This window comes from Carcharodon carcharias, chromosome 20 (genome assembly GCF_017639515.1).
Source record: "Carcharodon carcharias isolate sCarCar2 chromosome 20, sCarCar2.pri, whole genome shotgun sequence".
NCBI lineage: Eukaryota > Metazoa > Chordata > Chondrichthyes > Lamniformes > Lamnidae > Carcharodon > Carcharodon carcharias.
In genome coordinates this window covers 33,536,659-33,825,016 of record NC_054486.1, presented here as the reverse complement: position 1 = coordinate 33,825,016, position 288,358 = coordinate 33,536,659, and the positions used below count along the sequence as shown (strand labels likewise).

General features: G+C 44.2%; 6 protein-coding genes across 10 annotated transcripts; 4 read left to right on the top strand and 2 right to left on the bottom strand.

Moving 5' to 3' along the window:
- The first annotated feature begins 86,554 nt into the window (after positions 1 to 86,554).
- LOC121292317 (EEF1A lysine methyltransferase 3-like) lies at positions 86,555 to 92,354 on the top strand. Its single transcript, XM_041214169.1, has 3 exons — positions 86,555 to 86,722; positions 90,486 to 90,597; positions 91,909 to 92,354. The coding sequence occupies exons 1-3, from the start codon at positions 86,555 to 86,557 to the stop codon at positions 92,352 to 92,354; spliced, it is 726 nt and encodes a 241-aa protein (XP_041070103.1).
- Positions 92,355 to 118,461: 26,107 nt separating this feature from the next.
- On the top strand, positions 118,462 to 131,187 carry vps18 (VPS18 core subunit of CORVET and HOPS complexes). Of its 2 annotated transcripts, XM_041215166.1 has the most exons (5): positions 118,462 to 118,632; positions 122,082 to 122,223; positions 123,104 to 123,195; positions 124,226 to 126,102; positions 130,277 to 131,187. In XM_041215166.1, exons 1-5 carry the CDS (start codon positions 118,521 to 118,523, stop codon positions 130,994 to 130,996), a joined length of 2,943 nt encoding a protein of 980 aa, XP_041071100.1. In that variant the 5' UTR covers positions 118,462 to 118,520; the 3' UTR covers positions 130,997 to 131,187. The 2 variants fall into 2 exon arrangements, with proteins under 2 accessions (XP_041071100.1, XP_041071102.1); XM_041215168.1 differs by lacking the exon at positions 122,082 to 122,223 and having other exon boundaries at positions 118,499 to 118,632.
- A 17,666-nt stretch (positions 131,188 to 148,853) lies between these two features.
- haus2 (HAUS augmin like complex subunit 2) lies at positions 148,854 to 165,156 on the bottom strand. 4 transcript variants are annotated; one of them, XM_041213944.1, is made up of 7 exons: positions 165,087 to 165,156; positions 164,030 to 164,136; positions 160,969 to 161,073; positions 153,144 to 153,213; positions 152,116 to 152,248; positions 150,294 to 150,402; positions 148,854 to 149,874 (listed from the first exon to the last, which is right to left on the bottom strand). In XM_041213944.1, the coding sequence occupies exons 2-7, from the start codon at positions 164,117 to 164,119 to the stop codon at positions 149,758 to 149,760; spliced, it is 624 nt and encodes a 207-aa protein (XP_041069878.1). In that variant the 5' UTR covers positions 164,120 to 164,136; positions 165,087 to 165,156; the 3' UTR covers positions 148,854 to 149,757. The 4 variants fall into 4 exon arrangements, with proteins under 4 accessions (XP_041069878.1, XP_041069879.1, XP_041069881.1 ...); XM_041213945.1 differs by lacking the exon at positions 165,087 to 165,156 and adding an exon at positions 164,265 to 164,316; XM_041213947.1 differs by lacking the exon at positions 160,969 to 161,073.
- Positions 165,157 to 165,338: 182 nt separating this feature from the next.
- Positions 165,339 to 171,931, top strand: lrrc57 (leucine rich repeat containing 57). The gene is made up of 6 exons (XM_041214383.1): positions 165,339 to 165,507; positions 166,292 to 166,460; positions 167,679 to 167,814; positions 168,482 to 168,750; positions 170,165 to 170,350; positions 171,246 to 171,931. The coding sequence occupies exons 2-6, from the start codon at positions 166,377 to 166,379 to the stop codon at positions 171,285 to 171,287; spliced, it is 717 nt and encodes a 238-aa protein (XP_041070317.1). The 5' UTR covers positions 165,339 to 165,507; positions 166,292 to 166,376; the 3' UTR covers positions 171,288 to 171,931.
- A 564-nt stretch (positions 171,932 to 172,495) lies between these two features.
- LOC121292445 (synaptosomal-associated protein 23-like) lies at positions 172,496 to 198,343 on the bottom strand. Its single transcript, XM_041214384.1, has 8 exons — positions 198,259 to 198,343; positions 184,242 to 184,314; positions 183,499 to 183,540; positions 181,514 to 181,562; positions 180,439 to 180,556; positions 176,466 to 176,621; positions 175,787 to 175,931; positions 172,496 to 174,416 (listed from the first exon to the last, which is right to left on the bottom strand). The coding sequence occupies exons 2-8, from the start codon at positions 184,287 to 184,289 to the stop codon at positions 174,351 to 174,353; spliced, it is 624 nt and encodes a 207-aa protein (XP_041070318.1). The 5' UTR covers positions 184,290 to 184,314; positions 198,259 to 198,343; the 3' UTR covers positions 172,496 to 174,350.
- A 33-nt stretch (positions 198,344 to 198,376) lies between these two features.
- znf106a (zinc finger protein 106a) lies at positions 198,377 to 274,625 on the top strand. Its single transcript, XM_041214408.1, has 22 exons — positions 198,377 to 198,482; positions 209,675 to 209,759; positions 210,824 to 210,885; positions 215,169 to 215,369; positions 229,018 to 231,261; positions 232,206 to 232,899; positions 233,510 to 233,579; positions 236,157 to 236,311; positions 237,539 to 237,599; positions 238,374 to 238,730; positions 244,614 to 245,418; positions 246,509 to 246,564; positions 247,706 to 247,851; positions 251,357 to 251,491; positions 252,587 to 252,703; positions 260,077 to 260,268; positions 260,530 to 260,592; positions 265,182 to 265,301; positions 268,050 to 268,121; positions 269,334 to 269,405; positions 272,115 to 272,261; positions 273,085 to 274,625. The coding sequence occupies exons 2-22, from the start codon at positions 209,706 to 209,708 to the stop codon at positions 273,139 to 273,141; spliced, it is 5,880 nt and encodes a 1,959-aa protein (XP_041070342.1). The 5' UTR covers positions 198,377 to 198,482; positions 209,675 to 209,705; the 3' UTR covers positions 273,142 to 274,625.
- Positions 274,626 to 288,358: the final 13,733 nt, after the last annotated feature.

Below are 288,358 nucleotides of genomic sequence, written 5' to 3'. Positions count from 1 at the left end.
GAACAGTTGATATTCTATTTATTGTTGTGCATATGGTCAGGTGTGTAGGATAGGCAGCACTTCTCAACAGAAATATATTTATAAAGTTACTTCTTTCTAAATATTTTACTTGACAATGGCCTAATCTTGGTAGATGCTTCACACTGCCTCAGCAGAATGTTTGATGCTTGTCTGATCCAGTTGAACAACAGAGACAGCAAAACTTTGCATTTATATAGTGCTTTTAAAGTACCAAGACACTTCACAGGAGTATTATAGCAGGAGTAGGCCATTTGGCCCCTCAAGCCTGCTCCATCATTCAATAAGATCATTGTTGATCTGGTTGTGGCATCAACTCCACATTCTGCCAACAACCAATAACGTTTGAATCCCTTGTTAGTCAAGAATCTATCTACCTCTGCTTTTAAAAACGTTCATTGACCCTGCATTCATAGATTTCTGGGGAAGAGTTCCAAAGATTCACAACCCTCAGAAAAAAATTTCTTCTCATCTCCATCTTAAATGGGAGACCCCTTATTTTTAAACTGTGTTCACTTGTTCTAGTAAGCAGCGCCCAGACAGGGATCAAACAAAAATTGACACTGAGCCACAAGGGGATATTAGGATATATAGGAGGAGTAGGCAATTCAGCCCTTCGAGCCTTTTCCACCATTCAATATGATCACGGCTGATCTTCTATTTCAATGCCATATTCCCACTTTCTCTCCATACCCCTTGATGCTCCTAATATCCAGAAAATTATCAATTTATTTCTTGAATATATTCAGTGACCCAGCCTCCACAGCCTTAAAAGAATTCCACAGGTTGACCACCCTCTGAGTGAAGAAACATTTCCTCATCTCAGTCCTAAATGGCCTGCCCTGTATCCTGAGACTGTAGCCCCTGGGTCTAGACTCCTCAATCAAGGGAAACATCCTCCCTGCATTTAGTCTGTCTAGCCCTGTTAGAATTTTATATGTTTCAATCAGATCCCCTCTCATTCTTCTACAGCCAGAAGCTTGGTCAGAAGGGTAGGTTTTGAAGGAGCATCTTAAAGGAGGAAAGTGGGGTAGAAAAGTGGAAGGTGTAGGGAGGATATTCCAAAGCTTAAGGCCTAGGCAACTGAAGGTGTGGCTACCAATGGCGAACTGGTTAAAATCAGGTGCACTCAAGAGGCTAGAATTAAATGAGCACAGGTATCTTGGATAAGGATACGAGGTAGAGATGGGCGAGGCCATGGAAAGATTAGAAAACAGATGAAGTTTTTAAGTTTGAGGCATTACTATGCCCCCAACCCTACTAATGTCTTAAAATTATATTTTTATATATAATTAAATGAACAGGGTAGAATACAGCATCAATATACAGGAATGATAAAGCACTGTGTATGCCTGTGTGTATGTTTGTTTCATTAATCTTCTCCAATCACTAAAGCAACATGAATAACAGCTCCAAAACACAGTGCCTAGATTTGATGATGCTGCACCTGGATTTTAGACACTAAGCTTCCAATATGGTGGGCAGCTAGATTGCGCTCCTTGTGAGTCAAAAGTCAACTGTTCACCATTTCGATATAGACAAAAAGAAAATACACATCCAGGGCACTCAACGGGTAAGGCCTAATTACTTGAGGTACTCTAATGTACAAAACTGGCTTTCTTAGTTCATGCTGGGATTGTTCTGATGGCTAGACCCACAGATGGACAATAGTGCCTGAGGCTGTCTATAAGGCATTGTAATTAGAAGATTTTCAATTTTTCAGTTACCAAGATTTGCCTCTACATGGAGTAGAAAGTGTTGCTCTTTTTGATCCTAGCTTTTGTTTTTCCCTTGGACTTAGTCTCTCAGGCTACTTCTGTAAGTGAGTCCTCACTCCCAGTGTCCCCAAAACTTCCAGAAATTTAGGTAAATTTGTAATATGCTCAGTGGTCAAACAGGAGCCCTATTCACCATAATTTACACAAATTAAATTAGGTTTTATTACAGAGCCATGATTTCCATAACTTTAGAATGTGGCAAAATAACGCTTCGACTAAATTTGTCAACTCTGGTTGGAAAGTTTTATGGAGGCTTCAGCACACCTGCCTCCAAGCAACCTCCACATCCAGTCAAACAGCTGTTCTTATTCTCTATATCCAATATTCTTAGAATGAACAAAAGTGTGGGAAGAAAATTTTTTAAAAGACTCAATTTCTTTCAATGCCTCTGTGATGGTTCAGCCAAGTTGTTTGCTGCAATGTCCAGGAAATTAACCTTCAATTCCTGGAGATTCCCAGACTATTCTGGACGGTTGGTAATTTCAACAGACTGGTGCTTAGGCTTTCCCTGCCAAACAAATCTATTGAACGGTAATGTTAGATCACGCAGTGTACTGTGCACAGCTCCTATTTCCATATTTCAGAAGAATATAGAGGTTCCGGAGAAAGCACAAAAAAAATTTACAAGAATGATACCAGAACTGAGAGACTGCAACCCAGCACTCCAGGATGACTGAGGCTCTTCCCCTGCAGAAACAGTATCTACATGTCTACAGCTGTGGCTGCAGGCTGCCCATTTGAAGAATTTCCCTTCCACAATGGTGATCTGGCAGCTATGGCCATTTTTAATTTCTATCTTAAAAGAGTTGAGAAGGCACCTCAAGATGGATGAGCCCTCTCTCTCACATACCCGCAACAGCAGGTGCGCAGCCTCTTCCATGCAGGAGGGCCTCTTATTGGCCCCCTAGCTTTGAAAGCCCATCCACTGTCCTTAATTTGATGATGAGGGCATCCCTTGGCCATTAATTGGCTGGTGGTAGTTATCTGATGTGTAATATACTTTAAGACAAATGTTGTAATGTAAGATCACATGATCTTGATACCCAATAGCAGAGTAGCGCGGGCTACCTCTTTAGTCAGTTTTCTCGAGTTTGAGTCTGAAGAGTAAAGACAGAGTCTTGAGTTGTAAGCATGCAAGCATAGCTGCTAAGTTCCATTTGTAAATAAACAGATTGTGTTTCTTCTAGGAACGGTCGACAGATCTTCTCTGTCTCGGTACCAACTCCGTCACCTGAAACAAGTGTGCAACCCGAATCTTTTAGCCCCAACAAACCAGGGCACTAGATCCAACAAATTGGTGACAAGAGTAAAAAGCAAGAAAAGACATGAAAAGGCAAGGAAAAAAGCAAGAAACAACGAAGGGAATCAGAAGTACCTCGCACAGTAGTCGTAAATAAAGAAAAATTTCCTTCCTCATCATTAAAGCAATCCCCGCAGAGCATGCCGCAATTTGGAAGGGTGGAGCCTTTCGATCCAACCTCGGACGACTGGTCTCATTATGTTGAGCACCTCATGTTCTTCCAAGCGAATGACATCGCAGGGGAGGAGAAAAAGTACGCAATCCTCTTATCCATGTGTGGGAGTAACACATATGGATTAATTTGAAATCTGTTGACACCGAATGCCCCCGATTCGAAAAGTTTTGATGACTTAGTGAAGCTCGTAAATAATCATTACCAGCCCAAGCCGTCAGTGAAGATGCAAAGGTTCAAATTTAACTCAAGGGATAGAGCCATGGGGGGAGACAGTTGCTTGTTATGGCAAGCCTGAAACAATTAAATGAATATTGTGAGTTTGGTACATCTATCAATGATATGCTTAGAGATCGTTTGGTGTGTGGTATAAACAAAAATGCAATTCAGAAGAGATTACTGTCTGAAACAAATTTAGATTTTCAGAAGGCACTGGAAATTGCTCTGGCAATGGAAGTTGCAGCGTGAGACTTGAAAGTCATATGGGGAGTGTGAAATGGTGGTGTTCTTCGTATTGGGCAGGGAGCCTCAACCAAAAAGAGCACGCAAGTACAAAGCTTTACTCAGAAGCAGGAAGCAGCCACTGCTAACAGGCAAATTAAAAGAGATAACTTAGCATCAAAAACATGGCATAATGGTAACAGAGGTGGAAGCAGACAACCTTGTAATGAATCACAGTTTAAAAAATCAAATGTTTTTCCTGTCATCAAAATAAACACCTCATGAGGCATCATAAAGATAGAATCAGGCAGACTTTCAGACAAAAGCAAAAACCCAATGAGATTAACAGCGTTGAAAAGCCTTAAGGAATATATTCAGATATTTATTCACTATATAATTTAAAGGTCGGAAGAACAGAGCCTATGTAACCATGAGAGGCTTATCAGAATGGAGGTGGATACTGGAGCAGCCACAATAGTGATAGGTGAGCATACTTTTAAATACCTGAATCATGGGAAACATAAACTAAATTTGGAAGAAACTGATGCTAAATTGAAAACTTACACTGGAGAAGACATACAAGTCAAGGCCATATGTAATGTCACAGTACACTATGGAGTTCAAACAGTGAAATTACACTTGAAAGTAGTAGCAGGTGAGGGACCTAGTCTCCTCGGACAAAACTGGCTGAAAGAACTTAAATTGGAAGGGACCGAAATCTTCCAACTGACAACTAATGGGCTATCAGAGCTACTACAAAAATATGCCTCAGTTTTCAAGGACAAACTTGGTAAGATTGAGGGGCTACCAGCAAAAATTCATGTAGATCCAGAGGCAACACCACGATTCATGAAGGCAAGACCAGTACCTTATGCAATGCGGGAAAAGGTAGATGCTGAAAAAGGTAGATTAGAAAAACTGGGTGTGATACAACCAGTACAGCTTTCAGAATGGGCAGCACCAATTGTACCTGTTCTCAAACCTGACCAAAGCATTCGAATTTGTGGGGACTACAAATTAAGTCAATAAAGTAGCTAAGCTGGACAGACACCCCATACCAAAAATTGAAGACTTGATGCTAAACTGGCAGGTGGAATTGCCTACACGATGCTTGATATGAGTCATGCTTATCAACAATTGGAATTAGAGAAGGCCCCCCGGAAGTTTGTCACCATTAATATACACAAAGGGTTGTACGAATACACCGGTTTACTTTTTGGCATACCTTCAGCTTGCGCCATATTCCAAAGAACCATGGAAAGTTTACGACAGGGGCTGCCCCACGTTGTAGTTTATTTGGATCATGTTCTCATGACTGGACTCACTTAAAAGGAACATTTGATGAACTTGGAAGAAGTTTTGAAATGTTTTTTGTAGGTTGGAGTGCGGTTAAAATAAAAGTGCACATTCCAAGCAAAAGAAGTAATTTACCTAGGTCACAAGGCCTACATCCAGTTGAAGAAAAAGTGAAAGCCATTAGAAAAGCCCCAACGTTGAAGAATACTTCTGAACTGAAATCATACTTGGGAATGATTAATTAATATGGATGATTCTTGCCTAATTTATTGACAGAACTGGCTCCATTGTATTACTTGCTCAAGATGGTCTTGGCAAACACCACAGGAAGAAGCTTTCACAAAAGTGAAACAGTTGTTACTATCACCTAGACGTCTACTACATTTTGACCCAAAAAGAGAGTTGGTATTAAATCTCCCTATGGAGATGGAGCAGTGCTTTCCCATCAAATGGATAATGGATCAGAACGACCTATAGGATATTTATCGAGAAGACTCAATACAGCAGGAAAACGGTACTCTCAAATAGAAAGAGAAGACTTGTCAATCATTTTCGGTGTTAAGAAGTTTCACCAATATGTACACAGTCATCATTTTACTATCAAATCGGACCACAAGCCATTATTAAGATTATTCAGCAAAGACAAGGCTATACCCCCTATAGCCTCAGCAAGAGTACAAAGATAGGCATTGATCTTGGCAGCGTATGAGTATACTTTCATTCATAGATCCGGAAGTCAAATTACAAATGCAGATACAGTCAGTCGTTTGCCCATGCAAGTAAAAGATAAGGATGTTCCAATTCCTCAAGAATTTGTTTTATTATTGAACTTCCTGGACTCATCACCAGTATGTGCCAGACAGATTAAAAGATTGGACAAATCGAGATCCAATCTTATTCAAAATGCGAGATCAAGCTCTTCATGATCGGTCACAAAGAACAAGAATCTGATGAAACGAAGCTGTATTTCTGGAGAAGATATGAAATAACCAGCCAGGAAGGCATCTTATTGTGGGGAGCATGAGTGATTGTTCCTCCAAAGTGACAAATGCCATTATTATCTGAACTTCAGTGTACATACTGGAATTTCCGAAATGAAGGCAATAGCACGCAGCTATTTATGGTGGCCTGGGATGGATGGAGAAATAGAAAACTTAGTGGGAAGTTGTATGCAGTGTCAGCAAGTACAAAATTTACCTGCAACAGCTTTACTACACACCAGGGAGTGGCCAGGAAGGCCATGAGTGCAAGTATACATCAACTATACTGTACCTTTTATGAGTAGAATGTTTCTACTTATCTTTGATGCACATTCAAAATGTATGGACATATATGAAGTGAAGTCGCTGACGACACCTGCCACAATTGAGAAACTAGGACAAAGTTTTGCAAACAACAGACTACCTGAAATGGTCGTATCAGACAATGGAACAGTATTCACGAGAGCTGAAATTCACCGATTTATCAGCCTCAACTGTATTACTCATGTGAAAACTTCACCATACCACCCTTCTTCAAACAGACTGGCTGAGAGAGCAGTTCAGACGTTCAAATCTGGTATGAAGAAATTGTGTGGAGATTCTATAGCAGCTAAATTAGCACAGTTTCTTTTCCATTGTAGGACCACCCCTCGTACAGGTGTCACACGTACGGAATTGTTGATGAAGCGCCGTCTCCAATCGAGATTGAGCCTAATTATTCCAAACTTGGGGGGAAGGAGGAAAGGAGTCAGGGAAGCCAGATAATTGGATATGACTGTCTACCTTTAACATAGGAGAGAAAGTATTTGGGAAAAATTTTAGAGAAGGACCAACATGATTGTTTGATGAAACAAGTTCAGTAACAGGACCTCTTTCCTACCACGTGAAAGTGAAAGACGAGTCATATGGAGACACGTGGATCATATAAGAGAAGAAACAAAATGCCCAGAAATGATTCCACCGGTGTCCATGACTGAATCAACATCTCCTGTTGAGAGAACTCAACTGAGTACAGATGTGTCTGAAGGACCAACTGTACATAAAAGATTCGAAGAAACAGAGTTGCAGGTACCTACTGAAGAATCAGATGCTCAGACAACTACAGTGAGGGAGATTCTGGATCAAACATCAGAAACTGTAGAATTAAGATGTTCTACACGCATAAGGAAACTCCCAGGAAGACTGACTTTATAAATTATTTATCTGTGTGAATAATTTGATATTTTGAGAAAAATTGTAAAATGTATTTGAGTAAAGGTGGAGGGATATGGTAATCTGATGTGTAATATATCTTTAAGACAAACATTGTAATGTAAGATCACATGATCTTGATACCCAATAGCAGTGTAGCACAGGCTACCTCTGTAGTCAGTAGTCTTGAGTTAGAGTCTGAAGAGTAAAGACAGAGTTTTGAGTTGTAAGCACACAAGTAGCTGCTAAATTCCATTTGTAGCTAAACAGATTGTGTTTCTTCTAGGAATGGTTGACAGATCTTCTCTTGTCTTGGTACAAACTCGGTCACCTGAAACAAGTGTGCAACCCGGATTCTTTAGCCCCAACAAACCAGGGCACTGGATCCAATGCCAGTCCAGCAAAAATCAAATGAGTCGACTGCTGCCAACATGGTGCAATACGAAGACCCACAATTGAGGTCCTAACCCAAAATGGAAAATCCTGCCCTAGGTGTCAGCACACTCCAACAAGCAGCTACAAGGCTGATTCCTTGTTGGTAGCTAAGGTATTAAATTGATGCTTGTCTCCCAGAAATGGGCCAATGAAATAACATAGGAGTCAGGAATGTGAGGCTAAATTCAATTCAATTTTGGCATAACATGTTGGTAGAGGAATGCAATCTGATGTGAATCATGGAGACCATCAAAATAGTTCTGGAAATAGATGCCTGCAAAGATTCCAATCTCTCTCTCTCTCTCAGAGCATGTGTACTCCAGTATCAAAGAATGCAACAATGTCCTGCCATTTGATCAGGAGCATTTTTGGGGTGCTGAGAAATCTCTTTTCCTACTTTCGCTCATGGCTTCTGCATTATTCTGTTCTTTCCTCAGTGCCTGTCAATGGTGCTTTTAACCTGAGGATTAATATGGCTGATTAATAGACTGCTTCTTTGTTCTGTTTGAATACAACTGTGGTTACTTAGATGTTTCTTGTGACACAATGTGCTGGAATTACTTCATGCTGCATCTGCAGTGCAGTATATCAAACTTAATGTTCTCTTTAATAATTTATGAACTGTGGCACATAATCAACCATACTATTTTTTTTCATTTATTAGCATATCACGTGGAATTAGACCTGACAATTGTTGTCAATATTTATATATGCTTGTACGTCCATAGATCTTTGATTTACTCTGACCTCCTCCAGCATTATAACCTCCGAGAATTCTACTCTACTGTCCAATCCCCACTCACTGCCTAGGCCCTAAGCTCTGGAACTCCCCCCCCCTAAACCTCTCCACCCTCTTTCCTCTTTTAAGACACTTCTTAAAAACCTACCTCTTTGACCAATCCTTCTGCCTATATTCTAAGATCTCCTTATTGGCTCGGTGTCAAATTCTGTCTGATTACATCACTGTAAAGCACCCTGGGATGTTTTCCTACATTAAGGCTATCTAAATGCAAGCTATTGTTGTATTATTCCATATGAAACTTGAGTGAGCTGTCAACTTTTATCCTTAAACACAATGTCCAATGGTGAGCCAGTTGTCGGTTGTTCACCCTAATGAGTAGTATCAAGACAGGACAATAATTTAATCCATGTTTACCTACTCAGTGGAAACCTTCTGACAGAAACCATTTGTCGCTTTTGCTGGTGCTTGTTTAAAATAAATACTGAAGGATGCAACCAGAATGGGGAGGTTATACATATCAGGAATGATTGAACAGGCTGGGTCGCTTTTCTAGAAAAGGCTGAGGGTAACCTATCAGAGAATGGATATAGAATAGAGGGAAGTCATTTGGCCCATCGTGTCCACTCTGGCTCTTTGCAAGGACAATTCACCTTGTCCCTCCCCTCCGCTCTTTCCCTGTAGTCCTCTAAATATTTTCACTTCAGGTGCTTCAGGAGCTGACAGAAATCTTTAAGATTACAGAAGGATTTTATAGGATAAATTTAGAGAAGACGCTCCTGCTTGTGGAGCAGACCAAAACTATAGGCCATAAATTTAAGATAGTTATTAACAAATCCAATCAGGAATTCAAGTGAAATTTCTTTCCCAGAGAGTAGTGAGAATATGGAACTCAAGCACAGGGAATCATTGACGCAAAAAGCAAAGGTGCATTTAAGGGCATCTAGATAAGCACATAAGGGAGAAAGGAATAGAAAAATATGCTGATAGGGTGAGATAATGTAGAGTGAGAGGAGGTTTGTATGGAGCATAAACACAAGCTCAGACTAGTTGGCCTGTTTCTATGTTGTAAATTTTATGTCATTCTGTTATATAACAAATGTGTTCTTTGATCTAAAGTACAAAGGATGTTTATTACTGGACATGTTTTCAATGTCTGAAGCAAAGTTATGAGCTCCCCTGTATGATCCCTGTAAATAGTAAGATAACCACATAGAACTTAAGAATGGTGAAATCGCACTTTGCCTGACATGGGAAGAATTATGTGATGGGCCTTCCCAGAGTCTTGATTATGCAGCATGATATTTGTATTTTTATCTATTACGAGTGTTCTCTAATTGTATAATGGAAATAGAACTTGTATTTGCATAGGGATGATGCCAACTTTACAACAAGACCATTTTTGCCTTATACATTTTTCCCTCAGGAGATTAGTTCCAATGACACATTTCTGGAACAATCCTGAACTTTAAACACCCCCCATGTCAGATAACCACTAATAAATTGTATTTATATAATGTCTTTAATGTCAGCAAAACATCCTGAGGCGGTTCACAGGAGCACAAATCAGACAAAAATTCATTGAGCAAGTGGATGTTAGGATAAAACTTGATCAAAGAGGTAGGTTTTACGTTTTAAACCGAGAGAGAGGTGGAAAGGCTTCGGGATGGAATTCCAGAACTTAGGACCGAGACAGCTGAAGTTTCGACTGCCAATGGTGGTGGTGGAAGTGGGGGGGCAGAATTGGAGGAGCACAGATATCTTGGAAGGTTGTAGGGCTTAGAGGTTACAGAGATATGGAGGGGTGAGACCACAGGAGGATTTGAATGCAAGGACAAGAATTTTTAAACTGATGAGTTTGGGGACCAGGAGTCAACATGGGTCAGTGAGCACAGGGGTGATAACTGAACAGAACTTGGTGTGAATAGTTATTAGCTTTACATAAAAAAAAATTCCATTGGGCATTTAGCAAAAGAATTAGATGTTTGGTAGCACAGAACTTGAGTATTGCTGAAAAAAGAGACATGTCAAAGCTTTTCATCTTGCACTATCAGAACAGCTCACAAGAATACCAATATAAGGGGAAAACAACAATTTATACTGTGTGCAAAGAGAGTGCTAAAAGAGAGTTGCCAAGTGGACTCTGATTGATTGGTAGAGGTGTTGCCATGGAGAATGCGTCAGTGCCAGTGTGATGCTAGGTATGTAGGCCATACATCCCAAAGACAGGCGGATCATATCAAACAGCATGTACCAGCCACAGTTCACAATGGGCAAGGTACAGACTGTACCCAACCAGCCCATGCTTGCATAATTCAAAACAGTGTCCAACATTAGATCTGATTCTGCAATTAGACAACATTAGCAAACAGGATTATTTAGCAAATGCTATGATCCCAGCGGATGTTACTACTGGACAAGCCAGATCCCAGGGTGGAACCCAACTTGATAGATCCTAACTTTTATTTTTTGTTTAGAAATGTGGCGGGCAGCTACTGAACAGAGTCACAGGAGTCAGCTGATGATTTTTTAACAAAAGAATAAAAAATTTATTAAACAAGAAAGAATGAACTATATTACAATACTCCTTCACTCACACTATACTTCTACAGATATACAGATTTGTAAGGATAACACAAGTTACAAAAGCTATCTTCTACATTAATGTTCAGAGTAAGCACACAGTCCATGTAAACCAATAGGTGACCTGTGGTCAGACACACCACCTTCTGAAACCAAGTGATGGATGCTGCCCCTAACAGATTCTATGGATCCCTCATCAACTCCCCCAGACGCTCATCACACCATGGGCCAATTGGTCTCACTGAACTCCATCTTTCATATGAGGGTTTCCAATCTCCACTCTCAAGGAACCTGCTTTGGAATCCTCTCCCACATGACGCTTTCCCTTCGACACCATCTGCAAAGGTCCGCCTCCAGGATTTTGAACTCTCTTTCTGATGTTCCTCTCCCCTGGATCGCTGCATGCATTAAAGCTTCGCCTTCCAAGCACTCTCCGAGATACTCAACTGTGTCAATAGAACACCGCTGTTTCACATGCCCATAGTAAGGAGTCACCAGCCTTTGGCTGTCTCCTTGGATCTTCTGGCTTCTTACAAGCTTATTTTGCTTTAAGTCTGCATCCTGCAGCTTTCTCCCTTTAAGCCTGGAGCCTTCCTCTGCTCCTCACTCTTAACTTCACTTAACAGGACCTTTTCCAGACTCCTGCTCTTCCCTTGACTAGAAGGTTTCCTTGGGACCCCTCCTTTCTGTCTCACTCCTTGGCTTTGGGACCTTCAGTCCTTTTGGGAAATCTGTCCTCTCTGCAGTTCCCTCTGCTGTGTCCAGCCTCTTGGCTTCAACTGAACTAAATGAATGCTGTTCTGTTTTTCTCTGTCTCTGTGGGTTCCTCTCCTTGGACCCCTGGTGCTAGGCAGCAGCACAGCTTTTTCTACCTCATGTTTGTTTTAACTTCCCTTCAAGAGTCATAAAGCCTCATTAGAATGCAGGCATCTTTTAAAAGTGAAACCAAAACTCAAGTTCCCTCATTTCTTAACACACGATACAGAAATATAAATTAAACTTAAAGCTAAAACTCATTCCTAACACCCATAAATACAACTTAAACTAAGAATTATGCTGACAACCAATTTATGATTGTCAGTTGGGCTCACAGTGTGGTGCATTTGCATGTACTGGAAGCTACATATACTGGTGCACAGGGACCTGTTCTTTGCAGACAGAAAGAACATGTACACACATTACGCTTACTTCAGCTAAACAAAATAAGTGACAGCCATTCGCTGGCTCATTCCTCAGGGCAATGCCTTGATCAATCAGGGTCAAGCTGCCTGGTTTAAATTTCAACAATGCTTGGCAGTTAACTGTCAGTCACAATCACTGGTGCATTCTCCATGGCAACAACCCTACCAGAGTCCACTAGGCAACCAATAAGCAATCTCTTGTCATACAGTATAAATTGTTTTCTCCTTATATTGGTATTTCTGCAAAGTGTCCTAATAAGTGCAAAACAAAAAGATTCAGCATGTCTCTTTTTGGAGCAATACAGAAGAACTAGACTCAGAAAAAGCTGCCAAGAGTGACAGGTATCCAGAATGGATTGATCAATGCACTAAGACTGAAGCTACCTCCCTGCACTGTCCCACATTACAGACACACTGGGACATAACCTGACCTAGCACAGAATAGAATGGGAAGTTCCTGATTGCTGCAATCACTGACTCACCCTTTAGTTCTAAAAGAGAATAACTGAAAGGTCATCACCAATAAGGTCAGCTATTGAAACATTGGATTTGTAGAGTGGGAGTCCAAATCCCAGATGAGAAGGCTGCAGTGTTATCTTCTGGGTCTCTGATATTGGGTGGCCCCATAATTGAACAGGTCGGCTATCAGCTGAATGGCCTATTCATCTTCCTACCATCATTTTGGCCATGAGAGATGATATCTCAGCACAAGCTCCTTTGTCATATCAACTACTGGCAATCAGGATACCCAAGCCATCAGGGATGGGGCCAGTGGTTGTCAGGTAACAGGGGACCAAATCAGTGGATGTCACAAAGCAAGCAGCCAATTCATTTTGAAGGAGCAACTAGCCAGAAACCCACCTTTTGTATTAGATGAAAAATGAGTGAGTTTTTGATTTGATTTAATTTCTATCATTAGTAATTTTTCACTGCACAAAAGAAGGTTCTTCAAAAAGGTAAATCAGAAGGCATAAAGATGTTACCAAATTTCATAATCTCCCACAGCCTCAGTTATAAGAAAAACTATTCTGCAGGATCAGAAAAAAAACCTTTAAAAGAACAAATTCCTCACTCAATATACAATAGCAGTACAAATATGTTAACACTTCTTCCCATCAAAAACTATCACATTCATTTCCTTCTGTTTTATAACTAACCTTTCCATAGCTTCCTTCACAAGGTTTCCACTCCTTTTCATCACCAGGTTAGAGCAGCTGTTTTATTTTATTTATTTTAATTTGTTCTTAGATTAGAGGTGTCATTGGCAAAGCCAGTATTTATTGCCCATCCCTAATTACCCTTGAGGAAGGTAGTGGTTAGCCACCTTCTTAACCTACTACAGTCGCTGTGGTATAGGTAAACCCACAGTTTCAAGCAGCTGTTTAGGAGGCTGTTTTAGGATTTTGACACGGCAACATTGAAGAAACAATGATATAGTTCCAGGTAAGGATGACGTGTGACTTGGAGGGGAAGTTGCAGGTGGTGGTGTTCTTATGCATCTGCTGCCCTGGTTCTTCAAGTTGGTAGAGATTGTGGGTTCAGCAAGTGTTTTCAGAGGAGTATTGGTTAGCTGCTGCAGTGTACCTTATAGATGATACTCACTGCTGCCACTGTGCAGGGAGTGAATGTGTAAGGTGTTGGATGGGGTGCCAATCAAGTGGCTGCTTTGTGATGGTGTCAAGCTTCTTGAGTGTTATTGCAAGGGAAAAGTATTCTATCACACTCCTGACTGTGCTTTGTAGATTGTGGGACAGGTTTGAGGAGTCAACAGGCTAGTTACTCACCTCAGACTTTGCAGTTTCTGACCCACTCTTGTAGCCACAGTATTTATATGGCTGGTCCAGTTCAGTTTCTGATCCAGGGTGTTGATGGTGAGGGATTCAGCAAAGGTAATGCTGTAGTACATCAAGGGGAGATGGTCATTATCTGACACTTAAGTTGCAAGTAACATTCAAGCCACACACCAGCCCAAGCCTGAATGTTATCTAGCTCTTGTTGCATTTGGACATGGACTGCTTTAGTGTTGAAATAGTTGCAAATTGTGAACATCCACACTTCTGACCTTATGATAGTGGAAAGGTCATTGCTGCAACAACTGAAAATGGTTGTGCCTAGAGTACTCCCTGAGGAACTTCTGTAATGATGTCCTGGGGCTAAAATGATTGACCTTCAAACAACCACTTTCCTTTGTTCTCCAACCAGTAGGGAAATTTACCTGATTCCTATTGATGTTAAGATCCAGTAGCTGTTTAGAAATGAAGGCTAACTCCTTCAGACAAAGTTTTATTGCTTGTCATAAAACTCTCCACAGAGAGAACTAGTCTTAGCTGTTATCCCTTTTATACAACCAATTGGGTACTTAGTTAAACAACCTAATAATTAGCAATTGAACTTCTTTAACTGTTTCCTTCCCTCACAGATTCCCCTCTTAAAAAGAAAGTAACCCTTAAGTTTATAATAATAGTAATAACAAACATCAATATATATTTTTTCATTCAATAAATTCACCTAATGCCCCTCCTTAAAAGAGGAACAAACGTATAGATATGTCCACACAAAAAGAGTATTTTTTCTTAAAGAAAAAGATGTCCCTCTTTGAGGATCTCTAATAACTTGTTGGAGCTCAGTCCTCTTTTGGTGAAGCAGTCAGATAATTGGTAGCTGCTATCAATCCATTTGATCTTAGCAATTGCATTCAATAGGTACCTGTTCCTGAATATCTTTATCCATTTAAAATTTCAGTCAGTGTCTTTAATATAAAGAATGCCATATCTACCGCCTCTACAAGGGTGAGAGCCAATGTACATTTTACAATTCTTGTATCTTTTTAGATTTCCATGCCAAAGGGCAACATTTGCCTTTCCCCCCCGCCCCCATGAGAAATATTATAAATCCTCCCGCACTCTAAAATCCATCACATAGATTTGCATAAGACACATCACTGAGTACAGAGTACAATCAGTTTCATTTTTCTAAGATCACCCAAAGATGGGAATTTGAAAACATTTGGAGCATTACCAGTCTGTGCCATATTCCTTGACATTGTTAAGCTATGCCATCTATCCTGCCTTCTATCACGCTCCGGACTGTTACTGTTTGATCTCCCTCTTCCATTTGTAGATATTATAGATAATAGGAGAGGCGATGTCATGGTGGTATTGTCGCTGGACTAGTAATCCAGAGACCCAGGGTAATGGGATCTGGGTTTGAATCCCACCGCGGCAGATGGTGGAATTTGAATTCAATAAAAATCTGAAATTAAAAGTCTAATGATGAACATGAACATTGTTGATTGTTGTTAAAAATCCATCTAGTTCACTCTTTAGGAAAGGAAATCTGATCTGGCCTACATGTGACTCCAGACCCACAGCAATGTGGTTGACTCTTAAATGCCCTCTGAAATGGCCCAGCAAGCCTCTCGGTTGTAACAAACCTCTACAAAGTCACAAAAAAGGAATGAAACCAGACGGACCACCCGGCATCAACCTAGGCACCGGAAATGACATTGGCACTTGCAGGCCTGTCAACACTGCAAAGTCCTCCTTAGTAACATCAGGGGGCTAGTGCCAAAGTTGGGAGAGCTGTCTCACAATCAACAACCTGACATAATCATCTTCACGGTATCAAACCTTACAGATAATGTCCCAGACTCCACCATCATATGTCCTGTCCCTCCGGCAGGACAGACCCAGCAGAGGTGGCAGCACAGGGATATACAGTCAGAGGGAGTTGCCCTGGGAGTCCTCAACATCAGCTCTGGACCCCATGAAGTCTCATGGCATCACGTCAAACACAGGTAAGGAAACCTCCTGCTGATTACCACGTACCGCCCCCTCCCTCAGCTGATGAATCAGTGCTCCTCCATGTTGAACATCACTTGGAGGAAGCACTGAGGGTGGCATGGGTGCAGAATGTACTCTGGGTGGGGGACTTCAATGTCCATCACCAAGAGTGGCTCGGTAGCACCATTACTGAACAAGCCGGCCAAGTCCTAAATGACATAGCTGCTAGATTGGGTCTGTGGCAGGTGGTGAGGGAAAAACATACTTGATTCATCCTCACCAACCTTCCTGCCACAGGTGCATCTGTCCATGACAATATTGATAGAAGTGACCATCGCACAGTCATTGTGGAGACAAAGTCCTGCCTTCACCTTGAGGATACCCTCCATTGTGTTGTGTGGCATTACCACTGTGCTAAATGGGATGGATTTCGAACAGATCCAGCAACTCAAGACTGGGCATCCATGAGGTGCTGTGGGCCATCAGCATCGGCAGAATTGTACTCGAACACAATCTGTAACCTCATGGCCCAGCATATCCCCCACTCTACAATTACCATCAATTTGGGGGATCAACCCTGGTTCAATGAAGAGTGCAGGGGGGCATGCCAGGAGCAGCCCCAGGCTTACCTAAAAATGAGGTGTCAACCTGGTGAAGCTATAACACAGCACTACTTACATGCCACACAGCTTAAGCAGCAAGTCATATATGGAGCTAAATGATATCACAACCAACGGATCAGATCTAAGCTCTGCAGTCCTGCCACATCCAGTCATGAATGGTGGTGGACAATTAAACAACTCACTCGAGGAGGCAGTTCCACAAGTATCCCCATCCTCAATGATGGAGGAGCCCAGAACATCAGTGCTAAAGATAAGGCTGAAGCATTTGCAACAATCTTCAGCCAGAAGTGCCAAGTGGATGATCCATCTCGGCCTCCTCAGGAGGTCCCCAGCATCACAGATTCCAGTCTTCAGCCAATCCAATTCACTCCACGTGATATCAAGAAACGGCTGAAGGCACAGGATACTGCAAAGGCTATGGGCCCTGACTATATTCCTGCAACAGTACTGAACACTTGTGTTCCAGAACTTGCTGTTCCAGTACAGCTACAACACTGGCATCTACCCAGCTATTTGGAAAATTGCCCAGGTATGTCCTGTACACAAAAAGCAGGACAAATCCAACCTGGCCAATTACCGCTCCATCAGTCTACTCTCCATCAACAGTAAAGTAATGGAAGTGGTCATCAATAGTGCTATCAAGCAGCACTTGCTTAGCAATAACATGCTTACTGGTGCCCAGTTTGGGTTCTGCCAGGGCCACTCAGCTCCTGACTTCATTACAGCCTTGGTTCAAACATGGACAAAAGAGCTGAACTCCCGAGGTGAGGTAATAATGAATGACCACCATTGACACCAAGGCCGCATTTGATTGAGTGTGCCATCAAGGAGCCCAAGCAAAACTGGAGTCAATGGGAATCAGGGGAAAACTCTCTACTGGTTGGAGTCATACCTAGCACAAAGGAAGATGGCTGTGGTTGTTGGAGGTCAGTCATCCCACCTCCAGGACATCACTGCAGGAGTTCCTCAGTTGCTTCATCAATGACCTTCCTTCCATCATAAGGTCAGAAGTGGGGATGTTCGCTGATGATTGCACAACATTCAGCACCATTCGCAACTCCTCAGATACTGAAGCAGTCCATGTCCAAATACAGCAAGACCTGGACAATATCCAGGCTTGGGCTGGCAAGTGGCAAGTAATATTCGCACCACACAAGTGTCAGGCAATGACCATCTCCAACAAGGGAGGATCCAATCATCACCCCTTGATGTTCAATGGCATTATCATCACTGAATCCCCCACTATCAACATCCTGGGGGTTACCATTGACCAGAAACTGAACTGGGCTAGCCATATAAATACTGCGGCTACAAAAGCAGATCAGGGGATAGGAATCATGCAACAAGCAACCCCCTCCTGACTCCCCAAAGCCTGTCCACTATCTACAAGGCACAAGTCAGGAGTGTGATGGAATACTCCCCACTTGCCTGGATGAGTGCAGCTCCCAAAACACTCAAGAAGCTGGACACCGTCCAGGACAAAGCAGCCTGCTTGATTGGCACCACATCCACAAACATTCACTCCCTCCACCACTGGTGCACAGTAGCAGCAGTGTGTACCATCTACAAGATTCACTGAAGGAATTCACCAAGGTTCCTTCGACAGCACCTTCCAAACCCACGACCGTTACCCTATAGAAGGGAAGGGCAGCAGATAGATGGGAACACCACCATCTGGAAGTTCCCATCCAAGTCACTCACCATCCTAACTTGGAAATATATTGCCGTTCCTTCATTGTCACTGGGTCAAAATCCTGGAGCTATCTTCCCAACAACACTGTGGGTACCTACACCACATGGACTGCAATGATTCAAGAAGGCAGCTCACCACCACCTTCTTAAAAGAAACTAGGGATGGGCAATAAATGCTGGCCCAGCCAGCGAAGCCCACATCCCGTGACTGAATAAAAAATTTTTTTTCAACAGTTCACAATCTCTTCCTGGAGACATGTTCACTCCCAGACCGATTGTCTGAACTGATACTACGTTTCCGTGCCTTACATTTTTGTACTTCATGTTCCCCAATTCATAGGCCTAATCTCCTGTCCTTTATCTCCTACATTTAACCAGTTTTTAGATTTTCCAGCGGCCTTCCTTGCTCTACCTACAATCATCACATCCCACCATTCACTGGGCCCTTCTGTCAAGTATGTAACTTTAGTACCAGCTTTCAGCAATAGTCCTCTGGGACAAATCACCTCATCTTCTTCATCCAAATTACTGTCTCCATCTTCAGATACCCTGTCAACTTCAGTGACCTGATCTTCACAATCATGCAACATAAGGATATGAGAAGTATATATGAGTTCCTTGCCCCTTCCTCCAACACTTTTTGAACCCACAAATTTGTAGTTTGCACCAAATAACCTTGATGAGTGTACCTGAATAGTCTGGTTCCCATGTTGTAAAATCTTTGCCTTTCCTTCCCAGGCCTTCCATTCATTAATTCCTTCTCTCATACTAATACCATGTCTCCCTGATTGAAAATAGTTTCCGATGATCATACATTGTGTCTTAGAGCTCACCAAATTCTGAAACTTCGGCTTTAAGGAACACTCTTCTACTCACTTGTGGTGCATTTAAATGCTCAGAAAAGGTAGAACTAATTGTAGTTCCCTCTCAAGCTGGGGGATGGTCACTCAGGACTGAAGGAATTTTTGGGTTTCTACCAAAAAGCAATTGCTATGGACTGTAGCCCCCAAACACCTGCAGTGAACTCTTGGCATGGACAGCCCATGCTAGAGCTGATGTTAATTTACAGCTTGGTCTTTTTGCCACTATTTTACAAAGCATCTCATTTATAACGCCGTGATTCCTTTCACACACTCTGTTACTAAAGGGGCTTTCAGCTGCGGTATTCATAACTTTTATATTTATGTTTTCGCACATATCACTGATCTCGTCATTAGCAAATTCCTCCCCATTATCAGTGAGGAATTGTGCTGGTGGTCCCAATCCAGTTCCTATCCACTTCTCCATTACCTGATCCACAATTATTGTCTTTACTGCATATGATTGTCGACTGACTAAACCTTGTCGACTGCCAAGTCTAGGAAATGTAAAATAAAAATGTTCTTTTCTATATCCCACACATTTAAATCCATCACCACAACTTCATGGAGATCCCTCACCAAAGGTAGACTCACTATCGACTGTGACAGTGTTCTTCAGTATTTCTTACATATATCACATCTATCACTTATCTCCTCTATAAATTTAGTGTACTCTCCATCCCTTAGCAAAATTTTTTAATCTTTGTGAAGAAGAGTGGGCAAGCTGCTAATGCAATTTTAACACAATTTGTTTTTTGTCTTCCAAATTCTTATCCCCCAACGCTAATAACACTTTAACCTCCTTAACAGAAAAGATAGGTTTCGTTAAAGGAATACAGTAGTGTCCAGATTGCATAAATTGTAAATTAACAGGTTTTCCAAATTCAATGACCTTGTAATTTACCATGTCCAGCTTTGTTTGCACTTTCTTCATTGATGGTCTGGTCAACAGTAATGGTGTTTCACTGGGCATTACATCCATGCTGATGAAATGATTTACTCCAGCTATCTTACAGGGAATCACTACTTTTTAAAAAGATTTTAGGGTATTATCATCTCTAAATCAAAAACTGGTGGAACCCTCAAATTCTTTAACCTAATTCCGGTCCTTGTCATTTAAGGAGTCCAGGCTGCATTTTTACCTGGAAAAACTCAGCAGGTCTGGCAGCATCGGCGGAGAAGAAAAGAGTTGACGTTTCGAGTCCTCATGACCCTTCGACAGAACTTGCAAGGGTCATGAGGACTCGAAACGTCAACTCTTTTCTTCTCCGCTGATGCTGCCAGACCTGCTGAGTTTTTCCAGGTAATTCTGTTTTTGTTTTGGATTTCCAGCATCCGCAGTTTTTTTGTTTTTATCTCCAGGCTGCATTTTAACCAGTCTATTCCATAAACTAGACGTGCATCCACTATCTAGCGCCTCACAGTCAAAGGACTCTGCCACCAATACATTCATCACCAGGTTGAAACTTCTTGTAACTAATACAATACGCTCTTTTCGGTCAATATCTCCATCTTCTTCTTCTGAGTCGTCTGTTTAATTTTGAACACTTTACTATATTATCTAGGACAGTTCATTGCATAATGGTATTTTGAATTGCATCTAAAACACTGATAGACCACACCCTGGACATTTCTGGGGTTCATTCTTTTGTTGTAATTCCCCAATTCTTTCCTCCTGCCATAATTGTCAAAGGTGTGTCTGTCCTCAATGTTTCCAATTACAAATCTCCTTTCGTACTAACGCCTGCGTCCTGTTTCCAGATGACCTCGCCATCCCATTAACATTGTATCCTCCATTTTCTGTCTTACCGCCGAATGACCCATTTGTGCCGTGAACGCTGCCGGAGAGGAATGTTTTCCGAGGATTTTTTATTTTGGAGCTTGTGTGTCTTTCCACAAATATAACTCCCGTCAAAACTAGAAGTCTGTCCATATTCAATACTTTGGCACAGTCTAATAACTTAAATGCCAACACCGATTGAGAAATGGGACAGAATTTTTGCAATCTTGCATATAGTCTACTCAATTCCAATATGTAATCATCTTTAGAACTATCCTCCAACTATCTTGATTTGTCATAATCTGACCACACTTCATAAGCACTCAATAAGTCATCCTTCTGGTTATCTTATCAATAAAATTTAATAAAGTTTCCAAACTTTCATCTGTGTCCAAATGCTCAGGCTCAAATTCTGAGGGCAGAATTTTCTGCCTGGCGGGCGGGTGGGCCTAACCCAATCTCTGGCGGGCGGGGAGCCGATCCCCACCGGAGAAGTGGGCCCCGCCGCCATTTTATGTGGGCGGGCCAATTAAGGTCCGCCCAGCGTGACGTCCGCCGGGAAGCGCTATGCGATTCCTGTGCGGGCAGGGGGCTCCCCAAAATCAAGAGTGCGCTCTTTTGCGCATGTGCTCGAAAGAGCGCACATCTCCCTGAAGCTACATGCTGCCTTAGGGAGATTACTGACACTTTTAAAAACGTTAAAAATAGAAAAAAATCATCCTTAACATGTCTCCCGCATGTGACAATGTTACATGAGATGGGACATGTTCATTAATTACACTAAAACTTTATTAAACTTTTTAAATCCCTACATCTCGCCGGTGGATGAGGTTTCATGTTTTTTGTATTGCCCGCCGGGGCTCCTGGCCTGCCAACCAACCTTAAGGTTGGATGGGCAGGTCCTTTAATTGTTTCAATAATCCTGTCAGTAGCCTCAATTGGCCATTGACAGGTCGGCGGGCCCACAACTGATTTGGCTGTGCCCCACCTTCCTGAAAATTTAAATGGGGCTGGTGACATTGGGGGGAACCCCCAACATCATCCTGTCATTTTACGTGTCAGCAAGTGGGCCCCGCCCCCTGCTCGTCAACGGCAAAATTCAGCCCAGAAAATATTTTGAAACTTATTTTGCTTTCGTATGGTAGCGAAAGTGCCAAAGCCATCCCTTGTTTTTTCTTTGGCAAGGACATAACCCGTATCCACATGATTACTTCATTTTGCCATTGGTCATATGGTTGACGCTCAGAAATCATCGGTGGGTAATCATACCCTGACACTCTACATTTTGATTCAGCCATTTTGTTTTTGAGTGACTTAAAACCACTAAAGTCATAAGGTTAACTTCAAATACAGTCTTTTGTCCAAAGAAAGCTTAGTTTCCAATCTTCTTTCTTACAAGCAGGAGCCATCCTCTTCTACCACTGTTAAGCACCAATCGTTGTTTAGAAATGAAGACTGAAACCAAGACAATCTCCTTCAGGCAGAGTTTTATTGTTTGTCATAAAACTCTCCACAGAGAGAACTAGTCTCAGCTGTTATCCCTTTTATACAGCCAAATTGGTACTTAGTTAAACAACCTAATAATTAGCAGTTGAACTTCTTTAACTGTTTCCTTCCCTAACAATTGACTTCAATTTTATACGGCTCTTTGGTGTCACACTTGGTGAAAAGTTGCCTTGACCTCAAGGGCAGTCACTCCCAACATCTGTGAAATTAAACTCTTTTGTCCATGTTTGGACCATGGCTGTAATGAGGTCTGGAGCTGAGTGGCTTGGCAAAATCCAAACTGAGCAGCAGTAAGCAGGTTATGCTCTCTCCATTCCAAAGAACGGAGTCATATTCGAAACATTAACTCTGTTCTGTCTCCACAGATGCTGCCAGACTTATTGAGTGTTTCCAGCACTTTGTTTTTATTTCAGGTTTCCAACATCTGTAGTGTTTTGCTTTTATTTTAGCTTATGCTCTTGTTGGGCTGCCAGTGGTCCACTTCAACTTTGCACACTTGGCCACTTTAGCCAAGTGATGGTCAGATGAGACCTAGCGCAATTCAACAGCTAAATGGCAACAAGATATTCACCCATTTAAGGAATCACCGCTAAACCTGACACAACATTTCACAGACAAACGCACACCTTCCCAGCCAAGCTCTGTGGGTGGCAATCAAAAGTGAGAACCAAGGATGATTCCCTCCAGCCTGCCCCTTTTCTCCTAACTCAGGGGCACCAAAGCAAATTGACCAGTGCCCAACTCAGCAAGTACAGGCTATGCACCATATCAAACTGTGGTAAACTCAGTTACTAGGGAAGATGCCTCTCAGGATTATTTGGCCAGCTCAGACAGTTCAGAACATTGGTAATAGGTTTTCAGGCATCAACACACTTAGCAATATCTGTGTACATCAGTTTTTATTTACCTCCTTATTCTGTCTTCACTTTTATCATGATTTTGTTATATTTTCTGATCTCTTCATTTTTTCTACACTTTACCTGGCCTATTTCCTCCACTACAAGTATGACTGCACCTTGAATGTACTTAATTGATTATAAGACTCCTTGGGATGTCTTGAGATTGTAAAAGGTGCTATAGAAATACAGGCCAGGATTTTTCAGTCCCGCTCATGGTGGGAATCATCATGAGCAGAATGGAAAATTTGATGGCTAGCCAAAGGTTGACTTTGGGCAGGAATTTCTGGTCCTGCAGTGGGCGGGACTGGAAAATCCTGGCCTCAGTCCTTCCTATTTCCTGCAACTTTTACTGCTGTACTTTCTTAATTTTCATGGAGTCAGCCATCGCTCACTGGGTGGCATTCTCGCTTCTGAGTCAGAAGTTTGTGGGTCCACTTCGGGGCTTCAGCATAGAAATTTAGGCTTACACTTCAGTGCAGTACAGAGGGAGTTCTGCACTGTTGAAGATGCAATTTGTCAGATGAGACATAAAATTTGAGGCCCCATACGCCCTGTCATGAGGATGGCAAAAATCCCACAGCATTATTTCAAAGATGAGCAGGGGAGTTCACTTGGGCCTTAGCCAATATTTATTCTTCAGTCAACATCACTAAATACAGATTGTCAGGTCTTCATCACATTGCTGTTGGTGGGAGCTTGCTGTGCACAAATTGGCTGCTGCGTTTCCTCATTTCAACAGTGACTACACTTCAAAATTATTTAATTTGTTCAAAGGACGGCCTGAAGTTGTGAAGACACTGTATAAATAAATACAAAACTTATTTCTTTCTATCTGCTGAAATCCTGGAGCAGGGCTTGAGGTGAGAATATATCACAATGTGTTACCACTGAGCTGTGCTGACAATTTTTCAATTTATTGCTCCACACTCCCATCTAGTGAGGTATTGCATCAGACAAACAACATCAGTGAATCTGCCTGATACTTCAGAACAAGAAATGGGCTGTTCTTTGTGAGCAAAATTCCAAAAACCAGAATTCTGACAACTGGAGGGGGGAGGGGGGGGGGGGTTGGTGGGGGAACCTGCTTCCTATCTGTATTTGCTCTTTTTAAGATGATAACATAGTAGTAATGTTACTGGACTAGTAATCCAGAAGCTCAGACTAATGCTCTGGAGACCTGAGTTGCATTAATGATAACGAAACGACTGCATTGTCGTAAAAACCCACTTGGTTCACTAATGCCCTTAATGGGAGGAAATCTACTGTCTTTACCTGGTCTGGCCTACATGTGTCTTCAGATCCACAGCAATGTGGTTGACTCTTAACTGCTGTCTGAAATGGGCAGCATGCCACTCACCACCATTGCTCAATGGCAATTCGGGATGGGCAATAAATGTTGGCCTGGCCAGCAATGTCCATATCCCATGAATGAATAGGGAAGGAGATTTGGTTTTAAATCTATTGTAGAAGGCTGAATACATCTGGGAAAAAAATAAATAGAGTCAGACAGTGAGCTGGAATTAAATTAGAACAAAGCATGTGAGCAGACACAGCCTCTTCCATATGAGCCAGTTGCCTGTAACTCTTTTGAGTACAAACACATTTCCATCTGTTCCTATTCAGATGAAATTACATTGTTTCTTAATTTGCAATGTTGAGATTTGAACTCTTGATCTTGGGGTTACAAGCCCAGTACCATAACCACTTGGCTATTTAGGCCAAGCCCAGTGGCCTGTACAATTTCAGCAGAATAGAGGAAATGTTAAGCAACAGCTGATGTCAATGGAGAAGAAGGAGATGAGAGGACCTTGTTTGCATTACCTAATCATCTCATTCTGGTTGGGACCTGTGGTGTCACATTATACAGCCATTACATTAAAAGTCTAAATGCTCTGAGTCTGATTTTAATATGTAGTTTCACTATCTTACTAACTTTTGTTGTGAATCTTTGAAAGTTACATTAATGGTGAAAAGGGAAGAGAGTTAGAAGAATGATTGAATGCTGAATCAGGAAATTGAGAGAAAAGCGGGAATGGTTATAATGAGAAATTTTCACCAAATCAAATTTACCAAAGAGACCTGGCGTTTCCTTGGCTTAACCTGGGATTTAGCCCTGAAAATGCACCCATTTTGCCAATGTCAAGCAATCTCCACATTCCATCCCAATCTCAATAGAACACACCCAAATTTAAAGTGGGCAAATGGGGCCCCAGGAAATGCTGAATTAACAGCTTATTTCACCAGTTTTGCCCCTCCTCATTCTGTATCAGCATATGCACCATGGGTGGGCCGTATGGCCTACTCCTGTTCCTATTTCTTATGTCAAATGCAATTTGTTCAGAATCAATAATATAAGCCGAAGGATATCTTGGAGCTCCTTTTCCTTTTGTTTAACTTTGAAAGGGAGAACCTTTTCAGAATGGAGATGGTAAGAAGAGTAGATTTAGCATTGTCTGTAAATCAAAAGGCCTGAAATGGCCTTATGTTTGGTTCTGTACTGCCTTCTCTTATTACAATGGGATCTTTCATTAGCAGCTCAGGGTACTAAGCAGGAACTTGGCTATAGGCAAGCTGTACACAACAGTATGATTAAAACCATCTTGATTTGTAACCTTCCTGGAAGAGCTAACTGCATTTTTCTTAAAATTAGAGCTAGGCTGTTCGAGAGTGAAATCGAGAAACTTCTTAACAAAAAAATCTGGAACTTTCACTTCCAAAATGCCGTGGATTCTGGCAGTCAACTGAGAGCATAGTCGGGAGAGGAAGACAGAAAATTAGAAAGACTGAACAAATCAGCACCTTCTGGAGAGGGAAGGAAACAAGATGACCTGGATTTTCTCTGGGTGAAGTTATGGTGCGGGGGGCAGGGATGCATGGAGAGCTATTAGCCCAACTCATAAGTCACCTTCAGATGCAGCGATCAATCAGTGAGTGGAAATTGAGCATCAGATTGGTTAGTCCAGAAAATGTGCTCAGGGATTCTGATGCACAATTAATCTGCACAATTAATCTGCTAAGTAGAATGCAGGCAGCATGCAAACTTTGTGCTTGACACACTACCCCCTCTTTTGCAGCAGAAAGTGGAGCACAACCTGAGGCAGCAGAATCTAACCGAAGTGAGAGAGGTTCACCTGTATGTTCCAAACCTCAGGGAGAAGAAGGTGCTGGCCATTATGAGAAGGACCATTGCTGAGGTCATGGTCACCATGGGGCTGAAAGCACTGAAGATAAGGCTGTCTGTCTGCCTGATCCTCCTTCGGTCATCCTATTTCTCCTTCATCATACAATCTCTTCTGTCTTATAAGTTGCAGATGGAGTAATCAGCGCTTCAAACTTTCTCCTCTCCCCTCACCACAACCCAACATTTGTCCCTTTTTCATTTTAGATACCCAAAAACTGCAAACTGCCCTAACAGTAGAGGATGAGTAAGGAGACAGTGAAGATGAAGACACACCATCACTCGATTTCACAGTGGCAGCCACCAGTGGAGATTCTTACACTGCACATGATTTAGAGAACAGGATCGAGGCAGGATTTGCATGTGGTGAGACACCAGGCACAGTGCGTTCCAGACAGGGCAGCGGGAAAGGGGTAGCGCAGGTGCCTGCTTGCCAGAGAGTGAGGCGGCACATAGTTCTGATGCAGAGGACTCAGATAAAGACTTTTATAGGCCTAGCTATCATAAGAGGCTGACGGATTACACAACAAAATGCTTGGTGAGGAATCTGGCACCAACTTTGTGCAGGGCTGGGTGCTGAGCTTGGAGACCATTCTTTCCAACAACTCCACAATGTGCTTGTGGAACCAACCATGATGCAGTGCCTGGAGCTGCTTGAGGTCATCCTGCAAGTCCATCTGCAGTCTCCCCAAGTAAAAGTCAGCAACCTTCCTCCATCCATGCAGCACTGTGTGAGAGCATGAGGACAGGCACCTACAAGACAGGCACTAAGGAAATGCACAAGGGTGATATTTTTGAATTCAATACAGCATGATTAAACTCGTAAGTTTGGAATGCAATCTATATTTTGTGTCGGCTATTATTTTTGCATTATGGCAAATGGGACAATGTAATGGTCAATGACCAAGGCAAGGAAGGAGTGTGAGACTGGTGGTGAATGGGGAATTAGGGTTGTGATTGCTAGTATTGCTCTTGAATTAGTTTTCACATACAGCTAGGACAGAAAGGAAATTGTCTAGGAGGCAGCTTCCTTTCTTCCTCTTCCAACTCCTTCTCTTCCTCATCCTCCCCCTTCCTTGTGCTCCTTGTGGCAGCATGTCTCTCATTGCAGGCCTACTGTGCACATGTGCATGGGTTATGAACTGGCCATGAGCCATGTTGTCAGCAGGCATTCCTTGTTGCCCAGTGACCACCATTTGCTGTGATAGCTGGCATAGAGGGCTGCTGCAGAATGAATACAATGTGACTGTAGTCAGGATACCAGGCAGTGACCTGCATGATGCGCTGACTATGGCCACACGTCTGCTGTAAGTTGAGGGAGAGGAATCCAATGTGCGTGCATTCAATGGCTTTCTGTACCATGACGAAGCCTGCTATTGTAACAAAGCTTCATGCTTATTCCACCTGCTTCTCACTATCAAGCAGGAATGAGATGAAGTTGTCTCTTTGCATAGAAAACCTCAGTGACCTCCCTTATACAGCAGTGTACTACAAACTGAGACATTGCTAATATCTCCGGCAGCAACCTGGAAAGAGCCAAACACATAAAAGTTCAGAGCCATGGACACCTTGCCAGCCACAGGCAATGTGGCCCTTGTCCTGCTCTCATATTGCAGCAGTGGCAGATTTGAATGACAACCTCCTTATTGAAGTGTAGACTTTCTCAAACATTGGTTGTTGTTGATGATCAGGTAAGAGAATTGCTCCCTGAACACCTGGGCATATATGGCCTCCTACTGAGAGCCCTTCTGTCTGTCAGCCTCCTCCGTCTTTTAGCAGCTTGTCCTGCCCTCCATGGCCTCTGCCATGACATCACTGGGAGCAACTGAGCTGTGCAGAAACATTGAAGTCAGCAGAAAAGCTACATCAGCACCTGCTAGGCCGCTCCCTGTAGACTCTCGATACATGTACCATGCCCCAAGAGGGCGTTGGCAACCATGGTCTGTGGTTATGCTTGGCAAGCTACTGCAGTGGTTTGCCATTGCCTTCTGCAGGTTTAGGCCAATCAGGAGACTCTCCCACTCTTACTGCCTTCTATAGGTATATTGGAAGAACTTGCAGGTTGATAATCAATCTGCTTGGCCACATTATGAACACACCTTCTATGGCCATCAAGTCCCAGAATGGGACGTGAACCAGAGCTTCTGCACCACAAGCCCTCCACCCCTGTTGACTACTGAAACTTTAAACAACTGGAGGAAGCATTTAAAACGCGTAGAATTGTAACAATGGTCAGGAGAACAAACCAGCAACTAACCTGATGGTCCCGTTAAATGGAGCTGGTGAGGAATTCCTTCATTTCAACACAGCTTATCATTGTGCTGCACGCTAATTGACGTCTTGTTCCGCCTTCCCTGCAAGTTGCCTTTGGGCATTAGGTACACACATAATAACATCTTTACCAAGATGGTTTCCAGCACATTTTGCATCAGAAATGTGCTTATATTGCACCATTTTGGAACCTTAAGGGTTTGCAAACCAAAAATATACGCTACTGACCCCAATTTCATCTCCATTGACTAATTCCTCACAACCACTTTTACAGGATTAGATCTGCTACTGTATAGGGTTTTCAACAGAGATGAACTCCCTCGCTGCCATCCAAAATAACTGTAGCTAAATAAGCCATTGCATTGCCAGGGCTCAGTCTGCCTTCCTGTGTCAAGGTTTGGAACACCTGGATATCCATTTGCTATCTCGAAACATTATGCTCGAGCATTTTCCGCCCCTCCTGTCAGCTTTTAAAATTCCTTTTCTTCTGCAGGAATGTTGTTAATTCACTTAAGTGCTCCTGCAGCCAGCACATCAAAGAATTATCTGCACATTCTTAGACACTATTGCATGCACAATGTTCTTTAGCTGAGTTCAAAACATGTCAGGACAAAATCGCAATCTTGCGAGCTCAGGATGTTCTGTAAAGTTTGTAGATTTAGTTTCATGTGAAATTAGAACACAAAGCAGCCAATTTACAAGGATTTGTCTAAATAATTTCACAACTTGAGACTGATTTTAGATATTTGCCTTCCTTTTATCTTGTTAATGATGTATCTCTCTGCTTCCACCACTCCACTCTTTCCCTTGGGTGCTGATTCCTTACTCCCATATGTCCAGGTGCCAGATGCCCCTTTGGTAATTCAGCCATAATTCTTTGTGTCTGAGCCTGGACGGTGAGTATTCTCTGACCATTTGACCATGAGGAGGGGAAGAAAAGAATGCCAGGTGAGCCGGTGTGTGTTCCAGCTAATTTCCTAATAAGAAAGAAAATCTTCCATTTAAAAAGCACCTTTCTCAACTTCAGGATGTCCCAAAGCACCTCACGACCAATGATAAATCTTTGAAGTGTAGTAATTGTTATAATGTAGGAAACGCAGCAGCCAAAAGCAAAGTACTGCAGATGCTGGAAGTCTGAAACAAAAACAGAAAATGCTGGAAAAACTTGGCAGGTCTAACAGTATCTGTGGAGAGAAAAACAGAGTTAACGTTTAGGGTCATACAGACTTGAAATGTTAACTCTGTTTTTCTCTCCACAGATGCTGTTAGACCTGCCGAGTTTTTCCAGCATTTTCTGTTTTAGTTAATGCAGCAGACAAATTGCGTGCAGCAGACAGCAATGTGACAATGACCAGGTAATCTGTTTTAATGACATTAGTTGAGAGATAAATATTGGCCAGGACACCAGGGAGAACTCATTTGCTCTTCTTGCAACAGTGCCATGAGATTTTTAGCATTCACATAAGATGACAGAAAGGGCCTAAGTCTAACACCACATCTGAAAGCCAGCACTTCCAACATTGCAGCAGTACTCATTGCCCTCAGTACTGCCCTGGAGTATCAGTCTGGATTTTGTGTTTACCATGAAGAAAACATTGATAAAGTTATGGTTAAACCAGCAGGTTGACAGGATAGTACAAGAGATGATGGGAGTGCAGTGACTAAGGGGAGTAAGGGTAGGAATTGCAGAGGAACTGGCCCCAGTCTTCCAATCCTTCATAGAGACAAGGATGGTACCGGAGGAATGGAATATTGCAAATGTTATACCCTTTTAAGACAAGCCTGGCAATTCAAGGACAGTCAGTTTAACATTGATAGTGGGGAAGCTCTTAGGAAGTATGGGCCAGAAGAAAATTAACAGCCACTTGGACAAGTATGGACTACTAAAGAAAGATTTGTTAAGGGGAAATCATGTTTGGCTAACTTGACTGAGTTTTTTAATGAGTTAACAGAGGGTGGATGACGGTATTGTAATTGGTATTGTGTAAATGGACTTTCAAATGATGTTTGATAATGTACCACTTAAAAGGCTTGTTAGGAAAAGGGACAATAGCAGCATGGATAAAAAAATTGGCTAAGGGATAAGGCCGTTTGTCACACTAGAGGAAGATATACAGTGATGTTCCCCAGGGTTCTGTACAAGGACCACTGTTGTTTTTGATATACATTAGTGACTTAAATTTGGGAGAATTGTACAATTACATGGCACAATTTTGAAATTTGCAGTTGACAAAAAAAAGTTGCAAATGTGATGAGAAAGATAGTAATAAACATCACGAGGACATAGGCTAGTGAGATAGATTAAATTCAACACAGAAAAGTGAGGGGTGATATATTTTGGTAGCAAGAATGAGGAAAGACAATACAAGCTAAATGGTACCATATTAAAACGGGTGCAAGAGCAGAGACCTAGGGACGTTTGTAAACGAATCTTTGAAGGTGGCAGGATGGGTTAACAAAGCAGTTCATAAAGCATATGGAATCTCGGGCTTTATAAATAGAGGCAAAAACAGAAGTTAGGTTAAACCTTTATAAAACACTAATACGGCTAAGACAACAAACTTCCATCACTGCACTCACACCAAGTCTTGTTCATCCATCAGCTTTATGTTCACTGATCCTGGTCCAGCAATGCCTCGATTTTAAAGTTCGGATCCTTGTTTTCAGATCGATCCATGTCCTTGCCCTCTCTATCTCCTGTAATCACATTCAGCCAAATGACTCCAAATGAGATCTTTGTACTCCTCCCCTTCTGCTCTTTTATGCAATCCCTGATTTTAATTATCCCACCATTGGTGGCCAGGCCTTCAGCTGACTGGGCCCTAAGCTCTGGAATTCCCTCCCTAAAACTCTCCACCTTTCTTTCCTCATTAAAAATGCTCTTAAAACCTATATCTCTGACCAAACTTTAGGTTACTGATCTTAATATTCCCTTATTGTCAATTTCTGTCTGATGACACATATATAATGCATGTGGAGAGATTTTACTATGTTAAAGGCTCTATAAAACTAAAAGTTCTCCAGTATTCCTGTTGTCTTTTCACATGGTTTGGTTCTGGGATGGTAGTTCTTTACAAAGTCAAGGAGATTGCTTCCTGTGATGACTGATGGTTAGCGGTACCTCTTTCTCAATGCTGCATACACACACATGCACTGAAACATGTGTTGTGCACACACTGGCACACATGCGTGCACACATACACTTGTGCATACGCACACACACATGCACAGGCACATACGCATGTGCACATACATGGAGATGAATGGAATGGAATCCCAGGTTTCCATCATCACAGCCATTAGGATGTGCGATCAGAGGGAACATACAGTGAAAGCCTTAAGCAACCAGTGGTTGTCACATGTGGTATCAGATCTCTGTATGACAGATTTTGGATGTTGTTGAGGTGCTTAGAAGGATTAGCAAAGGAAACGTTTACTACTCATTAACTGTAAACCAGGAATTATAGAATGTAAAAAACAAAAAAACTGCGGATGCTGGAAATCCAAAACAAAAACAGAATTACCTGGAAAAACTCAGCAGGTCTGGCAGCATCGGCGGAGAAGAAAAGAGTTGACGTTTCGAGTCCTCATGACCCTTCGACAGAACTTGAGTTCGAGTCCAGGAAAGAGCTGAAATATAAGCTGGTTTAAGGTGTGTGTGTGGGGGGCGGAGAGATAGAGAGACAGAGAGGTGGAGGGGGTTGGTGTGGTTGTAGCGACAAACAAGCAGTGATAGAAGCAGAATATCAAAAGATGTCAACAACAATAGTACAATAGAACACATAGGTGTTAAAGATAAAGTTGGTGATATTATCTAAACGAATGTGCTAATTAAGAATGGATGGTAGGGCACTCAAGGTATAGCTCTAGTGGGTTTTTTTTTTTTTATTTTATATAATGGAAATAGGTGGGAAAAGGAAAATCTTTATAATTTATTGGGAAAAAAAAAGAGAAGGGGGAAACAGAAAGGGGGTGGGGATGGGGGAGGGGACTCACGACCTAAAGTTGTTGAATTCAATATTCAGTCCGGAAGGCTGTAAAGTCCCTAGTCGGAAGATGAGGTGTTGTTCCTCCAGTTTGCGTTGGGCTTCACTGGAACAATGCAGCAAGCCAAGGACAGACATGTGGGCAAGAGAGCAGGGTGGAGTGTTAAAATGGCAAGCGACAGGGAGGTTTGGGTCATTCTTGCGGACAGACCGCAGGTGTTCTGCAAAGCGGTCGCCCAGTTTACGTTTGGTCTCTCCAATGTAGAGGAGACCACATTGGGAGCAACGAATGCAGTAGACTAAGTTGGGGGAAATGCAAGTGAAATGCTGCTTCACTTGAAAGGAGTGTTTGGGTCCTTGGACGGTGAGGAGAGAGGAAGTGAAGGGGCAGGTGCTGCATCTTTTGCGTGGGCAAGGGGTTGTGCCATAGGAGGGGGTTGAGGAGTAGGGGGTGATGGAGGAGTGGACCAGGGTGTCCCGGAGGGAGCGATCCCTACGGAATGCCGATAAGGGGGGTGAAGGGAAGATGTGTTTGGTAGTGGCATCATGCTGGAGTTGGCGGAAATGGCGGAGGATGATCCTTTGAATGCGGAGGCTGGTGGGGTGATAAGTGAGGACAAGGGGGACCCTATCATGTTTCTGGGAGGGAGGAGAAGGAGTGAGGGCGGATGCGCGGGAGATGGGCCGGACACGGTTGAGGGCCCTGTCAACGACCGTGGGTGGAAAACCTCGGCTAAGGAAGAAGGAGGACATGTCAGAGGAACTGTTTTTGAATGTAGCATCATCGGAACAGATGCGACGGAGGCGAAGGAACTGAGAGAATGGGATGGAGTCCTTACAGGAAGTGGGGTGTGAGGAGCTGTAGTCGAGATAGCTGTGGGTGTCGGTGGGTTTGTAATGGATATTGGTGGACAGTCTATCACCAGAGATTGAGACAGAGAGGTCAAGGAAGGGAAGGGAAGTGTCAGAGATGGACCACGTGAAAATGATGGAGGGGTGGAGATTGGAAGCAAAATTAATAAATTTTTCCAAGTCCTGACGAGAGCATGAAGCAGCACCGAAATAATCATCGATGTACCGGAGAAAGAGTTGTGGAAGGGGGCCGGAATAGGACTGCAACAAGGAATGTTCCACATACCCCATAAAGAGACAGGCATAGCTGGGGCCCATGCGGGTACCCATAGCCACACCTTTTATTTGGAGGAAGTGAGAGGAGTTGAAGGAGAAATTGTTCAGCGTGAGAACAAGTTCAGCCAGACGGAGGAGAGTAGTGGTGGATGGGGATTGTTCGGGCCTCTGTTCGAGGAAGAAGCTAAGGGCCCTCAGACCATCCTGGTGGGGGATGGAGGTGTAGAGGGATTGGACGTCCATGGTGAAGAGGAAGCGGTAGGGGCCAGGGAACTGGAAATTGTTGATGTGACGTAAGGTGTCAGAGGAATCACGGATGTAGGTGGGAAGGGACTGGACAAGGGGAGAGAGAAGGGAGTCAAGATAACGAGAAATGAGTTCTGTGGGGCAGGAGCAAGCTGAGACGATCGGTCTACCGGGGCAGTTCTGTTTGTGGATTTTGGGTAGGAGATAGAAGCGGGCCGTCCGAGGTTGGGCAACTATCAGGTTGGAAGCTGTGGGAGGGAGATCCCCAGAGGAGATGAGGTCAGTGACAGTCCTGGAAACAATGGCTTGATGTTCAGTGGTGGGGTCATGGTCCAGGGAGAGGTAGGAGGAAGTGTCTGCGAGTTGACGCTCAGCCTCCGCGTGGTAGAGGTCAGTGCGCCAGACAACAACAGCACCACCCTTGTCAGCGGGTTTGATGACAATGTCAGGGTTGGACCTGAGAGAATGGAGTGCAGTAAGTTCAGAGAACTCATTTCTCGTTATCTTGACTCCCTTCTCTCTCCCCTTGTCCAGTCCCTTCCCACCTACATCCGTGATTCCTCTGACACCTTACGTCACATCAACAATTTCCAGTTCCCTGGCCCCTACCGCTTCCTCTTCACCATGGACGTCCAATCCCTCTACACCTCCATCCCCCACCAGGATGGTCTGAGGGCCCTTAGCTTCTTCCTCGAACAGAGGCCCGAACAATCCCCATCCACCACTACTCTCCTCCGTCTGGCTGAACTTGTTCTCACGCTGAACAATTTCTCCTTCAACTCCTCTCACTTCCTCCAAATAAAAGGTGTGGCTATGGGTACCCGCATGGGCCCCAGCTATGCCTGTCTCTTTATGGGGTATGTGGAACATTCCTTGTTGCAGTCCTATTCCGGCCCCCTTCCACAACTCTTTCTCCGGTACATCGATGATTATTTCGGTGCTGCTTCATGCTCTCGTCAGGACTTGGAAAAATTTATTAATTTTGCTTCCAATCTCCACCCCTCCATCATTTTCACGTGGTCCATCTCTGACACTTCCCTTCCCTTCCTTGACCTCTCTGTCTCAATCTCTGGTGATAGACTGTCCACCAATATCCATTACAAACCCACCGACACCCACAGCTATCTCGACTACAGCTCCTCACACCCCACTTCCTGTAAGGACTCCATCCCATTCTCTCAGTTCCTTCGCCTCCGTCGCATCTGTTCCGATGATGCTACATTCAAAAACAGTTCCTCTGACATGTCCTCCTTCTTCCTTAGCCGAGGTTTTCCACCCACGGTCGTTGACAGGGCCCTCAACCGTGTCCGGCCCATCTCCCGCGCATCCGCCCTCACTCCTTCTCCTCCCTCCCAGAAACATGATAGGGTCCCCCTTGTCCTCACTTATCACCCCACCAGCCTCCGCATTCAAAGGATCATCCTCCGCCATTTCCGCCAACTCCAGCATGATGCCACTACCAAACACATCTTCCCTTCACCCCCCTTATCGGCATTCCGTAGGGATCGCTCCCTCCGGGACACCCTGGTCCACTCCTCCATCACCCCCTACTCCTCAACCCCCTCCTATGGCACAACCCCTTGCCCACGCAAAAGATGCAACACCTGCCCCTTCACTTCCTCTCTCCTCACCGTCCAAGGACCCAAACACTCCTTTCAAGTGAAGCAGCATTTCACTTGCATTTCCCCCAACTTAGTCTACTGCATTCGTTGCTCCCAATGTGGTCTCCTCTACATTGGAGAGACCAAACGTAAACTGGGCGACCGCTTTGCAGAACACCTGCGGTCTGTCCGCAAGAATGACCCAAACCTCCCTGTCGCTTGCCATTTTAACACTCCACCCTGCTCTCTTGCCCACATGTCTGTCCTTGGCTTGCTGCATTGTTCCAGTGAAGCCCAACGCAAACTGGAGGAACAACACCTCATCTTCCGACTAGGGACTTTACAGCCTTCCGGACTGAATATTGAATTCAACAACTTTAGGTCGTGAGTCCCCTCCCCCATCCCCACCCCCTTTCTGTTTCCCCCTTCTCTTTTTTTTTCCCAATAAATTATAAAGATTTTCCTTTTCCCACCTATTTCCATTATATAAAATAAAAAAAAAACCCACTAGAGCTATACCTTGAGTGCCCTACCATCCATTCTTAATTAGCACATTCGTTTAGATAATATCACCAACTTTATCTTTAACACCTATGTGTTCTATTGTACTATTGTTGTTGACATCTTTTGATATTCTGCTTCTATCACTGCTTGTTTGTCGCTACAACCACACCAACCCCCTCCACCTCTCTGTCTCTCTATCTCTCCGCCCCCCACACACACACCTTAAACCAGCTTATATTTCAGCTCTTTCCTGGACTCGAACTCAAGTTCTGTCGAAGGGTCATGAGGACTCGAAACGTCAACTCTTTTCTTCTCTGCCGATGCTGCCAGACCTGCTGAGTTTTTCCAGGTAATTCTGTTTTTATTATAGAATGTAACCTCAGTTTGCTAAGAAATGAGGAAGTGGTTAGACCACACTTGGAGTACTATGCATTGTTCTGGTCTCTGTACTGTAAAAAGGATATAGAGGCACTGGAGAAGATGCTAACATGATTCATAGGATGATACTAGAACTGACAGGCTATAATGATCAGGAGAGACTGACAAGACTGGGGCTCCTTTCTCTAGAAAAATTAAGACTGATGGGTGACCTTACAGAGGTATTTAAGATAATGAAGGGTAGATGTAGAGAATATCTTTCTATCTATGGTGGAGTTCAAACCTAGAGGCCATAAATATAAGATAGCTGTTAATAAATCCAAAAGGGAATTCAGAGAATTTGTCAGAGACCATAATCTGGCCCTGCTATACCTTATTTATGCACCAGAGGGAGTCTTGCAGTACATTTGCTGGATCTTCTAAGGATGTTTCTTTTTATTCATTCATGGGATGTGGGCTTCACTGGCTGGGCCAGCATTTATTGCCCATCCCTAGTTGCCCTTGAGGAGGTGATGGTGAACTGCCTTCTTGAACATCTGCAGTCCATACGATGTAGGTAAACCCACAGTGCTGTTAGGAAGGGAGTTCCAGGATTTTGACCCAGCGATAATGAAGGAATGGCGATATATTTCCAAGTCAGGATGGTGAGTGACTTGGAGGGGAACTTCCAGGTGGTGTATTCCCATCTATCTGCTGCCCTGGTCCTTCTAGATAGTAGTGGTCGAGGGTTTGGAAGGTGCTGTTTGAGGAGCCTAGGTGAATTCCTGCAGTGAATCTTGTAGATGGTACACACTGCTGCTACTGTGCATCGGTGATAGAGGGAGGGAATGTTTGTGGTTGTGGTGCCAATCAATCGGGCTGCTTTGTCCTGGACGGTGTCATGGTTCTTGAGTGTTGTGGGAGCTGCACTCATCCAGGCAAGTGGGAAGTATTCCATCACACTCATGACTTGTGCCTTGTAGATGGTGGACAGGTTTTGGGGAGCTGGGAGGTGTGTTATTCATTGCAGGATTCCTCGCCTCTGACCTGCTCTTGTAGCCACAGTATTTATTTGGCTAGTCCAGTTCAGTTTCTGGTCAATGGTAACACCCAGGATGTTGATAGTGGGGGATTCAGTGATGGTAATGCTATTGAACATCAAGAGGTGATGGTTAGATTTTTTCTTGTTGGAGAAGGTCATTACCTCGCACTTTTGTGGTGCAAATGTTACTTGTCACTTGTCAGCCCAAGCCTGGATATTGTCCAGATCTTGCTGCATTTGGACATGGACTGCTTCAGTATCTGAGGAGTCATGAATGGTGCCAAACATTGTGCAATCATCAGCGAACATCCCCACTTCTGACCTTATGATAGATGGAAGGTCATTGATGAAGCAGCTGAAGATGGTTGGGCCTAGGACACTATCTTGAAGAACTCCTGCAGTGATGTCCTGGTGCTGAGATGACTGACCTCCAACAACCACAACCATCTTCCTTTGTGCTAGGTATGACTCCAACCAGTAGAGAGTTTTCCCTCTGATTCCCATTGACTCCAGTTTTGCTTGGGCTCCTTGATGCCATTCCCGGTCAAATGCAGCCTTGATGTCAAGGGCAGTCACTCTCACCTCACCTCGGTAGTTCAGCTCTTTTGTCCATGTTTGAACCAAGGCTGTAGTGAGGTCAGGAGTTGAGTTGCCCTGGTGGAACCCAAACTGAGCATCAGTGAGCAGGTTATTGCTAAGCAAGTGCCGCTTGATAGCGCTGTTGATGACACGTTCCATTGCTTTACTGATGATCAAGAGTAGACTGATGGAGCGGTAATTGGCCAGGTTGGATTTGTCCTGCTTTTTGTGTACAGGACATACCTGGGCAATTTTCCACATAGCTAGGTAGATGCCAGTGTTGTAGCTGTACAGGAACAGCTTGGCTAGTGGCGCGGCAAGTTCTAGAGCACGTCTTAAGTACTATTGCAGGAATATAGTCAGGGCCCATAGACTTTGCAGTATCCAGTGCCATCAGTCATTTCTTGATATCATGTGGAGTGAACAGAATTGGCTGAAGGCTGACATCTGTGATGCAGGGGACCACTGGAGGAGGACAAAGTGGATCATGCACTCGGAACTTCTGGCTGAAGGTTGTAGCAAATGCTTCAGTCCTTTCTTTTGCACTGATGTGCTGAGCTCCCCCATCATTGAGGATGGGGATATTTGTGGACCCTCCTCCTCTAGTGAGTTGTTTAATTGTCCACCACCCATTCGTGACTGGATGTGGCAGGCCTGCAGAGCTTAGAACTTATCCAGTGGTTGTGGAATTGTTTAGCTCTGTCTTTCACTTGCTGCTTATGCTTTGTAGCATGCAAGTAGTCCTGTGTTATAGCTTCACTAGTTGGACAACTCATTTTTAGGTATGCCTGGTGCTGCTCCTGGCATGCCCTCTTGCACTCTTCATTGAACCAGGGCTGATCCCCTGGCTTGATGGTAAAGGTAGAGTGGGGGATATGCCGGGCCATGAGGTTACAAATTGTGTTCAAGTACAATTCTGCTGCTGCTGATGGCCCACAGCGCCTTGTGGATGCCCAGTATTGAGTTTCTAGATCTGTTCAAAATCTATCCCATTTAGCATGATGGTCATGCCACACAGCACAATGGAGTGTATCCTCAATGTGATGGCAGTATTTCATCCCCACAATGACTGTGCAGTGGTCACTCCTACCGAAACTGTCATGGACAGATGCATCTGCAGCAGGAAGGTTGGTGTGGATGAGGTCAAGTATGTTTGTCCCTCTTGTTGGTTCCCTCACTACCTGCCGCAGATCCAGTTTAGCAGCTATGTCCTTTAGGACTCAGCCAGCTTGGTCTGTAGTAGTGTTACCAAGCCACTCTTGATGATGGACATTGAAGTTTCCCCACTCAGAATACATTCTGCACCCTTGTCACCCTCAGTGCTTCCTCCAAGCGAAGTTCAACATGGAGGAGCACTGATTCATCAGCTGAGGGAGAATGGTCCGTGGTAATCAATAGGAGGCTTTCTTGCCCATGTTTGACCTGATGCCAGGAGACTTCATGGGGCCCAGATTCGATGTTGAGGACTCCCAGGGCAATTCCCTCCCAACGGTATGATGTTGTGCAGCCACCTCTGCTGGGACTGTCCTGCCGGTGGGACAGGACATGGGAAAGTGGTGTCTGGAGCATTATCTGTAAGATATAATTCCATGAGGATGACTATGTCAGGCTCTTGCTTGACAAGTCTGTGAGACAGCTCTCCCACTAGCCTCAGATGTTAGTAAGGAGGATTTTGCAGGGTTAACGGGGCTGAGTTTGCCATTGTCATTTCCGATGCTTAGGTTGATGCCGGGTGCTCCGCCTGGTTTCATTCCACTAGATGATTTCACGAATACAGGTCTTCTTCTCATCTATCTACAGAGGAACTGGCAAGTCCAGAACTGTTAGTTGGCTAAGAATCAGACATCTGATCTAATTAATCAGATCACAGAAAAGTTAATTAGTCTTTTCATACAATGTGACTTTTATTGCATTCTTTGTTATTCACAGAATCTCTCCTAATGTTAATCCAGCTCCCTCACACTGTCACTCAATAACTGTCCCACAGCGCTCTGTATTACTGACTGTATCTTTACTAATGTTGATCCAGTTTCCTCACATTGTCATTCCGTCACCGCTCCCACAGTTACTGACTGCGGGCTGGATTTTAGCAGCCCTATGGTGATGAGCTGAGAGTGGGGGGGAAGAGTCATAATATAGTGATAAAAGGCATTAGAAGGGATACCCAATGTCTTTACATCACAATCGGATATTCTGAAGGGCAGCTGGCTGGCAAGAGGACAAAGCACTGAAACACAGTGGAAAGGTAATTAAGCCTGTTTAACAGGCAACTAGTTTACCAAGGATTTCTAACTTTACAAAGCATGCACAGGAACAATAGGGCTTCAGTGCCTCACCAGGAATGAGGAGGTAGTTAGTTAAGAGGAGGTTAGTGTTGAACCCAGACAGCAGACATTGCGAATTATAATGTGGCTTAGCTTAGAGATTGGAACACGCTTGGGCAGCGGCAGTGCTAGTTGGGAGCAGGGACAAATTTGCCAGCATAATGGAGGTATACTGCTTGAGTGCCATCTCGGCCATGGCACTTATGTGACTAAAGCAGGTGAGGTGAGAGGCATGGAAACTGAATGCCAAAACCTGTCATGGGCCTCATCACTAGCTTCTATTCCTCCAGTGAGGAGGAGCATCCAAGAGGGAGAGCGCTGCAGCCACAGATGCAGGGTAGTAGCAACCTGAGGGCCACCAGAGGCCCAGGCTTCAATCACAGAGGAGGCATGGAGGAGGAGGGTACAGAGGGGCACGCAACCAGGCTCTTATATGCAAAAGAGGGTCTATCATCAGAGACGCGGTTTCTGCAAATGTCAGAGCAGCAGCAGTGTCGCCAGAGACTGTCCCTCTCCAGGGAGGCAGTCACAGGGCCGTGTGCCATAATGCATGAGGTACTGAGCCCTATGGACAGCAGTAGTTACCCAATGCCAATGCCAGATTTCTACATCTCTGATTCATTCCCAGGATCCACTGGAGGTATGTATGGGATCTCCCAGTCGTCAGCTCATTGGGCAATAAGATGGTTACCAAAGCCATGTTCAAGAGGGCCAGTCAATGCATGTGCTTTCATACCAACCCAGATAGCCAACTGAGAATGCTTTAGGGTTCGGGGTCATCGCTGGATTGCTCCAGGTGCAGGGTGTCATTGACTACACGCATGTGGCTATCAAGGCTCCCACAGCAGGGCTCAAAGTACATGGAGATGACGAGTGAATTCACCTTCAAAAGCTTCAAAATAGCCCATGAGAAAGCAAAGATGGAGTTGAGAAATTCAAAATATTGAGAGAGAAGTCACTCCTGTACATATTAACTTCCATCATAACAAGTTGTTTATTTACCACATTGGGCATAAACAACAGATTTGTAAAGATTGCATTGTATCGCACAAGTGCACATGCACCTTGCCAGGAATGAAAAATTTCCGCTGTTTGAATTCCACCATTTTAAATTTGTCTCTGACCTCCCCCTCCTCCATAATCTAAATGGGGCTGAACAATTGAAAGCACATCAGTGAGAGTGGGATAATAATGCCGAGCTGTGATTGGCGGAGCAATGAACGTTTGAGGCAGAATCTGAGAGGAGATGCTCTTCCAATCTCAGATTATCTCTCCCATGCTCAGTGCTCCAGCTCCTCCAGTCACAGGTTCCCTCCCTCCCACTCTTGCTGCTTCTCCAGAGACAGGATCTATGATTGGAGAAACAGCAAGAGCGGGAGGGAGGGAGCCTGTAATTTGAGGTAGAGGAATGGTTATTATAGCTGGTTCTGCTGCCACCATGCAGGAGATTTCAGCTGTGCCATCTACAATCACTTTAACCAGCTGCTGAATGATGAATCTGATCCGTTCAGCATCCTTCGGGAGGCTGAGAAAATGCAGAGAAGGAAAAAAAGAGAGGTGGCCCAAAACCTAGAGCAGGGGCTGGGAGCTCCTTACCTGCTGCAACTTCCAACGAGGCCAAGGCAGGGAGAAGAGAGTCTTTGAAAGCCAGGAAAATTTCCACTCTGGGGGGAGCAGCATCTGCACTGAGAATGTCTTCATGGGCAGCAGCCAGCAGAGATAAGGTCTGCAGTACTCAGGGGAGGGGTTTATAAAAACCCCAGTTAATGTTTAAAATACTACCCAGAGAGGGCGCTGCAGGGGGGGTGCGTGGGACGTTGGTGGGGTGGTTGGCGACTGTGTGCTTGGCTTCACTCTGCAAACCCTGGGCTGTGGAAAGGAGCAGGCCGGCAGGCAGGCAGGGGACTGGTAGGTGAAACTTTATTCTGTTTTCAAAGTTGACTTGATATCAATGATGTGCATGAATGTAGCTCAGGGTTTAATTTCTATACAAAAGAATCGCAGTCAACACATGGTGTGTATAAAATGCAATATTCATGCAGACTGCAAACCTGCAGACAGTGTGGGCTGGAGATTTGCATATTGTGAAGAACTTGAAGTTTTCTTGAGGAATAAAATATTTAATAATAGAGACAGAGTCTTTCCAATGGTATTTGTGCTATCTTATGCATCTCCAGAAGGAAACTCCAAAACAAAGATTCAACAAATACAGACAGCAATGTCACTTCATGCCTGCATCATCCAATAAAGGAGTTAGTGAAAATGTAAAAGGAGCACCAAAAATCAAAATATAGCCCCGAAAATAAAAGAGGTCCTGGAAAAAATTAAACTAGATTTTTTTTCTCAAAAAGAACCCTTGAAAGAAGAAAACATATTTTGACCCTTGTATTACAGATCTAGCAGCAGTCTTCATCAGCAGTAGGGGCTTCTACTTGCTCAATATAAAACTAATCTGAGAACACCGCAAATGGTTCTTTCAGGTGTGTGCACGGTTCCCAGGAAGCAGCCACAACGCTTACATACTAAGGCAGTTCATGATGCCAGATGTTTTCAGGCCCCCCACATGCCTTCAAGGGCAGATACTAGTTGATAAGGGGTACCCACTGATGGCATGGCTAATGACACCAGTATGGCTCCCAAGCACAGATGCAGAGGAGAGGTACCTGCCAAGGACAACTCCCGTGACCATCCAGCAGGCCATAAGGCTTCTCAAGATGCGGTTCAGGTGTTTAGGTTGATCCAGTGGAGCCCCTAAGTGTTGCCCCTGCAAAAGTCTCAGAGCACTGCACAACCTGGTAACTGCAAGAGCGGGGAGGCTTTGAGTAATATGAACATCCTGGAGCATAATGTTTCCTCCAATAATGAGGATATGGAGGAAGATATTGAACAGGATCTGATGGTGGAGAACCCAAGGAACCACAGGTAAATCATGATGAGATACATTCAAGGGAGGCTTGCAATCCTCTAATATAGCAATGTTACAGATGAACCTTACTAACAGATCTATGCAATCCAATAAATCTACAGTCTTCTGCAGCCCTGTTCCATTTCTGGTTAATGGTAACCCCCAGGATATCAAGAGTGGGGTATCAGCGATGGTAATGTCATTGAATGTCAAGGGGCAATGGTTAGATTCTCTCTTGTTGGGGATATTCATTACCTGGCACATATGTGGGGTGTTTGGCGACTGTGTGCTTGGCTTCACTCTGCAAACCCTGGGCTGTGGAAAGGAGCAGGCCGGCAGGCAGGCAGGGGACTGGTAGGTGAAACTTTATTCTGTTTTCAAAGTTGACTTGATATCAATGATGTGCATGAATGTAGATCAGGGTTTAATTTCTATACAAAAGAATCGCAGTCAACACATGGTGTGTGTAAAATGAAATATTCATGCAGACTGCAAACCTGCAGACCGTGTGGGCTGGAGATTTGCATATTGTGAAGAACTTGAAGTTTTCTTGAGGAATAAAATATTTAATAATAGAGACAGAGTCTTTCCGATGGTATTTGTGCTAGAATGTTACTTCCCACTTGTCAGCCCAAGCCTGGATATTGTCCAAGTCTTGCTGAATTTGGATATGGACTGCTTCAGTATCTGAGGAGTCGTGAATAGTGCTGAATATAGCTGAATCATCAGCGAACATCCCCAGTTCTGACCTTATGATGGATAGAAAGTCATTGATGAAGCAGCTGAAGATGGCTGGACCTAGGACACTACTCTGAGGAACACCTGCAGTGATGCCCTGAAACTGAGATGATTGACCTTCAACAACGATAACCAGCTTCCCTTGTGCTGGCTATGACTCCAACCAGTTTTCCTCAATTCCCATTGACTCCAGTTTTGCTAGGGCTCCTTGATGTCACACTCAGTCAAATGCAGCCTTGATGTCAAGGACAGTCACTCTCACCTCACCTCTGGAGTTCAGCTCATTTGTCCATGTTTGAACCAAGGCTGTAATAAGGTCAGGAGCTGAGTTACCATGACAGACCCCAAACTGAGCTTCAGTGAGCAGGTTATTGTTAAGCAAATGCTGCTTGATAGCACTGTTGATGACTCCTTCCATCACTTGACTGATGATCCACAGTAGACTGATGGGGCAGTAATTTTTAGGTTGGATTTCTCCTGCTTTTTATGTACAGGACATATGTGGGCAATTTTCCACATAGCTGCCATTGCTGCATTGACGCCAGTGTTGTAGCTGTACTGAATAGCTTGGCTAGGGGCATGGCAAGTTCTGAAGTGCAAGACTTTAGTACTATTGCCAGATAAATGTCAAGGCCCATACTTTTGCAGTATTCAGTGCCTTCAGGCGTTTCTTAGGGAAGAATTTTCAGGTCGTCAGGTGGACTTAAGGTGGGCCCGAGATCGGCCGGGAAACGGCCCACCGCCCGTAATCAACCCTGACTGCGATTTCACACTGGCCGGCCAATTAACAGCCAGCCAGCATGAAACGCGCATTTGAAGGCTCAGCGCTGGCGGAGTGGGGGCAGGAGGAGGGTGAGAGCTGCAGTCAGTGCAGGTGCGGGGGAGCGCTGCCTCAAGGAGCTGAAGAATTTTAAATCCTTAAACAAAGATTTTAAAATCTCAGATGAAATTTCAACCCATAAGAATCATTCACTTAAACATGCTGATGAGGAAATTTCTGCCCAAATATTTTTTTTAAATTAATACCTGAAACCTCATCCCACCCTTGGATGAAGTTTCCTCAAAAATCCAAAGGTTGTTGGGCCAATTCGCCCACCCACCAACTGTGCCATTGGGTGGGCAGTGGAAAATAGTGGTTAATTAATCGATTCATGGCCTTAACAGGTCTCTTAATTGCCGGCGGACGTGCTGCTGACTCTCACATGCACCTGCCGAATGAAATATCGCGCAAGTCTGCAATGACATCGGAATGCTCGCCCAACGTAATCGCGCACTATTTCATGCTTGGGCGTGTTGAGCTCCCACCCGTATGCCGAGCAGAAAATCCTGCCCTTGATACCACATGGAGTAAATCAAATTGGCTGAAGACTGGTATCCGTGATGCTGGGGACCTCCGAAGGAGGCCGAGATGGATCATCCCCTTGGCACTTCTGGCTGAAGATTGCTGCCAATGCTTCAGCCTTATCTTTTGCACTGATGTGCTCAGCACCCCCATCATCGAGGATGGGAGTATTCGTGGAGCCTCCTCTTCCAATGAGTTGTTTAATTGTCTACCACCATTCACAACTGGATGTGTCAGGGCTGCAGAGCTTAGATCTGCTCTGTCGCTTAGCTCTGTCTATCACTTGCTGCTTATGCTGTCTGGCGCACAAGTAGTCCTGTGTTATAGCTTCAACAGGTTGACACCTCATTTTGAGGTATGCCTGGTACTGCTCCTGGCATGCCCTCCTGCACTCTTCATTGAACCAGGGTTGATCCCCTGGCTTGATGGTAGTGGTAGAATGGGGATATGCCGGGCCATGAGGTTACAGATTGTGGTTAGTATAATTCTGCTGCTGCTGATGGCCCACAGTGCCTCATAATTGCCCATTATTGAGTAGCTAGATCTGTTCAAAATCTACCCCATTTAGCAAGGTTGTAGTGCTACATCACATGATGGAAACACCCCATGCCAGTGGTTCTGAAGGTCACAGCAGCCCTCAACTTCCAAGCCACTGGCTCTTTCCCGGGGTCAGTGGGGGATCTATGTGGAGTCTCCCAATCAGCTGTCCACAGTTGCGTAAAGTTGGTGACAGAAGCTCTGTTCAGCTGTGTACTGACCTTTACTCTTTACCATACAAACAAGGCCAGCCAGGCTCAGGAAGCCAGAGGCTTTGCAGCCATTGCTGGCTTCCCCCGCGTCCAGGGTGCAATTGACTGCACACACGTGGCCTTCAAGGCACCAGCAGGTCAGCCGGGTGCCTTTGTCAACAGGAAGGGATTCCACTCCATGAACATGCAGATATTGTGTGACCACAGGATGCAGATTCTGCAAGTCTGTGCAAGGTATCCTGGCAGCTCCCATGATGCTTACATCCTCAGACACTCCCAGGTGCCGAGGCTCTTCAGTGCGCCAGCCCAGCTGAATGGATGGCTGCCGGGTGACTGAAGCCTTGGCTTATGACCCCACTCCGCCACCAAAGAACAGAGGCAGAACAGCATTACAAGTTGTGCCTCCACAAGGGTGGTGGTAGAGAGGACCATAGGTCTTATCAAGGTGTGCTTCCGATGCCTGAACCATTCAGGGGATGCAGAGTAGGTGTCACTGATAGTTGTTGAATACTGCGCTCTGCACAATCTGACACTGGCAAGGGGGGACCCATTTGGAGGAAGAGAATCTTGACACAGCTGCACAGGCCACATATCATGAGTCTAGTAGTGAGTCAGAAGAGGAGCCTAGTGAGGAGAACGCTGAGGACATGAAGGCAGACCTCAGTAACCTCCAGGGAGGCAGGGACACCAGGGACGCCTTGATCCAATGATTCTTCAGCTAGGCTACCAAAGATCAGCTTTAACCGTATGCCAGGGCTGCTGCCTCCATCCCAGATGTCTGAAGGGGCCCTTTCATTTGACCACAAAGAACACTCAGTGCCTGTGCAATGAAGTTCAGGGCCACTTAGGGCATTACATACTGGCATACCCTGCACTAATAAAATAAAAAGGTGAAGCATACTGAGACCTTGATGACAAAAGCAAAATTTATCTAATTTTGACAATTCCAAACTATTTATGCAAACTTCTCTGGCCTTCATTCCCAGACCAGTATAGAAACAGTAAACATAAATGAACATAAAATCACCGATGACCTGTCCCTCTTGTGCTCATGGTGCCTTTAACTTACATTTGCGAGTGCTACATCTAGGTGCTCCCCCATCACTGGCACCGGCTTTGGAGACAGCCTGCTGACTTTGCTATCTTGTTGGCCTTGATGACCTTGGCGGTCATCCTCTGGCTAGTGGACCTGTGCTGGCCCCACCTGGGAAGGAGCGTCCAGTGCCACAGCTGGCATTTCCCCAGTCATCGCAGCCTCATAAGATGCCATGGTCACTGGTAGAGGGGTGGAGGAACTGAATCCATCATCCAGAGCATCTTGAGAGGAGCCCGCAGAGATGACAAGTAGCTTGTGCACCAAGGTGAGGTCGCTCTGGACCTCCCTGCTCTCTATTGATGGACAGGCACCTAGCTGGGATACTGGGTGCCTCATCCATCTCCCACACTGACACTGACCAGCTGAGGTCAGTATCTGTGTAGGAGTTGCAGTTCTGAGCACAACACCAGGGACCCCTGATTCTGTTCCTGGAGCTGCCTCTCTATGAGAGTCGCCACTCTCTCAATGGAGGAGGCAGTGCACTCAGCCTTGAGAGTCAATGCAGTGCTGATACTCTGCACGGATCCCTCCATAACGGACACCATGGCACGCATACCCTCATGGATCTCTGCCAGATCCTCCGCACATCCCGCTGGACATCCATAATCTGCCATCTAATGGACAACTCCAGAGGCTCATCATCAGCCTTTGACTGAGCATCATCCTGGTCCCCAGTGTCCTCTGACTGCTGGTTCTCCTGGGCACTCTCTGCCTCCGTCTGCACCTTATACTCCATTTGCCAGAGCATTGCCCACTCACTCAACCTATCTATATCTTTTTGTAATCTTATGTCCTCTTCACAACTTACTTTCCCACCTAACTTTGTGCCATCAGCAAATTTGGCAACCATCTCTTCATCCACATCATTTATATAAGTTGTAAACAGCTGAGGTCACAGCACTCGTCACATCCTGCCAACCAGAAAAAGACCCATTTATGCCTAAACTTTGCTTCCTGTTAGACAGCCAATCTTCTATCCATGTCAATATGTTACCCCCATTACCATGAGCTTTTATTTTCCACAATAACCTATGATGTGGCACTTTGTCAAATGACTTCTAGAAATCTAAGTACAGTACTGTCATGGAAATATAATAATTCTCATAACATTATTGTGATTTATTGTAAATGCAGATTAGTAGTGGTGTTTGGATTGTGTGTGTGAGTGTGTGTGTTTTAATTGAACTAGAGGCAGCTGGTCTGAAGGCTTTGAGTCATCAAAAAAGAAGCTAGGTTTGAAATGCTAAATACATAAAATAGCTGAAGCTTTAGAATGTGAGGTGTAAGGAAAATTTGCATTTATAGATAAATTGGGGTACCTTGAATTTCAAAGATATGGCAGAATGTTACACCTAGCTAGAGGAAGCTAAGCCAAACAAATGTTTATTTCTCCCAAAGACTACTGTTAATATGAACACTATGAAAAGATTTATATTATGAGAAATGTAAGGTTCCAGAGACATATCCTAACAATGGAAATTACGTAAAAAGGGGAGAAACATGTATAAAGAAGACCAGGCTATGTGTCAGGGGAGAACAAATTCTAAGATCTAACACAATTAAAGTAGGTTTATAGATAAATTAGGGTAGTTTGAATTTCAAAGAGATGGTAGGAAGTTACACTTAGATGGAGGAAGCTAAGCCAAACAGTGTGTTTATTTTTATCAAAGGTTACTGCTAATATGAACAATATGAAAAGATTTAAATTATGAGAAAGGTAAAGTTCCAAAGACATTTCAGAACAATGGAATTCACATTAATAGAGAAACATGTATAAAGAAGTTGAGGCTATGTATCAGGGGAGAAGGATTTCTAAGAGCTAACACAAGCGTGAAAAGCCTCCAGCCTCTGCATCAAGTTGCTGTCTACAGGAACCGAAGCTAAGAAAACTCACTTTGAATTTGACTGTCCAGGGTATTGTGTTGCTTTACCTGGGTCTGTTTAAATCTATTTGTTTTTATTGTTGCCTTAATGGGTGTAATGGTAAATCAGATTAATTAGGGGTTTTAGGAGTTATTATAGTAGTAATATGTAGAACTATGTATATGCTTAATCTTTTCTTTTGTTAATAAATGTTTAATTTAGTTTTATAAAAGCCTCTGAAATCATGGTACTCTTATTACTTCTGAATTCAGGGCACACATCTCAAAGTAAAATACAAATTGCCAAACAGTTGTGACTGTGTGATCAAGTTTCCTCGTGGAATTGATCCACCTGGCAAACTTCATCTGCCATGTCATAACAGTACATCCACCAGTTCCCCTTTATCTACAGCACACATTACTTCCTCAAAGAACTCCAATAGGTTGGGTTAAACATGACTTCCCTTTCACAAAACCATTTTCCTTATGACAGATGTTAAGATAACTGGCCTATAGTTTCCTGCTTTCTGTCTCCCTCCCTTTTTGAATAATGAAGTTACATTTTCTATCTTCCAATCTAATGGGACCTTTTCTGAATCTAGGGAGTTTGGAAAATTAAAACCAATGCATCAACTGTCTCACTAGCCACTTCTTTTAAGACTCTAGGATGAAGTCCATCAGGACACAGGCACTTGTCAGTCCATGGCTCCAACAATTTCTCAGTACCACTTCTCTGGTGCTTGTAATTTTCCTGAGTTCCTCCCTCCCTTGCATTTTCTGATTTATAGCTGCTTCTGGGATGTTACTTGTATCCTCTATATTTAAGACTTATACAAAATACCTGTTCAATTCATCTGTCATTTCCTTGTTTTCCATTATCAATTTTCCAGACTCACTTTCTATAGGACCAACGCTCACTTTGTTAACTCATTTCTTTTTAAAATATTTATAGGAACTCTTACTATCTGTTTTTATATATTTGGCTAGCTTTCTCTCGTGCTCTCATTTTTCCGTCCTTATTAATCTTTTAGTCATCCTTTGCTGTTCCTTATATTCTGCCCAATCTTCTAACCTTCTGCCTATCTTTGCACAGTTATATGCTTTTTCTTTAAGTTTGATACTATCTTTAACCTTTCTAGTTAACCACAGATGGAATGTCTGTCCCTTGGACTTTTTCTTACTCGTTAGAATGTATTTATTCTATGTATTCTGAAATATCCCCTGAAATATTTGCCACTGCATCTCTATTGACCAATCCCTTAACCTAATTTGCCAATTCACTTTAACCAGCTCTGCTTTCATGTCCTCACAATTACCCTTATTTAAATTTAAAAACAGTCTGGGACCCACTCCTCTCCCCATCAAACTGAATGTAAATTCAATGGTATTTTGGTCGCTACTACCTTGGGGCCCTTCACTATGAGGTCATTAATTAATCCCATCTCATTGCACAACACCAGGTCCAGTGTAGCCTGCTCTCTAGTTGGCTCCAGAACATGCTGTTTTAAGAAACTATCTCAGAAACATTCTATGAACTGCTCATCTAGACTATCTTTGCCCATCTGGCTTTTCCAGTCTATATGTACATTAAAATCTCCCATGATTATCGCCGTGCCTTCCTGACAAGCTCCAATTATTTCTTCCTTTATGCGCCATCCTACCATGTGGTTACTATTAGGGGGCCTGTACACGACTTCCACAATTACCTTCTTGCCATTACCATTTCTCAACTCTACCCAAACTGTTTCCACATCCTGGTTTCCTGAATTTAGGCCATCCCTCTATTGTGCTAATGCCAACCTTAACCAACAGAGCCACTCCACCTTTTCTTCGCTTCCTGTCCTTCCTAAATATCCTGTACCCTTTAATATTCAGGTCCCAATCCATGCACTCCTGCAGCCAAGTCTCTATAATGGCTATCAGATCATATTTATTTATTTCTATGTGCACTGTCAGTTTATCTGCATTGTTTTGAATGCTTTGTGCATTCAGATAGAGCCTTTAGTTTTATCCTTTTTATAGCCTCTAGTCTCAATTGTTGATTTACAGTTAGATTTGTACTCTCTATCCCTTCTTGTCATGGTCTGTTTTTCATTTCCCGTAATAGTACCTTTCTCTTTTGCCTTGTCTCTACTCTTTAATTTACATCTTTCCAAATTTGATCCCTTGCCCCACTACATAGCTTAAAACCCCCTCTACTTCCCTAGTTATGTGGCTCACAAGAACACTGTCCCAGCACAGTTCAGGTGTAGACCATCCCAGCAGTACATATCCCACCTTCCCCAGTATTGGTGCCAGTGCCCCAAGAACCGGAACCTACTTCCACCACATCAGTCTTTGAGTCACGCATTCATCTCCCTAATCTGATTTGTCCTGTGCCATTTTGCACGTGGCTCAGGTAATAATCCAGAGATTATGACCTTTGAAGTTCTGCTTCTTAGTTTGGTGCCAAGCTCCTCATACTGACTATGCAGAACCTTCGTCTTTGTCCTGCCTATGTTGTTGGTACCAACGTGGATCATGACAATTGGGTCCTCCCCCTACCACTGCAAGTTCCTCTCCAGCCCCGAGCAGATGTCCCAAGCCCTGGCACCAGGCAGGCAACACAACTATCTGGACTCACGCTCCTTGCTGCAGAGAACCCTCTGACTATACTGTGCCCTACATTCCTTGTAACTTCCCCAGCTTGAATGGCTTCCTGTACCATGGTGCCATGGCCAGTTAGCTAATCCATTCTGAAGGCCCCACTATCATCTAAGCAAGCTGAAAAAACCTCAAACCTATTGGACAATTGCAAGGGCCAAGGCTCCTGCACTGTTGCCCTCTGGGTCCTCTTACCTGCCTCATTGCACTCACACCCTCCTGTCCCTGATCACTGACCAAATCAGAAGACTCTATCCTAATGGGTGTGACCACCTCCTGGAACAAAGTGTCCAGGTAACTTTCCCCCTTCCTGATAAGCCGCAGTGTCTGCAGCTCAGCCTCCAGCTCAATAACGCAGAGCCCAAATTTCTGCGGCCGCAAACACTTACTGCAGATGTGTTTGCCCTAGATCACACTGGCATCCAGAAGCTCCCACATCCTGCAATCGTAGCACATCACCTGCCCTGCCATTTCCAGTATGTGTTAATTAATTAATAATTGCTAACTAATTAATTATAATTAATAAAGCATACACATTCCAATAGGTTTTGGCACTGCCAGTAACCTTTACAATACTGATAAAACAATACAGTACTTACAATACTGATAAAACTAATAATACCAGTTACTGGTTTACCTGCACCTTCTGCAGGTTTACCACCTCTGTAATCACACCTATGTGAGATAGCAGTGTAACTGGCAAGAGGGGCTGTCTATGCCAAGAATACCCTGAGAGGAACCTCAGATGAATTAAGCAGTCACTCCTCTACCCTTTCCGCTACATTTGTCCTTCCCTGCTGCCCTAAGGAGTCTGCAGACTTTGTGGTGACTCGAGGTACCTCTGGCCCTTTCTTGCCCAGGCTTTCTTCCACAGAGCTCATGGAGGAGGTGATGGCATACAGGTCCATGCATTTCTTCAGAATCCACTGGGTGGTCTACTATATAGGGCTCTCAGAGAGAGCACTGATTCTCTCCATGGTTTCCTCTTCTTCTTCCATTGGCATCAGGATGACAAGGAAAGAGCTATTGCCTTCCTTGGCCATTCCTTGGCCTTGTATGGAGTCTACTCCTGCCAGTACACAAATGTCTATTCTTAGTTGTCTGCCAAAGACAGGCACAACATTTATGTCTGATGGTCCATGAGAGAGCTACAGGATTGCCTCCAATATGCAGCTTCTTAGAAGCAGCAGTGCAGGAGTGAACTCTGACTGTCCGGAGCCTGTCAGAGAGGCTGGCATGCCTCTGACAGGTAATGCTGCTGTCTGACCATTGCCAGTTACTTGATTGGCATGCCCTTTCTACCAGCCTCATTTTCATACCTTGTCACACCTCCACCAGAATTAAAAACAAAAATAAAAATACTTGGAAACACTCAGCAGATCTGGCAGCATCTGCGGAGAGGAACACAGTTAACGTTTTGAGTCCGTATAACTCTTCAACAGAACTAAGGAAAAATAGAAGAGAGGTGAAATATAAGCTGGTTTAAGGGGGGTGGGGGGGAGGACATGTAGAGCTGGATAGAGGGCCAGTGTTTGGTGGAGATAGCCAAAAGACGCCACAGACAAAAGAACAAAGGGATGTTGAAGGTGGTGATGTTATCTAAGGATGCGCTAATTAAGGGTAGAAAGCAGGACGAGGAAGGTACAGATAGCCCTAGTGGGGGTGGGGTGGGGTGAAGGAATCAAAAAAGGCTAAAAGGTATAGATAAAACAATGGATGGAAATAAATTTAAAAATAATGGAAGTAGGTGGGAAAAGAAAAATCTATATAAATTATTGGAAAAAAGGGGGGGATTGGAAAGGGGGTGGGGATGGAGGAGAGAGTTCATGATCTAAAATTGTTGAACTTAATATTCAGTCCGGAAGGCTGTAAAGTGCCTAGTTGGAAGATGAGGTACGGTTCCTCCAGTTTGTTTTGAGCTTCACTAGAACAATGCAGCAGGCCAAGGATGGACATGTGGGCATGAGAGCTGGGTGGAGTGTTGAAATGGCAAGCGACAGAGAGGTCTGGGTCATGCTTGCGGACAGACCGAAGGTGTTCCGCAAAGCGGTCACCCAGTATGCGTTTGGTCTCTCCAGTGTAGAGGAAACTGCATTGGGAGCAACGAATGCAGTAGACTAAACTGAGGGAAGTGCAAGTGAAATGCTGCTTCACTTGAAAGGAGTGTTTGGGCCCTTGGACGATGAGGAGAGGGGAAGTAAAGGGGCAGGTGTTGCACCTTCTGCGGTTGCATGGGAAGGTGCCGTGGGAGGGGGTTGAGGTGTAGGGGGTGATGGAGGAGTGGACCAGGGTGTCTCAGAGGGAATGATCCCTGCGGAATGCCGCCGGGGGGGTGAAGGGAAGATGTGTTTGGTGGTGGCATCATGCTGGAGTTGGCGGAAATGGCGGAGGATGATCCTTTGAATGCGGAGGCTGGTGGGGTGATAAGTGAGGACAAGGGGGACCCTATCATGTTTCTGGGAGGGAGAGGAAGGTGTGAGGGCGGATGCGCGGGAGATGGGCCGGACACGGTTGAGGGCCCTGTCAACTACCGTGGGTGGAAAACCTTGGTTAAGGAAGAAGGAAGACATGTCAGAGGAACTGTTTTTGAAAGTGGCAACATCAGAACAAATGTGACGGAGGCGAAGGAACTGAGAGAATGAGATGGAGTCCTTACAGGAAGCGGGGTGTGAGGAGCTGTAGTCGAGGTAGCTGTGGGGGTCGGTAGTCTTGTAATGGATATTGGTGGACAGTCTATCACCAGAAATTGAGACAGAGAGGTCAAGGAAGGGAAGGGAAGTGTCAGAGATGGACCATGTAAAAATGATGGAGGGTGGAAATTGGAGGCAAAATTAATAAATTTTTCCAGGTCCCGACGAGAGCATGAAGCAGCACTGAAGCAATCATCGATGTAACGGAGAAAGAGTTGTGGGAGGGGGCCGGAGTAGGACTGGAACAAGGAATGTTCCACATACCCCATAAAGAGACAGGCATAGCTGGGGCCCATATGGGTACCCATAGCCACACCTTTTATTTGGAGGAAGTGAGAGGAGTTTAAGGAGAAATTGTTCAGAGTGAGAACAAGTTCAGCCAGACAGAGGAGAGTAGTGGTGGGTGGGGATTGTTTGGGCCTCTGTTCGAGGAAGAAGCAGAGAGTCATCGGACCAACCCGGTAGGGGATGGAGGTGTAGAGGGATTGGGCGTCTATGGTGAAGAGGAGGCGGCTGGGACCAGGGAACTGGAAATTGATATGATGTAAGGTGTCAGAGGAATCATGGATGTAGGTGGGAAGGTTTTGGACAAGGGGAGAGAGAATGGAGTCAAGATAGCAAGAAATGAGTTCTGTGGGGCAGGAACAGGCTGACACGATCGGTCTACCTGGACAGTCCTGTTTGTGGATTTTGGGTAGGAGGTAGAAGCGGGCCGTCTGAGGTTGGGAGACTATCAGGTTGGAAGCTGTGGAAGGAAGATCCCCAGAGGAGATGAGGTCAGTAACAGTCCTGGAAACAATGGCTTGATGTTCAGTGGTGGGGTCATGGTCCAGGGGGAGGTAGAAGCAAGTGTCTGCGAGTTGACACTCAGCCTCTGCAAGGTAGAGGTCAGTGCGCCAGACACTCAGCCTCTGCAAGGTAGAGTTCAGTGCGCCAGACAACAACAGCACTACCCTTGTCAGCGGGTTTGATGACAATGTCGGGTTTGGACTTGAGAGAACGGAGTGCAGCAAGTTCAGAGAGAGACAGGTTAGAATGGGTGAGAGGAGCAGAAAAATTGAGACGACTAATGCCACACCGACAGTTCTCAATGAAAAGATCAAGACAAGGTAAGAATCCAGAGGGAGGGGTCCAGGTAGAGGGAGAATATTGGAGGTGGGTAAAAGGATCCATTGAACGGGGAGAGGACTCCTGCCCAAAGAAGTGAGCACGAAGACGAAGGCAGAGAAAGAAGAGTTCAGCATCGTGCCAAGCCCAAAATTCATTGAGATGAGGGCATAAGGGTATGAAACTAAGTCCTTTGCTGAGCACTGAATGTTCAGCATCAGAGAGCAGAAGGTCAGGGGGTATGGTGAATACACAGCCTGGGCTGGGATTGGAAGACGGGATGGGGACAGAGAGACAGGCAGAGACGGAAGGTCCTGGATGGGTGTTGGTGTCGATGAGTTGTTGGAGCTTGTGTTCCTTTGCACCTGAAAGAAAGTGACAAAGTCTCTTGTTGAGGCATCGGATGAGACGAAGAATAAAATGAAACTGGGGGCACGCGCAGCTTAGAAAAAGGGTGCGGCGGTGCTGCTGGAGGGAGAGGTCGAGCGTATTCATATGGTGGTGCATAGCACTGAGTGTGGATCTCAGAATGCGACGAGAACAGCAGTCTGAGGAGCGCTGTATGTCCCTGAGATACTTGTAATCCTGGGTGGGTTCGAAACAGGAGGGACTGAACTTCAGTTGAAATCCACGTGGGGTAAGTTGGAGACAGAGACAGTCATTGAAGAAGGAAAAATGGCTGTGAAAGCGGGTTTTAGTAAACACCTTGTCAAACACCAGGCGAGAAATGGAAAGCAATGAAGGTGAACAAGGCAAAAGAGAGATACGGAAATTCCACCAGAATTAAGTTCTGGCAGGAAGGCCCATGAAATACCTTTCTGCCCTTCTGCCAATTAAGGCCCCTTGGTGGCCAGTTAATGACCACTAGAGGGCCTCTTCCCACTGCTGCTGGGATTAACTCAGTTCAGGCAGGCCTACTGACGTGTGGCCTGCAAGACTTGTAAAAGAGTCAGGGCTGCCTGTCACCTGTAGGGGGGGTGGGGGGTCCCACGATTAGAAGTACTCAATGCCTGAGAGGGCTGAGAACGACTCCCTTACCCTTGTTTCCAACCTCCGCCTCCCATTTCTTACCTTTCTCCTAGGTCTTGGGACTTTGGGGCTGCTGTTTTGACAACAGCCACAGCCTCCTTCATGGCACTGTTGATCACAGGAGCTTCTGGCCTAAGTGACTGGCAGCTCTTGGTGAGCGGGACTTGCACCTCCAGGGACTTGATTCTGGAGGAAGACATGTTGGTGTCCCCAGATCTGCCCGATTGGTGTTTCAGGTGGTCACCATGGTTTGTGCTTATGGCCTTTTGCTTGTTTGGTCTTCTGGCTTGTTGAGGTTTCTCTTCCTCTATGAGTAACTTGAAGAAAGCCAGTATTTAGTTTTTCTTTAAACTATTTATTTAGAAGTATTTTCATCCAAGACCTCGTGCTAAGTACATTGTTCTCTGGACACAGACTGTTCTGTGTCTTGTAACTCATGCTCATCTGACCCCGATGTCATCATTAATATAATTGTCTAATTAACATAACAATTAACCCTTTATATTTCATCTCCCCCCAAGTATAATCTCAAAACTGTTACATTATTTCATTAAACTATTTAATTACATTCCCACTGTTCACTCAATGTAATTGTTTACAGTTTCCATCCAACTCCTACCTCCCCCTCCTCGCAAAGTCACTTTTGCCAAAGGCATCAATCCCCAACAGTGTTCTCGGCTTTCCTGGAGGACATGTAGGACATAGGTGTTCTGTTAACTTTTTGGAAGGAAAACACATTAGTGGAGTGGGATAGCAGCTTCTCACAATAGCTGGCTCCTGGGCTGTGACTCTTGCGATGACCTGAATGTAAAGGCAGTGAAAATCAATCAAGGGAAAACTGATTTAAGAGGACTCCTTTAGGTTTCAAATGATCACAACTCCTTGAAAAGGGGGTCAATTTAAATAGCCCTGATTTCTCCTCTCTCCATCTGTCCATAAACAGGAAGTTTGTTTTGATTTATTTCCCCCCTTATATGCAGTGGCATATTTCCCAACTGCTCAGCTTTGGTGTGATCCAATTTTATATTAATAACCCCACAGCAGACTCAAGATATGATGAATTCAAAGCGTTAGTTTATTTGCACACACTCAAACGTGGGAGGAGGTTAGCAACGTGGCCTCCTTTGCATTTATACTGTAAAAGAGGGATAGAAAAAAGGTTTACAGGGCAAAGATCACAAAGAAAAGAATTATTGTTTCACGTGAGCCCAGAACCAAAGTCCAATGAGGTATTCCTTCACAGATGTTGGCAGGTTGAAAAGCAATGCCGTATAATTCACTTTCCCAGTAGATTTGACTTCACGAGGAGACAGGCATGCAAAAATGAATAAGTCTTGTAGGTGATGGTACAGAGTTCCAGTAAAAACAGTGTAGATAGGGCCAGGTATTCAAAATGGGCAGAGTCCCTTTTCTGTGCAGCTACTTGTAGATGGCAAAATGCGGACTGAATTTTCAGTACAGCGAGACAATATGATTGGTTCCACCAGCTAGAAGTTTATGTCACATGGCTCCTACCTCTCCACTCTGGCTTTGACAAAGGGTGTGTATCAACTTGTTTGGGTCCCTGAGATTGTTAAATATTCCAACCATTAAGACTTGAAAGGAAGGTTGTGGGATCCTTTGTCCTAGCAGATGAATAAACTTCAGTTGGCCAGGTGTGCCTTATGAAATATAGATGGCCTTTCTATAATTCTGTTTGAATTTGGCCTCTGCAGCTCACATGGGGTCATTAGTGTCTCTTCAGAGATGATGAGGTGCAAGTTCCTACGGCACTGCCATGGTAGCTCCTTTTGTTCAGTGATCACAGACAGACATAGATTCAGCCATTTTAAAAAGGTCTTGGTCCAGTTTTTAAAATTTTAGGAATTAACCATGGGATATATATACAAGACAACAAATAGAAATTCCCTCTCCACTCTGGCTTTGACAAAGGGTGTGTATCAACTTGTTTGGGTCCCTGAGATTGTTAAATATTCCAACCATTAAGACTTGAAAGGAAGGTTATGCGTTGAAGACAGTGAAAAGGTGAAGGTATCAGCTTGAGAAAATGAAGCACTTTCAGCTCCAATAAGGAATTTTATATCATTCGCTGCTGCTGTGACGACTAGAAAAGCTTTCAATACCTGAGTCATGAATGAATCTGGTAGACAAAAAGAACAAAGAACATGCTGAAGACACTGCAGGATACAAGGAAAGCAAGATTTCCCTACTACTCTTGGGATAGGATTTTCACTTTCTGTAGGTAGTGGTGTCATTTCCACACTTGTTTCGGCATGAGACTGCTCCATTGAAGAAAATGGATCTCAGGGTTGTCCCTTCCAGGAGACAGCAAGAAAAATATATATATATCTACTTCAGCCTGGCTACTTTATAAAGTTATTTTTTCTATTTTCCAAAATGGACAATTGCTGGGCTGATAAAAGGGCTTCAGCTGATCACATGCTCATAGTTCAAAGCTGCTCCAATGGACAAAGGCTACCTTATCATCCTGGAATGTGACTTGTATAAACATTCCATCCAAGCCAACACAAAGGATTTGTAGATGTTAAGTCTGCACCAGCCAGCTATGGATAAAGGTAGAGCTATTTATGCCTCCTGATCTCTAATGTTGTGCTAATGGCCCCACTGTTACCTGCTCCAAAACATAAAGAGTTTCAACCAGGCACCTCGTTAGCTGAATAGCTCGACCCGAAACTACCATGTCACACGACCGAGGTTTGAGCTGTTTGAATTCCTTTAACCATACAGCTCTTGAATTTTATCTTCAGCCCCTGTTTGACCTCAGAAGAGAAGCAGGACTTCAGGCAAGCAGCCTGCCTCTATCGACCATTTTATTATCTAACAGGTGGCAGCAGAAAGAGCTCTGTCCAAGTGAAGCGCCTGGCCCTCATCTAGACAGTGAACTACTGGAACATTTGGAACTTCTGTATTTGTGCCTTCAAGACTAATTCATTTCTACGTGCCTTCTCCCATTGTGGAAGTCCTCACTTCTGGAAAGTCGGATTACCTTGCAACAGCTTCAGCCTGCTCACCTCTGAAGGAAGAGGCCACTGGACTTTTGATTCTGGACTCACATGATGCCATAATTATTATTTTTATTGTGATCTTTGCCCTGAACCCCTTTCTTTCCCTTATCCCTCTTTTATTGCATGAATGCAATGAATGCATTGCGAAACCCCTTCCTGTGTTTAAAATAAATTACCCCTCTTATTTTACCTTATCTCGAGTTTGCTGTGGTGTTATTAATAGAGGATTAGATAACTCCACCACCTATAAAGGAGAAAATCAAAAATCAAAACACCTGTTTACAGATGGGTGGAGAAATCAGAGCTGTTTAAATTAATCCCCCTCCAGTCTGTAACAGGCTCAGCATGAGAAAGTAGGATTGCACCAACAACAATAAAATTAACCTCCAGACAGGAATCTATAGGAAGTTCTTGCATAGTACTCCTCAGCTGTACAAGCTCTGTAGTTTGGGTTTCTGCTTCTTTATTGAAAGAAGGTTTAAGTGCATCTATGACTTGCTGGTGAGATCTAACTGTGAGCTGCTGCTTACATTTGTACAATTTATTAAGCTAAGCTCTGAACTTTCACTATTAGTTCGATCCAACTGGAGTTAAGCATCTCATTCTCCCTGGATAGCTTTCTGCTGGCTGCTTGCAATTCTTGATGCATGTCATTGGTGGGCTCAGTGGAATAAGTAGACAAATTCGTCTCTACTACCTTCTTTAATAAAAGGATGATTCTTCTCAAAAGAGATGATAAAGAGCTACAGGCATTGGCAGTGGCGTCAAAGAGTGTAGTAAGATCTAGGACCTTTTCTTCCAACAGATCATCAGCTTCTGTGGGGGATTAATTTTCTTGAACTTTGCCCTGAAAGTGCCAACTAAGATCTATAAGCTCCTTGAGCAGATGGTCATCACCTTTGTTAGTGCATCCTGCTTCCGCCTCTTCTAAGTTGTCTTCAAAAAGAAGTGAAAGATCTGCAATCTCCTCCTGTGGCCCAATGGATGGTGTTTCTTCAATACAGAGCGGCTCACTATGTAATAAGTCGACTTCAATTTCTGCTGCAGTTTTGACCTTTCCCAATCCTTGGACCAGTGTTACCTTCTGGATGCCCATACCCACCTCACTCATGGTTACATTGTCCTGTTGATGACCACACACTAAGGATGGAATTTTCCCATCCTTCCTGCCACGGATTTTGTGGCAGGCAGAAGCGGAAAATCCAGCTGCAGGGAAAAAGTCAGAAACCCGTCGGCATAAATGTAGTTTGTGATTCTGCCAATGGCGGGTCGGTTATCCCGCTTGCCTAGCGGCGTGGATGCCATTTGCATTCATTGCGATCTCGTTAAAATAGCTACTCGCCGGAATCTCGTGATGTCTTCCAATCTTGTCAGCGGGAAATGACATCACCTTGAAACCCATTTGAAAAGGAGTGGCATTCACACAAGACCTTAGTTCACTTATGCCTTCACAATGAGTGCAACATACATAGCCTACCTGCCATGGCACTATGCCAGTCTTATTGTCATGAACGCCACAATGCTGGGGCTGTAGGGTTAGTCCGCTCCAGCTCTTTGTCTATGTTGTCCAGAAGGACACCACTATTCTGTGGGACTTGTGCAGGCCACCACTTTCAGATCCTGACCAGTACCACGGCCGGCATTGGGGACTGCAGGGGTCATCTACGCCCGTGGCTGACACTGTTGTCCATAAGGAAACCACTGCGCAGTGGTACTCAGGCAGAACTCCACTTTCAGAAATGAGCATTTTGACCAGGGGTAAGATGTGAAGGGAGGGTGTGGAAGATGAATACAGTGGGAACAATTGGCTAAGAAGGCTGTGCGATAGCTGTGAGGGGGAAGGTCAAACACAAAGGGGTCAAAGGGGAAGGAAGTCTGTGCAAGGGCTGTAAAGGGGAAAAGGCGAACACAAGGGGAGCAATGGGGAAGGAAGGCTGTGCAAGGGCTGTGAAGGGGGAAAGGGGGCACAATGGAAGGCAGAGGGTAGACCGAGGGGTGGGCAGCTGGAGCCTGACAAAAGTACATGAAATGCTGACATTCAAGGGGGTCAAAGGGATAACAAATGTTTGACTGGAAGGGTATGCACACAGACTCTACGATAGGAAGCGGTGGTTGTTAGTGTCGCACAAGAGGGTTGGATCACATAGAGACTCAGAAGGTGGGGGGGTGCTTTGGTAGGGGACACTGTAGTCCTCAGTCTTCTGGGTAATGGGGAACTGTGAAAATCCAAATCCTTGGTCTGGGCCTTGCAGTCAGGAGTCACAGAGTACAGACACTCCTGTTGCGATATGGAAAGGAGTCACAGAGTACAGGCAATCTAGGGGCTATATGGAATTGAGCCAGAGTACATGCAGTCCAGGGGCTATGTGGCCCTCATAATCAGAAGTCAAAGATAGGAGACAGTCCAGGGGTGCAGCACCATGCAGCAGGAGGAATCATTTGGAGCACAGTGTACTCCAGCTGAAGGGAGGGGCAAGGGTTGTATATTCCAGTGGAAAAAAGCACAGCTTGGTGTGCAGGGCTGTCTCACAGTCCTTGGTTTTGGCTGTCTCTGTACTGGGCTGCAGATGGACTGGTAATGATAACTAGGGGCATCTGCAGCCTGTTGATTGGAAACACATAATAAAGGGAGGGGTATATGAAGTTCTCTTGGGGTAGGGGGATTCACTCGATAGGTGACCATGCACACAGCCTCCAGATGGGGTGGGTAGAAGTCCATATGGGGCATGGGAATGTCACAAGTGATGGGCTCGGAGGTGAGGGCAGGAATGTCCACCACAACAACTATGGGATCCAGTATTATTGGGGGAGGCTCGAGAACAACAGGAGGGATTGCTACCTTCACATCATGAGGGTCCAGGTATACATCAGGCACACAGACAGTGAGAGAGGGAGCATTGAATTGTGTTTTGAAATAATAGTGGAGAACAACCATCTTTCTGTACCACAGTAATGGCACCATCTCAAATCGCAAGTACCAGCGAATCTGATCAGGAATGTCTGAGGCAGTACGCTGCGCGGCTAAGGGGCCCTTTCTGGGAGAACCCTCTAACTTGTTAGTGCCACAAGAGTGAACACAAGTCTGCTTGCTGAGAGAAGAAGACTTCCTTTTGAAGAGAGCTACTGAAAGCCAATGCCTTCATTAAATGTTGTTAATGGGGTACTCAGAACTCAGTGACTTCACATCATAGTTGCTACATCTCAAGAGTAACACATAGGAATTTAGAATTTGGAAATGCAGGTAATAGTGAAGGAGGCACAGCTGCATCATACATGGCATTTCAACAATGGAGGCAAGTTACATGTTCACTAGAATTGGCATTCATAATGGGCCAAAGGGCATCCACTCATTGACAATGAGCAACTGATTGGTCATAATTATGCCACATTGGAGATTGAAGCACATTTACATTTCATCCCACACAGGGCTCCAGAAGTTACATATCTGGAATGCCATCTTGGTCTATGCGTCTATGCGTGTGCTAGTGTCTTAGGTACAAGGCTGCATCAGCCGCCATGCAAGCAGGGCAGGAAAAACTATAGACCCTTACAGTTACCATACGTTTCATAGTTCTGAGCTTCACTTTCTGGATCCTTTAATAATTAATGTCTTCAATGTTTCATTTCAGAGAAAAGGCAAAAGCATAAATGAATCCAGGGCTCAATTCTGCCTTTGTCAGGGTCCTAATGCAATAGAGGAGCTGAAGGAGGGGGAGGCGATGCCAAGCGTAGCTCCAGCAGGAGGCCCTGTCTGAGGGACATGGTCAAGGGAAGCCAAAGCATGAATAGGAGGGTCAAGAGGAGAGATACAGACAATGGAGGCGAATCACTACACCTAGGGTATACCATAGAAGAGTCTCCTATTTAGAAATGAGCAAGAGACATGTGCTTGTCGCGAGCTCTGGTATATCACATATGCCACATTCTTCATGAAGAATGATGTCAAGTAGGATTGGAGGGTATTCCCTACCAGTGGCATTGAAGCTGACCACAGCACTCAATTTCTTTGCCCCTGAGTCTTTCCAGAGATCATAAGGGGATCTGTGCGGCATTTCTCAGCCCACAACATGTAGAAGCATAAAGGAGGTCACAGATGCCCTTTACAGGAAGGCAGATGATTATGTCAGGTTTGCTCTGGATGAAGACAGCCAGGCTGCAAGATTCACCAGCTTTGCCATCATCTCAGGCTTCCCAAGAGTGCAGGGTAGAAAAAATGGACTGCACACATGTGGCTTTACGGTCTCCAAGGCCGCAGGCCCTAATGTTTCTAAACTGCAAAGGCTACCATTCCTTCAATGTATAACAGGCGTGTTATCATCAGAAGGACATAATATACGTTTGTGCTAGGTACCTTGGGATTTGCCATGCCATGAATATATCACTGGGAAGAGGATAACCAGGGAAAGAGTAGGGCCCATTAGGGACCAATGGGGCAAGGGGTGGAGCCAGAGGACATCGGTAGAGTGTTGAACGAATACTTCACATCCATCTTCACCCAAGAGAACGAGAAAGAGATTGAAGGTATGGAACTCGGGGAGAGGGACTGCGAGGTATTAGAGGTGTTGGCAGGCTTAAAAGTGGAGAAATCTCCAGGCCCTCATGATTTATGTCCCAGACTGCTAAGGGAGGCAAGGGAGGAGATCGCAGGGGCTCTGACCCAAATTTTTAATTCCTCTCTGGCCACAGGGGAGTTGCCAGTGGACTGGAGAACAGCTAATGTGGTTCCACTATTTAAGAAGGGTTGTAGAGATAAGCCAGGGAACTACAGGCCAGTGAGTCTCGCGTCAGTTGTAGAGAAACTATTGGAGAAAATTCTGAAGGAGAGAATCTATCTCCACTTAGAGAGGCAAGGTTTGATCAGGGATAGTCAGCATGGCTTTGTCAGAGGGAGGTCATGCCAAACAAATTTGATTGAATTTTTTGAGGAGGTGACCAGGTGTGTAAATGAGGGTGGTGCAATTGATGTAGTTTACATGGATTTCAACAAAGCCTTTGACAAGGCCCCATATGGGAGACTTATAAAGAAGGCAAATGCACATGGGATACAGGGTAATTTGATAAGGTGGATTCAAAATTTGACTTAGTTGTAGGAGGCAGAGGGTGATGACAGAAGGATGCTTTAGTGACTGGAAGCCAGTGTCCAGTGGCGTACCACAGGGATCTGTGCTGGGTCCCCTATTATTCGTCATTTATATAAACAACATAGATGACTAACTGGGGGTAGGATTAGTAAGTTTGCGGATGACACAAAGATTGGCCAGGTGATTAACAGTGAGACTGAGTGTCTTGGGCTACAGGAAGATATAGACAGGATGGTCAAATGGGCAGATAAGTGGCAGATAGAATTTAACCCTGAAAAGTGTGAGGTGATACACTTTAGAAAGAGTAAGTTGACAAGGAAGTATTCAATGAACAGCTTGACACTAGGAAGTTCTGAGGAACAAAGGGACCTTGGTGTGTGTGTCCATGTATCTCTGAAGGCAGAGGGGCACGTTAGTGGGGTGGTGAAAAAGGCATTTGGGACACTTGCCTTTATCAATCGAGACATAGATTACAAAATTAGGGAGGTCATGTTGGAGTTGTATAGAACCTTGGTGAGGCCACAGCTGGAATGCAGTTCTGGTCGCCACATTATAGGAAGGATGTGATTGCACTGGAGGAGGTGCAGAGGAGATGTTACCTGGGATGAAACATTAAGTTATGAAGAGAGGTTGGATAGACTTGGGTTGTTTTTGTTGGAGCAGCGAAGACTGAGGTGTGACCTGATCGAGGTGTACAAGATTATGAGGGGCATGGACAGGGTGGATAGGGAGCAGCTGTTCCCCTTAGTTGAAAGTTCAGTCACAAGGGGGCATAAGTTCAAGGTGAGGGGCAGGAGGTTTATGGGGGACGTGAGGAAAAATGTTTTTACCCAGAGGGTGGTGACGCTCTGGAATACAATGCCTGGGAGGGTGGTAGAGGTGGGTTGCCTCACATCCTTTAAAAAGTACCTGCATAAGCACGTGACACGTCATAACTTTCAAGGCTATGAGCCAAGTGCTGGTAAATGGGATTAGGTAGGTAGGTCAGGTGTTTCTCACGTGTCGGTGCAGACTCGATGGGCCAAAAGGCCTCTTCTGCACTGTGTGATTCTGTGACCCCTACATCCTTAGTCGCTCCCAGGTACCTGAGATTTTTGAGGGGCCTGTACATCTGCAGGAATGGCTGCTTGGGGATAAGGGATACCCACAGAAATGCTGGCTGATGACACTGGTGCGTCACCCTCAGAGTCATTCCGGGGAGAGGTACAATGCTGCTCACAGCTCCACACGATCCCTTCAGAGCAGACCATAGGGCTTCTGAAGATGCGCTTCAGATGCTTGGACCACTCACTACAATACACCCGATAGGGTTTCACGCATCATCGCAGTATGATGTGCCCTTCACAATCTGGCAATGCAAAGAGTTGATCCCTTGCCAGAGAATGAAATGGAGGAGGATGACAGCTCATTTGAGGATGAAGATCTGGAGGCCCAGGAACTTCAGGAGACTGTATGAACATAATAAAGCCATGGAGGAAGCAAGATTTGGGACACGTGCCTGTGACATTTTAATTGCTGACAGGTTCCAGGAAGAGTAAAGTTAAGGGAGGGCATATGGCCACATCTCTACTAGCCCTCAATGCCATTCCCTTTCATCTCAGGAGATGTCCAACCACTTCATAGTGAGGATGTGTCCAGCATTCACATGTGCACATTCTGGTCTCATGAATCGCCAAGCCATGATCTCTGCATTGGTCCGCGGTGCCCTGTTAATGCGCTCAATCTGGGAACTGAGAGTCCACTGAGAAACGAGAGCAATGCGAGAGAAAACTTGAAGCTTTCTCTGTCATATAATGATGCAAACACTACTGCCACTGAGATGAGGACATGGCTAGATGTCTCCTCCTTTTTGTCTTTTTCCTTTATACAAGTGAACATCGTGACATCCTTGAACTCCTAAGGAATAATTTGTTGATCCCACATTCTCTGATATAATTGTGTGATTTTGATGGCTAGCTGGGGTCCCCCAGATTTGTAGATTTCTGCTGGAATCCTGTCAGAGCCAGGAGCTTTCCTTGAGGGTAGGGATTTGATGGTTTTGTCAACCTCCAAGACAAGGGGTTTGCTGTCTAGGTTTTCAGATTTGGATTGTTCTGAACCCAACTTCTGGGAATTCTCACAACTCTGCACACCCGACCCAGAAATGAAAATCTGGGCCTCAGAATGATTTGATTAGGAAGTAAAGTTAGTGAACCTTAGTTTTAAACTTGGGTTCATGTATTCTAAATTGTTTTAACCTACTAGCTAGATAAACTTTTGTCAACAATCTTAAAAATTACAAAGTAGCAATATTTAATAATAATTTTACAGAAGTTGCTAAATGCACGGAATTCCTGCCTGCTCATGGGGGCCTTCCAAAAGACCCACAAAAATACACGAAGCTCACTGGACCTGCAGTTGATTTTCAAACTGATGACACGCTCCGCATATACATATCAAAGTAATAGGAAAATTGTCTAAACAAAATGAACATTTAAGAAAACTTGAGAGCGGGGGAGGTCAAACTGATTTTTGCACAATCATCATTCGAAGTAGGTCCTTTACAGAGGGTAAGATTACACGGCCACATTTTCTGGATTTCTTGATGCTGATGGAAGTGACTGATAGCTTTCTCTCCATGAAGAAGCTGATGACAGCAATCTGCAGCTTTCCAAAGTTCTTTGAAGAATCCTGGTTACTCACAATCAGTTGACGTGCTGACTTGGGTGTCTCTTTATTTTTCTCCATATTCTGCTCCCTAACCCAGTTTTGCTTCAATTGCCTCAGCCTGTACATTCATTTCTTTGACTTTTTCATTAGCTTCTAGTACGTCTGCCTTCTTCATTTCCTGCATGTTCATCATTTCACTTGTGTGTTCTTCGCTCATTGTCAGAGATTCTGCATTGACTTCTTCTTCAGTGGCTGCCTCTGACTGCACAGAACCTAATTTTCTGGTTCCATTCCTGAGGTTCCAGTGTGTTTGCACAAAGTGATTTTTTTTAACAGCATTGTTCCGTGATTCTTTTGGAAAGGTGCCTTCCACAAATGTCCTCTCTTCCGTTTCTGGGTCTTCCGTTTTCAATTCTCCTCAGTCTCTATGTGGAGTTTCCAAATCTCCATCTGCATTTCCTTTAATGGTGAGTTTGGCCTTAGGCTCTGTACCTACAGCATTTGCTGAGTTTCTGTCATGTTATGTCTGGTTTCTACATGTGTCTTTTACTGACTGTGCTCAAGCACAGTGCTGACAGCATCACACAAGACAATTGCCCCAAAACTCTACCCTCTCTCTTGTCCACTTCCACATTTTCTGGTTTCAAACTTCTCTTCAACTCTTCTGCTAAAAGCTTGGAGATTGCATGTCAACTCTGCTTAGCTACATCTGACTCACAATTCATATCTGCATGCTTTTCTGCCATTGTGTCGAAGACAATTGTGTTCAATGCTGACTGCTGAGAACAACTTTTCTAGTTTGGATCGCTGCCTGACAAAACACAGTGATTCTCTTCGAACAGGCTTTTGGAGTTCCCTCACTTTCCAATCCTGCACCTGGGGCTTCAGCGTACTGTATCAGCAAATTTTCTTCATGTCCCTTTGGCTTAGAGTTTCCGTCCATACACCCTTTCTCCCATGGAAGCCAACTTATTCCAGTAGCCAGTTTGTGTGATTTCCATTTAGCAATGACATCCAGTGATCTTCTTGGAGATGTTTCTGTTGAATTCCTTGCTGCTTCACAAAGTGGAATGTTAGTCTCTGATGCAGCTACATTGTGGGAGTCCCTCAAATTTCCACAGCTGATGGCGTAGTTGGAGGTCAATTATTATGCCCAAACTTTCTTTGATGTACTTCTCATAAATGGAGTACAATGCAATGTATCAATATAAGGTTCATTGTCTAGCTGCGCCTCTTGCTCCAGAGAATTCATGGAAACACTGCTGCACAGAGTTTGCCTGCTGCTGGCCATCTTCCTGACCCTTTCATAGGCAAATGTCTGGGAAATCTCTGCAACCACATGTGAGAGTCACTTCAGTAACAACTGACAATATTCGGAACATATCCCCCAAGCCTGCATTTACATGAGGCCTGCCGTAGGGATCCAAGTGCAACTCACTTTCAGATTCCCATACTGGCATGACCACTGACCAACACAGCAGGCTTGGGACATTACTTGGCTCGGGCCCTGTCGAATACAAACAGCCCACTTACCCACACTCCTTTATACATTGCTTTAATTCCTCAATTTCTTCCTGTAACCATTCCATCTCATTAGTCCCTCTTCCCACTGGGTGTTTCCTCTGTGATTGGTCCCTTTTTGGACATTTCCTGTAAAGATGGCCCATTTGCCCACAAAACCCAACATCCTATAATTGACCGAGCTGGGATTTAGGGGAGTGCCCGAATGGGGAGCCCATATTTTGGTCACTCTTCATGCCTCTATGTAGGAGGCTACGCAATTAAAGGGATAGACTGTGTGAATCATTGCCTTTTGAGATTTTACATCCTTTCAACTCCAGTTCATTCATCCTGAAACCCACTCCTAATTGTGGTTATCATCAAAGGCATTGTAAACAGCATTAATTGTATTATATAGGGGAACTTAAAACAGCCCTCTGTTGAAGATGGGGGAGGCCATAGAATCTGGAGGTAGGTTGGGGGGGGGGGGGTGGTGGGGATTGGTGGTGGGGTAGGTGTGGGTGGAGAGCTCATAGCCTTCTCAACTCCTACTTAACAACCTCATCCCACCACCCTTGGCATTCTACCACTGCCATCATGACCTCCTCACAGGGCCTGCCTGGCCCCATCATAACCAACCCACTTACCTGAGTTCCAGGGTCTACTCAATGGTTGCTGATCCCGGGCTGGCTGCCATACCAGCAATGGCCACCATCTCTGGTGCTGTTGGCCCTTCAATTGGCTGGCAGCTCTTGGGAGCGGAACCTCATCTCTGAAAGGGCCAGAGTCCCGACACCAGGCAGTTAACTGCCTGAAGTGCATAGAATTGCACTGGGACTTCTGGAAACAGCACCAGTGGGGCCGACGCCAGCTTTCCAGCCCACTGTTGGGCCCACTGCCATCACCATTAAATTCAGTCCTATCTGTCATGTACAACCCCAATCAAGCATTGAATCCACTGTTTTACTTCAAACCTGTCATCACTATTATGATCGTGTTCAGGAAAGGCTGCCCAATAGGATTCCATAATAGTCTGCAAACACATTCCAGTGCTTGCTATCCTCCTACTTGCATTCCAGCAGGACTTTTAGAGCATTGCGATCAGACCCATGACTCATGCCTTCCACACTGCCTCTTTCACCCCACTCCAGGTCCCAATGCCTTCTTAATCAAGGGGGTAGGAAGAGCGTAATACACATATGGATGATACACATGGAGTGCCAATTTCACCCTCTCTCCCAGGGCAACTGGTAACAGGAGAAGCCAAAAGCACATGCCGCCACAACCTGTTTGTGGGCTGCAGCATTGAGAAATCAGCTGAGCTTTTAGCAGTTTCCCAAAGAACATGGATCACGACGACTATCTGACAGTCCTGAGCCCCAAGGATCTGATTAGCCAACTGTTTCAGAATATCAGCAGACTGTAGCCAGCATGTTCCACTACTGCTCTGGCCAGCAGAACAACCCCTTTCTCAAATTTGCCGAGCTTCAGCTTCTGATGCCATTCTCCATTTCTTTCCATGATTTAACTACTGTGTCTACTTGTCGTCCAATCTGATAGGAATCAGGAATCAAAGTCATTAAAGACGAGAAGCAGCAGCTTGCATAAGCATGGTGGAAGCCTTGGCATCAGAATTCCAGAGGAGAGGGACAAGGGGTATGAAGGAGAAGGAGACACTGCACTGAGCACAGGATGTACATGTCGAGGTGAAACTACCCGTATTTGACAGGGAACCAGTGCTGAAGGAGACTGCAACTTTATAGACTGTTGTTCACAGACATCCATTCCCTCATCAGTGCGGACCTCACACCTTGCACCACTGATAGTCATTCCCTGTCAGTAGCAGTCAAGGTAACTGTGGCCTTGAAATTCTTTATTGATAGATCTTTTCAAGGGTCAGCTGCAGACCTCTATGACATCTCAGTCAGAGCCCAAAGGTGACAGAGGCCATTTTTGCCAAGGATGAACAACATATCAGATTCACAACTGATGGGGTCCCTTGGGCTCAGAGGGCACTGGGTTTCACTGCTATTGCTGGATTTCCCCAACTGCAGGGCATTGTTGACTCCACCCATATTGCCATCGAGGCACCCAGTGACTGATATGGGAGTCAAAAGAAATGGAAGGTAGATAGGACTTGGAAGCCACAATCAGATCAGCCATGATCTTATCGAATGGTGGCGCAGGCTCGAGGGGCCAAATGGTCTACTTCTGCTCCTAATTCTTGTGTTCTTGCAACTGGAAAAGTTTATTTACAGAAGACTTGCCACCCCCTGAATGTTCAGCTGGTCTGTGACCACAAGAAGGGCTATCCTTCATGTGTACATAGGCTTTCCTGGTAGCTGCCATGACACTTTCATTCTGTGCATGTCTAGCTTTCTGCAGATATTCCATTCAACACCCACCCCCCGACTCCCCAAGTCCGTAGATGGATTCTAGGAGACAAGGGCTTTCCTTTGAGGTGAAGACTTTTCACCCCTCAATGAGGCACAAAAACAGAGACAGAAAGACGTTACAATGAGAGCCACATGCTCACTAGAATCCTCAGAGAGCAGGCTCATGGGTTGCAAAAGATGCACTTTTTCTGTCTGGATCAGTCAGGTGGTGCTCTGCAATACACACCTGCAAGGGTTTCTCAAAATGGTTATGGTCTGTTGCTTCCTTCACAATGTTGAATACAGTGGAAGGACTGGTAATATCGGAGGAATAGAACATGGGAAAGTATGGGGATGAGGAAATGGAGGGGGGTCCTTTTGCTATGCGACATGGTCCATTTGAACATGGAGGTGTCAAGGCCTGGGGTGTTAGAACAAGTCTTGCTAGGAAACCATAGACATAAGGGATCATTTGATCCAGCAAAGGTTAAGCTAATATACAAAGGCCTGAGGGACTTACCAGATTCATGTGAATGGTCCAAAACTGCACTGACACAATGAACATAACCCGTGTACGAAGACTTTAGAATCCTACTGTCACAGAGAGTTGTACTATTGACTACTGTCACCAGTGAGAAGCTACTGTTTTGTTTGTTCTGCATTGGTGACAGTGCACTTGTAAGATGTGATGCTGTGTTCTCAGATATGCCCTCGATCTCCAGTCCAAGGGGTGCCACTGGAGAAGGGAGTCTTAGGCTGATTTTGGGATCTGTGGGAGACACAAGGAGAGTTCATGATAATTAGCCTTGGAGAGCTGAAGGCTCTGCAGTGCTGAGGCCTTCCACACCATCCAGAGTTCGGCGTGCTTTTGGACAAGATGTAACGCAACCCTCTCCCCTCAACCCCACTAAGTATGCACTGGCCTCTTCAACAACTTGGAATGACAGTCTCGCTATCATCAACTTCCTCCTGCTGTGGCACCCTAGCTATTTCAATAGCCATCCTCTCAATAGCCCTTACTGGGAGTATGGGTGGGGATTGGGGAAGCTTCTCCACCCATCTTGGCCCTCTCTCGAGTGTTAAGAACATAAGATATAAGTATCAGGAGTAGGCCATATGGCCCATCGAGCCTGCTCTGCCATTCAATACAATGATGGGTGATCTTCGGCTTCAACTCCACTTTTGCGCCTGCTCCTCATATCCCTTGATTCCTTGACAAACTAATAATCTATCCATCTCAGCCTTAAATATATTCAACAATGGAACATCCACAACCCTCTGGGGTAGAGAATTACAAAGATTCACATCGGTCTGAGTGAAGAAATTTCTCCTCATCTCAGTCCTAAATGTTTGGCCCCTTATCCTGAAACTGTACCCCGTGTTGTAGATTTCTCAGCTAGGGGAATACAACCCTTCAGTTTCTACCTTGTCAAGTCCCCTCAAAATCTCGTATGCTTCAATGTGATCACCTCTCATTTTTCTAAACTCCTGAGAGTATAATCCCAATTGTTACGACCACAAGCCAGTGTTAATTGCTGCACAAACCAAATCCCAGAGGGAATCTTGGCTTACAGGCCATAGCTGTATTTTTGCTTGTATTCTCTTAACAAGAAGATGATATGCCGATCTCAGCAGTGAGAGATCCAGTAACATTTCTAGGTTTTTTTCAAAAATTAAAAGTTTTATTAACAAAAAATAAAAGAAAACTTAAGCACACAAGATTACAGTTAAACAATTAAGGTTAGTCTTACAAACATCCCCCCCAAAACTCTTCACTTGGTCAAACCCACAAGTAAACACCTTCCAGTCAACACTCTCTTATAAATGTCTACTATGAAATCAAGTAATATCACACAAGGCAAACTGCTGTAGCTTAAGTAAAGGTGTACCACATGACCTTTATCATCTTCCACTCTGCTGTGGAATCCACTTCAGAATAAAACTGATTGCTGCAGCCCAAAACTTTTCTGACTTGACTGGATGGGTGACTCAAACGGTATCTTTCTCCAGCCCAGCACTCTAGCTATCTCAACAGCTAAAACACTCCAGCTATCTCCAGCCATCTCTAGCTCTCCATCTAGATCAACAGGTAAAAAACAGCTACAGTAACTCTTAGTATACCTTTTTTCCCTTTCATCTTTTTTTCCCTTTTGAAACCCAAACTCTTCCAAATATAAGATCTTTCATGTTTCCATTTTGTCTTTGCTTTTGGGTCAATAAGCCCCACTACTTGTTCACCTATGACCTTCTGCAAGATGCAAACATTTTTCCTGTCACTTCCGACTCCCCTTTGTTATTCAAACAAACTCTCAGCTTATCTAGTAATACAAATGTTAGATCTAACCTATTTACTTGCACCTCAACTTAACGCTTCCATCCTTCTCATGTTTCCAAATCCTCAGACAGCTTGACTCCTATCAAACTCTTGCCCAGCTTAATTAAATCACACACACAAGGGACACAGACACCAAACCTTCTTTACAGAATAACACAATATTCCCCCAAAATATATATTTTTTAAATCCATTCTCACACAATTTACTCAGCCTCTCATCATAGAATACCCTTCTCATCCCAGAGACCAATCTAGTGAACCTTCGCTGTACAGCCTCCAATGCAAGTATACCGTTCCTTAAATATGGTGACCAAAACTGCACCTAGTATTCTAGGTGAGATCTCACCAGGGCCCTGTACAATTGTAGCAACACTCCTTGGCAATAAAGGCCTTGGCCTTCCTAAATGCTTGCTGAACCTGCACACTAACTTTCTGTATTCTTTGTAAGAGTACACCAAAGTCCCTTTGAACATCAAAACTTGCGAGTTTACCACCTTTTTAAAATTATTCTGCTTTTCTATTCTTACTATCAAAGTGAATAGCCTCACACTTACCCACATTTTATTCCTTCTGTCACCCCGTTGCCCACTCACTTAACTTGTGTTTATCTCTTTGCAGCCTCTGTGTTCTCCTGACAGCTTGCATTCCCACCAATTTTATATCATCAGCAAACCTAAATACATTACTCTCTGTCTCTTTGCCTAAGTCATTAATATAAATGGTAAATAGCTGAGGCCCCAGCACTGATCCCTGGGGCAAACTAGTTACAACCTGCCACCTTGAAAATGCTTGTTTATCCCTACTCTTTGCTTCCTGTCTATTAACCAATCCTCTATCCATGTTAATATATTACCCCCAACTCCATGAACACTCACCTGTGTATTAACCTTTTGTGTGGCACCTTGTGGAATGCATTTTGGATATTCGTGTATATTATACCTACTGGTTTCCCCTTATCTACCCTACTAGTTACATCCTCAAAAATCTAATAATAAATTTGTCGAAAACGATTTTCCTTTAATAAAACTATGTTGAATTTGTGTGATCATACCATGTTATCCATTTCTCCTAATGTCAGATCAGCTGTTTCAAATCATTAGAAGCAGCATGTTTCTGTCGTGGTATGTCCTTAGTGATACTATGGCTCAGAGCTTCTCCAAGGGGTGAGTGTCCTGGGCGTGCACTCCTCCAAAGTAAGGTGTAGCATGCACCCTATGTCTCCTCAGTTGCTGAATGTTGTAGGGTCTATACCAAGGGCCTGTCCTAATGGTTGGAGGTTGCGCTCACCTTGTCAGACCATAACATTATATGAAACTATCCAGTTGTTCAGTTCTAGTTAACAGACAAGTGATGCCTGCCCACACAAATGCTTGCTTGCCACATTTTAAATGTGTGTAGGCTATTATGGAATGGCTTCTTGATTTCTCACAAGATTAGTAAACAGGTGACCTAATCCATCTCATTCTTTCCATGGGATGGTATGAAGTTAAGTGCATCCAGATGGTTATTTATTAAGAAGATATTCAATTATGAACTCCTCATTTGGCTTTCTTGAGACAAAGTGTTTACTTCAGTGTTACTTTGCTTTCGATGGTATATAAAGCCAAGACCAAGAAAATCAAACAAGGTCAGCACCTCAACATTTATCTAAGTTAGTTTGAAAAACATTTAGAAATAGCTCACAGCAAGGTAAAGGAGGAGAAATGTGAAGACTTTTTTTACAAGTTAGTTTACATTAATAAATGAGACTCTTACAATTTTGGATTTCACAATTACAAAGTAAGAGGCAGTTCACAATATGTTTCCCTTACCTTTCTGGTACTTGCAAATGCTGCTTCCTCACTCTCAAAATGGCAACCATTGGGATGTTTGTTTAAATGCAGCCACTCTGGAGGTGACCCAGCTCTGATCCCGTCTCCTCAGCCACTAACTGATCAGCAAACCCCGTACCATCACCAATTAGGCCTCCACCTCAACAAAACGCAGGTCAGTTCCAGGTTTGCATCAAGGGCAGGTTTGCAACCAGAAAAAAATCTGCCTCCTCCATGAAAATCCAACCATTTGTTCTTTCACACAAATCCCTACGTGTAGGTGTTTGAAACTCAGCTTTGAATCCTCTCTGCTGCGATTCAGTATAAGAAGCAGAATCATTGAGCAGTGATGATGGACATAGCGAGTTAGAGAAATGAGTACTGTGCTGAATATCAATAGGAATAAAGTATTCATTACCTTTGCCAGCTCAGGCTTAGTAATTATATTACAAAGCCAGGTAGGTAGGGATAAAGAAGTGGAGTACTTCACTGATAGGATAGGTTCTTATCCCAAGTGTATGCACAAGCTCCTTCATTGTCCTCACTGCATATTCTGTGTCCTCAGCCATTGATTTCCACACGTCTCTGATGAACTTGTCCAAAGGGATGGAGTAGGTGAGGAGACAGGTGACAACTGCCCTGTGCTGCGCGAGGCCAAAATGGCAATACAATGTAGAACCAAACATTTCATATCCTAAGGAAATATTGAATAGGTTAGGCAACATGAGAAATGCAATATTAAGCAATTTAGCATCTTTGAAAGTAGATAAATGCACTATCGGGAAGCCGCTATCTTGATGAATCCACATGCCCTCTCATCCTTGTCTTCCCCATCAGGGAGAAGCGGATTTTCCTCTCCTCGTGCACAAGTCCTCTGTGACTTCCTTCTTGCTTCAATGCACAGCAAACTATGAGGTGTTATTGATGTCACTATTCCTGCCTGGGGGATCCCGTGGTGTAGAATGTTAGGGCAATGATGGCTTCCAGGGCCACAGAGTTGCCCTCACCCTGGTTCAAAGCTCTAGGTTGGTGTGAAGAAGGTAGCACAGTTCTGTGATGACCTCCTTTGTAAAACTTAGTCTCCTCAGGTACTGCTCCTGACTGATGGATAAGAAGGAATGGTGTTCCCTGAACACCCTTTGTGGGTAAAGCCTTCCATGGAAAGCCCACCTCTCCTCCATCCTCACAGAGCCCCATCTCTCTGCCTCATCCCCTTCATGTCCTGCATATGTTAGAGATCAAGCAGAAAAGTAACTACAATCCCCATACATGTGTGAGGAAATGTTACTTTCTGCCTTTCTGTGGGATTGGGGGGGTGGGGGGGATGGTTGGGCAGTGGGGACCGTATTGTTTGCTGCCTCCCCCAACCATTGCAAGAGTTGACCAGTAACCGAAAAACCTAATCAAGCCCACCCCGTGGCAATAGCACACTGACTGCAGGCTAAACAAGCTGAGACTTCCACCCCTTAATATCAGGCAGTCCCTATAGTTTAAGTGTCTGGCACATATAAGGTTAATGTGGGACTGAATACAGTACCAACCAAACAGTGATGTAAGAGACCCACACCCAGGATCAGTCTAGTGTTGGACAAAGCCGTGCGTACCAACAAGCATGGAGACAGCTCCTAGCTTGTACTTTACTGTATATTTGTAAATAGTTCTAAGAATCAACAAAGACTTACAGTTAACCTAAATTATGATTACGAAGACTTCTTTGGTCTTACCGAACTGCATCCAACACTCTTCAAAAAATAGCAAAGGAATGATAGTTGCTCAGCAACAAGGGCTACATCCTCCACATGTGGCTGATGTCCCTTCCACCAGGCAAGGTCATAGTGCCTTCATTGAGAGTCATGGAGCACCCTACCACACTGTGGAACAAACCATGGGCCTCCTCAAACAATGGTTTTGATACCAGGTTCACTCGAGGATCTCTACAACACACACAAGAAAGGGTGTCCATGTTTGTGATGGTATGTGTGCTACATCCTCTAAGGAAAGAGGTCCCTTGTATGTGGAGGCAGAAGGTGTGGATGTGGATCTTAATGAATACTTTGCCTTTAAGAAGAGGGGGATGATAGAGACATTGTAGTTAAGGAGTGTGAAATACTGGCTGGGTTAAACGTAGTGAGAAAGGAAGTATTAAGTGGTTTAGCATTGTTGAAAGAGGATAAAAACCCAGCGGCCAAATGAAAGGTATCCAAAGCTGCAAGAGGAAATAGCGGAGGCTCTGACAATTATATTCCAATCCTCTCTGGCTACAAGACTGGAGCCTCAAACCAGAATGAGAGTGACCCTCCCAGGTTGTATGAGGGTCAACTTTGCTCTAACATTCTCTATCAATGGATCCTTCAGTATCATGTTGGTCACAGGGTGGTCACAGAGGCACTGCACACATGGAGAAGCGGACTTCATCATCCTTGCCCTCAGAAGGATGATGAAGGGCAAAGATGAAAGGGTATATAGGTTCAGCAGGACAGCAGGCTTCCTGATGGTGTCCAGCTCCACTGACTGGACTCAGATGGTTCTGTGGGATCTCACGTCATCAAAAGACAGAAATACGACACAGTTGGTGCGCGACTGTACCAAGAAATTCATCTTGGTGAATAACCCCTATTTTGGCAGCACCCACGATACATTTATCCTGCGCCAGTCAGCAATATCCACCATCTTCAGGCCTCTAAGATACACTGGATGATGGTTGGTCAGCGACAAGGGCTATGTCCTCCACATGTGGCTGATGTCCCTTCCACCAGGCAAGGTCATAGTGCCTTCATTGAGAGCACCCCACCACACTGTGGAACAAACCATCGGCCTCCTCAAACAATGGTTTTGATACCAGGTTCACTCGAGGATCTCTAGAACACAGACAAGAGAGGGTGTCCATGTTTGTGATGGTATGTGTGCTACATCCTCCGCAACCTAGACATTCTGAGGGGCCCAGACACAACCTGCAATTCAGAGGCCACATAAGGAGAAGGAGGAAGAACAGGAGGAGGCAGGATGAAGACCACATTCACCACATGCAACTGGATGCAGAGAAAGGAGCCATATTGTGAGTACCCACCGAGGTGAATGTCTCTGCACTGGTGGAGGGTGCTGGGGAATGCCATGACCGTGCTTCCACTGAGGCTTCTGAGTCATCATCCTCAGCAGTGGTGCTCGAGATGGAGGTGGAGCTGGGGGAAGGTTGTCTCTTCTTACCTTTTGACTCATTGCGAGGGACTGAAGTGGAAAACAAAAGGAATTAGCTGATGGTTACGCACAATCCCTTTTCTTAACAATGTTTCAGGCATTACTCCTGTATGTCAATTTGGCAATGCCAGATTGGAGGCATCTCACTGGATTTCTGAGTAACTCTGGTCTCTTCATTTGTGCAGGCTCGGTCTCCGTCCTCCCCAGCTAGCTCCTCCTCAAAGGGGATCAGGATTTATAAGCCTGGGGTACCTCAACCAGTCTTTGAGCGCTCCTGCTTATTATTAGTGGTTTTCTTCTGCAGACAGAGGGAAGGAGCATCATCCCAATGGGTGCATAACCACCTTATGAGCATGCATACCTATGAGAGCTCTTTACTAGAATATAAAAGCAGGGATGTGCTACTGACGCTTTATAAGGCTCTGGTCAGACCACATTTAGAATATTGTGAGCAGTTTTGGGCCCAGTATCTCAGGAAGGATCTGCTGGCCCTGGAGAGGGTCCAGAGGAGGTTCACAAGAATGATCCCAAGAATGAAAGGCTTAACATATGAGCAACATTTGAGGACTCTGGGTCTATACTCGATGGAGTTTAGAAGGATGAGTGGGGATCTGATTGAAACTTACAGAATACTGAAAGGCCTGGATAGAATGGACGTGGGGAAGATGTTTCCATTAGTAGGAGAGACTAGGACCCGAGGGCACAGCCTCAGAGTAAAGGGAAGACCTTTTAGAGCAGAGATGAGGAGAAACTTCTTTAGCCAGAGTGTTGAATCTATGGAATTCATTGCCACAGAAGGCTGTGAAGGCCAGGTCATTGAGTGTATTTAAGACCAAGATGGATAGGTTCTTGATTGGTAAGGGGATCAAAGGTTACAGGGAGAAGGCAGGAGAATGGGGTTGAGAAACTTATCAGCCATGATTGAATGGTGGAGCAGACTCGATGGGCTGAATGGCCTAATTTCTGCTCCTATGTCTTATGGTCTTATCCCTCCCCAGTAAATGTTTGACACACACACACTGTCCTGTAACTGGTACAACATTCCCAGCATGAAGTGGCTCCCACACACTCAGTCCACATGTTCCATCCACTGCTGAAGCCTGTAACCCAAACTCCTGTCTGACATTCCTCTGCACTCACACATTTACACTGTTTGAAGCCCTGATGAGTGTCACTTTGCAGTGACTACACAGTGTCACTTACCCTTATGGAGCACAGGAGATCATTCATCCTCTTCCTGCCCTGGATCCAGGTTCTACTGTGGGCCCCATGGCCACTAACCTGGGCTGACACTCCGTCCAGACCTCTCTGGTCAGGCCAGTGGGCCTCCTGCTGTCACCCTCGGGGAACAGGACCTCCTGTCTTTCCCAGAAGGCCTGGAAGAGAACCTGCAGCGAGCCGTGGCTGAACTGTGGGGCCACTCTTTGTCTGCTCTGAGACATCACTCTGGTAGCAACAGTTGGCTTTCCAACAGGGGTGAAAGATCAAAGGATTCCAACAGCTGTAGTGTCAAAGCCTCTAGTCACAGCAATACTGATGCTACAGGATTGCAGGGAATGAATGCCCATCCAAGTACCCTTTAAATATGGCGCCTGGACCTTCAATCCCATGAGGTAACATTGGGGACACCAACTTCCTGCCTATCCCAGCACATGTTTCGCCAGGGTCCTTGACAATGCGTAGCTAATTGACAGTCCACTGCGTGGTCGCACATGGCCAGCTGATCCAGCCCCAAGAGGAAGTGTCTCACTTCCTGTCCCACTACTGACAACGTAGCTGCTACCGGAAGATCCCACCGTAGAGAAAGATCCAAGTTCAGGGTTAAGGCAGGAGGAACTTTAGAGGAAATTTGGCCAGATAGACTAATAGAAGGGTCTCGGCAGAGGCAGCTGACGGGATGTCTCAACCTTAGTGACAAAGAAGTCCATGAACTCCTCACGTTTATTGTTGGAGATGAGGGTCAAGGCGACAGAGAAGAGGGGTTTAAGAAACATCCATTTGTTTGTGTTCCTTTCAATCCAGTATTCATTGCTATGATGTAATCGCTTCAGGAGACCAAATATAAACTAGATGAACATTTTTGGAACTTCTCCATCCAGTTCGCAAGCATGACCCCAAGATTTCAATTACTTGCCATTTTAATTCTCCACCTCGCTCTCATACTGACCTCTCTGTCCTTGGCCTGTTGCCGTGTTCCAATGAAGTTTACCGCAAGCTTGAGGAAGAGCACCTCAACTATCAATTGGGCACTTTATAGCCTTCCGGAATTAACACTATAAGTTCAAAAATTTTAAGTCATAACTTATGCCCCTATTTTGTTTTGTTTTATTTTGCTGGTTTAATTTTTTTCTCTCATTGCTCTCTTATTTCCTTCCTTTTTTGCTTCCAGATGGCAGCTATACTGGGTCCTGCCATTTACACCTCCCCTAGACAAATCTTTTGCTTCTTCAACTGTCCCATTACCAGTCCCTTTGGCTTTGCACCATGAAACCTTCTGTCAGTTAATCCCTCCTGCTCTCCATCTCATCACAGACTTTCCCCTTTGTTCCTGTTCCTAACTTCTCCTCTTTCACTTGCTCAAAACTGATTACATTTCTAACTTTTCTCAGTTCTGATGTTGCCAGACCTGCTGAATATTTCCAGTATTTTCTGTTTTATTTCAGATTTCCAGCATACAATTGGTTTTATTAAGAAATAGTAGAGACTCTAATCATCATTGTCCAATATTCTCTGGCCAAAGGACTGCTAACATTGTACTGCTGTTTAAAAAGGGTGAAAGGGATAGCCCGAGTAATTACAGGTCATTCAGCCTAACTTTGATGGTGGGAAATTTGTGGAAAAAAATTCTAGGGAACAATACAAGTCATCATTTAAAAAGGCATAAATTAATCAAGGACAAGTCAGTATGAAAAAGAAGAAAATCATGTCTGACTAAATTGACTGATGTGGCAGATCGATTATAAATGTAAAAGCCCATGGAATCCAAGGAAAAGTGGTAAGTTGGATCCAAAATTTGCATGAAACCAAGGGTTTCTTTATGACTGGGATGCTGCTTCCAGTGGGATTACATAGCGCTTAGTACTAGGACCCCTGTTTCTCATGGTATATATATCAATGCTTTAGCATTGAATGGAAAGGGCATGATTAAGAAGTTTGCAGATGATACAAAACTGGCTGTGTGGTTGATAGTGAGGAAGAATGCTGTAGACTGCAGGAAGGTACCAAAGGACTCACCAGTTGGGCAGAAAAACAGTAAATGGAATTTGATCTGGATAAGTGTGAGGTAATGTATTTGGGGAGAAAAAACAAGGCCAGGGAATACACAATAAATGGTAGGATGCTGAGAAGTGTAACAGAAAAGAGGGACCTTGGAGTGTACATCCACATGTCACTGAAGGTACAAGTTGGTAAGACGGTTAAGAAAGCATAGTGACACCTTCCTTTATTAGTCGAGGCATAGCATATAAGAGCATAGAGCTTATACTGTAGCTGTATAAAACACGTTGGCTATAACTAAATTACTGTGCACAGTTCTGGTCCCTGCACTTAAAGATGGGTGTGATTGCACTAATGAGAGTACAGAGGATTTACAAGGCTGTTGCCAGGAAAGGAGAATTTTAGCTATGAGGAGAGATCAGATAGGGTTGAATGGGTTTCTTTGAGACAGAGGAAGTTGAGGGGAGGGTTAATTGAGGTGTAAAAAATTATTAAGGGCCTAGATAGAGTGGATAGGAAGGACATATTTCCCTTAGCAAAGAGGTCAATAACCAGGGGACATAGATTTAAAGTAATTGCCAGGAAGATTAGAGAGTTGAAACTTTATCATCCAGACAGTGGTGGAAGTCTGGAACTCAGTGTCTGAAAGGGTAGAGCAGAAACACTCATCAGATATAAAATATACTTGGATATACACGAGGTGTTTTAATCTACAGAGCTAAGGACCAAAAGCTTGAAAGTGGGATTATGCTGGGCAGCTCTTCTTTGGCTGGCACAGAAATGATGGGCCAAAGGCCTCCTTCTGGGCCATAAATTTTCTATGCTTCTACGTTTCAATTTAATATTGCCCATTTACACCATCACCAGAGTTTTAAAAACCCTCTCGTTTGAGGATCATTCCATGAATTCCCAACGTAACAGCCATCACTGCACTCGATCACTGATCCATTACACACACACATTGAGGACATATAAAACTGCGACATAGTTACAAGAGCTTTCTTTCCTTATGTCAACACTCTCCAAATCAGAGTGTACATGGTACAGTTACACAGTATGCTCAGTGACATCATCCCTATTCATTGCTTATGATAAAACTAAATATCTGGAAAGGAAATGGGTTACATTGGGGCCAGGATGTCTGAACAAAATGAACATTTTCAGAACAAGGTTACAAATAAACCAATTAGAGCGCAATGTGTAAAGCAGCAAAGAACAGCAATCAGTCCATTCCAATTGTTGGCAGTTAGAGAGAGGTCAAGGAAAATCACTGGCAACTAAAGGTGAGGACCAATTAGGAGGGGGATGCTGTCAGCACCAGACACCAGTGTAGTGCTGGGAGAGGAAGAGCAGAAAGCACAGACACCAGTGTAGTGCTGGGACAGGAAGAGCAGAAAGCATAGACCATCAGCACAGTGCTAGAACAGGGAGCACTGAAAATACCAGAAAATACCAAAATATCATCACACTGAATAGTGAGAGTTGTCAGCACCAGACAGGGAGAGCTGTTAGCACCATATACTGGTAGACAGCTGGGACAGGTAGAGTGGTTAGCACCAGATTCCAGCGCACTGTTGGGACAATGGAACTGTCAGAATTAGAAACAAGCACAGTGCTGGGGCAGAGAGCTCTGTCAGGACCAGACACCAGCACACTGCTGGTACAGGGAACTCTGTCAGGATAAGAAATCAGCACCATGAAGCTCCATTGAGGTCCACAGAAACAATTCAACACTTACCTTCGCCAGGCCTCATCTCTCCATTGCCCATGAAATGGAACGGAGTGAACACGATGCAGACTTTGTCCAGTTCCAAACTCAAATGGTGATCAAGACCTATTTATGTCCTAGGGCTCTGATTCCCGCATTAAAAGTGGCCCATTACCTGATAAGTGCAGGCATTTTGGTCATCCAATGGGGGTCTACTTTCAAAATGGCAGCACCTAAATTGTTAGTATTAACATGGCTGGAAGGTTACCCACACCAATCTGAGCCCATTATCAACCCGTTAACCCCAGATAAAGGCCAATCAACATAAATATCCTGTGACTCTAAATGCTTTCCTGCTTATTATCTTTTGAGATGATCTTTTTGAGAGAAGTGAATCGGCCTCAGAACTATAGCAGTATACTATAGATAGAGTATCACTGCACTGCTTTTCCCTATAGCCTTGCAAGTATTTATCAAATTCTCTTAATATTCTAATCTAATGTATGTCAAAAACTTCCATAACTGATGACATCTGATCTCGCACCCACCAGGAAGCTCATCAACAGAGCTGTAGCGTCATATTTATTCACTCAACTCCCCACTCATGGGAAAGTGATTATATGTATCCTAGCTGCAGATAGCTGCAGGGACATCATGATTTCTGCAGTGAGTAATGATATCCAAAGCCTTTCCACCATCTACAAGTCAGGAGTGTGATGGAACACTTCCCAGTTGCTTGGATGATTGCAGCTTCAACAACACTCGAGAAGTTCAATACCATTTGGGACAAAGCAGCCCATTTGGTGGACTGCAATTCAAGAAGGTGGCTCACCACCACCTTCTCAGAGGCAATTAAGGATAGTCAACAAATGCTGGTCTTGCCAATGATGCTTGCATCCCATGAACAAATTTTTTAAAACTGCTGCAGTTTGTCATCTGCTGATTCCAGCCAACCAAGATCCAGCTAGGGTTGGCGCCTTGCCAGGTTAAGAGCATTTAAGACATGACTGGAGAATTAGTTTGCAACATTGGTGAGAACTTGTTGGTGTGTATCATATACTGAAGGTGTTGAAGATCACTGAGGAACTTTTAAGTGAGTTTTCCATCATAAGTATCTTTGTGTTTCACTTTGAATGGTACCGTATTGTTAAATATTCTCTTTCTCAAGAAACTAAATCTCTTTGTGAAAAGAATTGACAGACTTTGTTTTAACAGCAGTTTGTAGCAGACTGACACATTCTGTCGAAGGGTCATGAGGACTCGAAACGTCGACTCTTTTCTTCTCCGCCGATGCTGCCAGACCTGCTGAGTTTTTCCAGGTAATTCTGTTTTTGTTTTACATTCTAACAAGCCTCAGTATAGACAGTTTTCTAATCTCTCTGTTAATTCTTTCATCTTTATTTTAAATCTGTATGTCTTGTTACTGTCTCACTAAGAGTTGAATTTACCTGAACAAAACCCTTCATGACCGTGATGATATCTGGTTGGACACATGTTAGTATTTCCAGCTCTTTTCCAAAACATCCCAACTTCAAGTGTCCCTTCATAACTGGAACCTTTTACCCCAGTAACTGTAAAGTGTATCTACCTCGATCTTCTCCCATTAGTTTTATTTCCTTACACAACCATGCGTTAACTAAAGTCTTGTAGAGGTTTTTCAGTTTCTCTGGTTCTGGGCTTTGTTGTCCAGGCAGCAATTGTTGTCCATCCCAAGTTGCATTTGAGAAAGCGGTGATGAGCCTTCTTCTTGAAATGCCTTACTGATCCCCTGCACTCCAAGCAGTGAAGATTCTCCCATAGTGCGTTAGGCAGGGAGTTAAGGAGTTTGACCCAGCAATAACAACTTACATTTATATAGCACTTTTAACATAGTAAAATATCCCAAGTGCTTCACACTGGAATGTAATTAATCAAAATTAAAGATTTAATCCAAGAGAAGATATTATGACAGGTGGCCAAAATCTTGGTCAAAGAGGTAGATTTTAAGCAGTGTCTTGAAGAGGGAGAAGGAGAAGTAGAGAGGTTTAGAGAAAGAATTCCAAAGTTTAGGGTACAGGCAGTTGAAAACACAGCCACCAACGGTGGAGCGATGAACATCAGGGATATGTAAAAATCCAGAATTGGAGGAGCGCAGAAATATCAGAGTGTGGAGGCAGCTACAGGGATAAATAGGGAAGGGTGAGGCCATGAAGGGTTTTGAAAACAAGGGTTAGAATTTTAAAATCAAGGCATTGTTGGGCCGTGAACCAATGTAGGTCAGCAAACACAGAGGTGATGGGTAAACAATGATGAAGAAGGAATGCTAACTTGTCCAAGTCAGGATAGTGTATGACTTGGAACTGATGATATTCCCTGACCTTTGCTGACCTTATGTGGCACCTAATCAAATGCTTTATGAAAATCTTTCTAATCACATTTACCTGTCTTGTTCCCATACTCTTTTATCCACAGTCCAATCTTAAATGTTGAACTAGTCTCTGCCTTAATCACCAATGCTGCAAGTGAACTCCACGGTCTCATAACTCCCTGTGTAAATAGGTTTCTTCTAGTCTTAGTTCTAAATCACTTATATTGAATCTTGTATCTGTGGCTTCTCCTTCTTGACCCCTCAACTATATTTTTGTGCTAATGGATTCCTTACCGCTGGGAATCAAATCATTGACCTTATGGAGTGCATCCCTTCGTTCCTCATTAAAGGTTTCTTTGTCCACATGGCAACTTTAAGACCTTATTAATCTTTTATAAAATAGATTTGCCTATGAACCTATATAGCACATAGTAAATGGAAGATCTAATCTGTTATGCTTGCAGTCTTGACCCAGATTTTGTACAGGTTTGCTAAAATAATGCACTTGCCCAGGATGTAGATTTGAACAGTTTTACTCTGTGTAAAAGGTGACGGAAGGACTGGACACGAGCTGTCCAAATCTGATCGTCAGGTTGGGAACTATTTGGAGTTGGAGAGAATCTATTGGAGCGAATCCATTGCAGATCGGGGAGATCCAGAGGAAGGTCTAGGAGCAGGATGACAGTCCAGCACAAGGAGAAATTCTGTGATGTTCTCTCCAAGGAAGATCCTGAGGATCATTTCCCCAACATTCTGGTGAAGCACTTTCGGTTTTGTGGCTATGACTTAGAGATCAATCAGTACATGAATCAAAAAATCGGGGTCTCAGCTTTCATCTGGGAATGCGTAAGTCTAAAGAACTCTTGGGTTAACAAAGCTCAGAGAAACTGACCGAAACCTCAAGTATTTATTCCACTTGTTTATGTGAGAAAAAAATACAGCCTTTTTCTGTAATAAAAGCAGGGAGTGCTGAAAATACTCAGCAGGCCAGGCAGCATTTGTCAAGAGAGAAACAGAATTAATATTTCAGGTCAATGATCCTTCATCAGAACTTCAGGTTTTAAGCAAGTGGAGGGCAGAAAGGCGGGTGGGGAGTGATGGTGTGGAGGGAAGCACAAAAGGGATGGTCTGTGATGGGTTGGAAGGCAAGTGATTAAATGACAAAAGAGACAGTAGTGCAAGACAAAAGGAGATGGTAATTAATGGGACAAGTAAATAAACAAAAGATAGATCTACAGGAAATGTAACTGACAAAAGTAGAAACATTACCAACAGCAGCTGCCTGAAAATATGGGCATTGGTTACTATGTGACTTGCTGTACTCAAGGTTGAATCTGGAAGGCTGTCAAGTGTCTAATTGAGAAACGCTATTCCTCAAGCTTCACTGGAACTGAAGGAGGCCAAGGACTGAGGGGTCAGAGTGGGAGTGAGGTAGAGAATTAAAACGACAAGCGGCCAGAAGCTCAGGGATATGCTTGTGGACTGAACAGAGGTGTTCCGCAAAATGATCAACTCATCCACGTTTGGTTTTTCCATTGTAGAGGAGACCATGTTAGGAGCAGTGAATGCAGTTTACTAAATTGAAAGAATTACAAGTTAATCATTGTTTCAACTAGAAGGAGTGCTTGGGACCTTGGATGGTGAGGGAGCATTGAGGGTGAATGAGGAGTGGACCAGGATATCGTGGAATGATGAAAGAGGAGGTGGAGGTATGTTTGGTGGTGGCATCACACTGGTGGTGTGATTGAACTTCATTGAACTTCACAACCCTTCTTAGATTTTGTTTGATAATGCTTCTGTGGAGCACCTTGGGAAGTTTTTTTAACATTAAAGGCGCTTTATAAATATAAGTTGTTGTTTTTGAATGTGGAGAATGGTGATGTGGATGGTGAGAACAAGGTGAAACCTGTCGTGGTTCTGCGATTGACAGCAAAGGTGCAAGAAATGGGATGGATACTGTCAAGGGACCTGTCGACCACATTGGACAGGAATTCTCAGTTGAGAGAAAACAACAACATATTGAAAGCATAGGTATGGCAGGTAGTCTTGTCAGAACAGATGCAACGGAGACAGAGAAACTGGAAGATTGGAATGGAATCCTTACAGGAAGTGAGATGGGAGGAGTGTAGTCAAGATAGCTATAGGGGTTGGTGGGCTAACAGTAGTTATTGGTTGATAGCCTATCCCCAGAAATGGAGACAGAAAAGTCAAGGAAGGGAAGGGAAGAGAAGAAAAGGGTGGGAGATGGATGATGTGAAGATGAGAGAAGAGTGTAAATTGGAAGCACATTTGATGAAATTTCCCAGTTCAGGGCAAGGGTAAGAAATGGCATGGATACAGTCATTGATAAACTGAAAAAAGAGTTGAGGAATTAGGACTGGAATAAAGAATGTTCCACATATCCCACAAAATAGTAGACATAGCACAGGTTCTCATGGCAACATCTTTTACTTGGAGAAGTGAGTGGAGTCAAAGCACAAGTTGTTCAACATGAGAAGAAGTTCAGCCAGGTGGATGAGGGTGGTGGTGGATATGGATTGGTTGGACCTCCATTCTAGGAAGAAACCTTATGCTTTGTTTCAAGAGGTTCTATTGATTTATCCGACTGCGGCAATGGCTTTATTTTAAAACTGTCAGCCTTATTTTCCAGTCCCTCCATGGTTTTGCCTCTCCATAACTCTGTAATCTCCCCAATCTGCAAACTTTCCTGCCGCTGGTAAAATGGCATGGCAGCAGGAAGACATCAGGCATGCCCCAACCCCCAGCACCTTCCACCCGCCAAAAGGCTGGTAAAATTCCAGTCCTTATATCGGTGTCCTCAGATTCTCTACCCGTCCTTCAGGGGAACAGTTTCTCTCTATCTACCCTATGTAAATCCCTCGTGATTTTGAGCACCTCTACAAAATTTCTTCCCATCCTTCTATTTATAAGGAGAATAATCACAGTTTCTCCAATATATCCACATATCTGTGAGTCCCTCATCCCACCAGCCATTCTAGTAAATCTTTTCTGCATTCTCTCTAAAGCCTTTACATCCTTCCTAAAGTGTGGTAGCCAGAATTGGCTGCAATAATCCAGTTAAGGCTCATAACCTCCTTGCTTTTGCTATGCCCCTATTTATAAAGCCCAGGATCCCTTATGCCTTTATAACCACTTTCTCAACCTGCCCTGCCATCTGCTACAATTTGTGTACAACAATCCTCAAGTATCTATGTTCCTCCTGACTCTCCAAAGCCACAAAGCACAAATCAGGAGCATGACGGAAAACTCTCCACTTGCCTGGATGAGTGCAGCTCCAACAACACTCAAGAAGCTCAAGGCCATCCAAGACAAAGCAGCCCGCTTGACCAACATCTCATTCACCACCTTAAGCATTCACTCCCTCCACCACCGACACACAGTGGCAGCAGTGGGTACCACCTACAAGATGCACTGCAGCAACTCACCAAGGTTGCTTCAACAGCACCTTCCAGACTCATGACCTCTACCACCTGGAAGGACAAGGGCAGCGGATACATGGGAACACCTCCTGCAATTTCCCTTCCAAGCCACACACTGTCCTGACTTGGAACTATAAGCCGTTCCTTCTCTATCAGTGGGTCAAAATCCTGCAACTCCTTCCCTAATAGCATTGTGGGTGTACCTACACCACATGGACTGCAGAATTCAAGAAGGCTCACCGCCACCTTCAAAGGGTAATTAGGGGTGGGCAATAAATGCTGGCCCAGCCAGCAATGGCCACATCCCGTGAACGAATATTTTTAAAAAATTAATCCCTCTCATTCCACAAAAACCACATCCAGCAATCATCATCCACATCCTTCCTCATTGAACTGGAAACATGCTGATCAAGCAAATGCTTCTGAACACGCTTCAGAAACTCTTCCTCCTCTCTGCTCTTTACACTTTTATTATCCCAGTCTATATTAGGATAATTAAAGTCACTCATTGTGACAACTCTCAGTTGTGCACCTCTCAGTAATTTCCCTGCAAATTTGCTCATTTGTATATTACCCACCAGTAGATGGCCTATAGAATACACCTAGTGATATAATGTTCAATTCTAACCAAACAGAACCTGTCCTTAAGATAAAAGCCGTTCTGAAGAAGAATCATCTGGACTTGAAACGTTAACTCTTTCTCTCCATAGATGCTGTCAGACCTGCTGAGCTTTTCCAGCAATTTTTGTTTTTGTTTCAGATTCTGTCCTTGACTCATCTCCCACATGTGCTTGTCTAGCTTCCAAATGCATTAACTACAAGACCTAGAGCAATACCCCAAGTGTGGGAAAGAGTGACAGGAGAGCAGATTAGATAACTCTTGCAAAGAGTTGGCACAGGCACAATGGGCTGATTGGTCTCCTTATATGCTATATGTTAAATCTCCCTTGTTATGCTGCATTTGTCAAGAGAGTAAAAATGATGTGTTAACCGGGCTTCCACTAGGAGGTGGGTGAGAGTGACTGGAGTGCCATCCTTCTCTACAGTGGATTGTAAGGTCCCTCAGTCAATGCCCCTCATTGCTGTCACCCACTGTTTCAATGCTTTGTGACAACTAAGTGCCTGAACTAATTCTGACTCGAAAGGTTGGTGTCTTTTTGTTTCTTCAGGGCCTCGGGCTCTGCCAGTATTTTCAGCAGGAGAGGATGGATTTCTCTGGGAAGAAGATAATTGAGCTAGGATCAGGCACTGGGATCGTGGGAATTCTGGCAGTCTTGCTGGGTGAGTTAAAGGGTCAATGTCAACCTAATGTAATCACTTTGCTGATGTGGAAAAAGGCTATGGGTAATAACAGGATAAGACCCATGCATCGCTGGAAAGTGCATTACCATGCCAATCACTGCTGACAAATGTGATCGAAGATTTTGCTCTCCATCACCATTGTGCCTGTTGGCCTACATTGGTGCCCTGTCCAGGAATGTCTTGATTTGAAAATTCTCAGCTTTGTGTTCAAATCTTCCATGGTCTTGCCCCTCCCTATCTCTGTAACCCTTAAAACTTTCATTAGACCCATCTTTTTGACCAAGCCCAAGCTTTTGGTAAAAAACAAAAAAACTGCGGATGCTGGAAATCCAAAACAAAAACAGAATTACCTGGAAAAACTCAGCAGGTCTGGCAGCATCGGCGGAGAAGAAAAGAGTTGACGTTTCGAGTCCTCATGACCCTTCGACAGAACTTTTGGTTACCTGTCCTATTATTGCCTTATGTGGTTTTGATGTCAAATTTTGTTTCATCACCAACTTTTGAAGTGCGTTAGGATGTTTACTATGTTAAAGATGCTATATAAATGCAAGCTGTTGTTTCCTTTACTTCAGTTCCATTGTAAATTTCCAGTCCACTCAGCTGTATGGGGCAAATTTGCTGACTGACAGGCCTGGGGGTTTCTCCTCTGCGCAGCAAATCTCATGCTCTGTCTGACAATTCTCGCTTGTCACTGGCTCCAGCAATCACTGCTGACATGGCTTACAGTTCACTTCTATTAGCCTTGGCTCATCTGAGTCAGAAGGTTGTGGGTTCAAGTCCCACTTCAGAGACTTGAGCACAAAATCCAAGCTGACACTTCAGTGCAGTATTGAGGGAGTGTTACACAGCCTGGTATGCCATCTTTCAGATGAGGCAGTAAACCAAGGATCCATCTGCTGTCAGGTGGATGTAAAAGATCCTATGGCATTATTTGAAAAAAGCAGGGGCATTTTCCCCACATCCTGATATTTATCCCTCATCCAACATTAATATCTGATTATCTGAACATTTCTTTAATTCCTGGTTATGAAAGTTTGCTGTTCACAAATTGGCTGTACTCTTTCCTACATTACAACCATAACACACTCCAAAGAAAAATACTGAATTTCCTGTAAAGCACTTTGGGATGTTTTAAGGTTGTGAAGAGTTATACATAAATTTCTTTCTTGTCTTTTCTATTCTGCCCCACTTCCTGTGACTGTAATGGTGGGGGGGGGGTGGGGGGGGGTGCAGGTTGCAGTGATGGGATTACTAGCAGTGAGATGACTCATTCTATTTCTTCTCCTTCAGGTGGACAGGTAACCCTGACTGATGAGTCACATGCTTTGAAGCAAATTGAACACAATGTTTCTGTCAACGTCCCAGATTCCTGCAGACACTTCCCAACAATCAGAACTCTTTCTTGGGGATTTGACCACATGAACTTCCTCAATGACTACGACATAATCCTGGGTTCGGATATTGTGTATTACCCATCTGATTACCCATTACTGCTGCAGACACTGCAACATCTCAGCAACCAGAGAACGATCATTTACATAGCAACGCAAATGAGGGGCTGCCATGCAACCCGTAGGTTCCATGAGGAGCTCATCCCGCAGTATTTTAATTCCCACATTATTCAAGGAGACTGGTGTGCTAATATCAATCTGTACAAATTGACACTGAAGAGCCCAAAAACTGGAGAGGAGCTGCCAATGGAGAGAGGGACAGAGAGAAATCTACTGTCCAATTAATGCATATCACTGGGCTCAGGGAGGATAATCAGTCTCAATAATTCCTTAAAAGATTTATTGTATTTGAAGAATTATAAATCCAAATCAGCAGAATAAACTGATGGAGGTTCTCCAAAATTATATTTTTTTGGACAGAAACAGGCCATTCAAGACAAGTATGTTGTTGTTTGTGTTTCACACAAGCCTCCTCCCACCCTACTTTATCTCACCCAATCAACATTTTTTTTTGCCATTCTCCCTTATCTAGATTCCTCTTAAACACACATGCAATATGTCTCAACTACCCCATGTTGAAGCAAGTTCTGCATTCCAACTAGTATATGGGTAAAGAAGTTTCTCTTGAATTTATTGGATTTATTATTGACTAATTTATAATTTCAACACCCAGTTTGGACTCCTCCACAGGAGGAGGGACAGCCATTGCAATTATTTATAATGCAGTAACTTCAGCCAAGGGATAGATGCACAGTTAACAGAGATATCCAAAAGATGTTGTTTGAGTTGTGTCACTCCATCATTATCTTTATGAAATCTCAATTTGCTGACTGGTTGACCATGAAATACATTGAATGACATGAATTTGCTGTATTTGAATGGTAAATATGAACTAAACACATCACAGGAAGTTAAGTCCATTCTAACCTAATTATTCCCTTAACAACATGATAATTGTTAATTACTTCCAACCTCTCCAGCACTGAAAATTAACTATTACAAATGTGGATTCTCATTCCGGTTTAAATCCTTGGAGACTTCAAATGTCAAATTTAAATTTACTGGTATTTCTAATCTTATCAATTTCTTTCTCTTAATCCAATCTTTCTTTCCCTCACCTTATTTCTCTTTCTGTCTCTGATTTAACAGTTAATTCATCCACTTTAATTCACCCTCCTTCTTGGCAGTTGAGCTGTTACTTTCCCAATCCTCCAGTCTGATTCTTTACGGAGATACCCACAGTTGCTTCCCTGTTTACTCAGGTCCCAGATTCCCAGTTTCCCTCACTGCACTATTATCAGGTCATCATTTCTGCAACTTGCCACACAAAAGATTTGTAAAGCTAAATGTGCTACTCTAAGTCTAACCAACCAGAAAATACAGTTAAAATAATTTGCAAGACAACAAGATTATACATAGCAAGTTGTTATGATCTGGAATGCATGGCCTGATAGTGGAAGCAGGTTTAATAGTCTCATTCCAAAGAGAATTGGGTAAATGTTTGAAAAGAAAAATTTGCAGGGTAATGGTGTAAAGCAGGAGAATGGGACTAATTGGATAACTCTTCCAAAGAACTGGCAAAGGCACAATGGGCCAAATGGTAGTCTGTACTGTAAAATTCCATGATGATTCAAAAAGTAAACTAAACAAAAATGATATTTACTTGCATGATTTAAATCTGGTTTGACTAACAAATAAAACTGAAAGAAATACTGTTTGATAACAAGAGGAATGAGTAGAATATAATATTCTTAACTTATGGAAATAAACTGAATGTAATTTGTATTCATTATTTTAACGATTAATCACAAAATACAAGTATTTTAAGATTTTGCATATTTGTTTTCTGTGTCAGTCTCACTGGTGGTTGCAAGGTTGGTTGAAAGAAAGACTTGCATTTCTATAGCGCCTTTCACAATCTCAGGACAGCCTAAGCATTTTACAGACAATGAAGTAACTTTTTGAAGTGTAATTACTTGTAATATAGAAACGTGGCAATGAATTGGCACACAAGTTCTCACAATTAGCAATAAGATAATAGCCAGATAATTTATTTTAATGAAGAAGGTTAAGGAATAAATATTGGCCAGGACACTAGGGAGAACTCCCCTGCTCTTCTTTAAATAATTCCATGGAATTTGTTTACATCCACCTGAGAGAGCAGGCAAGGCCTCAGTTTAATGTCCCATGACCTCTGACATTGGAACACTTCCATCAGTTCTACACTGAAGTGTCAGCCAGGAGTATTTACTCTTTGGAGAATTCAGCTGGAGTGCTGTGGGGAAATGAATCCCTAATAATGGTAAAAGTGTTATCAGGTCAAAGGTGAACGGCACAGAGTTTGGGATGGTCAGAATTCTGTGACAGATACACCACAGTTTAATTACAGAGTAGAGATCCTTCTATATTCACTGAACCCTATTTAAGTGTACAGAGTATGGGATATAAGAGAGCAGCCACGGGTGTGTTGTTGTAACAGTCAGGTTTAGAGCCAAGAAGCCAGGATAAGGGTTTCAGGAGCAATGAGCTGAGGTAGGAAGGAGACAATAGAATCCCTCTGGAAGTGAGCCGTTTTCAATAACAAACTCAGAATAAGAGTCAACACAATAATTTATGGACACATCCTTTCAGTCTGACCACATATCTCACTGGATGTACATTTAAACTGGAACCGCACAGCAGAGTGTATGAGGGCTGGCAGAATGACCACAGCCGAGAGAGAAAAAGCACAGTTAAGGTTGTTGGCAGAAGTAACTGCTGCCAAATAACTTCCTCAGATCCCTCAGTAGAGGAGCCTCCCTCTCCATCGTCTTCCTACCACCCCTCTCAGCATCAGCCTTGTCAAGCCCCCTAAGAATCTTATAGGTTTCAATAAGGTCGCTCCTCATTCTTCTAAGCTCCAGTGAGTACATCCTGCCCCGCCCTCTCCCCCTTGCCCACCCTCTACCCTCCCCCTCCTCTCTGTGCTCTCTCCTCCCCGTTCTCCCCTCCATGCTCTCTCCTCCCCCACACTCACTCTTCCCCAATTCCCCGCCCCACTCTCTCCTGACACCAGTCTCTCCTCCGCTCGCACCCCAGTCTCCCATCCTCCCCACTCTCCCCTCCCCTCTGTTCCCCCCACTCTCCCTTCCTCTCCGCATCTCCCACTCTCCCCTCCCTCCTCCCTTCCCATTCTCTCCTTCCGTCTCTGTCCCCACTCTCCCCCCGACTCCCTCCCCTCACCCCCACCCTCCCCTCCCACTCTCTCCACCCCTCCACGCAGCCACTCTCCCCTCCCTCCACTAACCCATCCCCGCCCACTCTCTCCTTCCCTCCACGCCCCCAATCTCCCCTCAACCCCCCCCCCATTCTCCTCAGCCCCCTGCTCTCCCCTCAATCGCCATGCGCTCCCCTCAACCTGCCCACTCTTCCCTTGGCCCCCGCATTCCCTTCACCCTGCACTCTCACCCACCCCCCGTATTCTCCCCTCACCTCCCCCCACTCACTCCTCGCCCCCCCGAACTTTCCCCTGGCCTTCCCCACCCTCTCCTCAGCACCCCCCAACTCTCCCCTCAGCCCCACACTCTCCCCTCAGCCCCCCAACTCTCCAACCCCCCCACTCTCCCCCAACACCTCCTCCCCTCACCCCCCAATCTTCCCTCCCCTTGCCCCCCAATCTCCCCTCGCTCCCCCCACTGTCCCTTCACCCCTCCCCTCGCCCCCCACTCTTCTCTTGCCCCTCCCACTCTCCCCTCACCCCCCCCACTCTCCTCTTGCCCCATCACTCTCCCCTCACCTCCCCTACTCTCCCCTCGTGCGCCCCCGCTCTCCCACCCCACTCTTCCCCCCACTCTCACACCCCAGTCTCCCCTTCCCCATCCTTCCCACTCTCCACTCCCCCACACACCTCCAACCCCCCACCACTCTCCACTCCCCACCCTTCCACTCCCCTCCCCACCCCCCCACTCTATCCTCCCCCATACCTCTCCCCACCCCCCACTCTCCCCTCCCTACCCCACACTACCCTCCCCATATCCCCCACTCCACCCTCCCCACATCCCTGCTCCACCCTCCCCACCCACCTTACACTCCTTTCCCCACCCCTCCCAATTCTCCCCTCCCCTACCCTACTCTCCGTCCCATACTCCCTTCCCCACCGTTCCACAATCCCCGCCCCTCCCGGCCCCCCACTCTCCTCCCCCTCCCTCCTCCCCCCTCCTTACCATTCCCCCTTCCCCCTCATCACTCCTCCTCCCCCTCCACCCGCACCGCCACCCCTCCAACCTCTCCCTCCACCTCACCTCTCCCCCCAATACCCCTCCCCTCTCCTCTCCCCTCCCCTCCCACTCTCACCTCCCCTCTCCCGCCTTGCCTTTCTCCTCATCCCTCCCCCTCCCACCCCACCTCTCCCCCACCCACCCCACCCTTCCCCCTCCCCCACCCTCCCCCTTCCCCGTCCCACTCACCCCTCACCCTCATCCTCCCCCCTCCCGCTCATCCTCCCCCCTCCCGCTCATCCTCCCCCTCACACCTCCCCCTCCCCCCTCCCCCTCCCCCTCCCCCTTCACCCCTCACCCTCCCCCCTCACCCCTCCCCATCACTTCTCCCATCCCCTTTCCCCCTCCCCTCTCCCCCTCACCTCACCTCACCCCACCCCACCCCCCCCTCGCCCACTCACCTCCCCAGCTCCTCCCCCACCCACCCCTTTCCCACTCGTCCCTCCCCAATGCCCCACTCGCCCCTCCCCCACATCCCTCCCCCTCACCTCTCCCCGCACTTCTCCCTCATCACACCTCTCACCCCTCCCCTCGGCCCTCCCCCTCCCCATTTGCCTCCTCCACTTGCCCCGCCCCCCACTCGACCCCCCTCCCCTCTCCCTCACATCTCCCCGTGCTCCTCCCTCTCACCTCACCCCCTCGTCCCACCCTTCACCCCTCCCCCTCTTCCCTCCCCCTCACCCCTCCCATCACCCTTCACCCCTCCCCTCAACCCTCTCCCTTGCCCCTCCCACTCCCCCATCCATGCCCTTCCCCCTCCTCACCCCTCCTCCTCCACTTCCTCCACTCGCACCTCCCCTCCCAATTGCCCCTCCCCTCCATCACTCAACCCTCCCCCACTTGCCACACCCCCCTCCTCCCCCACTCACCCCATCCCCTTTGCTCACTCGCACCTCCCCCACTCGCCCCCTGCCCTCCCCCACTCACCCCTCCCCCTCTCCACTCACCTCTCCCCTTCCCCCACTTGCCCCTCCTCCTGAAAGTGAGCAATTTTCAATAACAACCTCAGTCTAAGAGACAACACAGGACAACATTAGTTACGGACACATCCTTTCAATCTGTCCACATATCCGGCTGGATAGATGTTTAAACAGTAACCGGCTTTGCTCACACAACAGGGAGCACGACAGCCAACTGAAGCATCACAGCGCGAGAGGTCATTGGCGGGACTAACTGCCGGCAGTTCCCTCAACGAGGTGCTCTACCACCTCCTTCACTCCTTCCCCCCCCATCCCTCGAAACCCCTTCACCATCCATCTTCCTACCCCCACTTCATCCCTCACAGGAGATAAGCTTTCTTTTCATGACACACCAAAAGAGTAATTGATTTTCTATGAAAACAAAAAGTTTTGAATTTGATGGAGTGATGTACCTCTTTCAAAAATAATTTCACCAGCAAATATCAGCTTAACTCCACTCCCTTCCCCTCCCCTTTCACCTCACCATCACCTTCCATCCCCATCGTCTCCCCTTGCACACTACTTTCCCCTTCACTCTCACTTTCCACTTTGCCCTCCCCTTTCTTCTCGCCCTCCCTTTTCCCACATTCATTCCCCTTCACCCACATCTCCCTGTCCTCCCCCAGTTCTCCCCATTCCCATTTCTTTGCATCTTCACCATCACCTACTCCCCGTAACCATCCCTCCCCCGCCCTATATAACCATCCCTCCCCCGCCCCCTGCCTCACCCCTCTCCTTTCCACGCCTCGCCGCCCCCCGCCTCCTTTCCATGCCTCACCCCCTGCCCCCCCCCCCTCCTTTTCATGACACATCCCCAACTTTCCACACCTCGCCCGCCCTGTACCCCCCAGCCCATCTCGTTTCTCGTCTCTGGTCCCTCACTTTCCCCATCCATCATTTCCCCCCAACCCCCCCACCTCCTCCCAACCTTTCCCTTCCATTAAATTCTGGAACTCCCTTCAGAACAGCGCTGTGGGTGTACTGACAGCACATGGAGGTTCAAGAAGCCAGCTCATCACCCCTTCTCAAGGGCAACTAGGGATGGGCAATAAATGCTGAGCCAGCCAGCGAAGCCCACATCCTATGAATGAATTTAAAAAAACAATTGCTGCCGAGCAGCTATTGGTGTTGAGGCCAGGCTTCTCCCTACCCCTCCCAACTTTTCGCCAGAAGTGGGGGAGTGGGGCTGGTTAGTGGAAGTAGCTTACCCAGACCTTCACTGGATCCATTTCTTTCTAGGTCTTTCAAATATCAGCCAAAAATTAGTGTTCGTGTAGCAGCAATCATTGATGGGGATGGAAGAGAGCACCTATCACGTGGAAAGTGGGGAGGGGGGTGGGGAGGGAGGGAGGGGGGGTGAGGCATGAAACGGGGGAGGACAGGAGGGGGAGGAGGCATGAAAAGGGGAGGGTGGGAGCGGGGCGAGGCCTGAAGGGGGGAGGATGGGAGGGGGGGCGTGGCATGAAAGGGGGAGGGGGCAAGGCATGAAAGGGGGGAGGGGACGAGGCATGAAAGGGGGAGGGGACGAGGCATGAAATGGGGGAGGGGACGAGGCATGAAAGGGGGGAGGGGGGGCGAGGCATGAAAGGGGGGAGGGGGGGCAAGGCATGAAAGGGGGGAGGGGGGGCAAGGCATGAAAGGGGGGAGGGGGGGCAAGGCATGAAAGGCGGAGAGTGGAGGGCGACGCATGAAAGGGGTGAGGCAGGGGTGCGAGGCATGGAAGAGGAGAGGGAGGGTGGATGAGGCATGGAAAAGGGTGGGTGGGTGTGAGGCAGCACCAACAACATTGCTAAACCGGTCAGGCAGCATCTATGGTGAGAGAAACAGGGTTGACATTTCAGTCTGTGTCCTTCCATCAGAACTGGAAAAAGTTAGAAATGTAATGGGCTTTGTGTAAGTTGTGGGTGGAACAAGGACGAAAGGAGGGTCTTTGACAGGGTGAATACAGGCTAGATTGAATGACAAGAGCTATTTTTACAGGATCAAAGGCAATTATTGATGGAGCAAGAAAAGAAACAAAGTGTGTGCCTAAGACAGGTGTTGTTGCCTGAAAGTGAAAATAAGAGAAAAACAAGCAAAGAAAAGGAAACAAAATGGGGTGAGAGGTTATGGTTTGAAATTTTTAAACTCAATGTTGAGTCGGGAAGGCTGTAAAGTGCCCAACTGAAAGATGAGGCTGTTCCTCAAGCTTACGTTGAGCTTCACTGGAACAGTTCAGTAGGTCACGGACAGAGAAGTCAGTGTGAGACCAAGGTGGAGAATTAAAATGACAGGCCATTGGAAGCTCAGGGTCGTGCTTGCGAACTGAACAGACCCAATCTGCGTTGAGGAGTAGAGGAGACTACATTGTACGCAGTGAATACATTAGGCTAGATTGAAAGAAGTGCATGTAAATCACTACTCTACCTTGAAGGGGTGTTTGGGGACTTGGCCAGTGAGGAGAGAGGAGGTAAAAGGGCAGGTGTTACATCTGCTGTGTTTGTGTGGAAAGATGCCGTGGGAATGGGGCTGGGATGATGGGGGTAACTGGGGAATGGACTAGGGCATCACAGAGGGAACAGTCCCTACGGAAAGCTGAAAGGAGACGGGAGGGAAAGATGTGTTTGGCAGTGGCATCATGTTGATCCTTTGAACATGGAGGCCTGGTGGGGTGAAAGGTGAGGACAAGGGGAACCCTATTGTGGTTCTAGGAAGGAGGGGAATTGTTACAGCACAGGAGGCCGTTCAGCCTATCATGTCTATACTGGCTCTCTGAATGAGCAATTCACTTTGTCCCACCTTCTCTCTGTAACCCTGCGCATTCTTCCTTTTCAGATAACAGTCTAATTTCTTTTCAGTTTTTATATCAAACCTAATTGGATTGTGGTCATTGTGTCCAGAAGTATCACTCGAAAATTCTGATTCCTCTCAGAGATTTGGCACCAATGCTGCATGTGGAGCAGATCATCAGGTGTTTAAACACGAAAGTAGATCCCTGTCAACATAGCACCGAACCCCAGGCTGCTACCTGGTCACTCACACAGCTATGCTCAGCCTGTCAACTGTAGCCTTTGTCCCAGTGCGGTCCATTTTAGAAGTTGAAGTTGAAGTTAAGAATTGCTCCCTTTAGTATTCAAGAATATTACCACTCCCTCACTAAGCTGTCCTAATTTTTACTATAAATTCTAATACTCTGAATAAATACTTTAACTAAGTAATTACTATGACTAATGTTGAATTTGAGACTGTTTTTGTTTACTGTCTGAAATCAGATTTTACTTGGATGACTCCTCTCTGATTCTTTCTCTAGAATAGTTAACGTTTTACTCCTTGGAATGATGTTTCCAGTGATCTTCAAAGTTTTGGATCGATTTGATTATAGCACTTGGCTTTACCTCTTCCCTTGTTGTTCTCTCATGTACAAGTGCACAGTTTGTACCATATTGCTATGTTTTATCCAGTTGTCCAGTTTCTGTGTTGTCATGATTCTCATTGGGAGGGCAAGAGGGAGTCAGTGGCATAATGATAATGTTACTGAACCAGAGATCCAGGCAAATGCTCTCGAGGGCACAGGTTCAAATCCCACCATGGCAGTTGGTAGAATTTAAGTTCAGTTAATAAAATCTGGAATTGAAAACTAGTCTCAGAAATGGTGATCATGAAATATCATCAATTGTAAAAACCTATCGTTTTCACTAATGTCCTGTAGGGAAGGAAATCTGTCATCCTTACCTGGTCTGGCCTACATGTGACTCCAGACCCACAGCAATGTGGTTGACTCTTAACTGCTCTCTGAAATGGCCTAGCAAGCCACTCAGTTCAAGGGCAATTAGGGATGGGCAACAAATGCTAGCCTTGCCAGTGACACCCACCATACCACAGTCACTCAAAATATTTGTAACAAAACATGTAGAAATGCGTGTAGAACAGACTTTTCTAGCAGAGTTGCCCCAAATTAGAGTTTTCAAGTGTCAGATCATGGAAAGATGCTAGAATCTATTATTGGGCAAGTGGTAACAGAGCATTTAAAAAAAAAATCATAATATGATTAGGCAGAGTCAACACAGATTTACAAAAGGGACATCTTTTTTGGGCAAAACTTATAAATCTTTTGAGGTTGTAACTAGCAGGGAAGATCAGAGGAAACCTGTGGATGTAGCATATTTGAATTCTCAAAAAGCATTCAAAAAGATGTCATAAGAGAGGTTTTTACACAAGTACACAAAATTAGGATTCATAGGATTGAGGGCACTATATTAACATGGATTGAGGATTGGTTAATGAAGAAGAAAGTTGGAATATGGAACATTTTTGGGTTGGCAGGATGTAACTAGCAGGGTTCCAAAATGATCAGTACTTGGGCATAGCTATTTACAATTCTTGTTGATGAGGGGAGCAAGTGTCCATTTATCCAAAATTCCTGATGATGCAAAATTTTCTGGGAAATTAAACTTTGAAAAGGGCAGGGCAGTACTGAGGTAACACTAGAATTGTTCTTCAGATGTCACAATAGCTAGACATCTTATCACCATTCTAATTTTACAGGATGGCTGATACTAACTGAAAAAGAGTAGAGGATCCTCTTGATGTCCTGGGCATTATTTTGTTCATTAAATTAATTTTTAAGAATTTGCATTTATATAGCAACTTTTATAACCTGAAACATCTCAAAACACTTTACAGCAAAGGGATATAGGCAGGTTAAATAAGTGGGTAAAAATATGTCAGATGGAATATAATATGAGGAAATGTGAAGTTATCCAGTTTGGTATGGAAAATAGGAAAGCGAATTTTTTTTTAAATATTGAGAGACTGGGAAATGTTAGAACTCAGAGAGACTTTATATTCTTATGAACATGTGTCAGGGATTAAAGCTGAATTAATTGTAATGGGGAAGTTGCTGCAACAACTGACCTGTCTGTTGTGGCGTAGTGATAATGTGACTGGACTAGTAACCCAGAGACCCAGGCTAATCCCACCATGGCAACTTATGGAATTTAAATTTAAGTAATAAAATCTAGAATTGAAAGCTAGTCTCAATAATGGTGACCATGAAACTATGTCATAAAAACCCATCTGGTTCACTAATGTCTTCAGGGGAGGAAATCTGCTATTCTTACCCGGTCTGGCCTACATGTGACTCAAAATCAACAGCAACATGATTGACTGTCAACTGGCCTTTGAAATGGCTGAATGAGCAACAAATACTGGCCTTGCCAATGACGCCCACATCCCATGAAAGAATAAATTTTTAAAAGCGAGTAAAGTTTGGGATTTTAGCAGGGAATTCGTGTGGCAGCTTAGCTAATTATTGCAGGAAACTGTTTAAAAAACTAGAACCTGAGGTACTGAAAGATGAGATAAGAAAAATTATAAAGAACATCAAGAGTGGAAAGGCAGAAGGACAAAATCAGATACTAGTGGAAGCACTAAAAGAGTCTTGTGAAACATTAGTAGATGCAATGAGGTTATTGATGAGATATGGACAACAGATGATTGACCATGTGAGTGGACTACATCTGAGATGGTCACAATCCCCAATAGAGCAGGCACACAAGAACATCCAAAACATCATATGCTAAGTCTCATCAATCATGCGTCTAAAACACTACTTGTGCCAAAAGGCAGGAAGTCACCTCCAGCAGGCAGAAGGGCATGTTAGTGGGGTGGTGAAAAAGGCATATGGGACACTTGCCTTTATCAATCGAGGCATAGATTACCAAAGAGGGAAGGCCATATTGGAGTTGTATAGAACCTTAGTGAGGCCACAGCTGGAGTACTGTGAACAGTTCTGGTCGCCACGTTATAGGAAGAATTTGATTGCACTGGAGGGGGTGCAGAGGAGATTCACCAGGATATTGCCTGGGATGAAACATTTAAGTTATGAAGAGAGGTTGGATAGACTTGGGTTGTCTTCATTGGAGCAGAGAAGACTGAGGGGCGACCTGATCGAGGTGTACAAGATTATGAGTGTCATGGACAGGGTGGATAGGGAGCAGCTGTTCCCCTTAGTTGAAGGGTCAGTCACAAGGGGGCATAAGTTCAAGGTGAGGGGCAGGAGGCTTAGGGGGGATGTGAGGAAAAACTTTTTATCCAGAGGGTGGTGATGGTCTGGAATGCACTACCTGGGAGGGTGGTGGAGGCGGGTTGCCTCACATTCTTTAAAAAGTGGAGAAGCACTTGGCACGTCATAACATTCAAGGCTATGGGCCAAGTGCTGGTAAATGGGATTAGGTAGGTAGGTCAGATGTTTCTCACATGTCGGGTGCAGACTCGATGGGCCGAAGGGCCTCTTCTGCACTGTGATTCTGTGCAGAAAGAAGTAGCAGAGGAGCAGGTTGGCTTTATTCCTGGGAAGGGTACAACTGATGCTAAGATTTTGCTCAGAAATCTCATGGAGAAATGTGAAAATAAGCTGACAGCCCAGCTTTGGCTAATGCTCATTGATGATGAACATTTGATCCTACCCAGCAAGATGTTTTTTGGAAGGTACTTATAGACTCTGTTATACCCAAACACCTTTTGCATGGCTAATGCAAGAGGCATACAGAAATGCTTCAGGAGTCGGCAGAGTGGTGACAGGCATACAAGCTAATTGCGGTTTGAGAAGGGAGTCAGGCAGGATTGTTTTCTGTCACCCGAGCTGTTTAAAGTTGTGAGAGAGAAGAAAATGAAGATGGTGCAGGAAAAGTTACCAGAGAGATAAGGCTGCATCATAGAAGGTTGGGGCATATGGAATCTTAGGTACGCAGATGACACCACACTCATAGTCAGAACAAAGGAAGAGCTAGAAAGTATGATAGGTGTAGTCAAAAGACACAGTGAGTCTTTTGGACTGAGCATAAACTAGGCAAAGATCAACATTATGGTTCTAAAAGGCAATGGAAAAGCCAAGATTGGAAACACAGAGATAGAGGCAGTGGACAAATTCAAGTACCAGTGTGATGAGAAACACCGAAGTTACACCCAAGAATGAAATTCAGATTGAGTTAGCTACGGCAAGAGATGTTTCAAGTGACTTAAATAGTGTCTGGAAGTTGAAAAGCATCAGAATTAAGCTGATAAACTTGTACAGTCACTGGTGTGGAGTACTGCACTCTATGAATGTGGGAGTTGAACTCTGGAGAAAGAGGATGAGAGGAGGATAACATCTTTGAAATGTGGGTATGACAGAGGATGCTCAGAATCAACTGGATGGGCAGAAAGACAAAAGAGTGAGTTAGATCAAGAGAAGAAGTTCAGAAATCAAAAGGGTTACTAAGTACAGTTAGAGAGACAGAGATAGCCAAGGATGGACACTGGAAACAAAGACCCAACAGCTTTATACTGGCAACAATTGAAGAAGAAATTGAGGGTAAAAACAGAAGAGAAAGAAGAAAATTTGGATAGGTGGCTAACATTGAGACATGGACTGAGGAAGGCTTGAAGAAAGTCAGAGAAGAAGGAAGATGATGCTAATGGCCCCGCTAAGGCTATGGTGCCAATGAATAAATGAACTTAGCTAATACATTCCTATCGAGGGACATTGCTATCTATTTGAAGAACAGTGAATGAAAACCATCACCTTTGTGATTTAGGGATGGGGGCAAGTTTGATCTGACACCTCACCCTTCTCCCTCCCCCACCCCATCTGACGTTGCAGCTCATTAACCCTGTTGGAACCATCTATAAGCAATTTGAAATTGGTCATGTAGAATCCTAGAATTGTACAGCATAGAAAAAGGCCATTTGGCTCACCATGCTTGTGTGGCTCTTTGAAAGAATAATCTAATCAGTCCCACTGCACTGCTCCTTTCCTCATGGCCACACAAATTTTCCTTTTCCAGTATTCATCCTTTTGAGAGTTACTATTGAATCTAATGAACATTAAGAATTACCATAACTGATGACATCTGATCTCACACTCCCCAGGAAGTTCATCAGCAGAGCTGTAGCATCATATTGTAATACCCAACTGCCCACTCATGGGATAGTGATTATTTTGTATGTATCTCAGCTGCAGTGACAGTCATTGATTTTGCCCTTGGCCATTTCCATGCACTTGGGGCAGCAAAACTGACTGATCTAGTCATCTGATCCCTCAAGTGCAGTACTCTCTAGTCTTCAGGCTTTTCCAGAATGCAGAGGAATCACTGCCAGTGCTACTCCCAGAAGTGTTGAGTATATTGCGCCAGTTCAATGTTATCCTTCCCCGCTCGGTTAGTTACAGGGATATTAAACTCTGGAAGGTGCAGACACCACTCAGGAGGACCAGATGGTTCCAGAGGGATAGAAAGCTGCTCACAGGCACTGTTACCTGGAATCACAATGAGCTGAGAAGATTTCTAACAATGTGTGCCCTAATGTGTTCTCCTGCCCAAAGGACCACCAGGCACGTGTTTTTAGTTTCAGAATATTTGTGTTCCATCTTTGTCAGAATCTGGCTTACAAATGTCACCCAGTGGTTGCCATTGAATCAGAATTTGAGACTCAAATCTGATGCATCAGTTGGTCTTTCACACTGTAGTATGGAATGGGGAAGTGTTAGTATCTGTGTTGAACACAAGGATTTCTTCAATACCAGGAACATTGTTTGACACATCATAAGCCATAGAAATCCCTTCAAGTCAACCCAAATTCTAGCTCAGCAATAGTGGTGCAGTTTCAAATTTCAATAGGGCCCTGCCATTCCCTGAAACTGCCTAATGTCTGACATTGCCTTAGGCAGTGGAAAGTCATCTCCAGTTATCATCTTTCCAGGAACTGGCATGGTGCTTTGAGGAGAGATAGTGGTCTTGATTTTTCTCTGGATTTCCGGGAGCCTTGGAGACTGTTCAGACATTCTCCCAGAAACCTGACAGCTAACAGCACCTGTAAATGTTCACTCTGGAGAGGAGAATGGTGACTGGAGGCTTCTTCTAGAGGGACAACGAACTAGCATGAGTGAAAGGGCTGAACAGCCTCATCCTGGCACATTTCCAGCTGCACTAGGGGATGCTTGTAATGCCTGCAGATTTTGGGTTTCCTGATTATAACTTAAGAGTAGAAATTGGTATGGAAGGCTGTGGGGACCCTTATTGGGCTAAGATCCACCCAGATCCACCCCGATCCCCCCAACAGTCTGAGGACTGGGGGGTACTGATGCTCAGGCCCACATTTGCATGCTCTGACAAAAGCTCTGCCTAAAAGTGGCAGGGGTGATGTCGCTGCTGTTGAAAATTATGTCACAGCTAAATGGCAGAGGGCTGGGTTAACATTGGAGGGATGGAGGTCAGGATTCCTTTGGGGATCCATGTAAATTGTTTTTCAACAAGGTAAGGATACAAGAGGATTCTGACAAGTTATTGACAGAAGGTCATGGGGGCACATTGGGCAAACCTTGGAAAAAATGGTTGTGTTCCAACACCCTGTCAGCAGTGTGAGTTTTACCTTCCAGTTGTCTGAATCAGTGCAGCTCGAACAACGTGCAAAGAGCTTGATACCATTCATGGACAAAGCAGCGCCCTTAATCGGCACACGTTCACACCTTAAGCATTCACTCCCTCCACCACTGGCGTACAATGCAGCAGTATGTACCACACACAAGATGATACTGGATATTGCAACGGCTAAGGGCCCTGACAACAGCTTCTAGGCAGTACATTCCAAACCCTAACAACTGGCTGTATGAAAAAGTTTTTTCTCACCTCACATTTGCTTCTTTTGGAAAACACTTTAAAACTATGCTCTCTGGTTCTCGATCCGTTTTTGAGCGGGAACAGTTTCTCCCTATCTACTCTGTCCAGACCCCTCATGATTTTAAAAACTTCTATCAAGTTTCCTCTCAGCCTTCTCCTCTCCAAGGAAAACAGTCCCAACTTCTCCAATCTTTCCTCATAACTGAGTGTCTCATCCCTGGAACTATTCTCATACACCTCTTCTGCACTCTCTCCAATGCGTTCACATCCTTCCTATAATGTGGTACCCAGAACTGTACACAATATTCCAGCTGAGGTCTAACCTGTGTCTTATATAAGTTCATCATAACCTCCCTGCTCTAGTATTCTATGCCACTATTAATGAAGCCTAGAATACTCTATGCTTTAGTAACAGCACTCGCTACCTATCCTGCCACTTTTAATGACTTATGTACACAAACACCCAGGTCTCTCTGCTCCTGCACACACTTTAGAATAGTATCCTTTATTTTATACTGTCTCTCCATGTTCTTTGTACCAAAGTGCATCACCTCACACTTCTCCGCATTGAACTTCATCTGCCACTTATCTGCCCACTCCACCAATGTGTCAATGTCCTTTTGAAGTTCTACATTGCCGTCTTCACAGTTTACAATTCTCCCAAGTTTTGTGTCATCCGCAAACTTTGAAATTGTCCCTTGCACACCAAGATCTAGATCATTTAAACATATCAAGAAAAGCAAGAGGCCCATTACCGACCCTGGGGGACTCCACTACAAACTTTCTTCCAGCCCGAAAAATACCCATTAACCGTTACTCTCTGTTTCCTATCCCTCAGCCAATTTTGTATCCACGTTGCTACTATCCCTTTTATTTCATGACCTATAACTTTCCTCACAAGTCTGTTGTGTGGCACTGTATTGAACGCCTTTCGGAAGTCCGTATACACCACATCAACAGCCTTACCCTCATCAACCATCTCTGTTACCCCCTCAAAAAACTCCAGCAAGTTAGTTAGAAACAATTTTCCTTTAACAAATCCATGCTTACTCTTCCGAATCAATCCACATTTTTCCATATGACTATTAATTCTATCCTGGATAGTTGTTTCTAGAAGTTTCCTCATCACTGAAGTTAAACTGACTGGTCTGTATTTGCAGGGCAGTTCTTTACAACCTTTTTTGAACAAGGCCATAATGTTTGCAATTCTCCAGTCCTCTGGCACCTTCCCAAATCCAGGGAACATTGAAAGATTATTGCCAGTGCCTCTGCAATTTCCACTGTCATTTCCTTCAATACTCTCAGATGCATCTCATCCGGTCTTGGTACCTTATCAACTTTAAGTATTAACAGTTTATCCAATACCACCTCCTTATCAAATTTAAATCCTTCTAGTGACTGAATTTCCTCCTCTGTTACCATGGCCTGGGCAGCATCTGTCTTGTAGGTAAAGACAGATGCAAAGTATTAATTTAACACCTCAACCATGCCTCTTGCCTCTATGTGTAAATCCCCTTTTTGGTCCCTCATAGGCCCTACTCCTCCTTTTACCATCCTTTTACTATTGATGTGTTTAAAGAATGCTTTAGGATTTCCTTTTACGTTAGCTGCCATTCTTTTTTCATAATCCCTCTTTGCTTGTCGTATTTGCTTTTTCACATCCCTTTTGAACCTTCTGTATTCAGTTTGGTTCTCAATTATATTTGCTACCTGACACCTGTTGTACACACACTTTTTCTTCTTTAACTCAATTTCTATCTCCTTTGTAATCCAGGGAGCTCTGGATTTGTTTACCCCACCCTTCCCTTTTGAGGGAACATAACTTGACTGTGCCCAAACCATCTCTACTTTGAAGGTAGCCCATTGTTCAGCTATTGTTTTTCCCGCTAACATTTGATTCCAGTCTGTCTGGCCCAGCTCTGTTCTTGCCCCATTGAAGTCCGCTCTTTGCCAGTTGCTTATTCTTACGCTGGATTAACCAATGTCATTTTCTACCATCATCCTAAACCTTGTGATACAATGATCACTGTCCCCTAAAGGCTCCCCCACTGTCACTTAATCTATGTGGCCCACCTCATTCCCAAGAATCAGGTCAAGCAGTGCCTCCTTTCTTGTTGGACTGGACACATAACTGCTGCAGTATGAACACAAACTAGGAATGCGTGTCCCTCACTGCCCCTTACACTACCACTATCCCAGTCTGTATATGGGTAATTAAAGTCCCCCATTATAACGGCTCTATGATGTTTACACCTCTCTGTAATTTCCTTGCAGATTTGTCCCTTTATATCCTTCCCACTAGCTGGTGGTCTATATATTACACCGAGCAATGTAATTGCACCCTTCTTATTCCTTAGCTCTAGCCAAATCGATCCTGTCCTTGAATTCTCTGACACATCCTCTTTCTCCAGAACTGCATTACTCTCCTTAACTCTCTCTTCCTTTTTTCCCTTTCCTATCTTTTCTGAACACCTTGTAACCAGGAATATTTAACACCCAGATCTGCCCTTTCTTAAGCCAATTTCTGTAATTGCCACAACATCATAATCCCACAAGGCAAACTGTGCCTGTAACTCCCCAATTTTATTAACTATACTCCGTGCATTACACATACATGCAGTGTAACCTTGATTTAGACTTCATTACTTGCTCCTTTACTCTGACTCCACCTGTTAACTTACTATTCTCTATTTTAGTGCTATCTGCCTCTCCCAGCATTCTGTGCACCCTGATATTATTTTCTAATATTCTCTCCTGGTTCCCACACCACTGCTGAGTTAGCCCTAAACCCTCCCCAACAGCACTAGCAAAACGACCCGTGAGGAACTCAGTCCCGGCTCTGTTCAGATACAACCCGTCCAGTTTGCACAGGTGCCATCTCCCCCAGAGCCAGTCCTAGCGTCCCAGGAGTCTGAAGCCCTCCCTCCTGTACCATCTTTCCAGCCATGCATTCTTATCATTCTATTTCTGTACTCACTTGCACATGGCACTGGAAGTAATCCGGAGATTACTACTTTAGAGGTCCTGTTTGCTAAATTTCTATCTAGCTCCCAAAATTCTGATTGTAGGACCACATCCCCTTTCCTACCTATGTCATTAGTACCAATCTGACTGTTCGCCCTCCCTACAAGAATGTCCTACAGCCGTTTAGTGACATCCTTGACCCTAGCACCAGGGAGGCTACAAACCATCCTGGAGTCACGTTGTCGGCTGCAGAAATGTCTGTTTGTTCCCCTAACTAAAGAATCCCCTATCAGTACTGCCCTTCTACTCTTCTTCCTCCCCTTCCGTATAGCTGGGCCACCTGTGCTGCCACAGACTTGGCTCTTACTGCATTCCTCCAAGGATCCGCACCGATATCCAGAATGGAAAACTGGTTAGTGAGCGGGATCTCTGGGGACTCCTGCACTACGTGTTTGTTTCTCTTGGACTGCCTGGCGGCCACCCATACCCTATCTGCCTGCTTGCCCCTAACATGCGGTGTGACCGCCTCTCTGAACGTGCTAACCACATAGTTCTTTGCCTCACAGATGTACCTCAGTGACTCCAGCACTGCTCAAGCTCTGAAACGGGGAGCTTAAGCTTGTGCAGCCAGTGACACTTCCTGCACATGGGCTCATCTGGGTCACAGGAAGTGTCCATGACTCCCCATATGCCAGAGGATGGGCATTCCGCTTGGCTGAGCTGTCCTACCATGCCTTAACCTCAAAAATTTAAATCACTTTTTACATAAACTTTACTTACTTTTACTTATTTTAACCTTACTCTTGTACCATTAATTATAAACTGGATTTTAGCAGAAAGTAGAAATTCATCACCCTTACTCACATAACAGCTCCCTCTCCTGTGCCTAAAAATTCCTACTTTACCTGTGCTTGTTTAGAAATGTAAGTTTCTGTATATGTACCGTTTTCAATTTCCCGACTGTCTCTCCACTTGCAATGTTTTATCTCCTGAACTCCTGCACTTTTATCTCCCAAATTCCTGCTGTTTTATCTGCCGAACCCTCAATGTTTTATCTCCTGAACTCCTGCTATTTTATCTTCTGAACCTTCGGTGTTTTATCTCCTGAACTTCCTCTATTTCATCTCCCGAACTCTCGCTGTTTTATCTCCCGAACTCTCTCTGTTTTATCTCCCAAACTCCTGCTGTTTTACCTCCCAAACCCTCAATGGTTTATCTCTTGAACTTCCGCTGTTTTTTCTCCCGAACCCTCGATGTTTTATCTCCTGAACTTCCGCTGTTTTATCTCCCAAACTCTCGCTGTTTTATCTCCTGAACTTCTGCTGTTTTATCTCCTGAACTCCCGCTGTTTTATCTCCCGAACTCTCGCTGTTTTATCTCCCAAACTCCTGTTGTTTTATCTCCCGAAGCCTCAATGTTTTATCTCTTGAACTTCCGCTGTTTTATCTCCCGAACCCTCAATGTTTTATCTCCTGAACTTCTGCTATTTCATCTCCCGAACTCTGCTGTTTTATCTCCTGAACTTCCACTGTTTTATCTCCTGAACTCTTGCTATTTTATCTCCCAAACTCCTGCTGTTTCTTCTCCCGAACCCCGATGTTTTATCTCCTGAACTTCCGCTGTTTCTTCTCCCGAACCCGCGATGTTTTATCTCCCAAACTCCTGCTGTTTTATCTCCTGAACCTTCAATGTTTTATCTCCTGAACTTCCGCTATTTCATCTCCCGATCTCTCGCTGTTTTATCTCCTAAACTCTCGTTGTTTTATCTCCTGAATTTCCACTGTTTTATCTCCCGAACACTCTCTGTTTTATCTCCCAAACTCCTGCTGTTTTATCTCCCGAACCCTCAATGGTTTATGTTTTGAACTTCCGCTGTTTCTTCTCCCGAACTCTCGATGTTTTATCTCCTGAACTTCCGCTATTTCATCTCCCGATCTCTCGCTGTTTTATCTCCTGAACTCTCGCTGTTTAATCTCCTGAACTCTCGCTGTTTAATCTCCTGAACTCTCACTGTTTTACTTCCTGAACTCTCACTCCCTAAGTCTTGCTGTTTTAACCTCTCTCTCCCAAAGTTGTGCTGTTTTAACCTCTCTCTCCCAAAGTCGTACTGTTTTAACCTCTCTCTCCCGATGTCTCTGTTTTAACCTCTCTCCTAAAGTCTGTTTTAACCTCTCTCCTAAAGTCTCTGTTTTAACCTCTATGTCCTGAAGTCTCACTGTTTTAACCTCTCACTCCCGAAGTCTCACTGTTTTACCTCCTGAACTCTCACTCCCGAAGTCTCACTGTTTAACCTCTCTCCCCCAAAGTCTCACTGTTTTAACCTCTCTCCCAAAGTCGTGCTGTTTTAATCTCTCTCTTCCAAAGTCTGTTTTAACCTCTATGTCCTGAAGTCTTGCTGTTTTAACCTCTCTGTCCCAAAATCTTGTTGTTTTAGTCTCTCTGTCCCGAAGTCTGTTTTAACCTCTCGCTCCCAAAGTCTTGCTTTTTAAAAACAAAAAAACTGCGGATGCTGGAAATCCAAAACAAAAACAGAATTACCTGGAAAAACTCAGCAGGTCTGGCAGCATCGGCAGAGAAGAAAAGAGTTGACGTTTCGAGTCCTCATGACCCTTCGACAGAACTTGAGTTCGAGTCCAGGAAAGAGCTGAAATATAAGCTGGTTTAAGGTGTGTGTGTGGGGGGCGGAGAGATAGAGAGACAGAGAGGTGGAGGGGGGGGTGTGGTTGTAGGGACAAACAAGCAGTGATAGAAGCAGATCATCAAAAGATGTCAACGACAATAGTACAATAGAACACATAGGTGTTAAAGTTAAAGTTGGTGATATTATCTAAACGAATGTGCTAATTAAGAATGGATGGTAGGGCACTCAAGGTATAGCTCTAGTGGGGTTTTTTTTATAATGGAAATAGGTGGGAAAAGGAAAATCTTTATAATTTATTGAGAAAAAAAAAGGAAGGGGGAAACAGAAAGGGGGTGGGAATGGGGGAGGGAGCTCACGACCTAAAGTTGTTGAATTCAATATTCAGTCTGGAAGGCTGTAAAGTCCCTAGTCGGAAGATGAGGTGTTGTTCCTCCAGTTTGCGTTGGGCTTCACTGGAACAATGCAGCAAGCCAAGGACAGACATGTGGGCAAGAGAGCATTCGTTGCTCCCAATGTGGTCTCCTCTACATTGGAGAGACCAAACGTAAACTGGGCGACCGCTTTGCAGAACACCAGCGGTCTGTCCGCAAGAATGACCCAAACCTCCCTGTCGCATGCCATTTTAACACTCCACCCTGCTCTCTTGCCCACATGTCTGTCCTTGGCTTGCTGCATTGTTCCAGTGAAGCCCAACGCAAACTGGAGGAACAACACCTCATCTTCCGACTAGGGACTTTACAGCCTTCCGGACTGAATATTGAATTCAACAACTTTAGGTCGTGAGCTCCCTCCCCCATCCCCACCCCCTTTCTGTTTCCCCCTTCCTTTTTTTTTCCCAATAAATTATAAAGATTTTCCTTTTCCCACCTATTTCCATTATAAAAAAAACCCCACTAGAGCTATACCTTGAGTGCCCTACCATCCATTCTTAATTAGCACATTCGTTTAGATAATATCACTTTAACACCTATGTGTTCTATTGTGCTATTGTCGTTGACATCTTTTGATGATCTGCTTCTATCAATGCTTGTTTGTCCCTACAACCACACCCCCCCCTCCACCTCTCTGTCTCTCTATCTCTCCGCCCCCCACACACACACCTTAAACCAGCTTATATTTCAGCTCTTTCCTGGACTCAAACTCAAGTTCTGTCGAAGGGTCATGAGGACTCGAAACGTCAACTCTTTTCTTCTCCGCCGATGCTGCCAGACCTGCTGAGTTTTTCCAGGTAATTCTGTTTTTGTCTTGCTTTTTAACCTCTCTCTCTCCTAAATTCTTACTGTTTCAACCTGTCATCCCTAAGTCTAGCTGGTTTAACCATATTTAACCCTGTTTTCCCTCCATCATATGGTCAGAAGTGGGAATGTTCATTGATCATTGCACAATGTTCAGTACCAATCACAACTCCTCAGTCTGTGTTCTTATACAACAAGCCCAAAGCTTCTTCTGCCAGGATCAACTGGGATAAATGTTCTGGACTCCTGGTCGGTCAATGGCAAATGGATCCCCTACCCGAGGAGCTCAGGCCTTTCACCTGCAGCAGGACCAGCCTCCTCTACCTGGGGGTCCATCTCTGCCCTGCTGAGGAATCCTGGCCGACGAACTGGCAGGAACTGGAGACGAAAGTCACTGCTCGCCTGCGGCGCTGGACAGGACTGCTCCGAGTGCTGTCTTACCGAGGTCGAGTTCTGGTCATAAACCAGCTGATCGCCACCATGTTGTGGTATCGGCTGGTCACTTTGACCCCTCCCCCGGACTTTGTCACAAGAATCCAGAAATTGTTATTCGACTTCTTCTGGGACAAAAGATTGCACTGGGTCGCTGCTGAGGTTCTGAGTCTCCCGCTTAGGGAGGGTGGTCAGGCGCTAGTGTGCCTACGCACACAGGTGGCGACTTTCCGCCTTCAGACCCTGCAGCGATACCTTTACGTCGAGCCTCCTCCAAGATGGTGTGCCCTGACGACGTATTTCTTCCGTCAGGTGCACAGCCTGAACTATGACGTGCAGCTCCTGTTTATAGAGCAGAGGGGCCTCGGTGGATCCTTGCAGGTGTTGCCCGTCTTTTACCAGGACCTGATCAAAGTCTGGAACATGGTCGCCTCGCGACGCAGCTCTCCCCCGTCAGGAGTAGCGGCTATCGTCAGAGAGCCGCTGCTCAGGAATCCGCCCCTCCGTCCTTTTCAGTGGTTGGCAGAGAGGAGGGCTGTGGCCGCAGGGGTGACCAGGATCGGGGACATGCTGGGTGGCGGAGGACTGCGCTGGATGCTCCTGCAGGAGTTGGTGCGTCGCGCGTCTGTGGGTGTCCAGGTCGCAGCCGATGCCATCCAAGACCTGAGAACGGTCGTGCTCGGACCCGATGTTATTTTGGGTCTTGAGGTGGCCCAGGTGCGCGGTGGTCTTCCGTCTGAGCGTTCCCCTGTTCGGACAGAATTCCACATTGGCCCCAAGCCCCGAACCCTCCCTCGGGTGCTGGTGCCCTGCAATATGAGCCACCTCGGGGACATGCCCTCTGTGCCTTTTGGCACTGCAAAGAGGAGCTTTTTATACGGACTGCTGCTGCACACCTTCCATTTTCTCGCCCTTGTCCGCCGCCCGGACACGCCCTGGCGTGCCTTGTTGCCGTCCAGCGGCGGAGGCCCCCGATGGGAGGCCCTCTACGGAGGAGTCCTCCCCCTTTCTATCGGGGACCTGGGTTGGAGGGTGTTGCATGCAGCAGTCCCCTATAATAGGAGAATGCATAGGTTCACGGACTCCTAGGACACCTGCCCTTTTTGCGGTCTTGTGGAGTCCATGGACCATGCGTACATAGGGTGTGGTAGGCTGCACTCCCTTTTTAGTTACTTGAAAAACCTTTTATTAATGTTTTGTTTGCACTTCAGCCCCATGCTCCTGATCTATGGACACCTGGTGCGAAAGGGGGTCGGGAAGGAGGAGAACCTCCTTGTGAACCTGCTCCTGGGCCTGGCCAAGTTGGCTATTAACAGGTCCAGGCAGCGGGCGATTGACGGGGGAGTCCCGCCCGATTATTTGTCCCTCTTCCGCGGCTACATTCGCGGCCGGATGTCCCTGGAGAGGGAGCACACGGTGTCTGCTGGCACTCTCGAGGCCTTCCGTGCTCGGTGAGCACCGCGGGGTCTGGGGTGTTTTATCGACCCCTTTAATCACATTTTGGTTTAAAGTTTGTAAGTTTCCTTTAAACTTTGTTCTTGGTTTTACAGCTGACCTGAATTAGGGGCTGTGCCTGATTTATCCCAATTTTGTTAATTTGGTTTAATTGGTTTTAACTCGAAAGAGTTACAACAAGACCAGAACAATATTCAGGTTTGGGCTGCTAGGTGGCAAGTAACATTATTTTTCTTTTCATTCATGGGATGTGGCTGGCTGGGCCAGCAGTTATTGCTCATCCCTAATTACCCTTGAGAAGGTGGTGGTGAGCTGCTTTCTTGAATTCTGTAGTTCAAGTGGTGTAGGTACACCCACAGTGCAGTTAGGGAGGGAATTCCAGGATTTTGACACAGCGACAATGAAGGAACAGCGATATATTTCCAAGTCAGGATGGTGAGTGGCTCTGAGGGGAACTAGTAGGTGGTGATGTACTTGTGTGGCTGCTGCTCTTGTCCTTCCAGATGGTAGTGGTTGTGGATTTGAAAGATGCTAAGGAGGCTTGGTGAGTTCCTGCAGTGCATCTTGTAAATGATACACACAGCTGCTATTGTGCATCAGTGGTGGAGGGAGTGAGTGAATGTTTATGGGCAGAGTGCGAATCAAGCAGGCTACTTTGGCCTGGATGGTATCAAGCTTCTTGAGTATTGTTGGAGCTGAACTCATCCAGGCCAATGGAGAGTATTCCATCACACTCCTGTCTTGTGCCTTGTAGATGGGGGAGTCAGGAGGTTAGTTACTTGCTACACGTTACTGGCCTCTGACCTGCTCTTGTAGCCACAGTATTTATATGGCTCGTTCAGTTCAGTTTCTGGTCAATGGTAACCCCCCAGGATGTTGATAGTGGGGGATCCAGCGATGGTTATATTCCCTCTTGTTCGAGATGGTCATTGTCTGGCACTTGTGTGGCGTGAATGTTACTTGCCACTTGTCAGCTCAAGCCTGGACATTGTCCAGGTCTTGCTGCATTTGGTCATTGATAAAGCAGCTGAAGATGGTTGGGCCTAGGACACTACTCTGAGGAGCTCCTGCAGTGATGTCCTTGAACTGAGATGATTGACCTCCAACAACCACAATCATCTTCTTTTGTGTTAGATATGACTCCAATCAGCAGAGAGTTTTCCCCCGATTCCCATTGACTCCAGTTTTGCTAGGGCTCCTTGACGCTACGCTCAGTCAAATGCTGCCTTGATGTCAAGGGCAGTCAATCTCACCTCACATCTGGAGTTCAGCTCTTTTGTCCATGCTTGAACCAAGGCTGTAACGTGGTCAGAAGCTCAGTGACCTTAGCAAAACCCAAACTGAGCTACAGTGAGCAGCTTATTGCTAAGCAAGTGTTGCTTGACAGCACTGTTGATGACCCCAGCCATCACTTTCCTGACAATTGAGAGTAGACTGGTGAGGTGGCAATTGGCCAGGTTGGATTTGTCCTGCTTTTTGAGTACAGGTCATAGCTAGGCAATTTTCCACATTGCTAGGTAGATGCCAGTGTTGTAGCTGTACAGGAACAGCTTGGCTAGGGATGCGACAAGTTCTGGAGCACAAGTCTTCAGTACTATTGCCGGAATGTTATCAGGGCCCATAGCCTTTGCACTATCCAGTGCCTTCAGCAGTTTCTTGATACCACATAGAGGGAATCGAATTGGCTGAAGACTGACATCTGTGAAGCTGGGGACCTCCAGAGGAGGCCGAAATGGATCATCCACTCGGCACTTCTGGCTGATGATTGTTGTGAATGCTTTAGCCTTATCTTTTGCACCAGACAAATGCAAATTACAATGACCATTTGTAATAAGACAGAATCTAACCACCTCCCTTGAATGACATTAACATCGCTGAATCCTCCACTATCAACATCATTGACCAGAAACTGAACTAGGTCAGTGACATAATTACTGTAGATACAAGAGCAGGTCAGAGATTGGGAAGTCTGCAGTGAATAACTCAGCTCCTGTCTCCCTAAAGTCTGTCCACCATCTACACAATGCACAAGTCAGCGGCATGATGTAATAGTCTCCACTTGCACTGATGAGTGCGGCTCCAACAACAATGAAGACATTCAATACCATCCAAGACAAAGCAGCCCGCTTGTCTAGCACCCCATCCACCACTTTAAGCATTCAATCTCTCAACCACCAGCAAACCATGGCAGCACTGCAGAAACTCACCAAGGCTCCTTTTCAACTCCCTCCAAACTGCAACCACTGCCACCTAGAAGAAGGCCAAGGGCAGGGGATGCAAGGGAACATCAGCACCTGGAAGTCCCCCACCAAGCCTCTCACCACGGAAATATATCGCCGTTCCTTCACCGTGGCTGGGTCAAAATGCTGGAACTCCCTCCCTAGCAGCACCGTGGGTGGACTGCACTGTGGCTGTGTCTACACCACAGGGACGGCAGCGGTTCAACAAGGCAGCTCGACACCACCTTCTCAAGGGCAACTAGGGATGGGCAATAAATGCTGGCCCAGCCAGGGACAAGCACATCCCGGAGGAGAATAAACAAAGCAAAGTTCACACATGGAAATGCATTAACAGCGTCGCAATCCGACTTCCCTCAGTGACCGTGACCGAGGCTGAGATTGCCCTTTGACCTGGGCCTTTTTTGCTCTGGAATGTGATTGGATCTTCAACAATTGATCGGAGCTTCGACTTGCCGCAGTTCTGACAGATCATCCCGGCTCTTATTGGATGAACCGGTAAACGCGCAGAGCTACTAAACTCGGCTGGGGTTGGCTATTTGTCGCGTGGGCGGGGTTTCCTGGAGCCCGGCTGTGATTGGCTGGCTGGCGGGCTCAGGCCTCAGCTGCTGTCTTGTCTGTTTTCGGGTCCAGCGTCATGAGCTCGATACTGGATGAGTATGAGGATTCCCAGGCCCGGGCCCGCTCCCGGCCAGCCGGCCTCCCGTATCAACAGCAACGACTTGGCGGGACAGGCATCGGGCAGTCAGGTACCGGGGACAGGGGCAGCGATGAGACGGGACACCCCCCCCCCCCCCCTCCCAGAGGGGCGGCGGCGGCGGCTCAACTTCCAGGGAGGGATGGGGTGGAGGAGCTGCATAAAGATTGGGCGAAGGGTGGGTGGCAAAAGGATGGCCGGGAAGGGGGAAGGGTGTAAAAGGAGGAGAAAGAGAGAGGATAAAGGGAGGTAAGAAGGGGCAGGAGGGGGAAGAAGGGGCAGAAGGGGGAAGAATTGGAGCAGGGGAAGGGGGGAGGGATAAGAGAGGGAAGTTAGGGAGTGGATGAGTAGGGTTAGGGGATGAGGACGGTGGGGGTTAGGGGATGAGGACGGTGGGGGTTAGGGGATGAGGACGGTGGGGGTTAGGGGATGAGGACGGTGGGGGTTAGGGGATGAGGACGGTGGGGGTTAGGGGATGAGGACGAGGACAGTGGGGGTTAGGGGAATGGGTGAGTGAGGCAGAAAGGAGGGATGGGTAGAGGGCCAGAAGAGCAGGGAGGTGAAGGGATGTGGGGCAGAAGGAGGGTCGGGGTAGAGGGGCAGGAAGGGGGTGGGGGCAGAAGGGCACAGGTGATGAGAAGAGGGGCAGAGGAGTGGGAGAGGGAGCAGAAAAGGTTGGGGAGGGAAGGGGAGTGAGTACATGATGTACGTCAGATGATTTCTTCAAGCAAAAACCAGGCTCAATAAGTTGAGGGGGAATATGAAGAAAATTGGATTGGACTGGCAAGGAGAGAATATGAGAATAGAATGAAAGTTAACATTAAAGAGAACCCAGAAACCTTCTATAAGAAGATTTAACAGCAAGTGGGTAGTAAGAGATGCGTGGGGCTACTAGGAACAAAGAAGGTGAATTAGCCTTGGAGTTGCAGGGCAAGTCTAGAATACGTCATGAGTAGTTTGTATCGGTGTTTATAAAGGAAGAAGATGCTGACAAAATATGGGTAGAAGCAGTGATGGTAGAAGTAACGGATGGGTAGAAGTCAATCGGCAGGATGTACTGGAAAGGCTGGCTATGCTTAGAATGGATAAGTTGCCTTGTCCAATTGGCTTGCATTGCAAGTGGCTAAAGGAAGTCATAGTCATTTGTGAGGTTGGAGATTATCAAGGGCTTGCCATAATCTTACAATCTTCCCAAGAAAAGGGAGAAATACATGAAAATTGGAAAGCTGTAGAGGTGATACCCTTATTCAAGAAAGGATGTAAGGACTTTTTGGGTAACTGCGGACCAGTTAGTTTAACATCAGTGGTGGGTAAGGTTTTAGGAACAATAATTTTTAAAAATTTAACAGGCACTTGGAGAGATTTGAATTAATTAATGAGAGTCAGCGTGGATTTCTAAGAGGTAGATCATGTCTGACAAATCTAAATTGAATTTTTTGATCAAGTATCAGAGAAGGTTGATGCAGGGAATGTAGTATGTTGTCTATGTGGATTTTAAAAAAGCCTTTAACAAAACATCACAAAGGCCTGGTCAACAAAATTGAGGCTCGTGCAATATGGGGTCAGTGGATTTTTTGGATCAAAAAAATTGGCTTAAGGACGGAAAAGAGTGGGTCATAGCAAATGGTTGTTTTTCAGACTAGAGGATGATAGACAGCAGTGGTCCCCAAGCGGTAGTGCTAGGAAACATCCTGTCAAGACCCTTCAGATCTTAAAGGTTTCAATTAAATTGCTTCTTACTCTTCTAGTGCATACAAGCCAAACCTGTCCAGCCTTTCCTTGTAAGACAACCTGCCTGTTCTTGGTATTAGTCTAGTAAACCTTCTCTGAACTGCTACTGCATTTACATCTTTCTTTATATAGGGAGACCAGTACTGTACATAATAGTCGAGATGTGGTCTCACCTGAACAACTGAAGCATAACCTCCCTACTATTGTAATCAATTTTATTAGCTTTCCTAATTACCTGCTGTACCTGCACACTAGCCTTTTGTGATTCATGCACTAGGACACCCAGATCCCTCTGAATCTCAGAGCTCTACAATCTCTCTCCATTTAGGTAATAAACTTTATTATTCTTCCTGCCAAAATGAACGATTTCACATTTGCCCTCCATTTGCTAGATCTTTGCCCACTCACTTAACCTATCTGTCACTTTGTAGCCTCCTTTCATCCTCCTCACAATTTACTTTCCTACCTATCTTTGTGTCATCAGCAAATTTAGCCACCATTCCTTCGGTCCCTTCATCCAAGTCATTTATATAAATTGTAAAATGTTGAGGCTCCAGCACTGATCCCTGTGGCACACCGCTCGTCACATCCTGCCAACCAGAAAAAGACCCATTTATGCCTACTCTGTTTCCTGTTAGCTAGCCAATCTTCTATCCATGCTAATATGTTACCTCCTACACCATGAGCTTTTATGTTCTGCAATAACCTTTGATGTATCAAATGCCTTCCGGAAAGCTAAGTACAGTACCCCCACTGGTTCCCCTTTATCCACAGCAAATGTGACTCCTTCAAAGAACTCTAATAAATTGGTTAAACATGATTTCCCTTTTACAAAACCACATTGACTCTGCCTGATTGCCTTTCTAAGTGCCCTGCTATAACATTCTTAATAACTTCTAACATTTTCCCTATGACAGATGTTAGGCTAGCTGGCCTATAGTTTCCTGCTTTCTGTCTCCCTCCCTTGTTGAATAAAGGAGTTATATTTGCTATTTTCTAATCTAATAGAACCTTCCCCAAATCTGGGGAATTTTCAGGGGTGAGGGATTTTAGCTACTAGATTAGGTTGGAGAAGCTGGGGTTATTCTCCTTGGAGCAAAGGAGGTTTTGATAAGATAAACAAAGAAAACCTGCTCCCATTAGCTGATGGTACAAAGATAATGGTACACAGATCTAAGGTTGGCCAGGAGATTCAGTGGGGATATAAGGAAGAACTTTTTTTTACACAGCGAATGTTAATGACCTAGAACTCGCTGCCTAAGAGGGCAGGGTGGAAGCGGAGACAATGATTTATAAAGGAAATTGTGTGGGCACTTGAGGAAAATAAACTTGCAGAGCTATGGGAATAGAGCAGAAGAATAGGACTGACTGGGTTGGCCTACAAAGTGCAGGCTTGAACTTGACTGGCTGAATGGCCTCCTACACCATAATCACTGACCAGAGGAGGGGGGGGGGGTCAGAGGCAGGCCATGGAGGGCAGAGAAGAGAAAGAGAGGAGCTGCAGTTTAGGAGCAGGGGATCAGCAGATGGTGGGTGGGGGAGACAAGGGGGCAGCAGAGGGTGGGGTGACTACACGCAGGAGCAGATTGGAGTCAGGCTGGGTGTAGAGGAGAGGGAGAAGATAGCATTTCCCTCTGCCTTTACTGATGGTTATTGACGCTAAACACAGACAGTGACGGTTGGTAGGTAATAGTTGGCTTGCAGTTCTCCTGCTACTGTGGTGCCATCTGTTAGGTCGTGGGGTCTAACTTTAATCTCTGGTTGCCGCAGGTTACATTAGTGCTCGTTTGGAAGAGGAGAAGCCAATCTTTTCCAAACAGAGAATTGATTTCAGCCCTCCCAGCGCCATCAGCCACCTTGTGGTATGCAACAACCAGCTGTGTATGTGCTTGGGCAAGGACACCCTGCTCAGGTAAGGACCCTGCCTTTGCCCCACCCTCCGCACCTCCCTAAGCTCTTGTGGCATTCCTGTAGATGTCATTTGTCTTTGTATTGAAAGGTTTTTTTGTCCTTGTCCCAATTTGCATTACCTGGTGTCAGATATGGTGGTTTGGTTGTAGACAGTTCACAAGGAATGGATGGTGTTGGTGGTTAAGGAACAGAGTTTGTAGCAGGGACTGAAGACAAGAGCTTCAATTTTCCCATTTTTTTTTTTTTACAGAGAATGGTAGCCTACGGGACTAGTAAAGAAAAGCTTGGACTAATCTGGCAATATGAGTCAAATCCCACCAGCTAGGAAAATTAAAATTTAGTTACTTAAATAAAAGTCTGGAATAAAAGCTGCATCAGTAACAGTGACCATCAAACTACCAGATTGGAGGAAAAAATCTGATTCACCAGTATTTTTAATGGAGGTAATCTGCCATCCTAACCGGTTTGGCTCATGTATGACTCCAGATACACAGCAATGTGGTTGTCACTTAACTGTGCTCTTAAATGGCCTAGAAAGTCAGTAAATTTCAAGAAGGCAGGTCACCACCACCTTCAAGTGAAATTGGGGATGGGCAATAAATGCTGGCCCTACCAGGGACACCACATCTTGTGAATTAATAAAAATAGGAGTAGGCCAAGGATATGATGTGGGATTGGAAAAAGAAACCATTGCAGGTAATTCACTGGCTATGATTGTATAGGGCAGTCTCACCCAGCTCAACAGCAAAGCTCTGAATTGAGCCATGGACTCTCTGGGTCATGTTCTACACTGGCTGGGACTATTGCTGATAACTTAGATGGGGTTTTTACTCCAATCTGGCAGTTTGATCTTTGGTCTTTTTTTTTCTGCACTTGGGCAGGATTGACCTGGGAAAACCTGACCAACCAAACCAGATTGAAGTGGGGCGCAAAGATGATGCCAGGATCCACAAGCTGTTTTTGGATCCCTCAGGTAAGGAGCTTGTAGTTTCTTTTTCTTTTGTTGTGGGTTAATGTGCTCACTGACATACATTGACTCGTGCTCCAGCCGCATTTGATTTTTAAAATTGTTAACCTTGTATTCAAATCTCTCTATGACTGCCCCTCCCTTTCTCTGTAATCACCACCCCAACAACTCTTTGAGATCTCTGAGCACTTCCAATTCTGGCCTCTTTCCCTTCACCAGTTTCAATTGTTCAACCATTAGCAGCTGCATAGGCCCGAAACTCTGCAATTCCCCCTTGAAACATCTCTGCTTTTCCATCCCTCTCTCCTCAAAATCTATCTCTGACCAAACTTTTGACCACTTGTCCTCATATCCTTCGGCTCAGTATCGAATTTTGTCCATTTGCACTCCTGTGAAGGGCCTGACGGCTTTCAACTACATTAAACGCATTGAATGAATGCGAATTGTTGTGATAATCCAAGCTTGTCCATACCGAGAAGCCTCTGCACAGCAGCCTCGACCCACCTAACATCTCTCCAGTTATGGAGCAGATGTGTCAGTCAGCATGGTATTCAACATTGTGTCTCTGAAATGAGACATTGACATTTTTCTCTAACATTTCACCTCTCGTGAGGCCCTCATTCTTGTTGGGGGAGAGGTTCTAATGTCTGTCTCTGGTACCACACCTCAGTGGCAATGAGAGTCCACGCTGAGTGGGGACAGGTTTTCAGGCTAGAGGGATTATAACTGAGCAGGGATATGATTTCACTTGAACTTGGCAGCTCACTGGATAGTGCTCTGCAGCAAGAACCATGCCTGATTCTTTTTCCCAGGGGAACTGGAGACAAATATTTCTGTCAGATCTGCCAGTCCAGCTGAACCAGACAGCTCTTCTTCCAACTGTTTTATATGTCTTGTTTTCCCTTTCAGCCCCAGTAACAGATTTTACCTCAGGCAAACTAGATCTTGAGATTTAGAATGGTGTGCATTGCCCTAGTGTAACTATCATACTGCATTCAGTGTGAAATGACTTTGATGTATTTTCTCTCTGTTGTAGGGTCCCATCTCCTGATCAGCCTCACCTCCAGTGAGTGTCTTTACCTCAACAGGAACTCTCAGAAAGTGAGAAGCCTCTCCCGCTGGAAAGGACATTTGATCGAGAGTGTGGGTTGGAACAAACATCTGGGGAGCGAAAGCAACACTGGCCCCATCCTGGTGGGGACCAGCCAAGGACAGATGTATGAGGCAGAGGTTGTGGTGTCGGAGGATCGACTGTTTAACTACAGTCCCGATTTGTTCTTCAAGTATGTGTACAGCCTGGAGGAAGACGGGTCCCCAGCTCCTGTTTGCTGCCTGGAGATTGAGCGCATCACTGAGGCGAAGCTCTTTGTTATCGCCACCACCCGCAAACGGTTGTATCAGTTTGTTGGGAGGGCCCCAGAGGCTGGTGAGCAGCAGCCCTTCCAGCCCATCTTTAGCCAGTACGCTGACAGCTTGCCCAGCTTCCAGGAGTTCCCAGTCAGTCTGGGCTACAGTGAGATCTCCTTCTACACCTCCAAGCTCCGAACCAGTCCCCGCTCCTTCGCCTGGATGATGGGTAATGGTGTGCTGTATGGCACTTTAGACTACAGCAGGCCCGATTCCCTCCTGAGTGATGTAAAGGTCTGGGAGTACTCAGCTGACATCGAGCCCCAGCTCGAGCCGCCCCGCTCCATTGTCCTCACCCAGTTCCACTTCCTGTTGTTGCTTTCTGACAGGGTGAAGGCCATTTGCACGCTGAATGGGCAGCTGGTCTTTGAAGATGTGTTCCCTGATAAATTTGGCCGCCTCCTGCGGATGATCAAGGATTCTGTCACTGGGCAAATCTGGATATACACAGAGAAGGCTGTTTTCCGGTACCACATTCAGAAGGAATCACGGGATGTTTGGCAGATGTATATGAACATGGGAAAGTTTGACCTGGCTAAGGAATACTGCAAAGACCGCCCCGAGTGTCTGGACACTGTCCTTGCCAAAGAGGCTGATCACTGTTTTCAAAACAAGAAGTACGTGGAAAGCGCTAAGTACTATGCCCTAACTCAGAGGTACTTTGAGGAGATTGCTCTGAAGTTCATTGAAGCCAAACAAGAGGAGGCACTGAAGGAATTTCTTCTGAGAAAGCTGAAAAACCTGAAGCTAGAGGACAAAACCCAGCTGACCTTGTTGGTGACCTGGCTCACCGAGATCTACCTGAACTGGTTAGGCACACTCGAAGGTGATGAGGGCAAGCAGATCCAGTTTGACACGACCAGGGAGGAGTTCCGGAAATTCCTGAGCGGCTCCAAAATTAAGGAGTGCCTGCACAACAACCGCTCGACCATCTATGACCTCTTGGCCAGCCATGGCAACGTGGAGGACATGGTATTCTTCTCTGTGATCATGCAGGACTACGAGCGGGTCGTGGCCCATCACTGCCAGCATGATGACTACAGTGCAGCGCTGGAAGTCATGTCCAAGTACCAGGACCCCGCTCTGTTCTACAAGTTCTCCCCTGTCCTTATGCAGCACATTCCCAGGCTGGTGGTGGATGCCTGGGTTGGCATGCAGAGGCGGCTTGATCCCAAGAACCTTATCCCAGCACTGGTTAACTACAGCCAGATTGGCAGCTCGGAACAGATAGGTGAAGCCATTCGCTACCTGGAGTTCTGTGTGCACCAGCTGGATGTCACTGACCAGGCAATTCACAACTACCTGCTGTCGCTGTATGCCAAATACAAGCCCAAGGCCCTGCTATGGTATCTGGAACAAGGTGGATCAAATGCAAATCAAACCCACGTTTATTATGACCTGAAGTACGCACTGCGTCTTTGTGCAGAGAATGGCCACCATCGGGCCTGTGTGCACATTTATAAGACAATGGAACTGTATGAAGAGGCGGTGGATCTTGCACTCCAGGTATGTTGGGGTTTATGTTTCTCTCATCCTTAAGACCATAAGACATAGGAGCAGAAATAGGCCATTTGGCCCATCAAATCTGCTCTGCCATTCAATGAGATCATGGCTGATCTGAGAATCCTCAGCGCCCCTTTTTCCCATAACCCTCGATTCCCTTACTGATTAAAAATCTGTCTATCCCAGCCTTGAATATACTTAACAACCCAGCCTCTACAGCCCTCTGCGATAAAGAATTCCACAGATTCACTACCCTCGGAGAAGTAATTCCTCCTCATCTCTAGTTTAAATGGGCGACCCCTTACTCTGAGATTATACCCTCTGGATCTGGACTCCCCTACAAGGGGAAACAACCTCTCAGTATCTACCCTGTCAAGCTCCCTAAGAATCAGATGTTTCAGTAAGGTCACCTCTCATCTAAATTCCAATGACTACAGGCCCAACCTACTCGACCTCTCCTCATAAGAAAATCCCTCTATACCTGGGATCAACCTCGTGAACCTTCTCTGGACTGCCTCCAATGCCAGTATATCTTTCCTTAGATAAGGGGACAAAAACTGAATTGTCAAAAGCATGTTTTACAGAGGGAACAGTCGATAAATGAAAGGTACAAGAACTTGCAATTGGTTAAGGACTGCAGAGGCCCGAAAAATGGGTAACTTAAATTTGTGGTTAATCTGCGTCAAGCTATATACTTCTGGCTATATTTTGCTTTCTTTGTCCCCATTAACTTATTCCACTGGTTGTGAATGCCTCTCTCTCTCCCTCTCTAAATTGTTTGTTTTAATGCAGCAGCTCTGATAATAAGACTGACACTGCACATACATACTACTTGCAACAGTCATTGGGATTGAGGATCCTTAGCTCATTTTTTCTTACAAAGAGAAAGACTTGAATTTCTATAGCGCCTTTCATGACATCAGGACATCCCAAAGCACTTAGATACTTTGAGATGCAAGAAATATGGCAGCCAATTTACACAGAGCAAGATCCCAAAAACAGCAATGTGATAATGAGCAGATAATAGTTTTGAGTGATGTTCGCCAAGGAGAAATATTGGTCAGGGCGGAATCTTTTACATGCATCTGAGGGCAGGTTTAAGGTTTGATCTGAAAGAAGGCACCTCTCTGACAGCACAGTACTCCCTCAGTGCTGCACTGATGTGTCAGCCTGCATTTTGTGCTCAAGTTTATGGGAGTGGGCTTGAACTCACAACCTACTAATTCAGAGCGCTGCCAACTAAGCAATGATTGACTTCCCTTTGCTAAGACCAGATGTGGCCAACTGCTGTTCCTGAGTAAAACTAGCTAATTCACCATGAACTGGTGACCAGAGCTAGGAGCTTTGTGATCTGTGTCTCTCTGCACTAAACTGGACATTGCATTCATGCACTGCACGTTCACAGCTCAGTATTGGTGGAGTTATCACTGGGATTATAATGAAATGTTATAGGTATTGCTAGGCCATACCACTTACTTATTCTTTATCCTTGCCCTTTTTACTTCTGGCTATATTTTGCTTTCTTTGCCCCCATTAACTTATTCCACTGGTTGTGAATGCCTCTCTCTCTCCCTCTCTAAATTTTATGATGGAGCAGTTTCTTTCTTGCTGAGGAGTCTGGGTAAACTTCTCCATTAGCATGAAACTCAACCTACTGTCGGGTGAGTGCTTCCTGCCACACGAAATATGGCTTTACATTCCATAGGGTTGTGATACCAACATACCTAAATGAGTCTTATGGCAGTACTGTTGTGAATAATAGGGCCAGTGGCTAGCTATCCGGGGCACGGTGTACATCAGACTAATTTGCTTAAGATCGAGATGGCGAAGACATTCTTCTGAGAGTTGATAGTCTTAGGAATTCTTAGGAGAACAGTGGACCCTGAGCCACTGAATATATTTGAGACTGAGGTTGGACAGATTTTGATCCATGAAGGAGTCAAGGGTTTTGGGGGCTGTCAGGAAAGTAGAGTTGTGGTCACAATCAGAAAATCCATGATCTTATTAAATGGTGGAGCAGGCTCGAGGTGCCCGAATAGCCTACTCCTCCTGTTTCTTGCTTTATTCTACAAGCTTAAAATAATTATGTTCTTTCTGCTACCCTCGAGGCCATCACCACCTGTACTAAATGCTTTTTTTGAGCCTTCTAAACCTCCATTCCATTAAATCTCTCTCCTCTCAAGCTCCTTTAAATCCAAGCAATTTCAAAACAATGAATGTCTTCCACAAACTGGCAGTCCCCCTACAAAGAGGTGAAATTAACTCTTAAATGGGGTTACCTTCTCCAGCTTAGCCTTTCAATGCTAAACTAGTTCAGACTTCTAAAAAGCTGCCAGTTTCTTGCTGCTGCAAAAACACAATACACTGTAGGTGGCAGACTACTACCCCTCTCCAAATTGCTTCCCCTCAAACCTGAGACACTGGAGTCTTGATGCACTGAGCTGTAAATCACACGATCATTCTGTGAAAGCTATTCTGGTGTAGGAAGTAGGATCCCATCTGTCTGCTTAGCAAATAACCAGACTGTGTCAGTGGACTGGAACACTTGGACATTCAGACACCATCTCTCAATAGCCTGAAATGTTGGAGATTGTCTTTGGAATATAAATTATAATTTCAAACCACAGTTATAATCTATCTGTTTCCAGGCTGCTGACTTACTCTGAGTGAACAAATGACATTGGAATTATAGAAATATTATACATTAAAAAATCAGCCCAGGTTGGCCAAGTAAAATCCAATTTGCCATATTTATCTGAGGATTAAGGATTTTTTCCAGAGACTATTACAGTTTAGTCTCATTCCCAATGTGTTCACAGTGCTAAAGACAAATCTACATCCTTTGTGTTCTGAAACTTGTACCTTTTGAATCCCAAAATAATTTATACCAGAAATTGTATGGACTGTCTGCTCTAATAGGTTAAAAATCTTATATTGCTCACTGTATTGTTCAGACTAAAACCAGTCAAATGTATTTACTGGATATGTAATTGCACAGAAGCTAAAAGATATACAGAAAAAACAACAACGTGCTTGACTTACACAATACCTTAAACTGTCCAAATTCTTAATCTCTTCAGAAGCTTTGAGTCACATGTTTGATTGTAACATGGGTTCTGCCCAGAGTCCTGTCTCACTGCCATGAATTGGAAATGCTTGTAGCAAGGAAACAGCAAGATGTGGAAAGTCAGGAATACTTGTAATGTTCCACATGTGCTTTTCAAAACATTTCTTTTATACTTCAAAAGAACTTTAAATGTTTCTTCCACCCAATTAGATAGATTATTATTATTATTAGATAGACCAGGTCTGAGAAACAACTTGTTGGTATTGTCTTCTGCAATTTAACACCAGGAGAGAATTTCTGATATAACTAACAAGTCATTACTTTCCCCCCCGTAAACTAACTGGGCTAGGTACTCCACAGCAATGTACGTATCGCTGGGTAATGTTTGTGTCTTTTTTGGTTTAGTCACTAAGATTCAAAAAAAAAATTATTAAAAAGTAGTCGTGCAATTTGAACTGAATGTCATGGACTAAGCCATACTTTAAAAAAAAAAATAATTAATGCTCCTATATCTCAGGAAGGATATATTGGCTTTGAGAGGGTGCAATACAATTCACCAGAATGATAGTGGGACTAAAGGAGTTAAATGATGTGAGGACCAGTTGTTTTGACTATGAGCTTTTATTCCTTTGAATATAGAAGATTGTGTGATCTAATTAGGGTATTTAAGATAATCAAACAATTTAATAGAGAGAAACTATTTCCTCTGGTAAGGACAGTCAGAACAAGGGGAAATAACTTTAAAATTAGAGCTAGGCCATTCAGGGGTGATGTCAGGAAACTTCTCTTCACACAAAGGATAGTGGAAATCTGGAACTCTTCCTCCAAAAAGCTGTTGAGGCTGTGGGTCATTTAAAAATGTGCAACTGTGATTGATTTTTGTTGGACAAGGATATTGGAGGCTACAAATCCAATGGAGGTAGTTAGAGTTAAGTTCTGATGTGAAGCAGGTTGCCGTGTCATTGTTGTCACATGTAATTTTCTTTCATTGGATTAATTGGATCTGATAGAATCCATGATTAGGTGGATTGTACCTAGGGTGTGGTTTATGCTCTGCTTCTGTTCTCCTCCTTATGCCAGGCTTCTTAATGAATGTCTGCTTTTTTAAAGATGGATGTGGATCTTGCTAAGTCATGCGCGGATATGCCAGAGGAAGATGAGGAGCTTCGTAAGAAGCTGTGGCTGAAGATTGCCCGCCATGTGGTCCAGGAGGAGAAGGATGTGAAAAAGGCCATGGTCTGCCTCTCCAGCTGCAACCTGCTGAAGATTGAAGACATTCTACCTTTCTTCCCTGATTTTGTGACCATCGACCATTTCAAAGAGGCCATTTGCAGTTCCCTTCAGGAGTACAACAAGCACATCGATGAGCTCAAGCAGGAGATGGAGGAGGCGACTGAGAGTGCCAAGCGGATCCGGGAAGACATCCAAGAGATGAGGAACAAGTATGGTGTGGTGGAGTCTCAGGAGAAGTGCGCTTCATGTGACTTCCCATTACTGAACCGACCGTTCTATCTGTTCTTGTGTGGCCACATGTTCCACTCGGACTGCTTGCTGCAGGAAGTGATCCCCCACCTTTCCCCCTATAAGCAGACCAGACTGGAGGAGCTGCAGAGGAAGTTGGTGACCAGCAACCAGGCTAAATCTCGGCAGCGCCCAAAGGAAGGAGAGGGCAGTGACCGGGGACAGCAGTCTCGTGATCAGATCAAAGCCGACATCGAGGATATTGTGGCAGCTGAGTGCATCTACTGTGGAGAACTGACAATTAAATCGATAGACAAACCTTTTATCGAGCCACAAAAATGTGAGGAGGAGAACAACAGCTGGTTGTGAGGTTTTTTTTCCCTGTGGTATTCTGTTCCCACTCTTGGCCCATTATGTGCTGAATCAGTGCCTCAGATTCCAGGACTGCAGAGTGTTACACATTTCACTTGTGACTGATGCTTCTACGCTGCTGAATATTCAAAAAGTTTGTGTAGCTACCAATGGTAGCAAATAAATTGTTAACATATTGTACAGTTAAAGTTGTATGTAGTCCATTCTCTGCACTATCTGGAGTTACATATCTGGGAAAAGTGTATAATTCAAGAGTCCACAGGTGTGGTGGTTATTGTTACCATACTATAATCCAGAGAATGAGCATTTAGGTTATGACCGTAGAAGTTTGCAAATTTGAATCCACTTTTATATAATTGAGAAATAAAAAGCTGGTATCGGTAACAGTGACCAAGACATCAAATTGTCATTAAAAATCCAAATGGTTCTCTTATGTCACATTTGGAAGGAAATCTGCCATTCTCGTGTTAGCAGTTTAATCTGGAGATTAATTTCTGCTCCCTACTGGTTCCTTGGAGTTATCTGCATGAAATGACATAGCTATAATTCAGGTGTTCTCAACCTTTTTTGTTTTCTGAAGCCACCCCTCCCCTACATATTCTAAAAATTCCACAGATCCTTGTATCTCATGTATTTACGTGAAAATTAGTTATACAATCAAACATATATTTTTGTTTTACTGAATGCAAAACTTGCAGCCTAACAGCATTTCAGCCAAGCATACTTTTTTGATCATGACTTGCTCGCGTGCTTGTTAAATGTTCACCTGGCTTGGTTATACTTAATGGGAAAGATTCTTCCAGATGCATTTATAAGCTGCAGATCTCCATACCTGTGCTTACAGCAGCTCTAAGGAATGGCCTCCAGGGCATCACTTACATTCCTAAACTCCCCCCGACAAAACAGGTTTGGACCAACAACTCATCATTTTATTTCTCTTGTTTGTTTCCTTTTCTGTGTTTAAATTATCAATTTTCTCTGAGACTAATTCTGTGGGCTGTTGCTGTAGTTACCCCTACCTACACCTGTCTGTCCATAGTAACCCTAGTTGCAAGCATGTTCTACACATTTAATTCTATATGTAGAATTCTTAAGGTCCATTTTCCCCTTACCCATAGCTTCCAGTACCTTTGCTTTTCTGACCATTTTTTTGGGTCCTGCTATGTTTGGCCATGTTTTCTCTTGAGAGAGAGAGAGAGAGAGATCGATCGATCGATTTGGTAGGGCCATACTACGACTTGCTCTTCCCTGCTCTGGAGCTCCCTATTGCCTTTGACTGGGGAAACTAAGTTTACATTCAAGTGGTTCATTTGTCTACAAGCTCTGGGTTTGTTGCTTTGCAATTTCAAAGTCCGTAGACCTCACTGTCTCCCAAACCAAGAGTCCTCAATCAAAATTTCTACCTCTGCGCTGTCCAGAAGCGTGAGGAATAGGTGGATGAGGGGTGTTGAGAGGTAATGGTAATAAATCAAACATCTCACAATCATAAACTTATTATTGAATTTAAACAGTGAAAAAATGTATTAATATTATTGCCAGTTTAGTTTTCATGTTGAACTTTTTAAATAAATTGCTGGCTCGAGGGGTGAAAGGTCACGCAAGCCCCATGACTGGTAAGGTGCTGACTGGGATGGCTGCTGATCATCAAGCTGCAGGGTGGCAGTGGACCTTTTGAAATCTTTTTGCAAGCTCCTGCTATTAATGGACATAATACAGGCTACTTGACAGGCTGAAGTGATAAACAGCTGGCATTGGATTTCTTCACGTGACAATGAAAGTCATCTTTGGGACAAAAACCCACCTCAGAGTCACGTGACTTCCCCTTTGCTTGGTGCCAGTTCCATTAGAATCCTCACTAGAGCAGGCCAAAGGCAGCTGGGGTCTTGATGAGTTCTGCCAGTTGGCAGCTATTTGGACAAATGATGCTCAGTGCAAATAAGATTTGTAAGACTTTGCCTGCAGAAAACTTATCCCAAGGATTTGGTGGGGCTGGGAGGCTGTCCCTTACTGCCGTTTTGACCAAATTATACATCTTCCAACATCATCCCTCTCCACACCTCTACTAACTCTCAATTGAAGCAGTCTACTCCAATCCCATCTCCTACCCCTTACCTGTATCCTTTGAGTACTTTTTCATCTGATACCCTGTTCTATGATATCATCTCTGCCTCATTTTAAATACCAACTTGTAATGCAGTGTCCTTCAAAGAAGGTAAACTGCCATAATAATAAAGGCAAAATGCTGGACATCTGAAGTTAAAACAGAAAATGCTGGAAAAACCCATCAGGTCTGGCAGCATCTGTGGAGAGAGAAACAGAGTTAATGTTTTGACTCTGTATGACGACTCTTCAGAGCTGAAGAAAGGCAAAAATTTGATGGGTTTTAAACTGTCGAAGAGAGGGAGCAGTGCAGCTGGAGCAAAATAGGTCAGCGATGGGAGCTCAGGAGAGATTTTACAAGTCATGCACACGACAAAGGGGGTGGTAATGATAGTGTTAAAGACTAAGGCAGGTGCTAATAATGGCACAAAAGATCAAATAGCAGAATGTGTTACTAGCTGAACAAGGGTCAGTGCCAAAAAAGCAAGACATAGTAAGTTACAGACTGGCCTTTGTTGGGGGAGGGGGGCAGGGTTGTTGGGAAAAGAAAACAAATATCAAAATGATTGACAGAGTTCAGAGTAAATTACCATACCATCCCTGCCTAGTCTGGCTTACAAATGACTCCAGTCCTACAATATATAATTGACTCTTCGTATCCTCTGAAGTGGCCTAACAAGCTCACTTGTTTTTCAAACAAATTCCAGCATGGTGCTCACAGGTTGCACACACCTAGATAAACATTGAACAAAGAACAAAGAAAAGTACAGCACAGGAACAGTCCCTTCAGCCCTCCAAGCCTGTGCCAATCATATTGCCCGTCAACTAAAACATTTTGCACTTCCAGGGTCCGTATCCCTCTATTCCCATCCTATTCATGTATTTGTCAAGCTGCCTCTTAAACACCACTATCGTACCTGCTTCCACCACCTCCTCTGGCAGCGAATTCCAGACACTCACTACCCTCTGCATAAAAAACTTGCCCTGCACATCTCCTCTATAGTTTTCTCCTCTCAGCTTAAATCTATGTCCCCTAGTAATTGACTCTTCCACCCTGGGAAAAAGCTTCTATCTACTCTGTCCATGTCACTCATAATTTTGTAAACTTCTATCAAGTTGCCCTCAATCTCTGTCGCTTTAGTGAGAACAATCCGAGTTTCTCCAACCTCTCCTCATAGCTAATAACCTCCAGACCAGGCAGCATCCTGGTACACCTCCTCTACACCCTCTCCAACGCCTCCATATCCTTCTGGTAATGTGGCAACCAGAATTGCACGCAATATTCCAAGTGTGACCTAATCAAGGTTCTATGCAGCTGCAGCATGACTTCCCAGCTTTTACATTCAATACTCCTGCCAATGAAGGCAAGCATGCCATATGCCTTCCTGACTATCTTATCCACCTGCATTGCCACTTAGTGACCTGTGGACCTGTACACCCAGATCCCTCTGCCCGTCGATGCACTTAAGGGTTCTGCCATTTACTGTATAATTCCTACCTGTATTAGACCTTCCAAAATGCATTACCTCGCATTTGTCCTGATTAAACGCCATCTGCCATTTCTCCGCCCAAGTCTCCAACCAATCTATATCCCGTTGTATCCTTTGACAATCCTCTTCACTATCTGCAACTCCTCCAACCTTAGTGTCGTCTGCAAACTTACTAATTAGCCCAGTTACATTTTCCTCCAAATCATTTATGTATACTACAAACAGCAAAGGTCCCAGCAACGATCCCTGTGGAACTCCACTACTCACAGCTCTCCATTCAGAAAAGCACCCTTCCACTGCTATCCTCTGTCTTTTATGACCAAGCCAATTCTGCATCCATCTAGCCAGCTCACCTCTGATCCCATGCAACTTTACCTTCTGTATCAGTCTGCCATGAGGGACCTTGTCAAAAGCCTTATTGAAAGCCATGTATATAACATCCACTGCCCTTCCATCGTCGATCATCTTTGTCACTTCCTCGAGAAACTCAGTCAAGTTAGTGAGACATGGACTCCCCTTCACAAAACCATGCTGCCTCTCATTAATACGCCCATTTGCTTCCAAATGGTAGTAAATCCTGTCACGAAGAATCTTCTCCAATAATTTCCCTACCACTGTCCTAAGGCTCACTGGCCTGTAATATTTGATGAAAATCTTGTACAGCAATACCAGCAAAAGGGCAGCATAAAATGACAAGTAAATCTCTTTTCTCATTTATCGATAGTGAAACAGCATCAAATGTAGCCATAGCCTTAGTCTTTCTTTTTGTTAATTTTCCCCCTTTTCTATAATTCCACAGGCCTTGCCCCAAGCAAGCACCTGGCAAGCTGGAAATTGAACTTCAGCAGCTGATGCCATGATAGAAGGTGTCAAATGTCAGCCCAAAAGTTCACTGTCAGCAGAACTCACTAGAACAGGTACAAGATGTCTAGCTGAGTGTGACTGCCCTGTCCTAATGCCCCAGAACAGCCCTGGCTGAAATCAACTGATCCAGCTCGAAGCTAGAATCAAACCTGCCTAGGTCTGCCTGCAGACCCCAACACAACATCAATTCTGAAGTGGTCACTCTGAATTAACGAATGTTTCTTTAGCCAAAAATACATATTTCCTTCATTCTACACTGCGAATTGGAAGGATTCTGGAGGTAAGAAAGGGAACAGCAATCAACAATCCATAGCACTATGTTCAACATTTCTGTTAATATAACTTTCAGCGCGTAAAGAATATAAGCTGCTTTCAACATGGCTACTGCAGAATAATAGCTCCAGTGGAATAGTCAGACTTCTGTTGTTGTTTAGAGTAAATCATACCTTAATGTTATAATTTTCATCCAGATGTTTTCTAATTTCAGATCTCTGTGAACGACTCCATTTTTGTGACAGTAATGCTATGGTTTCCCCAGAAGGTTAAATTATAAGAATAGGTTGCATGCTTGGCTTGTATTCCCTTGACATCCTATGACATCTTAACTTTGAGATCCTCATTCTTGGTTTCCAATACTTCCATGGCCTCATCCCTCCTTATCTCTAATTTCCCCACAATCCTCTGAGATATTTGCGCTCATATAATTCTTGCATCTTGAGCGTCCCCAATTTTAATTGCTTCCATTGGGACTCATCCTTAACGTCTGGAATTCTCTTCTTACACCCTTTTGCCTCTCTTCCCCTTTTGGTTATTCCTTAAAACCTACCTGTTTGATCATACTATTGGTCATTTAACCTAATCTCTCCTTAGTGTCTTGGTGTTTTGCTTTATAATACTCTTGTGAACCACTGTGGGTCAGTTCTTAATGTTAAAGCTGCTACATAAATACAAGTTATTGTTGAGCATAGAAGATTGAGGGGCAATCTGATCTAGGTGCTTACAATGTTAAAAAGATTTGATAGGGTAGATATGGAGAATCTATTTGCTTTGGTGGGCAAATCCAGAAAAAGGGGGAAAAATCTTAAAAATTCGAGACAGGCCATATAGGACTGAAATCAGGAAGCATTTTTTCACACAAAGGCCAGGATTTTTTGTCCCCACCCCACCTACCCCACCCACTGGCAGATGTGGCAAGCTATTTAAATATCCATTCAGTTTGGCAGGATTGCAATATCCCCCCAGGCAGGAGGGGCCATAAAATCCTGGCCAAAGCATAGTGGAATTCTGGAACTCTCCAGTAAATGCTGTGGTTGTTGGGGATCAATTGGAGTTTTCAAGACTGAGGACAAAAGATTTTTGTTAGGTAAGTATATCAAAGGATATGGAACTATGATAAGAAAATGGAGTTGGTGTACAGATTAGACACGAGAGGTTGAATGGTCTACACTTGTTTCTAATGTCCCCTAGGCTGAAATAAATTTTCTTTAATGACATGAAGCTGGTTAGCTTTAATTACAAAGAAGTTATTAACTCTGCAAACAGTGTCACAGGGAGCCATCTTTTCACTGTAACAAAGAGCTGTCTAGAATACTATAAGTAGATGGAGCAATTTGGCTCATCATGTCTGTATCAGCTCTTTGAAAGACCTCGCCAATTAGTTGCACTCCCTGCTCTTTTCCCAAAGCTGTTGCAATTTATTTTGTCTTCATCTATATATCCTATCCACTGTTGAAAGTCACTATTCAATCTGCTTCCAACATCCCTTCAGGCAGTGCATTCCTGATCACAACAACTAACTGCGTAATTAAAGAATTCGCCATGTCGTCTCTGGTTCTTTTACTTATTATCTTAAATTTGTGTCTTCTGGCTATCGATCTTCCTGCTACTGGAAACTGTTTCTTTTTATTGATTCTTATCAAAACCTTTCTTCACAATCTCTTGGGCCAATAAACTAAGCCTTCACGCTTCTTGGTCAGGCTGTAGCCTTTCAGAGTGAGATGTTGCATATTGAATACACAAGTGATTGTTGGATGATAGAACTCAGAACTAAAGGTCAGTAAAAACTGCACATCTTTTGTTTTGAAGAGAGCTGACAATTGATTTAATTCCCTTAGGACAAGAATGGCTACAGAAACCTTCACAGTTAGATTAAAAGTTCCCGAGTGGTTTCAAATATGGATCAGATCAGAAATAAAACATCAACCTGTGCAGCAACATATCTTAACATCTTAAACCTGCTACCCAGTCAAAACTCAAGTTTCTTTATCAACTAACTTGTACAAAGTAACTATGCCTGCTTCATGCGGGTGGTGTTTTTTTTATTGTGAATAGCGAAGGCAGGAATACTCCATTTTGACCCCAGATTATTTAATAAAAAATGCAGCATCCTGCCTTGGAAATATATTTCTTCTTCAATGCTGGGCCAAAATCCTGGAACTCCCTACCTAAAAATAACGATGGAATATTTTCATTGGGGACTGCAATTGTTCAAGAAAGCAGCAGCTCATTACCTCATCAACTCATTAAGAGCAACTAGAGATTTGCAGTAAATGCTGATGATGTCCACATCCCATGAATAAAACAGTGTGCGACAGTTAGTGTGATGACTACTGCTTATAAGAACTAAAATTTTGCAATCTTGTCAGTGCTTTTATTTTATGCCACATTATTAAGAATCTTTACATTTTAGTATTTTGCTACATGTCAAATCTAACCAAGGGATTATAGTTTAGAGTGCCAGCCAGGTATGGCAATAGTTCGCACATTGCATAAACTTGCTTTTCTGCACTGTCATGTACAGTGAGTGATACATGTTAGCATGCCAGAGAAACCATTAACCAAAATAACCAAATGTACTGAATGACTCCCCAACTGAAGAAATTACCAACAAGATTCCAGTTTTTGTAGCTTTTACTTTAACACAAATCAGAATTAACACAAATAAGATACATATGCAACTTCAAGTATTTGCATCACACCCCACACAAATGTTGCACTATGTAGCTACCCTATGTAGTTCCACAACATGCTGTTCTTTATTTATGTAGGATAGGTCAGGAGTCCTATCCAACAACAACTTTCCACCTTAGAGTTTCTTGGGTACGATTTTCATCTGCAAGGTCACTACTATGAATCCTCTCTCCCTTCAGTCACAATAGTTCTGACGATGTAGCTTTCCAGAGTTATTTTCAACTAACCAACCAATAATACCTGGTTCACAGTTTGGTCACTTCTGGGAAAATACCCAGTGCTTTAGTGTCTTGAAGCTATTCACACAGCTTTCCAAGTTTTAGCCCCTTTTAACCAGCTTGCACATTACTTCCAAAAGCTCCTGTCTCTTCTGCCAAACAGTAAAACTCTAACTGAGAGTGATTTGTTGCTTCTCAAGAATTTTCTGTGTTCCTTTTTTTGTTTCACTCTGCTTTCTCTCTGTCTGCATCTGTGCACTGATCACCTTCACCCTCCAGCTCCTCTGCTTGTAGCTCTCCTTTGTCTGCAGCTCTCCTTTATGTCTGCTAGCCGTAAGGCTTTTTTTTTAACTTCTTTCCTGTTGATACTGCTTCCAGGTCAAGGGTTGCCAGGGCACATGGACCAGTATTTCATATTGTCCAAGAAAATTACAATTGATGCAAACTCTGTCCCTTTCAAACATACATAAAAACAATTATAGATTCCACAGACATTTGAAAGAAATTACAAATTTTCTTTACGGTACTGCTTCTGGGTCAAAGGTCTTCACAATGTACACCTACCAGCTCTGCCATTAAACCATTTAGGTTTGCACAGTTTATATTTGGCTGATTTTAAGATAAAGTGACTGGTTTGTTTTCATACGCCGATCATATCTCTTGCAAGAGCAAACTGTATTTCTTCTTATTTTGCAGCTCCCAAGTAGTAGCTTGAGTATTCTTACATTTATGTATAACCAGAGCAGTGCATTGCACAACTCTCTAAATCCCACAGGCTCCATCTCATATACCTCTCACATGTTCCTGCTACAATGGTCTACCCCACCTCCTTCCCTATCCACTCTATCTGTTCTGAACATGATATTCCAAATATTGTACTTACATTTGGCTAGATTGAGCCATGTTTCTGAAAATGTTACTAAGCTGTAGTTCCTTGCTGCTACAAGAGCTTCCAGATTCAATATCTTACTTCTGATATTTTTGGCATCTGTATATGTGCATTTCACGGCCACACCTGCCTGATCCCTGGTCCTTGTATGATTTTCCTCACTGTAATTACTGTGATCTAGGGGTTTCCACATAGCAAGTGTCCTCATCATGCCACCTCCTCTCAATCAAAGCTGCTGATGGATCTGCATACAACCTCCCGTGATTGGACAGCAGCCTTTAGTCATGAATGGCCATTTACTGCTGATGATTTGAGTAGCAACGGCCACTGAGGGAGAGAGAGAGGCTGCTGAAGCAGAGCCCCTCCTAATTACAGGAAAACTATCTCAGGTAGCATCATTTAAAATATTGAAGGAGGTTCACCAAGGTCAGTCAATAAAAGTTAGCAATGGAAGAGGACAGAGAAATGACATAGAGCAGCAGCTCACTTCAGCCAAAGCACCAATTGGTTTCAGACTGTCTCTGGTAAGAAAGAGAAGGGTTGCTGCCACTCTTGACCACTATCCATGTGCCTTTACTCTGTGGATTATGGCTGGATAGCAGAAAACTTTTCACCTCTAATGCTAACTTACTGAATGAATTACAACTTGTTGCTATAAATCCTGATTAGCCAATCATTGGAATAGGAATTAATTCCCACATCAGCAACATACGCAGGGAAACAGGCTTAGAATCAGACACTGGGCTGAGAGTGTAATAGATGGAGTCCAACCAGTTAAGAGACATCAAGGATTTTGTGTGAGGCAGTAAGGAACAATCCTGATTAGAGGTCAACTGAAACTGTGAATGGACTGAGACTTGAGAGTATACCAACAGTCACTTTATCATTACATGGTTGCTGTTTAAAATCATAAATGCCTACCTCGAAATCTTCAGTATAAATAGGACATTCCCCTCTCCCAGAAAGATCAGACAAACAGGCCTGTTTTTTTTTATTATTAGCTCTGAGGACAGGAAGGCCGAGTTGGGGATGGTGAGGCTTTTCATTGAACCCCCTATAGCCCTTGAGGTGATGATGGACCTAGAATGATCTTAAGTAGGGAATTCCAGGATACTGACCCAGCGCAGAGTTCCTGCACCTTTAGTAAAATAAAATTCCATGATTTTCCATGTTGAAGAAATTTTCAGTGGGTCTCATGTGAAAGATCAGGGTAAATGGGTTTTAATTTTTTTTATTCGTTCATGGGATGTGGGCGTCGCTGGCTAGGCCACCATTTATTACCCATCCCTAATTGCCCTTGTTCAGAGGGCAATTAAGAGTCAACCACATTGCTGTGGGTCTGGAGTCACATGTAGGCCAGACCAGGTAAGGACAGATTTCCTTCCCTAAAGGACATTAGTGAACCAGATGGGTTTTTAAATCTAGCAACAATACCACTACACCATTGCCTCCCCGTAGATGATTGTAAACATGTAGCATCATTTTAGACGTTATCTCCTCCACCAGCTGTTTGTTCATGATCTGCCTTTCCTTGTTTACCAGGCTCTGGGTCTGAAGAAAGCACCCATCAAGTCCTCCGCCTCCACAACTGACACCAATAGAGCTCTCCTCACATGAGGCAAACAAGTAAGGAAGGACTGGGGAATCTGGCATGTCCTACTCAGCCAATCACTGCCGTTCTCCTGAAAGCATCCAAGGCCACCATCTGGCACATGGACTGTCCCTGATTGACAGGCTACTCAGCCAATGACAGATATTGTTCTGGCAGTCTCCAAAGCAGCTAATCAACAATAGAAATGGGTGGGCTCAGCAAGGAGAACAAAACCTGTACAGGATTGCTGACATATGAAGTAAAACAAATGATTACAGAGAAGGGAGGAGGAGTTGTCATGAAGAGATATTGATGTCTATAATGTTATTGGAAATTATTGTTAAATTGGAATTGTAGTAGGGTGTGTGTCTTAATTGGATTAAAGCCAGCTAGCCTGGGTGCTTTGATGTATAGTAGTTTGAGATGTTAATTAGATAAACAGTAATTAGATAGAAGGTAAAGTGCAATTTGCATTTTTTGAATAAACCATTCAAAAGAATGAGTAAAATCTCGCACCTAGCTGGGAGACGCCAAGCAATGTGTTTATATTACTAATAAAATTGGTGGAATGAAAGCATTATTGTTAAGAGAGGTAAAATTTAATAAAACCAAGTAATACAATGGAAAATTTACATTCAAAGGGGAAGCTAGCTATACACAGAAAGAAGTTTGTGTGAGAGTCAGAGGCATTTAAGATCTAACCAGCCTGTAAGCCCTACAGTGATCTGTAAAGGAACCAAATTGAAAGGAACCTCATTTTGAATTTGTACGGTCAAATGTGTCTGGTGTCTGTTTAAAGTCTATGGGTTATTGTTGCCTTGGTGAAGATTTACCTGGAATGATTAATTTGGGGATTTATTTAAAAAAGTTATGGTAGTAATTTGTAGACATGTGTATGTGTTTAATTTGTTGTTAAATTAAATGTTCAATTTAGTTTTATATAAAAAACCTCGAGGCTTGGTGATTTTATTCCTGAATTCAGAGCTGCATCTCAAGCAAACCAATTGAACATATAGATTATGATAAAAACAAAAAACTGCGGATGCTGGAAATCCAAAACAAGAACAGAATTACCTGGAAAAACTCAGCAGGTCTGGCAACATCGGCGGAGAAGAAGAGTTGACGTTTCGAGTCTTCATGACCCTTCAATGGATTATGATAGTTGTTCAAGTTTCTCTGTTGTGATTTAAACAACTAAGCCATTACCAATTGCTGTGTCATAATAATTGGTGGCTCTTGGCAGGATAATATTTGTAATTCCTTGGTTGGTTTGGAATTGGTGAATCTTAAGGTACAAGTACGAGAAGCACTTTGAATTCAGAAGTTGGTGAGGTATTTTTATAAGTAGTGAGACTGAAAGATGGCTTTGTCAATTGCTAAGACTTGTTTGGGAGTAGAAGATATAACTCTGGTTGGGTTACAAAAGTAACCAAGAGTAAGTTAACAGAATTGGTGGATAAATTACAATTAGGGTTACCTGCAGGGGCTAGGAAATCAGATATAATTAAAAGTATAGCACAGCATCTAGCTGGAAGTGCTTACCTGACACTAGTGAGTCATAGCTGGAGGTAATGAGACTTCAGTTACAAATAAAGGAACTAAAAAAAACTTTAATTAGAAGCAAAGAAAAGAGAAAGGGCATTTCAAAGGGAGCAAGCAGAAATGCAGGAGAAAGCAAGGAAGCTAGAACTGGAATTTCAGGCAAGAAAGAAGGTTAAAGAAAGAGAGGCAAGGGAAAGAGAGAAAGAAAAAGAGAATTCCTGCTTAAAAGGTTGCCAGTTAAAAAAGAGACACAGGAGGTGAGGAAGGACTTATCTCCAGTGTAAAATCCAGTGGGGAAATGTTTAGATTTGTACAAGCTCTTCCAAAGTTTGAGGAAAAAGATATTGAAGCATTCTTTATTTCATTTGACAAGATAGCTAAACAGATGAAATGGCCATAGGAAAATTGGACATTATTGTTAGTCTAAGTTGGTGGGTAGAGCACATGAGGTATATACTTCGCTGTCTGAAGAAGTATCAGTGAATTATGATGTGGTGAAAAAGGCTATTTTGAGTGCATATGAGTTGGTTCCTGAGGCACATAGGCAGAAATTTAGGAATATGTGAAAACAGCCTAAGCAAACTTATGAGTTTGAGAGAGTAAAACAAAGTAATTTTGACTGATGGATACGGCCGTTAAAAATAGAGACAACATACACAGCTCTCAGGGAAGTAATTCTTTTGGAAGAATTTAAAGAATCAATCCCTTCAGTAGTGAGAACTCATGTGCAGGAACAGAGGGTTGATTCTTAAGGCAAGCAGCAGAGATAGCTGACGATTATGAGTTAGCTCATAAAGCTAAAACTTTTGTCGTCACCCTTTCAAATCGGAAAAGGATAGAAAGTGGGAAGGTTGAATGAAGGTAGGTAGTAAGGGAAAGGAGTAGCTGGAAATTCTCAGGAAGTTTTTTCTCACGATAAAAAGGTGCTGAGGGTAGGAGTGACATTTAAAAATTGAGGTGTTTTCATTGTAATAAAGTGGGGCACACAAAGTCAGTGTGTTGGAATTTATTGGGAAAATCTGTTGGAATTATTGGGGTGCAGAAAAGTTCTGGAAGTAAATCTACTGTGGGTTCTGAGGTTCAGGCACAGGAAAAACCAGTGGTTTGCGTACAAGTAAAACAGGGAGAATCAGTGATAGGTAAAGAAGTAGGAATGTGTTCACAGTTTACCCAAGAGAATTCAGATGAGCAGGTTGCAGAAATGCTTGAAGATTTTGTGTGCAAAGGGAAAGTCTTTCCATGTGTACAGGGTGGAGTAGGTGAAGATGTTAAAAGATTAAGAGACACAGGGGCTAGTCAATCCTTAATGTTGTGGTATAGTGATATTTGTTGTTCAAAGGGAGTATTGCAAGAGTAGGTGATAAGAAGTGGGGTTCATGGAGATGCTAAACCTATTCCATTCTGGAAGGTAAATTTAAAGAGTAAATGGAAGATAGGTGAAGTTTAGCACAAACATTTTAATTCTATGGTATGTCATTTTTAGAGTGTAAAATTTATAATCAAATTTGTTCTAAAATAATTTTAGCACAAAAATTTATTGTTGGAGTAGTGGAAAAATTGTCCATTGTAGGGGTTCAATTTATTTTGGGTAATGATATAGCTGGGTCACAGATTTGGGTGATGTCTAGGGTACTTGAACAGCCTGCAGAAGTGGTTTTAACAGAGGTGTTACAGAGAGCGCATCCTGGATTGTTTCCAGGTTGTGTGATAACGAGCTCAAAGGCACACAGGTTGAAACAAGAAAAACAAGAAGGGCAGGCAGTTCAAAGGCAAGAAGAAGGTGTCGAAATCCAATTAACTGGCACTGTGTTTGATAATATTGTTCAGGAGGAAAGACGACAGGACAATTCAACTGAAGTGAAAACACAAAATGTTGGAATAACTCAGCAGGTCTGACAACATCTGTGGAGAGGGAGACAGAGATAATGTTTCAAGTCTGTCTGCTTCTTCTTCAGATATGGACTCAAAATGTTATCTCTGTCTCTCTCCACAGAATGCTACGAGACCTGCTGAGTTTTTCCAGCATTTTTTGTTTTCGTTTCAGATTTTCAGCATCTGCAGCATTTTGCCTTAATTCAGTTGAAGTGTTTAACTCAAGGTTAGTGGAGTTACAGAAAAAGGATTTACACACACAACTTTTATATCAGACAGCTTACTCAGAAACAGAGGCAAAGTGTGTTCCAGTGTGTTATTACCTTAAGAGTGATATTTTTAATGAGAAAATGAAGGACCATGTCTCAGCAAATGAAAGCCAGTGTGAGATACATTAGATTGTTATCGCATTAGGATATAGAAATGAGATTCTGAGAATTGCTCATGAAATTCCAATGGGGGACATCTAGGAATTAGGAAAACACAGGAAAAGATGCAGAGGTTTTTTTTGGGCCAGGATTGCATAAGGTGTAGTCAAATTCTGTAGAACATGTCACACATATCAGGTAACAGGGAAACCACAAGCAGTGATTAAGCCGGCAACTTTAATCCCAATACCAGCATTTGAAGAACTTTTTAATTAGGGTCATAATTGATTGTGTAGGGCCCCTCCCTAAGACTAAACGTGGAAATCAGCACTTACTGACAATAATGGATGTGTCTACCAGGTTTCCTGAAGCGATACCTTTAAGAAATATTACATCTAAGAAGGTTGTGGAGGAGTTAACTAAATTTTTTACAAGATATGGTTTACCTAAGGAAATAAAATTTGAACCCTGATCTGACTGTGTGTCACAGCTGTTTAAAGAAGTAATGAATAGTTTGGGGATAAAACAATTTAAGTCAATAGCCTATCATTCAGTCACAAGGAGCTTTGGAAAGATGGCATCAAACTTTAAAAACCATGATGAGAGCGTACTACGAGGATTATTCACAAGACTGGGATAGGGGAATTCCATTCTTGTTATTTGCTATTAGAAACACTCCTAATGCATTGACTGGTTTTAGCCCTTTTAAACTAGTTTATGGTCATGAGGTAAGGGGACCTGAAATTGAGTCAAGAAATTGGCGGGTCAAATTTCAGAAACTATTCTCCTGGATTACTTACCAAATTTCAGGGAGAAAGACTGAACAGAGCATGTGACTCAGCTAAAGAACAGTTAAAGATATGAAAGTGAAGGCAGATAAGAAAGCTAAAGCCCGCAGTTTTGTTTCTGGAGAGAAGGTACTAGTTCTGTTACCAGTACTAGGTGATTCATTAAATACAAGGTTTAGTGGACCTTACAGGATTGAAAAGAAATTGAGTGAACTAAATTATTTAATAAATATTCCAGTTAGAAGAAAGAAGCAGAGGGTGTGTCATGTAAACATGCTTTAAAAGTACTTTGGCAGGGAAGAGGAACAAAAAGAGGTGTTGGTGATGGTGGATAATGAAAAAAAGAGGTAGAAGTGTGGAACTCTGAAATTGATTTTCCTCTAATCAAATTGGATAATGAGGGGGTACTTGAAAATTTAAATGAAATATTGAGTTTCCTTCCAAACAAGTGTCAAAGCGATTTGGAAAAGCTATTGCAGTTAAACAAACCTATTTGTGGAAATAAGTTGGGAAAGACAGATTTAGCTATACATGATGTGTCTGTACAAGTGTCATCTTCAATAAAGCAACATCCTTATAGATTAAATCCAGCAAAGTTATCACAAGTACAAAAAGAAATTGATTTTGTGCTTCAAAATGGTATTGAGTCTATTTACAGTAACTGGAGTTTGCCTATCGTGCTGGTACCGAAACCGGATGGAAAACAGATTGTGTGTGGACTATGGAAAGGTGAATGTGGTGACAAAAGCGGATTCTTATCCTATACCATAGTTGAAAGATTGTATTGAGAAAGTGGGACAATCGAAATTTATCACAAAGATTGACTTGCTAAAAGGATATTGGCAGGTACCGTTGTCAGAAAGAGCAAAGGAGATATTGGCTTTTGTGATGCCAAATCGATTATATCAGTTTAAAATCATGCCATTTGATTTGAAGAACTCACCTGCAACATTTCAAAGACCGACAAAGTAATTGCAGGGCTAAAGCAATTGTGCTGTTTATATTGATGATCTGATAGTTTTCAGTCAGACATGGGAGGAGCATTTACAGCACCTGAAAGAATTATTTTCTCAATTACAAGAAACTAATTTGGTGATGAACTTGGCTAAAAGTCAATTTGCAAAAGCGCAAGTTACGTATCTAGGCCATGCCATTGGATATGGTAAGGCGGTTCTGAGAAATGTGAAAGTCAAGGCTATCGTGGATTTCCCACTGCCTACAATGAAACATGAAGTTTTGAGATTTCTGGGCACGAGTGGGTTTTACCAGAAATTTGTACCACATTTTAGCAGTGTGGTTGCCTTACTGACTGAGCTATTAAAAAAGAACAAGAAGTTTCAATGGACACTGGAGTGTCAGAAGACATTTGATAGTTTGAAAACTGCATTAACTATGACACCAGTTTTGACAGTACCGAATTATGCCAAGCAATTTAAATTGGCCATTGACGTAAACAATATAGACATTGGGGCTGTACTGTTACAAGATGATGACACTGGAATTGAAAAACCAATAGTGTATTTTTCACGGAAGCTGAATGTAAAACAGAGAAGATATTCCATATTTGAAAAACAGACCTGGGGTTGGTGTTAGCGTTGCAGCATTTTAAAATTGATGTTGCAAACAATTCATCAGAAACAACTGTTTATACAGACCACAATCCTTTGACGTTTATGGACAAATTTTGAGATAAAAGTGCAAAACTTTTCAGGTGGAATCTATTATTACAACCATTTAATCTACAGATTATACATGCTGCTAGTAGAGAAAATCTGTTTACAGATGCGTTATCAAGATTTTGAAGCTAAAAGAGAAAATTGGACATTGAACTGAAATGATTTCTGTTGATACCAAGGATTTTTTAATATATTGTTATGTTAATGCATTGATCTGGTAATGTAATAGTGTAATAAATATAGAAGATAGTGTGAGATGGGTTATTAAAAAAATGAAGCCATCTTTTAAAATTGAGTTCATTTTTCGATAGGGAGGGGGATGTCATGAAGAGATATTAATGTCTATAATGTTATTGGAAATTGTTAAATTGGAATTGTAGTAGGGTATGTGTCTATACGTGTGCCTTAATTGGATTAAAGCCAGCTAGCCTGGGTGCTTTGATGTATAGAAATTTGAGATGTTAATTAAATTGTTAGGAGAGATAAAATTTAAAAAACCTAGTTATACAATAGAAAATTTACATTCAAAGGGGAAGCCCAATATAAACAGAAAGGAGTTTTGTGACAGTCAGAGGCATTTCAGATCTAACCAGCCTATAAGCCTACAACTGGCTGCAAAGGAACCAAGTTGAAAGGAACCTCATTTTGAATTTGAATCAAACGTGCTTTGCCTGGTGTCTGTTTGAAGTCTATGGGTTATTGTTGCCTTGGTGAAGATTTACTTGGGATTGATTAATTTGGGGATTTGTTTAGAAGTTATGGTAGTAAATTGTAGACATGTGTATGTGTTTAATTTGTTAAATTAATAAATGTTTAATTTAGTTTTATATAAAAAAAACCTCTTGAGGCTTGGTGGTTTTATTCCTGAATTCAAATCCGCATCTCAAACATACCAATTGAAAATATAGATTATGACAGCTGTTCAAGTTTCTCTCTGTGATTTAAACAACTCAGCCTTTACCAACTGCTGTGTCATAAAGTGGACATTGGAAAAAGTTGGAATTCTGCCCAAAGTCAGAAAAGTCTCATCCCTGCCTTTATAAAATTCCATGGCTTTTCAATTACTTTGGGCCTTTTTTGGAAATTTCCATTACTTTTCCAAGTTTTCCATGACCTGCAGAAACTGCCAGCAACAATTAAGGAATGGTGATATATGTCCATGGCAGGATAGTCTGCAAATTGGGGTGGGAGCTTGAAGCTAATGATATTTCCACAACAGTAAAAAAATTGTTGATTAAGCAAACTGCTGAATCCCAGATGTCAAGTATGGCGGATGTTGTTGCAACTGCACCTATCCTTGCCAGTGGTGACTATTTCATTACATTCATGGCTTAAACCTGGTAGACAGTGGGGAGGCTTTGAGAGATCTGGAGCTGAGACACTAATCTCTCTCGTAGCCCTGGCACTGATATTGCTGGTCTCTTTATGCTTCCAGTTAGTGTACCTGGTGCTGATTAATTTTAATAAAATTCCAAAAATCATTAAATATGCCAAAAGAGACTTTTATTTACAATTGAGCATAATCTTAGCCAATTTCTGACTAGAAGAAATGTGTGTGAAACTATTACCATTATCATCACATAATTACTATTATCATCATTGGGAGCATAAAATTCTACAAGATGATGTACTCAACAATAAAGGATTCATTTATGTGCTATGTGTTTGGGGCTGGCTCTCTCTGATGACATTTTATCCTGATCGGACACTGCACAAGACCCTATTTACCTGGGATAACAGATCCCCCAGTTGTCTAAAGATTAAAGACACTGAGCGAAAGGCCCTGGTTTCATTTCCAGTTGGGGACAAAGAGTTGTGGCTGGGGAACAACAGTCTTGGTTCTCCTCCTCGTCATGATTTGGTGGCTCTGGCTGAAAATTGTACAGGAATGGACATAAGAGGAGGACAAGATTGGACTTGGCTACACTATAAAATAACCCTGCTATTCCTGTGTGGACTGACATGAAGATTGGTTGCTTGAGTAACCAGAGAAGCATTGGTACCCATGGAAATGTACCTAAGAAGCAGTCACTGCCTGTGCAACAGCAGGCACAGACACTGCCAAGTAAAATCTGTCAGACGTTCACACTGGCAGCACTACAGGGAATGACCAAGGGTTCTTAGCTGACATATTAGCTCCTCTGCTCTCTCCACGGACGCTAAGCATTTTCACCATTTTGCGTTACCTCACAGAGTTTGCCCAGACACTTCCCACAACTGATGTCCCAAAGAGTCAGCTGAGTGGTTGTCCAGTCACAAACACTGGTTTATTACTGTTGCTAAGACCATCCATAGGGAGTTCACACATTCAAATCTGGGAACTCAAAAACTCGTATCAAATGGCCCAATTCTCTGGGTGATACTGACTTCCCAATCGGAAAGCAGAGTCATCATTTGCTTCCCAGGCTCTCCAATCCAGTCTTCTGCTGCTCTCTCCACCTCATGATAAAATCCATCACTTCTTTCAGTTCCAGTACCTCAGACGCCATCCTGGCAACAAGGTTTTCCTAAACAGACAACAGATAGTCTTCAAATGCTGATATTCTTAGTGCATCTTTCTATTACAGTAATTACAAGTGGATGAACATCAGTGTTAGGACTATTATTTCTAACACTAGAGCTTGTACTGGCTTTTTCTGGGACGGGCACAATACAGGTTTCCCACAGAGTAACTCTCCTCTACACTGCACGTCAAAGACCCCCAGCACGTGGTTAGATATAGGGTAAAGCTCCCTCTAAACTGTCCCATCTAAGTCTCACTGAGCTGGTGTTGCATGTTTTGGACAGAGTGTTAGATGGGAAAGTGTGGAAAGGATTATGTATCTGATTCAGGTTGTGATAATGATTGACTGAAATGGAAAAAGTGCCATTCTACACGAAGAGAAAAAATTATAAAAACTGTTGGAAACTTCCACTGTTTACTTACCATCAGCTTCACTTTCACGGACACGCGAGGGGTGCTTCTTATCAGCTGCAGATTGGAGTCCAGTTTCTCAATAAACTTAACCATCATAGGCAGGAGTTCAGAGACATATCTAGGGAAAGGTTAATGTGATTAGCAGAGAGATAAAGGTAGCTGAGAAAGGGCTGAGTCTCATTTCAAGTGCAGAATGTTACTGACTGTATCCCTGTTGATGTTAATCCAGCTCCCTTGCACGGTCACTCAGATCTCCTTCTCCCCAGCATCGTGTTACTGACTGTATCTCTACTGATATTAATCTAGATCTTTCAGTGTCTCTCAACTGATATTAATCCTGCCCTCTCACATTGTTGGATTTTGTTGCAATTAGGTTCTTACCATTTAAAGAAAGACTAACATTTATATAGTGCTTTTCACGAACATGATGTTCCAAAGCCAATGGACTACTTATAAAGTGTAGTTACTGTTGTAATGTAAGAAATGCGGCAGCTAATTTGCACTCAACAAGGTCTCACAAATGGTAATGTGATGCTGACTAGGTAACATGTTTTAGTGGTGGTTACATAGGACATGGAAATTACTAGATAAAGAAAGACTAAGCTCTCTCCATTTTTCCTTTTACTATCCTGGTAGCCACATGATGTGATAATGGGGTTATTGGGTGAAAGGTTAATATTGTCTAGCACACTGGGAGTAATCTCTTGTTCTTTTACAAAATAGCGCTGTGGGATTATTTACATCAACCTGAATGTGCAGATGGTCCTTGGTTTAATGTCTCATCTTCATGTCAATAGTGCAGCATGTTCAACAGTGCAGCACCCCCTCAGTACTGTACTGGGACTGGCAGCCTTGATTATGTTGTACTCAAGCCCCTAGATTGGAGCTTGAACCCACCATCATCTGACTCAGTGGGTTGAATGCTCCCAACACCACCCACAAAATCAAATATAAAAATCAAATTGGGATGTCTTCAAACAATAGCCAGACTTGTTGTAGAATTTACATTCTAATGCCACAGAATCTGGTTGGGTTTGCTGCAGAAACTGTTTTGAACTCTTGATAATCTTTTAAATGAAAACTATATCAACAAAATTGGGATAAATCAGGCACAGCCCCTAATTCAGGTCAGCTGTAAAACCAAGAACAAAGTTTAAAGGAAACTTACAAACTTTAAATCAAAATGTGATTAAAGGGGTCAACAAAACACCCCAGTCCCCGCGGTGCCCACCGAGCACGGAAGGCCTCGAGAGTGCCAGCAGACACCGCGTGCTCCCTCTCCAGGGACATCCGGCAGCGAACGTAGCCGCAGAAGAGGGACAAACAATCGGGCGGGACTCCCCCGTCGATCGCCCGCTGCCTGGACCTGTTAATGGCCAACTTGGCCAGGCCCAGGAGCAGGTTCACGAGGAGGTCCTCCTCCTTCCCGACCCCCTTCCGCACCGGGTGCCCATAGATCAGGAGTGTGGGGCTGAAGTGCAAAAGGAAGATGTAACTCTTTCAAGTACAAACACGCTTCCATCTGTTCCTATTCAGATGAAGTTACATTGTTTCATAGTTTGCCATTGTGAGATTTGAACTCTTGATACTCTTTTGAGTAAACCTGTTTCCATCTGTTTCAGATGAAGTTACATTGTTTCATAGTTTGCCATTGTGAGATTTGAACTCTTGATCTTGGGGTTACAAACCCAGTATTATAACCACTTGGCTATTTAGGCCAAGCAGAAACTGTTTTGAGGTGCTGGAAAATTCTATGGGCCCTAATTAATACCAATTACCATGGTGCTGACATCAATAAAGCCATGTGCAGTTGGGATGTCCCACAGCTCACCTGTGACAATTGGCTTCAACAGGCAGGCACTGATGACAAATAGGCTGAACCAAACGCTGTTTCAGTGACACTGTCACCTGCAAGATTGCCTCCAAGTGGCTGTTCATCAACTGAAGCCGACTGTATTTCTCAGCTAGCAATACAACAGAGAAGCATGTCAAATATCTGAAGCTGAGGCACTGAGAGTGTCTGACATTCAGCGCATATAATACATACCAAATCACTACAGACTCCTTACCCTCCCTATGTCTCTCCTTTTGTGCTGAAGGTGTTAACTCACAAAGGGCAGAGTTTTACAGGTGGTAGCTTATCCAAATGGCCTTTCTTCATTGAGCACAGGCAGGTCATTCAACCAGTGATCAGGGGCAGGAACCCTGGCTAATTTGCCACTACTTGGCTCAGGAAGAGACTGGCTAACTCAGTACAAACTGGAGTGTGAGCCTGGGACCCTCTAAAATTATTGCTACAAGGTCCACAATAAATACATGATAAACCCATCTAAGGACATTCAGCGCTGGATCAAATTGGCAGTGACAGGCCCAGTCAACTCCTTAGGTCTGGTTGGTTCTGATCCCTAATCTCTCTCACTCATACACTCCCTCAACTACCTATTTCTCACATATCTGTCTCCCTCAGCAGTATATTACATTACATAGGGAATGTGTGGAATGAATTAGAAACTGTTCACCTTCGCCTAAACTTGGGTCCATGTATTAGGAACAGATATTTTGGCAGGAATAGAGCATGCAGTAGCCTAGTGGTTATGGTACTGGACTAGGAATCGGAGTTCAAATCCCCTCTAGGGAATGTCATGAAACTTAATTCAATAAATATAGTCATTTATGGGCTGATAAAAAATAAAAAGCCAGTGGACTGTGTGTAAAAACCCAACCAATATCCTAGAGGGAAGGGACCACTCTGGTCTGGCCTTCGTGATTCCAGTCCATTAAAGGAATACGTCAAACCCACCCAGTAACCTACCTGCTCCATTAATATTTCACATGCACAGAACTACCAGACAGACTTACTCAAACACACCGGGTGGGTGATATCTGCGGTGTCATTCTGCAACTTCAGAAGCTTTAATTCCAGAGATTTCTGATGGTCAAAAGTGAAGAAACATTAACAACAGTACATGGCAGAGACTCAGGTAGTTTGGGGGGTGATTGCACTCCTGGTCACACAGACCAGGACTTCTTGTTTTACTGGTCTGTGTTGAGTGATCTAGTTTCAGTTGGACTGGAGGTTCGGGCCACATTAGTAGCTTCAGTGCCCCTTGGTGGATCAGCCAAATGTCTATTGTTCTGAGCCTCCTGTCCAAATGTGTATTTGTGTAATTTTTGGATGAGGGCAGGGTCGAGTTGTCTGTGATAGGGACAAAAAAAAAATTAGCCCCTCGAGCCTGTTCAGCCATTCAGTGAGATCATGGCTGATCTGTGACCTAACTCCATATACCCAACTTTGCCCCAGATCCCATAATATCCTCAGTTAACAAAAATCCATCAACTGTGGACAGAGAAAGAGAGTTAACGATACAGATCCTTGCAGAACTCTGCTAGTCACCTTTGTCAATTAAAGTACATGCCCATTATCCTTACTCTGTCACCTCCCAATCAGGCAATTTCCAAACCTGGTCAGTAATTTGTTGTAGCCCTCTCCCATCCACATAATATCCTGCTCACACACTACTGAGACCCACACGTGAGGAATGGCCACTTTGATAAGGTGTCAAAGTGTATGCATTATCCAAGCAACCATATCTCAGTTGCATCACTGCTTCAGGGAATAAGGGGAGAAAAGATCCAGGGTAACATTCTGGGGAACTGGGTTTGAATCCCGCCACAGTAGATGATAGAATAAAAATCTGGATTTAAAAGTTTAATGATGACCATTGTCAATTGTCGTAGAAACCCATCTGGTTCACTAATGCCCTTTTGGGAAGGAAATCTACCATCACAGAGAAGCTGCAGGACATTCTTTTGGGGGAGGTATGAAACGAATATTTTGCATCTGACTTTACAAAGGAGAAGATGCTACCTAGACCGAGGTGAGAGAGGAGGTATCTGGTACACTGGAAGAATTTACAATTCAGAAGGACGGGGTGTTAGAAAGGCTATCTTTATTTAAAATAGATAAGGGTACCAGGACCGGATGAGATGCATCCAAGGGTACTGAGGATAGTGGAAATTCCAGAGGCACTAGTGATAATCTTCCAGTATTGCTTAGACACGAGAGGTGCTAGAAGACTGGAGAATTGTGAATGTTACACCCTTGTTCAAAAAGAGGTGCAAGGATGAAGCTGGGAACTACAGACCATCGGTTTGACCTCAGTGGTAGGGAAACTTCTGGAAACTATAGTACGGGATAAAATCAATAGTCTCTTAGACAAGTGCAGATTAATTAAGGAAAGCCAGCATGGATTCATTGAGGGAAAATCATGTTTAACTAGCTTGCTGGAATTTTTTGAGGAGGTAACAGAGAAGGTTGATAGGAGAAACACTGTTGATATGGCGTATATGAATTTTCAAAAGGCATTTCATATAGTGCCACACAACAGACTTGTGAGCAAACTCCTAGGTCATGGAATAAATGGAAAGTACGCACTTGGATAAGAATTTGGCTAAGTGACAGGAAACAGTGGGTAGTGATAAATGGCTCTTTTTCCAGATTGGAGGAAGGTTTGTAGTGGAGTTCCTCAGGGGTCAGCGTTGGCACCCTTGCTCTTCCTGCTATATATTAAATGACCTAGATTGTGGTGTGCAGGGCATGATTTCAAAATTTGCAGATGAGATGAAGATTGGAAACGTTGTCAACTGTGATGAGGATAGTCTTGAACTTCAAAAGGACATAGACATGTTGGTGGACTGGGCAGACAAGTGAAATATGAAGTTCAATGCAGAGAAGTATAAATCCTGCCACAGTAGAGACAGTATAAAATAAAGGGAGAGCCGCTAAAGGAGGTGCAGGAACAGAAGGACCTCGGTGTATATGTACTTGGGTCATTGAAGATGGTAGGGCATGTTGAGAGAGCAGTTAATAAAATATATAGTATCTTAGGCTTTATGTATTGGGGCGTTGAGTACAAGAGTAAGGAGTTCATGTTGAACTTGTATAAGACGCTAGTTAGGTCTCATCTAGAGTACTGCGTCCAGTTCTGGGTGCTATACTAGAGGAAGGATCTGAAGGAGACACTTTGGAAGGAGTAAATTGACAAGGAAGTATTCAATGAGCGGCATGGCATGAGCAAGTTCTGAGGAACAAAGAGACCTTGGTGTGTGTGTCCATAGATCTCTGAAGGCAGAAGGGCACGTTAGTGGGATGGTGAAAAAGACATATGGGACGCTTGCCTTTATCAGTCGAGGCTTAGATTACAAAAGTAGGGAGGTCATGTTGGAGTTGTATAGAACTTTGGTGAGGCCACAGCTGGAGTACTGTGTACAGTTCTGGTCACCACATTATAGGAAGGATGTGATTGCACTGGAGGAGGTGCAGAGGAGATGTTGCCTGGGATGAAACATTTAAGTTATGAAGAGAGGTTGGATAGACTTGGGTTGTTTTCGTTGGAGCAGAGAAGACTGAGGAGCGACCTGATCGAGGTGTACAAGATTATGAGGGGCATGGACAGGGTGGATAGGGAGCAGCTGTTCCCCTTAGTTGAAGGGTCAGTCACAAGGGGGCATAAGTTCAAGGTGAGGGGCAGGAAGTTTAGGGGGATGTAAGGAAAAACTTTTTTACCCAGAGGGTGGCGGTGGTCTGGAATGCACTGCCTGGGAGGGTGGTGGAGGCGGGTTGCCTCACATCCTTTAAAAAGTGCATGAGCACTTGGCACGTCATAACAGTCAAGGCTATGGGCCAAGTGCTGGTAAATGAGATTAGGTAGGTAGGTCAGGTGTTTCTCACGTGTCGGTGCAGACTTGATGGGCTGAAGGGCCTCTTCTGCACTGTGATTCTGATTCTGAGTACAGAGGAGATTCACAAGAATGATTCAGGGATAAAGAACTGTAGCTATGAGGATAGATTGGAGAGATTGGGACTCTTTTCCTTGGAGAAAAGAAGGCTGAGAGGAGACTTTGATAGAGGTATTTGAAATCCTGAGGGGTATGGACAGGGTAAATAGTGAGAAACTGTTCCCACTCAAGAAAGCATCAAGAATTAGAGGGCACAGTTTCAAAATAATTGGCAAATGGAGTAAATGTCCTGTGAGGAAAAATTTTTGGGAGTCTGGATTGAACTTGCTGAAAGGCTGGTGGAGGCAGGTTCGATAGAGCTATTCAACAGGGAATTGGATTGCTACCTGGAAAGAAATAACGTGCAAGGTGACGGGGATAAGGCCGGGGAGTGGGACTAGGTGGAATTGTCTTTCAGAGAACCAGTGCAGACACAATGGACCCAAATGACCTCCTTTTACACTGTAAAGATTCCGTGATCCTTACATGGTGTGGCCCACATGTGACTCCAGACCCACAGCAATGTGGTTGACTCTTAACTGCCATCTGAAATGGTCTAGAAAGCCACTCAGTTGTATCAAATTGCTAAAAAGTCTAAAAGGAATGTAATGGACCGCCCAACATCGACCTAGGCATCAGAAATGACATTGGTAAACTCAGCCCTGTCAACCCTGCAAAGTCCTCCTTACCAACATCTGGGGGGTAGTGCATGACATACTCATACTCATGGAATCATACCTTACAGATAATGTCCCAGACACCACCATCACCATTCCTGGGTATGTCCTGTCCTAATGGCAGGACAGACCCAGCAGAGATGGCTGCACAGTTGAATAGTCAGGAGGGAGTTGCCTGGGAGTCCTCAATATTGACTCCAGAGCCCATGAAGTCTCATGGCATCAGGTCAAACACGAGCAAGGAAACCTCCTGCTGATTACCTGATTACCACGTACCGCCCCCTGATCAGCTAATGATACACTACTCCTCCATGTGGAACACCACTTGGAGGAAGCACTGCAGATGGCAAGGGCACAGAATGTATTCTGGGTGGGGAACTTCAATGTCCGCACCAAAAGTGACTCAGTAACACTACTACTACAGACCGAGCTGGCCGAGTCTAAAGGACATAGCTGCTCGACTGTCTCTGCGGCTGGTGGTGAGGGAACCAACAAGAGGGAAACACATACCTGAGCTCAATCTCACCAACCTGCCTGTCACAGATGCATCTTTCCATGACAGTATCGGCAGGAGTGACTACCACACAATCCTTGGGGAGACAAAGTCCCACCTTCATATTGAGGATACATCCCACTGTGTTGTGTGGCACTACCATTACCACTGTGCTAAGTGGGATAGATTTCGAACAGATCTAGCAACTCAAGACTGGCAATCACAAGGTGCTGTAGGCCATCAAGATCAGCAGAATTGTGCTCAGCCACAATCTGTAACCTCATGGCTCGGCACATCCCCCACCCTATCATTACCACCAACCCTGGTTCAAAGAAGAGTGTAGGAGGGCATGCCAGGAGCAGCACCAGACATGCCTAAAAATGAGGTGTTAGTCCTGGGTTGCAGCTTCACAGGTTATGTGCATGCCAAACAGCATAAGCAGCAAGCGACTGTTGAGAGCCAAGAGAGAGCTAAGCAATTCCACAACCAATGGATCAGATCTAAGCTCTGCAGTCCTGCTACATCCAGTTGTGAATGCTGGTGGACAATTAAACAACTCATTGGAGGAAGAGGCTCCACAAATATCGCCATCCTCAATGATGGAGGAGCCCAGCACATCAGTGCAAGAGGTAAGACTGAAGCATTTGCTACAATCTTCAGCCAAAAGTGCTGAGTGGATCCGGTCTCCTCCAGGGGTCCCGAGCATCATAGATGCCAGTCTTTAGCCAATTTGATTCACTCCACGATATCAAGAATCTGCTGAAGGCACTGGTTACTGCAAAGGCTATGGTCCCTGACAATATTCTGGCAATGGTACTGAAGAATTGTGCTCCAGAACATGCCACACCTCTAGTCTAGCTGTTTCTGTACAGCTACAACACTAACATCTATCCGCAATATGGTATGTTCTGTACACAAAAAAAAAACAGGACAAATCCAACCTGGTCAATTACCACCCCATCAGTCTGCTTTCGATCATCAGTAAAGCGATGGTCATCAACAGTGCTATCAAGTGACACTTGCTTAGCAATAACCAAATGCTTAGTTTGGGTTCCGCCAAGGCCATTCAGCTCCTTACCTCATTACAGCCTTGGTTCAAACATGGACAGACGAGCTCAAGTCCAGAGGTGAGGCGAGAGTGACTGCCCGTGACATAAGACAGCTTTAGCCGACTGTGACATCAAGGAGCCCTAGCAAAACTGGAGTCAATGGGAATCAGGGGGAAACCTCACCATTGGTTGGAGTCATACCTAGCACAAAGGAAGATGGATGTGGTTGTTGGAGGTCAACATCTATGTCCCAGAACATCACTGCAGGAGTTCCTCAAGTAGTGTCCTGAGGAAGATGGCTGAACAATGGGCCACCTTCAAAGAAAAAGCATTGAAGGCAATGTCAAGGTGTATTCCCTTGAAGGGAAAGGTAGGACAAATAAATCCAGAGCACCATGGATGACGAGAGAGATAGAGATAAACATGAAAAGGAAGAAGTGCATGTATGACAGATATCAGGCAGAAAATACAATGATCAAGCTGAATATAGAAGGACCAGAGGGGAAGTGAAGAAACTAATAAGAAAAACAAGGAGAGAGCATGAAAAGAGGCAGGCAGCCAACATAAAAAGGGAATCCCAAGGTCTTCTATAAACAGGTAAATAATAAAAGGCTGGTAAAAGAAAGACAAGGGCTGATTAGGGACAAAAAAGGGGACTTGCATGTGGAGGCTGGAGAAATAGCGCAGGTGTTGAACGAGTTCTTTGCATTTGACTTTACAAAGGAAGAGGATCCTACCCAGGCCAAGGTGAGAGAGGAGGTAACTGGTACACTGGAAGAATTTACAATTGAGAGGAAGGTGGTGTTGGAGAGGCTATCTTTACTTAAAATAGATAAAGTACCAGGACCCAATGAAACACAGCCAAGGATACTGAGGGAAGTGAGAATGGAAATTCCAGAGGCACTAGTGATAATCTTCCAGTATTGCTTAGACACCAGGGAGTTGCCAGGACTGAAGAGTTGCAAATGTTACGCCCTTGTTCAAAAAGAGGTGCAAGGATGAAGCTGGAAACTGCAGACCAGTCGGTTTGACCTCAGTGGTAGTGAAGCTTCTGGAAACTATAGCACAGGGTAAAATCAATAGCCACTAAGACAAGTGCAGGATAATTAAGGAAAGCCAGCAAGGATTCATTGAGGGAAAATCATGTTTAACTAACTTAGAGTTTTTTGAGGAGGTAACAGAGAAGGTTGATAGGGGAAACGCTATTGATGCGGTGTATATGAATTTTCAAAAAGCATTCATACAGTGCCGTGCAACAGACTTGTGAGCAAAATTTTAGGTCATGGAATAAAGGGGAAAGTAGGCACTTGGATAAGAAATTGGCTGAGTGACAGGAAACAGTGAGTAGTGATAAATGGTTCTTCTTCAGATTGGAGGAAGGTTTGTAGTGGAGTTCCTCAGGGGTCAATGTTGGGACCCTTGCTCTTCCTGATATATATTAATGACCTAGACTGTGGTGTACAGGGCATGATTTCAAAATTTGCAGGTGAGATGAAGATTGGAAATGTTGTCAACTGTGATGGGGACAGTCTTGAACTTCAAAAGGAAATAGACATGTTGGTGGATTGGACAGACAAGTGGAAGATGAAGTTCAATGCAGAGAAGTGTGAGGTGATTCATTTTGGCAGGAAAAATAAGGTGAGACGGTGTAAAATAAAGGGAGAGCCGCTAAAGGAGGTGCAGTAACAGAGGGACCTGGGTGTATATGTACATGGGTCATTAAAGATGGCAGGGCATGTTGACAGAGCAGTTAATAAAGCATAGAGCATCTTAGGCTTTATTAATAGGGCATTGAGTACAAGAGTAAGGAGGTCATGTGGAACTTGTATAAGACATTAGTTAGGCTTCCAGTTCTGGGTGCCATACTTGAGGAAAGATGTGAAGGCATCAGAGAGAGTACAGAGGAGATTCACAAGAATGACTTTTGGATAAAGAACTGTAGCTATGAGGATAGATTGGAGAGGTTGGGACTCTTTTTCTTGGAGAAAAGGCAGCTGAGCTGAGACTTGATAGAGGTATTCAAAATCCTTAAGAGTATGGACAGGGTAAATAGTGAGAAACTATTCCCACTCAAGAAAACATCAAGAACTAGAGGGCACAGATTCAAAATAATTCACAAAAGGGGCAAATGTGATGTGAGCAAAAATTTTTTCACCCAGAGGGTGGTTGGATTTTGGAACAAGCTTCCTGAAAGGGTGGTGGAAGCAGGTTCGATAGAAGTATCCAAAAGGGAATTGGATTGCTACCTGAAAAGAGAGAATGTGCCTAATTACAGGGATAAGGCAGGGGAGTGGGACTCGGTGAATGCTCTTTCAGAGAGCCAGTGCAGACTTGACGGGCCGAATGGCCTCCTCCTGCAATGTAATGATACTGTGAAACTGTGAAGATGCTGTGACTTATGGAAGTATCTTCCAGTACTTGTTTACAATGAGATCCTGTATAAATGCAAGCCTCTGCTGTTATTATATACATCATCAATAACTAGGAGCCCAGTCCTGTTTTGGCAGGCTTGCATGGCATGGTTTCTCCTAAATCTGTGTCAAATATTTTTTTGATAATGCTTCTGCAAACTGCCTAGGGATGCAAGTTAAAGGCTCTAAATAAAGTCAAGTTGCTGTTGCATTTGGCTCGTTCCTATCCTTTACAGAGTGAACAGTTTTATTATCTAGAGTTGTAAACACTGGTACCTGCTCAAGTTCTGCCCTGGTGTGTGAAATTTCATCTATTAGTCTGAAGCGTTGAACAAATGGCACTGTGTTTCCAAACTCTATCTTGTTTAATTCTAAGATATCCTGTTTGACAGGAGAAGAAAAAAAAGCACGTCAGTAATCTGAGAATAAAACAAATACGCAAATTAGAGCTACAACTGCAATCAACTCACTCCCCATCTCTGCAATGCTGGCAGGCAAGATGCTTGGAACAGCAATGACATCCTATTCAAGATTTTCCTGAAGAACGGTGTCCCACGGTACAGAAGAAGACAAGGCTAGATTAGGCTGGGCTGGAATCAGGAGCTAATCTTTGATTTTAGAAAGCTTGTTAGATAATACCAAGCATGACTGTTTTAAGCTTGCAGGTTGTGGGAGGAGGCACAGACTAAGCGAGAGATGGTCTAGGGGAGGGTGAGGAAACCAACATGTAAGTCAGCCTTTTGGAAAATTTTTCACAAGTCAGAGAGCAGGACTCCTGGTCTGTGATAGTGTTTTTTCATTCAGGAGAGACAGAACTACTCTAACTGGCCTCATCATCCAGAGTAAGGGGAGAACAACATAAAATTGACTCTGGATCTCATTTTGGATTGCCAAGGAGCAACATTTACTGGAAGTGTGCGCGTTTGGGCACCAGTGGACAGGAAAGAGCCTATCTGTGAGATGCAGCTTGTTTAAAATCCACCAGCATCCCACTTCAAGGCTGACCTGACAACACAAATTCAATGGCTGATCACAGTCAGGCAGGCACTGGAGGGTGGTTGCTACAAATACTTCAGTGCTCAGATCAGCCATGGCTCTGGCTTAGCATTCTTGCCTACGTGTTAGAAAGTAGTGGGTTCAATTGCCGGTAGAGACCTGAGCATATAACCTAGGCTGACACTGCAGTGCAGTACTGACAGGGTGCTGCAGTGTTGGAAGTGCCATCTTTCCGACGAGATGTTAAATTGCAGCCCCGTCAGGTGGATTTAAAAGAGCCCATGCCACTATTACGAAGAGGAGCAGGGAAGCTCACCCCAGTGACCTGGCAAATATTTATCCCTCAGTCAACATTACAAAAAATCCTCCGTCGCATCTGTTCTGATGATGCTACCTTCAAAATCAGTTCCTCTGACATGTCCTCCTTCTTCCTTAACCGAGGTTTCCACCCACGGTCGTTGACAGGGCCCTCAACCGTGTCCGGCCCATCTCCCGCGCATCCGCCCTCACGCCTTCTCCTCCCTCCCAGAAACATGATAGGGTCCTCCTTGTCCTCACTTATCACCCCACCAGCCTCCGCATTCAAAGGATCATCCTCCGCCATTTCTGCCAACTCCAGCATGATGCCACCACCAAACACATCTTCCCTTCACCCCCCATCCATAGGGATCGTTCCCTCCGGGACACCCTGGTCCACTCCTCCATCACCCCCTACCTATGGCACCTCCCCATGCCCACGCAAAAGATGCAACACCTGCCCCTTCACTTCCTCTCTCCTCACCGTCCTTGCAGGTGAAGCAGCATTTCACTTGCATTTCCCCCAACTTAGTATACTGCATTCGTTGCTCCCAATGCGGTCTCCTCTACATTGGAGAGACCAAACTGGGCGACCGCTTTGCAGAGCACCTGCGGTCTGTCCGCAAGAAAGACCCAAACCTCCCTGTCGCTTGCCATTTTAACACTCCACCCTGCTCTCTTGCCCACATGTCTGTCCTTGGCTTGCTGCATTGTTCCAGTGAAGCCCAATGCAAACTAGAGGAACAGCACCTCATCTTCCGACTAGGCACTTTACAGCCTTCCAGACTGAATATTGAATTCAACAACTTTAGATCTTGAACTCCCTCCTCCATTCCCACCCCTTTTCCATTTCTTCCCCCTCCTTTTTGTTTTTTTCCAATAATTTATGTAGATTTTTCTTTTCCCACCTATTTCCATTATTTTTAAATCTTGTATGCCCTTCTAGTCTTTTCACCCCACCCCCACTAGAGCTGTACCTTGAGTGCCCTGCCATCCATTCTTAATTAGCACATTCGTTTAGATAATATCACCACCTTCAACACTTCTTTGTTCCTTTGTCTGTGACATCTTTTGATTATCTGCTCCTATCACTGCTTGTTTGTCCCTACAACCACACCAGCTTATATTTCACCCCTCTTCTAATATTCAATCAGTTCTGTTGAAGGGTCATGAGGACTCGAAACGTCAACTCTTTTATTCTCCGCCGATGCTGCCAGATCTGCTGAGTTTTTCCAGGTAATTCTGTTTTTGTTTTGGATTTCCAGTATCTGCAGTTTTTTGTTTTTATTACAAAAAACATGATCACAATGGTGTTTGTAGGAGTCTGCTGTGCGCAAACTGGCTGCTGTATTTTCTACATGACAAAAGTGCTTACTGACTGTGAAGCACTTTGAGACATGTTGAGGTTGTGAAAGGAGCTATATAAAAGAAAGTTTTTCTTTCTTTGGGGTTTTGGGAGCTCCCATTCAGTCTGCTAACCCTGAATTCATCAGTGTCAACTTAACCAAGCACCAGATGGAGTTGAGTGGGCATATTCCTCATAGGGACAATTATTGACTGGGTTCAAGAGTTAAGAACAACCCCAAAGCAAGTAGGGCTGAGGAAACATCTGGAATTTTAAAAAGAAAAAATAAATGCATGGATTTTGAAAAGTGCAAAAGGCATTGTAGAAGATTGAGGAGCATGGACAGGGTGGATAGGGAGCAGCTGTTCCCCTTAATTGAAGGGTCAGTCACAAGGGGGCATAAGTTCAAGGTGAGGGGCAGGAGGTTTAGGGGGATGTGAGGAAAAATTTTTTTACCCAGAGGGTGGTGATGGTCTGGAATGGACTGACTGGGAGGGTGGAGGAGGCGGGTTGCCTCACATATTTTAAAAAGTACCTGGATGAGCACTTGGCATGTCATAACATTCAAGGCTATGGGCCAAGTGCTGGTAAATGGGAGGTAGGGCAGGTGTTTCTCACATGTCGGTGCAGAGTTGATGGGCCGAAGGGCCTCTTCTGCACTGTGATTCATTAAATTCCTCCAGGGTTAGCCAACAATACCTGTGTCAACAATCCCCTTCCCACGCACCGCTCGAGGAAACAGGCTGCTGGGTTCGCTACTACCGGCTCCCATGGGTTTGCCGACTGCATTCTCACTTGAAGATGGGCTGAAAAAGAGAAATTGCAGAAAAAAAATCCTAAGAGCTCAGCAGAGATTCAGTGTTGTGGCTTCTAAACTAGAAGTCTGAAGCAAATACTTTTCCATAATTAGTCACTTGTACACAAACCCAAGTACCTCACACAGGTCATCATCCCAGATTCCAGAGCCAGGGATGGGGGGGGGGGAAGAGGGAGGGCTGGGGAGGAGGGCTGTGGGGGTGGGGGAGAGAGCTAAGAGGAGTGGGGGGGAAGGGGGTGGTTGGTGTCTATACTCATTGGCTTTTACAAGAACGAGAGGTGATCTTATTGAAACGTACAAGAATCTGAGGGATAAAAACAAAAAACTGCGGATGCTGGAAATCCAAAACAAAAACAGAATTACCTGGAAAATCTCAGCAGGTCTGGCAGCATCGGCGGAGAAGAACAAAGTTGACGTTTCGAGTCTGAAGGGTCATGAGGACTTGAAACGTCAACTGTTTTCTTCTCCGCCGATGCTGCCAGACCTGCTGAGTTTTTCCAAGAATCTGAGGGAGTTTGACAGGCTTGATGCTGAGAGGTTATTTCCCCTCAGGGGAATCTAGAACTGGGGGCAAATTTTCAAAAAAAGGGGTCTCCTATTTGAGATGGCGTTGAGGAGGAATTCCTCCTCTCAGAGGGTCGTTAGATCTATGGGAGTATCTTCGCCAGCAAGCAGCATATTCAAGGCTGAGTTAGATAGTTTTTCGATCAACAAAGGAGTCAAGGGTTATGGAGTGCAGACAGGAAAGTGGAATTAAAGCCACGATCAGATCAGCCAAGATCTTAGTGAATGGCAGAGTAGGCTCAAAGGGCTGAATGGCCTACGCTTATTTATTAGGATTTTGTGTAGGGAATGATATAGTATAGATGATGTAGTATCGGAGGTTGGGAGGGGGGTGGTCAGCAGCAACCACCATTTCCAGCTATGACCGTTACTCACCAATCCCGCGCTCCACCTTCACTCTGCGTCGCGCAGTGAGGTAATTTATTATTGAGAGCGCTTATTGATGACGTATGGACCAAGTATCTCGCCATGTTGGTAAGGTCAGGAGACGCTGGCAAAAGGGTTCGTCTTGGGATTTTGAAGGCGGGTGTTTACCACGTGGACGCTGCATTGCGGTGGGGTGGGGGGAGGGGTGGTTTATTGGCATGGGTTGATGTGACGGTGAGTCCTCCACACAGCCGCAGTAGGAGCTATGACGCGGTTGCGCTGGCTCCGAGTTCGGGCCGAGCGGAAGTTGCCGGGGCTGTTTTGCACAGAGATACAGTCGGTTTCCGGATTATCGAGCGGACCCGGTTCCGCCCTGTAATAAGATAAAGGCGCCACCCACAACAAATGGAAGAACAGGTCACAGAGACAGGTAATAACCGGGATCGGGAACTGAGATTGGTCAACTCTCCTCAAGATTCAATCTCTTTTATAATCGGCAGAGGTTTAAAAATCTGATGAGGGGGCTGCTGTCAGGCCTGCTGAGTATTTCCAACGTTTTTATTACTTTTATAATCAAAGATTACTACTATCCACCCAGTAAGCTTTCTCATTTTCCCTCTGACATGTTCCCGAGCAGCCTCTGTACAGTGGACTTCAGTCCTTTCAATGGGCTCCTCAAAGAACATTACAGCTGAGTCTTAAATAAAAACAGAAGATGCTGGAAAAACTCAAGCAGGTCTGGCAGCTACTGTGGAGAGAGAAACAATGAGTTAACGTTTCGACAATGCATGACTTCTTCAGAGCTGAGTCTCATCTTGTCTATATAAAAACAAAAAACTGCGGATGCTGGAAATCCAAAACAGAAACAGAAATACCTGGAAAAACTCAGCAGGTCTGGCAGCATCGGCGGAGAAGAACATAGTTGACGTTTCGAGTCCTCATGACTCTTCAACAGAGCAGTTCTTCCCTAGTCTGAAATACAACTGTTTGCCACTGCTGTCTACTTTCTGACATTAGCCAATTTAGTTTCCATGCTGCCATTGCCCCTTTAGTCCCATGGCCTTTAAATTTGCTAACTTGGCAACATCCTGTCCTCGAATTAAGACTCAGTTTTGTCCCAGAGGAATTGTTTTAACTATTTGAGCAGATGGTGGTTGAGGTTTACATGTTGGGTTCCGAGTTCCATATTTGTTGACTTGTGTGTTTTATTATAGGTATGATCTGGTGGGACTTGTCTTGAGCAGACCTGGATGTGACCAGAGATTGGGGAAAGTTTTTTTGAATTTATGCAGTTTTGCCATGGGGAACAGTGCCCTGAAAGCTCACCTGGAAACTGCACAGAAGACAGGGGTGTTCCAGCTCACGGGGAAAGGCCTGAATGAGGTGAGAAGTTGCAGCAAAACAGTGAGAGTTGTGATGTTTGTAATGGACCCTAAAGTTGAGCTGTCGGCAGACTTAGTGATTTCTCATCAAAGTAGCCGTGGATCGTGTTTGTGCCCTAACCATGAATGCCAGCAGCATGATCGGCAGTGAGGGCTTCACATTCAACCCTGGATCTTATCCCCTGCTCTCCCTTCATACTTCACTGCAACAATCACGGGACAGTGATGGGGAGCAGCAACCCAGACAGATTCTTCCCTTCACAAAATGAGAAGCATTGAGGCTAATTCTATACATTCTTAAATTACTTACTGCATTATTAAGATAAGGCCAGAACCACAAGTAACCAGACTTCAGAACATAGGATAGGAGGCCATTCAGCCCTTTAAGCCTCTTCTAGTGCTCGGTTAGATCATGGCTGATCTTTATTTAACTCCAAGTCCTCACCTTTGTTCTGTAATCCTTTAAAGCCTTACCTACCAAAAGTCCATCGATCTCGGTCTTGAAATTTTCAGCTGACCCCCAGTCTTGACAGCATTTTGTTGGAGAGAGTTCCACCACCCTTTGTTTGAAGAAATGTTTCTTGAAATCACCATTGAAGAGCCTGGCTCTAATTTTAGGGTTGCGCCCCCTTGTTCTGGACTGGCCCCGCTGGAGGAAATAGTTTCTCTATATCAATCCTATCAAATCCTTTAATCATCTTAAACACCTCGATCAGATCAGCTCTTAATCTACGAGAGAATGCAAACCTAGTCATTGATGTTTCTAATTCTTGGGAACTGAATGTGAAAGTGATTGTTCCTTGTCCATGATGTACTTCATTGATCTGAGGAATGTCAGTAGTTGGACTGAGACACATTTGTCTCAGCAACTTTAATGCTTGCTTCCATTCTCACTCCCCTTTTACACCCCTCCCATTTCCATTTTGACCTCACTATTTTAGCCTTCTATGCTGTTCCATTGAAGGTGAACACAAGATACAGGAGCAGCCCTCATTAATCAGCTGTGCAAACTGCAGCCCTTTGATATTAAAGTAATGCTTAGTTACTTCAGTCCTTTACATGCCTGTATTATTCTCCCAGTAGCAGGTGGTTATGGTGGAGCTGGTCTTCCAGGAGACCCTAGTTCGGTATAGGTGGGAGATTCAGGGATTGCCCCTTTTCTCCTTTAGCAATTCTTTAGAAGTTACTGATTTCTGGATTTGTTCTTTTTAATATTCAGTTTCCCATGGACCTGCAGAAACTTGCATCGAGTCTAAGGACGATGGATCTGTCAGGAAACAAGATCGAGATCTTGCCTTCTGTCATTGGCCACTTCACAGCTTTGAAGAGTTTGAATTTGAATAGCAATAAATTGGGTAAGACTCAGTAGACCATCAGTTGTGCACAGCCCAGCCCAGTCCATTCCAGCCCCATGCAACATACATCCTCATTGATACCATTATATCAGACCACCCTGCACCCTACAGCAATCAGTGCATCCAGCTCACCAATTTTATTCACAATCCTTTGTGTATTTACAAATACACATCTCAAACCGCTCTCCATCTACATTTTTTCTTTTAATTGCTCTTCCTCCTGATGTGCTTTTTTATAATTTCCCTGTTCTCTCTCACTTTCCTGCATTGGCTGCCCCTTCTCTTTCTATTCTAATTTAACTCCTCCAAATTACTAGTTAGGATACTCTGTCAGTAAGGACACTGGTCTCAGCCTTGTTCAGGTGAAGCCTGTCCATCTGTACAAAGCAATTCTGCCCCAAAACTATGCTCCTATGTTAATTGGTCCCTAATCCCAGGAATCTGTATCCTTCTCTCAAACACTGTCTCCAGCCCGTCTCTCTTTTGCAGATCCCGCCTGCCTCCGAACTGATCCCAGTGCACCCAGAATCTGAGAGCTTCCCTTTCACAGCATGACACCAGGCCCAGAATGACCCAGGAACATGAAAGTAGCTCGGTACCTCACTGGTTGGCAGTTCTACCCACTGAACACGTCTCTTTCCGTTATCTTGACATGTTTCTCTGTCAGCTGTTCTCCCAGACGATGTGGGCAAGCTGAAGAAACTGGAGACTCTGCATCTCAACAGTAACTCACTGAAACAACTCCCCTCCAGCTTTGGCCAGCTGGCAGCCCTGAAGACCCTGAATCTCTCTGGGAACCAACTTCGGGAGTTTCCACTTCAGCTCTGCCACCTCCGACACCTGGATGTGGTGGATCTGTCCAAGAACCGAATCCAGCGCCTTCCAGATGAATTGGAGCGGTTGCAAGCCATTGAACTCAATGTCAACCAGAACCAGGTCTGTCACTGGCAAGCACAACTCAAAAAAAAATGGAATAGTATGTGAGGATGAGCGGTTAATGCGCACTCTGAACTGTGTGTATTATTAGTTGTTCATGCCAGTCTGCGTACACTATTTGTACACCAGGATCTGTATTGTTGTGCAGTGTGAGATGTGTATGCTATTACTTCTGTACGCTGTGAATTATATAATAATGCACACACTACAATCTGCATTATTTCTTGTTCTCGGTATAAGCTTAGCACTCTGAGCTTTGTCTATTATTAGTTGCAACAGCCTGTGTGCAGACAAAGGCAACATGTATTTGTAAATGGTAAGTCATGTCTAATGAACCTAGTTGCATTTTTTTGAGGGGTTACTGATATTATAAAGGATTTCCTATGAGTGTTATTTATGTAGACTTTCAGAAGGCACTTGATAAGGTTCCATCTAGGATCATTATTGCAAAAACAATTGGAATCGAAGGCAGCCATTGGCTTGTATAGAGAATTAGGTCAGAGGGAAGTGACAAAAAGACTGAGAATGATGAGTACGTACTAAAATTGGTAGGTGGTGGGAGTTATGCTACCCTCTGGTTAGACCTCATCTGGAGTACTGAATTCAATGTATCTCAAGGGGTTGTATCAGTTTTACCAAAATGATACAGGGGCTAAAAGGGTTTAATTATGAGATCAGGCTGCATAGGCAAGGTTGGTATTCCTTTCAGTCTAGAAGTTATAGGGGTGATCTAATTGAGGTGTTCGTGATGATTAAAAGATGTGATAGGATAATTAGAAATAAACTATTCCTTTGATAAGGAAGCCCAGAACAAGGGGGAACAATCTTAAAATTGAGCCAGATGTTTAGAGGTGATGTCAGGAAACACTTCTTCACACAAAAAGCTGTCAAGGGGGAGGAGTCAGTTGAAAATTTCAAAACACAGATAGATAGATCTTTATTAGGCAAGGGGATTAAGGGTTACAGAACCAAGGTAGGTGAATAGGCAAGATACAAATCAGCCATGATCTAATTGAATGGCAGAACAGACTTCAGTGGCTGAATTGCCTCCTGTACCTAGTAAAGGTTATCCCCAGTATGAACTGTTATTAGTTGTGTGCACTTAATTGTGCACAGTATGAGGGATATGCATTATTAATTGTAACTGTGACAATATTGATCCTTAAATCAATTAGGAACCAATGTTTTTTTTCTTCAAACGCTTCAATACAATTTGATTTATTGTACAAATCCATCAGTGCAATTTTTTGTGAAAAAATGCCATTAATTGTGTACATTGATTCAAAAACCCATACATGGAAGAGGTATGGGTGCAATAGAAGAGCAGTGTGTGCACAGTATGAGGACTGTGCACTACAAGCTGCTAATTTTATGATTTGGTTTGAAGTTTAAAGTTACCATTTTGTGCTTTCAGATCTCTCAGATTTCATCGCACATCTCCCGCTGTCCACGGTTGAAGGTTTTGCGGATTGAAGAGAACTGTTTAGAAATCTCCATGATCCCTGTCAGTATTCTGGCTGACTCCCAGATCTCTCTGCTGGCTGTTGAAGGAAATCTTTTTGAAATTAAGAATCTGCGAGATCAGGAGGGTTATGATAAGGTTGGTCACAATGTGTGATGGGCAAGGATTGGTGGTGCTAATGGGATAATCAATACCTGAAACAGAATAGACAGGTACAGGCGTCTGGTTAGTGTTACTTCTGGCAAAGGATCCCATTTGAAACCCTGACATCTCTGGTGCCTGCAGTACGCTGTGGAATTCCTATGATTTTACTGATTTAGAGCTAAGACCAGGTTTGTACACCTGTACTTTCAGCATCATTAGTGCTTACTTCAAATTCTCTAGTGTACCAGGACAGAAACAGGTTCACCCAGTGTACACCTGTGTGTTTGCATCACGAGCTATCCACTCAATACCACTCTCCTGGGAACCTCCCCATACCCTTTAATATCCCACCTTGTCTAAACCCACTCTCCTGCTTAATCCCTGTATCCTTTGATATCCCATTCATTCCCCATACCTTTTTAATGTCAGTCTAAACCCATTCCTCTAAATTGGCCTAAGTAGGAATGTGAGATTAATGAAGGAAAGGACTTAGGAGCTGAAGGGGAAGGGTGATTGAATGGTGGTATTCTGTTGATGTAACTGAATCCAGAGTATTTCAGTTCACTTCTGCCCTGTCAGTCTGATGCCAATCTGACTCCAGTGCACGGTCCAAAGTGTGGGGAAGGCTGATAGTTTATAAGAATTTGCAGAAATTGGGTGGCAGGGTGGAGACCTCAGGGATTAGTTCCACCTGAGTGGGGTTATTGCAGATGGGAGGGTGGGCCAAGTATAGGGGCACAGTTCTGCATGATCATAGGGGTGAAATTGTGTGTGGGACAGTAGATTGAGCAAATGACAGTCTAACTGTGACGGTGGATTGATTCATTGTGACAGACCTGAGTGAGTGTTTGGGTGGTTTGCACTCTGATTTGTATTTCTCTTCCCTCAGTATATGGAACGTTTCACAGCAACAAAGAAGAAATTCTCTTGAAGATCCAAGGTCTCTGCCTTAGTCACAGGATGATGGCCCAGCTTATCTGGGCAGCTGGTTAAATGGTAGAAGTACCTTACAATACACTATACAGTGGAAGTGACTCCAACCCATTGAAGAAAACTGTGGAAGGGCAGTACGATGTGATGCTAAGGGCCCCAGCCCTGCCTGTATTCCAGTTATTGGGGTTAGTAAAGTTGATATGCTACCTTTAATCTATACTTTAGTGTTTTTAAGCCACTGTGAACATAGGGACACACACAGTCCTGCACACTCCTGACAGAATCCACTACAGTTGCACCTTGTATAAACAGTAGCACTTTGCACATGACTTCCTGAGTTGGAAAAGGGGCTGGAATTATGTTAGGGTAGGGAGATGGCTTGGGTAACTTGACTGTTCTTCACTGTATTTCCTACTCCCATAACTGGAGCTCTATTCAGCTTGAATCTGATTTGCTGATAAAGAGGCTGCTGCCTGGGATCAGGACTGGTATCTAAGCTGACAAGACTCAGCATTCTTGGTTAAAGGTGATGGTGCAGCTACAGCCCCTGTTCCAACTTCTTGTTGCTGAGTTCTGGCTCCATTCCATCCATCATTTCAAACAGCATTGTGTATATATAAAATAAAATACTTACATATAAAATGCTTCCTTGTTAGTTTTTCTCCACCCCCCACCCCACCTTTTTGATTTGACAAGTGTTCAGCAGCAGGGAACTCTGTGGCAGGACAAGGTTTCCTCTTGCTTGCCCTGACACTCAGCCTGGCCAGGAAGGCCAGCCAGATCAATCACCACTTGTTTAGGTAAGAGACCCATAAGTCAAAATGCAGGATCCCTAAGAATATTTAGGGTGGCGAGAGGAACCTGGAATTCAGCAATGCCCCTTATAATTGCAGCAGAACAGAAATCATTCAATTCTTCAGGAACTTTGAAAATGTGAAGCACAATAAACATCAGGAACATTTTCCCTGCCAGAATTGAGCTATTGTGGCCTGTTGATTTGGTTATTACTGTGGAAATTTATGGAAATTTGGAATGGCTAAATGAAACAACTAAGATACCAGCTGTAGGGAATGTGCTAAGTGGGGGAGATAACAATTAAATGCTTTTAATTTAATGAGTAGCAAATTTAACCAATGTTCTGTAACTCTATGGGCCTGACAGTGCGGATCTAGTACAATGTCAAGTTTTACTTCAGTCACGATTTCATCAGGAGGATCGAGTTTTATTTCTTTTAAGAAATGAGATGTTTTAAGGTATAAAGAGTCAGGTTGCAGTTAGTAATCACATTATTTCTATTAAACATCATTACTTCCCAATGAGTTCAATGCAGTTGGAGAGTAGAGAAATGATTAAATGTGCAAAATATATATTACAGCAAGCCGTGTGCACTGGAAAGAGTCTGTTCAGCCCTAACCGCCACTCAGTTTTTCTTCTGTTCACGAGTAATCGATAACAATTGATGTGAAGCTGCAAGAGGCGCTGGCTGAAGACCGGGCCTTCATGTAGAGAATCCTGGTGACTTTGCCCAACCAGCACAGGCACGTGCAGGTCATCTTACTATTTTGTTCCCATCTTTGTTAATTGATGGTTTGCTCTTGCAGCTGGGCCTGTGGTCACTGATTTTACTCCACTGCAGAGTTTATTGTGGGTTCAGCTCTCTCCTCACATGCTTGGTACAAGACTACTATCATAATCCAGCTGCTACAGTGCCCTGGTTGCAGGCTTATTCGCTGAAGGCTCATTCTTTGGGGCCAATGTGGTTGAGGTTGATAGGAAGATGTGATTGAAGCAGATGGGAAATCCAAACTGCTGGTGCCCATCTAGTTTAGGGCAAAGTTTAAGATTGATGGGCATGCCTAGTCACGGTGGCTTGTGTACTATAAATTTGACAGGAAGGCTCATGATCTAGGTGGCTTGGAAGACTAAAGCCAGGAAGAAAGGTGGGAGAGGTGGATTGACAGGAAGGCCCAGACCCTGGGTGCTTTGATATGAAGCAGCATTTCCAGAGTCACTGTCAAGCAGCAGCACTTTTCAAATCGGGTTCAATTCCCTCTCAAAAATCACTCAGTTCTCTCACTGTCCGAGATCCAGCAGACTCATATCCCAGCGCTTTCAGTCTGTGTTCCCCTCCCATAAAAGGAAGCTCGATTTCTGAGGCAGAACTAAAATGTGGTTTGCATTGCAGAAATAGGATTGTTATTAAACCTTCTGAGTTGCCAAATTAAATATGGTTAAAAACTGGCAAGCAATTCACAGCTAAAACAAGAGCAAGGGTGCGAAACAGAATAATCAGAGGAAGGGTAGCGAGACACTGAGGCTGTAGATATCTGGATTATTGCCATGACCCAGAGATGAGGTGCCATTACTGAAGTGGGTTGAATCATTGTAACTCTCAATGAGTGCATCACAATCAAACTGCAAAAGTAAAGTCATTCTGGATCATGTACAATTAAACTACTCATTCTTCCTTCAGAGCAACATTATCCTCTGGTATTGGCCAATGCAGCTTTTGTCTGAAATACTTAGTTTAAATGAATATTAGATAATACGGATATTTAAAATAATCTAGTAGAATCTGATTGGAGGCCGAGAGGAAAAGATAGAGCAAACAGCAAGAGGTTGAAAGAAGAAAGATGGGAGGAAGAATAAAGAGAGACCAGTCTCCCTGATATTGCTATTTTGGACTGCCCACAGCTCCCACTTTTGATCCTTGCAGTCAGTCCTTCACAGTCATTACATTGGTAGCCAACAAATGGACAAGAAGTGTACAAAAAAATGCACTGCTGATAAAAGCCATTTAAACATGAGGCCAGCGGGTGGACGATGGAAGAGGGGGAAAAAAAATCAGTCACTCTTTGGACACAACCTTGACTGGCTCCAGAGTCCGGCTGGTAGACTACACTGATCAAAAACGCTGGGAGTCACTTGGAAGCAATGTAGATCTTACACTAATTCACAGTCAGCTCGTTGGGAGAAATCGAGATGTAAGAAGGCACAATGACTCCCATGGAAAGGGACGCAGAAATCAGACGAGGTGAAGCTGTACATTCAAGGCTCCATGTTACTTTTTGATGAGTTTGTTTGCTGTCAGGTTGGCATCATCGATCCGAGCTTTGTTGGCATCAGCCTGTTGAACACAGAGACAGTCAGCGCCAGCTCACCTTGTGCACACACCCCTTCCCCATACCAATTGCACATGGAGAACTAAGTTTACTGTTCCCATCTGATAGGATTTTATTGAGTTTAAAAAAACTTTATGAAGATAAAACGCAAGACATAAGTTCACATCCAGCTGCAGTTAAAATCCACATCACAGCCCAACTCAATTAGGAACAGGAGTAGATCTACACTTACAACCTGTTCAATTAGATTGTGGCTGACCTGTATCTCAACTCTATTTGCCTGCTTTAATACCATATCCCTTAATACCCTTGTCTAACAAAGTACATCAGTCTCAGTTGTGAAATTTTCTACTGAGCCTCAGCATCCACAGCCTTTTTGGGGTAAAGAATTCTTCTATGAGGAATTGATTCTGAAATCACTCTAGAAGGCTCTAGCTCTAAGTTTACGGCCCTTGATCTGGATTCCCTCACCAGAGGAAATGGTTTCTTCCCCTCTATTCTGTTGAATCCTTTAATCATTTTAAAACACATCAATTAGATAACCCTTTAATCTATTCAAAGGAATACAAGCCTAGTCTATTTAACCTGCCCTCAATTTAATTCCCATAGCCCCAGTATCATTCTGGTGAATCTGCACTGCATTCCCTGAGGCTGATATATCCTTCCTGAGATGTTGTGCCCAGAACTAAGCACAGGACTCTAAATGCAGTTTAACTAGAGCCGTTGTACAATGTAGTGTAACTTCTACCCCTTTGTAACAATATAAATGTTGTTAATCCAATCCAGGCTGGAGGGAGGAGCCAAGCCACACAAACAAGCACAACATGCAATCTGCTATTATCTCTATGACTCATTATTTTTAGATATGTCCAAGTTCTTCAAATCCTGGGAGCTCTATGAACTGCTTGTAGGTGTATTAAGAAGTGAAAAACTGTTCAACCAAGTTAAGACAAATCTGTCTTGTTACATATAGCGTTCCTCAGAAGTGAATAGGTTAGAACAATTAGAAATCACATACAACTGATAAGATGAAACCTATAAAAACCATCCACAAAACAATAGCTTAGCATATTTTACCTTTCCTGCAAGGAATAGACTAGCAAAGCTTTTACAAAAATAGATATTTTCCATAATGTGCTATACATTCACTTGATCATCTAACCAAAGATCTGAATGAGGCCTGATGAGATTCTCTAGGGTGGGCTCAATAACTAGTAATTTAAGGACGGGTTTCCTGTTTGCTATCCTGGGCTTGTTACCTTGCTCTCAAGAGAAGATACTCAAGACCGAAGGGAGCTACGACTTGCTCTGTAAGAGTAATCTACTGTATAGAAGCCTTAGCATTGAGGAAAGAGGAGGAAAACACAGCAAGTACCTTCTCAGCAATGTTACTGATCTTTTTGTTCTGGGCATCTATTTCGTTGCCCATGTCAATGGCCATGCTTTTCAAGTTTCCGATGATACTGCCCACTTGTTGCAGGTTGTCTTCCATTTCGTCCTCTCGAGAGTCATTGGTTACCCTGAAATGGAACCAAAATTCTCAGGTTATTTCTATCTGATATTGGTGACTTGGTGTAATGAATGCTTCTCCATCATCTGCCCTTTGTTATTAAAACAAATTCACCTGTGGGGCTCTAGCAATCAGGGGTTGGAGGGAGAGAAATTAGTAAGGAGGTGGATTCTTCACTCTGGAAGAGTGCAAAGATCTCCCAAACCGAAGAGCAGGGGTGGCAATGGGGTCCCCACTCTCCTCCTTTGGAAGGGGGTGTTGATAAGGATTGAGAGGTTGTGTCTTCTCACCTCCTGAGTCAGGGGTGGAAAGGTCATGCTGCCTTGAGGGACAGTGGGAGAAAAGAGGTGAAAAGATTGTGCACCTTTTCTCTCACAAAGTAGAGGTGGAAAGGGTGTGCCTGCTGCCTCCATTGGAGATCAGTGCTAAAAGAGCAGTTTGTCCGCTCACCAATTACAGCATGTAGGGAGTCCCAAATGGTTTGTGTATGTGACCACTGCTGTGCTCTGGTTTTTAAACAGTGATGTAACCCCATCCTGGCTACCTGGTAATGTAGCCTTCTCCTTCACCACCCCGCCCGGTCATCTCATGGTTGTTGTGCATGTTGCCTGGCTGACTGGAGACAACTCTGCCTGTGTTCCCATCAGAATCACTACCCCAGGCTTTCTTGTATGCATCCTGCATCTCGAAGTTCTTCACCCTGAGAGGGAGAGAGAGAGAGAGAGAGAGATAGCCATGTGACATGAGTTATTGAAGGATTCACATCCAGTCATCTCCGTTGAAGAGGGAGGTAACTCTTTCGAGTACAAACCCGTTTCCATCTGTTCCTATTCAGATGAAATTACATTGTTTCATAGCTTGCCATTGTGAGATTTGAGCTCTTGATCTTGGGGTTACAAACCCAGTACCATAACCACTTGGCTATTTAGGCCAAGCTTGAAGAGGGAGGTAGATGTTTCCCCTATTTCATTACAACAATGAATATACACAAAGTACTTAATTGCTTGTTTCCCCTATTTCATTACAACAATGACTATACATAAAGTACTTCATTGGTTGTGGAACCCATTGGGACATTGAGGATGTGAAGTGCAGTGTATAAATATATGTTTTTCTCTTAAATGAACATAATAGTGTCTGCTGTAGCTGCAAGCAATCTCCTCTTCCTGTGCCCTGCTGCTCTCCCCAACAGTCTGCACTGCAATCTGGAGATCCTTTCCAAAATGATAATTGCCATCCCCTCTAGGGCCATCGACTGCTGGGAGTTGGCCTCCACAGGCCCTGGTCCTGCCCCCTGCCACCTCACTCAGGGGACCATCTTTCACACTTCAGCTCAATTGAATGTCCAATTTGGTGCTCACTAAACAGTCCCTAACAGGGTCAAAGGATCAAGAACAGGGACCTGGCTGCTTTCTCCACATCCCTGACACAATGGCTTATCATGGTGGCCTGACTGAGATCAGCTAACTCAGCACAGACCAGGGACTAAACCAGATATTGTCCTAAGCTGGTTGATCAGTTACACGCTGCCCATCACCAGCTGAACCATAAGGTACTTATACAATTAAGAATAACCCACAAATACTTTAGGGACACACTGAAAAGGCTAATATCGGACAACTGGAAAAAGGTAAATGGAGCATCTTAAAAACGGATTGGATGATCCAGGAAATTCTGCATAGCGGCAAGTTCTAGAATCGGTCATCAAGGTCAAGCTAGCAAGGCTTTTAGGGAGACGCAAACTAATGAGCAAGTGTCAGCATGGGTTTACACTAGGAATGTCAGGGCAACCCAATGTACGGGACCATTGACAAATAACTAGTGATGAATTTGAGGAGATCATGAGGTTGACTGCTTCATGGATTTTAGAGCTTTTCATAAGAAGCCAAATGGAAAACGTGTGAAGGAAATCTGGTGATGATACACAGATGTAGAAAATCAGGGTAGGATAATTAGAAAACAATCTATGAATGAACATTGTGCGTGGAGGTTCAGTGTAAATGGGAATATTTCTGGAGGGGTGCTTTGAATGGGAATGCTTCTGGGTGGGTTGGAGGGGGAAGGTGGTCAGTGTTGAGACTGATTTAACAATTTTTCTAATGACCTGGAAGAGGAAGCTTCATAGTTGGCAGATGGCACCACTGATGCCAATGGGTGAAGGGGTAGATGATGGGAACCAGCTACAAGGAGACTTAAACAACGACTTCTTGGTCAGTCAAATCACTTCCAGCTCAATGTTTTACTCAGATTGTCTGCTACCTGAAGCTCACCTCACAACCTTTCACCTGAAACTTCATTATGGACTTTGTCTCTAGTCTCACTTTAGCACAATTAGTCATATTAAATCAATTTCAGAGATTTTGTTGGTTTTGAACCAGTCTGGAACCTACCCAGCAAGAGATGTGAAAATCATCATGTCTACTGGTGGAGTCTCCAAAGACGACTGGCTGCTGTTCCTGTCCTTTCTAGTCAATACGTGTGGAAAGTAATCACTTAGTATTTTATCTCACGATTTACAGAAAAATTTCTTCCTGTTTTTCCCAGTTCCTTCTCTGTTCCCCCATTTCTTGACATTCTGTTGGTGGTTTCAGTATTTCTTGCAGTAATTCCCTTCATCCTTCTCCCTACACATTTTGACTTGAGCAGGTAATCCAGGCTGATACATTAGTGCAATAATTAGTGATTGCTGGACTGTTGGAGGTCTTTCAAATGAAACGTTAACCCGAGGCCCTGTCAGGTGGACACGATCCCATGGCAAAATGTCAAAACAGAATAGGGGGATCTTTACTGTGTCCTGGCCCATATTTATCCCTCAATCAAAAAACATATTTGGTCATTATCACATGGCTGTTTATGAAGGTCTTGCTATGCACTGATAGGCTACAACAGTGACTACATTGCAAAAAGTACTTCACTGAATGTGAAGCACTTTCTGACATAGAAGTTGTGAAAGATGATGTAGAAACGTTAAGTTCTTTGTTTTAACGGTATAGGATTGCAACACTTACACAATTAAGCAGGCACACATCAGGCTCATGCAGGATGCAGTTAAACGTACCACCTACTCAATATGTAGACATGATCCCCAAATCAGACGTGTTCTCCATGTCAGATTCCACGGTGTACGTCATTGACTGGCTCCCACTTTCCACTCAGGTTTATATTAAGGTTAATCTCCATCGAATGAAGCATAGGGACGAAAAAGGGGGTAGGGGAGAAGAGGGCGAATGAGATAAAGAGAGCAAGAAAATGAACTCAAAAGATCAGACATTATAGGTAGAGCAGTGTTACTGAAGATTCCAGCATTACAGAAAACAGCTTGGAGCACTCCTCCTGAGCTGCTCATTGATGTTAGAATCCTGCCAGCCATAGCTCGATTTGGTTAACCAGTCAATGGACAGTGGTAGCAAAAGCAAACAGATTGTGATTGTTAGAACTGATTGTTTCAGTTAGCTGAATTGTGACTAGGAGAAAGGAGTTAGTTTGACACAAGCCCAAAACTCAATCATCACACTTCATGCTGAGCATGTCACACGTTAACCACAGCTGCTATTCCAAAGCTTGAATACTGATGAGACTCCTTTGGTCTTAAAGCTACATTCTGTCCAACTTACAAGTTACGTTTGCATAAACTTTACATAAATAATCAGCATGAAGCAAATCTACTGGCAGCTTCCAGCACCCAGTGTGTGCTGCGACACAGCAACTGACACCAAGTTAAGGGCAGATAACCAATCAGCCCTCAACACAGCAACAGCACCAACTGGGTTGGCAGCTACACCACAGCTTAAATACAGAGTAAAGTTCCCAGAACACTGTTCCAACATTATTCCTTAACCCTTGCAACATGTCCATCAGTAACTGTGTGAAACAGCCACTGCCCAGACATATCCTTCGAACAATTTTAATTCTCAATTTTAACATCTGGGATTTAATTTGAAGGACAATGACTGTTGTCTTGCCTGGACTGAAAGCACTGCATTCTTTTCCCGCTGTTATGTATTGTCAGCTGCAACTTATTTGTATTTTTCCACCTCAGAGTCAGAAGGTTGAGAGTTCCATTCCAGAGACCTGAGCACATAATCTAGGCTGACATTCCAGTGTAGTACCGATGGAGTGCTGCACTGTCAGAGGTGCCATCTTTTGGATGAAATGTTAAACAGAGGCCCTATGTGCCCTCTCAGGTGGATGCAAAGATCTCACAGTACTATTTCAAATAAGATCAGGAGAATTTTCCTCAGTATCCCAGCTACTATCCCTCAACCAGCATCACTAAAACCGATTATCCAGTCATTATCACATTGCTGTTTGTGGGAGCTTGCAGTACATAAACTGATTGCCGCATTTCCTACATTACAATAGCGACTGCACTCCAAAAGTACTTCACTGTCTATAACTTTGCAATATCCCAAGGTCATGAAAGGCGAGATATAAATGCAAGCCTTTTTTTGTACCCTGGTTTGGTTGGGAACTGAGAGTCAGTTGGAAGCCATTCACTAATGCCCAGTGACACCTACCTACTGCAAGGACACACACACAGGCCACAACATTTAGTAAGGTCGGTCAGGTTTTTCTCCGCCTCCTTCATATCCTGATTGATCTGATCCAGCCCCTCGTCGATGCGCCTCAGTTGTTCTAAACAAAAACAGCACATAGTTACAAAGTCAGGTGTCTGTGGAGCAGTTGAACTGCTCTCCATCTGTTTCCCTCCCAAATCCCACAATCATCCCAATTTAACTGCATGAAACTTTAGAATGCCACGAAGTGCAAAATGTAAAACTTCCTCCCCACACACATGCTTCATTTGTCTTGTGTCCATGACATTTTTGTCAAATCTCTCCTGAGCTTCCACCCATCCCTGACCTTCTATTTTGCTCCACACCACTAACCGCCCCCTGCCCCCCATCAACAGTATAAAACCCATCGTATTTCTACCTCTCTTCAGCTCTGAAGAAGAGTCATGCGGACTCGAAACATTAATTCTGTTTCTCTCTTCACAGATGCTGCCAGGCCTGCTGAGTTTTTCCAGCATTTTCTGTTTTTACTTCATCTGTCTGATTATCCAACCAGTTCTGTCAAGGGGCATAGTCTGCTTCCCCATAGTGGGAACAACCCAGTAGGAGATCAAGCTCACTCCGTGTAGGAGTCAGCGTGTGGCCATGTGTGACAACAAGCAATACTCCCCTTCTCCACTGTCACTCCTGTTCAGCCAATTCTCCCCCCTCCCAGCCTGAAAGGTGTGGGAAACGTAACTTCCCTTTTAAATGTTTAAACTCAGAAGAAGGAACAATAAGATAAGAAGTTTCTCTCCATTGGAAGGCCCAACAGTTGAGTGGACAAAGCATACAGAACTGGCGGCAAGGACCCACACAATAATCTGCCCCCATCAGCCCAACTGTTCTAAAGGAAACTGTGCCTGTTGTTCAGTGCAGGGCCACTCCCAAGTTCCTTGTCCCACTCTTCCCTGCAAGCATGGGCCCATGCTATCCAGCCCTGGGACCTGTGCAGCAATAACACCAGCCAGCATCCCCACCCACACTAGTCCCAGGGTCCCACCCCCTTGCTGATTATAAGGCAGAACTACTTACTCACCTCCCTGCTCATCCAGCATGATCATAGTCTTGCCACCGGCGTCTCTGCTCTGAAACAAAAGAATCAGCACACCAGGACACTTATAATCAGAGGAGAGGGCTGCACAGTAGCAGAAACTTTAACAGAGTGTGCATGGCCAATGCTATCACAGAACTTGATTCTCCACATCCACCATTGGATGAATTGTGTCAGAATTAATGAAAACAAAGTATAGGCATTCCCTCTGCATCTCCACCACCCATATCCAAAGTGCCACTGTGCAGTTTAAGAGCCCAGAAACTCAAGGATTTGTCTATCCATCTCCAGCCTCTGCTTCAAATTCCCAATAAGCCCATCACTTCATTTAAGTGTTCATAATATTCACACTGGGACGACTGTCTGAAGAGTCAAAATAACCCCAAGACCACATGGTTGGTTGAGGTAGATTATAAACTGACAAATACTTCACTAGCTCTTCACCTGCAGTGTACTCCTTCATTAAGCACTTCTGCTCTTCCCTTTCTCTGATACTTAACCAATAAAACCCATGCAATTAAAGGGATAATGGCGGCATGGATACTACATTGGCTATGGGACAAAAAGCAAAGAGTAGTGGCAAATGGTTTTTATCAGAATGGAGGTAAGTATGCCATGGGGGTTCCCCAGGGATCAGTGTTCTTTTTAATACGTGTCAATGACCTGGTCTTGGGCATACAGGGCATAATTTTAAAGTTTGTAGGTGGCACAATACACAAATGCAGTAAACAGTGAAGAGGATAGACTTCAAAAGGATATAGACTGATGAAATGAACAGGGACATGGCAGATGAAATTTTACACACAAAAGTGTGAAGTGATGTGTTTCGATGGGAAGAACGAGGAGAAGCAATATAAAATAAATGGTAGAATTTCAAAGCAGTTGCAGAAACAGAATCCTGAGGGTGTATGAACACAAATCTCTAAAGGTAGCAAGACAAGTTGAGAACGTTGTTTAAAATAAGAGCATACAGCTTTATAAACAGCGATAGAGTACAAAAGCAAGAAAGTTATATTAAACCTTTATAAATAACTGATCAGCTGGAATATTATACCCAATTCTAGCCACCACAATATGGCAAGGATGCAGAGAAGAATTACTAGATTGGTAGCAAGGATAATGGGAAAGACAGGGAATGCTGGGAGTAGAGAAGGTTAAGGGGAGATTTAGAATTGCTCAATATTGAGAATTGTCATTGAGTAAATAAAGAAAAATTGTTTCCACTGGCAGGATGGTCAGTTATCAGAGGATGCAGATTCAACACAATTGGTAAAAGAACCAGAGGGAGATGATTTTTTTTTAATTGCAGCAAGTTATGATGATCTGGCATACACAGTCTGAAAAGAGTGGTGGAAGCAGAGTCAATAACAACTTTCAAAAGGAAATTGGATATGTTTGAAGGGAAAAAAATACAGGGCTATGGGGAATTGGATAGCTCTTTCATAGTGTTTTGATGTACTGAATGACCTCCTTTGGTGCTGTGATGCTACAAGATTTAGAAAATATTTTGAGAGAATTGTGCAAACCTGGTGATCAGACTGTTCAGAACAACAAGCTTATGGGAGGTGTTTAATATTATAACCATGGCCATCAGAATTTATGATGGCAAAAAGCTTAAAGGGCAACAAGAACATTATACGAGGAAATCTAGTGGCATGAGCAAAGGGTGCATGCAAACACAAGAGTTTTAATATTGATAGATAGACAAGCACAACTGTGCCTGATCGGCTCAAGCCTGCACCTCCCCTGACTGACAACCCCCGCCCCGCCACCACGGTTCCTGGCAAGCTGCAACAATAGCATTTCTAGTGCACATCAGCAGTAGTATTAAGCCTGACCAATGCCTGCCCCAGAGTCGCAGTACAGGCTGTTGACTGGTCCCTGTCGCCCAGCATCATGACCCCCGACAGGCCCCCCATCGCCTGGCACTAAGCACTGCCAGGCTAACAAAAGATGTAGTTCAACTTTACCTCCTCCGCCATCTGCAGCATCCGCCGGGTGCTCTCCAGGGACTGTGAATAGAGGAACAGAAATCATTGTGCTGGCAGCACTATCTGATACAAACCAACAGCTTGATATTCACTAGTTCTGATAGTTTGTACTTCTATAGCTTTACTGCTGGATTCTGCACTGAATGTTTGGCAGTCAGCCCCCTTCAGAAATTAAACAAACCCAGGACAGTTAGAAAGGCTAAGCCAGATCAGCCGGTGCTGAACCAAGAACACTATCATGTGGTGCATGCCTGACTGAGTCCAGCATAGTTGACATTTAGGACGGCAGCAAGTTGTTGGGATGGGGACATTAACTCAGTGCTGGTGAACTGTTTTGCCCAAGAAGCGAGTTGATCTCAGCTGGGAAGGCATTAGAGGTACCAACGTGCCTCTCAGAGTTCTGATGGGCAGCTACTATCAAACAAGTGACCCCTGTTTGAAAGTGAGGGGTGATGAGGACAGAATTGGACTCAGTTGTGATTCCTGACATGAATAATTGGATACCATTAACCATCTGCTGGGGTACTGGAGGGAGTCAAGACCCCAGCCTGAAGAATTCCACAGTCCTCCTTCCACTCCCCATCTTAGAGAGGTCCATAGGAAAAAAGGGGGAAAGTTTTAAAGAAATCAATAAAACTCCCAGTGAAGAACACACCCTCAGCCAGCCCAACTCTTCCATAGTTTGCTTTCAACTGAAACCTCACCCCTCACCTCAGACTCACCTCATCGGCCACCTGGTTTGCTCGGGCCTGTATATCCTCAACAGACATGGCTGCCGTGCTGATCTGTCCAAACCTGTAAGGGAGAGAGAGAGAGAGAGAGAGAGGTGTGAATCAAAATCAGATGTCCTTCTTCCTGAGGTTTGGGAAGAGTTATGCCAAACTATGCTTCCTCAACATTGTGACTATTGCAAATACTAGTGTGGGTAGCAGGCTTGGAAAGATGTTGCATCTATTCACTGCTGAAAGGGTGGTAGAGGCAGATACCCTCATAATATTTAACTGGTATTTGAATATGTACTTGTGATGCCTAGTGCTGGAAAATGGGATTAGAATAGTTAGGTGCAAAATACTGCGGATGCTGGAAATCTGAAACAAAAATACCTGGAAAAACTCAGCAGGTCTGACAGCATCTGCAGAGAGGAACACAGTTAACGTTTTGAGTCCGTATGACTCTTCATCAGAACTGAGGGAATAAGAAATGAGGTGAAATATTAGCTGGTTGAGAGGGGTGGGACAGGCAAAGGAGAGATTGCCAAAGATGTCATAGACAAAAGAGCAAAGGGGTGTTAACGGTGGTGATATGAGCTAAGAAATGTGCTAATGGTGACATTAAGGGTAGAAAGCAGGATGAGCAAGTAACAGATAGCCATGATGGGGTGGGGTAGGGGGAAGGGATCGAAATAGGTTAAAAGGTGGAGATGAAACAATGGATGGAAATACATTTAAAAATAATAGAAATAGGTGGGAAAAGAAAAATATATTTAAAAAATATAAATTATTGGAAAAAGGGGAATCGGAAAGGGGTTGGGGATGGAGGAGAGACTTCATGATCTGAAGTGGTTGGACTCAAAATGTTAAGTCCGGAAGACTGTAAAGTGCCTAGTTGGAAAATGAGGTGCTGTTCCTCCAGTTTGCATTGAGCTTCACTGGAACATTGCAGCAGGCCAAGGATGGACATGTGGGCATGAGAGCAGGGTGGTGTGTTGAAATGGCAAGCCACAGGGAGGTCTGGGTCATGCTTGCGGACAGACCGAAGGTGTTCCACAAAGTGGTCACCCAGTCTGCGTTTGGTCTCTCCAATGTAGAGGAGACCGCATTGGGAGTGGCAAATGCAGTAGACTAAATTGAGGGAAGTGCAAGTGAAGTGCTGCTTCACTTGAAAGGAGTGTTTTGACCCTTGGACAGTGAGGAGGGGGGGAAGTAAAGGGGCAGGTGTAACACCTTCTATGGTTGCATGGGAAGGTGCTGTAGGAGGGGGTTGAGGTGTAGGGGGTGATGAGAGGAGTGGACCAGGGTGTCCCGGAGGGAATGATCCCTGCGGAATGCCACCAGGGAGGGTGAAGGGAAGATGTGTTTAGTGGTGGCATCATGCTGGAGTTGGCAGAAATGGCGAAGGATGATCCTTTGAATGCGGAGGCTGGTGGGGTGATGTGAGGACAAAGGGGACCCTATCATGGTTCTGGGAGGGACATATTTGGTCCCCTTATCTAAGGGGAGATGTACTAGCATTGGAGGCAGTCCAGAGACGGTTCACTAGGTTGATCGTGGGCATGGATGGATTTTCTTATGAGAGGTTGAGAAGGTTGAACATGTATCATTGGAGTACAGAAGAATGAGAGGCGACCTTATTGAAACATATAAGGTTCTTAGGGGGCTTAACAGGGTAGATGCTGAGAGGCTGTTTTCCCTTATGGGACAGTCTAGGACCAAAGGGCATAATCTCAGAGTAAGGGGTTGCCCATTTAAGACAGAGAAGAGGGGGAATTTCTTCTCTCAAAAGGTAGTTAATCTGTGGAATTCTTTACCACAGAGGGCTGTAGAGGCTGGGTCGTTAAGTATATTGAAGGCTGAGATAGACAGATTTTTAATCAGCACGGGAATCAAAGGTTATGGGAAACAGGCTGGAAAGTGGAGTTGAGGATTATCAGATCAGCCATGATCTCATTGAATGGTGAAACAGACTCAATGGGCCAAATGGCCTACTTCTGCTCCTACGTATTATGGTGTCTGTTCTAAGGAAAACAGCCCTAGCCTATCCAATCTCTCCTCATAGCTGCAATTTTTAAGCCTTGCAACATTCTTGTAAATCTCATCTGCACTCTCTCTGGAGCAATTATGTCCTTCCTGTAATATGGTGGCCAGAACTGTACACAAATTCCAGCTGTGGTCTAACCAGTTTTTCATACAGTTCCACCATTACATTCCTGTTTTTGTATTCAATACTTCGCCCATGAAGGAAAGCGTTCCTTATGCTTTCTTGACCACCTTGTCCACCTCTCCTGCCACGTTCAAAGACCTGTGGACATGCACTCCAAGGTGTCTCACTTCCTCAACCCCTCTCATAACTTCCCGTTTATTGAGTATTCCCTTGCTTTGTTTGCCCTCCCCGAATGCACTCTCTCTCTCTTTTCCGTATTGAATTGCATTTGCCACTTTTCCACCCATTCAACCAAACTATTGATATCGTTCTGGAGTCCACAGCTAGTCTCTCCACTATCAACTACATGGCCAATTTTTGTGTAATCTGCAAATTTTCCAATCATGCCTCCCACATTTAAGTCTAAATCATTAATATATATGATAAGCAGCAAGGGTCCCAATACTGAGCCCTGTGGAAAACCACTGGAAACCGTTTTCCATTCGCAAGATCATCCATTGACCACTACCTTTTGTTTCCTCTTACTGAGCCAATTTTGGATCCAACCTGCCACCTTCCCGTAGCCCATGAGATCTCACTTTTCTGACCAGTCTGCCATGTGGGACCTTGTCAAATGCCTTACTGAAATCCATGTGGACAACATCCACTACTCTACCCTCATCAATCCTCCTTGTTACTTCCTCAAGAAATTCTATTAAGTTAGTAAGACATGATCTTACCCTAACAAAACCATACTGACTATCCCTGATCAATCCATGCCTAAGTGACAATTTATCCTGCCTCTCAGAATTGTTTCCAATATTTTGCCCACCACTGAAGTCAGACAGACTGGCCTATAATTTTCTGGCCTATCCCATGCACCCTTTTAAAATAACAGTACAATGTTCGCAGACCTCCAATCTGCTGGGACCTCGCCTGTATCTAGTGAGGATTGGAAAATGATCCTCAGAGCATCTGTTATTTCCGCCCTGGCTTCCTTCAACAGCCAGGGATACAATCCATCTGGCCCTGGTGATTTATCCATCTTCAAGAATGCCAGTCCCTCCAATACGTCCTCTCTCACTATGCTTAATGTACCTAATATTTCACACTTCTCCTCTTTAACCAGAATGCCTGCATCATCCCTCTCCTTTGTCTCTATCTTCACTAAGTACTCATTGAGAAACCTGCCTACATCTTCTGCATCAACCCACAAGTTGCTATGTACATCTCTGATAGGCCCTACCTTTCCCTTAGTTATTCTCTTGCTCTTAATGTACTGGTAAAACATCTTGGGGGTCTCAGTTTAGCATCACATCTGAAAGACGTCACCTTTTACTGTGCAGCACTCCCTCAGTGGTACACTGGAGTGTCATCCTTGATTTTTGTGTTAAAAAGTCCTGGAGTGGAAATTGAACCCAGAACTTTGTGACCCAAGAGACAAGACAGCTATCCACTGCATCCTAGCTGACACACAATAAAATAATGGACTTACATAGAAATAGGAAGAGGCCTTTTAGCCTCTTGAGCCAATTCCACCATTCGTTTAGATCATTGCTGAAGCTATTTACCCACTTTTGCTCCATATCCCTTAGTATTTTTATCCAACAAAAAAATCTATCCATCTCAGTCTCAAATTTCAATTGTCCTACTCTACTACAGTTTACTGTTCAATAAATTCACAGTATTTTGATGTGATGCACACTGCTTTTGAAAACTTGTACATACACTGCCTTATCCAATACACTAGTCACATCCTCAAAGTAATTCAACTAGATTACTCAAAACATGAGCTGTCTTCACAAATCCATGCTGACTCTGATCAGCTCATTTTTGTCCAAGTGTTCAGTCACTCTGATGATGGATTCTAGAAACTACTGCACAATTGATGGTAAACTAATGGGTCAGTCAATACCTGCTTTCTCCCTTCCTTCCCAAGCACAACATCTAAGCTGACACTCCCTGTGCAGAATTGAGGGAATGCTGCATTGTTGGATGTGCTGTCTTTCAGATGAGGCATTAAACTGAGGCCACCATCTGCCCCCTCAGGTAGGCAGAGACACCCCATGGCACTATTTTGAAGAGCAGGGTAAGATTTTTCCTGTGATCCGATTAATACTTATCCTCAATATCACTGAAATAGGATTATCTGATTATTATGTGGAACATTGCTGTGTGTAAATTAGCTGTGTTTCTACATTTCAACACTGCTTCCTTTGCTGTAAATCACTTTGAGACATGCTAAGATCATAAAAACATAAATGCACATCCATTCTAGCTTTTCCATTCTTAAAGGGCAACCCCCTACAGTTAGTCTAAATCAGAGTTATTTAATCTCCTAAAGCCACAGATGACCTCTGAACCCAGGTTACTCAGTCCTATTTATACCCACTCCTCAGCGAGCTTTGTGGCACAGTTCTGAGCATTGTTGACTCATTGGTCGATACATCCTGAATCTGAATGGCATAATACGATAGTATTAACGAAGAGAGATTGCTAGGAACTAATCATAGCCTGGAGTTAGACTTTATATACGGTTTCCACACTGTGCGAGTCAGTCCTTGTCTCATATGTAGTAACTGCATCCTACAATGAGAGATGCTCACTGATAGCTTCCTATCAGCACTTACTGTGTTTAAAGGGAAGTACCTCGTGTCCACAGTACTTCCTTCAGCTGTCTGCCTCACTGAACCACTGCAGGAGCTCCAAATTGTTCTACTGTGGACTGCATAGAAACCCTGGAAATGAATAAGTAGGAATTCCATACTGCAGTGCTGACCAACACCCTGAGGAGACAGACAGTACTGCACAGGAACAACAAAACAGGCACCGCAAAAACACACATACACAGGTGAGCCTGTATACAGAATTCAATTTTAGCTTCGCAGAACGTAGCAGCTGACCTGTTTCGAGGCCTGGGTGTGGCAGCAGGTTCAGCAAGGCAGGAACAAGAGTACCGCATTGAAATAAGCCATTCAGCTCAGCTCGTCTATGCTGGTACAATAACAAAACACCATAGATGCTGGAAATCTGAAACAACAGAAAATTCTGGAAATACTCAGCAGATCAGGCACCATCTGTGGAAAAAGAAACTAATGAGAGAAGCATAATTAATGTTTCAAGTGGATGCCTGGTTCTGATGATAGATAACAGATCATAATTGTACAGATCACAGGAATGCACACTCTGCACTCAAGCCGAGTAGCCATTCTTCAAATGGGACCTTAAGCAGGGAGTGCAGGCAGGCTATTCAACTGCATGGGGCATTACGGTCAAACCAAAAGTGTCCTTTTTCAAACAAAAACTTGACTTTGTACATCACCTTTTACCTAGTAAAACATTCCAAGGCACTTCTCAATTGTCAAAACACACACACTTCCAAATAGGCATTGCACAGCACCGACTGGGGTCACTAAAATAAACACACTGATAAAGACTAGTGGGACCTAACAACAACCAATATACTCAGCACGTGTGTCCTTTTACAATCCCTCACTTCCATTTGCTTGGGATTCTATTTTTATTTCTTAAAAATTGCCTTTTTGCATTATTGGATTTTTCTTAAGTTTTGCTCAAATTGAAGCTCAATGCCCAACACTTCCCAATTCAGAAACACTGTCAGCATCAGGACTTCCCAGGACAGGTATACGGCACAGGTTAGATACAGAGTAAAACCCCCTCTACACTGTCTCAAACACTCTCCTTGAAACACATACAGTCATAGGCCAGAGGGCCACATACAGACCTCCTCGTGCACTTTCTCGTCCCTCTGCACTCCAAGCTTTTCAGTGGAGAGTTCTGCAGCCATACCATTTACACTGTGAGCAATCTCACACCATCTGCAGTAGCCAGTTGAATGAGTACAGAAGTTTAAAACCACAAGTCATTTTGACCATTACTCCAGAGTTGATTCTTGCTCAAGCAAAACAAAGTTAACCACACACTACACACACACACACCAGTGTCCTGTGTCTTTCTGCGAGGTGCAATCATCACAAATTTACATTCTCTAACTACTCTGAACTCTGCATCAGTTGTGGCTCAGTGAATACTGAACTCTCACCTCCGAATCAGAAGGTTGTGGACTCAAATCCCACTCTAGATGCTTCAGTACGTAATCTAGGCTGACGCTCCAGACTAAGTGTTTTGTACTGTCTAAAGTTATACTGAGGCTCCATTTATCTTCTCAGGTGGACATGAAAGATCCCATGGCCCTATACAAGGAAGAAACGGGGGATTTCTCCCCACTGTGCTGGCCAATATTTATTCCTCAACCAGCAACACTAAAACAGATTATCTGGCTATCATCTCATTGCTTTTTGTTGAACATTGCTGTGTAAAATTTGGCTGCCCCGCGTTTCCTGTATTACAATACTGAGTACATGCAAAATAATTATTTAATTGGCTTAGAAGCAATCTGGGACATCCTGAAAAGTGTTAGAGTTCACAAGAAACTTCCCTTTTGGCTGGGGAGGGCCTGTGCAGAGCAGTTACATTACTGAGCTGTATCAGTGGGCTCCACACTACCTCACCGGGTCAGTAATGGAGGGGCCAAGTGGCTCACAACCTCCCTCCCCCACAACATACCGTTGACTAAGCTGCAACTATCTGCTTGTGACATAAAGGCCCATAAATCAATTAGCTGCACAGGAAGAACAAAGTCCATTATCTGAGGGAGGATCTGCACAGAACTTGTGCAAAATATACACAGGATTAAATGCAAAACAAAAACAAAAATACCTGGAAAAACTCAGCAGGTCTGGCAGCATCTGTGGAGAGGAACACAGTTAACGTTGAGTCCGAATGACCCTTCAACAGAACTAAGTAAAAATAGAAGAGAGGTGAAATATAAGCTGGTTTTGGGGGGAGGGGGGGGGACAAGTAGAGCTGGATAGAGGGCCACTGATAGGTGGAGATAACCAAAAGATGTCACAGACAAAAGGACAAAGGTGTTGAAGGTGGTGATATTATCTAAGGAATGTGCTAATTAAGGGTAGAAAGCAGGACAAGCAAGGTACAAATAGCCCTAGTGGGGGTGGGGTGGGGTGAAAGAATCGAAAAAGGCTGAAAGGTAGAGATAAAACAATGGATGGAAATACATTTAAAAATAGACCTCCCTGTCGCTTGCCATTTCAACACTCCACCCTGTTCTAATGCCCATATGTCCGTCCTTGGCCTGATGCATTGTTCCAGTGAAGCTCAACGTAAACTGGAGGAACAGCACCTCATTTTCCGACTAGGCACTTTACAGCCTTCTGAACTGAATATTGAATTCAACAACTTTAGATTGTGAACTCTCTCCTCCATCCCCACCCCTTTTCCGATTCTCCCCCCCCCACTTTTTTCCAATAATTTATATAGATTTTTTTCCCACCCATTTCCATTATTTTTAAATGTATTTCCGTCCATTGTTTTATCTCTACCTTTTAGCCTTTTTTGATTCCTTCACCCCACCCCCACTAGAGCTATCTGTACCTTGCTTGTCCTGCTTTCTACCCTTAATTAGCACATTCCTTAGATAATATCACCACCTTCAACACCTCTGTCCTTTTGTCTGTGACATCTTTTGGCTATCTCCACCTATCACTGGCCCTCTATCTAGCTCTACCTGTCCCACCCCCCTTTAGACCAGCTTATATTTCACCTCTTCTATTTTTACTTAGTTCTGTTGGAGGGTCATTCGGACTCGAAACGTTAACTCTCTGCAGATGCTGCCAGACCTGCTGAGTTTTTCCAGGTACTTTTGTTTTTGTTTTGGATTTCCAGCATCTGCAGTTTTTTGCTTTTATCACAGGATTAAGTGGTTAGGTTGTTACTGATTAGTCAATATTTGCTGCTTTACTTTCTGGGGGATGAAGGAGAATGAAAGACCTTGGAGCTTTGTGGAGAAACAATTATAACCCTCATTCACAATTTTGATACACATGCCACAAGGAGGAAATGTTCCCTGGGTGACTTTAAACAGGACACATTGGAACAGTAATTAAAAAAACCAACTTTATCTAGTGTAGTGACACAATCAATCCCGAACCCAGGATATCCTGAAAGAAGACAAAACACTTTCTAGAACACTGTGGCCAGCTTTATTTTTCTTTCTTTCAGCAATGGAAACATTTCTCAGATAGTCAGCGCTACATAGGTTTATCAAGTCATTGCTGCAGCCTCCTGATGAGAATGGAGTGTCAACCATGTCTCAGTTGTCACACTCCTCTTGGAGTCAGGAAGGTCGCAGGTTCACGACCCATTCCACAAACTTGAGCTCCAAATGCAGGCTGTCATTCCAATGCAATACCAAGGGAGTGCTGCAGTGTTAGAGGTGCCATTTTTTGGATGAGACATTAAACTGAGGTCCCACCTGCCTATTAAAGTGGACATAGAAGATCCCATGGTACTATTTTGAAGAGCAGGGGAGCTTTGCTTGATGTCCTGGCCAATATTTATCCCTCAACCACCCTCACTAAAAAAAAAATGATCATTTGCTGTTTGAGGGAGTTTGTTGAGCACAAGCGGTTGCAGCATTTCCTACATTACTTCAAAAGTACTTCATTAGCTATAAAGTGCTCGGGGTCATCCTGAGGTTGTGAAAGGTGCTATATAGATGCAAATTAATTAAGTGAGAACTTTACAGCCAGTGGGATATTCAGCAGCATGTCTGCCATATTTATTCGACTGGTTGAGTTCAAACTATTGCTTGACAACTTGTGCTAGAGATTTGATTCATTCGCATTTAGTCAGATATTTCAGTGGTAACCTCTCAGATAGGTAGCTATTCAGACCGTTCATTTTCATCCCTAGAGTTACATGTCAGAGGAGCCACACCTCCAGATGTGCACAAAATAATTTAAACAGCCTTCAATTCATGTCATAATGCTTAATTTGAATTACCTGTTGATTCAAGTTACAATCGTGCAGCAACAATAAAACATTAAATGCTGGAAAAACTCAAAAGGTTCAACAGCATCTGTGAAGAGAAAAAAAAGTTAACGTTTCAAGTCCGTATGACTCTTCTTCAGAGCCATCTTTTAGCTCTGAAGAAGAGTCATACGGACTTGAAACATTAACTGCTTTTTTCCCTTCACAGATGCTGTTAGACCTGCTGAGTTTTTCCAGCATTTTGTGTCTTTCAGATTTCCAGCATCCGCAGTATTTTGCTTTAACAATAAAACATTTCCTGATACACATACACACATAAATAAAAAGTTAAATAACAGCTCCCTATTGCCAAAACAACAAGTATCAGGAAGTTTGCTTTGTGTGCAATACCAACATTTACGAATGGGAGTTGTGCCAAACACACTAAAGTTGTGTGATGTGTGTGGTGCATGCCTTATGTTGCTCGCAGCGTTAGTGACAAATCCATCATCCTAGCGTTACACAGCTCATGACACTCCCACCAGACCCAGCCAGGTATGAAAGGATTAGCTCTAACTGATGTGTTTCACACATCTATAGTTACACTTTACCCAAAAACAAATTACAAATTTCAGATTTCACACCAATTAATAATTCCACTAAACAATAGGTCAGAAGGGGCATTAAATGAAGAAACAGCAGAGTGGGCCAAAAAGGAATCAAGAAAGGGCAGGTTCAATGCCTGCCATGGACATCTTAGTCACAATGCAGCTGGGAGTCTCTACCCTCCCCTAGAAACTCTACCCAATCCATGCTGCAGACATTCTCTCCCCTTGCCCAACTCCAGTTCACTGTCACAGATCCTCAGGCAGCGTTACTGTCGGTTCACTGGCACAGTTGTTTCTAGAAGACGAGTGGGGTGTAGGGGGTGGGGAGGACGGGGAAGGGATTGGATTGGGAGGTGTGGGAGTGATGGGAAAATTACAGATAGTGAGGGAGAGGGGTAAAGGAGTGGTTAGCACTAGTGAGGGGAGGGGTACCACAGAATTATAAGAAATTTTACGTCACACAAGTGGGTCATTGAACCCATCATGCCAGTGCTGGCTCTCTGCCAGACCAGTTTAGCTCTTGCCACTTTGTTTCAGCCTCTAGTGGAGTATTGTGTTCAATTTTGGGCACCACGCTTCAGGAAGGACAGAAAGGCTTTAGGGAGAGAGTACAGAAAAGATTTACGAGAATGGTTCCAGGGATGGAGGACTTTAGTTATGTAGATAGATTGGAGAAGCTGGGATGTTCTCTTTAGAGAAGACTTGATAGAAATTATCAAAATCTTGAGGGAACCTTTTCCCTCTAGCCCTGCTAATCTTCTGACTTCAGATGCATTTCTAATTTCCTTTTGATCTCCACAATTGAATCTGCCTCCACCATTAGATGAGGGTAGTGCAGTTGATGTAGTTTATATGAATTTTAGCAAAGCCTTTGACAAGGTCCCACATTGGAGACTTATAAAGAAAGCAAATGCACATGAGATACAGGGTAATTTGATAAGGTGGATTCAAAAATTGGCTTAGTTGTAGGAGACAGAGGATGATGACAAAAGAATGCTTTATTGACTGGAAGCCAGTGTCCAATGGCGTACCACAGGGATCTGTGCTGGGTCCCCTATTATTCGTCATTTATATAAACGACATGGATGACTATGTGGGGGGGGTAGAATTAGTAAGTTGCAGCTGATATAAAGATTGGCCAGGTGGTTAACAGTGAGGTTGAGTGTCTTGGTTTACAGGAAGATATAGACAGGGTGGTCAAATGGGCAGATAAGTGCTAGATGGAATTTAACCCTGAAAAGTGTGAGGTGATACGCTTTGGAAGGAGTAATTTGACAAGGAAGTATTCAATGAATGGCATGACATTAGGAAGTTCTGAGGAACAAAGGAACCTTGGCGTGTGTGTCCACAGATTTCTGAAGGCAGAGAGGCATGTTAGCGGGGTGGTGAAAAAGGCATATGGGACACTTGCCGTTATCAATCAAGGCATAGATTACAAAAGTAGGGAGGTCATGTTGGAGTTGTATAGAACCTTGGTGAGGCCACAGCTGGAGTACTGTGTGCAGCTCTGGTCGCCACATTATAGGAAGGATGTGATTGCATTGGAGGGGGTGCAGAGGAGATTCACCAGGATGTTGCCTGGGATGAAACATTTAAGTTATGAAGAAAGGTTGGATCGACTTGGGTTTTCGTTGGAGCAGAGAAGACTGAGGGGTGACCTGATCGAGGTGCACAAGATTATGAGGGGCATGGGCAGGGTGGATAGGGGGGAGCAGCTGTTCCCCTTTGTTGAAGGGTCAGTCACAAGGGGACATAAGTTCAAGGTGAGGGGCAGGAGGTTTAGGGGGATATGAGGAAAAACTTTTTTACCCAGAGAGTGGTGATGGTCTGGAATGCACTGCCTGGGAGGGTGGTGGAGGCGGGTTGCCTCACATCCTTTAAAAAGTACCTGGACGAGCACTTGGCACATCATAGCATTCAAGGCTATGGGCCAAGTGCTGGTAAATGGGATTAGGTAGGTAGGTCAGGTGTTTCTCATGTGTTGGTGCAGACTCGATGGGCCAAAGGGCCTCTTCTGCACTGAGACACTTTGTGATTACCTCAGGCAGTGCACTCCAGATCCTAACTACTCACTGCGTAAAAAGCTTTTCCTCATGGCACCTTTGGTTCTTTTGCCATTCACTTGTACTGGTGTTCTCTGATTCTCAACCCTTTTGTCAATTTGAACAGTTTCACCCTATATACTCTGTCTGGATCCTTCATGATTTTGATCATTTCTACCAAATCTTCTCTCAACCTTCTCTTCTCTAAAGAGAACATCCCCAGCTTCTCCAATCTATCTACATAACTGAAATCCTCCATTCCTGGAACCATTCTCGTAAATCTTTTCTGTACTGTCTCTAAAGCCTTTGTGTCCTTCCTGAAGTATGTGCCCAAAATTGAACACAATACTCCACTAGAAACTGAAACAAAGTTTTATAAAGGTTTATTATGAGTTCCTTGTTTTCATACTATAAGCCTCTATTTATAAAGCCAAGGATGCTGTATGCTTCATTAACCGCTTTCTCAATCTGCCCTGCACCAATGATTTGTGTATTCCCCAGGTCTCTCTATTCTTGCACCCTTTTTAAGAATTGTACTCTAATTTATATTGCCCCACCTCTTTCACCCTACCAAAATATATCACTTCACACTTTGCTCCATTAAATTTTATCTTTCACAGATCCGCCCATTCCACCAGCTTGTCCATGTCTTGAAGTCTATCACTCCTCCTCACAGTTCATGATGCATCTTCGACAAATTTTGAAATTGTACCATATACACACAAGTCTAAGTCATTAATATAAATCAAGAAATGCAGTGGTCCTAGTACTGACCCCTGGGAAATACTGCTGTATAACTTCCTCCAGTCTGAAAAACAGCCATTCACCACCACTGATTCCTATCAATCAGTCAACTTCATATCCATGCTGCCACTGTCCCTTTTATTCCATGGGCTTCAACTTTGCTGGCAAGCCTGTTATATGACACTTCCATATAGACCACACCAATTGAATTACCCTTATCTACCCTCTGTTACCTCAAAAAAAAATTCAAGCAAGCAACACCATTTGCCTTAAGAAATCCTTGGAGGCTTTCCTTGATTAATCTGCACTTGTCCAAGTAATTCTTGATTGTGGTTTTTAAAAGCTTTTTCACCACAAAGGTTAACCTGACTGGGTTTATCCTTCCACGCTTTTTGAACAAGGATGTAAGATGTGCAATTCTCCAGTCCTCTGGCACCTCCCCTGTTCTAAGGAGGATTGGAAGATTGTGGCCAAACCTCTACAGTGAACACACATCAGGGAACTCTTCTCCCTCTCTGCCCTTCCTACTATTACTATCTGAGTTGGTCTTTGGTTTGTGAATCTCTCTACCTTCAGTGCATATTTGCCCCTCTATATCTTTTCTGCTAGTTGATAGCCTATAGAATGCACCCAGTAGTGTAATAGGACCTGTACTCTTTTGTAACTCGAAACAGATAGATTCTGTCCTTGATCCGTTCAGGAGATCTTCTCTTTCCGGCTCTGTAATACTTTCCTTAATCAATACTACTACACCATCTTCCTTTCCTTCCCTATCTTTCCTAACACCTTGTTATCCTAAACACCTTGGTATCCAGTCCTGTTTCTGCTTTATAATGTTACATCCTGGTTTCCATTCCCCTGCCAGGTTAGTTTAAACCCTCCAAACATCACTAACAAACCTTCTTTCTCATCCCTGCCCCTGGAGCTCGGAAAGAGATTAATTCATATGCCTTCAAAACTGGTTATGTGCCAGACGAATGTGGCTGGAGGGATGGTGCAGCGGGGAGGTCTTTAGGTTCTTAGTACATTGAGACCAATTCTGGAGGAGGTGAGACCTGTACAGGTTGGATGGGTTGGAGGTCAACAGACCAATGTCCTCATGGCGAGGGGGCTGGCTGGAGACAGGCAGTGAAGGGGATGGGGATGGAGCCGGCCGGAGTCGGGGGGGGGGGGGGGGAGATGGGGCCGGCCGGAGTCGCGGGGGGTGATGGGGCCGGCCAGAGTCGCGGGGGGGGATGGGGCCGGCTGGAGTCTGGTTGGGGGGAGGGGCTGGCTGGAGTCTGGGGTGGGGGGGAAGGGGCTGGCTGGAGTCTGGGATGGTGGGGTGGAGGGAAGGGGCTGGCTGGAGTCTGGGATGGTGGGGTGGGGGGAAGGGGCTGGCTGGAGCCTGGGGGTGGGGGGGAGGGGCTGGCTGGAGCCTGGGGGGGAAGGGGCTGGCTGGAGCCTGGGAGGGGGAAGGGGCCGGCTGGAGTCTGGGTGGGGTGGAAGGGGCCGGCTGCAGTCTGGGAGGGGGAAGGGGTTGGCTGGAGTCTTGGGGGGGAAGGGCTCGTGTCAATGAGGTGGTAGTTTACACAACTGAGGGGAACACACCAGAATCTCACACTCCCTACCCTACCCAGGACCCCGATACTCACCACTCCTCAGCAGCTCTTCCCTTCTCCGCCGGATTGCTCACACCCTCTCACTACGCATGCTCCGCGCCGAAGCATGACGTTTTCCCTCAACCACATTGCGCATGTGCTGGCTGTCATCCTGGCACATGCGCAGTGATTGTGAGCCCCCATGGTTCCACGCGCGGCATCAACATGATGGTTACGCTGCTGTGAGTGGTCGGCCTGGGCTGGAAAGGCGATTCACAGTGAGTACCGCCCGGGAGGGATAGGGTAGTGTAATTATAAACAGTCCAGGAACTGTAAGTCTTCAATTCCGCCTTGTGCTTTCCCCCTGCGACTCTTCCCCACCCCCCCAACTATGCCCCCCCCCACTCTCTGCTCCCCCCAACTCTCTGCCCCCCCCCACTCTTTGCCCCCCCCACTCTCTGCCCCCCCCACTCTCTGCCCCCCTACCCGTCCCCCCCTCCCCCCTCCTTCCGCCTCCCCTCCTTCCCCTCCCCCCTCCCCTCCGTCCTGTCGCCCCCCCGATTCCCTTTCTGTCGTCCCCGATTCCATTTTTGCCCCCCCCATTACCCCTGACTCCCTTTTTGCCCCCCTCTCCCACCCGCCCCCTACTCACCAATGTTTATCACAAGCACATGACTCTTACAGCTCCTCACACCCCGCTTCCTGTAAGGACTTCATCCCATTCTCTCAGTTCCTTCGCCTCCATCGCATCTGTTCCGATTGTGCCACTTTCAAAAATTGTTCCTCTGACATGTCTTCCTCCTTCCTTAACTGAGGTTTCCCACCCATGGTGGCTGACAGGGTCCTCAACCGCATCCGGCCCATCACCGCCATCTCTGCCTTCACTCCTTCCTCTCCCTCCCAAAGCCATGATAGGGACCCCTTGTCCTCACTTTTCACCCCACCAGCCTCCGCATTCAAAGGATCATCCTCCGCCATTTCCACCAACTCCAGAATTCCATCGGGACCGTTCCCTCCAGGACACCCTGGTCCACTCCTCCATCAGCCCCTGCACCTCAATCCCCTCCCATGGCACCTTCCCATGCATTCGCCCCCCTCCTCCCCTCCAAGGGCCCAAACACTCCTTTCAAGTGAAGCCACACTTCACTTGCACTTCCCTCAATTTAGTCTTACTGCATTCGCTGCTCCTAATGCGATCTCCTCTACATTGGAAAAACCAAACACAGACTGGCTGCTCCTAATGTGATCTCCTCTACATTGGAAAGACCAAACACAGACTGGGTGGCCGCTTTGCAGAACAACTTCAGTCTGTCCGCAAGCATGACCCAGACCTTCCTGTTGCTTGCCATTTCAACATACCATCCTGCTCTCATGCCCACATGCCAGCCCTTGGCCTGTTGCAATGTTCCAGTGAAGCTCAATGCAAACTGGAGGAACAGCACCTCATCTTCCGATTAGGCACCTTACAGCCTTCCGGACTTAACATTGAGTTCAGCAACTTCAGATCATGAACTCCCTCCTCCATCCTCAGCCCTTTTTGATCCCCTTTTTTCAAATATTTATTCTTTAATTTTTATATATATATTTTTTCCCACCTATTTCTATTATTTTTTTAAATTTATTTTCATTCAAGTTTTATCCCCACCTTCTAGCCTATTTCGATCTCCCCACCCCACCCCCACTAGGGTCATCTGTCACTTGCTCATCCTGATTTCTACTCTTAATGTCATCATTAGCACCTCCTTTAGCCAGTATCACCACCATTAACACCCCTTTGACCTTTTGTTTATGACATGTTTTGCAATCTCTCCTTTGCCTCCCCCCCCCCACTGGCTTTCTATCCAGCTCCAACTGTCCCACCCCCCTTAGATAGTATATATTTCACCACATTTCTACTTCTCTTTAGTTCTGAAGAAGAGTCATACGGTCTTGAAACGTTAACTCTGTCTTTCTCTCCACAGATGCTGTCAGACCTGCTGAGTTTTTCCAGCAATTTTTGTTTTTGTTTCAAAAACTATATTGGCCTTGAATAAATTCCATGATCCAAACTCCACTGCACTCGGGAGAAGAGAATTCCACAGACTAATGACCCTCAGAGGAAATATTTCTCCTCATCTCCAAGTTGAGATTAGAAATAGGAGACACTTTTTAAAAATAACAGATCTCCCTTTTAAGATGAGAAATCTTTGACATGATGACACAATAGGGCTTGATTTTCTTGCCTACCACAATCAATAGCCTGCTGGACATTTATTGTATTGGCTCCTGTTTGGGTCAAGTACCTACAGGTCTGTAGAATCCATTCACCAGCATCAGTGGCACCAGTACCACTGGTATACCACCAGATGGTATAAAGGAAAAGGGGAAGTATGTGTAATGGTTGGAACTCTTCAGCTGTGCAGTGCAAGCAGGGATGTATAAACGGATGTCTGATTGAAGTAATAGGATATCCTGTTATAGGCAGGAGTAGGCTGATTGATACTGATAACTTCAGTGTCAGAGTTGGATGGCACATGAATGATAACTGGATTTGTGATGACACTTGTATTCTTGCAATCTGCCGCCTCTTCAGGCAGGAAAGAAACGAGCTGGCAAGTGAATATCCTCTCATTGGGACAGACTCTGCATCATTGAATCAAGGTTTGTGACCATTGCACTTGGTTTAGGCCAGGTTAATTGAAGCTGCACAGATCCTTCTCAGTGCTGAATGGCCTATGAATCATGTGCCAGAATGCTCTTCTATACAGTAACCCTCTGTCTCTCGATGTATACTGCTTGTCATGATACTCTCACCTACACCTTGACTTTGATAATAAAACAATTATAGCAAAGGAAGAAGCCAATTGTTCCATCGAGTCCATGCCGGTTCTCTGCGCGATTAATGTAGTTAGTTCCACTCCCATTTTTTCCTCATTAGCCCGCTAATTTTTTTTTCTCTTCAGGTATAATTCCCTTTTGAAAACATTATGATCCCAGTTGAAGTTAATACTGGACAACTCAGATCCCAGAGCGAGACCTGGCTTGGTAAATCCCAACTTTGTTTTTTTTTGAAAGCCTGGAGGTCAGACACTGAACACTTTCACAAGCCTGCCAGTATACTTTTAACACAGAGTAAAACATTTATTAAATAAGAGAAAATGAACTATATTACACTAGACAAAAAGATTGGAAAGATTTCAACACCGATACCAGAAAATGATTCAAATTCAAACTATTCCTTTTGTCCCAGCAACCTTTACAGGCACAAAACCCCAGTGAAGATTTACTACTGTCTCAACATCAAGGTTTCTTGAATTAGCTCAGTTTCAAGCAGTTTTCTTCTAGTGGACTGCTCAGCATTTACTGGATGCTTTTCTTCAGCTGGTATCTCCCTCTGCAGCACCAAAAAAACCACAGTCTAAACTCTCTAATAATTCAACTTCAGAGCAAACATGAGTTCCCTAAACTCAGTTCCCCAGCAGGCTTGCAGGATTTCTCATTAGAGAAATTAGATCTCCTGCCTGCACTCTCTGGTATATACACACAAGCTCCTCTCCTGTGTTTCCCTGTCTCTCTGAACCCCTGTCGCTAGGCAACAGCACAGTTTTTTTCTATTTTTTTAAACTTCACTAAACTACTAACCCCTTGGTAATCCATCTCTTCACTTTGAGTGGTAGGACCTCATTAAAAATGCATGTATACAAACAGGGCCCCAGACTTCCCAGCACCCAGCTCACATCCTCAAAATGAAAGTAAAACCTTTCTTAACACCCAATTAGAAAATTTAAATTAAACTTAAAGCTATATATTCCGAACAAAAGCTACAATTGAATCTGCTTCCACTACACACTCAGGCAGTGCATTAAAGATCCAGACCACTCGCTGTGTTTAAAAACATTTTTATTTCCTTATGTCACTTTTGGTTCTTTTGCTAATCACTGTCCTTTTGTTCTTGACCCTTCTGGCAATAGGAACAGCTTCTTCCTATCTACTCAGTTTAGACCCTTCATGATTTTGAACATCTCTATCAGATCTCTCATGCCATCTATTCTCTAAGAAGAACAGCCCAGCTTGTTCAATCTATCCACCTAACTGAAGTCCCTTATCCCTGGAACCATTCTCATAAATCTTTCCTGCACCCTGTCTAAAGCCTTTTCATCTTTCCTAAAGTGTGGTGTCCAGAATTGGACACACTACTCCAGTTGAGTCCAAACCAATGCTTTGTAAAGGTTCTTCATAACTTCCTTGCTTTTGTACTGTATGCCCCTACTTATAAAGTCAAGGATCCTGTATGTTTTAACTGCTATGTCAAACTACCCTGCCATCTTCAATGATTTATGCACATAAACCCCCAGGTTTCTCTGTTCCTGCACCCCATTTTAGAATTGTGCTGTTTGGCTTATATTGCCTCTCCTCATTCTTCCTATCAAAATGTATCACATCGCACTTCTCTGCATTAAATTTTATCAGACAGGTGCCTGCCCTTTCCACCAGCCTGTCTATGTTCTCTTGAAGTTTATCACTACCATTCTCAGTTCACAATACAAGTTTGTCATCTGCAAATCTTGTAATTGTGCCAAAGTTGTAAGTTGTATCAAGGAAAGTAATGGTCCTAATACCAACCCCTTAGAGCACCACTGTATATCTTCCTCCAGTCTAAAGAGCAACCATTAACTACTAACTGTTTCCTATCACTCAGCTGACTTCATATCCATCCCACTCCTGTTTCTTGTATTCCATAGGCTGCAACTTTGCTGGCAAGTCCATTATGTGGCACTTTATGAAATGCCTTTTGGAAGTCCATGTGCACTGCATCAACTGCATTACCTACACCACTGTTACCTCATCAAAAATTCATTCACATTAGATAAATATGATTTGCCCTTAATGAATCCTGTAGGCTTTCCTTAATTTATCTGCGTTTGTCCAGGTGAGTGTTAATTTTGTCCCGGATTAAGCTTTTCTATTATTTCTAAACACATTCCCATCACCGAGATAAACTAACTGGCCTGTAGTTGCTGGGTGTATTCCTAGTCCTTTTTTGACCAAGGGTAGAACATTTGCAATTCTCCAGTCCTCTGGTGCTACCCCTGTACCTAAGGAGGTTTGGAAGATTGTGGCCAGTACCTCCACAGTTTCTACCCTTATTTCCCTCCGTACTTTTGGATGCATCCTATCTAATCCTGGTAAAACATCAGCTTTAAATACAGCCAGTCTTTCTAATATCTCCTCTTTATCAATCTTTAGCCCATCCAATATCTCAACTATCTCCACTTTCACCATGACTTGGGCAGCATCTTTTTTCTTGGTAAAGTCAGATGCAAAGTACTAATTTAGTACCTCAGCCGTGCCTTCTGCCTCCATGCATACACCTTTTTTTGGTTCCTAATTAGCCTCCCTCACCTCCCCTCCCCCATCTTATACCTATTTACTATTTATATGCCCATACTGGACACTTCCAGCCAATGTACTCTAGCGCACACCCTGATTGTTGATGGACATGCCTGGTAATGTACTGTCACCCAAACCCTTATTATTGATGGACACTGCCTGACAATGTGCTCGCCCAGACACTAGTTATTGATTGACGTCAGGTGATATGTTCTCATCCAGGCACTGACTAATGATGGCGTGGGTGTTGTCTAATGAATATTCTGAGATATGGGCTAATTGAGGCAAATATTCAGGCATTTTTATTGTTGCTGCAGAGTTCCAACTCATGATCTATTTGATGGGTGCCAGTGGAAGGAGTATCACTGAATTGGCCCGGGAGCTTCTGTGAATAAAGGCTAACAGCCATTTGCTGTAGTTCATGTGGCACTGGAAGAGGCAGAGCTGGGGTCCTGCAAAGGGAGTTTCAGCAATTCAGTATTACAGATCATAAGATCACGGTAGGAAATATTGCTATATGCTAGTTAGTGGAGATAAATGCCATGGGGCAACAGTGCTCTATAGGCATGAAGGGGGAGTTGATGCATGAGGGAGAATGTCAGGTTCTTAGGGGATTGGGTCCAGTTCTGGGGCACAGGTTATCTGTATGGGATGGATGGGGCAGGAGAGATGGTGTAGGTTCAGATTTATGAGTTATTAGAACCAGTTCTGGGGCAGAGGTGGCCTACAGGAACAGGAGTAGGCCATTCAGTCCCTCAAACCCATTCCACTTTACAATTCAGTTGTGGCGGATCTGTATCTTAACTCCACTTAACACCTAAAGTCCTTGCACCAGTTGCAAAGCTCATCAAGGATGTGATTGAACACATTCACTTCTGGCTGGGTCCAGCCACACCAACACTCAAGAACTTTGTCACCATCCAGGACAGCCATTTGGTCAGTGACAATGTGGCTGCAAAAGGTACATTGTACAGAATACATTGTAGTGACTCCCCAGGGCTACTTGAATATCACCTTCCTCCCCTTCAACCTCCAGTTCAAGGCAAAGAGAGAATATGAGAACACAGTGAAAATAAAAAAAACCCAAATCTTCTACTGGCATGTAAATGGTAAGCAGGTAGTAAGAGGTGGGATGGGGCCTATTAAGGGCAGTTAGGGTGGTATATGCTTGGAGGCATATGGCAAGGCTTAATGTGTACTTGATTTTGGTGTTTACTAAGGCAGAGGATGCTGACAAAATATTGGTAGAAGCAGGGATGGTACTGGCAATGGATGGGGTGAAAATTGATAGGATGTACTGGAAAAGTTGGTTATGCTTAGAGTAGATAAGTCAACTGGTCCGGATAGCTTGCGTCCCAGGTTGCTAAAGCAAGTGGGAGTGGCGATAGCAAAAGGGCTAGGCCATAATCTTCCAATCTTCCCTAGATATGGGAGAGGTGTCAGAGGGTTGGAGAATGACATGTGTGACACCCTTATTCAAGAAAGGATGTAAGGACATCCCTAATAATTGCAGGCCAGCTGGTTTAATATCAGTGGCAGGTAAGGTTTTAGAAAAAATAATCAAGGAAAAATAATAAGCAGGCACTTGGAAAGGTTTGAATTAATTAAGGAGAGCCAGCCTGAAGTTGTAAAGGGCAGATTGTGACTGACTAATCCTGTTGAATTTTTTGATGAAGTAACATAAAAAGTTGAAGGGAAAGCAATGGATATTGTCTATATGGATTTGAAGGAAGCATTTGACAAAATGCTACATAAAAGCCTGGTTAACAAAATTGAGGCTCATGGAATGGAATGGGCTGGTGGGGGGAAATGTGGGGTGGGCGTTGTCAGTGTCAGCTTGGATAAAAGATTGGTTGAAGGACAGAACAGTGAGTTATGATAATTGATTGTTTTTCAGACTCGAGAATGGTAGACAGTGGTGTTCTTCAAGGGTCAGTGCTAGGACCACTGCATTTTTTGATACATGTAAATAACTTGGATATTGGAATACAAATAACTTGGATATTGGAATACAGAGTAAAATTTCAAAATTTGCTGATGATTCCAAATTTGGAAGTTTGGCTGACAGGATGATACAAATTGACTACAACAGGACTAGAGAGACCAGTAGAATGGGCAGACAAGTGGAGCAGATGGTGCACTTTGGCAGAGGGAATAAGGAGAGGCCACATAGACGCTAGACAGCTCTGAAAAGTGTGCAGGGGCAGCGGGACCTGGGGGTTCATATGCATAGATCTTTGAAGGTGTCAGGATATATTGAGAGTGCAGTTAGCATATGGGAGCCCTTGCTTCATAAATAGAGGCATTGAGTATTACAGCAAGGAAGGTTTACTGAACCTGTGTAAAGCTGTAGTTAAGACCCAGCTAGAGCATTGCATCCAATTCTGGTCACTACACTTTAAAAGGATGTGTGTTCTTGAGAGGGTGCAGAAGAGATTTGCAAGGATTGTTCCAGAGATGAGGGATTTTAGTTACAAGGTTAGATTGGAGAAACTGGGGTTGCTCTCCTTAGAGTAAAGGAGATCGAGGAGAGATTTGATAGAGGTGTAGAAGATTATGACAGGTTTAGATGCTGACGGCACCAGGGCGAGAAGACACAAATTGAAAATTTTGGGCAAGGGGGATGTGAGGAAGGCCTTTTTTCCCCAGCACATGGTAATGACCTGGAACTTGCTGCTTATGAGGGCGGTGGAAGTAAAAATGTTGAAAGAAATTGGATGGGCATTTGAGTGAAATAAACTTGTGTGGCTACGGAATAGAGGGGGGAATGGGATGATGCTCAACAGAGAGCCAGCAAGAACTTGATGGGTTCAATGGCTTCCTTCTGTGCTGTAATAAATCCATGACTCAATGAGAAGGACAAGAAGCTGTGATTAGGTACCATCCTCTTAAATGCATCTCCAAGTAACTCAACATTCTGACGTCGACATGTACGACTTTTCTCCCTTCATCCTGGAATTATTTTTCTCCTCCTTGTGGGAACATCTGCTGCCACAAGACCTATTCAAGAAGAATATGAACTTCCTCAGGGCATCTAGGATTTTGTGATATTTGTGATCTTGCTAATGTTGCCCATATTGCAAATCGTATAAAATTTAATAAAGTAACTTCAGGAGGACACAGGCAGCTATCTAGTGGTTAACTGTCAGATATAATTTAATACAGAGAAACATGAGGTGTTAGAGGTCTATTATCAAACCCTTTGATCATCTTACAAGAAGTGAAGATTTTTTTTAACACATACGCAAAATGTGGGTATTATTGGCAAGACCAGCATTTATTGCCCATCCAAAATAGGCCTTGAAAAGCTGGCGGTGAGCTGCTGCCTTAACTGCAATCCATGTGGTGTAGGTACACCCACAGTGCTATTAGGGAGAGAGTTCCAGGATTTTGATCCATGGCAGTGAAGGAATGGCGATGTAGTTCCAAGTCAGAATGGTATGTGTCTTGAAGGGGAATTTGCAAGTGATGGAATTCCCGTCTATCTGCTTTCGGCCTTTGCCCTTCTAGGTGGTAGATTTTACGGGTTTGGAAGGGGCTTTCGAAAGAGTCTTAGTGAGTTGCTGCATTGAATCTTGCAGCTGCTGCACAATATTTTTGGTATGCACCTGTGGTGGAGGCATTGAATGTTTAAGGAGGTGGATGGGTCGCCAGTCAAGTGGGCTGCTTTGTCCTAGATAGTGTCAAGCTTCGTAAGTGTTGTTGGAGCTGCACTCGTCCAGGCAAATGAAGAGTACCCTATATTCTATCACACTCCCGACTTGCACCTTGTAGGTGGTGGACAGGCTTTGGAGGAGGATGGGGGGGTCAAGAGGTGAGTTACTTGCTGTATAATTCCCATCCTGATCTACTCCAGTAGCCACAGTATTTATATGTTAAGTTTCTAGTCAATGGTGGCATCCATAGTGTTGATGGTGGCGGATGCAGTGATGGTAATGGCATTGAATTTCAAGGATAGGTGGTTAGACTCCATTATTAGCATCATTAAGATGCCCCATTAGTGGGAATCCAAAACTAGGGGCCTTAAATATGAGAGTCATTAATAAGTCCATTAAGGAGGTCAGGAGAAATTTCTTTACCCAAAGAGTGGTTAGAGTTTGGAATTTACCACCCTAAGGGATTCATCTCATTCAAGTTGAGACAAATAATTGGATGCACTTAAGGAGAAGCTAGATCAGTACATGAGGGAGAAAGAAATAAAAAAAAAATATGCTGGTAGGGCGAAGAGTGATGTAACGAGTGGAGCATAAACGTAGACCAGATGAGTCGAATGGCCTGCTTTTGTGCTGTGTATTTTATGTAATTCTGTGATGTATTTTGGAAGAAATAATGAGCAGGTGAACGTTGAAAGGAGTAGAGAGAGTTCTGGGTTTGGACACAGAAGAACTAACTGATAAATCAGAGCAAATTGTGTCCTAGGTTTCATAAATAAGGTCCAAGAATACAAAAGTGAAGAGGTGATCCTAAACGTGCAGATCATTAGTTCAACTGCAGTTATGGTATTGTATCCAAGTTTGGGTCCCCTACAATAAGAAGCATGTCAAGTCCATGCAGAGAGTGCAGAAGTGATTAATCAAGTTTAACCCAGGGATGGGAAGCTTTAATCTTTCACCCAGCTGGGTGGGACTGCATTCACCTGTTTTCATTCTTATCTACCTAATTGTAGCCAAGGCAATAGATTCTGCTCTCGCAGTTACCTTTGGAGACCCCAAGGATTTATCCTTTGTTCCCTCTGTTTTTCTTGGTGACAGTATCTGTTTCCGTATGTACTCTGACGACATCTAGCTCAGCCTCACCTCCATTCTCTCTAAACAACTGCTCTGACATCCAGTACTGCAAACACAGTGCAAATGGGCCTTACAGAAAAAAAAGTTGTGTTTTTTTTATCTTCCTTTCAGGTTTTCGAGTTCCCTGTGGTGCAGTATGCTCCTCGTATGTTCATCCATCTCCTGTAATAAACACACACACAACTCATTTCTACCCTTCTTTTGTTACATAGTTTTCAATTATGGACAGAGACATCGTTGGAAGCAGAAGTTGTTTCTCCAAATCCCTCAATTGCATCTAAACAGCAACCCCCCCCCGTTAAAATCAAGATCAAAATTATTGTCTTAGGTCCCACTGCAAGCACTGTCTCTAGATACCGACTCCGCCCCTCTCCGTGGCAACTGTCTGAGACTATTCACAGCCTTTGTCATATTTGACCCCGCGATGAGCTTCTGATCATATATCCATGCCATCACTCAGATGGCCTATTTCCACCTTCGTAACATCACCTGACTCCACACCTGCCTCAGCCAATCTGCTGAAACAATCATCCATGCCTTTGTACACAGTAATCAGGCTTGGCCTAAATAGCCAAGTGGTTATGGTACTGGGTTTGTAACCCCAAGATCAAGAGTTCAAATCTCACAATGGCAACTATGAAACAATGTAACTTCATCAATCGTTCAAATCTCATAATGGCAAACTATGAAACAATGTAACTTCATCTGAAACAGATGGAAACGGGTTTGTACTCGAAAGAGTTACTTCCAAGTTCTATCTGAGGGCCAATGCCAGCAACGATGAATACGGAAATTCAAATTGTTAAGCTTGGCCTAAATAGCCAAGTGGTTATGGTACTGGGTTTGTAACCCCAAGATCAAGAGTTCAAATCTCACAATGGCAAACTATGAAACAATGTAACTTCATCTGAAACAGATGGAAACAGGTTTACTCAAAAGAGTATCAAGAGTTCAAATCTCACAATGGCAAACTATGAAACTATGTAACTTCATCTGAAACAGATGGAAACGGGTTTGTACTCGAAAGAGTTACACAGTAATCAGCCCCTTTTCCCCACTTTTGTTCTAGTTACCAGTGCTCACGAAGCAGTTACCAACCGGGGTTAAGGAGCCTGTACAACAGGCAGACAAAGTTATGTAAAATGCATGAATGAACAAAGAACAGTTTTAAAAGTAAAATGCTTTTTCCAAAGAAATTTGAGTTTCCACAAAAATGATAGTGACTCATTCTTTAGAAAAGGGTTGGAACTGAACTTAGTTGTATCGTAGGCACAAACTGTTTCCTCCAACTTAATTTCCATTGTGTTTTTCAGGTTTGAACTGACTGCTGTCAAGTTCTCCACAATGGAAAAAGAGAGGAAGTGCATTTTGTGTCACATCACTTACAGCTCAAAAACGGTAACTCTCGGTCCATCTCTTGTCGGTCACTCTTTCCTTTCTAAGATTTGCTTTCATCATTTCCACATTTCTTGATAGATCTATCTCTTAGGGATGGAGGGTACATTTTGAGTATGGATCTATGTTTTTACCTTCTTATGAAGAGTTTTCCTGTAATGTACTTTATAGTGAGATTTAGCTCTGGTAGTGATAAATTCTGACTGATCAATTTGGACTTTTTGATAATGTGTTGGAGGTAAAATCTCTCATTCATAAAACAACTAAATGCTGATAGGGGAACAAATAATGTTGGAGTGAATAAGCTGAATGATCTTCCTCGTGTTTACTTTGTGATGTTCTGCAGTTAGTTGGGAAACCTGTTCCAGAAAGCACAGCTTCTCATTTGGTCACAAACAGTGCAGAAGCAGCAATTTTTCCTGAAATATTCAGAATTGGATTGCAGTGATTCAAGAAGAAGGCTTCTGAAGGGCAACTAGAGATGGGCAGTAAATGTTGGCCTTGTCAGTGACACTTCCATCCTGAGAATTAATATTGAAAAAATCTGATGAATGAGCTTGATTGGATAGATGGTCTTACCCCTTCTGCTCTTAGTTCCCATTTTCTACTTTTGCACCTCCTCTCTCAAAGTGCTGTGTTGCCGAATACAGTTTGATGGGTACCACACAGCCTTCACCAAGATGTCTGTTTTTCACTTGGGACCATAGACCTTGAGTGTCGACAGGGTAATTACTGTGAGGAGGATGGGTTATCAGAATTCAGCCACAATCTGTCCTCACCCAACACTGTCCAGTGAGGGTTACTAGTTAGTGGGAAGAGGCAGGTTATATTGCTGATTTTATTTTTTTAACCCTTCCCTTAACCTAGTCTAGGGGTTACTGATTCCAATAGCCATGAACCTATCTGAGAGTCAAAGTCAAAGCATTCTGGTGGGAGAGTTTAGTTTGGTTAGATGCAATTGCGGGATTTGGAGAAACAACTTCTGCTTCAAACAATGCCTCTGTCCATAACTGAAAACTAAGTAACAAAAGAAGGGTAGGAATGAGTTGTATGTGTGTTTATTACAGGAGATGGATGAACATATGAGGAGCATGCTGCACCACAGGGAACTCGAGAACCTGAAAGGCAGGTAAAAAAAAATTACAACCTTGTTTCTGTAAAGCCCATTTGCACTGTGTCTGCACAGCAGGGCTGTTCAGCTCAGGCCTTGGAATGGGGAGAAAATGGGAGAGGAGGTGACCTTGTGTAGCGGCAACAGAAAGAGATGGGCTCAGCAGTGCAGGGAACCTGAGAGTTACTGGAACACTTCAGTAGATACACAATGTCCACGGTGTTGGTCATAGTTGAGTGCTACCACTCTCACTTCTTGAGCATGTTATCTAAGGAGGTGCCATCTTTAGCCAAATCTAATTTCCTTGCCCCATTTTTAAAAATGTCTGGTCAGCCAATTGCTGTAGAAGGGAATGGAATTGATGGTGAGGAACTGTCCACAAACAGCAATGTGATAACCAGATAATTTGTTTAAGTGCTGTCGGTTGAGTAATAAGCATTGTGCAGGATAATAGGGAGAACTTGCCACTCTTCTTCAAGTAGTGCTATAGGATCTATTATGTCCATCTGAGAGGGAAGACAGTCCATCAGTTTCATTAGTCCCACTCCCCTGCAATTTTTCTTCTCAATTATCCAATTCCCTTTTGAAAGTTGTTATTGAATCTGCTTCCACCACTCTTTCAGGTCATCATAACTTCCTGTGTAAAAGAAAATATATATTTTCCTCCTGTCTCCTTTGGTTATTTGGCCACTTACCTTAAAACATCTCATCCGACAGTACAGCACAGCCGCAGCTAAGTACTGGAGTGTCAGCCAACATTATGGACTCAAGTTTCTGGAGTGGGGCTTGAACCCTCAACCTTTGAGAGATGAGAATGATACCAGCTGGCAGTAGTTAACTGCAATTCTAGCACGGGTACCATAGGATAAATAGATTCTTTCTCTATGCAAATTCAATGATTCTGTTAGCTGCAGCCATCACTGATGTGTGTGTGTGTGTGTGTGTGTGTGTGTGTGTGTGTGTGTGTGTGTGTGTGTGTGTGTGTGTGTGTGTGTCACTGAAATATAACAAATTGTTAAGAATTTAGCAATGAAGTGAATCTGGCAGAATGAGCCTGGCTTTTCCAATAAACCCAACTTTAGGCAAAAATTTAGCCCCTAAGTTAAGAATTTTGACAATCAATCCTGTAGCTGCAAAGTTGCCTACATTTTTGCAGGGGGGAATGTTGGGTACAGGGAACCCTCCTGGGGAGGAGGGCAATAGGGAGGCAGCTGGGGTACAGGGATATGGAGAAATGAGGGCAGATACATGGGATACAGAGCCAGGGGACATGCAGGGTACAGAGATACATGGAACAAACTGGGTAAAGAGATATGGTGTGGAGGAAGGGTGTGGGCAGGCAGGACATGGAGGAATGGGTGGGGGGACAGGAAGGGTGCAGAGGGACAACTGAGGCACAAGAGTAGGCAGGGTACAGGGAACATGCAGGGTGCAGAGTGGGTGAGCAGACAGAGTTACTGGAGGGAGGCGCAGTGCAGGTCCAGAGGTACAGAATGGAGTGGGGTAGGTGGGGTACCAAATACAGGGCAACAGGATAGGTACAGACACGTGAGTGGGGGGAAACAGGTGGAATGCAGAGTTACAGGGAGCAGGCAGGTTGTAGAGATTCAGAGTAGGCAAATTGGGTGCATAGATATAGGAGGCAAGCTGGAAACTGGATCCAAGAGAGCAGAAGGGATACTGAGGTACATGGGGATGGGCAGGTGGGATGCAAAGACATGGCTTGGGGGGAGTGGGGCGGCTTGGGACGTAGAGATACAGAGAGGTCAGGTTGGCTACAGAGATGCAGTGGGATATCAGACAGAGTATAGAGACATGGGGTTAAGACGTGGGGTACTGAAACACTATGGGGTGCAGAAATACAGGTTGGTGAAATTGGGTGCAGAGATGCGGGGGAGAAATTGGGGGCAGAAGTATGTTGAGTAGGGAACAGGTGGGGTAAAAGGGTACAGTAGGGACAGGTCGTACAGAGTTGCACCGGTGACGGGGGGTGCAGGTGGGGTACAGAGATGTATGCGGGCAGGTAGAATGCAGAGGTACATAGGATCACATAGGATGTCCATTGAAGCCATGATTGTATTGAATGGCGGAGCAGGCTCGATGGGCTGAATGGCCTACTCCTCCTATGTTCCCATCTGTCACAGAAACAGGACATTTGGCCCGACCAGTCCATGCAGTCTTTATGCTCTATTCAAGTCTCCTCCTATCTTTTTTCCTAAATCTATCATTGTAACATCCTAATGTGACTATCAAGTTTTCTCTTAATTGCATCTATATTATTCACTTCAACTATTCCCTGTGGCAGGGAGTTGCACATTCTTACCACTCTTTGGGTAAATTTCTTCTGAATTCCCAATTGGATTTCTAGGTGACCATCTTATATTGATGTTCTCTAGTGTTCTTCCATTAAAACCTTTCATAATTTTAAAGACCTCAATTAGGTTATTCCTCAGCCTTTGTTATCCTTTCCTGATATGTATTTCTGGTATTATCCTGATAAATTTTTTCTGCATCCTCTTTAGATCTTCTATATCTTTTTTAAAGTATGGTGACCAGAACTGCACATAGTCTTAAGTGTGGTCTAATCAAGGTTTGATACAGGTTTAACGTAACTTCCCTGTTTTTCAATTCTGTCCTCCTAGAAATAAATCCTGGTGCTTGGTTTGCTTGCTTAGGGCCTTGCTAACCGGTGGCACAATTTTTAGGGATTGGTGTATTGGGATGTACTATAGGATCCCTTTGTTCCTCTACCCCACCTAGACTTGCACCTTCCAAGTAATAAGCAGCCTCCCTATTCTTCCTACTAAAACATACTACCTCACATTTATTTGTGTTGAACTTCATTTGCCAATTATTTGACCATTCTTCAAGTTTATTAATGTGCTCCTTTAATTTGTTGCAGCCCTCAGTATTGACTATTCCACCCCCTCAAAACTTGTTGTAATCCACAAATTTAGAAATTGCATTTTGATTCCAAAGTTGAAATTGTTAACGTAAATTGTGGACAGCAGTGTTCCCATCATTGATAAACCACTTCCCACCTCCTGCCGCTCTGAATAATTGCACTTCATTCACACACTCTACTTTCTGCCTTGAGCAGGGGAGGGGAGGGGGATGGAGTCAGATTGCGTACAGGGGACAAACAGGGTACACAGGTAGATGGGGGTCAGGCGGTAGACAGAGGTCGGCAGAGGGTGCCGGGTTGGGGGGGAGCGCGCAGAGCGTGGGAGCAGAGGTCTGGCGTGCGGGCAACGGTATGGAACAGAGGTGATGGAGGCCGATGGGGGCAGAGGTCAATGAGGGGGTGCTGGCTAGGGGGAGGCACTGTGGGGGGGTGGGGGACGGGCACCAGCTGGGGGACAGAGGTTGATGGTTGGTGGGGGGGGGGGGGGGGGGGGGGGGGGGCGGTGCCAGGTCAAGGATAAAGGTCGGGGGGGTGTAGGTGCCAGGTGGGGGACGGACGTCAGCTGGGGGTGCCGAGTGCAGGACATAGGTCGGCAGGGGGCTTCCGGGTGCAGGACGGAGGTTATGGGTGGGGGCAGAAAGGGGACAAGTGAGTATGACAATATTCCAGCTGAGATATCTAGAAGTGCCTGTCTGACCAGCTGGAAACCCCATGTACGGTGCCCTTTTTAAATAAAAACATTTCATCCTTAAAGCAGCAAATGTGTGCTGTTTTAGGGAAGGAAACAGAGGGTACAGCAGATGTTAACACCAACTGTTATGTTGGTGTCGTCTAGCATCAGCAAAAGAAAATGAAGCCTCTGGTTCTCCAAATAAAGTAGTGTTTCATACAACACATCCTGGCAGCTGTTGTAAGATCCACCCTCTCTGGATTCCAGGCAACACTTCTAAACTGGGATCGCTGTAGTTACAGATCTACCATTGGTGGCAGCTCCCTAAAGTTGGAATTAGCAGAGGACGCAATTAAATAAGGAAACGGTTGCCAGGGCTGTCTAACACCAGCTGATCTGACGTTATCTTCCCGAACTGCCTGCTAAGCATGTGCTTGAAGTCCTGGATGACTTTCACTCTTCCTGCTGTCAGTCGGGGGAGTGCAGCCACCTCGGTGCAGGGGAAGGCAACAGAACCATGGCCTGCCGCAGCCATTGAAAATAAATGTTAAGTTAAAGGAGCCGGGGATGGTGTAACCACCCCCTGATACCCTGCACCTCCCTCCCCTGATACCCTGCACCTTTCCCCTCTTGATACCCTGCACCTTTCTCCTCCTGCTTTAACACAGCTCATTCTAAAATGCCTGTCGGTACAGTTCAGTCTCCACTGTCTCCCTCTTTCGACAGGGACTGCAAACACGAATGCCGAATCTGCAGGGTGAATGTGGTGGGCCTCTCGGCCTATGCTAAGCACATCTCCAGCCAGCTCCATAAAGAGAAGGTGGACACTCCGGAGACGGAAGAGAACCAGAAGGACGATGGAAAAGATGAGGAATATTTTGATAAGGAGCTTGTTCAACTGATCCGACAGCGAAAGGAACAAAAAGGGTAAGCCTGCTGATCGCTTAGAAAGCTCAGGGTAAACAGCTGCAGCGATAGCTGAGGGTAGGATTGGTAATTGAAAAAGCGTCTTGATGACTAGTATAAAGTTACAGAGAAATAGAGGTGGCTGGCTGAATCCCATTTGGGAGATTCCTCAAGCTATTTAAAGGGACAGTTCACTAAGTTGATAGCGTTGTTTATTTGCTTGTTATTGGTCTATTTATATTGCGTGTTACTGATGTGGCAGTAAGTTGGGACAGGCTTCATTGGACTAGTCTTGTAGTATATCATTCTCATTACCCGTATGATTAATGCAGCAATAACAAAAGTAATAACTAATGTAACAGAGGCTGCCAGTTAATGAGAGGGATTCGGAGCATGTGTTCAACAATGCTGCCATTCCCTCAATCTCAGCCTTACCCCAATCTCCACCCTCAATAAGAGTGTTCCTTTTAAACAATGCTTTAAATATCACTTCAGGGCCTGCCGATTGTTCAGCATTATAACTTTACCTGAGGAAAGCTTTTGAAATGTGTCCTCTAGGCTTTCTTCAAATAATTTTGAAAAGGATCTGAGCAGAAATTGTTAAAAGCTGGGAAAAAAAATTCCAGCTGTCCAGCTGACTTAACAGCCCTGATACACTGGGAAATTGGATCTTGGTCACAGCACATTCTCAGACAGCACAATCCAAATTCAGCTCACTAAATCGGGCTTTTGGCAGAGGCTGAGGCCTTGAAGTTTTGTTTCAGTTCTTTCTTGAACATTCGAAGTGTCACTTACGATGACAGAGATTGGTAGGTGGCCTTTTTCCCCCAAAACATTTTGAGTGATTTATTGGTGTGAGGGGGTGGGATGGAATGATAGATAATGAGTACCCTGGAGTGACAGAGGGGTAGAGGCCAGGTTTTAAGCTTCATCTCTTACTGAAATGAGGCAGTTTGCTGAAGTTGTGAATAAAACAGTGAGACTCAAGTCCCAACTAATGGAAGGCTAAGGAAGACTCCAGGTTGAGGCATGAATGTGTGGAACTTAGGAATGGTTAGTGCTGGTTATTTCACAGATTATTGTTTAAAACAAATTCAGTCTTATTAAGTGGGATACAGTGATGTACCTTTTTACCAGGAGTGGTATGCATTGGTCAGAATAGTTTTCAGGGAATTTTCATCATACATTACAGGCAAAATCAACTAGTTTGTTGGCTTACAGCGGCCTTAGCTCACTAGAGTGCACGTCAGTCTGCTCTGCAGGCAGAAAAAGTTCTCAAGGAATACATAAGATTGCAAGAGGTCAGCAGAGGATCGTATTGTTACTGTCCTCTGGTCACGTTGTCGTATGACTAGATACTGGTTAGTAAAGGTAATCTCCGGTTCTAGAAGGATATGAACCAGAGAAAATATCTAGTGTAAAAATACGAGCGACATGAGTTTATATAGCGCCTTTAACATAGTAAAATGTCCCAAAGTGCTTCTCAGATGTGTTTTTAAGCGCAACTTGACACTGATTCGGGACCAGCATGTGTGCAGGAAGTGTGTCCAGCTGCAACTCCTGGAAGCTCGGGTTTCAGAGCTGGAATGGCGGCTGGGGACACTGGAGCATCTGCGAGTCTGAGAACATTGTGGATAGCACGTTTAGAGAGGTAGTCACACCACAGCTGAAGGGACTTGAGGAAGGAAGGGAATGGGTGACCACCAGGCAGTCCAAGAAAAACAGGCAGGTAGTTCAGGAGTCGTCTGGGGTCTCGCTCACAAATCGGTATTCCATTTTGGAGGCTGATGAGGGCGCTGGTTCCTCCAGGTAGTACAGACAGAGCCAAGCTTCTGGCACCAGAAGCAGCCTGTCTGTACAGATGGGGAGGAAGAGCAATAGTAATAGTCTATAGTCAGGAAAACAGATAGGCGCTACTGTGACCGTCAACATGACTCCAGGATGATGTGTTGCCTCCCTGGTGCCAGGGTCCGGGATGTCACTGAACAGCTGCAGGGCATCCTGAAGGGGGAGGATGATAAGGCAGAAGTGGTACATGTTGGTACCACTGACATAGGTAGAAAAGGGGATGAGGTCTTGCATCAAGAATTCAGAGAGTTAGGCAGTAGACTAAAATGCAAGACCTCTTGGGTTGTAATCTCTGGATTACCCTCAGTGCCACATGCTAGCAAGCTCAGAAATAGGAGAATAGCGCAGATGAATACGTGGCTTAAGAGTTGGAGGAAGGGTTTTAGATTCCTGGATCACTGGGACCATTTCTGGGAAAGGTGGGACCTGTACAAGTGGGACTGTCTACATCTGAACCAGAGCAGGACTAACATCCTTGCGGGCGGGTTTGCTAGTGCTGATGAGAGGAGTTTAAACTAATTCGGTGGGGGAGGGGACACCGAATGTTAGCAGAATAGGGACACATCATAATACAGTAAAACAATCAAGTCAGAGGGAATACAGCTGCATTAAGTTTCAAGGGAGTAAGGCAAGGCTGGATGGCCTCTACTTTAATGCCAGGAGTATTACAGGTAAAACGGATGAGTTAAGGGTGAAGAAGAGTCATACAGACTCGAAACGTTAACTGTATTCCTCTCCACAGATGCTGTCAGACCTGAGTTTTCCAGCTATTTTTGTTTTTGTTTGAGTTAAGGGTGACACGTGGAATTGTGATATAGTAGCCATCACAGAGACGTGGTTAAGGGAGGGGCAGGGTTGGCAGCTCAACATTCCGGGATATAGAATCTTCAGGCGAGACAGGGGAGGGGGTAAGAGAGGAGGAGGCATTGCATTATTAGTTAAGGAGTCAGTTACTGCAGTAAGGAGAGATGATATCTTGGAGGGGGCATCGAATGAAGCTTTGTGGGTAGAGCATAGGAATAAAAAAGGGGCAGCCATATTGTTAGGTGTTTATTATAGACCCCAGATAGTCAGCGGGAAATTGAGGAGCAAATATGTGCACAATTTGCGGAGGTGTGTAAAAACAATAACAATAGGGTAATTATATGAGGTGATTTCAACTCTCCCAACATTAGTTGGGATAGACATAGTGTTAAGGGCTTGGATGGAGTGGATTTCTTGAAATGTGTACAGGAGAACTTCTTAGGTCAATATGTAGAGGGTCCAACAGGGGACTGCGCAGTGCTAGACCTAATTCTGGGGAATGAAGCCGGACAGGTGGCTGAGGTGGTGGTGGGGGAGCATTTTAGTGATAGTGACCACAACATTGTCCATAACAAGCTTAAATTATACCAAGAAATAGACAAGTTGCAAAAAAATGTTTTGGATTGAGGGAGAGCGGGTTTTAGTAAAATGAGGCAAGATCTGGCCAAGGTAGACTGGGAACAGCTACTTGTGGGGAAATCTACAGAGGAGCGTTCAAAAAGGAAATGGGGAGGGTACAGGCTCAATATGTTCCCTCTAGGGTGATAGGAAGGAGTAACAAGCCCAGAGAACCATGGATGACCAGAGATATTCAGGATACGATGAGAAGGAAAAGAGAGGCTTTTAGCAGGTACAAGGGAAGCAAATCAGCGGAGGCATTAGTGGAGTACAGAAAGTGCAGGGCGGAGCTTCAGAAAGCAATTAGGAGAGCAAAGAGGGTATATGAGGAAACTCTGGCTGGTAAAAGTAGGGAAAATCCCAAGATATTCTATAAGTGTATCAATTGGAAGAGGATAACTAGGGAAAGAGTAGGGACCAAAGAGGCAATCTATGGGTGGAGCCAGAGGACATTGGTAGAGTGTTGAACGAATACTTCATATCTGTCTTCACCCAAGAGAATGAGGATAAAGGTATGGAACTTGGGGGAGAGACTGCGAGGTTCTTGAGCAAATTGATATAGGGAGTGACAAGGTATTAGAGGTGTTGGCAGGCTTAAAGGCGGACAAATCTCCGGGTCAGGATGATTTGTGTCCCAGACTGCTGAGGGAGGCAAGGGAGGACCCAAGGGGCTCTGACCCAAATTTTTAATTCCTCTCTGGCCACGGGGAAGGTGCCAGAGGACTGGAGAACACCTAATGTGGTTCCGCTATTTAAGAAGGGTTCTAGAGATAAGCCAGGGAACTAAAGACCAATGAGTCTCATGTCAGTGGTAGGGGAACTATTGGAGAAAATTCTGAAGGAGAGAATCTATCTCCAATTGGAGAAGCGAGGTTTGATCAGGGATAGTCAGCATGGCTTTGTCAGAGGGAGGTCATGTCTAACAAATTTGATTGATTTTTTTTGAGGAGGTGACCAGGTGTGTAGATGAAGGTAGTGTAGTTGATGTGGCTTATGTGGATTTCAGCAAAGCCTTTGATAAGGTCCCACATGGGAGACTTATAAAGAAGGCAAATGCACATAGCATACCGAGTAATTTGATAAGGTGGATTCAAAATTGGCTTAGTTGTATGAATCAGTGGGTGATGACAGAAGGCTGCTTTAGTGACTGGCATACCACAGGGATCTTTGCTGGGTCCCCTATTAATCGTCATTTATATAAACGACATAGATGACTGTGGGTGGTAGGATTAGTAAGTTTGCGGATGACACAAAGGTTGGCTGGGTGGTTAACTGTGAGATAAAAGCAAAGAACTGCGGATGCTGGAAATCAAAAACAAAAACAGAAATACCTGGAAAAACTCAGCAGGTCTGGCAGCATCGGTGGAGAAGAGCACAGTTGACGTTTCGAGTCCTCATGAGCCTTCAACAGAACTAAGTAAAAATTCCCTAAGGAATGCCACCGGGGGGGTGAAGGGAAGATGTGTTTGAAGGAAGATTCCGTAGGGATCGTTCCCTCCATGACACCCTGGTCCACTCCTCCATCACCCCCTCCCACGCCACCTTCTCATGCAACTGCAGAAGATGCAACACTGCCCCTTCACTTCCCCTCTCCTCACCGTCCAAGGGCCCAAACACTCTTTTCAACTGAAGCAGCATTTCACTTGCACTTCCCTCAAATTAGTCTACTGCATTTGTTGCTCCCAATGCGGTTTCCTCTATATTGGAGAGACCAAACGCAGACTGGGTGACCGCATGGCAGAACACCTTTGGTCTGTTCGCAGGCATTACCCAGACCTCCCTGTCGCTTGCCATTTCAACACTGCACCCTGCTCTTATGCCCATATGTCTGTCCTTGGCTTGCTGCATTTTTCCAGTGAAGCTCAGCGCAAACTGGAGGAACAGCACCTCATCTTCCAACTAGGCACTTTGCAGCCTTCCGGACTGAATATTGAGTTCAACAACTTTAGATCATGAACTCTCTCCTCCATCCCCAACCCCTTTCTGTTTTGTCCCCCTTCTTTTTGTTTTTTTCCAAGAATTTATATAGATTTTTCTTTTCCCACCTATTTCCATTATTTTTAAATGTATTTCTATCCATTATTTTATCTCTACCTTTTAGCCTTTTTAGTCTTCCTTCACCCCACCTCCACTGGAGCTATCTGTACCTTGTTTGTCCTGCTTTCTACCCTTAATTAGCACATTCCTTTAGATAATATACCACCTTCAATACCTCTTTATCCTTTTGTCTGTGACATCTTTTGGTTATCTCCACCTATCACTGGCCTTTTACCCAGCTCTCCTTGTCCCAACACCTCGCCCTTAAACCAGCTTTTTTTCACCCCTTTCCTATTTTTACTTAGTTCTGTTGAAGGGTCATGAGGACTCGAAACGTCAACTGTGCTCTTCTCCACTGATGCTGCCAGACCTGCTGAGTTTTTCCAGGTATTTCTGTTTTTGTTTTGGTTAACAGTGAGGTTGAGTGCCTTGGGCTACAGGAAGATATAGACGGGATGGTCAAATGAGCAGATAAGTGGCAGATGGAATTTAACCCTGAAAAGTGTGAGGTGATACACTTTGCAAGGAGTAATTTGACAAGGAAGTATTTAATGAACGACACGACACTAGGAAGTTCTGAGGAACAATGGGACCTTGGCGTGTGTGTCCATAAATCTCTGAAGGTAGAGGGGCATGTTAGTGGGGTGGTGAAAAAGACATATGGGACACTTGCCTTTATCAATCGAGGCATAGATTACAAATGTAGGGAGGTCATGTTGGAGTTGTACAGAACCTTGGTGAGGCCACAGCTGGAGTACTGTGTGCAGTTCTGGTCGCCACATTATAGGAAGGATGTGATTGCACTGGAGAGGTTGCAGAGGAGATTCACCAGGATGTTGTCTGGGATGAAACATTTAAGTTATGAAGAGAAGTTGGATAGACTTGGGTTGTTTTTGTTGGAGCAGAGAAGACTGAGGGGCAACCTGATCGAGGTGTACAAGATGATGACGGGCATGGACAGGGTGGATAGGGAGCAGCAGTTCCCCTTAGTTGAAGGATCAGGCACGAGGGGACACAAGTTCAAGGTGAGGGGCAGGAGGTTTTGGGGGGATGTGAGGTGGTGATGGTCTGGAATGCACTGCCTGGGAGGGTGGTGAAGACGGATTGCCTCACATGCTTTAAAAAGTACCTGGATGAGCACTTGGCACGTCATAACGTTCAAGGCTATGGGCCAAGTGCTGGTAAATGAGATTAGGTAGGTAGGTCAGGTGTTTTTCACGTGTTGGTGCCGACTCAATGGGCCGAAGGGCATCTTCTGCACTGAGAGGTTCTGTGATTCACATGAGATGTTAGGACAGGTAACTAAGAGCCTGGTCGAAGATAGATTTTAAGGATCGCCTTAAAGGAGGAGCGATGGAGGGGTTTGGGGAAAGAATTTCAGAACTTAAGACCTAGATTGCTGAGGGCAATTGTGGAGCAGTGAAAACTGAAGGTGCACAAGAGGGCACAGAGATTTTGTAGGGCTGGAGGAGGTTACAGAGATATGGAGAGGTGAAGCTATGGAGGGATTTCAAAACAAGAATGAAAATTTTAAAATTGAAATGTTGTCAGACTGAACCATTTTACGTCAGCAAGCACCGAGGTGCTGGGTGAACAGGATGAATTTTGGATGAGCTCAAGTTTATCGAGAGTGCAGAGTGGAAGGTTAGTAAGGAGAGCATTGATATAGTCAAATCCAGAAGTAACAATGACATGGATAGGGGCTTTATCAATGGATGAGCTGAGGTAGCGGCAAAGGCGGGAGATGTTCAAGAAGTGGAAGTAGGCGGTCTTAGTATTTTTGCGGATAAGGGGTTCAATGCTCAGCTCGGGGTCAAAAAAGGCCATGATTGTGAATGGTCTAGTTCAGCCTTAAATAGCTCCCAGGAATTGGTGAGTATTGAATGGCGTTTGTGGTAGGGACTGAAGTTTGTGGCGTTGGTCTTTCTGATATTTAGTAGGAGATTTCTGTTCATCCAGTACTGGACACCAGAAAAGTCACATGACAAATCTAGTTAATTGAGGGAAGTGGTGAGGGTGGAGCTGAGTGTCGTCAGTATACTTGTGGAACTTGATGCATTTGTAGAATAGGCTCACAGGGCTAAATGGTCTAGTTCCTGTTCTTATGATGTCACTGAGGGGTATCATTTAGATAAAAATTAGGAGGGGGCCAATGATGGATCTAACAGAAGTGTTTAAAGTTGTGGAATCTTTTCAGAGGGCAAGTAATGAAAGTTTGTTTACACTGGTTAGTGAATAAGAAGGGACATTGTTATGAACCCTTGGAGATACCCTAAAAGAACTGAACTTCCCAAGTGACTCCAAAGGAAGAAATTGATGGACAAGATTTCACTTTTCAAAACAAGTAATTTTTCCTGCGGCTCTGTAGTGTTAACTTTGGACCCAGCTTTCTCAATTTCGTTCAAAGTATGTACCTTCCGTTTTGTGTCATTGGCTTTGAGAACTGTTGCTACCTGCATTGCTACATCTTGCTCATGCTTTTCCTGCATTTTTAGTTTAAATTGTTCTAAAGTCTCCCACTGCCATTTTTTCTTCCTTAATTTGATACCCCAATGTCATTTTTAAACTAGTAAACAGTTCCTAACTCTTCCGGCACATCTTTAGTTGAGACATATGTCAGCAGCAGATTCACAAAGTAGTGGGTTCTTTCAAGTCCTTGTTACAGGCTCTTGCTGTAAAACTTTAGTTTCAGCAATCTTGACCAGCTTGTCCTAACCACTGGAGATGTCAATACCTTGTCCTCAGTCAAGTTATTTCCCAACAAAAATGCAGTTTCAGTGGGCAACTTAGGAATGACACCAGCAGTAACAGGACCAGTGACTCAGTCATGTTTTAAATTAATAAAAACAAAAAAACTGCGGATGCTGGAAATCCAAAACAAAAACAGAATTACCTGGAAAAACTCAGCAGGTCTGGCAGCATCGGCGGAGAAGAAAAGAGTTGACGTTTCGAGTCCTCATGACCATTCGACAGAACTTGAGTGAGTCCAAGAAAGGGGTGAAATAGGGGTTTTAAATTAATCCTGTACAAGAGAATGGGTAAATGATTTGCATCAATACCTTGTACCAATACCGTTGTATTCAGTGGACTATCTGGTGAGACATGCATGCCACCTGCCAACATCAGTGACTGTGCAGCCCCTGTATCTCTAAGCATAACAATTGACTTGCCAGCCTTACTGGACAAAAGTGGAGGCACTTTATCCTCAAAAAGAGAACTCTCCACTTCCTAACCCTGAGTCATCTATCAATAAATATGGGAGAAATGATCTGCTTATCTTACCAGCTAGGGCAATATTTTCTAGAGAGTCACTAAGCAACTGCACAAATGCTACAGTCTTGTTGTTCTGCCTCCAACACTCAGCCTTCACATGTCCCTTTTTGCGACAAAAATAGCATGTTGATCCCCTCCAACTAAGCTGGCCCTCCAATCTTCCAATTTTACTAACCTGAAGGGCATCTAGATCTTTACTTTTGCTATCTTTCTTAATACAGTCAGATTTCTTTTCATCATCAAACCTCTTATCTCTAATTTCTGAGTTTCCAAATGGGAATCTGTTAAAAATATGCTCAATTAAACTGTAATCATCTGCCACTACTGCAGCATCCTTTATTTTATGATCTTTAAAGTCCCAGCTGGAAGAACATATTCACAAAGGGACACTATTTTTAAATTCTTCCCTGGAATCACTTCCCTAAGGTTCTCAAAGTCTTGGTCAGTCTTCATCAACTTGTACCACCTATCGAAAACCATTTCCTTCTCTAGCAAATTCCGCAAACATCTGACCCTGTTTTCTTTTCAAATGTCTACATCACAGAATCACATTCCTCTGCTACCGCCTTCAGTTTATCATTGGTTAACTGCTCTGAGGCAAATCCATTTTCCCCAAAAGAGGCCTGAGCATCAAAGGTACTCGTGATTCCCCAGCAAATGCAACAAAATTAATGTGAAATCTTGTTTGTTAAATTTTGGAACGTTCCAGTGAACCCTTTTTACTGCCTCTGGGATCAATATCCTGGACAAGCCCTCAATTTTGTTAGGATTCCCATGGAGACTATTAACCTAAAACAAAAAGCAAACTTCCAAAATGTCCCCAATGGAAAAAACTAATGGACAAGATTCCACTTTTTAAAACTTTTACTGGAACAATCAAACCAAGTAAACATCAATGAAGCATGAATTAACAGGCAATTTGTATTCTGTGGAAATTATAAATTACACTTTAAATAGCCAATTCAACAAGGATAGATCTCTCATAGTTCTCAGATGGTCCCTTCAGCATAGATGGCATTAATCTCAGCCTAGGAGTCCCTTAAAATTCTGTTCTTCCCAGGTTGAGTTTAAGTTCTTTCGTTCATACAGAATGAAATCAGATGGGCCACCCAGCATCGACTGAAGCATTGACCCAACATCAACCTTGGCACCAGAAATGACAACGGCAAACTCAGCCCTGTCGGCCCTGCAAAGTCCTCCTTACTAACATCTGGGAGCAGGTGCCAAAATTGGGAGAGTTGTCTCATAGACTAGTCAAGCAATAGCCTGACATAGTCCATACTCATGGCATCATACCTTACAGATAATGTCCCAGACATAGCCCTCAAAATCCCTGGGTATGTCCTGTTCCACTGGCAGACCCAGCAGAGGTGGTGGCATAGTGTTATACAGTCAGGATTGAGTTGCCCTGGAAGCCCTCAACATCAACTCCAGACCCCATGAAACCTCATGGCATCAGGTCAACACGGGCAAGGAAACCTCCTGCTAATTACCATGTACTGACCCCCTTCCAGCTGATGGATCTGTTCTCCTCCATGTTGAACAGCACTTGGAGGAAGCACTAAGGGTAGCAAGGGTGCAGAATGTACTCTGCCTGGGGGAACTTCAATGTCCATCACCAGGAGTGGCTTGGTAGCACCGCCACAGACCAAACTGGCCGAGTCCTAAAGGACATAGCTGCTAGACTGGGTCTGCGGCAGGTTAGGGAACCAACAAGAGGGAAAAATCCTCACCAACCTGCCTGCTGCAGATTGATCTGCCCATGACAGCATCGGTAGGAGTGACCACCGCATAGTCCTTGTGGAGACGAGGCCCCGTCTTCACATTGAGGATACCCTCCACCGTGTTGTGTGGCACTACCACTGTACTTAATGGGATAGATTTTGAACAGACCTAGCAACTCAAAACTGGCAACAATGAGGTGCTGTGGGCCATCAAGAGGAGTAGAATTGTACTCAACCACAATCTGTAACCTCATTGCTTGGCATATGCCCTACTCTATCATTACTGCTAAAGCTATGGGCACTGACAACATTCTGGCAATAGTACTAAAGACTTATGCCATAGATCTTACTGCGCTCCTAGCCAAGCTTTTCCAGTACAGCTACAACGCTGGCATCTACCTGGCAATGTGGAAAATTGCCCAGGCATGTCCTGTACGCACAAAGTAGGACAAATCCAACTCAAAAATTATGCATATCAGTCTACTCTCGATCATCGGTAAAGTGATAGAAGGGGTCATCAACAGTGTATTCAAGCAGCACTTGCTCAGCAATAACCTGCTCACTGATGCTCAGTTTGGATTCAGCCAGGGCCACTCAGCTCCTGACCTCATTACAGCGTTGGTTCAAACATGGATAAAAGAGCTGGACTCCAGAGGTGAGGTGAGAGTGAGTGCCCTTGACAAGGCAATATTTGACTGTGTGGCATCAAGGTGCCCTAGCAAAACTGGAGTCAATGGGAATCTAGGAAAACTCTCCGTTGGTTAGAGTCATACCTAGCACAAAGGAAGATGGTTGTGATTGTTGGAAGTCAATCATCTCAGTTCCAGGACACCACTGCAGAAGTTTCTCAGGGTAGTGTCCTAGGCCCAACCATCTCCAGCTGCTTCATCAATGACCTTTTTGCTGATTGCACAATGTTCAGCGCCATTTGCAACTCCTCAGATACTGAAGCAGTCCATGTCTAAATGCAGCAAGACCTGGACAATGTTCAGGCTCAGGCTGGCAAGTAACATTCGTGCCACACAAGTGCCAGGCAATGACCATCTCCAACAAGAAAGAATCTTAACTATCACCCCTTGACATTTAATGGCATTACCATCGCTGAATCCTGCACTATCAACATTCTGGGGGCTATCATTGACCAGAAACTGAACTGGACCAGCCATATAAATACTATGGCTACAAGGGCAGGTCAGAGGCTAGGAATCCTGCGGCGAGTAACTCATCTCCTGACTCCCCAAAGCCTGTCCACCATTTACAAGGTCAAGAGTGCGATGGAATGTTCTCTCCACTTACCTGGATGAGTGCAGCTCGAACAGCACTTAAGAAGCTTACACCATCCAGGTCAAAGCAGCCTGCTTGATTGGCACATCTTCCACAAACATTCACTCCCTCCACCACTGACGCACAGTGGCAGCAGTGTACCATCTACAAAATGCACTGCAGGAGCTCACCATGCCTCTTTAGACAGCACCTACCAAACCCACAGCCACTACCATCTAGAAGGATAAGAGCAGCAGACAGATGGGAATGCCACCAACTGCAAGTTCCCCTCCAAACCATTCACCATCCTGACTTGGAAACATATTGCCGTTCCTTCACTGTCACTGGGTCATAATCCCTAAGAGCACTGTGGATGTACCTATGCCGCATACACCACAGCAGTTCAAGAAGGCTGCTCACCACCACCTTAAAGGCAATTAGGGATGGGCAATAAATGCTGGCGTAGCCATCGATGCCCACATCCCGTGAATTAATTTAAAAAACAGGAGTTAGGCCCAAAGTCCCGCCTGACAGAAACTTTAGCAGCCCTGAGTTCCACGGATCCAATGTCCATCAAAAAGGTACATCTTTCCAGATCCTCCACAGCTCTGCTCCCAATATCAGTCTTTTTGGTTGTCTTCTAGCTGTGCCACAATTTTCCACCTCAGCTGTCTTACACTCAGCTTCTCCATCATCCCAGAAATGTTCTCCTTCTGCTGAAAAAACCAAACTTTGCCTGTTTTGACCACTGGCTGAAATTTGACCCCTCATCTTCTATTTCCTAGCAACCTAAACCATAGGCTGATTTCTTAAAAATCTGTTGTCACAGCAAGGAATTCCAATTTGCAACTCCCCATCCCAGAAACCTGGAGGTGTGGTTTCTGTTTCAGTTAGGGACTGTGTCAAAAAATACAGGCTTTGAAACCATAGGTCAGTGCAGGCGATTGTTTGCAAACTATGGATTTCCTCACTACATTGGCAGCAACAACTACGTACAAAGTGCCACCATGGACTTCATAGTATTCCAACCCCTGTTGAGACCAATAATTTTTTTAAAAGAAATTAATTTCTCAAATGACCAACAGAGAGAACTGAATGACAAAATTTCACTTCTTATTGAAATCTTACTGTAACAAATTAAAATCAACATAGATCAGATACTAATTAACAGACAACTAAAGCATCAAACTAAAGAAGAGAGTAAGTTTTACATTCATTAGCACAACCAAAGTGTATTAAGAAACACTTTTTTGTTCATGGAGAGTTTTACTCCTGCTTCCCACCGTTTCTTATAGAGCAGTGAAGACCTGTTTCTGGGAGAGTTCCAATTCTTCTCCTACTTGTGCCTCAGCAGCGGCTGTTCTTTGTTCTGTGCTAAAATTTGTACCCCCACCTCAATGGATTTCTATTTTGAGTTTTTCTCCCCTTGCAACTGGATCACATGGGCATTTCTCCAAACTGAGGTGTTTATCAGGAATACTAATTTTACATTCCTTTCCAGAATATGCTGTTTTACTTTGAGTTAAAGGTATATTTTAAACATAATTTTCTTGCAAAGTCCAGCTTTCACACCAATAGAGAAACAGTAAGAAGGATTGAACATTTGGTCATGGGAGAGACTGAATGTTTGGATAAAAAGGTGGATTTTGAGGGTTTTTACTGGAAAGAATATAGATGCAGAGACGAGAGTTTACCAAGGGCTGTCCTGAAGCAAGTGCTGACTCTTCAACCAGTGGTCAGATGCAGGAAGGTGGGGAACGATACATAGGAGGCCACAGTCAGGTTGAAAGCTGTGTGCAAGAGAACTAAGCAAGGATTGCAGTGGGTTACAAGAGTTAACCATTATTTTAACTCATGGGAGATTTAGACTATGAAATGCTATCCATAAACTACTGCTGAGCAGAGATTGTTAACATTATTTAGAGGAGAATTGGATCAGTATTTGGAAAGGGAAAATGAAATATGCTAGAAAAGAAGCAGGAATGGCTGAGAGTAGATAGCCCCAGTTGAAGAGCTGGCAATGGTGTGATAGATTGAATTGACCTCGTATGAGCTGTATTGACCTCCTTATGGTTGTTTTATTTTGGTTTCTTTTCACGCAGAAAGAACGATGCTTCCACACCAGGGAATCAGGCAGCGGACAGTGATGACAGGCGGTATAGGAGGACACGGGAAGATAGACAGGCATACCCTGAGCCTGTGAGCAAGTATAATCAGTCATCGTGGCACCATGAAAATGGAGAGCAGAAATGGGATTGGGAGTCACGTGATTATGCGAGTTGCAGACCGAGCGGTTTTCAGCATTGTCCTTGGAAGACCAATTCAGGGGGTTCTTCGAACCGGCATTCATCAGGCTCAAGGGGAACTCTCAGCTGGCATTCGAATGGCACAGGAGGCTCACCTAACTGGTATTCTAAACATCACTGGCACTCCAGTGGGTCAGGGGGAGTAGCTAGTCGGCACTCCAAAAGCCAGGGGGGAGCATTCAAGTGGAATACCAATTCCAGCAGCAATGGGGGCAGTCCATCTCACTACACGACCAGTCGGCTGAATGCAAGATTCCAGTCTTGCAACAAAAACAATTCTGCAGAGAATCTGGATAGGAAGTGGAGTAAAGGGAAAGTGCACAAGTTGAGCAAGGAGAGTAGAAGTGCAAGAGACCGGCATGCCTGGGAGAAAGCGCAAAGCTGGAGACGGGCAACTGACAGCAGAGGAGCAGCGTTGGCACCAAGAGATTCAGCGGACATGTGGAACCTGAACGATTACACCTGCCAGGACTACCACATGGATTTCACCAGTGATAATGTGCCAAGTCGAGGAATGTTGAGTTTTACCCAAGAGGAAGATACACTGAGTAAAGATGATCAGAGTGGGGGGAAGAGCTTGAGCCCATCGAGGGATAAGAGATATCGGTGGGCCCCTTACCGATCTCATAAATCTGCAGAGCTGCCTGTAGCAGCCAGGGACCCCAGGTCTAGAAGCAAAAGCAGAAATGATTCCGGGAGTAGTTGCATGTCGAGTCAACGGAAAGATCTTGAGAGACCACGCAAGAGTAGCGTTGCCTCAGTCCTTGGGAAGGTGAGTGAAGAACTGAGTGATTGTGCAAGTTCCCTGATTCAACAAGGAGGTGTTTCTGAGAGTGAAACCAAAGCAGTAGACAAAGATGAGAGTCAAGCTCCTGTCACGCTTCACCTCAAATCGTTTACCCCTCCTCCTGAATTCACATCTGGTGCTTTAAATCCAGACCCGAAGAGTCTTTTGAAAGAAAAGAAACCTTTGTGTAGCACAAAAAATGGGAAGCGCTTGAGCACACCCACCTTGGATGGTGAGCAGCGGGGTATTTCTAGTAATGCTGTGTTAAGGTCAAATTGCACACCTGATACATCAGGAGTTCAGCTTTCAACACAAAGTACCCCAAGCCCGACTGTACGGCCTTTGCTGGAAATGCCAAAGAATGACACTAAATACCATGTGGACAGCAGTTTGAATGAAGAGCTCAGGCGTGCTCGAGAAGCACTGAGGTGCAGTCAATCCGAGCGCAGACAACACAGTCAGACAGAACATGGCCTGCGGGCAAGCTGTAGGCAATCCACAGAGCGTAATAAGGAAAACTGGAAAAATAGCAACAATAAAACTGCCCACAAGTCGCAACCAACAGCAGCTGATAGAAACCCAATGAAGGAAGCACTTTTGGGTTGCAGAGAAATGAGTGAAGAGGAATTTACTGACATCGCAGAAGAAATAAAGCTAGCTATACACATAGACTCTGCCAGCACTTGTTCAGGTCAGGGGCAGCAAAATTCAAATACAGTGAAACAACAAATAGCTGTATTATATACACAGCATGGTGCAAATTCTGAACTCTCTGCCACAAACGGCGATTACAAGGACTCCTCAGCTTCAGGAAGTGGTGCTCAATCGCCAACCACCTTCTCCTTCACAATGACTGAAACAAAAAGTGACAATGAAATTCAAAGCTCTGTACACAGCAAAACTATTGATAATTGTTCCTCTGACTCAGAGCTGCAGAACGGAGGGACTCAAAGCTCTAGCCACCTCCTCTCTGAACTCAACAAACTCGGGCTTCCCACCTCTGTACAGAGAGACCTGAACCGCCACATCAACGCAAAGTCAAGGCCTGGGACTCACGTACCTGAACCCAATCTCAACATTGCACGCCGCATTCGAAGCATTGGGAGCCAGAGAAAGAGTGAATCGGAAAAGGAATCTGGCTTGAAGCCAACCTTGCGTCAACTGCTGAATGTGTCACGACGCCATGTCAACTGGGATCAAGTCATTCAACAGGTTGCTAAGAAGAAGCAGGAACTTGGCAAGGGCTTACCAAGGTCAGTACAGAAAGAAATTGATTTTCTGTTTTCTCTGAGTAAGCTGGCTGGCCTTTCCAGTAACTTGTGATCCTGTTTTGTCCACGCACCCTCTGAGCTGGCCGTCCCATTAAGGAAAGCACAGTTCATTGCTCATTGTTGCCCATTGCTCATTCTCACCCATAGCTTGGGTGTTGAGTGAAAGAAGTACCAGATGCTATGGAAAGCATTAAAGGTCATGTCTGTTCCAAGATGGGATGAGCTGTATTATTCAGTTGATGACCATTCAGTGTGAGGGGGGTATGGACTCTGCATAGTGATCAAATGCTCCTTACGAGAATGGGAGTTCATTGCTGCGAGAAACTGGGCAGAGATGAAGTGGTCCCCCAATAACAAGAACCTGGATGGACTGTTATTACTACGTGATGGGGGCTGGAAATTGATTTGGGAGAGTCGGAGGGTGGCGGGTGGCTCTCCAATAGAGCTTCTCATCACTAAAAACAGTCATTTGAACCATGTGTTCAGGTTTTCTCACCCAGCCGAACTTCTCCACGTGCTTCTCTAAGTTAACTTGCCAGTCTGATGGTCAGCAGATAACTGAGCACATGCAGACTGCTGTTGCATATCTACTCCCACAACTGGACATGTCTCTCTCTTTCTGCATGCTCACTTGCTTTCCCATTTTTTTTCTACCCGCACTCTCCCTCTCCTCCCCTCTACCCTCTATCCCCTCCATTCTTTCCTGTACACCCCCCTCGCTGCCTAGTTTTTCACTGTCCCTTCGCCTCTTCCCTGCATCCTCCTCTTTCCTCTTCCCCCATACTACCCTATATTGTTCCCAGATCCCTGAATATTTTCTGATTCCCACTTTGTGGGAGAGAGTTGGAAGACCACCCTGGTTTTGACGTTTGAGTATGCTGTACCTGGTCACCAGTCAAGATTTTATAATGTGGTTCTTTTTCCAGGTTTGGGATTGAGATGGTTCCCTCTGTGCAGACTGGTCTGGAATCTCTGGAGCTGGGTGAGGACAAAAACTTATCCTCTCTGGAAGGTTTTCAGTGGGAAGGGATCTCCATCACTCCAGCCGGAACCATCCGGAAGCGCAGCCTCTCTGAAAGCAGCGTGGTCACGGACAGACGGTCAATTTACAGCCTGTTTGGTGATGAGGTGAAAGATTCGGAGGGGTGCAAAGCCAATGAATGTGCTCCTAGCATTCCAAGTAGCCGACTACCTCCAATACCTCCAGGACCAAACTCATCAGCTTCCCAGGAGAAACAAGCCACAGGTGACAGCCCTGCCTTCCCCAAGGCACTCCAGTTTGGCAGCAGTGGTGACAGCTCACTGCCTGACACCAGCTCCTCAACCCAGGGTCTTCCCCCTGTGAAGACTGAACAGGACTCAAACACGCTCCTTGCATTTGAGAGCATTTCCACGGTAAACAGCGGGCCAGGAAAGAAATGTCTTGGTCTCACGAGTGATGGCTCCTGTGGGCAAAGCATTCTTGAGGCAGATGGGGAGTCCAAGGTGTTCACCCAGCCGAGTTCTTTAAGTACAGTGCAAGGACCGAATGCAGCAGATGGTGCAACTGATAGCAGCTACACATCTGGGGGTGAACTCAATGATGCTCAGGCCCTGGGGAAGAAAAGAAGAGCGACAACCGTAAGTGACGAATTCAATGCTGCATCGCTACATTAGGTAGAATTACATTGAGTGTATGGCACAGAAGCAAGGTTGTTCAATACAACTGGTCTATGCTAGTGTTTACACTCCACATGAGCCTCCTGCCACCCCTCATTTCACCCTATCAGTAAGCTTGTTGTTTTCTGCATGTGTTTATGTTTATCTAACTCCCCCTTGAGTCTATGCTCTTCGCTCCTACTCCACATGGTCATGAGTTCCACATTCTGACCACTCTCTGGGCAAAGATGTTTATCTTGAGTCCCTTATTGATTTTATTGATGTTAAATCCCTATTGGATATTCCCATTTTAAACATCCATCTTCTTGCTCTTCCCACTTTATTACACTACCGGCTCACACCATGAGGTGCACACACCTTGAGGAAAAGAGAGGGTTGCAATGGTGCAACCATTCTCCATAACCACTGTCATCTACTTAGATTATGTCATTTGACTATAAACTGGTCTTGAACTAATAATGCAGCAAATGAGATGTCAAATCCCATTCATGTGTATAATTGATATTGGCAACATGGTGTATAGGATGATGGGTTGAATGGGCTCCATGTGATTTTTTTTCTGCTTGTGTAGGATGCTTTATCTCCAGAGGTCCCTTGTTTGGAAAGGAAGAATAAGAGAAGGAAACTCAAAAGCAAAAGAGGTAAGTAAATTGCTATTTTGGATTGCTTATGATTGGAATGTGCAGGTTCAAATCTGGTGATTCGGCTTTAATAGCCCCAGTACACTCAATTCCTCAATTATTTGGCCAACTAATTCTGTGATGTCATTGTGCTGAGTTCTCCTCTTTCCCCCAGTTTGAGCTGTTAATGGGGAGATTTCTTCCCCACTACCCCAACCCCTGCCTACCCCAGTTGAGAATTAATGGTGAGCACCCTCCAAGTTTTGTTTACGTTTCTGTTCAGTCCACAAACGTGACTATGAACTTGTGCTGACTTGCTATTTTACTTCTCCATACCGCTCTGACTTCTCTGGCAGCCTCCTACACTGTTGCATATTGAATCACAGATTCACAATTTTAATGGCATGGAAGAAGGCCATTTGACCCATCGAATCTGCACCAGCTTTCCAAATGAGCATTCTGACTTTATACCATTGCCCTGCCTTTTCCCCATGCCCCTGCACATTGTTTCTATTCAAATAATCATCTAATGCCCTCTTGAATGCCTCGATTTAACCTGCCTCCTCCACACTGCCAGGCAGTGCATTCCAAACCCAAACCATTCGTTGTGAAAATGTTTTTTCTCACGTACATTTGCACGTTTTGAAAATCACTTTAAATCTGTGTCCTCTCTTTCTTGATCCTTTCACGAGCAGGAAGAGCTTCTCCCTATCTGTTCTGTCTAGTCCCCTCATGATTTTGAATATCTCTATCATATCTCCTCTTAGCCGCCTCCTCTCTAAGGAGAACAGCCCCAACCTCTCCAATCTATCTTCGTAACTGAAGTTTCTCATCCCTGGAGTCATTCTTGTAAACCTCTTCTGCACTCTCTCCAATGCGTTCACATCCCTCCTATAATGTGGCACCCAGAACTGTACACAATACTCCAGCTGAGGTCTATTGAGTGTCTTATATAAATTCAGCATAACCTCCTTGCTCTCGTACTCTATGCCCCTGTTAATAAAGCCCAGGATACTGCTCTCCCCACCTGTCCTTTCACCTTCAAGGACCTATAAACATATACACCCAGGTCTTTCTGCCCTTGCACCTCCTTCAAAATTTCAACCCTTATTTTATACTGTCTGTCCATGTTCTTCCTATCAAAATGCATCACCTCACACTTGTCCGCATTGAACTTCATCTGCCACCTATCTGCCCACTCCACTAATTTGTCTATGTCCTTTTGAAGTTCTACACTCTCCTCCTTGTAGTTTACAACACGCCCAAGCTTCATATCACCTTCAAATTTTGAAATTGTCCCCTGCACACCAATCCCTGGGGAACTGTACTACAAATCTTCCTGCAGCCTGAAAAATATCCATTAACCATTACTCTCTGCTTCCTATTTTTCAGCCAACTTTGTATCCACGTTGCTACTGTCCCTTTTATTCTTTGAGCAATAACCTTTCTCTCAAGTCTGTTGTGTGGCATTGTATCAAATGCCTTTTGAAAGTCCATGTACACCACATGAACAGCATTACCCTCATCGACCTTTTCTGTTACCTCTTCAAAAAACTCCATGTTGATTAAACACGGTTTACCCTTTAGAAACCCATGCTGGCTCTTTCTTATCAGTTTATATTTTTCCATGTCACTGCTATTTCTATTCCAAATAATCCCGAAGCTCCACAGAAACTCCCGGAACAGCACATCACCTTTCAATTAGGAACTTTTGCAGCTTTCTGGACTCGATACGGATTTCAGATCATAATGTCTGCTCCTTTCTTTTTGGATAGTGGTTTTACTGTTAACGTTTAAACCTCCTCAAGACCCATCTTTTGTTTCTTTGTTTGTTGCGTGACCATCCCCTTTGCCTTGCACCATCATCTGCCTGTCATTCAAACTCTTCTGCCTTCCACCCTATCACAGAACTTCCCTTTTGGCCTTTGCCTGCCGCCACCCCACCCCTGGCCTTCCTCCCACCCACCCCAACAAATCCTTCCCAGAACCCCTGAACTCCCCCTTCTCTGAACTTGCTTAAAACCTGTTCCATCTCTAACTTTTTCCAGTTCAGCCAAAACCGAAAATGATAACCTGTTTCTCTCTTTACAGGCACTATCTGACCTGCTGAGTATTTCCAGCATTTGGTCTCTTTATTTCAGATTTCCGGCCTCTGCAGTATTTTGATTTTGTACTGATGGCCCATGCAGATCGCTGTCTGTTGGGCAATAGACAGCGGGTCAGCATATGAAAGCAAAATGAAAGGCTCGCAATTCAGATAGAAATTGAATTTTACGGTACACAAGGAGACTGTTCGATCCATCATGCCTCTACCCTCTCTTTGAAAAAGCTATCCCGTCAGTCCCATTCCCACACTGACTCACCACCCAATTAACAAAGATGAAGCAGTTGGGTTCCAATATCCTAAGTTGTTCATAAAGATTTACACTGCATTTGAAGATGGCACAATTTCATGTTACCCCGTCTATCGAAGCCAGGCAAATGACTCAGATGTTTTACGTTCAATGTGCAATCATGTTATCACCTGTGCTGCTCTCAGTAAAGTATGTGCCTTGTTAAAGTGGGTCAGGACCCAACATGTCGATCATCTGATTCCAGAAAGGTGCCAGGTGGACCAGTTGTTGAACATTTCGCTGCGGGAGGACGAGTTGAACAAGACATTGCAAGGGTTGGATGGTAACCTGCTGCAGGCACGTGCTGCACTTCAAGCCGCTTACATTGAGGTTCAAAAGCTGTTGGTTCTCAAACAACAGGTACTTTTGGAATGATGCTACTGCTGTATTGGAAGAAAAGTGGTTTCTCGGTTAAACCAATGAGCGGGATGTGCATATCAAGGCCAAAGATGTATCAGTGGGATATAGTATTTGAGAATACATATGTGGGGGATTTTGCTTGATAGCAGGTACAGTGGAATTTGATGCTTGATAGCAAGTACAGTGGGATTTGATGCTTGATAGCAGCCTTGTGTTCATCCCCCATACCCTCTGATGCTCAGACTCTGGCCAATTGTGTGTTGACTCCTCCCTTACATTTACCCCACTAACATCCATCTCAGCCTTATCCTTTGAGCTCCCTGCCTAAATCCTTCCTCTTCTGCATGCCTAGTTACTGACAGCCCATGCTCAGTCTGGGCTACACACAACTCTAGTTCACACTGCATAATCAAGTTTACAGCCCTTCTGAAGTGGCAGTTAGTAACCACATGCTGAGATTGAATTTTTTTTAAAATCTGGTCAAGTTTAAAATCCTGAACTATTTGGTGTCCGCTCCTAGGTTTTGATCCTTTATTCCTTTAAAAATATATAAATTATATGTTAATTTAAAATAAATAAATTGTATGGGATGATGATGCTCCTGCTGTATTGGAACAAAAGTGGTTTCTCAGTTAAACCAATGAGCAGGAGGTGATATCAAGACCTAAGTGGTATCAATGGATATAGTATCTGATAATACATATGTGGGGGAGTTGATGCTTGATAGCAGGTAGTGTGGGATTTGATGCTTGATAGCAAGTACAGTTGATAGGTACAGTGGGATTTGACGCTTGATGGCAGGTACAGTGGGATTTGACGCTTGATGGCAGGTACAGTGGGATTTGACACGTGATGGCAGGTACAGTGGGATTTGACATGATGGGTACAGTGGGATTTGACGCTTGAAAGCAGGTATGGTAGGATTTGACGCTTGAAAGCAGGTATGGTGGGATTTGATGCTTGATAGCATCCCCCATACCCTAAAAATTTAAATACATAAATGTGGTTGACTCTCAGCTCCCCTCTGAAATGGCCTAGCAAGCTACTAGTTTGAGGGCAATTGGGGATGGGCAGCAAACGCTGACTGACCTTGCCATTGAGGCCCATATCCCATGAAAAAATAAAGAAAAACAATACTTCAGAATGGTAAGTTCTTGAGAGAGCTTTCTGTGTTCACACCACTAGATGTTGCTTTTCTCATTGCACCCTTTTTTGTCTTCTGCACAGATTACCCTGGAGATGAGCACACTGAGGAGCAAAAGAATCGAAATCCTTCAGGGGCTCCAAGGTGTGTCTCAAAGATTCTGTCAGTCAGAAGGTTGTGGGTTTAAGGTCCATAATCCAGGCTGATGCTCCCAGTCCAGTATTGCTCAGAGTTCCATCCCCAAGACAGTTCTGACTCTGGGTTGGATCAGGCGAGATGGCTGGTTAAGAGAGGGTTGGTGGGGGGGGGGTTGCTGTTTGGTGATGAGCTAGGTGGGGTGTGAGGGGGCTGGAGCTGATTTAGGGGCAGGCCCTGTGGGGAAGTGGTGGGTGTGGGCTGGTTAGGGGAGGGCCAGGCAGGGTGGGTGGGTGGGTATGGTTAGGGGAGGGCCAGATGGGGAGGGGGTGGTGGGGGTATGGTTATGGGAGGGGGGTGCTTAGTGAAGGGCCAGGACAGGGGTGGGAGAGAGGTGTGGCTGGCTGGGGGAGGGCCAGACTCGGGAGAGGAGGGGTGGTGGAGGCGGTGTAGCTGGTTTGGGGAGGGCCAGGCTGGGAGTGGGGTGTGGGGCTGGTTAGACGAGGGTCAGGTGGGGCTGGTAGTGGGGGGGCAGGGGGTAGGGGCTGGCTGGCTGGCTAGGGGAGGGCCAGGCAGCAGCAAGGGGTGAGGGGCTGATTAGGGGAGGTCTAGACAGGTGGCTGGTGTCTGTCGGGAGGTGTGGGGGAGGGTGGGGTGAGCCGGGTGGCCAGGATTGTTGTTCGAGATACTTCTACCTGATTTCATTGAAGTTACTGTATCCTGTTTCTCTGAACTGTACAAACCACATTGGTGCATTTTTAACTGAATTCTTGTCTTACGCAGAATCCTATGATCCTACTGGGGAACGACTGCCAGCCAGCCCAGCAACAGAAAGCAGTACCAGCAAGCTGCATGGTGGCGTGACTGAACTCAACTTCCAGGCCCCATTTTCCTCACCCTTACTGAATAACTCATCTCCCAGCCCCAGCTGCATCTCCCAGCCACACACTAACATCGAAATATCCTCTGCTTTCCGGACTCCTGTGGAGAATACCCTTCCTGCCATGCCGGACACCTCCATTAAACAGGAGCCTATCTCTCCAAAAAGTACAGAGGAGAATGTAAAAGACTCCTGGGTGCCAAGTGACAGCCTTCATTCCACCTCTCTGCAGACGGCACTCCCAGGAGCCCAGATCAAAGGTATGTTGCTGATGGAGATAAAAGAATTGATGCAGCACCTTCCAGACACCCAGGCATTGCATCTGTCACGTGGCCGGCATTGCAAAGCCATTTAAATACTTAGTGTGCTCACTGCAATGTGGGAAACATGGCAGTTAGTTTGTGCACAGAAAGGCAGAGGAAACGGGGGCTAGCAGCAAATAGGGCCATAGTACAAAAAAAAATGTGTGAAAAGGCAAGTCTAAAGGCATTGTAACTGAATGCACGGAGCATTTGCAATAAGGCAGATGAATTAATAGCGCAAATAGATGTAAACGGCTATGATATGATTGTGATTACAGAGACATGGCTGCAGGATGACCAAGGCTGGGAACTGAATATCCAAGGGCATTTGATATTTAGGATGGACAGGCAAAAAAGAAAAGGAGGTGGCATGGCATCGTTAGTTGAGGATGAAATCAGTGCAATAGTGAGAGAGGATATTGGCTCAAAAAATCTAGATATAGAATCAGTTTGGGTGGAGCTAAGAAGCAACAAGGGGTGGAAAACATCAGTGGGAGTTGTCTATAGGTCTCCAAGCAATAGTGGTAAGATAGGGACAGTATTAAACAGGAGATTAGAAATTATTACTGCTGCAGTAATGATGGGTGACTTTAATCTACATGTAGACCGGGCAAACCAAATTAGCAATAATACTGTAGCAGATAAATTCCTAGGGTGTTATGAGATGGGTTTTTTTAGATCAGCACATCGAGGACCCAACTAGGGAACAGGCTATCCTAGATTACATTTTGTGTAATGCGAAGGGGTTAATTAATAATCTTATTGTGCGGGGACCTATAGGGAACAGTGACCATAACATGATAGAATTCTTCCTTAGATTGGTAAGTGAAGTAGTCCAATCAGAAACTAGGGTCGTAAATCTAAACAAAGGAACTACAAAGGCATGAGGCGTGAGTTGGTTAAGATGGATTGGAGAACTTCATTAAAAGGCGTGACGGTGGATAGGCAATGGTTAAGATTTAAGGCACAAATGTATGCATTGCAACAGTTAATATATTCCTTTCTGGTGCAAAGACACAACAGGAAAAGTAGCTTAACCATGGCTAACAAAAGAAATTAAGGATAATATTAGATCTATAGAGGAGTCACACAAAGTTGCTAGAAAAAGTAGCAAGCCTGAGGATTGGGAGCAGTTAAGAATTCTGCAAAGGAGGATCAAGAGATTAAGAGGGGGAAAAATAGAGTAAACTTGCAAGGAACATAAAAGAGGACTGTAAAAGCTTGTATATAAGTAAGAAGAAAAAGATTGGTGAAGACAAACATAGGTCCCTTGCAGTCCGAAATGGGAGAATTTATAATAGAGAACAAGGAAATGACAGAGCAATTGAACAACCACTTTAGTTCTGTCTTCACAGAGGAAGACACAAATAACTTTACAGTTATTGTTAGTATTACTAAAAAGAAACAGTGCTGGAGAATTAATGGGACTGAAAGTTGATAAATCCCAGGGCCCAATAATCTACATCCCAGGGTAGTAAAGGAGGTGGTCATGGAAATAATGGATGCGTTGGTTGTCATCTTCCAAAATTCTGTAGATTCTGGAATAGTACCAGCAGATTGGAGGGTGGCAAATGTAACCCTACATTACAGACCGGTTAGCCTAACATCAGTGGTAGGGAAAATGCTAGAGTCTATTATAAAGGATGTGATAACAGGACACTTGGAAAATATCAATCAGATTAGACAAAGTCAACATGTATTTATGAAAGTGAAATCATGTTTGACAAACCTACTAGAGCTTTTTTGAAGATGCAACCAGCTAAATAGATAAGGGAGAACCAGTGGATGTGGCGTATTTGGATTTTCAGAAAGTTTTTTTATAAAGTCCCATATAAGAGGTTAATGTGTAAAATTAAAGCCCTTGGAATTGGGAGTAATATATTGGCATGGATTGAGAATTGCGTAGCAGACAGGAAACAGAGTAGGAATAAATGGGTCCTTTTTGGAGTGGCAGGCGGTGACTAGTGGGATACTACAGGAGTCAGTGCTTGGGCCCCAGCTATTCACAATATATATCAATGATTTGGGTGAGGGAACCAAATGTAATATTTCCAAGTTTTCTGATGATACAAAACTAGGTGGAAATGTGAGTGGTGAGGAAGATGCTAAGAGCCTTGAAGGCAATTTACACACGTTGACTGAGTGGGCAAAAATAAGACAGATGCAGTATGACGTGGATAAGCGTGAAGTTATCCACCTTGGTAGGATAAACAGAGTGGCAGAATATTATTTAAATGGTGATAGATTGGGAAATGTTAATGTACAAAGGGACCTGGGTGTCCTTGTACACCAATCACTGAAAGCATAAATGCAGGTGCAGCAAGCAGTTCAGAAGGCAAATGGTATGTTGGCCTTCATTTCAAGAGGATTTGAGTACAGGAGCAAGGGTGTCTTACTGCAGTTGTACAGGGCCTTGATGAGACCACACCTGGAGTATTGTGTGCAGTTTTGGTTTCCTTACCTAAGAAAGGATATACTTTCAGTAGAGGAAGTGCAGCGAACATTCACCAGACTGATTCCTGGGATGGCAGGATTGTTTTATGAAGAAAGATTGGGCTGACTAGGCCTGTATTCACTGGAGTTTAGAAGAATGAGAGGGAATCTCATTGAAACATATAAAATTCTGACAGGGCTGGACAGACTGGATGCAGGGATGATGGAGGGGGGTCTAGAACAAGGGGTCACAATCTCAAGATACGGAGTAGGCCATTTAGGACTGAGATGAAGAGAAACCTCTTCACTCAGAGGGTGGTGAACCAATGGAATTCTCTACCGCAGAGGCCAAGTCACTGAATATATTTAAGAATGAAATAAATTTCTGGAGTCTAAAGGCATCAAGGGGTATGGGGAGAGAGCAGGATTATGGCGTTGAGATTGAGGATCAGCCATGATCATACTGAATGGCAGAGCCAGGCTCGAATAATCTACTCCTATTTTCTATGTTTCCACCAATAACAATTAGATAACTGAACAGATAACCTGTTTGTGATATTGCTTGCAAGATAAATATTGGCCAGGACATTGGCAAAAACTACCCCTTCTCTTTTGTGAAATAGTGCTGTAGGATCTTTTTCAGCCACTTGAGAGGGCAGGCAGACCTCTGTATAATGTCCCTGATTTCCATTATTCCACCAATGGCGGCCATGTTTCCATCTGCCCAAGGTTCTGGAATCCTTTCCCTAAGTGTCTCCCCCTCCCTCCTACTTGAAGATGCTCCTTTGAAACCTACCTTTTTGACCAAGTTTTTGGTCACATGTCCTAATATTTCCTAGTGTGATTTGGCATCAGCGTTTGTCTGGTAATGCTCCTGTGAAACACCTCCAGGTAGCAAGATCTGTGCTTGCCTGAAGTAAACTCCCCAGCCCCATATTCAGGGCCATCTCCTTGATCTTGCCATCTTATGTGGTCTCATGACACCCATTGCATCATTCGCAGATAAGACCATCTCTGGTCACTTTTGTACTGCTCTCCACTCATCCCCCTTTTCAGCCCCCAGCCATACCTCCTGTCCCTGGAAAAAAACTATCCCCCAGACTACTTGCAACTGTATTTTCAAATTCCCAACCACCTAACCTTTGGTTCTCTGTTTGCTGCGACATTTCTGCAGCTACTTATTTGCTTAACTGCACCTCACCTCTAATTTTGATGCCGTGGTCTCAAATTAAACCATTACTCATTCTCACCCTGGCCACTTCCTCTAGTCCACCCCTCATCTTCACTTCTTAAGTCAATGGGAAGCAGATTTGAAAGATTATGGCAGTGACTGGCTTAGTCATCCATTACCAGTTCTGACTGGACCACATAAAGCACTATTGGATCCTGCTTCCATCTGCTGAGACTGCTCACTATTCCAGGATCATCCTGAAATGCAAAGGTAACCCCCAGCTTCTTTTCTCTACTGCAAACTATGTCCTTAAATCCCTCTCCCCTGTCTTTTCCACCCTCGCTTCCAACAATATGCGTGTCGAGCTATGGACTTCTTTGCCATTACGATTGAGACCATCACATCCCTTGCTTCCACTAACCCACTGAGCCAAACTTCCTTAAAATTTTCCCCCTTCTCTAGCTGCTTATCTTTCTCTAGCTTCTCTTCTATCTTCCCTCGAGCCGTTTTCAGTCTTGTCCATGAAACCCACCTCCTGCTCCCTTGTCTCTATTTTTACTAAACCATTGACCAACCAATTCGCCCCCGACCCAGGTCCACATATTAGCTGATAGTGCTGATGGTTCTCTATCTTCAGGTGTTCCTCTCTTCATTACCCCCGCTGTCATTACCCCCTCTTCAAAAGACCAACTCAGCATCCTTGGAAACTACTGTTCCATTGCAACCTCCCTTTCCTCTCCAAAGTCCTTGAATGTGTTTTCACCTCTTAAATCTGTGTCCCTCTTTCCTGGAACTCCCATGTTTGAATCCCTCAAATCAGGTTTCTTCCTCTGCCACAGTACCAAAATGGTTCTTATCGAAGTCATAAGTAACATCCCACGTGACTATGACAAAGGTAAACTATCTCTCCTCATCCTTCTCATACTGTGTTCAGCCCTTCTTCTCTTCCTGCTCCCACACTGTTACCTCTGTCCTTGGCAGGAAGAGAAGACATTAAAGAATCTGTCCTTGGCCCCCTCCTGTTTCTCAACCGTGTGCTGCCCTTGAGTACATTGACAACGCCGAGCTCCATCTCAATGCTACCTCTCTCTCAACTTTGTTGCTAAACTAACAGACTACTTATCTGACATCATGTACTGGATGTGCAGGAATTGCCTACAATCAAATATTTGGAAGACTGAGGACAGCGTTTTCTATTCCTGCTCCAAACTCTGCTCTCAGCTACTGACTTCATCCCTGTGCCTGACAGTTGCCTGAGATTGAGCCAGACTATTTGCAACCTTTGTGTCACATTTGACCCCGAAATGAGCTTCCGACCACACATCGTGCCATCACAAAGGTTGCCTTTTTCCACCATCTTAACATCGCCCGACTTCACTCCTCCTCCTCCTCTTATCTGCTGCTGAAATTCTAATTCAACTGCCATTCGTGCTTTTACCTTCAGACTTGACAATTCCACCACACTCCTGGCCGGTCTCCCACATCCTCCTACCTTCTTGAGGTCATCCAAAACTCTGAAACCCATATGTTAACTCACAGCAAGCCCCATTCCCCTATCACTACTGTGCTTGCTGACCTACCTTGACACCAGCTCAAGCAGCATCTTGATTTTAAAATTCTTATCCTTGTTTTCAAATCTCTCTATGGCCCTGCCCCTCCCTTTACCTGTAATCCTGTAATCTCTTCCAGCTGCACAACCTTCCAAGATATCTACTTCTGGCCTCGAGCATTCTCTATTTTAATTGCCCTGCCATTACTGACTGTGCCTTCATTTACCTGGGACCTAACCATAACCTTCCTGCCGTTGTATCTTGTTTTCCTTTTTTAAGACAAAATTTTAAACCTACCTGTTTGACCAAGCCTTTGGTCATTGACATAATATCTCCTAATGTGGCTTTGTGTCATAATTTGTTTTATAATCCTCTTTTGCAGTGCCTTGTAGTGTTTTATAAGTTGCAGGTAATTCCCACTTTTCTGGCCAATATTTATCACTCAGCCAACACCACTACAATATTATTCTGGTCGTTGTCGCATTGTTGTTTGTGAGAATTCCTGTGTGCAATTTTGTTGAGCAATCTTTACAGTACAGAGTGACAAACAACCAAGTATCATTGGCTGTAAAGTGCTTTGGGATGTCCTGATGTTGTGGAAGGCACAGTATAAATGCAAGTTGCTCTTTGATGATCTCTTACATTTGGCTTGTTTTGACTAATGGATGCATCCTTCGTTTCCTGTAGGTGAAATCAGTTCCAAAGGGTTCCCAATCATCACATTACCGTTGTCTCTCCAGCACTTGACTGAGGGCCTCACATCACTGGACCCTGGGGGGACAGGTATGGCTACATCAGACCACATCAGAGATGGGCCTGAGGAAGCTCTCGACAGCAGTCCCCCAGCATTCAGTCTGCGATCAGGAGGCGAGACTGGGATGCCCCAGCAGAGAAAGTTATTTGCTGTGCCAGAAAAACCTGACCCACTGCCAGCCAGCAGATGGCAGAAGGATTCAATATTTCCTGAGAAGGAGCGTAAGAGCTGGGTGAGCGAGCAGGTGGTTGAATCATCCTTGACACCCTCGGAGAGCAAAGGCATTAAGAAGAAGAAGAAGTTCAGGAAGAAGAAGGCTCCCCGGGTGGAGCAAGCAGGCGAGAACAGTGACACAGAGCAAGACAATGAGCACATCCGGCCCGCTCGCAAGCTGAAAAACAAAAGGGTACCCAAGGGAAAGGTTACGACCTCAACCCACCCAGGGTCCGAGGGCACCCCAGCACCCAAGGAAAAAGGCAGACCTAAAGGGGAGAGTGAAATGGGAAGTGCCTGTACAGACAGTGATTTCTCTGTGGAGCTGGTGGAAGTCACCAAACCCCTGTTAGAGGTGGTTGCCATCGAATCTGTAGAATCAGCTGATGAGCAGCCTGACAGCCCATCCAAGAGAGAGCAGCTGATCCCAAATCAATGCACCATTGACCCACCCAAAGCAGGTTATAATGAGGTGACTTCAACCAGTGAGATGGGGACAAACTGTGCCAACAATATCACCAAGAGGTGAGACTCATTGTGGTTTGAAGGGTGGGTCTGTCAATCCCACAGTTTGATAATTCTTATCTTTGTGTTCTTCACAGAAAGTTAGTATGCAGGTACAGCAAGTGATTAGGAAGACGAATGAAATGTTGTCGTGTATTGCAAGGGGAATGGAATATAAAAGTAGGGATGTTTTGATACAATTGTAAGGGGTATTAATGAGACCACTTCTTGAGTACTGTGTACAGTTTTGTACCCTGTATTTAAGAAAGGATATAAATGAGTTAGAAGCAGTTCAGAGGGTTCACTCCACTGATACCTGAAATGGGGGTATTATCTAATGAGGAAAGGTTGGACAAGTTGGGTCTCCGTTGAAGTTTAGAAGAATGACAGGCAATCTTATTGGAATCTATAAGATCCTGAGAGGACTTGACAGAGCAGATGCTGAAAGATGGTTCCCCTTGTGGGAGAGGTTAGAATGAGGGCACACAGTTTAAAAATAAGGGGTCTCCCATTTAAAACAGATGGGAGAAATATTTTCTGAGTGTCGTGAATCTTAACTCTATTCCCGGAGAGTGATGGAGTCAGGGGTCATTGAATATTTTTAAGGCAGAGGTAGATAGATTCCTGACTAACAAGGGAGTCAAAGGTTATCAAGGGTGGTAGAATGTGGAATTAAGACCACAATCAGATCAGCCATGATATTGACTGGCGGAGAAGACTTAGGGGACCTGATGGCCTACCCCGGCTCCAGATGCATATGTTATAACACCTAAACTTGAAAGACTGCAACTCTAACGGTGCTTTCCTCAGTACTGCACTGGAATGTTCATGTGGATTATGTGCTCAAGCCTCTGGAATAGGACTTGAAACCACAACCTTCTGACTGAGACAAGAGTATGAGCAGTGAGCCATGGTTAATACTATGTAATACTGTATGAATATGCAGAAAGGATGAGATGAAGACTGTGAGAAGGTCAAGTTGAGCACAAACCCCAGAAAAAGACCTGTAGCCTGCATGGATTATGTCTTATGTTGCATGTTCTGTGTAAAACTGTGTGATAGCATTGTCCTCCAGACCAATGTACCATACTTGTTTTCTGTTTTTGTATAGTGTGGCTGAGACTCAGACTCCTGGGTCGTCATTGAAAGGATCAAGAAACACATCAGGTATCAAACCCAATGTTTAATTTCAGGACCCTCAGATTGTGTTGGGTAATGATGACGTATCCAGTCAATTCAGCCCATGCACATGCACAGATTGGTTTTAGCAAGACTGTAGTTGGACTGGTTACAAAAGCATGAATGCAGAAACTCAAAGATAACAAGTGGATTCCCCGCCCCAACTTTGCCGCCGCCTGCCCCCTGCAGATCTGCCCTTGCCCGCCCCCCGCAGATCTGCCGCCCCCCGCTCCAGCTCTGCCGCCGCCCGCCCCAGCCCCAGCTCTGCCCGCCCCCCACCCACTTTCTCTCTGTCTGACCCTGAAGGTCCAAGGACAGCAAAATTGTTTCCAATGTCAGCAGTTGAAGATTCTTGCAAATTTTAAGACTTTTAAATATAAATAACTGGAAGTTACATATATTAATACACAGAGCCCTGTTCTTTGCAGGCAGTAAGAACATGGACATCATTGCACCTGTTTTAGCTGAACAAAATAAGTAACAGCCATTCACTGGTTCATCCCTCATGTAATGTCTTGACCAATCAGAGTCAAGCTGCCTGGTTTAAATTTCAAACAATGCTTGGCATTTAACTATCAGTCACCATCAACTGATGCATTGTCATGGCATTGCCTGTACCAATAAGAGCCCACTTGCCAACCAGTCAGCATACTCTTCTCCCACAGTATAAATATGTTTTTCCCCTGACATTGGTATTTTCTTGCGAATTGTCCTGATGAGTGCAAGAAGAAAAGCTTCAACAAAAAAGTATTTTTTTCAGCAATATAAAATAACTTTTTAATTGAAACGGACAGATCTGCAATGTGCTGTTTGGTGTTCCCCCGCGTCCTCCACCATGCAACAATTTGGTACAAACCAGTAATCTGCCTTATACATTGCTCACCTGACTGAAACCCAGCCTGTTCCCTTCTGATATTTTTATGGACCACCAGGGCATTTCTGTATTTGATCTTTCTAAATGTCTGGGTCAGGAAGCGGCAGATATAGATTTTCATGTTGGAACGTGCTTACCACTACACAAGTCCGTGGATTGATCATAAAGTGGGAGACTTGAGAATTCAATCATGATGGTTTGAGGTACATCCGTGTGTTGTTTCTCTGTGTAACTGCTGGACGTGCCTTTTCTTAGAGGTGTCCTCAGATGGCATGGAAGAGGAAGATCCTTCCGAGGGAACCTTCGAGGGTCACCGGGCAGCTGTAAATGCCATGCAGATATACAATGGTCAGCTCTACACCTGCTCTGCTGATAAAACTGTCCGTGTCTACAACCTGATGGTAAGAGCCATTCAGTGAAATTCTAGTGGGGCTATCTGTGTTTTGGACTGTAAAGATTGACTAAATAATTCATGTTTTTGTTTAAAAGGTTGGTTGCCATTGTTAAAGGATCTTGTTCCACAGTTTTATGCATTCTCCATGATAACTATATATGATTGCTTTTGGCAGTGGGAAGTAATAGGTTGCTCCTGACTGAGGTTGCAGCTGCCTGAGGGATTTTAGCTACAAGATTAGGTTTGAGAGGCTGGGATTGTTCATCTTGAAGCAGAGAAGATTTGATTGAGGTATACAAGATGGTGACAGGTATGGATAAGGTAAATGAAAAAAAACTTTAGCTGATGGCACAAGGACTAGAGACCAATGGTCAGGTTTTGGGTAAGAGATACAGGGGATTGTGAAGAGCGTTTTTACCCAATGAGTGGTAATGACCTAATTACCTAATGGTAATTCACTGCCTACAAAGGTGATGAAATCAGAGATGATCAATGATTTCAAATGGAAATTGGATGGGGCATTTGAGGGAAAGAAACTTGCAGGGCCAAGGACTTAGAGTGGGGGGAATGGGATTGATTGGATTGCTCTTCAAAGAATTGACATGGACTTGATGGGCTGAATAGCCTCTTTGTGCCGTAACGACTCTGACACTAGACTGAAAATGACTGCAATCAGATTCAACAGTTCCAGTACTGTTCCAATAATGGACTAACCCACTACTTCAAATGGTCCTCCAAGTGTGGCCAATTCACTGTCTTGTGCACATTCTTATGCTCTTTTTTCTTGTGTTCTTTTTTCCTCTAAGGAAGACTTGGCCTTTTTTTAATGTTTGTTTTGTTATGGAATTCAGTTCTGCCAGCCATAACACAGTTCATCTAATCCTGTCTACTGTACAGTTTCATCATCAAAAATAAAATGCAAAAAACGTGAAGACTGTATTGATAACATTAAAAAAATGAATTATGTTTCTATGTGCATTTATGGTTTGAGTCTATCCTGTGTATATCCAAAACTGCTATGGTTGCATAAAAATTCTACAAACATCCTGTGTAGATGGGTATATATTAGGTGCCCTTAACAGCATGGCTTGCTAGACCATTTGAGAGGGCAGTCAAGAGTTAACTGCATTGTTTGTGTACATGTATTTCTACATCTATAATATAGAAAGATGATTTAGATGGTAATGGGAAGTACAATTCCAAAATTTGCAAATGGCATGGAAGTATGTTTTTTGACAAACAACAGTGAAAACTGTAAAAGTCTCCCAGACTAATGGATTGGGCAAATAGAAGTAGATTTTATTTAATGTGAAGTAATACATTTTAGAAGAAAAGCAAAGGAAGTGCTCAATTGGATGACCTGGCTGAGGGGGGGAGATAGTTCAGATACATAATTCCTTGAATGCATGAATGTTGGTAGATAAAAAGGCCAGCAACAATTTAGGTTCCATAAATGTGGCATAGAGTAAAGAAGGGAATGAATTTAGACAAAGTAGTATTGTTGGAGTGCTGAGTTCAATTCAGGGTGCCCCATTACAGACAGGAGATGAAAACCATGGAGAATTTACAGTGTAGATTCACCAGGATAAAGCTAGAGATGGGAAACTGTAGTGAGGAAGAGAGAAATGAGATATAGAGACTGTTACGCTGGAGCAGAGAAAGCAGAGGGAAGATTTCATGGAGGTCTTGAAAATAATGAATGGTGAATATGATGAGGGAAAGACTGTTTTCTGTGGTCATGGAGTGAGTGCCAAGGGGTCATTGCTGGTTAATGAAACCCAAAGTTACCTTAATGTTGAGCACAGACTTTGGGAACTCCAACTCCCAACAGTCTTCAGAGTTTCCATGTATGCACAGACCAGGATCAGGTTGCACATGTGCACAGCTGCTTCTTTAAGTTCTTTGGGCAGAAGACCAGCCCAGCACACCTGTGTATAAAGGAAAAAACGGCACAAAAACCTGAGTCAGGTGACCAGAAGCGGAGTGCTATGAGAGACCAGTATTCCAGGCAGGGAACAGAGAGAGGTTCCAAAAAGGGGAGAGGGGACAGGGAGAGGTCTGAAAAAAAAACTCGCAGGTAGGGGACAGAGAGGGGGCAGAAACAGGTCCCAGTTAAGTTAAGGAAAAAGAGAGGAGCAGGTAAGCAGGCTCCAAACAGGAAAAGGGTGGCAGGGTGCAGGCTTTAAGTGAAGAAAGCAGCCAAAGGTTGGTGACTCCATGCTGTGGGTCTTTGGGGCAAAGGTACTACTTTGAAGCAGTAGCGTTTTACTTGGTGTGGCCAAAGATCTGAAATTGTGCCTGTAATTTGGTGTTTGACGGCATATTCGGGAATTTGGCGGAATGGAATCTCGGAAGGTGAAATTGAAGTCCTGCGAGATGGGCCACTGTTGAGGGTGTCTAAGTTGGAGCGACTTTTGGAGAGAATTCCAAGATGAGATCTTCGAAGGTGAAGATTGGAATCTCCCGAGAGACAGAATTTCAGTGAAATTGGTTGACTCAATGTTACTGACGACTGAATGGGTTTTGAGAAATCCGTGGAATCTGTTTTGGTTGCATTTGGCATTTATTGTGCAGTGTGGTGTGTTCAACCACAGTTGGCTTGTTAATTCATATGTACCTCATATTAACCTTCAATGTTAGCATATAAGGTAGATATTGTAAGTTGTCTTATCTTTCTGACCTTGTATGGTAAAGTTTATTTTTGTTCAAAGCCGTTGGAATCTTGTGGCTTTATTCTGTTAGCATGTGTCTTGAATCTCAAACTTTGTCTACTTTAAAGAAAATGTTATTAGTCCCTAATTGGATCTTACCAAAAACCTAGGAGTCTGGTCAAAGATCATACCAAGTTGTATCATAATTGGATACTCAGTTGTATTCAGGTAGTGGGCATTAACTGGGACTCGTGCTCTTGTAAATAGGAGACACTGGTGTTGGATTTGGAGTTGTATGTTTATAATGTGTTTGTAAATGGAAGCTCAAAGGATGTAAAGATGAGGCTCCTGTTCTATCCTCCACTGCCTAGCTATCTGAAATAGAAGAGTCATGGCTTGGAAGTTATCACAGAGGAGAAGGGATAGTAGAGATTTATTTACACAGAGGATCGTTGGAGCTTGGAATGCTTTTGCCACAGGGACCATTTCATCTGTTAAGGGAAAATTGGATAAATATTTGAGACATCGCATAATCAAGAACTATGGAAAGAATGTGGGCCACTGTGATTGCTCGAACTAAGAACTGGCATAGACATAATTGACCGAATGGCCTGCCTATGCTGTAAACTTTTGACACTCCTGTGGGCTTACTGCAGTGGGAACTGACATTCCAGGCAAGCCTGGAAGCTGATCACAATTCAGAACCTGCCAACGATGCAGTAAGTGTTTTTTTCAGGTTGAGCATTTTACCTTTGAACATTATGAAGGATATAACATGCTTTCACCCTGCCATTTCCTTGTGAATCCTCATTTGCCCCTCCTTCTAAAGACTTTCATACCATTGTGTTTGCACTGTTTCAGAGTCGGAAATGTGTGGGTACTTTCGAGGGTCACAGTACTAAGGTGAACTGTTTACTGGTCATACACCTTCAAGGGAAGACAGCGTGTTTATATACAGGATCCAGTGACCACACTGTGCGCTGCTACGATGTGAAGGTGGGCCATAATAACACATTATGGATACGTTAACCCTGTATCATTAACATCAAAAGGTGACATAGGAAAAGGAGGAAGGCTGTTCATCTCCTCGAGCCTGTTATAATCCAGCATGAAGAGGGTGCCATTTGGGCCCTTATGTGTTCACCTATTCAATTAGCTCATGTTTAATCTGTGCCTAAACTCCCATTTACCTGCTGTAGCTCCATATCCCTTCATGTTGAACAAAAATGTCAATATCAGCTCTGAAATTTTCAGGTGACCCCAACTTCTTTTGGTGGGGGGAGGGGAGCGGTGGTTGTAGGGGCAAGGAGATCCAGATTTCGCTACTCTTTCTCTGAAGAAGTACTTCTTGACATCATCTCTGAATGGCCTAATCCTAATTTTAAGGTTATGCCCTGTTGTTCTGGACTCTCCCACCAGAATGGTTTCTATTCTTAATCATCTTTAATACCCGAATTAGATCACCTCTTAATCTTTACACTCATGGGAATGCAATCATTGTATATGCAAACAGAGGGTTGAATTGGAAATGTAATGTATTCATATTGATTTATTGAAACTTGTGCTCCCAGAGTGAGGCAGGGCCTGCAGCCTCCTCCTGCGCCATGTTGGCAGAAGTAGTACAAGTATCTAGCCTGGTGAACTGCACTGCGTGAGGCTGAAAAGAGATTAGCTGCACAGACCAGGAGGATGAGTCGACTCCACAGTCTACCAGGCAGTGGTTTCAGTGCCCTGCACTGAGCAAGGGTAACCAGCCACCTTCCTGCTACTGAGAGTGGTTATGTGAGGATGTCAGGATCAGGGTGCCCCACACTGTGATTAAAGATCACTGAGTGCCGAGTCTGAGTGGAGGGAGCCATGATGAAATTCATGGACTCTGAGCATGGTGGCTTGGCCGCACTTCTTACATGCCTTTCAGACATATTGGGGTGCAGACTATATCAGATTGATCTGTTGGGGAATGGGGAAGTCCCTTCTTTGCATACTGTTGCTTAGTCTTTAAAGAGAAGCTTGTGTGGAGCTTGCCTGTACTGTAATTGCATGACCTGTAGTCAGATCCTTGTGTGAACACTTTGCTTTCATTTTGAACAGAGCAAGACACACCTGGACAAGTTCACTTTGTCAGACCGGGTTCTGAGCTTGCACAGTCGATGGCGTATCCTATACATTGGGCTGGCTAATGGCACTGTGTTTACCTTCAGCATTAAGGTAAGTACTATTGGTACACTCCCCGCTATATCATCTTCTAGGGTGAGCTCTCCAGTGTATCCTCCTGTCGGGTGCGCTTCCCGGTATATCCTCCTCTGGGTTATTGCCCCCACCCACCCAATGGCATATCCACCTCCCACAATCCACCTCCTTTTTGGGAGCGATGGCTTCCTCCATCCCCAATCCCCAGGTATATCTTCCACTTGGGAGCTGTCCCTCCCGTTTTCCCTCCCCCCGCTCCCCATAGATGATCCTCTTGTGAGTGCTGCCCCCCCAACCACCACCCAATCTTCAGGCATATCCGCCTCTCGGGAGCCCGCCCTCCCGCCGCACCACCACTCCCCCCTCCCCCCTAGTAGATCCTCCTTTTGTGAGTACTGCCCTCCCCCCACCCCACCCCCAGGTATATCCCCCTCCCTGGAGCCCACCCATCCATCCTGGTATATCCTCCTCTCAGGTATGATCCCTGATATATCTCCCTCTAGGGTCCGCTGTGTATCCTCCTCAGAATGATTATTAATGTTCCCTAAGCCTATTCCTGCTTACTCCCACCCTCTAAACTTGAATTCATCCAAAACTCTGCTGCCATGTCATAACATGCACCAAGTCCTGTTTACTCAACACCCCTGTACTCACTAATCTGCATTCACTCTCATTCTGGTAATGACTGCTTTATGATTATTGCCTTTGATTTCAAATCCCTCCGTAGCCTTAACCCTTCCTATCTCTAATTCTAGATCCACAAGCCTCATCTGTGCTCCTAGTCTCTTGTGCATCCCCAATTCTAATCACTCCACCATTGGCTGCCATGCCTTCAACTGCCTAGGTCCAAAGCTCTGAAATTCCCTCCATAAACCTCTCTGACTGTCTACCTTGTTTTCCTCCTCTAAGATGCCCCTTTAAAACTATCTCTTTTGGTCACCTCTCCTAGTATTTCCTTTTTGGCTGGTGTCAGCATCTGCCTGATTATACCAGTGTACTGTGAAGTGCTTGCAGTGCTTTACCATGTTAAAGACCCAAAATGAATATAAGGTTTTGTTGAAGCAGAGTGGAAGAGTAAAAGTGGGTTGGGCTTTGTGGAAGCAAAGAGAAAAAGAGAAGTGCACAAGGCTTTAAACATGCAATCCAGCTCAAATAAAAACAAAATACCGTGGATGCTGGAAATCTGAAGCAAAAACAGAAAATGCTAGAAAAACTCAGCAGGTCTAACAGCACTTGTGGAGAGGAAATAAAACAGTTAACGTTTTGAGTCCTTATGACTCTCTTTCAGAGCTAAAGAGAAGTAAAAATGTAATGAAATTTTTACTGTTTGTGAGTGGAGCAGGTGAAGCGGGATAGAAGGCCAGTGGTAGGTGGAGGCAAAGGAGAGATTGCCAGAGATGTCATGGACCAAAGGATAAAGAGGTGTTAATGATAGTGGTACTGGCTAAAGGAGGTGCTGATGGTGACATTAAGGTCATAGCAGAAATGTGATAATAGCAGAACAAGGGTAAGTACTTTGGAAAGAACAACATGAACAAGTGACAGATGGCTCTAGTGGGGGTGGGGGGAGGGGAAGGGATGGTGGTGGGAAAAAAGATTGTAAATAGGATACAAGGTGGAGATAAAACAATGAATAAAAATGCAAATAAATAAAAATGTGGATAAAAAATAATTTTAAAATTAAAAAATGAAAATGAATATTGTAAAAAGTGGGTGAGGATGATCTGAAGTTGTTGAACTCAATGTTAAGTCCGGAAGGCTGCAAAGTGCCTAATCGGAAGATGAGGTGCTGTTCCTCCAGTTTGTGTTGAGCTTCACTGGAACATTGCAGCAGGCTAAGGATGGACATGTGGGCATGAGAGCAGGGTGGGGTGTTGAAATGGCAAGCAACAGGAAGGTCTGGGTCATGCTTGCAGACAGACTGAAGGTGTTCTGTAAAGCAGTCATCCAGTCTGTGTTTGGTGTCTCCAATGTAGAGTAGACCGCATTGGAAGCAGCGAATACAGTAGACCAAATTGAAGGAGGAGCAAGTGAAGCACTGTTTCACCTGAAAGGAGTGTTTGGGCCCTTGGATGGTGAGGAGGGTGGAGGTAAATGGACAGGTGTTGCACCTTCTGTGAATGCATGGGAACGTGCCGAGGGAGGGAGATGAGGTGTAGGGGGTGATGGAGGAGTGGACCAGGGTGTCCTGGAGGGAACGGTTCCTATGGAATACCGACTGGGGTGAGAAGGGAAGATGTGTTTGTTGATGGCATCATGCTGGAGTTAGCGGAAATGGTAGAGGATGATCCTTTGAATGCGGAGGCTGGTGTGGTGAAAAGTGAGGACAAGGGGTACTCTATCATGGTTTTGGGAGGGAGAGGAAGATGTGAGGGCAGAGGTGCGGGAGATGGGTTGGACACAGTTGGGGGCCCTGTCAGCCACAGTGAGTGGCAAACCTCGGTTAAGGAAGAAGGAAGACATGTCAGAAGCGCCGTTTTTGAAAGTGGCATCATCGGAACAGATGCGATGGAGGCGAAGGAACTGAGATAATGGGTGGAGTATACAGCTTGCCTTTTTGTAATGCCTGAAGTGTTGGTAAACCTTTATGAAATGCTAGTTCAGCCTCAACTGGAGTATCGTATCTAATTCTGGACACCAGGGATGTGAAGGCAGAAAAGACTTACAAGAATGGTCCAAGGATGAGGAACTTCAGTTACATGGATAGATTGGAGAAACGGATTGAAACGGAAAAATGTTTTTATGCAGTGAGTAGTTAGGATCTGGAATGCACCACCTGAGAGGGTTTTAAAAGCAGATTTAATCATGGCTTTCAAAAGGGAATTAGGTATACACCTGAGAATTTTTTGGGACTACAGGAAAAAGACAGGGGAATGAAACTAACAGTTTCTCTTGCAGAGAGCTGGCATGGACATGAAGGACTGAATGGCCTCCTTCTGTGCTGTAACCATTTTATGATGAGGCACAGGCCAGGAACAGAGATTTCACAGGGTGACCAAAGGATTCCTTGCAGACATCGGTATTACAAAGAACAACAGTCAGGAACAGATCCCCTGGTTCATTCTGCCTGTTCCAAAAAATTGTGATGCCTTGTGTATTAAAATAAATACACTTCTCACCCTCATCTGAAACTCTGATTTCAACAACATATATTTAATTAGTAGCTTTGCTGTAGCAAAGTCACCCACCTCGCACCCACCAGAGTGCCTCAGTGGAGAAAGGAGAACCGGCACTGAGTGAGAAGGGCAGGTACCACAATTATTGGATTAAAAAGGGTCTTAGAGGAGAGGGAGGTGAGAAGCGGATGAGGTTTAGGGGGCATTCAAGAATGAGAGATTGAGGTGGTTGAAGCATGGCCCTCAGTGATGGGGCAAAGGAGGAGGGGGCTGTACAAGAGGCAAGAATCAGGGAAATGGTAATTTCCAGGAGTTATGGGGCTGGAGGACGTCACAGAGAAGAGCAAAGGCATGATCATAAAGGGATTGGAACACAAAAATAATAACCTTAAAATCTGAGCTTCAAGTGAGTAAGAACCAATTCGGTCAGGGGTAATATGGTATAGGATATGGACATCAGTATTTTTAATAAGCAAAAATTTATGGACTGTGGGAAGCCAGCCACAAGAACATTGGAGTAATCAAATTTAGAACTAACAATGGCATGGATAAGGGTTTCGGCAGCAGATAAGCTGAGGCAGGATGGAGAGGAGATCAACGTAAACAAAGTTGGTGATGGAGATGATATGGGATCACAAGCTCAGCTTATGGTAAAACCTGACACAGGTCACAAGCAGCCTGACTCAGTCTGGAGACAATGGCTGAGTAGGGAGATTGAGCTAAAAACAAAAAACTGCGGATGCTGGAAATCCAAAACAAAAACAGAAATATCTGGAAAAACTCAGCAGGTCTGGCAGCATCGGCGGAGAAGAGCAAAGTTGAGCTGTTGGCCACAGTATGGAGTTTATGGATGGGGTCATAGTTGATAGCTTCATTCTTCCTACTGGTTGAGTTCATAAGTAGTGGACCATACAGTCCCTTGAGTCTGTTGCACCATTCAATGCAATCATGGCTGATCTTGTGCCTTAACCCTGGTTTCCTATACCCCTTGATTCCCTGGGACACCCAAATCTGCCCCCCTCAGCCTTAAATGTACTCAATGATGGAGTATCTGCAATACTATGGGCAGACAATTCCAAAGATTCACAACCTTTTGAGTCCTAAATGATTGACTCTGTATCTAGAGGCTTTTTCCCTTCAGAATCTTGTATGTTTCAATAAGATTGCCTCTCATTCTTCCAAACTCCAGAGAATATAGACCCAATTGACTCAGCTGACAATCCCCTCGCACCAGGAACCAATCTAGTGAACTTTGGCTGTACTGCCTCCAATACAGGTATATCCTTCCTTAGATATGGAGACCAAAGTTGTACACAGTACTCCAAATGTGGTCTCACTAAACCCCTATACAATTGTAGCAAGACTTCCTTACACATGTAGTTCAATCCTCTTGTAATAAAGGCCAACATGCCACTTGCCTTCCTAATTGCTTGCTGTACCTGCATGTTAACTTCATGTTCCTTGTAACAATACACCCAAGTCACTCTGAACATCAATGTTTATAAGTTTGACTCCTTTAAAAAAAAATTCTACTTTTCTATTCTTATGACCAAATTGAATAACCTCGCATGTCCCCACATCATATTCCATATGCCACTTTATTGCCTGCTTACTTAACTGGTCTATATCTCTTTTACCTCTTCATGTCCTTCTCACAGCTTACATTCTTACCTAGATTTGTATCAGTAGCAAACTTAGATACAATACTCTTGGTCTCTTCATCTAAGTCATTTAGATTGTAAATAGTTGAGGCCCCAGCACTGATCCTTGCAGCACTCCACTAATCACAGCCTGCCAACTTGAAAATTCCCTGTTTATTCCTATTCTCTGCTGCCCGTCTGTTAACCAATCCTCAGTCAATGCTAATATATTACTCTCCAACTCCGTGAGCCCTTATCTCAGGCATTAACCTTTTGTGTGGCAGCTTATTGAAAGCCTTTTGGAAATCAAAAGTATACTACATCTTCTGGGCTCCTCTATCTACCCTACTAGTTGCATCCTCAAATCAATAATGAATTTGCCAAACATGATATCCCTTCTGTAAAATCATGTTGACTTTGATCATACTATGATTTTCTACATGCATTGTTAAGACTTTCTTAACAGTTCCAGCACTTTCCTGATGACTGATGTCAGGCTAACTGGCATTCCCTGTTTTCTCTCTCTCTCTCTTTTGAATAGAGGTGTTACATTTGCTATTTGCTGGGACTATTCTATGATCTAGGGTTTTTTGGAAAATCATAATCAGTACATCCACCACCTCTGCAGCTACTTCTTTTAGAGCACTAAATTGAGAGTCCTGGGGATTAGTTGGATTTTAATCCCTTAAATTTCTCCAATACTACTTTCTTTGCTGATATTAATTACCCTCAGTTCCTCATTCTTATTTAACCCCTTGGTTACCCTGTGTTTTGTATTTAACTTGTGTCCTCTACTGTGAAAAGACATAAAATATTTGTTAATTGTCTCTGCTATTTCCTTAGTCCCCATGATAATTTCTCCTGTCTCTGCCTCCAAGGGACCTATATTTAATTTAGCTGTTCCCTCCTTTTTACATACTTGTAAAAGCTCTTACAATCTGTTTTTATGTTCCTGACTAGTTTGTTCTCATTCTAATTTCTCCCTTTTAATCAAATTTTTGGTGATCCGTTGCTGGTTTCTAATACATTCCCATACTCAGACTTACTTTTGTCCTCTGCAACATTATAGGCTTATTTTAATCTAATACTATCCTTAACCTCTTTTTGGCTGAGTTTTTGTTTTTTAATGGAATTTATTACTATTGGACATTGAGTTCCTTTGAGTTTCCCACTGTTTATTTACCACCATACCTTTGAGTCTGTTTATCCAATCAGCTTTAGCCAGCTTGAGCAATTCATAGCTCATTCAGCATTGGATGACAAATGAACAATGTGACACCATAAAAGCTGCGATGGGGTCGAGACAGTTGGTGAAGAGGCACAGTTGAGTATTGCCAGCATATCTTTGGAAACTCACCCTTTATTTGTGGACAATATTACCCATGTAGGCAGAGGAATTGAAAGGGTCCAAGCATAGATTTTGGAAGGACTCCAGAGATAACCTTGTAGGACAAGAGTCATACAGACTCAAAACGTTAACTCTGTTTCTCTCTCGGCAGATGCTGCCAGACCTGCTGCGTTTTTCCAGCATTTTCTGTTTTTATTTCAGATTTCCAGCATCTGCTGTATTTTGCTCTTATCTATTGTTACCTTGTTTTTTTCACTCATAAATTATAAGTGTCACTCCATTATTTTCCAATCCAAAGGCACAAGTCCAATCTCGAACTTTGGAAAATTATGACCAATACATTTGCAGTTTCCTCACTTATTTCTTAATACCCTCGGTCGAAACCATCAGATTTTGGCGATTTGTCCATCTTAAGTCCGGTTATTTTCTTTGTTCCCTTTTTTTAAGCTTGTAGTAAATTCACTAAGTTCCTCCCCTGATTTTAGGCCCTCTTGTAGCGCTGGCATTTTGTTTTTTCCCTTTACTGTGATTAATTTAATAAATATGCCACGTCTTTATTATCTATGATCTCACAGTGACAAAGCATCCAGTGATAAGGAAAAAGGTAGGCTGAGATATACGAATAAAAAGGAACTGGATCAGGGAGAGAGGAAGAGCGGAGAGGCAAAGGAACATAGATGTGGAGGGAGAAGCATCACACAGTGAAGCCTGAATTAGGTAAACTTTGTGGGGATTTAGGCAAAAGAGTTAGCATTGATAAACAGTGGTCCGAGCAGAATTTGATGCATCCTCCAATGGGAGGCCAGAACTGCACATCCTACTCCAACTGTGGCCTGAGTGATCTTGTGCAAGTTTTTATACCTCTGCAAAAACTGAGTTTTAGTTGTACTTTTCATGGCCTTACCCATTTGCACCGCCATCTTTATTGACCTTGCTTAACTTCTGTTTACATTCTCAGCTCCACACACCTGACTCACTTAACACTTCACACCTTCAAAACTATCTAATTTTAAATCTTGACTTCTCCCCCTCTTCCACCAGTGCATTGACCTACACCTCTGACAGTTCACAGTAAGTAGGTAGTTGCTTGAGAAAAGGGGAATATTAAAGGATTTGAAAGTAAGCAGGATTAAGTGACCTCTGGAGATACACCAGGGCAGACTTGATGGGCAGAATGGTCTGTTTCAGTGTTTGTATAGTTTGGTAAACATGGGTTGTGATCATTACTTTCCAATGGGGGTGTGTACAGGGTGCCCTGAGTGTTTTGTCCCATTCCTCTTTTCTCAGAGTAACAAACAGTTGGATGTGTTTGATTGTCATGGTCCACGAGCAGTCAGCTGTTTGGCAACAGCGCAGGAGGGAGCACGCAGACTGCTACTAGTCGGATCATACGATTGCACCATCAGTGTTCGCGATGCCAGGAACGGATTATTGCTCAGGACGTTGGAAGGTCACACCAAGACTGTCCTGTGCATGAAGGTATGGCTGGCAAAATATTGGAGACCAGGTGTGTTGTGTGTGTCAGGAGTTCTTTGTGTTATCAGGAAATGGGTGTTGTGTTTGTGTGTGACAGAAGAGGAGAGCGCTATGTATGCGGGCATGGAGTCGGGAGCATGCTGAGTGCTGCCTTGTAGCTGGGGACGGGAGCTCAGCATGTGCTGCCTGTGTGTGCAGGCGGAAGTGGGGGAAGTGCTGTCTGTGACTGGAGATGAGACCATTTTTTTTTGTTATTGTTTTCAGGTGATAAACGACTTGGTTTTCAGTGGTTCCAGTGACCAGTCTGTACATGCTCACAACATCCATGTAAGTGTTGTTTGTGATTCAAATATTCATTCCTTAATGTGTTGTCGTAGTGTTTCAAACTAGCCTTATCCAGGTTGCTTAGAAAACTACTGGTTGCTTTGTGTTTTCGTGTATTTTGTGTTGGAATAAATCCTAATGCGTGAGTTAATGAACTTTGGTTGGAAGTGCTGGTCAGGCTCCATTCTGTGGTAGCATGCAGTGTGACACTGGATCAATGCAAGGCTAAATCTTGTGTTATACAGAACAGGAAAGCTTTAGGTTGATTTCCAGTATCTGCTGAGATGGCAGACCTTAACCAGACAACGGTGATGTAAATTAACTCAGAAACCCAGGGCCAAGAAAACATGTGACCATATTTCATGTGAGATTGTACTTGAAATGACCTATATTTCTGACATTGTACCTAAGGGGTTAAAAACTAATGTCACTCTCAATATATCTGCTTATTTTTGAAACATTGTCTTACATTGAAGACAGGACTTGGAGAGAAGCCAAACCATTCAATCCAAATACAAACATTATCTCTGTTGTTTAAATTTTGCTTGAGCCCAGTCTGAAGTTTTTTCCTTCAAATTTGAAAACTGGAATGCAAACCAAGATATATCTTATAATTGTGTAAAGGAACGCAGAAACGTAGGGGGAAAATCATCCTGGATGCCAGCCTCTCACTGGACTATGAAAGAAAGATGTGTATTTCCATAATACCTGCAACCAGCCCACTGTGATGATGACCAGATAATGTTCTTAGTTATTTTGGTTGAAGGATAAATCTTGGTCCAGAACAGCTTCTCTTTTTAGAAATACCACCATGAGATCTGTGATAGTAGTAGCTGTGCTCAGTTGGTAGCACACTCCCTCTGAATCAGAAGGTTGTGGGTTCAAGTCTCACTTCAGAACTTGAGCAAAATCATCAAAGTTGACACTTCAGTGCAGTGCTGAGGGAGCGCTGTGCTCGGAGTTGACATGTCTCAGTTGAGGCATTAAACTGAAGCCCATCTGCTCACCTCAGGTGAATGTATAAGATCCCATGGCACTAGTTTGAAGAGTAGGGGATCTATTCCCAGTGTCCTGGAAAATATTTATCCCTTAATCAACATCACAAAAGCAGATTATCTGGCTGTTACCACACTGCTTGCTATGTAAAAATTGGCTAGCATGTTTTCTGCATTATAACAGCGACTGCACTTCAAAAGTACTTAATTGGCTGTAAAGTGTTTCGGGACATCCTGTGGTCATGAAAGGCAAATGTCATCACTAGAGAAAAAGTACTGATCAAACAATTGGAAATAAAGGGTGACAAGTCCCCAGGACCATCAGGCCTACATCCCAGGGTCTTAAAGGAAGTGGCAGCGGAGATGGTGGATGCATTGGCTATAAAATCACTCAACGTGGTCCCTGCGCCAGCCTCCTCTGTGTCACAAGTCACGCAGCCCTCTGTGCTTTAATATTGGAGGGTTAAAATCAAGTGAGGATTAAAATCAACACCAGACTTACAGATTGAAAATCCAGTCAGACAATTAATGGAGTGGATTACACGGAGGTCAGTGGAAAGAAAAATCAAGTGGGGCGTATAAGATCATAAGAAATAGGAGCAGGAGTAGGCCATTCGGCCCACCAAAGCTGCTCTGCCATTCAGTAATACCATGGCCGATTTGATTGTGGCCTGAACTCCATTTCATACCTGCCCCTCCTCCACCTTGCATAAACCTTGACTACCTTGTCAATCAAAAATCTGTCTAACGCAGCTTGAATATACTGAATTACCCAGCCTCTGCTGCTCTCTGTGAAAGAAAATTCCAAATGCTAATGACCCTCAGAAGAAATTCCTCCCCTCACTGTCTTAAATGGGGAAACACCTGTCTTTAAACTGTGCCCCCTAGTTCTACATTGCCCCACGAAAGGAAACATCCTCCCTTCGAAGTAGGTAAGCCAGACACTTACCCAAACCCTAACACTCAGATACCAATAGGGCGGCAATTAGAGCAATAAATGCTGGAAGAAAAGATGTTGGAAAAACTCAGGTATGTCAGCATCTGTGGAGAGAGAAAAACAGGATTAACATCTCGAATCCAATATGGCTCCTGTTCAGAATAAATGCTGGCCTTGCTAGCGATGCTCACATCCCATGAAAAAATAAAGAACTCTAACAAAGCACTGTGAGGCCACATTGAGAGTATTGGGTTTTAGTTCTTGCCTTAAAGAAAGGTTATTAAATATATACAATATATATAAAACTTTATAATATAAAGCTATATAATGGTTATTAAAGTTACTAAACTCTAAAAGTACTGTGGGCTACATTGAGAGGATAGGTCACAGCTTTGGCTGCCATACAATATAAAGGTTATTAAATATATAAATTTACATAACCATAATCTCTATCATTATAGAAAGGTGATTACAGGCTATGTATATTAAGCTGACACCCATCTCAGGGCTGTTAGGTGATTGACTCCAGGTGGTAGCTCCGTGATCAGGTTATTGGAGGCAGTGATGGAGTTCAGAAGGGAGAGGCCAGGCTGGAAAATGTCCCTGGGCAGGGCCTGCAGCTGGTTCCCGGGCACATTGAGGCTGCTGAGGAGGAGGCAGTGGCTGAGGCCGGGGAGGTAGCTGGCTCAGGTGGTCTGTGCTCATGTTCTGGCTGCTGAGCTGCCCCAGGAGGCCCAGGGTGTTAGACAGGGAGCTGAGCTCATTCCTGGACACATCGAGGATCCACAGAGCCTGCAGGCAGTCCAACTCAGTAGGGAGGCCAGCCAGCCAGGGTCTGGAGCCGGCTCAGGCTGCACAGCTCAGGCAGCAGCTGCTGCAAACCGGCTCCCAGCTCCAGATGATTCGGCAGCGGGAGCCGGTACAGCCCAGGGTTCAGACTGCCCTCCTGGACCTGATCCCCCACCTCCAAACCCCACAGCACCTGCTCCTGCTGCCACTCGGACAGAACCAGCTGGACCTCCGGCTACAACCACCATCACAACCAGATACGGAGCAGCAGAATGGATGGCCAATCAGGAAAGGAGAGTTTACCATCCTGTGGCGCTCAGGAGGTGCCAGAACAGCGTTCTAGTGTGCTCCAGCAGCACTACACCCCTGGCTTCCATCACCTTTTGAGGAAGAGAGTTCCAAAGATTCACAACCCTCTGAAAGAAAAAAATTCCCCTCGTCCCTGTCTTAAATGGGCGACTTCTTATTTTTGAACAGCGATCCCATGTTCTAGATTCTCCCAAAAGCAGAAACATCCTTTCCACATCCACCTTGTCAAGACCTCTCAGGATCTTTTATGTTTCTATCAAGTCACCTATTGCTTATCCAAACTCCAGCCTTTCCTCATAAGACAACCCTCCCAGGTATTAGTCTAGTAAATCTTCTCTGTACTGCTTCCAAAGCATATACATCCTTCCTTAAATAAGGAGACCATTACTGTATTCCAGATATGATCTCACGAATGCCCTGTATAATTGAAGCATAACCTCCCTACTTTAGCAATCAATTCCCCTCACAATAAACGATAACATTCCATTGGCTTTCCTAATTATTTGCTGATGGCCACTTTGATTGTATGCTCCCTTGCTGTTGTATATAATGAATGTTTTATACTTAAGTGTAGAGGGCTTGATTAAGAAGTTTGCTAATGGTACGAAAATCAGCCCTGTGTTTGATGGCAAAGAAGAAAGCAAAATAACTCCAGGAAGATATCAGTGGATTAGTCAGGTGGGCAGAAAAGTGGTGGATGGAACTCAATCCAGGGAAGTGTGAGCTAATGCAGTTGGGAGGACAAACAATGCAAGGGAATATTCAACAAATGGTGGGATACTGAAAATTGTAGATTGGATAGGCTAGGGTTGTTTTCTTTGGAACAGAGGAAGCTGAGGGGAGATCTAATCATGTATAAAATTGAGGGGCCTAGATAGAGTGAATAGCAAGGACCTACTTCCAATAGAGAGTTCAATAACTGGGGTGGAGGGTGCATTTTAAAAATTGCTCAAATGATTTTGTAACCAGCAGTTTGGCGGGGGTCTGGATCCTGCTGCCTGAAATAATGGTAGAGGTAGAAACCCTCATTGCATTAAAAAAAATAACTTGGAAGTGCACTTGAAAGTACAGTAACCGAAAGGGATAGAAATCAAAAGCGGCATAAGGCTGGCAAGCCTATTTTTGACTGGCAGACAGGATGAACTGAAATGCTTTTTGTGGGCTAAATTTTCTATGTTTCTAACTAATCCAAGTCTCTGCAATGGGACTTGAACCCACAACCTCTGACTCGGAAGTAAGTGCACTACCCACTGAGCCACAGCTGACATCTAATATCCTGCTTATGTGCATGTGTTGGTTGAGAACAGTGTTGGTCTTGGCTGTAATCCAATATTCTGCCAACACTAGATAATTTTGACATGTCCGAGAAGAAATGCTGTTAGGCTAACGTGTTGTGGTCTGTGGACCTATAGCCAGCGAAAGTCAGGAGAGAATGTCCATATGGATGTGATGCTCATTCATGAAACAGAGACTTCAAATGTTTGTTAGTTTACTGGAGATGTTTCTGCTTAGCTCGCATTCAGAAGTAAACTATCACTCTCTTGCCCTTTCTTTTCTTGCAGACCGGAGAACTAGTGCGGATTTACAAAGGCCACAGCCATGCAGTCACAGTCGTAAACATCCTGGGTAAGGTGATGGTGACAGCCTGCCTGGACAAACTGGTGCGAGTTTATGAACTGCAGGTAAGCCAGGTGGTGTATATAGCTATCACAGCATTAACACTCGGGTATGGTACTAGTGTGCACAGGTCTGTCTGTCACTGCATTATACTGATGTGTACAGGTCTGTCAGCGCCTAATACTGGGGTACGCTACAGGTGTGTACATGTCTGTCACTGCATAACTGGGGTACAATATTGGTGGGCGCAGGTCTGTTACTTGTGACGATATTTTACCCGGAAGCAGTATAGTAAGGAAAATTTGTAATTTTTTAAAAATGTCTGGAACCTATAATTAGTTTTAAGAATATTTGAAAAGGACTTTTAAAAGTTTGCACCAATTGTTATTTTCTTTGGATAAGAAGAAATAATGGTCCAAGGGACCTAGCAACCCTTGACCTGGAAGCAGTACTGACAGAAAGGATGCTAAGAAAGAAACCGAGTGACTGGCAGAGACAAAGAGCTACAACCAGAGGAGCTGGAGGGTGAAGGTGACCAGCGCACAGATCCAGACACACACAACATAGCATAAATAGTTCTATTGAAGAGTCATACAGACTGTAAACATTAACTCTGTCTTCCTCTCCACAGCTGCTGTCAGACCTGCTGAGTTTTTCCAGCAATTTTTGTGTTGTTTCAGATTTCCAGCATCTGCAGTATTTTGCTTTTATCATAGCATAAATAGGAGCAGGAATAGGTCATTTTGCCCCTCAAACCTGCTCTGCCATTCAGTGATCATGTCTGATCTGATTGTTATATATATATATATATATAGATGTGTGTTTTATATATATATATATATATATAGATCAGACATGGCTTAACTCCACTGTAAAGCAAACCCCCATAACCCTTGACTTCCTTGTAGGTCAAAAATCTGTCTATATATCTATATATAACTCGTGTGTGTATACGTATAAATAATATATAAAACTCATATCTATATATATCAATATAAAACACATATCTATATATATATATATATATATAACATCTATATATATCTATACATAACACATCTGTATATATCTATATATAACACATCTATATACATATATCTATATATAACACATCGATATATATCTATATGTAACACACATTTATATATGTAACACACATCCATATATATCTATATATAACACACATGTATATATATATCTATGTATGACACACATCAATATATATATGTAACTATGTATAACACACATCGATATATATTTGTATCTATATATAACACACGTCGATATATATATCTATATATAACACATATATAGCACACATCGATATATATCTGTATATAACACGCATCTATATATATAACACACATCTATATATATATATCTATATATAACACGCATCTATATATATCTATATATAACACGCATCTATATATATATCTATATATAACACACATCTATATATATATATATAACACACATCTATATATATATCTATATATAACACACACACATATATAGCACACCGATATATATATCTATATATAACACACATCAATATATATATCTATATATAACACACATCTATATATATAACACACCTATATATATCGATATATAACACACATTGATATATATATATATATATCTATATATAACACACGTCTCTATATATAACACACATCTCTATATATATATACATCTATATATAACACACATCTATATATATATATACGTATATAAAACACGTCTATATATATATACATACATATATAATACATATCTATATATAACACACATATCTATATATAACACACATCTATATATATCTATATATAATACACATCTATATGTATATATCTATATATAACACACACAAATATATATATATAACACATCTATATATATCTATAGATAACTCACGCCTATATATATTTTTTATATATTTTACTCATATCTATATATTCAATGATCCAGCCTCTGCTGCTTGCTGGAGAAGAGACTTCCAATGACCCTCTAAGAAATTCCTCCTCTTTTCATCTTAGATGGGAGGCTCCTTATTTTTTAAACTGTGTCCCCTGCTTATTGATTATCTCATGAGGGGAAACATCCTCTCAGCATCTACCCTGTCAAGCCCCCTCAGCATCTTGAGTTTCAATAAGATCATCTCTCATTCATCTAAACTCCAATAAGTATAGGCTCACCCTTTCCTCATAAGACAAACCCTCTCACTCCAGGAATCAGCCTAATGAACCTTCTCCGAACTGCTTCCAATGCAAGCATGTCCCTCCTTAGATAACACCTTCCAAACCCACAACCGCTACCACCTAGAAGGACAAGGGCAGCAGATACATGGGAACACCACTACCTGGAAGCTCCCCTCCAAGTCACTTACCATCCTGACTTGAAATATATCGCCGTTCCCAAGTAGATCATAAATCTAAAATCTATTTTGAACTGTTGCCTTAAAGTAACTGGGGGTTAGGTTAATTAGGAATTTTAGGAGTTATTATAGTAATAAGTAATTGCGGTGATTGAGGTACCTTTTTCCTCTAATTATGTCCTCTTGAGCCAGATTTTAATCACTCCACCATTGTGCTTTCAGCTGCCTAAACGCTAAGCTCTGGAATCCCTCCCAGGTCTCTCCACCTCTCTCCTTTGTGGCTTTGTATCAAATTCTGTTTGATAATGTTCCTGTGAAGTGCCATGAGATGTTTCAGTATGTTAGCAGGCTATGTTTACCCAAGTTAAAAGCAGGGGAGCACATAGAATAATTGTCAAACGGATTGTCATTTTCTTTCTCTTTTGGTGTCTAGTCACATGATCGTCTGCAAGTATATGGTGGACACAAGGACATGGTGATGTGTATGGTCATTCACAAGAGCATGGTGAGTGTGAGCAGTAATCTGTTCTGACTTGTCCCATGTTGATAAGTAATGAAGGCTCATCTTGAGCTATCAGGAGCTATCCCTGTCTCAGCTCTGGCCATGGTGTGTTATGTTATGGTGAAGCAATGAAATAGCAGGGTCACTGCTGTAGTGTCTGATCTACAAATTCAATTTGTCTTCCAATATTCTCCTCGGAGTTAGTTTGTACTGCTAGCAGTGCTTGGATTAAGCCATGTTATTTCACCTTATTTTCCATTGTTTGGTGGGTACATGTGCATTTTCATTATGTTACTGGACTAATGATCTGGTGACAAGGGGCAGAAATTTTTGTTCGGCAGGCAGCGCGGTGCACGACCCCCTCGAGCATGAAATCACGCGTGTTGACGTTGGCCGAGCGTCAATGCGTAGTCGCGCGATAGTTCGGTCGGCTGGCGTGCGCTAGCATCCGCAGCACACCCACTGACAATTGAAAGGCCTGTTAAGGCCATTAAATAATCAATTAACCTAAATTTTTCACTGCCTGTCCGACCTACCAGTTGATGGGCAGGCGAAAAGGCAAGCAGTCTTTACAGTTTTTTGGAAGTCTCGTCCACAGGCAGGATGAGCTTTCCAAAAGCAAATAAAAATAAAAGTTTTACAATTGAATTAATAATATGTCCCAGCTTATGTGACAGAGTCACATGAGGGGACATGTTTTATTTCGTTTTTATTTTCTATTTTTAACAACGCTTCACCTCCCTGAGGCAGCTTGCACAGGCAGTGCTGAGCGCTGCCGCTCACGTTTCACGCTGGGCAGGCCTTAATTAGCCAGCCAACGTGAAATTGCGATCTGGTCCCGATTGTGGGAGACCGTCAGCTTCTCGACCACCCCCACCGAGCCCGCCTGTAGTGGATGAAATTCTGCCCAAGGGTTTAAATTCCATCATGTCAACTGGGGAATTTAAATTCAATTAATTAATTCTGGAATAAAAAGCTAGCATCAGTAATTTGATCATGAAACCACTCGATTGTCAAAAAAGCTAATAGGTTCACTAATGTCCTATGGGAAGGAAATTTATGTCCTTACTGAATCTGGTCTTAGGTAACTCCAGACGCAAGGCAATGTGATTGACTCTTAACTGCCTTCTGAAATGGGCCTAGCAAGCCACTCACCTTCAAGAGCATTATGAAATTATGCTGTAGTCTTCATGAATGACTCTTTATTCCCTGCAGATTTACACGGGCTGTTACGATGGCAGCATAGAAGCTGTTCGGTTGAACTTGATGCAGAACTATCGCTGTTGGGTAAGTATGAAGGGTTATTTATACAGCAGAGAAGGCATTTGGGTGCTGCTGTGCTCAGCTCACACTGTATCTCTGCCTATTTCCCCTGACCCTCCTGTGCCCAACTCACACTGTTCCCCTGACCCTGCTGTGCTCAGCTCACACTGTATCTCTGCCTATTTCCCCTGACCCTCCTGTGCCCAACTCACACTGTTCCCCTGACCCTGCTGTGCTCAGCTCACACTGTATCTCTGCCTATTTCCCCTGACCCTCCTGTGCCCAACTCACACTGTTCCCCTGACCCTGCTGTGCTCAGCTCACACTGTATCTCTGCCTATTTCCCCTGACCCTCCTGTGCCCAACTCACACTGTTCCCCTGACCCTGCTGTGCCCAACTCACACTGTTCCCCTGACCCTCCTGTGCCCAGCTCACACTGTTCCCCTGACCCTGCTGTGCACAGCTCACACTGTTCCCCTGACCCTGCTGTGCCCAACTCACACTGTTCCCCTGACCCTGCTGTGCCCAACTCACACTGTTCCCCTGACCCTCCTGTGCCCAGCTCACACTGTTCCCCGACCCTCCTGTGCCCAGTTCACACTGTTCCCCTGACCCTGCTGTGCCCAACTCACACTGTTCCCCTGACCCTGCTGTGCCCAACTCACACTGTTCCCCTGACCCTCCTGTGCCCAGCTCACACTGTTCCCCTGACCCTCCTGTGCCCAGCTCACACTGTTCCCCTGACCCTGTTGTGCCCAACTCACGCTGTTCCCCTGACCCTGTTGTGCCCAACTCACACTGTTCCCCAACCCTGTTGTGCCCAACTCACGCTGTTCCCCTGACCCTGCTGTGCCCAACTCACAATGTTCCCCTGACCCTGCTGTGCCCAACTCACGCTGTTCCCCTGACCCTGCTGTGCCCAACTCACGCTGTTCCCCTGACCCTGTTGTGCCCAACTCACACTGTTCCCCTGACCCTGCTGTGCCCAGCTCACACTGTTCCCCTGACCCTCCTGTGCCCAGCTCACACTGTTCCCCTGACCCTGCTGTGCCCAGCTCACACTGTTCCCCTGACCCTGCTGTGCCCAGCTCACACTGTTCCCCTGACCCTCCTGTGCCCAGCTCACACTGTTCCCCTGACCCTGCCGTGCCCAGCTCACATTGTTCCCCTGACCCTGCCGTGCCCAGCTCACACTGTTCCCCTGACCCTGTTGTGCCCTGCTCACACTGTTCCCCTGACCCTGTTGTGCCCAGCTCACACTGTTCCCCTGACCCTGCCGTGCCCAGCTCACATTGTATCTCTGCCAATTTCTCAGTACTCTGGTATTCTCTATCCAGTATGTTGATTCATTCAAGAGACTGATGTATTGTGAGATGTGTACTGTGTGCAATGCTGGGAAATCCTGATAGGAGCAATGAGCTTGTAAATGTTCCTGGAAACAAGGTGTTCAGGAAAGTTAGGAAAGGAAAGAAAGGGGAGGTGTGGCAGTGTTGATTTGGTGCTGGAGAGAAGATATCCTAGAAGAGTCAAGTGCAGAATCCATTTGGCCCGAGCTAAGAGGAAAAAAAGGTGCAATTACATTGCTGGGTGTAGTCTATAGGCCACCAAACAGTGACAAAGATATACAGGAACAATTTTGCAGGGAAATTACAGAGCTGCAAGAATTATAGAACAGCTATAATGGGAACTTATCTGAATATTGACTGGGATAGTAGTAGTGGAAAGGGCTGAGAGGAGCAAGAGTTCGAGTGTGTGTTCAGGAGAATTTTCAACAATATATTTTCAGTCCAATGAGAAAGGAGGCATTATTAGACCAGATTCTTAGGAATGACGTGGGCCAAGTGTCAGTAGGACATTTAGGGACACTTGCCATTGTATCATAAGGTTTAGGTTGATTATGGAAAAGGACAAGGAATAATCCAGAGTAAGAATATTAACTGGGGAAAACCCAACATAATGGGATAAGAATGGATCTGGATCTCATAAATTGGAATCAAAGGTTGGCAGGCAATACTGTATCTGAGCAACGGACTGCCTTTAAAGGAGTGAGTGTTTGGGCGCAGTCAAGGCATATTCCCACAAAGGGGAAAGGTAGGAGAAACAAATCAGGAGCTCCCAGGATGATTAAAGAGATGGGGATTAAGATAAAGAAAAAAAATGTGCTTATGTCAGATGTCAGGTGGATAATACAACCGAGATCCAGGCTGAATATAGAAGGTTCAGAGTGGGATTGAGAAAGCAAATAAGAGACACAGAGAGAGTATGAGAAGAGACTGGCAGTAAACAAAAAAGGGAACCAGAAAGTCTTCTCTAGGCCTGAATAGTAAAAGGGTGGTAAGAGGAGGAGGAGGGCTGATTATGGACTAAATAAGAATTTACACATGGAGGCAGGGGGCATAGTTGTGATATTAAATGAATACTTTGCTTCTGTCTGTATCACACTGTATCTTTGCCTGTTTCCCTGACATTGATGTGCCCACACTGTAGCTCTCCCCGACCCCTGCCAACGGCCCCCCCGACCCCTGCTTCTCCCTGTCCCCCCCCTCTCCACTGACACCGCCCCCATTTTTTTCCCTCCATCTTTTCCCCGCTCTCTTGCCCTTCTGCTCTTCCTCCTGCGCCCTTACCTCCCTCCCTCCCTCCCCGGGCTCTGGCGTCCCTCTCTCTCGCCTCTCCTTCTTGTCCCACGTGATCTCTCACCCCTTTAATTGTCTGCCCCTGTTCCCTTGCAGTGGTCCGGCTGTAGTTTGATTTTTGGGGTCTTGAAGCACCTGAAGCATCACCTGTTGTCTGATCATAACAGCCCTTCTCTTCTGTCCCTGAAGTGTCGCTGGCGCAACTGTGATGCTTTCTTCACTATAAAAAATGGGTCCAAACAGGTGAGAAAAGAAAGTGGGTGTGTGTGAGGTATGGAGGGGAGGGGTGGGCACGTGCAGGGAGTGAGCGTCGGGTTGGGAAAGGAACTTTAAGGAGCTCAATGGCAGGTTAAAAACCTGAGGCATGAGGTCACTACAGTTGGCATTAGACCAGTCAGCACTTTGTACCTGAGACAGGAATTAGGTTACAGGCTGGAATCTAATCTGGGGGTCTGGTTTATACAGCTGGTACTCAGTTAGTGTTAAATATAATCAAGGGGTTTGGGGGATTGTGTGTAGAATAACAGGTGCTAGGGAATGAGTTTCAGGCTGGACTGGGGTTTTGAGAGGGTTGGTTGTATATGGTATAGCAGATACTTGGGAGTGAGGTACAGGCTTGAATCTAACCAAGGGGTTTGGGGATTTATATACAGAATAAGAGTTGGGACTGAAGTGAGTTACACGCGGATCTAATCGTGGTTCGGGGAAGTGAGGGGGTTTGTATATAGAATATCATATTCTGAAGCAACGTTGCTTTTAAAATTTACTTGTGCTGCATGGTCAGTTTTTTCAGTGCACGGTCCCTTTAACATTATTTGCCATAACAAGGTCTGTGCAGTACTTCCTAGGCTGCTGCAAAGCATAATGGGAACATTGAGTTACAATGAGTACAGGCTGGAATTTAATTGAGGGCTTTATATGTAGGATAAGATACCTGCTGTGGCTAGAGGTTGCTGTTTTGCCTGTCGGGGCACTGTGGGTGAGGCACTGTTGGTCGGCTGGCTGGCTTTTACTCCTTGTTTGCCTGTCTATGGTATATTGATGCTTTGTCCACTGATTTTCCCAGGATGCCCCCAAGCACCTGTGCCAGCATGCTGAGGAAAACAGCCACCTGGACCCATGAGGAGACATGTGACCTCCCAAAATGGGAAGTAATTTAAGACTTTACCGTAGGCAACTGTCTTTAATACATTTCCATCATTCCGAAATTACAGTCTCTGTGAACTTGCAGCAGATCTTCGAAGAAACTCGATGGCTTCCCATTTGGACTGAGCCTACGAGCTGCAGCTGTTCAGGATTCGTCTGCCCTTCAACATGGGCTGTGCTGCCTGAAGGGTGAAAGTTGACAGATTGGGAATTTAAAGGCATGAAATGAACAAAGCGATGGGAATACTGATCAACAGTGACTGCTCCACAAACTTGTCTCAGTCTGCGTAGGTCTCAGTCTGAGTTGGTTTGTATCGTGTGTATTTGAGAGTCTGAGTCCATGTGAGTGCATGTGTCCGAGTATGATTCTGTGGATTTTGTAACTCGAACATGCTGTTATGCGGCAGTTTCCCACGAGCTGCCATGTGGAATTTCTGCAGCCTCAAGGACTGATCTCTCATTTTGTGTACTGATATTTCTTATTGTTAGGTTATTCATTTTATGCCTAATAACTTGTTTTCAAATTGCATACAGATGAAAATGTGGTTTCTGAACCTGTACCAAGTTTTTAAAAAATATCTGGGGTAGAAATTGTGTGTGTGTGTGTGTGTGTGTGTGTGTGTGTGTGTTCTGTATGTCTGAGGGGCTGAGAGACAGTAGGAGGAAATTGTGAATGGATGTAGATGTCAATGCTCAGACTATACTCTGAAGGGGAAGTCTTGATTAAAGTCAAACCCTGTTGGTGAAAACTTATGGATTGACCCTGTGACTGAGTAGAGACTAGTTCTGGTGGGTTTTTGAGTTTTTGTTACCACTGTGTGATGCCTATTGCATATCACCATGGTTTTATTTATTCTTTTGTTTAAATTTAAGTCTTGGATAAGGATGTAGTTTGACATAAGTGTGGTGACACAGTCAGGCCTTGAGCCACATTGCAGCCTGACCATGACAGTCCTGTGTTTTTTAAGTTCTATTTTCAAGATTTTAAGCCAAAAGGTACCAAGGTCGATGATAAGATGAGATAGCAAGAAAAGATTCTTTGAAGGATAAGTGATCTGATTTGCGTATCGTGCAGTCCTACTGCACTGTGTGTAATGTCTGGCACTAAGACTGAGTATTTTGCCCCATGAATTGTGTGTTATGTATGCAGTGAGGCTGCATTTAATACATGCTTTGTGTGGCTGCATGTTGTGTGGCCATGAAGTTTATTGTGCGGCCATGGGGCTGCGTATTATGTATGCCTGGTGAGGCTGTGTATCGAATGTTGCCATGAGGCTGCATATTATGTGCAGCCTTGAGACTGTGTATTGTGTATACCATACACGGTGAGGCTGTATGTATGTATCGTGTGGCTGCGAGTTGTCCGAGTGTGATCGGAATGAGAATGTTTGCAATAAATGATTTTACAATGATTGGAAACTATTCCAAGAATCTAAATAAATGTGACTCTGAGAAGATGAATTTCTGGACCTTGTTTGCTGTCTAATGAATTGTGCTTTTCTCTGAGTTCAGAACTTGCCTTCGTTCCTATTATATCTTTGCTTTTTTTAATATACGAAATGGGCAGGAAAAGACTGCCAAATGCACCAAGCCTGGCCCATCTGACAGTCCTCCTCCCCCAGTCTCTGTCTCCTGACAATGGGGAGGTGTCCTACCTTGATCCATAAGCTACAGTGGGTACCTCTGTATTGTATACAAATACATGGAGATTCCCAGACACTGCACTTAACTACAACAAAAACCGAAAATGCTGGGAAAACTCAGCAGGTCTAACAGCATCTGTGGAGAGAAAAACAGAGTTAATGTTTAGAGTCCTTATGCCTCTTCTTCAGAGCTAAAAAGAAGTAAAAATGTAATGAAATTTATATTGTTAAAGGGGGTGGAGCAGGTGAAGCTGAATAGAAGGCCAGTGATAGATGGAGGCAAAGAAGAGAACGCCAGAGATGTCATGGATAAAAGGACAAAGGGGTGTTAATGATAGTGGTAAAAGCAAAAAACTGCAGATGTTGGAAATCCAAAACAAAATCAAAAATACCTGGAAAAACTCAGCAGATCTGACAGCATCTGCGGAGAGGAACACAGTTAACGTTTCGAGTCCGTATGACTCTTCAACAGAACTAAGGAAAAATAGAAAAGAGGTGGAAATTAGAAGCAAAATTAATAAATTTTTCCAGGTCCAGATGAGAGCATGAAACAGCACCAAAGCAATCATTGATGTATTGGAGAAAGAGTTGTGGGAGGAGGCCGGAGTAGGACTGTAACAAGGAATGTTCCACATACTCCATAAAGAGACAGGCATAACTGGGGCCCATGCGGGTACCCATAGCCACACCTTTTATTTGGAGGAAGTGAGAGGAGTTTAAGGAGAAATTCTTCAGTATGAGAACAAGTTCAGCCAGACAGAGGAGAGTAGTGGTGGATGGGGATTGTTCAGGCCTCTGTTCGAGGAAGAAACGGAGAGCGATCAGACTATCCCATTAGGGGATCGAGGTATAGAGGGATTGGACGTCCATGGTGAAGAGGTAGTTGGGGCCAGGGAACTGGAAATTGTTGATACGATGTAGGGTCTCAGAGGAATCACAGATGTAGGTGGGAAGGGACTGGACAAGGGGCGAATTGAAATGGCAAGTGACAGGGAGGTCTGGGTCAGTTTCTTCGCCTCCGTCGCATCTGTTTTGATGATGCTACTTTCAAAAACAGTTCCTCTGACATGTCTTCCTTCTTCCTTGACCAAGGTTTTCCACCCATGGTGGTTGACAGGCCCCTCAACCGTGTCCGGCCGATCTCCAGCGCATCCGCCCTCACACCTTCCTCTCCCTCCCAGAACCATGATAGAGTCCCCCTTGTCCTCACTTATCACCCCACCAGCCTTCACATTCAAAGGATCGTCCTCCACTATTTCCGCCAACTCCAGCATGATGCCACCACCAAACACATCTTCCCTTCACCCCCCGGCAGCATTCTGCAGTGATCGTTCCCTCCGGGACACCCTGGTCCACTCCTCCATCATCCCCTATACCTCAACCCCCTCCCATGGCACCTTCCCATGCAACCGCAGAAGGTGCAACACTTGCCCCTTTACTTCCCCTCTCCTCACCGTCCAAGGGCCTAAACACTCCTTTCAAGTGAAGCAGTATTTCACTTGCACTTCCCTCAATTTAGTCTCCTGCATTCCCTACTCCCAATGCAGTTTCCTCTACATTGGAGAGATCAAACGCAGACTGGGTGACAGCTTTGCGGAACACCTTCAATCTGTCCACAAGCATAACCCAGACCTCCCTGTCACTTGCCATTTTAACACTTCACCCTGCTCTCTTGCCCACATATCCGTTCTTGGCCTGCTGCATTGTTCCAGTGAAGCTCAATGCAAACTGGAGGAACAGCACCTCATCTTCCGACTAGGTACTTTACAGCCTTCCGGACTGTTCAACAATTTTAGATCATGAACTCTCTCCTTCCCCACCCCCTTTCCGATCCCCCTTTTTCCCAATAATTTATATAGATTTTTCTTTTCCCACCTATTTCCATTATTTTTAAATGTATTTCCATCCATTGTTTTATCTCTGCCTTTTAGCCTATTTCGATCCCTTCCCCCCACCCCCACTAGGGCTATCTGTACCTTTATTATCACATTCCTTAGATAATATCACCAGCTTCAACACCTCTTTGTCCTTTTGTCTGTGACATCTTTTGGCTATCTCCACCTATCACTGGCCCTCTATCCAGCTCTACCTGTCCCACCCCCCCCCCCCCCCCCCCCCCCCCCCCTTAAACCAGCTTATATTTCACCTCTTTTCCATTTTTCCTTAGTTCTGTCAAAGAGTCATACAGACTCAAAACGTTAACTATGTGCCTCTCCGCAAATGCTGTTTGACCTGCTGAGTTTTTACAGGTATTTTTGTTTTTGTTAATGGTAGTGGTACTGGCTAAAGGAGGTGCTGATAGTAGTATTAAGGTCAGAAAGCAGAATGTGATAATGGCAGGACAAGGGTAAACACTCTGGAAAGAACAACATGAACAAGTGACAGATGGTCCTTCTGGGGGTGGGGAAGGGGACATTGGTGGGAAAAAAGATTGAAAATAAGATAAAAGGTAGGGATAAACAATGAATAAAAATGAAAATAAATAATAAAAATAAGTGGCTAAAAATTTAAAAATAAAAATTAAGAGATGAGAATGAATATTGAAAAATGGATAAAAAGGGGGTGGGGATGGAGGAGAGAGTCCATGATCTGAAGGTGTTGAACTCAATGTTAAGTCCAGAAGGCTGTAAAGTGCCTAATCGGAAGATGAGATGCTGTTCCTCCAGTTAGCATTGGGCTTCACTGGAACATTGCAACAGGCCAAGGACGGACTTGTGGGCATGAGAGCACTTAACTACTTTGAAGAACATCTGCCACACACACACCCATGCTGTAACATGAAAATTGGCCTGTACCCTGTTCATTTTGGTCTGGATCCCTATTCTCATTCGCATTTCTATTTTCTAAGTTCCATTATCACACTTACATAGAACTCCTGTTTATATTGCATCTTTTACTACCACTTTATTGAAGGTTCTCTGGCATCTACCCAGATGCCATTGTTCTCTAATTTGACCATTTCCTTACACTTGCTCTCTCGTGTTAGTGACGTTATCCATCCATTTCTTAAAGCCATGTTGAGATTATTTCATGACCGCCAAACTGTCCAGGTAATTCTGCCGTTGCCCCACCCGCCATTCCAGTCCAGTTGATTGGAACGAGCTCAGACCTCAAACTGAGCAATTGCTCACACCAGCTGATTGTGATTGGTATTAAGCATGATCAGCACGAGACCTTTATACTAAACAGGACCATTTTTACAAGATTTTCTGGTAGAGTGATCATTACTGCTCCTCCATGTGAATGGGTATCATTCCAGGGTTACTGCTAGGTACAATATCCAGTAGATCATTCTCTCTGAGGTATGGAGCAAACTTGGACAGTATGGAAGAGAACACAACAGAATGAGCTTGTTAATGACTTCTGAAATAGCAGTTGAGTGAGTGGATATTTAGTGCTGTGCGTGTGTAGCACTGAAATTTTATGTTGGTTTTTAAACTGAGTTAATTGTCAGTCAACCTCAAGTAGATCACTTAGGGGCTGCTTTTTAATTTGTCCCCAGTTTTGTTAATTTAGTTTATTTGGTTGACTCAAAAGAGTTTACAGGAGCTAATTGGATATATGGCTGTGCAGCTGACTAACCATTTGAAATGGGTTGTTTGAATTTATAGGGTAAGAGCCCAAATCTCCCCACTCTTCCCCAATAACTCAGACCCCTGACAGGACGAGGCTCTCTCCACGCTCCTCGAGTACTTGAATGTCTCACTTGTGCACATGACCAGGACTGGTCTGATTCTTTGACCATATTTTTCTTGAGATACCAAGGCCACCGCTCTTATGCTGGTAAAAGAAAAAATAACCTGAAATCTAAACCAGTAACTTATGTAACCTATGCACATGTCCCCTAATCTATCTAATACAAATAATTTGTAGAATCTAGTTGCTTCATTATTTTAAATACTTGATCTCCCCACAGCCCATGTTTGTCTCAACTAAACAGTATGAGCTTCCTGAACCTGTTGTTGAAGGGTTTTGAAACTAGATATTAATTTAATAGCTCTTCTCTGAATCTTTCGAAATGAAATGGGGACAATAAGTTCTTGGGAGCAGGAAGGTTGTGGTTTTTACCCTATATACCAGATGGAAATTGTTCCAGTTGAACAATAATGGTTAAGAAGAGCTTGATGAGAGATATTCACACTTAAGGGATTTTGTCATTACGTCCATGGGTAGGTGAGTCATAACTATTATATAACTATTGGACTAAATTCAATTTTTTTTTAATTCATTCAGGGGATGTGGGCTTTGCTGGCTAGGCCAGCATTTATTGCAAATCCCTAGTTGCCCTTAAGAAGGTGGTGGTGAGCTGCTGCCTTGAACCGCTGCAGTTCATTTGGTGTAGGTACACCCACAGTGTATTTAGGAAGTGTGTTCCAGGATTTTGACCCAGCGACAGTGAAGGAATGGTGATATATTTCCAAGTCAGGATGGTGAGTAACTTGGAGGGGAACTTCCAAGTGGTGGAGTTCCCATCTACCTGCTGCTCTTGTCCTTCTAGATGGTAGTGGTCATGGGTTTGGAAAGTGCTGTCTAAGGAAGCTTGGTGAATTCTTGCAGTGCATCTTGTAGATGGTATACACTGCTGCTACTGTGTATCGATGGCCAGAAGAATAGAATCATTCAATCTTACAGCAGAGGAGGCTATTCAGCCCGTCGAGCGTGAAAGAGCTGTCCGATTTAGTACCACACTCCTCCTCTTTCCTCACAACCCTTCAAATTAGTTGCCTTCAAGTATATGTCCAATTATTTATTAAAAATCCTGACAGAATCAGATTCCATCACCCTTAAGAATCTTCTGTGAAGAATTTATTTTCATCCAGTTTCCCTCTAACTTGTTTGCCAGTTATTTTAAATGATCAACCCTGGTTATGGACCCACTATCACAGTAGTTTCATCTGACATGCTCCATCAACCCCCTTATCATATGAACAATTCCATTCTGTTCTAAAGAGAACAACCGTAGATACATAATCCTTAACCCTAAAGTCAACCTTTTGTCCAGGGTTTTGACATCCTTAAAGTGTGGTGCCCAGAATTTACACAATGCTGCAGCCTAACCAGTGATTTATAAAGGTTTAGCATAACTTCATTGTATTCAATGCCCCTATTTACAAGCCAAGTATCCCCATACATTGAAGGAAGAGCTCAGTGTTGTGTTCATAAACTCTCAGGTTTTATTTCAGATATATTTACTAAAGTTCTCTTTCCATCTGCAAATCGAAATGTGACTTTCATGCTTTCTGAATCCTTTTGTAATTGGCTGGTGTGCATTATGTGACTCGATGGCTGCCTGTGACTGCCCATCCTCAGAGCCCTTGAAGATTGGCGTTCGTCCCCATTGACTGCCACTCCCCATTCCTGTGGCACCTGACGGACTCATTCTGCTCTGTCTTCTGTGAGCCTGCTGGAGTGCAGCTGTTCAGAACTGACTGCAATAAAAGGAGACAACAGTAGAGTTAAGTTAACAAGCAATATTGTCTCACTGTGAGGAAGTACCTGACAGATTAAGCTGGCAGAAATTCTGCTCCACATGGTGGGATAAAAGTGACAGGAATGTGTTTAGTCCAGATTCAGAGGACCAAAGATAGAAGCAGATGAGAAAGAAGGATGGAGGCCATGGAGTGGCTGGCCAATGAGAACAGTTATGTCCACCTTTGTAGGGAAGGGTTGTGTGAAGTGTGGGTCTGGGGGGAGGTGTGGAAGAATTTGGAGTCAGATTGGGACCTACAATGGGGATCATTCACAGCCATTCAGATGCAATGGTCCTTTACCTGGTTTTCAGCTTCACTCTTCTTAAGATCTTCAAAGTTGATCTGCATCAAAGGGAGACTTGTGGCTGAAAAAGTGAATGAAAGTCAATTGTTGAGTGGACTTGCCCTGGATCTTCTCACCTTGCTGACCATACCATTGAATGATAGCCTCCCTTGAGTGGGCTGCCACTCTATTCCCACATCACCATTATGGCAATGTTGGTTGTTGCTATGGACTCTACCTTGTGATTTTCAAGGTCCAGGTTTTTAAACATATTGCTCTTCATTCCAACCCTGCCCACTGACTCCCAGAGTATATTTCAATGGGTGCTGGATGGCCTTCAAACCACCTACTAGGTGTCTGGTGATATATTGGGTGAGGTGGGATGCACTAAGGCCAAGTCTGATTCCATATGAGCCCTTTCAGTAGACATTTGTTCATCATAACATTTGACCTTTTGGCAATCTGCTTTACCCTCCTCATATCCCCACACCCCCATCAGCTTTGAATCAATTTCTCCTGCACACCAGTCATGCTCTTGTTCAGTTGCTCAATCCGTTCAAGCAGTACTGTCAGGTGTTCTGGTTGTTTCTGGAGATTGATACGCTCAACTTGTTGGGCGACATTCATCCGCGCCATCTCTACTCTTAGCAGCTTCCAAATGACAACATCTTTCTGACTCAGCATCTTGATCTGTTTAAAACAAAATAACCAGACACATCCTGTAAACCAGTTACTCATCAAGATGAGGGATGTTAGTGCTTTTCATTGCAAGCAGCTACTGTCCAAGCAAACACTCCCAGGGCAAATACAGCAGGGGTTAAATATTTAATAAAGCTGCCTCTACTCTGTTGGTTGCAAGTCAGAATTTCATAGGTTCAAGACCCACTCCAGAGTCTTGAATATAATCCAGGTGACACTTCATTGTAGTACTGAGGGAGTGGTGCATTGTTAGAGGAGACTCTCCTTCAGCTGGATGTAAAAGATTCAAGTTGCAGAGGCGCTCTTTTAGTATCCTGGTCAATATTTACCCTTAAACCAACATCAAGAAAAGAGATTATCTGGTCATTGTCATTGGCTACAGCATTTCCTACATTATAACTTCAAAATTACTTAGTTGATTGTCAAGCGCTTTAGGATGCTCTGAGGTTGTGAAAGGTGCTTTATGCATACAAAAACAGAATCACCTGGAAAAACTCAGCAGGTCTGGCAGCATCGGCGGAGAAGAAAAGAGTTGACGTTTCGAGTCCTCATGACCCTTCGACAGAACTGGAGTTCTGTCGAAGGGTCATGAGGACTCGAAACGTCAACTCTTTTCTTCTCGGCCGATGCTGCCAGACCTGCTGAGTTTTTCCAGGTAATTCTGTTTTGGATTTCCAGCATCCGCAGTTTTTTTGTTTTTAGCTATATGCATACAAACTGTTTCCACATTTGTTCCTGAGACTAAATAAAAGAGACAGAGCTAGCAGTGATGGTTGTTTTGCTTATTAACAATTTATACTGCTATCAACATGGAAGGTGAAACCAGCTCAGAATTGATTTCAGTGTGTGTTATTTTGTTCTATTTGAAGCTCTGAACTGGTTCCTTTCTGAGCAGAGCGAGAGATAATCTTTACATAGGCCCCAGAACATATACTTGAGTAACTTTGGAGCAAAGTGATCAGTGAAGAATCTATTTCCTCTGGTGGAGGAGTCCAAAACAAAGGGGATGTAACCTTAAAATTAAAGCTAGGCTATTCAGAGTTCATTCCTTTTTCACATAAAGGGTAGTGGAAAATTACACTCTTTTCTGGGATCAATTGAAAATTTCAAGACCACCATTTTTGGGAAAGGGTATCCAGGGATATGGAGCAAAGATGGTAAATGGAATCATAATAGGGTCATAAGAAATCGAATGAGTAGGCCATTTGGCTCTTTGAGCCTGCTCCACCATTCAATGAGATCATGGTTGATCTGACTGTGGTCTTATCTCCACTTTCCTGACTACCTCGACTTCTTTATTGATCACAAATCTGTCTAACTCATTCTTGCTGGGGAAGAGAATTCCAAAGAATAATAACCCTCATAGAAGAAATTCCTCCTCATCTCTGCCTTAAATGGAAAACCTCTTATTTTTAAATTGCCCCCCTGGTTTCTCATGAGTGGAAACATCCTCTCACCTGTCAAGCCCCGTCAGAAACTTATGTTCCAATAAGATCACACCTCAATCTTCTGAATTCCAATGAGTATAGCCACAACTTGCTCAACCTTTCCTCATAAGGCAATTGTTTCATCCCAGGAATTAGCCTAGTGTATCTTCTCTGAACTGCCTCAAATGCAAGTATATCCCTCCTTAGGTAAGATGACCAAAATTGTATTCAGTACTCTAGGTATGGTCTCGCCAATGCCTTGTACAGTTGAGCAAGATTTCCCCACTTAAAGGCCATCATAAGGATCAACCATAATCTAAATGAATGGCAGAAAAGACTCAAATGGCTGAAAGACCCCTTCCTGTTCCTATGGGTAGGGCTTGAGAGGAAGGAGGTCATGGATGATGGCCTTCAGGACTAGGTATTAGCTCCCTAGCATGTTGGTCCCTGGACATCAGTGTGGAGCAGTCTGTAACACAATACCATACTAATACATTCAGCACCTGGACCTGTTCAGTTGAACCAGACTTTAACAGTGCATTCAGATTCAGGGGAAAATCTAAGAGTTAGGGGCTTTGCACTCAATTTCTAAAATACTTGGTGCTTTTGGTCACAGCAAAGGACTGCTGGGATCACTTTGTAGTTAGTTTCACTTGCAGTTAGTGTGGTCTTGGCATGGACAATGTCTGAAACATGAGATAAATTTTTTGTTCTTTCATTTAAGTCACTTGTAGGAATCCTCTGGGCACACTCACAGTTGGAAGTAGATTGCAGAAATCCAGATGCACTACAAATCTAAACAAGGTGAAGGCACAGCACACTGCTCCCCATGCAATGATAGATCACAGTCAACAGATACAGTTGTGAGGCCCTCATACCAGGTCACCATGGGGTCAAGCTCGAAATTTATCAAGAGAAGTATTTCACTGTGTAATTCAGCGTCTCAGCCACTGACCGCCAATCCCCGACAGGACAGCGTCTGAGCCACTGACCGCCCAATCCCCGACAGGACAATGTCTCTGACCCACCCAGTCTCAATTCCAGTGTTTGGTCACAGAGATCTAGCGTAGAGAGATGTAAAAAAGTCTTTGGTCTTTTTACCTGTTGTCTGATCTTTGGGAGCATCCCTTCCTCTGCCTCACTGCTGCCCCCTAGCCTCTGCAGTGCCAATCTCACATCTCTAGGAGATAAAAATTCAAAACAGTCAGTATCTATTGCCTTTAGATTGAATACAGCACATTGCTGCGCTGAACTGCTTGCTCTGATAGTGAAGTGGTTACAATAGTGATGTCCTGCTTCATAACCAAATGGTAGAAAGCACTACAACATTGGCCAAGAGTGATGACTAATGTTGCACTGCTTCTTTGTATCATTATTAATAACATTCAAAAAGTCACTAACATGCACTGGTACTCATGCACAGGCACAAATACACAGACAGGGCCGTAACATCCAAACTCCAGGGCAGTGTAATTGTGGGGTGGGGGGGGGGGCGTCCAAAGATGCTGCCAATCTCACCTACCGGAAGTTCCCAGGTAAAGTTTGCACAGCAACTGTCCAGGAAGTTCAAACTTCCGATGGGCAACTGCCCTGCACTGGGAACAATCCAATAATGTGACTTGAACCATAAACTTTGGATGGTCCGACTGCATTTCCCCCCAACCCCCACACCACTGGACACCCCCCGCCCCCCCCACCCTCCGCCCACCTCGGGCCACCCCCCACCCTGCCCACTGAGTGACACCCCCCCAACCGCAGACCCACCCCACCAGACTACCCTCTACCACGTGACTGCCCACCCCCCACCAACGACTACAGGACCCCTCCACCATGCGACTCCCCACCTCCACCACCATCCATTCCTGCCCAGCATTCCAACCCACCCCTGGCTATCAAAACACCGCGCCCCCCCCCCCCCACCCCCCCCACTCCCCAATTTTAACCTGACAAATTTACCTTCTCCCTTACTGGACCTGATTTACAGACACACAGCATGTCAATGTGACTTGATAAGAAACCCCCATTTCCAGGAAATGATTTTGGAGGCAACAATACGTTCAAGGAAGATTGGAAATGGAGCAGAGGTTATATTTTTGAGGAGAGAGAGAGGTGGTGACAACAATAATAGCTTCTTTATTTAGTGTTTTTAATGGAATGAAATGTCCCAAGGGACTTCACAGGAGCCTTTATAAAATCGAGTATGGCACCAAATCACATAAGCAGATATTAGGTCAGATGACCAAAAGCTTGGATAGAAGGTTAGGTTTTAAGGTGTGTCTTAAAGGAGGAAAGCGAGGTAGCAAGTCAGAAAGATATAAGAGGGTATTCCAGAGCTTGGGGCTTCAGCAACTGAACATATGGTCATTATTTAAAATTGGGGATGCACAAGTGGCCAGAATTGGAGGAGTGCCAGTGAGGGTGGAGGAAAGAAAGGTTTAAGAAGACAGTTTGTAGTGAAGAGAAACCAGAGTTTATGTTTATGTTCAAAGATGATCCTGGAAAAATGAGCAGTTTTGGCAGAGAACATGATCTAATAGTAATGGATGGTATTGTCAGATGTAGAGGCTTCATTAAGGGGGAAGGTGTCATCACCCCTCAGCCAAGCTTTCTTTGGGGCCACAATACTGATATAATCATCAATAATAAGCTCATGGATGGTAAGGACCGTGCTCACAAGTGAACAGGCATTCTGGAGCAGAAGGGCAGTTAGAGCTGATCCACTGGCAGAGTCCATTGGATCAGCACCAGGAGGGGGGTGCTGACAAGAAGCGGAAGGAGGTAAGAAAGATTAGCCCACAGCGGACACTCTGGGTGGGAAGCAATATTTCCTCAAAGCTACACGGTTGCATAGCCTTGCAGCAATTGGGAATGTGCTACATTGTGGCAAGGAGGGCACACAAGCTGTGGCCCTTTTAAGATGCACAGTCCCTGGCAATCTTAAAGGGACCATGCAGTGTAACAAACAAGCCATGCACAGCAAAAGGACAGTAGAGGGAACATTCCTAAGTCCTATGTTCCTATGCTGGGAAGATCAATGAGAGGATGAAATGGGGCAATTGGGGTTGCTGGTCATAATGAGCCAGCACTGAGTGCCTTGATAAGATTTTCAGAGGATGCTAAGAGAGGCAAAGAGGAAGCTATAGGTTTATCTAACAGGGAGTCAAGCCTGGGATGGTGGCTAGAGAGTAGGAAGGTCGAAGGGTTGGAGCAGGGAATTGGGAGGACTGAGTTTCTGAGTGTGGAGGTGAAAGGAAGGTGGGGGGTGACTAGGAGGGATAAAGAGAAAACAAAATAAAGGAAACGGGACTCTGGTTTAGACAGGTATCCAAATGTGCAAATGAATAAACATAGGGAACTTTCAAGTTATATAAGCATGGTTAAAAGGCAAAATTAGGGTGGATAGTTGCTGGCAATTAACATGGAATAGAGAGGAGAAAATGGGGAGCCCAGAGTTAAAGTCAGAGGCCTTGTGGTGGGGCCAGGCATGGAGGACAAGTGAGCCCTGAAGCTATTTGAAGGATCAGAGGAGACGCTGTTGGAGGTATTTCTGTGGAAATGGAGAGCCAGGAGATGTACAGAATCATTTGCGAGGCAGAAAAACAGGATTGAAGCTGAGGGTAAATACAAGGTCCATAGGAAGTGGAGAAATGGATTTCATCCCAAAAGAATAAATTTCTGGCTAGGAACCACACTGTAACAAAATGAAGCTAAAAAGCTTATAGGACAATCTCAAGGGCAATTAGGGATGGGCAATAAATGCTGGCCTTGCCAGTGATGCCCACATCAATAGCAACAATGTATATAAAAGCTCAACAGGCAATAACATGCACATAAAAGAGCACCCACATACACAATCCCACCCATGCACATACAGATTATAAAACACTCCCCACCTTATAAACATAAACCCACAACCACATATACAAATCCACCCCACACACACACTTTTATATAAACACCCAACACACATACAACCTCCACCCCCATGCACACATATACAACACCCGCGACACACAAACCCATGGGCGCACAGATATAAACCTGTACTCACATGCGGACACTCACTGATGGACACACATGGAGACACAGATTCACTCACGATCGAAGACACACACACGGGGACACAGACACACTCTCACATACACACACATGGAGACACTGACATAGGCTCTCACACTCACACACGGAGACACACACACACACACACACACACACACACATATGGACATATAACTTAGTGCATGTGCACACATAAAAATTCTCTCATATACACACACGTAGAAATCCACATGCACATACAAATCCGCACACGTCCACATGCAAGTCCACACACGTGCAAATCCGTGCATGTACAAATCCACCTGTGTGTGTACAAATCCACTCGTGTGTGTACAAATCCACTCGTGTGTGTACAAATCCACTCGTGCGCATACAAATCCGTGCATGTACACATACAAATCTGCACAGGCTCATGCACGTACAAATGTACGCACGCATATGTGCACGTACTCCTTCATGTCTTGTGGAATCAGGTCAAACATGGGCAAGAAAATCTCCTGCTGATTATTACCTGCCACTCTCCCTCAGCTGATGAATAAGTGATTCCCATGTTGAAAACCATTTGGAAGAAGCACTGAGCAAGGGCACAGAATGCACTTAGAATGGGAAGGATGGTGCCCATCACCAAGATTGGCTAGGTGGCACCACTATTGATGAGCTGGCAAAACCCTGAAGGATATAGCAACCAGATTGGGCTGGCAGCTAGTGGGAGCTGGAGAGAGAAACAAAATGAACAACCTGAAATGAAAATGAAAAATGCTGAAAATTCTCAGCAGGTCTGGCAGCTTTAGTGGAGAGAGAAACAATTAATTTTTCAGATCGATGACCTTTCCTCAGAACTGGAAAAAGGGATGTAACAAATTTTAAGCAGGCACAGAGACAGGAAATGGAGGAGTAAAACTGTATTGAAGAAGGGCAGATTGGGTGAATGGCCCACATTAGTGTTCTTTATACAAACAGGTAGGGTATAAGGAAAAAACTGAATGAATTGCTGGCGCAAAGTCAACACAGAGGATATGATAATGGTAAACATTATTGAGACACTGCTGCAGGATGGCCAAGATCAGGCACTAAACATACCAGGTTATAAGGTCTGCAGGAGAGACAGGGATAATTATAGAGAGGGAGGGAAAGGGTCTTTGTGATTAAGGATGACATCACTTTAATGTTAAGATAGGATATTATGAGATGTAAGCAGGCAGTGGAGGCTTTATGGATAGAATCAAGAAATTGAAAAGGACTTATGACCAGTGGGAAAAGGCCCACTGGTAGATAAGTGCAGAGATTAGACAAGCATTGTAACAGAGAGTGGTTTTAATGGGGAATTTTAATTTTCACATAGGCTGGAATAAGCAGACTTGCACAAGTCAGAAAAGTAGTGAACTTGTTGAGCAACCAGGATAGTTTTCTGTAGCAATATGTCCTAGAACCAACAAGGGAACATGTCACATATAGATTTAGTACTAAGTAATGGGAGGGTGCAGTTAGCTCAGTTGGCTAGACTGGTTAGTGTGTGATTCAGAATAATGCCAATATCACGTAAGTTAATTCCTGTTCTGACTGAGGCGGACTTGAAGCCTGCCTGCCTCCTCTTCCTACCCAATAGTAAAAA

Coding starts and splice junctions, on each gene's coding strand:
- haus2 (XM_041213944.1), bottom strand. CDS start 164,119: ATGCAGTCGGCAAACCCATGGGAGCCGGTAGTAGCGAACCCAGCAGCC. Junction 161,074..164,029: donor GAAGGGGATTGTTGACACAG/GTATTGTTGGCT, acceptor CCTGTCAAACAG/GATATCTTAGAATTAAACAA. Junction 152,249..153,143: donor CACCCACCCGGTGTGTTTGA/GTAAGTCTGTCT, acceptor TTGTATTGCTAG/CTGAGAAATACAGTCGGCTT.
- LOC121292317 (XM_041214169.1), top strand. CDS start 86,555: ATGACAGTCCAGCACAAGGAGAAATTCTGTGATGTTCTCTCCAAGGAA. Junction 86,723..90,485: donor CAGCTTTCATCTGGGAATGC/GTAAGTCTAAAG, acceptor TTGTTTCTTCAG/GGCCTCGGGCTCTGCCAGTA. Junction 90,598..91,908: donor AATTCTGGCAGTCTTGCTGG/GTGAGTTAAAGG, acceptor CTTCTCCTTCAG/GTGGACAGGTAACCCTGACT.
- LOC121292445 (XM_041214384.1), bottom strand. CDS start 184,289: ATGTCTGTTGAGGATATACAGGCCCGAGCAAACCAGGTGGCCGATGAG. Junction 175,932..176,465: donor GGAGAAGGCTACATTACCAG/GTAGCCAGGATG, acceptor GTTCCATTTCAG/GGTAACCAATGACTCTCGAG. Junction 174,417..175,786: donor TCAGTAACATTGCTGAGAAG/GTACTTGCTGTG, acceptor TGTGTTCAACAG/GCTGATGCCAACAAAGCTCG.
- lrrc57 (XM_041214383.1), top strand. CDS start 166,377: ATGGGGAACAGTGCCCTGAAAGCTCACCTGGAAACTGCACAGAAGACA. Junction 166,461..167,678: donor CGGGGAAAGGCCTGAATGAG/GTGAGAAGTTGC, acceptor TTTAATATTCAG/TTTCCCATGGACCTGCAGAA. Junction 168,751..170,164: donor TCAATGTCAACCAGAACCAG/GTCTGTCACTGG, acceptor TTGTGCTTTCAG/ATCTCTCAGATTTCATCGCA.
- vps18 (XM_041215166.1), top strand. CDS start 118,521: ATGAGCTCGATACTGGATGAGTATGAGGATTCCCAGGCCCGGGCCCGC. Junction 118,633..122,081: donor GACAGGCATCGGGCAGTCAG/GTACCGGGGACA, acceptor TGGTTGCCGCAG/GTTACATTAGTGCTCGTTTG. Junction 123,196..124,225: donor GCTGTTTTTGGATCCCTCAG/GTAAGGAGCTTG, acceptor TCTCTGTTGTAG/GGTCCCATCTCCTGATCAGC.
- znf106a (XM_041214408.1), top strand. CDS start 209,706: ATGGAAAAAGAGAGGAAGTGCATTTTGTGTCACATCACTTACAGCTCA. Junction 252,704..260,076: donor TGTTTACCTTCAGCATTAAG/GTAAGTACTATT, acceptor CTCTTTTCTCAG/AGTAACAAACAGTTGGATGT. Junction 260,593..265,181: donor TACATGCTCACAACATCCAT/GTAAGTGTTGTT, acceptor CTTTTCTTGCAG/ACCGGAGAACTAGTGCGGAT.